This window comes from Phlebotomus argentipes, unplaced genomic scaffold (genome assembly GCF_947086385.1).
Source record: "Phlebotomus argentipes unplaced genomic scaffold, Phlebotomus argentipes genome assembly contig_17, whole genome shotgun sequence".
Taxonomy (NCBI): domain Eukaryota; kingdom Metazoa; phylum Arthropoda; class Insecta; order Diptera; family Psychodidae; genus Phlebotomus; species Phlebotomus argentipes.
Window position 1 is genome coordinate 992,754 of NW_026776166.1, and position 276,621 is coordinate 1,269,374.

General features: G+C 42.4%; 34 protein-coding genes across 47 annotated transcripts; 17 read left to right on the forward strand and 17 right to left on the reverse strand.

The window, feature by feature from the left end:
* Nucleotides 1-5,054: 5,054 nt before the first annotated feature.
* LOC132256678 (angiogenic factor with G patch and FHA domains 1) lies at nt 5,055-6,932 on the forward strand. The gene is made up of 2 exons (XM_059753172.1): nt 5,055-5,288; nt 5,350-6,932. Exons 1-2 carry the CDS (start codon nt 5,055-5,057, stop codon nt 6,592-6,594), a joined length of 1,479 nt encoding a protein of 492 aa, XP_059609155.1. The 3' UTR covers nt 6,595-6,932.
* A 1,509-nt stretch (nt 6,933-8,441) lies between these two features.
* Nucleotides 8,442-20,090, reverse strand: LOC132256659 (regulator of G-protein signaling 17). The gene is made up of 9 exons (XM_059753147.1): nt 19,652-20,090; nt 17,930-18,065; nt 17,671-17,868; nt 17,274-17,282; nt 13,985-14,065; nt 13,820-13,881; nt 13,195-13,361; nt 12,251-12,372; nt 8,442-12,189 (listed from the first exon to the last, which is right to left on the reverse strand). The coding sequence occupies exons 3-9, from the start codon at nt 17,865-17,867 to the stop codon at nt 12,102-12,104; spliced, it is 726 nt and encodes a 241-aa protein (XP_059609130.1). The 5' UTR covers nt 17,868; nt 17,930-18,065; nt 19,652-20,090; the 3' UTR covers nt 8,442-12,101.
* Nucleotides 20,091-20,709: 619 nt separating this feature from the next.
* On the reverse strand, nt 20,710-23,087 carry LOC132256664 (ribosome biogenesis protein BOP1 homolog). Its single transcript, XM_059753157.1, has 2 exons — nt 22,959-23,087; nt 20,710-22,898 (listed from the first exon to the last, which is right to left on the reverse strand). Exons 1-2 carry the CDS (start codon nt 23,049-23,051, stop codon nt 20,763-20,765), a joined length of 2,229 nt encoding a protein of 742 aa, XP_059609140.1. The 5' UTR covers nt 23,052-23,087; the 3' UTR covers nt 20,710-20,762.
* Nucleotides 23,088-23,131: 44 nt separating this feature from the next.
* LOC132256691 (protein SGT1 homolog) lies at nt 23,132-23,960 on the forward strand. Its single transcript, XM_059753186.1, has 2 exons — nt 23,132-23,539; nt 23,595-23,960. Exons 1-2 carry the CDS (start codon nt 23,189-23,191, stop codon nt 23,781-23,783), a joined length of 540 nt encoding a protein of 179 aa, XP_059609169.1. The 5' UTR covers nt 23,132-23,188; the 3' UTR covers nt 23,784-23,960.
* Nucleotides 23,961-24,236: 276 nt separating this feature from the next.
* Nucleotides 24,237-43,165, reverse strand: LOC132256660 (DNA-binding protein D-ETS-3). 4 transcript variants are annotated; one of them, XM_059753148.1, is made up of 8 exons: nt 43,072-43,164; nt 41,151-41,213; nt 36,403-36,453; nt 33,029-33,106; nt 30,308-30,355; nt 28,634-28,823; nt 27,209-27,417; nt 24,237-25,811 (listed from the first exon to the last, which is right to left on the reverse strand). In XM_059753148.1, the coding sequence occupies exons 1-8, from the start codon at nt 43,118-43,120 to the stop codon at nt 25,675-25,677; spliced, it is 825 nt and encodes a 274-aa protein (XP_059609131.1). In that variant the 5' UTR covers nt 43,121-43,164; the 3' UTR covers nt 24,237-25,674. The 4 variants fall into 4 exon arrangements, with proteins under 4 accessions (XP_059609131.1, XP_059609133.1, XP_059609132.1 ...); XM_059753150.1 differs by lacking the exon at nt 41,151-41,213 and having other exon boundaries at nt 24,238-25,811; nt 43,072-43,165; XM_059753149.1 differs by lacking the exons at nt 41,151-41,213; nt 43,072-43,164 and adding an exon at nt 36,569-36,694 and having other exon boundaries at nt 24,238-25,811.
* Nucleotides 43,166-47,258: 4,093 nt separating this feature from the next.
* On the reverse strand, nt 47,259-48,046 carry LOC132256761 (uncharacterized). Its single transcript, XM_059753306.1, has 2 exons — nt 47,563-48,046; nt 47,259-47,506 (listed from the first exon to the last, which is right to left on the reverse strand). Exons 1-2 carry the CDS (start codon nt 47,990-47,992, stop codon nt 47,343-47,345), a joined length of 594 nt encoding a protein of 197 aa, XP_059609289.1. The 5' UTR covers nt 47,993-48,046; the 3' UTR covers nt 47,259-47,342.
* A 1,085-nt stretch (nt 48,047-49,131) lies between these two features.
* On the reverse strand, nt 49,132-50,637 carry LOC132256760 (gastrula zinc finger protein XlCGF57.1-like). Its single transcript, XM_059753305.1, has 2 exons — nt 50,501-50,637; nt 49,132-50,423 (listed from the first exon to the last, which is right to left on the reverse strand). Exons 1-2 carry the CDS (start codon nt 50,617-50,619, stop codon nt 49,178-49,180), a joined length of 1,365 nt encoding a protein of 454 aa, XP_059609288.1. The 5' UTR covers nt 50,620-50,637; the 3' UTR covers nt 49,132-49,177.
* Nucleotides 50,638-50,738: 101 nt separating this feature from the next.
* LOC132256764 (cytochrome b-c1 complex subunit 6, mitochondrial-like) lies at nt 50,739-51,407 on the forward strand. The gene is made up of 3 exons (XM_059753311.1): nt 50,739-50,841; nt 50,945-51,071; nt 51,161-51,407. The coding sequence occupies exons 2-3, from the start codon at nt 50,970-50,972 to the stop codon at nt 51,332-51,334; spliced, it is 276 nt and encodes a 91-aa protein (XP_059609294.1). The 5' UTR covers nt 50,739-50,841; nt 50,945-50,969; the 3' UTR covers nt 51,335-51,407.
* A 57-nt stretch (nt 51,408-51,464) lies between these two features.
* On the forward strand, nt 51,465-52,250 carry LOC132256763 (zinc finger protein PLAG1-like). 2 transcript variants are annotated; one of them, XM_059753309.1, is made up of 2 exons: nt 51,465-51,646; nt 51,690-52,250. In XM_059753309.1, the coding sequence occupies exons 1-2, from the start codon at nt 51,567-51,569 to the stop codon at nt 52,042-52,044; spliced, it is 435 nt and encodes a 144-aa protein (XP_059609292.1). In that variant the 5' UTR covers nt 51,465-51,566; the 3' UTR covers nt 52,045-52,250. The 2 variants fall into 2 exon arrangements, with proteins under 2 accessions (XP_059609292.1, XP_059609293.1); XM_059753310.1 differs by having other exon boundaries at nt 51,702-52,250.
* A 94-nt stretch (nt 52,251-52,344) lies between these two features.
* LOC132256762 (PR domain zinc finger protein 5-like) lies at nt 52,345-53,233 on the forward strand. The gene is made up of 3 exons (XM_059753307.1): nt 52,345-52,502; nt 52,562-52,843; nt 53,080-53,233. Exons 1-3 carry the CDS (start codon nt 52,396-52,398, stop codon nt 53,210-53,212), a joined length of 522 nt encoding a protein of 173 aa, XP_059609290.1. The 5' UTR covers nt 52,345-52,395; the 3' UTR covers nt 53,213-53,233.
* A 94-nt stretch (nt 53,234-53,327) lies between these two features.
* On the forward strand, nt 53,328-61,788 carry LOC132256782 (uncharacterized). The gene is made up of 8 exons (XM_059753330.1): nt 53,328-53,551; nt 53,612-54,278; nt 57,440-57,631; nt 57,834-58,037; nt 58,122-58,245; nt 58,315-58,901; nt 59,257-59,347; nt 60,089-61,788. The coding sequence occupies exons 1-8, from the start codon at nt 53,448-53,450 to the stop codon at nt 60,784-60,786; spliced, it is 2,667 nt and encodes an 888-aa protein (XP_059609313.1). The 5' UTR covers nt 53,328-53,447; the 3' UTR covers nt 60,787-61,788.
* Nucleotides 55,124-59,832, reverse strand: LOC132256758 (activin receptor type-1). Of its 2 annotated transcripts, XM_059753303.1 has the most exons (6): nt 59,741-59,832; nt 59,222-59,327; nt 59,062-59,097; nt 57,823-58,962; nt 57,413-57,638; nt 55,124-57,353 (listed from the first exon to the last, which is right to left on the reverse strand). In XM_059753303.1, exons 1-6 carry the CDS (start codon nt 59,799-59,801, stop codon nt 57,204-57,206), a joined length of 1,719 nt encoding a protein of 572 aa, XP_059609286.1. In that variant the 5' UTR covers nt 59,802-59,832; the 3' UTR covers nt 55,124-57,203. The 2 variants fall into 2 exon arrangements, with proteins under 2 accessions (XP_059609286.1, XP_059609287.1); XM_059753304.1 differs by lacking the exon at nt 59,062-59,097.
* Nucleotides 61,789-62,204: 416 nt separating the features above from the next.
* Nucleotides 62,205-75,449, reverse strand: LOC132256783 (arfGAP with SH3 domain, ANK repeat and PH domain-containing protein). The gene is made up of 10 exons (XM_059753331.1): nt 74,659-75,449; nt 67,324-67,396; nt 66,854-67,254; nt 66,695-66,780; nt 64,496-66,624; nt 64,198-64,308; nt 63,865-63,956; nt 63,474-63,665; nt 63,114-63,326; nt 62,205-63,039 (listed from the first exon to the last, which is right to left on the reverse strand). Exons 1-10 carry the CDS (start codon nt 74,782-74,784, stop codon nt 62,836-62,838), a joined length of 3,627 nt encoding a protein of 1,208 aa, XP_059609314.1. The 5' UTR covers nt 74,785-75,449; the 3' UTR covers nt 62,205-62,835.
* Nucleotides 75,450-76,126: 677 nt separating this feature from the next.
* On the forward strand, nt 76,127-80,273 carry LOC132256701 (iron-sulfur clusters transporter ABCB7, mitochondrial). 2 transcript variants are annotated; one of them, XM_059753200.1, is made up of 6 exons: nt 76,127-76,287; nt 77,877-77,988; nt 78,211-78,376; nt 78,432-78,586; nt 78,655-80,003; nt 80,061-80,273. In XM_059753200.1, exons 1-6 carry the CDS (start codon nt 76,156-76,158, stop codon nt 80,256-80,258), a joined length of 2,112 nt encoding a protein of 703 aa, XP_059609183.1. In that variant the 5' UTR covers nt 76,127-76,155; the 3' UTR covers nt 80,259-80,273. The 2 variants fall into 2 exon arrangements, with proteins under 2 accessions (XP_059609183.1, XP_059609184.1); XM_059753201.1 differs by having other exon boundaries at nt 78,268-78,376.
* Nucleotides 80,274-80,334: 61 nt separating this feature from the next.
* LOC132256702 (vitamin K-dependent gamma-carboxylase) lies at nt 80,335-84,653 on the forward strand. The gene is made up of 3 exons (XM_059753203.1): nt 80,335-81,132; nt 81,192-82,660; nt 82,751-84,653. The coding sequence occupies exons 1-2, from the start codon at nt 80,669-80,671 to the stop codon at nt 82,612-82,614; spliced, it is 1,887 nt and encodes a 628-aa protein (XP_059609186.1). The 5' UTR covers nt 80,335-80,668; the 3' UTR covers nt 82,615-82,660; nt 82,751-84,653.
* Nucleotides 84,654-88,221: 3,568 nt separating this feature from the next.
* On the forward strand, nt 88,222-89,199 carry LOC132256688 (NEDD8-conjugating enzyme UBE2F-like). Its single transcript, XM_059753184.1, has 4 exons — nt 88,222-88,456; nt 88,512-88,650; nt 88,724-88,882; nt 88,955-89,199. The coding sequence occupies exons 1-4, from the start codon at nt 88,359-88,361 to the stop codon at nt 89,066-89,068; spliced, it is 510 nt and encodes a 169-aa protein (XP_059609167.1). The 5' UTR covers nt 88,222-88,358; the 3' UTR covers nt 89,069-89,199.
* An 85-nt stretch (nt 89,200-89,284) lies between these two features.
* On the forward strand, nt 89,285-90,322 carry LOC132256753 (exosome complex exonuclease RRP42). The gene is made up of 2 exons (XM_059753293.1): nt 89,285-89,422; nt 89,480-90,322. Exons 1-2 carry the CDS (start codon nt 89,366-89,368, stop codon nt 90,320-90,322), a joined length of 900 nt encoding a protein of 299 aa, XP_059609276.1. The 5' UTR covers nt 89,285-89,365.
* Nucleotides 90,323-90,359: 37 nt separating this feature from the next.
* On the reverse strand, nt 90,360-93,076 carry LOC132256750 (monocarboxylate transporter 12). Of its 3 annotated transcripts, none has more exons than XM_059753289.1 (3): nt 92,997-93,076; nt 91,118-92,229; nt 90,360-90,836 (listed from the first exon to the last, which is right to left on the reverse strand). In XM_059753289.1, the coding sequence occupies exons 2-3, from the start codon at nt 91,943-91,945 to the stop codon at nt 90,360-90,362; spliced, it is 1,305 nt and encodes a 434-aa protein (XP_059609272.1). In that variant the 5' UTR covers nt 91,946-92,229; nt 92,997-93,076. The 3 variants fall into 3 exon arrangements, with proteins under 3 accessions (XP_059609272.1, XP_059609273.1, XP_059609274.1); XM_059753290.1 differs by lacking the exon at nt 92,997-93,076 and adding an exon at nt 92,691-92,973 and having other exon boundaries at nt 91,118-92,144; XM_059753291.1 differs by lacking the exon at nt 92,997-93,076 and having other exon boundaries at nt 91,118-91,849; nt 91,912-92,479.
* On the forward strand, nt 92,665-94,059 carry LOC132256752 (uncharacterized). The gene is made up of 3 exons (XM_059753292.1): nt 92,665-92,774; nt 92,868-93,752; nt 93,815-94,059. Exons 1-3 carry the CDS (start codon nt 92,739-92,741, stop codon nt 94,046-94,048), a joined length of 1,155 nt encoding a protein of 384 aa, XP_059609275.1. The 5' UTR covers nt 92,665-92,738; the 3' UTR covers nt 94,049-94,059.
* On the reverse strand, nt 94,058-112,881 carry LOC132256749 (obscurin). 5 transcript variants are annotated; one of them, XM_059753285.1, is made up of 22 exons: nt 112,791-112,860; nt 110,778-111,080; nt 109,227-110,709; nt 107,917-108,090; nt 107,347-107,589; nt 107,143-107,284; nt 106,897-107,081; nt 105,323-106,835; nt 105,073-105,254; nt 104,678-104,812; nt 104,275-104,406; nt 102,775-104,142; nt 102,157-102,326; nt 101,976-102,090; nt 100,861-101,920; nt 100,658-100,797; nt 99,411-100,593; nt 99,047-99,348; nt 96,790-98,989; nt 94,913-96,706; nt 94,738-94,843; nt 94,058-94,355 (listed from the first exon to the last, which is right to left on the reverse strand). In XM_059753285.1, the coding sequence occupies exons 2-22, from the start codon at nt 111,012-111,014 to the stop codon at nt 94,209-94,211; spliced, it is 13,011 nt and encodes a 4,336-aa protein (XP_059609268.1). In that variant the 5' UTR covers nt 111,015-111,080; nt 112,791-112,860; the 3' UTR covers nt 94,058-94,208. The 5 variants fall into 5 exon arrangements, with proteins under 5 accessions (XP_059609268.1, XP_059609269.1, XP_059609267.1 ...); XM_059753286.1 differs by lacking the exon at nt 107,917-108,090; XM_059753284.1 differs by lacking the exon at nt 107,917-108,090 and having other exon boundaries at nt 108,600-110,709.
* Nucleotides 112,579-116,738, reverse strand: LOC132256784 (obscurin-like). The gene is made up of 7 exons (XM_059753332.1): nt 116,655-116,738; nt 116,389-116,510; nt 116,145-116,312; nt 115,589-115,720; nt 114,790-115,126; nt 112,791-112,883; nt 112,579-112,686 (listed from the first exon to the last, which is right to left on the reverse strand). Exons 1-7 carry the CDS (start codon nt 116,736-116,738, stop codon nt 112,579-112,581), a joined length of 1,044 nt encoding a protein of 347 aa, XP_059609315.1.
* A 199-nt stretch (nt 116,739-116,937) lies between these two features.
* Nucleotides 116,938-122,301, reverse strand: LOC132256754 (uncharacterized). Its single transcript, XM_059753294.1, has 2 exons — nt 121,873-122,301; nt 116,938-121,795 (listed from the first exon to the last, which is right to left on the reverse strand). The coding sequence occupies exon 2, from the start codon at nt 121,774-121,776 to the stop codon at nt 117,460-117,462; it is 4,317 nt and encodes a 1,438-aa protein (XP_059609277.1). The 5' UTR covers nt 121,777-121,795; nt 121,873-122,301; the 3' UTR covers nt 116,938-117,459.
* A 2,954-nt stretch (nt 122,302-125,255) lies between these two features.
* Nucleotides 125,256-129,706, reverse strand: LOC132256785 (uncharacterized). The gene is made up of 3 exons (XM_059753333.1): nt 129,250-129,706; nt 125,355-125,494; nt 125,256-125,276 (listed from the first exon to the last, which is right to left on the reverse strand). The coding sequence occupies exons 1-3, from the start codon at nt 129,704-129,706 to the stop codon at nt 125,256-125,258; spliced, it is 618 nt and encodes a 205-aa protein (XP_059609316.1).
* A 1,564-nt stretch (nt 129,707-131,270) lies between these two features.
* LOC132256674 (tax1-binding protein 3 homolog) lies at nt 131,271-132,323 on the forward strand. The gene is made up of 2 exons (XM_059753169.1): nt 131,271-131,620; nt 131,684-132,323. The coding sequence occupies exons 1-2, from the start codon at nt 131,438-131,440 to the stop codon at nt 131,870-131,872; spliced, it is 372 nt and encodes a 123-aa protein (XP_059609152.1). The 5' UTR covers nt 131,271-131,437; the 3' UTR covers nt 131,873-132,323.
* Nucleotides 132,324-132,337: 14 nt separating this feature from the next.
* On the reverse strand, nt 132,338-133,831 carry LOC132256675 (origin recognition complex subunit 4). Its single transcript, XM_059753170.1, has 3 exons — nt 133,611-133,831; nt 132,906-133,556; nt 132,338-132,847 (listed from the first exon to the last, which is right to left on the reverse strand). Exons 1-3 carry the CDS (start codon nt 133,803-133,805, stop codon nt 132,338-132,340), a joined length of 1,356 nt encoding a protein of 451 aa, XP_059609153.1. The 5' UTR covers nt 133,806-133,831.
* A 130-nt stretch (nt 133,832-133,961) lies between these two features.
* On the forward strand, nt 133,962-137,184 carry LOC132256808 (uncharacterized). 2 transcript variants are annotated; one of them, XM_059753365.1, is made up of 2 exons: nt 133,962-134,434; nt 135,288-137,184. In XM_059753365.1, the coding sequence occupies exons 1-2, from the start codon at nt 134,197-134,199 to the stop codon at nt 135,434-135,436; spliced, it is 387 nt and encodes a 128-aa protein (XP_059609348.1). In that variant the 5' UTR covers nt 133,962-134,196; the 3' UTR covers nt 135,437-137,184. The 2 variants fall into 2 exon arrangements, with proteins under 2 accessions (XP_059609348.1, XP_059609347.1); XM_059753364.1 differs by lacking the exon at nt 133,962-134,434 and adding an exon at nt 134,818-135,208.
* On the reverse strand, nt 137,001-152,519 carry LOC132256804 (transcription factor CP2). Its single transcript, XM_059753360.1, has 13 exons — nt 151,930-152,519; nt 151,741-151,861; nt 148,897-149,079; nt 143,481-143,553; nt 141,545-141,810; nt 141,401-141,476; nt 141,179-141,323; nt 141,013-141,114; nt 139,411-139,856; nt 139,152-139,353; nt 138,890-139,080; nt 137,760-137,947; nt 137,001-137,684 (listed from the first exon to the last, which is right to left on the reverse strand). The coding sequence occupies exons 1-13, from the start codon at nt 152,044-152,046 to the stop codon at nt 137,488-137,490; spliced, it is 2,307 nt and encodes a 768-aa protein (XP_059609343.1). The 5' UTR covers nt 152,047-152,519; the 3' UTR covers nt 137,001-137,487.
* A 520-nt stretch (nt 152,520-153,039) lies between these two features.
* LOC132256806 (probable inactive tRNA-specific adenosine deaminase-like protein 3) lies at nt 153,040-157,148 on the reverse strand. The gene is made up of 2 exons (XM_059753362.1): nt 155,457-157,148; nt 153,040-153,454 (listed from the first exon to the last, which is right to left on the reverse strand). Exon 1 carries the CDS (start codon nt 156,598-156,600, stop codon nt 155,524-155,526), a length of 1,077 nt encoding a protein of 358 aa, XP_059609345.1. The 5' UTR covers nt 156,601-157,148; the 3' UTR covers nt 153,040-153,454; nt 155,457-155,523.
* On the forward strand, nt 156,638-175,592 carry LOC132256787 (E3 ubiquitin-protein ligase MARCHF2-like; the record flags this gene model as incomplete). The annotated part of the gene is made up of 4 exons (XM_059753334.1): nt 156,638-156,651; nt 174,434-174,568; nt 175,148-175,370; nt 175,488-175,592. Coding segments are annotated over 4 exons (477 nt in total), but the record flags the coding sequence as incomplete, so codon positions are not given.
* On the reverse strand, nt 161,120-162,260 carry LOC132256807 (E3 ubiquitin-protein ligase RNF113A). The gene is made up of 2 exons (XM_059753363.1): nt 162,074-162,260; nt 161,120-162,013 (listed from the first exon to the last, which is right to left on the reverse strand). The coding sequence occupies exons 1-2, from the start codon at nt 162,153-162,155 to the stop codon at nt 161,151-161,153; spliced, it is 945 nt and encodes a 314-aa protein (XP_059609346.1). The 5' UTR covers nt 162,156-162,260; the 3' UTR covers nt 161,120-161,150.
* LOC132256805 (decapping and exoribonuclease protein-like) lies at nt 162,333-163,604 on the forward strand. The gene is made up of 2 exons (XM_059753361.1): nt 162,333-162,936; nt 163,001-163,604. Exons 1-2 carry the CDS (start codon nt 162,384-162,386, stop codon nt 163,594-163,596), a joined length of 1,149 nt encoding a protein of 382 aa, XP_059609344.1. The 5' UTR covers nt 162,333-162,383; the 3' UTR covers nt 163,597-163,604.
* A 26,068-nt stretch (nt 175,593-201,660) lies between the features above and the next one.
* On the forward strand, nt 201,661-210,000 carry LOC132256684 (zwei Ig domain protein zig-8-like). The gene is made up of 7 exons (XM_059753179.1): nt 201,661-201,732; nt 206,288-206,502; nt 207,121-207,253; nt 207,511-207,630; nt 207,709-207,811; nt 207,872-207,969; nt 209,234-210,000. The coding sequence occupies exons 1-7, from the start codon at nt 201,666-201,668 to the stop codon at nt 209,341-209,343; spliced, it is 846 nt and encodes a 281-aa protein (XP_059609162.1). The 5' UTR covers nt 201,661-201,665; the 3' UTR covers nt 209,344-210,000.
* A 40,908-nt stretch (nt 210,001-250,908) lies between these two features.
* LOC132256788 (chymotrypsin-2-like) lies at nt 250,909-252,685 on the forward strand. The gene is made up of 4 exons (XM_059753335.1): nt 250,909-251,025; nt 251,533-251,883; nt 251,945-252,091; nt 252,518-252,685. Exons 1-4 carry the CDS (start codon nt 250,909-250,911, stop codon nt 252,683-252,685), a joined length of 783 nt encoding a protein of 260 aa, XP_059609318.1.
* A 15,220-nt stretch (nt 252,686-267,905) lies between these two features.
* Nucleotides 267,906-272,343, reverse strand: LOC132256679 (battenin). Its single transcript, XM_059753173.1, has 5 exons — nt 272,004-272,343; nt 270,714-270,847; nt 270,331-270,489; nt 269,054-269,468; nt 267,906-268,474 (listed from the first exon to the last, which is right to left on the reverse strand). The coding sequence occupies exons 1-5, from the start codon at nt 272,178-272,180 to the stop codon at nt 268,055-268,057; spliced, it is 1,305 nt and encodes a 434-aa protein (XP_059609156.1). The 5' UTR covers nt 272,181-272,343; the 3' UTR covers nt 267,906-268,054.
* Nucleotides 272,344-276,621: the final 4,278 nt, after the last annotated feature.

Sequence of the window (276,621 nt, forward strand, 5' to 3'; positions counted from 1 at the left end):
GAAATGGCGGATTGGCAGCAAATGATGCTAATTTCCCTTGTTGAAAACTATAGAACAGAATCACTCAAACTGGCTAGAACTGGCTCAAGCACAAGTTTCTTTCTGCGATCTTCATTCTGCAGAAGCATGAAACCAGAGATGCTAAATCGGAAAACACTCCTTAAATGGCAATTTGGGCGGCAATTAGTGCTTCGCAGCAGCTGAAGAGTGAGTCAAGAGCACAGAAATCCCGAAAACAATCGCCGGCAAAAAACGCCCCGTGGAAATTGTGTAACTCATTAGCGAGATCGATTCACTTCCGATCCTCGGAAAGCATGGCGACTCCGCAGTCCAACCGAAAGCCATGCGGATCAGTGGCAAAAACGCGCTAATCGTCTTATTATTGTCCGTTCTCGACTTTGCGAAGCTCTTCTTCTGCTCCAGCGTTCGCGTGCTCGATGGAGTCCAAACGAAGCGTCCTCTTCGCTCCTCGCGAGCTGCAGAGACAGTGGAAGCGGAATTAGCGGCCGCGCGTTAAGTGGCTCTAATTACTATTTTGTCTAACATGGCGGCCCTCGATCGCCGGCCGCAGTATAAAAGGCTTCCGGGGCTTCTGCCAAGCATTCACACCGCAACAAGCAAGCGCGCAAAGAACAAGTTCGCAAGACACTCTTGATCTTATCGCTGATCCACAAGACAAACGCACTCCAGCGCAACAAAATGAAGCTGATTGTACTCGCCATCATCTTGGGAGCTGCTCACCTGAGCCTCCAGAGCCCGATTCCTGACGCCGACCAGATCGCCATTCTCATCCCGGACGCCGAAGCCGACGGTGAGGACATGGAAGTGGCCGAGAACCACATCTTCAGGCCATTCTTCCGCTACAAGCAGCGCAGCGCCTTCAGGAAGCGCCTTCCTCGTGAAGCCTCGCCCGAAGACTTCGCCGAAGCTCTTCCCGCACTTCCCGAAGAGTCGGACGATCTGGAGCCAGCTGAGAACCACATCTTCCGCCCCTTCTTCAGATATCGCGAGCGCAAGGCCTTCAGGAGCCGCTCTCCTCGCCAGGCGACGCTCGAGGACTTCAACGAGGCGCTGCCAGAAGTCGGCGATGACGCCGATGACATGGAAGTGGCTGAGAACAACATCTTCCGCCCCTTCTTTCGCTACAAGCAGCGCAGCGCCTTCAGAAGGCGCGTCCGCCGCGAAGCCGCCGCCGAGGAAGCCGCTGAGGATCTCTCGGTGCCGCAAGAAGAGCTCCAGACGGCCGAGAATCGCTTCTACAAGCCGCTCTATCGTATCCAGAAGGTCTTCCTGAGGCGCGCAACTCGCGACGTGCAGCCGGCAAGGGTCAGGAGGACTCGATCAGTCAACAATGATGATGATGACCTCGAGACTGCTGAGATCCACGTCTTCCGGCCCATCTTCCGCTACAGGCAAACGGCCGCCTTCAGGCGCCACCTGAAGAAGTCCAAGCTTAACAGGAGGGGTTGATCTGGGAAACGTGATGGATTTCCCAATCTTGCTTATCAAATAAGCTCATCTGTGATGGATAGTTAGACGTTCTAATGTTTTACAAATTTATACAAATCATTTTTTTTATATTGAATTTATACAATTTATACACATATTTATTAAACTTTTACAATAAATTATTCAAACATATCACTTCTGATTTTCATTTAACCGAGCCGATTCGCTCGAGGTGGCGTGAATGTTGGATGTGAAGGCAAATTCACGAAATTCTTCGGCGATGTTAATTGGGTGTTAATTGTGGTGTTAAGTAATTTATTTGTGATCCTCAGCAACAGAGAAGCAACTACAAATGTCGGTGTGATTCACCTGATATACTCTCAAATAAATTACCGCGGCAATTAGCAAACGGTCGGACAATAAAACATTCGCGCGATATCTCGCGATATCTCGCGAAATTGAATGGGAAAAGACTGCAAGTGCTTCCGAGAAGTCACGCCGGGTGAAAGATCTGCACCTTTTGACTCACACCGATCGAGAATAGAAAGGCTTTCTAGAACAGTTTCACTTAAAACTTATTATTACACGCCGCGAGGCGAAAGCACACTCGAAAGTCTCTGCGCAGGTTCTGTTCAGTTTCAGCATTTTTCCACGTCCTTTTTCATCATTGCAGAAAATGCGAAGTGAAAAGAAGTGTGAGGAAAATTCATCGCAATAAACTTGCAAATTGAAGGGTGATTCGACATGGTGGGAAATTGTCTGTTAGGATTGGGGTAATCATGCCAAGACTCCTGACCTCACGAGACTCTCGCTCGCGCGAATTGTGTTTCTCTGCGGCATCATTGAGAATTCCATTGATTTCTAGCATCTCAAAATAATGCAGAAATTCAATGCAATTTGCGGCCTTGTTTTGTTCAACAATTCTCAGCTTGACGAGCCCCTCAGTTTGGCTCGCGATTGCGTCTCTATAAATAAAATCATCGCGTGATAATTTAAATTTCAATCATAACATCTCAATATAGGCATTGTATAATTTTCTCACCCACTGCAAAAATCCCATTTTCATCTCTTCTTCGTCGTATTGAATCTCCCTCAAATTTGAGAGTCATGCCAACCGATTAGAGCTCTTAAAAAGTGTGGCACGACTTCTTTCCCACTCAGTCTAAACCATACATCTCAAGAATTTCTTATTTCTTGTCACAGTGAAACGAAGATTTTGGAGTAGAAATTCACAAGCCGCCAAACTGGCGGTTTTTCCGCGGAAAAATGTGGATTTGCTCAGGCATTAAACAGCAATTTAGCATACAAATTGCTGGACTTGCAGCGAATGCGAGACGCTGAAGCAGTAATCTTGCAGACTTATTGGAACCAGAGGCATCGAGACAAGAAAATACCAGAAGAAGTAAATCGATTCACTGAATCCTATATCGTGCGATAAATGTTTCGTTTTTTCTCGGAAAAGCGCGTTTTGTAATGCAATCAGCGACAAATTATGATCTTGCAATGATCTCGCGCGATAACACGTTCAACTCGATACACTTTCAATCGAGCATTTGGTCGTTGGGCTGATTAAATAAAAAGTTGTCCGCGATTTGCTAACATTTCGCAGAATCTTGCAACTCTGGAGGATTCTCAGAAGGCACAAATATAGGCGAACATAATCGAAGACTTTCATTTTGGAAAGTCGCTTTTTTGCCTATTAAGATGTGTTAAATGGTCAAAATTGCTGCCATTTTGTCCGGCCATTGCTGAAAAGTCGCTTTGCCAATTAACATCTCATTAATTTCGCTAAAGAATTCCGTGAACTCCAAACCATTTTACACATCTCCAGAACTTTACTACGAGTCGTCCAGAATCTCTCAAGCGAATCTTTTCGGTCAAATGAAATTGAGAAGTTTTGAGAAGAAGAAACATCAAAAAGTTGGATTGAATTTGATAATTTATATTTTATATAGAATAAATATTTTTTTTTGTAAAGAAAATTTGCAATAACAATGTTGTAAATTTGATTAATTCCTATCTAATCATCACAGAGAAGCTCAATTGGATATTCCTAATCTTCCTTTCGCTCCAGTTTAGCCCCTGTTGGTCTTGCTGGGCTTCTTCACGCGGCGTCTGTAAGCCGCGCGCTGCTTGTAGCGGAACACAGGCTGGAAGATGTGATTCTCAGCCGTCTCCAGATCATCATCATCATTGTTGACTGATCGAGTCCTCCTGACCTTTGCCGGCTGCACGTCGCGAGTTGCGCGCCTCAGGAAGACCTTCTGGATGCGATAGAGTGGCTTGTAGAAGCGATTCTCGGCCGTCTGGAGCTCTTCCTGCGGCACCGAGAGATCCTCAGCGACTTCCTCGGCGGCGGCTTCGCGGCGGACGCGCCTTCTGAAGGCGCTGCGCTGCCTGTAGCGGAAGAAGGGGCGGAAGATGTTGTTCTCAGCCACTTCCATGTCATCGGCGTCATCGCCGACTTCTGGCAGCGCCTCGTTGAAGTCCTCGAGCGTCGCCTGGCGAGGAGAGCGGCTCCTGAAGGCCTTGCGCTCGCGGTATCTGAAGAAGGGGCGGAAGATGTGGTTCTCAGCTGGCTCCAGATCGTCCGACTCTTCGGGAAGTGCGGGAAGAGCTTCGGCGAAGTCTTCGGGCGAGGCTTCACGAGGAAGGCGCTTCCTGAAGGCGCTGCGCTGCTTGTAGCGGAAGAATGGCCTGAAGATGTGGTTCTCGGCCACTTCCATGTCCTCACCGTCGGCTTCGGCGTCCGGGATGAGAATGGCGATCTGGTCGGCGTCAGGAATCGGGCTCTGGAGGCTCAGGTGAGCAGCTCCCAAGATGATGGCGAGTACAATCAGCTTCATTTTGTTGCGCTGGAGTGCGTTTGTCTTGTGGATCAGCGATAAGATCAAGAGTGTCTTGCGAACTTGTTCTTTGCGCGCTTGCTTGTTGCGGTGTGAATGCTTGGCAGAAGCCCCGGAAGCCTTTTATACTGCGGCCGGCGATCGAGGGCCGCCATGTTAGACAAAATAGTAATTAGAGCCACTTAACGCGCGGCCGCTAATTCCGCTTCCACTGTCTCTGCAGCTCGCGAGGAGCGAAGAGGACGCTTCGTTTGGACTCCATCGAGCACGCGAACGCTGGAGCAGAAGAAGAGCTTCGCAAAGTCGAGAACGGACAATAATAAGACGATTAGCGCGTTTTTGCCACTGATCCGCATGGCTTTCGGTTGGACTGCGGAGTCGCCATGCTTTCCGAGGATCGGAAGTGAATCGATCTCGCTAATGAGTTACACAATTTCCACGGGGCGTTTTTTGCCGGCGATTGTTTTCGGGATTTCTGTGCTCTTGACTCACTCTTCAGCTGCTGCGAAGCACTAATTGCCGCCCAAATTGCCATTTAAGGAGTGTTTTCCGATTTGTGCTTAGAGATCTTACCTTGAGCCAGTTCTCACCAGTTCTGAATTTTATTCTTATGTTTTTTCCATCTCAATTTCTTGTGGTGTTAATTTTTTTGTTGGGCCAATTCATCAACGGCTTTCTTTCTGAGTTCAAATTTTGTGCTTTTGCAGTTATAAGGTTTTCTCTTATTTCTCATAACATTTGAATGGTGGAACTTGTGGAATGAGTGATTGTCAATGTGAATTTTGGAGCTCAATTGCTGCTTTTGTTTTCCCCAGTATTTTGTTCGTGCGTGAGATGAAGAAGCACAGTTTGGGGCTTCCTCGGCCTCTGTCCTACGCGAAGATCCAGAATTTCAGCAAAACCAGCCTTCTGTTCTACATAAAATGCCTTCACAAAATCATTTCTCGCGAGAGGGTTGTTTTGACCTCTTTCCGGAAGAAAAACAGGAAGCTGGTGAGACTTCCTTGAGTTTTTCCTTCATTCTGTGGTTGCTAAGACTTCAATGTGTTTTCAGGAAACGCAAATGAAGTCTCTGAAGTGCCAGGAAGAGACACCGGCGAAAGTAGAGACTGAGGATCCGCTGAAGTTTGTCCAAGAAATCAAATCCGTTGCCGAAGAGGCTCAGAGAGTGGCTGGATTTGTCTATGAGCCTGTGTCAGGATTGTATTATGACAACAAGACAGGATACTACTATAACGCGGATCTGCGGCTGTATTACGACGGGAATACAGGCGTTTACTACTCTTATGACGCTGCCACAAATCAGTTCCTGTACCACTCTCAGGTCTACACAGATGGGAAGGAGAATAACGTGGTTTCACTGATCTCTGAGATGACTGGTGAGAAGAAGGAGAGCCAGAGTGTGCGCCGACGGCACAAGAAGAGGAGGAAATCCCCGGAGAAGGTGGAGAAGCCCAAGGAGGACGTGGAAATGGAGGATGGCGAGGTATTGAGCTCTCCAGAAGAGTCCGAGGAGGAAGAGAAGCTGTCCGGAGACGCCGTGCGTTATGCGCCATCACTCAGGCTCATCGTCCAGGAGAGTGCAGTTGAGAGTGTCTCCGCAGGAACGCTATTCGTGATCACCTGCAGGGGTGGCACGCTGGGCAGAGAAGGACATCACGATATTCTCATACCAGATCTGAATGTCTCCAAACATCACCTCAAGTTCATCTACAACGACGCGAAGTCTACGTATCAAATCATCGATTTGGGCTCAACGAACGGCACAATTCTCAACAGCCAGCGAATGACGACGTCCAAGCGGGAGAGTGATCCTGTGGATCTGCTCCACGACAGCGTCATCGAGCTCTCGGGCACGCGTCTTCTCTGTCACGTCCACGGCGGCTCCGAAACCTGCGACGACTGCCATCCTGGCCTCCTGAAAGCCACTCAAAAGACAGCCAGCTCTGCTGCTGAGTCGCAGTCTCTGGAGCAGTCACGCTTGCAGATACAGAAGCGCCTGCAGAAGAAGTACGGACTGGCGACGGAGAAGTACGAGGAGCCGAAGAGCTTCGCCGGTGAGGCTTATGTTGATCGCGCGGCCAATCGGCGCGTGACTGTGGGCAGTTCGCACGACGGTGAGAAGACGGAAGTGGCCTCGACGGAGTGGGCGATCTCCCGGAAGAACAAGGGCTTCAAGCTGCTCTCCCAGATGGGCTGGTCGGAGGGACAGAGCCTGGGCAACACCGAGGAGGCGCTCAAGGAGCCCATCTCAGTCGTCGGCAACCAGGGAACCGCCGGCCTGGGATACGGCAGTTGAGATGATCTTCCCACAATCTCTGTATTCTTCGTGGCTTAGTTCGTGGCTTGATTTCAATAGACGCCCGGCAAAATCTGTTTCACAACTTTTTATCAGGATCGTTGATTGCGCCGAATGGGAGAAGCATATGCTGCATGCAGCTTCAGCTTTGATTGAGCGTAAAATTCATTCGAATTGGAACGAAGTCGTTGTGCTTTTAACAACTTCATCAATAACTGAGGAATTGGAGACAACAGACAACTTGCAGTCTGGATAAATCCCATCGTGAATAAATAATTGCAGAAATGATATTTGCAGTACAGCAGAAAATTGTTTAATTGAAAATGAGCACTATTAAAGCCTAAATTGATTACAATGAAAAGCTTTTGGAGTCTTCATTACGCTTTTATAATGAATTTATTTCAGAGAAAACCCTGAATAATTACTCCTTTGTTAAATATCAAGGGGGAGATAATATGTCTTAAATCTGTACACCATTTTCAAACACTTCTGAATTTTGCCTTACATTCCTAAAGTTCTAATTTTATTGAATTTCTTAAGTTTTCATTCAAAATTTCTGTAAAAATCAAATTAAAAACGCATTTTGGGCATATTTTTCTACCATAACCTCAAAATATATCTAAGAGATCTTCAAAAACTCCATTTGGAAGCTTTCTAGATCACAAAATCAACTCAAAACTACTGATTCTGAGACAAAGTTGTTTAAAAAGCTTTCAAAAATGAACATTTTTCAATTCCAAAATAATATTTTTGAGGTTATGTTTGAGTTCAATACAATCTGTAACGTTTCTTGGCTTCAAAGGTTGAGAAAAGCACTGTTTATTGCATGTAAATCTCTAATTTCGCCAATAGAACATGAATTTTTTACTAAATTTGTCCCTAAAACATGACATAACCTCAAAAAAAGATTTTTATTACTGATTTTACGTGAAAATCGAAGGAAATCCAAAGAATTCAGATGATTTGTCAGTAAAATAAGCACTCGCGAAGGGATTGTTGTAAACTTTTCAACACTTCCACTTCTTAAGTACTTCGTCTAATCTGTACACCATTTCTGATTGTATTATCTCCCCCTTGGGTAAATATAATCAAAGTATTTTCTTCAAAATTTCAATAAGTGCTTCCAGAGAGCATAGGAAGATGGGAAATCAACGAGAAGAAAATGATTTTTCAATTATTCGGGCTAAAGCGAAATGCATGCACTGCAGTTTGCGCAGTTCACGCGATGTTTGCTCAGGACAATCTTTGTGACTTCCGCGAGGCTCTGAATATCAAGTCAGCGAGTGAAAATCAATGAACGAAGGCAAACACTGAAAAATTCATCACTGTTGTTCGACTATTAGGAAAGTCGCTGAATCGATACGACTCTCGATATCGCAATTAATCAATCTGAAAGTGCTCAAAAAGGGGAAGAAAAGACAAAGACGAAAATATTTTTTTTTTGTATAATAAATGGCAATTTATTTGTTAATCATATTCGTAGAATTAATTAATTTGTATTTCATATTTTTTTTATTACTCTAAAATTTTTATCTTGTTTACCATTCGGTGCCTAAGTAATTTTTTTCTTTTCATCTTTATAAAGTTTAGTAGAAATTTTCTCTCTCACTCCCTCTTCATCATCCCAAAAGATGTTATAATTTTTATTGGTTTTACTTCCTAGGAAAAATCTGATTCACTTTTCTTTTGTTAAATATGTTTTACATTGCTAAGTAAATTATGCGTACTGACATTGTTTTTCCACTTTTCCGCATGAAAGTATAATTTCACTGAAATTGTTTTTAGTTCATCTGATATTAATGTTTTTATTACCACTGTAATCTCTTCTCACATTGTAATACTTCTTCTTTTTTTCTTAGAAAATTAATGAGACGGTTTATTGTGAAAATTTTCCATTCCTGTTTCGCTGAAACTTATTCTGGGTTTCAATTATTCTTCTATAGTGTTTTTTTTTTGGTACTGATTTCATGATTTTGGTTTCTACATTGGCTATTTTTTTTTCATTATTTTTATACACATTGCAAATACTTTTAATGCGCTTTTACAAGGTGGGATTTTTACTCTTACATTTTTCCTGCACTAAATTATAACTTTTTTTGTGCTTCTTGTGCACTTGAGAATTTCACAAAACTATCTTTGCATTTATACTTTGCGACTTTTACACTTAGACTGGACCATGTTGAACTTTGTGAATTTGTGTGTTTTGTGTGGCTCTTTTGGTGTGTGTTCGAAGCGAGGAGAGTTGTCGTGATGCCCGAAGGAAATGATAAAATCGACAGAAGGAAAGTGTAACCCAAAGAGTTATCTTTATCCGAATTTGTTTTTAATTATTTTACACATTTTAATTATATTCACACGTCACATTTAATTATACAACGGTTTTTTTTACCTTTATTTCTCTCATTATTTCATGTTTTTTCCATCATTTTTTTTTTTAATTCTTATACTCCTAAAGTGTGTTTCTATCCTTCTTCTGATCCCTTCTGATTCCTTGATGTTGCTCATCTTCCACGTCACTTAACGCCAGCGAGAATGAACGAAAGATGCGGAAGAAATTCATTTCGAATTGAATTTGCATCGCATCTTCGGCGATTCTTCTGGGGTTAATTTCTCGCCAAACAATCATCATTCAGCCAGTGACTTCTTTCCCACTCTAGAAAGACATTCACTGTGCCAGTGAATACCCAATTGTTTAATGATTCTTTCTTCTTTTTTTTTTAGTGTATTTTGGTTTAGTGCGTATTTTAAATACTTGTTTTCTTTCTATGTCATTATTTAAAACTGTGTTACTCCACCTTTTCCACCTTCACCACCTCTTAAAGACTTTTACAATATAAGTTTAAATTTAATTTTTGGTGCATTTTTTTCTTTATATTCCTTCACCTTTCTCTCAATTTAATAATACGTTTCATTTCATTTTTTTTGGATTATTTTTCATCATTTTTACTCTCACTCTAATTCTTCTTGCTTTTTTCTTCTTCTTTTTCTTTTATAGGTTTTATGCCTCAAGGAAAAAGGGGTTGGAAATTGTCTAAAATTTATCTATTCACCACTTTTCACTAAATCTTTCTCGCTATCTGGATGATCTTTGCTGTGGATTTTTTACTTTTAAAGAAGGTTAGTGACTAGATAAAAATGAGTTAATGGCGAATGTAAGATTAATTAAAATACCGAAAGAGGTTTTTTTTTAAGGTTGTAAATAAATGCATACTTTTCTTCTTCTCAATACAAAGTGCGCGTCACAATTGACTTGGCGATTGTGATCTTCCGAATCCCAGAATATTGCAGATCATAACTTAATTCTAGTCTAACTTCGTTCATGCTTGATACTTTGATAACACTGATAATAACGCTTTCAAACTGATTTCTTGCGAGGAATTCTCTCTTCTTCGTCCATCTTTTTGCACGTTCAGCTTCTTAAGGTCCTACGCGATCACTGGTTTCTGGCTCAGAAACCCTCCCAGTTGCTCCCAAAATCTGTCTAGTCCTTCTAGCCTCTGCTGTCCTTGCAAAACCCCTTTTTCGATACAATTGTGACGCGCACTGTATTTGCGACAAGCGGGCGAACAATGAGGAAAATTAGCAAATTTCGACTCTATTCAATGGAATTCTTTTCACCTTTTCTCCCATGGTTTTCATCCGCCCAAAAACCTACGGTCACAAATCTAGTAATACATTACACTGGTCACTGACTAAGTCCTTTTACGAGGTCGTCACATGATAATTTCTAATTAAACTCCCTCCCCTTTCACAACTTCACACTATATTAGTTATACAAAGTATTTCTGGGTGAAAAATGAACGGTAAAACAGAGGAAAGAATTTTTTTCTTTTATACCTTTGAAAGAGATTAACGCGATTGCCTTTCGTTCAATAAATATTTGGTTTTCTTTAAATTGTAGACCCAATTGGTTATTATCATTTTTATTCGATTTTTTTCTCTGAAGTGTTTTTTTTTTTTCTTCAATTTTATAGGCCCTTTTAAAAATATTTACTTCTTTTTAAATAACGTTGCATTTTTCCCTTACTTAACTCGAGTACGTTGTATTTTTCCTTTCATTTTCTTTATTTTATTTATACTATTTCTTCTTCTTCTTTATATTCTGTCCTCACCATTTATCGTTTCTTTTATAATTCTTCATATTTTCTGTGTAAAAACAAAGCTTAACAGTTTAAAGTGTTCTCTTCCTATCCACCTTCAATATTTTTCATCCTCTCTCTTCCCCTCTATATTTTTTTTTTACCACATGATTTCAGTATAAAAATTATTAAATTTATTATATATTGAACTTAGTGTATGGTAAGTTTTTAAACTTTTAAAGAGTCATAAGCTTTATAAAAACTCGGTCGACTAACTAAAATATTAAATAGTTTCTCTTTTTCTTCATTTCTCTCTTTTTTTTATTTGTTCATCTAACGTTTACTATAACAGTAGAATATTTTGTGCATTTCTCTTGTTGTGCACTGGAAAAAATACGGAGCATGAAAATGACAAATACGGATAAAGTCTGTAAAGGAAAATCCTCAAGTATTTGCCAAATGAAAGTCACTTTCTCAAAAAAATCTCTTCTCACGTCTAAAGTGTTCGAATAACAGATGAATCAAATTCATACTCTATTTTTTCCAGTGTCTTGATAAAACTTTTTAAACTATATATAAAGTTTTTAGTGTGTTTTTCGGGGCCATTTTCCCGCCCCCAATGCGGTGTAGACTGTTTAGATTTGTGTTCATTAAGCATCTCCGGTTAAAATTTGTATGTGTTTTCTGTATTTCGCCACCTTTTAATTACTCATTATTGCTCTTAACTGGTTTTTTTTTCTTCTTTATTTTCAAGTAACGAGAATGAAATTTGTGGCACAATTTTCCATGGTTTTGCCATGGAATTTCATCCACCAATTTCCCTGTTTTTATTCTGTTAATTCCACTTCCTGTCCCGCTGATCAATATAATTCTATTCTGTTGCATTCTTCGTCCACTCCGCATTCGTCAACCATCAAAACGTCGCCACGTCAACATTACTAAATGTATCACTAAAATAATGGTTTATACACATGTGTAATCGTTAAAATACTAATATAAAAAGTCATTGTTTCATTATTTGCTTTTAAATTTTATATACTCGATAAAAGTGTGTAAATGCATATTAGTTTTTTTTTTCTTTCTTTTTCCTTCCTTGCGACAGCTCAAGAGTGTCCTTTTTTGCGAGACACTCTTGCAAAAATGCAAATAGATTTCTGGTTTACAGCAAAAGATTCAACGCAAAATGCGGCAAAGTAAGTTTCGTCGTCATAAAATTAGATTGAATAAAAAAAAACAGAAAAGAAAGAAATTATGCGCAGAAATTCAATGTTTTTCTCTTTTTTGTCCTCTCTTGCATTTTTTTTCATCAAGTATTATTTTTTTTTTACTTTATTACTATAACCACTATCATTTATTTATTAACTCCCTACCATGTTTAAGGAAACTCTCTTACTTTGGTTTCTCATCTCTTAAGCCTCTCACGGCGTCTTAAGTGGGACTTTCGGTCTGTGAACCTGACGCTGAAACACCTTCGGGAAGTTGTGCTAATGTTTTAAACAAGGGTGAATTTATAAATCTGCAAAGATGGACGCCGATTAGGGTGAGTTTGAGGGTGGAAAAAGAGACTTCTCTCTTACCTGGGATACGAGTCTCGGTGCATTAAAGTGTAGATTTGCAGTTGAGCTTCATCGAAAGTGTGAGGCGTGGGTTCCACCATATTCCTATTAACTATTTCACGTACTCGAGAATCTAAAGACACCTGCAAAACACCCAAAAGCACAAGAGTGAGTTCAGGGAATTTTTGAATTTTTTAAAAGTATTTTATAATCTATCTGTTCTTTGATTTACGCAGTTTAGTTTGCTGAGTGAAATGTGTAACGTCTCCAATATTTGAAACATTTTCGAAACATATTTCAACCATGTTTACATTATCATTTTGGTTAGTATCGTTTTGGTGGTAAATACAAGGCTGTGATAATGCGGCTAAATTGTGTACACCACTTCCTGTCACGTCCGCACTATTTGTCAAGAATCTCAGACACTTCCAGGACTTTGGCAGTGCTTAAAACAGGCGTTTTCCCTATTTTCTTCACTCTTTTTCAGAGCCCAATAGATTTTTCTAACCGTTTAAAGTAAAATAACCTCTAATTTAAGAGTTTTTGTCCTACAAAAACGTAATTTTCAATTGTGTGACTCTAAAAAACATACGGAGAAACAACGTAATTTTAGAAATATCAAACTTCTAGAAAGGAAAGGTAAAAGTGATCTTAAATTTGTAGCATAACCATAATATCTTTGAAAATCAATGACTTTGGAGTAGTGAAACAATTTTCCACCCCCCAAAATGCATTGCACTGCTTTAGAGCTGCTGATTAAAACACAACTTTAGGGCCAATATAATATCTCAACCATCTCTAACGATAAAACCCTCACGTCAAACATTTCCATACACGAAAGCCAATATAACTAATGGTTGAATTTTGAGAGAATAAAGTCCACGAGGCGTCGAGAGGGTCAACGCGTCCGTCAATCAAGTTCGTCAGTGTTAAATAATTCATAGTAGAAAAAACTCGCTTCTCACCTCTTTTGGAGACAAAATTGAAATATAGTCTTCATATATGAATCTAGCCTTTTCTTCGATGGCTTCTGGATTTGTTTCCTTCTTCAACTCTTCGCATGCGAGCCAGAAGAGGATATTTTCTTCGCTATATTCACATCGGAGGAAATCACGAAACACCTTTCGCCCACCTGCAAAGGCAGAGAGGAAAGAATTTACATGAGTTTTATTGCGTTGGAAAGTCCGCACGGAAAATCAATGGTCGACGCCGTGACAGGCTGGGAAAATTCATCAAGCGGGAGTTAAATTATTTTAGCGAATTATCCGTGTGAAAGGGAATTTCCTGGAAAGCCGCGTCAAGAGCAGTCTTCTGGGAAATATCTCAAGAGAGGAAGGAAGGGGTTTGGCCGGAGAATTGGATTAGAGGCGAGCAAAGGATGCAATGCAGGACGCCCGATGAAGTAATAATAGGGGTGTTATGCACTCCTTGGGTTTCATGTCACCTCGGTGGAAAATGCTAATTGATAGGGAGCGAAAGTCGCTTTTGCCATTCGAACCAATATTGAGCGACTGCGAGTGTTTTTCCTATTAAAAATGCATGACAATGTGGGCGAGAATGATAAACCCTCCACATGATTTCCACACTTACCGGGACTCCTCATTAATTTATCAAAGCTTTTACCCCAACTTCTTATTTCCTCGAGGGTTGGCCTACAACAGAGAGAAAGAGAGAAGGGGAAAATGGGTGGCGTGAGAAATGCTCTCCATGTCTTTCTGCATTGATAGGATATTGATGAGGACAAGGGCGACTTACTGTTCACCATCACATAGAAGATCTGAACCGGCTGGATCTTTCTTCGTGGGTCCATTGTCTTCGGCATTTTTAATTGCCAAACTGTGGAGTAGAGAAAGAGAGAGAGAATGCACGTGAATTTGATATCTGTGTTGGGGAGCTTTTGCTTTTTCATTGATTTGCCAACAGAGTTGAGATCAAAATGATTATATAGATAAGAAATCAATAGATAAAATTTTCTAACTATTCTAACACATCAATTGATGTTTTGTGTTTTTTTTTATTTCAGGAATTTGAGAAGAATTCATGAACTTTCTACAGGCACAGATGATCTTATGCTAAGAACGTAAAATTTATTTGCAACAAATATAAGAAACAGAAATTATAAAATACGGTCCAACGAAGACCGAAGATGCTCCACATAATTCACAATTTTCTCTTATTTATAATTAGTTAAAGTCTTTATTCTATTCTTTATTAGGTAAAATAAATAACGTGAAATGCCAATCAAGTGAATTTATCCCTCAATATCATCAGCACACATCAGAGAGGAGGAATTTGGTCATTCAAGCCAGACCTAACCTCACTCTCTTTCTAGGTAAAAACACAGTCAACCATTCACGCTATCACGCACGCAACAATCTCTAACATCTTCATTTACACCCTTCAGATAACACACAATACCAAAAGCGACTGAAGAATCTTGAGTGAAGATATTGAATTCTATCTCTGATCGTAAATTTAGCAAACTTTAGTTTCAGTTTGGAGTGCTAATTGGGATTTTCAAGTTCATTTTCCTCATTTGTATTGATCTAACATCGTGACATAAATCCGAATGAGCGTAATTATTCATGCTCCTCGACATCTACTCGCAATTGCGCGTGCTGCACTGCTCTGAGATCTGTAATCTAGCTGCACGCAAACTCTAATGGCCGGTGTGGTATGAAAAATTAACCGAGTTGTCTGTTGACGCTGTGTGCCTTGGGAAAGTGAGGGTGCGGAACTGTGGAATGGGGACAGAGAATTGAATTTCTTGTGTTTTATTTTCCTCCACTTTTACCCCAGTCGCAGCTTCGCCACGACACTCCTCCATCTCTCGGCCATGCTCCCCTGCCTCTTCAATTGATGGCCGCCGCCGCGGTATTTGTACACCCATGTCCCATCCACACTCGAGCCGAATGATTGGATTACACACAGGATGGTCGCTCTGTCGATGGAGAAGAAGAAAAAAAAACCGCCGCCGCCCCTCCGCCTCGGCGCTGTTGATCGATATTTTCCAGATAAAAACTACGCGCGTCTTCTGACGTCAAGCCTACACAGAACTATGCACACGGGGCGAGCGATCTCGCATCTATGAGGATCGCGCGCGGATCAACTCTGCACTCGCCCACTCTCCAGCGTTTTGGGCCGAGTCCCAAGGAGTGAGTCACACCAGGAATGTTCGCGGCGAGATTTATCGCGGATATTCGCGACGAGAGGCAGGCGCGATCGAGGTCCAGAGGCGCCGCGAACTGGAGACGTTCTAACCACTTCCATACGCAATATTCGCGCGAGTGGCAAAAACACAAGACTTCGTGCCTCACGCGGAGCGGCCCGAAATGTGCGATTTTGTTTACACGGGGCCATCGTGTGCCCCACAATTGCACGGGAGCCTCTCTCGCTCTCGCGGAAAATCGCCAGAGATTTTCCCAGAGATGCGCGCGTGCGCCGAGAGAGCCTCCGCGCCAGTCTTGGGGCCACCAGTGAAGAAATGAATGGACTCGTCATGTTTCCGTTTTTCTTTTTTCCTCCCCCGCCCCTGGCCGGAATGTGGTGACAAAGTTCTCGCTCTCTCTCTCTCTCGTCCCGCGCGCACCTGCCTTTTCTCGCCAATTTTCCATGGGGCCACGGCGCGCGGCAAGGGGAGCTCTCCTGCATTCGCGCTCGCACATTTTCCGAAGGGTGTAAACACACACCAGCTCTTTTTTTTTCGGGGCAAAGAGGAGCGCGAATGAGGACAAGAGAGGAGGCACATAAGGAACATTTACGGGTAGCACGCAAAAGTGTGATTAGGAGAAAAAATAGAGAATACAAATGAGGGCACACACTCGCGGGAAGGTGAAATGTATGCAAAAGTTCACAGTAAATCCCAAAATTGCTGATAATAAAGGAAATTGGTGACGTTCTATGGCATTGGCCGTTGTAATTCAAATGTGAACTCTCTAGAGAGCCCGACTTTGAGCTCGTGTTAGGCAGGATTTCTATGCGATTTGTGACCTGTACACCACTTCCTGACACTTCCACAATTCCTCCGCAGAATCTTCAACACTTCCAGACACTTCTTCAACTATTTCCTACACGAATTTCTGACTTAACACAAATCTATTCCAGGTTTTTCCGCCTCAAGAAGTTTAAGCTCTTCAATTGCTTAGATTTTGAATTGTAAAAATTGATTTTATTGCTTTTTCAATCGTTCATGGCAAATTTGTGTCTTGATTTTCTAGTTTTATATTCTAAAAAATGTTTTGATCAAAATGTGAGGTTATGAATTCGGCTTGAAAATCTTTCTTCGTCTAATTTGAACCTTTTTACATTCAGAAAATTAGTGAATATGGCGAAGAATACAATGTTTCTACCAAGATAATGACATTTAATTTGCCAATTTTAAGCAAAAACAGAAAATTTTCTAGACTAAAATTACCATTTTTGAGGTTATGAATGACTTTTAAGCTTCTTCTTTGCCACTTTTGCGAAAAAAAAAAGAGAAATAATCTCAGATAAAACACAATTTCTATGATTTAGAGTGATTTTGTAGTGCAAACATTCGATATATTTTACCACTTCCAATTCCTAAACACTTCCGTGAAGTTGTACACCACTTCCAGTCATATTATCTGCCCCTTGGATCAACATATGTGATTAGTTCTTTGGCAAAAAGTTGTTTAAAATGTTCACAATACACGCCAATTTCTGCTAGCTTTCATGGGAAACTGTGAACTTATTGCAGCGCAAGGAGGTGAAAGAAGCACTGTTTTGTGGTGTTTTGTCCCACAAGAAAGTATTCTTGATCACGAGATAGTTGAAAGCTTAGTTAAATTCAAGGATAATCTTTACTTGGTTAAACTACAACCCATGACGAAGAAGAAAACTGTGAATTTTGTCTATAATTCCCTGCTCTTGCTTTGTCATGTTGCACTCTCAGTGGAGTAATTGAGGTAATGACTATTAATAAATAATTAAATTGGCAATTAGGGAATAGAAAGCGTTGATTACAACCACTAAATTTGCTATTACTAGGGAAATTGTTGTTTAAATTCAGTCAATAACTCACCATTTGGCCCTGGAAATTAGAAGAAAAGCCACAAATCCATGGGAAGTCACAAGTGCAGCACAGGAACGTCGAGTGTTGGCGGCGAATGGAGAATTCATGCGGAGAGAAGAGAGGTGAAATATAACAAAGAATCCGCACAAAAGAGGCTCGAGAGCTTGGAGAGTGCAATTTGATTGGAAATCTAGGCAGCTTGGCTAGAGTGAATCTAGCTTAGACTGCAATTACTCGATAAAATCAATGGGATGCAAATTAATTTCCAACGGTTGTTAAATTGGATTTCCTGCGTGTGATTTTAACACCCAATAATTCCGGCAATTATACAGCAGCTTCACAATGGGCGCAGCGAATTAATTATGCCAGTGTTTTGGGCGCGCAACATTGCGTGGCGTTGGCTTACCAGGAGCAGGAACAGCAGCAGCACCAGCAGAAGCAGCACGGTTTCTGTGACGGTTGTCGCCGCAATGGACCCACACTTGGCGCCTCCTGGGGCCCACTCAGAGTGGAATTAAGCGGAGCTCCTCCTCCTTGTGTTGCTGCAGAGCCCATGCCACGGAGTCGACACCCCACTGGCAGCTCCGAAACGCTGCAGGACATGCTGTGGATGGGGACACACGCATTAGTTGGTTGTCGCAGAGCGGGCGTCTCGCGGGACTCACAAAAGAAGTTAGTCACCGAGGTAGGAACTCCTTTTACAGATCCAGTCTTTCCCCAATTGGCGTCTCTGTCGCCTGCCAGTGACGGACCCCAAACGCCATGCCCTCACCGCCGCCGGCTGCCTCGCGATCGGCGCCCCTGCGAAGAGAGACACAACACGCTGAATGCAATTTCCCCAAACAGCCCCATATTTGCGCTAAAATCGCGCGGCGGAAGGAACTCTTGTGGCATTCATTTGATTGTTCCAGCACAAAGTCGGAAGAAGTGGCGAAGATAAGATGAAACATTTGCATGCATTTTCCACCCCCCCCCCCCAGTCAAAAGACAGTCGCCGCATCAAAGGCAACCCCGAGAATCTCGAGTGCCGAATGATAAAATGTGAATTGCTCTGAGAATTTTATCATTCACTCATTGCTGGATTTGTTTGACAATTTGTTTGCGCGCTCTTTGGCCAAAGGTTGAGGTGAATTGAGGGCGTTTCAAGATGTGAAAATAAACAAATAGAAAAATGTCTGCACATGAAATAATATTTATATCCATGAATTATTAGGTCAAAAGCTCAAACCCTTCGACGAATTTATGCAGACAGACCGCGAAATCCATTTCTGTGCCTTTCTCTACCTGCGCATGTTATAATTAAAACTGTTATCGAAGTTGCGGTCAGAATTATTATTGGACTGGAAAATCATCTTTGTGCATTCATCAGAGGTTAATTATGCAATTTAAAGTCATGGTGAAGTTTGGAACTTTGTGCAAACTTGTGATGTTTGAATAATAAAGTAACTATTCGACCAGTCACTCATGCTTTTCATTATGCTGCACAGTTTCTTACAAGACGGCAACACAGGATTTATATGTATGACGAAGAATCCTCTTGTTTCACGTAAAATTACATTTTTTCTTGATTTTCACTACAGAAAAATTGAATTATAATTCAAATTTAAGTACAAAATTGACCCAAAAATGCTTGATTTCAGCTTTTTTTCTTCAAATTCAACGAATTACTGATGCTTTAAGTCTTATTTTAATCACTTCTCGACAAGAATAAGGTTTAAAATGTAGGTTTAAATGAAAGAAAATACCGAAAATCAAATTTATGAAAATTCTGACCGATTTCGGGAATTTTCTTTGAAACTTCACAGCACTTCTTCGTGCACAATTGCAATTCTTCCTCTTGCGCCTGGCGCCAAATGCCTTCGAAGGGTTGACGGACTTCCGAGTGGCCTGAAAACGGTCAAATCACTCGCAATTCGCGATGAATGGCCCCTGGGCGAAATTGCGGAGACTGACTTGGCAATTAAGGCCCCGCGCGAGGCTCGTCCACGTGAATGCACCCACGGAATTGGGCAGCGGGTTCAATGGAAGCCTGATGGCATCCCTTCGCGCACCCCGAACACACGCGCGGCGGGTGGGATTTTCCGCGGGGGCGGGGAGGCGAGTGAGCATGCGAGAGGTGGAAGAAAAGATGGATGTGAAGGGCCAGTGAGTAATCACAGTTGAGAGCTTTTTCGGGTGAGACTGGAGGCGCCCCGTCGAAGCTGATCAAATATTTGGGGGAGCGCGGATATCAGCGGCTGAGTGGCGAAATGAGCTTCGATAAGACGCGCCCAGCGGCCACGAGAGTGGGCATGCAATCGACGGGAATGTATAAACATTTATCGCTGGCGAGAGAGTGGGTGGCCCCATTCCCCCAGGAGGCCCATCGATTTTCCCCCGCGCCTCACCTGTTCTCCCCGCCGAGCTGCGCTCACGGGCCCCCCTGCATGCTGTCCGGCCGAAGGGGGCGCGCTCACGGGTGGCAGGCACTCACGGACCGCCTCGCGCCAGCTGAGAGCGCGCGCGGGAACACAGGAAGCTGCTCACGCACACGCTCACGCGGACTTTTCACGCACTGGAGCTGGTGACCCAAATTCCCTCTCTCGGCCCCCGCCACGGAATCACACCAGAGCCGAGCAGCAGTGCCTCACCGTCCGTCCTGGCCCTGCACAGGCCCGCCTCGATGCACTTTCACTTGATCTCCACCACCTGGTGACCGCACACACGCCAAAGATCCGCGAGACCCAGAACCTTATGTGCTGGCACCGTTTCTCATCCACATAAGGGCGATACCAAACCAATATGGCGGGCCACCTTCTGTGGAAAAACACACAGGCGCCCCGCAGTACATAGAGAGCCGCACTACATAGGTGAAAATTCTGCCATGCTCTCCCGGAGAGAGAGACTCTTTTTCCACCAGACTCACTTCTTTGTCGCTCCGACACTGCGTGTTGGACATCTCTGGCTGCGTGCGTGTGAGTCCCCCTCTCGCGAGCGTGTGTGTGTGTGTGTGTGCGGAAAACTCGCAGATGGAAAGTGAGTTTTCCCGACGAGGCGCCCGAGCGAAAATCCCCCAACAAGGGAAATTCTTCGCGCGCCGCCAAAATCCGTCTGCAATTCTTCGCCGCACTTTCCTCGGGATTTAAAGGCTTTTCCAGCTTTCCGCTCAATGCAGGAGACTCTTAAAATCGATCCATAGTCCAACTGAAGCTCGAAACCTTTGCTGTACATTTTCACCGATAGGGGAAAACAGGTCAAACACAGTGAAAAGAAGGTCCTTTGCTTGGAAATCTTATTTCAGTGAATCAATGAAAATTATTTTTCCACAATTTTAGCATCTCAAGACATTTTTAACGATTTCCTTGAACTTCAGGAATAAATTCCTGATCAATTTAAGGGCAAAAACTGACCCAAATTGCGTCGAAAAGTACAAACATGAAGTTCATGTTCAAAAAAACAAAACTCATAAACTTAATTACATCCTTTATTATATTCAGTGTCGCTGAGTGTCCAGGAAGCTTAGGTGTACAGCCTGACCGTCTTGTCGCCGCCCGTGGAGAAGACCCAGGGCTGCGACGGGTGCCAAACGACGCTGAACGCTCCGAAGTCGTTGACCTTTTCGTGCGTCTCGAGCTTCTTCAGCGGCACAATCAGGGGATTCTGCAGCAAATCATTGTACACCATTCCGTGGGAGACGATGACGCTGGCGTCGTCGCTGGCGGACGCGAAGAGTGGGTACTTCCGGTGGAACGCCACGCCACGCACCGCCCCCTTGTGCAGGCGCATCGTCTGGTAGGGCTTCGTGGAGAGCTCCAGGTCGAACCAGAGGATCTTCTTGTCGTACGTCGACACGATGAGATTGTCACCCTTGGGATGGATGGCCATGTCGCTGATCCAGTTGCTGTTGCTCATCAGCTTCTTCATCAGCTCCTGCTTCACCAGATCATACATCCGGACGCTCTTCTGCGTGGCCACGAACAGCAGTGGCTTCACGGGATGGAACAGCACGCACTCCACGGTGCCTTTGCTCTTCGCGAAGGGGAATTGCGAGCGCCGCTTGGACAGCTGATGGATGATCACAGAGCGATGCGCTCCATCGGGCATCACAGAAGCCAAATAGTCACCGCGTCCGTGCCACGTGACATGCTTTATCTGCTTGAAGTGGTTAATCACGATCCTCAGGCCGGATTTGTGCTCGAGTTCCTCGGGTTCCATCCATTGCACGGCCGTCTTGAGGCGCTCCTGGTCCAGCAGGTCACTCTCTGGCGCATCCGTGAAGATCTCGTCCGTCTTGGACACCACCAACTTATCTCCCGTCTCGGGATTGATGAGCAGCAGGCGCTGACCGCTGGCCACAGCCAACAGGGAGAGTTTCCCGTTGGGACACCACGCCACGGAGCGCACAATGTCCTTCGTCTGGATGGTCTTGATGCACCTGGCCGTCGAGATCTCCCAGATCTTCACGGACGCGTCGTCCGAGCCTGTGACAATGAACTCTCCGCGCGGTTCCACGCTTATCGTGCGCACAATATCGCTGTGCCCGACGTAAACCAGCGTCTCGTGCGTGGGGAATGGCTGCAGATCCCTGGGCGAGGGCAGTTTGGGAATCAGATACTCTGGCTCGATGGTGAGCTTCATCCTGTGTGCGCGCGGACAGAGATAGAGATCGAGACAGCGCAGGAATCTCTCGTGAGTGTATCTCGCATAGGCCGGAACCTCCCTCAAGCTCTTGTACTGCTGCGGCACGAAGTGCAGCTTCCGCTTGTGCGGCTCCTTTTCCAGTCGCTTCCACTCGCGCATCTCCTTCTTGTCGAACAGATACTCCGGAGGCGGATTGTAGGACTCCGCGTGGCCCGGCAGCGGCCTCTTCGGCGCCGACACGTGATCGTGAATCCTCCTCATGCTCTCCTTCGTGTTGTCCGACTCCCAGAGCATGTAGAACTTCGGTCCGGACTTCTTTTCCGCCTCCGCCTTCTCGCGCTCTTTCTTCGTCTTCATCCAGCCCATCTTCAGCGCGTGCACGTAGCGTGAGACCTTCTTCTTCTCACTCTTGGACGGCAGGAAGGAGCGCTTGTGGTCAGGGATGTTCCGGATGGGCATCTTCTCCACCTCCGACGTGAACCAGTCAATCCAGGGCGCGAATTCCTCAAATTGCCCATCCGGAATCTTCTGCTGCGCTATTCTCTTGATCAGCTCAATGTCCTCATCACTCAGCACAACATTCTGACCAGTCTGGGGATCCTTCACCGTCTTCCAGAAGTTCGGATCCTCCATGCGCTTCAAGAAGTCATCCAACTGATCTGTTTTTGCCGGCTTCACAATCTGTTTGGCGTCCCAATCATAGCCAATGTGCTTGTACTCATCATACCAATGCATGGGAATGTTTCCCACTGTGTTCCGGATGTCCTCCTCATCCGATGTGTCGTCCTGATACTCATCCGCAGTTGGAGGCTTCGATGGCTCTCCTTCAGCTGATTTTACCTCATCTTCCGCCTCTTCTGCAGATTCCTCAGGCTCTGAAGCTGACTCCTCATCTCCGAGATCGTCAAAACTCAACACACTGCCAGCGTCTGACCCAGAATCATCATCCTCTCCCAAGTCTTCATCATCACTTTCGGAGTCGGAAGCCTCCGCCACGCGAAGTTCTTCAGGGAGCTGGAAAACACCCAAGAAATCCCTGAATTTCTCATCCAACTACTCAAACTACTTGCTTACCTCATCCTCCTCACTTTCCACTGCCTTTTCCTCCCCATTTCCCTCGGAAATCTCCTCAAAGTGCCTCTTGAATTTATTCTTCAGCGGCCCCATGTTTTCCACGCGTATGTTTGAGGTTATGACATCACTGACATTCCGGATGTCAACAAAGTCATTCGGAAAGTTCAAATGTCACAACAAAGGTGCTTCTCATTTTGCCTCTCTAGAAATTTCCACTCATTCAGCCAGAGATGTCTGTGAAGCACGATTGGTATCAGTCTGAGACGAGTGTGGTGGTCACGGTGCTCCTCAAGAATGCCGCCGAGAAGAACTACAGCGTCAACATTGCCGCGGAATCGCTGGACGTCACGGCGGATGGATACAGTTTGCACCTGGACCTGCTGAGGCCCATCAATCCCGATCAGTCGCATCACAAAGCCACCGCCAGCAAGATTGAGATCACGCTGAAGAAGACCACCGGCGAGAGATGGGACAACTTGCAGCGGAAGCTGCAAGAGGAAAAGCCCGTCGAGGCGAAAACAAAGCCAAACTGGGACAAGTTTTGCAAGGAAGTCGAGCTCAAGGACGCCGCCGAGGCGAAGGTGAGTCTTTCATGAGTGGCTTTTGATGAGTATTCAACACTTTTCATTGTTCCAGGGCGAGGAAGGCCTGCAGAACCTCTTCCAGAAGATCTACGGCGACAGCAGTGACGAGGTGCGGAAGGCCATGAATAAGTCCTTCTCGGAGTCCGGAGGCACCGTTTTGAGCACCAACTGGGCTGAAGTCGGCTCCAAGAAGGTGGACGTGAAGCCTCCGGATGGCACGGAGTTCAAGGAATGGGAGTAAAAGCAACTTTTCACCCTTCTGAGATGCACAACACCCGAATTAATGTTCTTTTCGCAATGGAAAAATTCTAGTTTAACCGTTTTAATACGTATCGTTCATCAATACTCGACATCTATCCTGATTTTGAATTCATTTTCGCATTTTGTGGCCTTGTTTCTGATTCAATAAAGAACAATGCAGAGAATTTAGTTGATTTTGTTGCCTCTTTTTGTTAGCGAATTGTGTCCGAAAAACATGGCGTCTCAACGGACTCGCGCGGCGAAGCGAAAATCGGACGTGTGAATGTTTGAAAAAGTAACTGACAGAGAAAAGGGAATTCTGGGAAAGAAGGTCAAATAAATATTAAGGAGTGATTTTCGGGTATTCTCGAGAATATTTCAGTAAAGTAGGAGGAAATTGCAAAGTAAAGCGCTTGAGAGGATCGAAAATTTCGCAAAGCATCGCATTGAAATGACATAAAATACATTGAACTGACATTTATTTGTATACATTGATATAATAATTATCATTACATTTCTACAGACATTTATTCAATAATTTCCAGCGAGTTTCTTCATGATAATTGAGCTGCATCTGTCAAAAGAAGAGAAAATCAAATGTGTTCTGGGGTGAAAAAGGTCAAAGAAAAAAAAGGGAAAAGAATTGAGAGATTTGAACGATGCAGAAATCTTTTGGCATTTCCATCAACATCCATTTGTAAGATTCTATCTCATCACAATTTCTTGTTTATCTTCTGCTACAAAATAGGAATTCGCTGGATTTTCTCTTAGCCGCAAAATGTCTTAAACACTATTATGTCTTTAACTACATACAATCCTCTCTCTCTCTCTCTCTGTACTTTTTAGTGGGGTCTTCTAGTTTATGTACATTTATTTTACACGGCAACTTTGTAATCTTTAGATAACCATTTTCACATTTTATAGTCATTTACAAAATGTCATTTTGCTCTCTCTCTTTCTCTTCATTAAATTATTATTCATCTTTTTTACAACTATCACAGATTCTCATATGTTTTTTCTTTATTTATTCTTTCTTTCTTAAATAATTTCTATACTTTTTTTTGCTTCACAAACATTGCATCTGCTTTCTTTCTTTCTTTTTTTTTGGGACTAGAATTTCTTTGTGATCTCTATTCATTCACTTCAACTGAAATTGTTTGGCACTCTCAATCTTTTTTTCTAAGGAAGTCAAAATAAATCGGTAAATTAAGTGTTGTTTCTTTTGGGATTAAAATCAACTCAATAAGAATCTTTGGTTATTTCTTCTTCTCTCTTTCTATGTGTCTTTTTTTTGGTGGTGCAATTTCGTCATGAATATTCATTTTGAGGAACATAAATTGACACAGAAAATGTCTCAATTCGCCATTTATCCCTCTTTCTTCGCACTCCTTTCTTTTTTTTTTACATGATACTGCTTGAAATTGTCATCTATTTTTATGCTCTTACGTGTTAACATGAATATTTTATTATGTATCTTCTCATTCACTTTACATCTAGATTTTTTTTTCATCTTCCGCTCTCTTTCTCTCCCTCTCTGTCTCTCTCTCTCTTTTGAGGATCCCAGAAAATATACGACTGTTTTGTGTGAGTAAATTGGACATTCATTACAAAAATTCATCATGGATATTATCTCTGGCGACGCGTCCAGAATGGTTTGCGCCCTCCTCGCTAAATTCATCGAAAATGCATCCCTATTCCGCGTGATTAGACAATCGTGACGGTGAAATGAGCGCTACGAAAGCAATCGCCTGACACTAAACCGAACGAAAACGTCACTGCCACTGTGGATAGTCGACGAAGGCCGCGGCCTCGCGTCCTCGCGGTCCTGCGCGCGTCCAGGATCCTCTGCCGGCAGGTGGCGCGCATTAGAAGCCGCCGGTGGTGGGGGACGGTCATGCGTAGTGAGGGTAGGTGCCCAGGTGCGGGGTGACGTGGGGTGGCGTCACATGGCTCATGGAGTGCGGAGGGTAGAGGTTCGTCGTGGGGCCGCCCCAATTGCTCCACGAAGCCGCCGATGGGAAGATTGATGCTAGAGCGAGACGGAGCGCATTACTTCTGGACAAGGGACATCATTTCGGGGATGCAACATTGATTATTGGCGGCGCTGGGAGAATTTCTAATTAATTTAGATATAAATCAATTCGATGGAAAATGATTTTTGTCCTGTGAGAAAATTGAGTTTGCTGCTCATTTCAGCAACTCTTCCAACTTTCAATCCAATTAATTTTCAATTTTGCACATTTTAAATGTGTTTGTGTCATTGAAATTATCTCTGGGTAATGAGATTAAGTGCGAAACTTCGAGTGCTGTACACAAAATCATTTCCAAAAATTAATTGATTTCGCTGCCGCAAAAAGGAAGGTGTAAAACATCACAAACCATCATTTGGTGAGACCAATCAAACTCAGGGTTTTCTCCAGAATTAGGGGAAATTGAGAGAAACTTCATCAAATATTCGTAAAATTCTTCAAAATTTGATTATCTTTGAATATTCAGGAGACTCAGAATCTCCTTAAGATAACTCTTCTGTTAATTAATATACATTTGGGAAAAGGAATCATGATTATTGTCTGCAAGTAGAACTAGAAAACAATAGTTTGACGACTCAAAAATAACGAATTCAAACAATTGGCTGTCTTAATATAATCTTCTGTTCTTGCTTGAATAATAGCTTGAATATACGTTTCATTTTCCTTTCTTCGAGCGTCATGATTTTAAAATGAAGCCAAAACCTTCTTCAAAAATAATTTAGCTCCTTTTTCCCCAGATAACTGATTTTATAATGACGATATCTGAGACGTGAGAAACCATTAAAGCCTGTATTTTTACCTGAAGAAGGACAAAAGTTCAAATATCTTCAACTTCATGGAAAAAATATCTCTCAGTATATCGATTAATTATTCGAAATTTACGTGTTAAGGAAGGTAATATCATCAGCGACTTACAGCTTAGAATTTGAGCTCAATCGAGTGAAAAACCTGTTTTAAAACAATATTTTAGCTCAACTCAGCTTCTCTTGAAATGTTTGTAATTAAACTTTTCTATTTGTATTTGAGCTGATTTTTAGATTTGTTTTAACACAATTTTGTGTTGAAAATGGTTCAAGTAATAAAATTACAGTTAATTTAGTGGTTAAAACCACGAATTTAACCATTGAATTGAAAGAAGTTGAGAGCCAAACGCTCCTTGTCTTCTAAAATCCTATTAGTTGATTGCAAAATTACAAAGATCAGCAATTTTTCAGGAAGATATCAGGATCATTTAAGTTAGCTTAAGCCGCTTGAGCAAGGATTTTAGCAAAAAAAATCAAGATTCTTGATGGGAAACGCGATGCTTGAGTGCTACTAATTGCACTGAAGTGGCGTTTCCCAATTAGGCCGCCGTGAGAGGGGCAAGAAAATCGGCCTGACCGCGAGAGACGCTCACCTGAGGTGGAAGTCATTCCGTGGTGGGGGCTCATGAAGGAACTGAGCTTCGCTCCGTGGTGATATGGCGCCATGAACAAATCGCTCTGGTACTTGTACGTGGGGTCACTCGTTGCGGGCTGCGTGGCGGCGGCGAGTCCTTGGAAGTCAAACTTGTACGCGTAGCGCTTGCCGTGAACCTTCGTCATTATGTTCTTATCGTAGTAATATCTGGAGAGAAATTGCAGGGAAGATGAGAGGGAATCGCTCAGCCAAAAATTCAATTTATCTCCCTCCCATTCCAAATCACAATCGTGTGCGGCATTGATTCGTCTGGCCAGTGCAAGGACAATTAGTTGGGAAAATGAGCCAACATAAGTCAATAAGTGGTGCTGGAGCCTCTCCTTTTTCCTCCTCGTTGAGCGCGCGCGATGGGCATTGTGGCAAATGTACATTTCAATTATACTCACTTATCATTGAATTTAACCAAAGAGAATGGCATTGTTAATCGCGAACCATTATTGTCGGCGGGATTTTATGCCATGCCCGGGGAATGAATGGGGGCTCCAGATACCCATTATGCCTGTACAAGTGTAATTCTCGATATGGTGAATATGCACAACGCATGCCAACAATAGTATCTTTTCCCATGACCGAAAAAAGCGAGAGAGAGACGTCGATTTCTATGCGAAATCAGCGACATTTTCACTCGTGCGTAAGATATAGTTGTCCCAAAAACCATTCGAGGGTTCGACTCTCCTCTTTTTTTTTCCACCCTGACGGCGCGAGGGTGTGGGTGATTCGGTGGGTTGGGCAGCTGAAGGAACCTTCCTGCGGCTCCCAGACAAACCGGAATTTGATGTGTATTTGCGATTGCATTTGCCCTTACATATGTAAGCATTTTCCCTTGGGGTGTCACTCCATATGAATTCTCATTGCTCCGAGGAGGGAATTTTTCCTCAGATTTGGCAGAAAAAAAAAATAAATACGCCAGTCAAGAAGGGATGATGACAGCGACGAAAGAGGGTGTTTTATGGGAATTTCTCAACATATTTTCCTTAAAGATTTTTCCTCTTCTTCCACCAAACTTCATAAGTGTGACCCTTTCTCCACAGGGTGGAAGGCGAGTTTTTAGAAATTTCCAGCAGTATATTTTTCATGGTGCACTGAACATTGATAATGAGCCGAAAGGAGGCCCTGAGAGAGGGTGGAAAAGTGTGACTAACGCACTGGGATAAAAGGTACATCGATAAATCATTCCCATAATGGCATAATGAATAGAAATTAAGTGTCTGAAGGCGTTGCAGCAGTTCAGCGCATCATTCTCGCCCCTTGATTGCCCTCCGGGGTGAGATTTGTGCCGCAGAGAGTGTCGGAAGAAAAAGGGGATGGAAAAACAATGCCCAATTTGCTGCCAGAAGCCAATTACCGCGTCTTTTCCACTCACCTTAAAGCTCGACTCAGCTTGTCGTAGTTCATGTTGGGCTTCGACTTCCTCTCGCCCCATCGCCGCGCCACCTCGTCGGGATCCGTGAGCTTGAACTCCCCATTTGTGCCCTCCCATGTGATGCAGCCCGCGTTCGCCGAGTCGCTGAGGAGCTCCAGCAGGAATTGCCACAGCTGAATCTGTCCCGATCCTTTTGTTGGCCAAATTGCGGGGGAGAGAATGTCATAAATTGAATGTCAATTATGGTAAAATTGCGGAACAATATAAGTAGCGTCATCATCGTTATTATTCATCACTCAGCGAAATGCTGATGCTGAATTATTGTGGATTCACACTGCTCTGTGTGGCCCCCGTCGAGGGGCGGATTGTCGAATAATGTGTGTCACGGGTTGGGGTGCGCTCTGGCCAGTGATTCTCAATGTTCGTGGCGAACAATTGGGAGATGAATTCTGCTAATCTGCAGAGCAAGAAGAACCTAGATCTCTTGTAGACTATCAAATTTGATTGAGACTTGGAGTCGGAATATTTCACTGCGCTATTCACCTTTTTCTTCGTCTTTTATTAGATAATAAGAAACAGTGAAATTGATCAAACATTTCATAAATTCTCAAAATGTTGGATTTAATTTGAAAAGTTTCACTTATTCAAAGGAGAATTTTCTGAAGAAACTTGCTGTTGAAGTATTTAACATCCAAAATACTGAATTCTTCAAAGTTATCTATTAAGAACGAGACGTTTGGAGGTTAGAATTCATATCTTACAATATTCACCACAGGATTTTGCTCATTGATCTCTGTTAATATCCGATCAGAAACAGAAGTCATCAATAGTATTTATGATTGTGATATTTCATTGCATGTTTCAGTAATCTTCTGCATTAATGGATTATAAAACGAGATTTGTAATGTTGAATAAAGTTTGCACGTTAAGACTATTAAAAATGGCAATTATTTTACTCAAGAAAGTAAATCTACGATATTTTCAAACAGATTTTAATCATTTTTCATGCATTTGTAAAATAATTTAATGTTCTTGTATTCATTTTGCCACACGCAAAACTCTGTTCGATCGACACAAGTGCTGGAATCACAGTGAACAAGAGATTTTGAGAAGCACTGGTGAACCATATTACTCGGCCGATTGGGAAAAATGCGTATGACGCGCATGGAAAGACCCTTCTGTAGTGATTTGCCTATTAAAATTACGATAATTTCATTATTGATGATGATTGATGTTTTTCGCTACGCATTGCATCATCGGCGGGTGGCTAAATGGATATTTTCTACCAGTTGATTGAACTTATGGCCATTATAGGGAGTGATTTGTAATCCAAATTCTCCTTCTCGGCTGTTTTTTATCAACACACACACAATTTTCATGTCGATTAGGATCTTTCTTCCCAGTTTTACAGTTCGTGCCCTGGTTCATTTTCACCCCTCAATCATGTGTGTATTTTTCTTTTTCCTCCACCACTTTTCGATGGGTGAAATCAAAGAGGTTTAATCGTGGCGCGCATATTTAATCCCATTTGACGCTGTGGTTGTGGAAACAAGCATTAATTAGCGCAGTGGAAACACCTGGATTAGAGACACCTGGCCGTGACACCCTCGCATCCAGAGTGTGGCTTACAATTAAGATAGAAATCCGTGCATTTGCTGGCGCTCCGAGACTCACCTGAACTCGCTAACCTACTGCTGGTTGGTCCAAACATTTGATATGGATCTGCAAGGAGAAAAAAGGGCAAAATGTGCACATTAATTTGCGCTCTCCCTTCTCGCCCAACCACACATTGCCATTTGATATACAATTCCAGGGCATTTGAGTGGCTTTTAGGGCGCGTGTGCGCCCACTAGAAATGTTTCAAATCCACCCACTTGAGAATTTTAAACTTGGGACAGCAATGAATACGAGCTGTTTGCCACCCGAGTGTCCTCAATCACTTGCAAAGGCACTGCCTGTTTGCCAGGGACAATAAACACTCTTGAGTGTGATTTAAATGTTGGTAATGAATGGCTGAGGACCTTCGCAGTCCCCATGGAAAAGTGCTAAACAATTCAATAAATTGTTCAAAACACCACTGAGACTCCATTCTCCGGCAATAATTTAATATTTAACAGCAAGATGAAAGGGTGACGCGGAGGGTGTATTATTGTATTTTGCTACAGATTCGACAAAAATGAAGAGGGTGGGTCATTAGAACACTGACGAGAGTTCCATATATATATAAAGGGGATTTTATGGCATTTAGTTTCTCCACACTCTTAAGAAATTGTTCTGCGAGCAGAGAGAGGCGCCAATAATTCTGATTCCGACATTTATCATCATTACCGGGAGGGATGGAGCTTTTTCTCCATTTCGCGTACAATTTGTTAAATTTAGGGTAAAACTTGTGAAAGCCCCACGAGCACTTAAAGTCTCCCCACAGTCGCTTTTTCGCTGTTTTCACCATATATACTTCTCCTCATCAAGATTGAGACTATTGCGGTCTTTCTCTCGCTTCACCCTCGCAGTCACGCTATTTTTTCCACCTTCTTCCACCCCCTCCCCCCGCTTCCATCCCCCTCGTGAGCCAAGGTGTGTTTAGTTTTCTGATTCACGTGCGGACGCTGTCTCGAATGACTCGCTGTGGGTGGACAGAGTGAAAGTTTTGCTTATAATTTCCCAAGATATTGATTTTACGTCCAAAATAGCGCGGTCGAGGAAGGAGGAGAAGAGGCCCAAGACGAGAAGTCATCGTGTAAATTTACAGTGGTGATCAAGCGAGGAATTGCTGATTGCCCATTGCATTACGAACGGTTGACCAAAGTGTGTAAATATTGAGGGTTGACCTGCACACCCAGATTCATTTTCACCACCCCAGAAATCTCACTTTTCCTTGCCCAAATTGCCACTGCCTTGCGCGACAGCGAGGCGTGTGCTATGTAAATATACACAAAGATTTTTCGCCACCTCCACCACCCGCCCACCCCCTCTTCTTCTCCCTGTCTATCTGGGCAGAAATCAGTGATTTACAACCTTTATCAGCATACGCAATCGCGCTCATTCCAATCCAATTTGCTGCACTTCTCGAATCTCCACGCCAAGTCTTTCATGCCAAATTGCTGAAATTTCTCACCGCGGGAAATTTCACGTGAGACTCGCCCAGAAAAATCGTCCTGATTGATGAAGATTAATGCGTTGTTTATCAGGAGGTCGCAGGAAGTATAGCGAGTTTGATATGCAAGAAGTAAGACAAACAGAGCAAAAAGGAAATAGTAATTACGAAATTGGGAAATTTGAGCCATCCTTGAAGGACTTTTCCGACTTTGCCGCTGAAAATGGCCTCAGAGTGTGTAGAAAGGCGTTTTGAAGTCTAGTTTATTTTGCACTTCTGAAGTGTTTCGAGCTCAAAGTCGTATTATATGGGATTTAATCCAGGTTTTCACTGAGTGTCATTCTTGAAATTATGTTTAAAAATACTACAAAAATTTGTCGGGATTGAATCGTTGTGTAACATGAGCTTGAGTTGAAATCAGAAGCGCTGAAGATAATTTGATTTCTGAATAATCCAACGAGTTCTTCAAAATTTCTACTAAAACCGATTCGAAATCTATTTGATTTGTGCAATACAAACACACTGATGTTAATTAAAAAAATATATATATTGGTTTTCCCACCAAATATTGCTCTCATTTTAATTACTATATTGCAATCGCTCCACTAAAATCGCAGCTCTTCGAGAGTAAACACGATTACACTTGTGAAATTAGTTTCACGCGCACAAAAGCTCATCAATTCACGGGTCAGCGATTGAGAGTCCGCGAACGAAAGGCTGCAAATCACTGATGTGCTGATTACACATTGTTGTAATATATTAAATATCCCTCGGGGTCCTTTTTGTCCATTTAACTCTCCCGTAAAACAATGTCATGGTATCGCGTTTTAATTTGTTTGCCGTGCACAAATATTTGGCGGCGGCCCTTTATTAAATACTGTGTCCACAGAGGAGGACTTTCTGGTTTTCACGATTAACTTGCACACCGTTTCCATCTTCTCGCCGGATGTTTAATTGCGGAAAGTGTGTGCAATTAGATTGGATTTTAATTTTGCAGTCATGCAAGTGAGATTTTTGGGTGGATTTTCCGGTGGATTTTGCCGATCCTCAATTCCATCTCTGCCTTGGCAAACAGGACATTTTAGCACTCTTCCCGGGGATTGATGGTTCGTGCATGTGCGGTCTTTCGGCAGGGCATTCAATATCCTTCGAGATTGCCCTGTCCACTCTTCATTTTGGCCGCAAACAATTCCCTCTTAATCACTCCCCGAATCGATCGGGAAAAGCGAGAGCGTTGCGGGTTTTCTTCCGCAAATGGCGGGCATGAAAAGATGTTTGCAAAACAATGGAAAATTCTTTACCTGGTTGTCGCAGGTGGGGATGTGGATCAATGGTGGTTTTTCCGACACCTACGCTACTTAGAGCGTTGGAACTGTAACCTGCCGTGGCGCCGGATTTAAGGTTTGCCGAGAACAAGAAGAGAATCTTATTAGAATTTCGACTTAAACAATAGGACATAAAGCATGTTTTCGTGTTACTTCATGCGTACAGAATAAATTCCCCTTCCTCCCCTCCGCCCGTAAAGCCAGAAAACCCATTCAATTCATCACACCCAAAAACTTCTTCGACTTTGATCTTTTATCATGACGCAGTGGCAAAGTGACAATTTATGTAAGGGAAGCCAAGTGGAAAATACACAAATGTTATCCTCAGAAACATTGGAAATTCTAATGGATCAAACAGGAGCTTCGAGTGGCCCAACACGCTCTCTTTTTTTCCCATCATTTCGCAAATTGGCACTGATTGAACTGTCTGTGCAAATAAAAATTGGCAAAGAATGGAACTTTGTCACTCCCAATTGTGCCAATATTCTCGGATTCGCAATATCAACAGTCGAGTTGGAAATTGATTGAAGTTTGTGCGATGGCAGAAAAAAGAGCCATAGACAAAATTACCCTACTAACTAGCGCGCTTCTCTTTCTCCCTCAATTCTCATTGTGACAATATCTCTTTGTGTTGCTCCTTTTTTGCTGCTTATGAATATTCCAGAGGGATAATAATTTCGTGCTCTCACTTGCCCGATTTCTCTATGAATATTTCATCTCAGAAATTAGCAAATTAATGCTCTCAACGGTCGATGGGACGTAATTTATCTCATGATTGTCACAGTTTCTGCACTTTATTGCTATTTATCATTGTTTGAGTCACTCGAAGAGGTTTCCTCATCAAATTATGTGGGTTAGTGAAACGAGATATGCAAAATGTCTTTGTTTGCGAATTGATTTCATGGATTTTACCCATTTTGACAAAAGAAAATATCAAAATTCGTAAGACAAAATTGTAAAATCCTCTATCAAGTTTTAGGCTAGTTAATGATCTTTCTTGATTAATTCTGCAATCTTAACTAATTTGTTTTTTGTGATTCAGATAGAATTGCTTTTAAACAATCTTCGCTTGTCCATAAAATTGATAAATCAATTCAAAATGTGATGCTCTCGGAAAACAGGTTAAATAAAATAATCTAAAATCTAATTTCAGTTAAAATAAATCTTTGAATTCTCTGAAAAGGAAATGCATTTCACAGTTTCCAAGTCAATGCTCAATTTCACATTAAAACACAAATAGCGAAGAAAGAATGAGAAGAGAAATGCGTTTAAGTTGTATTTGGTAAAAAGTGAACCCAAAAATGCTTTTATCTTTCGTCAGTGCTTCAATTGCACCAAGAATTGCACGAAAGACGGAGAATATTACTCAATAGTCCAGGAAAAAAAGCTACAAACGGAAGTGGTGTTCCATTTGTCGCTTGCCTTTGCCAGTGAGACAAATTGTCTCCCCCACTTTGAAATCTCATTAAGGATCTGTGTGATTTTTGCCTTTGGTTGTCTTTGCAAATGAACACTGAAAGTTTGCATTGAGGCCAACACCGCACTTTGTGATTTCGGTGTCACCATCATCTGCAGCGCCCTTTGATTCTCTCGCAGTTTGTTGCACAACAAAGGGGCGCCGCCACTGTGGAAAACTAATTAAATCTTGTGGGTGAAATAATGACAAAACCCCAGCGAGGCAATCTAACTAAAAAATCGCCTCCAGCATGTACTTTAAAATGTCAGAGTTGGTGCTACAAATTACACCCCCGAGCGCTTACAGGGTGAGACTCTGCTTCGTTGCTCACAACACTCTTCGCATTGTGTTGGGTGTCTCTATATAAGTTCAAAAAGCTGTGGTGTTTCAACACCGCCTCGGGCTGGTGGCAATTTTTGTTTGCTCTTTTCACCGAAGCCGTTTTCGAGGGTGGCAAAAAGCGAGCCCGGGACAAAGGGAGCGAATTCCCAAGTTTACCCCCTTGATGTGTTCCACCCACCGACATTTTCCCTCCGCCGTCTGCAATCGTCGCACACATGAATACGGTTGCTGATGAAAGTGCGCGATGACGGGAGATTTTCTCAATTTTCACTCCGCCAGAGTGGCGCAAAAATTCGAGTTGATTGTGAGATGCTTTTAGTCAGCCACTGAAAACATCCCCCGCCCACTCGGGGCTCCAGCAATTGCCCACAAATATGCACAACACTCTGCGAGCGATGCTGAGCGGTGGGAGAAGCGCTTTGCGTCTGGGTAAAAGTACCCAAGATTGTATTCAGCCAGATTCGCTCTATCGGATGATTTTCCATAATGTCCAATTCACACTCCACGAAGTGGGTGGAAAAAGTGGGCGACGATGGAAGTGGAATTGATTTGAAAATTGAGAGACACTCTTTGCCAGTTCTCGTCGCATTTTCGGGCGACACAATGGATTTCCAAAGTGAAAAGGACACAAGTGCCAGGCCGAAACTTTTCCATGATTTTGCATTGTTGAGATCCTCTTCGGTCATTCTTACCGGCAGTTTTGGGGATTCAAACAATTGCCCATGATATCCTCTCTCAGACAACACTTTATCAACTCGACACTCACAATGCTAGTCATGCTGAAGGAAGTGCGTTTGGATTGTCAGATAGAATGCGATAGTTAATGACTTCTTTTGCCATCAAAATTAACTTTAAAAGTAACCATTTTAGCAACAATTTGGAAAGTCAGATCATATCTCATTAGTAAGTTAATCTTCATGGAAAAAGGTAAAGAAATAAGTGATTTCTTAGATCAAAACCCATCAAATTATTGCGAAAAATCAAATGATTTTTATAACGAAGAGTTGAATTGAAAGATCATAGAATTGTCGCTGAATTTTCATACAATTCTGCCTGATTTTAGAAATATTAATGAGATGACATAAAAAGAAATTTTTAGAAAATTGAAAGTCCTCTTTTAATTTAGCCTTCAAGCATTTAACGCGTCGAAAAACTTAATAAAAATTCAAATTATAGAAGAATAGATTCAAATTCGGTTTATGGAAGAAATAACTTTTGATTTCTTTGAGGATTTCTAAGAATTTTGAGAAGTAATTGCAAATTATTTCTTTAAATAATAAAAATGTGATATGAAATCGTTTCAAATAATCCCATTACTCATTAAATATTCTGTAAAGTGTCTTTTTTTTAATTTGTAATACATTTTCATGTATTATCGCTTGTTTTAAGGTTTCTTTTTAAGATTTAAGGGGAATTTCAATTTGTTCATGATGGAAATGAATTGTAGTCATGAAGGGATTTAGTTCACATTCACTATCAACTTGACTGATTAATACTACATCATCATTTTCCTATGTAATTGCAAGCTTATAGAAATGTAAAATCTTCTTACCTTGTGATTGCGTCGTACTGTGAGAGCTCCATGAGGATTTGTAGGAAGAATCTGAGTAGAAAGGGAAAATATCTCAAATTAGAATCTATTCACAAAAACATGAGATCTTCAGTGGCACAACAGAGGATTGCAGAGATCGCAGGATTGTGGCTGGGAGGATATTTACCAGCAAATAGCATGGAGAAATTGCTGAAAGTCCCAGCCGATCGACTGAGGTAATCGGCTGAGCTTTTGATGTCCAACATTATTAAACTGGCAATTTTGCCTTCAACTCTGTTCGAAAGAATCCACTAAAATTTTCCTTTTCCCGCGCGACCAGCGACGGTATCGAAGGTGGCGAACAAGAGTGCGCAAGAAGTCACCGGAGAACAATTGAAAAATTACTAATAAATATCTTTCACTTGCAGAGACAACATCACTGGTTGAATGGTGGCCGGCGTTGGGGTTTTAAAGAGGGTCACACGTAGTCTGAATGAAACAGGAAGAGGAACGGGAAGGACTGATGACGATAGGAACCGGTTACCGTTACCGGACACTTCAACTTCCGGAGGAATAAATGTGGTACGATGTTTGTTCCGCGTGCTTTTCTTCAGACTGCTCAACTCCCACTTTTGGGAGAAATGCCACAGCACCTCTTCTACTATTCTTTCATCACTTTGTTGGCCCTTTTTTCCGTGGTTTTCTCGTGTGGTCTCGAGATTGTTCTCGCGAAGGAAGGTTGTTCGGGGCCAGAGAGACTGGACTGAATGTGAGCGCGAGGAACGGCGGTGTTCACAGGCAACGTGCACGGACTGTACAGCGGCTGGTGGCAAAAAACACTATCGACCTTCCTGGCAGGAGTCCTCGTGAGAGTGTCGAGAGGCGTCAGAGCGCTCAGAAGGGGGCGAGGTCTGCAAATCGAGGGCCTCGCCAGCCACCAATCGGATTCGGCATACAAGGTGGGAACATTATGCTCTCCGATGCTTATGTGTTATAAACAGAGCGGGGGTTGCTCGCTCCTAACATGCCACCAGGCGAGGAGATAGACAAAGCATGATATCTTTGACACGATTTCCTGATCCTTTCCCACCAACACTCCGCGCGCGCTGTACATAAGGGCGCCAGAGGGGTTGCGAGCACCGGAGCGTGTGTGCGAGAGGGAGACGGAGCGCGCCACCCCCTCGAGTGCTTTTCGGGGGTCGCCTCCTTGTGTGTCACGGCTATGTACACATTATTAAAATGTTGAATTTCTATGCATTACATGAGCTTCTATTTACAGGGACGACGAGTGAGACAAATGGCTCAGAAAGCTCTAAACTTGAGTGGATAATTCTTAGTTTGCTTAGAGATTGAGATGGCACACTCTTGATACACTTTTCCCTCCAACCCCCAGAAATATCTCATTGCAATATTTTTTACAGTCCATGTGAGGAGGGCGCAAAAAAGATGGGAACGGCTAGATAGTGGAAAGTCGCATACCATTACGTAACGCTTGATCCACACAAGGCGCTTTTGCAACATTATTGCAGTGCAAAAAAGAACCTCCCCCGTCAAGGAAATGGGCAACGCTGGGGAAAAATGCTGGAAATTAAATGTTGTGTAAAATTGCGAGGGTGACTTCGGCGACAGAGAAAGTCAATATAAATATTTTGGGTGTTCGCATATTCCCACACTTTGAGCTTTTGTCTGTCCAGAGGGTGACTCGTCGGGTCACACAGGGGTGAAAAGGCAGCGAGTCAGCGAGCCGTGTCGTCCGTGATTTATTTCGGGCCACTTTCACATGATGCACATTTGAGTATCTCGGGTGGGAAGCTGGAAATCTCGGCGATTCGGCACTTAATTATTCTCCCTGCGAAATGATCTGCGCGGATGGCACCCTTCGCAGATCGCAAGGGTGCTGATCGCGTGGCGATTTGATGAATTGAATCACGCAAAGGGGTTCATACAGTTGCAGCATTGCCTAGTGATGACAATTTATTACTTGTCTGTCTGCTCTTTGTTTTCTGTTGCCTCTTTTGCTAATGTGGATGTGAGACATTTCAGAAAAATTTCAATAGCTCTTAACATTAAGAGAAATTATAGAGTTTTTTTTTGGCGTATTCTAGTTGCAGAGATTTGCAGACGAGGCTTGAATCAAGAATCTCACAATCATGATTGATTTTCTATTTCAAAGCGAAAAAAATGAGTGAATTTCTTCGTTTTCTGACCGTCTGATGAAAGCAAAATATTCTTTTTATCGATGTCTTCTACAATCGATTTCTCTTTAGTCTTTTACTCTTTTGCATGTCCTTGAACATTTAGTTCTTTTTTTTTGTTAAATTCATGCAGCATTCACAGATCTTTTGCGTCAATTTATTTCCCATCAACACACGATGAACCCCTGCGCGAAACCTCTCTCGCTTTAGGGTGATCCTAATGATTTTCGCTCCAGACAGATAGAATATGTGCAGTGAGTGATTTGGGCTGAATTCTCTCCCCTGGGAGAGAATCCTCTTCTCATGCAAGGGCAGGAATTATTCACACTTAATCCCGCATTACATTCTGCATAGACACACTTGTTGATGAGCCAATTGACTGCGCTGTACGACCAACTGACGCAATCCGTCTGTGTACACACATTTGGGATATTAAGCAATTGCAAATAGGATTAACTCTGAGCACACTTCAAGTGGCATCCCTTTCACACGGCGTCGAAGGGCGCCTGAAGTTCGCATCGGCACTGATTGCTCGACAATTGAGGCCGTAAATCGATGACAATGGGTGGTCTCTCTGGTCCAGCGGTGCCATCGTGAGACAAAATCACTACTAGTTGCTCTGCGACTAGAATTTGCCGCGCCGTGATTTATCGAAGGGGCGGTGAGAAAAAACAGCGTGACAAATGTTGCACCTATGAATTTATGGATCCTCGCGCGCGAGAGGAAAAAAATCCGTGAACAACAATATCAATAAATGGGAAATCACAGAAAACTATCATGTCGTGGGGTAAGAATTGCGAGGGAGCATAAATTACGGAGAGACAGAGAAAAATTAATAAATTCATTGCGTTTCACTTCATAATTCACTCGAGGGTTGCACGCAATGTCAATTTCGGGAAAATTTTCCCTCCGATGCTCTTGTGCAGCTTGGAAATTTTCACAAAATTTCCTCCTTTTCGTGCTGCACTGAATGGCGGCACTGACAAAATGAGCAAGTTACACTCCTCAACTCGTATCAACACATCTGAATGGCTTTCAGGCGTACGCCAATTTACGCTCCATTCACTGGCCGAGAGAAGGTCCCTGACTCTCGGGGTCTGGAACATGCAAAACTACACACACACTCCATCGCGAGGGCTGCGAGACAATCAACCCCATGGCACAATATTGTTGCTGTCGCCGCACGTGACCCATAATGACGTATGAATGACTGCACGCGTGCTGCAGCCACGTGTGAAAAAATATTAAGTTTTTGTTTTTTAAGTATTTGATTGTTTAATCGCGAGTGAAGGCATAACAAGAGCAGAGTAAATTGCGTGCTCGTGCAATTTATGAAAACTTCATATATGCACCTCCATTCAGCCCACGCAGGGCGCGCGCTGATCCTTCGGGATTGTGAGGGATTTTCCAGGTGTATATTTTCATGGTGAACACAGACGGTGTTCGTGGGTGGGATTGTGTGAAGTTACAAAATGGGAATATTTTGAGCAATGACTCGCGCATTCTCCTTGCAACTGGGCTATGATGTATGTATCAGTACCGGAAGTACTTGCGAAGTTGCTGCCATGACTACGATATCGATTGCCGAAACCAGCGAGGCGGAAGTTGTTGGATAAGAGAGGAATATTTATCGATTTTTCAACTTTTTGGGCTTTCGGCGGGCTTTTCTCCATGATAAATCTATGCGGGGTGAAGTCACTCGTGAAATCCACTAATTTGCCGTTGTCTTTCAATGCGGAGGAAGGAAGGATTTCTTCAAATTGAGTTGTAAAAATGCAATAGAGGAAAATCAACATGATTTGGTTGCCATCTCGTGTGAGCTTTTGCAAGGGGTGGTTTTTCCCGAAAGGAATTTCCACCCTCAGACTTTTCCACTCGCATCGATAATGCAGAATGTGTCTCTACTTTCGAGTTTCACCATTGAAATCGATCTCTAAAATGGAACATTACTGATACACTGATGAATATATTTAATTTAAAAATAATTTAGAATGATGTGACACAATTTATGCGTCACAAAAATAGTGAAAACCTGGAAAAAACAATCAAAAAATCTATTTCCACACACGAAATCCCATTAAATTTGATTGACTGATTGGCTTAATGTTCACGACTTTATCATTGTTTTAAATTTAAAGTGTTTTCTAAAAAACCCTTTAAAAATCAACATTTAACAATCCTAAAATCCAAGACCGCTTCCTTTGACTGAAGTTTCCAAGGCATTTTCAATGATATTACAAGATGTTTTTCCCCATTAAACTTTCATGCCCTTGCATTGGCCTTTAATAAATGACTACTTTGAAAAGTGATTAGAATAATAACAGTTCGTCGAAAATTGTACACTTTTAACTCATTCATCTTAATGTTCATCAAACACTTTCTTTATGCCCAGAGGAAAATCATTTATAATAATTATTGCCACGCATGCGAATGATTTATGGCTGTTTGACTTTGAATTTTGGCTCTCCTCCGCACTGTCCAAGGGTGGATTTTCCAAAAAAGGGCCCACGTCGCGATAAGTCGGCGCGGGGGTGAAAGGGGAAAAGCAACATAGAGAAATCAATAGCAATTTACCTGTGTTACATTTAACATTTCTCACATCATCCTGGCTTGGGAGACTGAGACTTTTCTCATGGCCTGAAAGAGTGAGAAGAAAAGAGAGATGATAATGTCGATTGGCCACTGAGGATGGGCAGAAAATAGTTGATGACAGTGCGGGAAACAGATTGGAAAATGAAGAGAGACAGAGAGAGAGCCATCATTGTTGGCTTGACAGAGAGTCAATGCCGAAAAAAAAAACTATAGGCCAATATTTATGTACACAATTCACGCCAATTAAGCAATTTGAAAAGGTTGCCACCCTATCGATATCTGGCAACCTCTTCACCCTCTCGGTCGAGCAATACATCCGATTTTTCCTCGTGCTTTCTTCCTGCTTCCCTCCCATTCCCACCGCCCGTCAATTGATAGTTTGGTGTGCGATTACGTATGAATTATTGCTGACGAGGTGGCGCACGGTTGGGCATTCTTCTAGACAACAATCGAGCGACAGTGCGGCAAAAGAGTGGACCAACGCTCGCTGATGATGATACTTTGTATTTATTATTTATTGTTGTTTGCTTTGCCATGTTTGCACTTCTTTCCCACAACTTCATCCATTCACGATGGCACTCTGGATGCGCGCTCTCGAGTGGTGTGACCAATTTCGACAGCGTGCCACCGTAAAGTCCCTAATTAAGTGGATGATTCAATAACACTGGAGGAGCACACAATTCATGCTCGGCAGCCTTTTAGCTATGGATTTATGCACTCATGACATCCGACCAGCCGTCGATCGTCCAAATGACGAGCAGATTACACTCAATTCCGTGCTGATTCGCTGGCTGGGAAAAAGGGGATAATGATGGAGTTGCGGCTGGATATCATTCCACCTGTAACCATGGAAACTCCATCTTTGAATCCATCCCCCATCGCCAGATTCCCTCGCAAGGGTGGTTTGCGCAATGAGCGCTGCTCAGATCCCTTTTCACTCCCACTCGCGATGGAATTCGATATGTTTGCGAGGATGGAAGTTTTCCACTGCCAAAAGGACCAGAAAATGGGAAGATTTTGGCCATAAAGCAGGAGCAAACGAGGGACTTTTCAACAATATATTAAATAAAAAAGAAAGTCGCAGTTGGAACTTTAACGATTGTTGTATTGAAAAGTTCAAAAACTTTCTTACGAAATGTGACAACAAAAATTATCAGTCAATGGCAAAATAAAGATATTTTCCAAAATCTTCTAGACTATGATTATTGATATTAATTATATTAATTTCACAAATTTGATATATTCAAAGAAAATAAGAATAACTTCTCAAAATGCTAAAAAAAAATCTTTGAAATTGGTCAATATGTGAATTTGTTTGAATTTTCATGTTATATTCGCATTTTCGTTAATTTATGAAAGGAAAATATCTACATTTTTAAATAGAAATTCAGGAATAAAAAAAATATAAAAAATTGAATTTATTTACATTTTCCAAAGAGTAAATTCTGCTACAGTGAAAAATATTTGAATTTAATATTGCTTAAAGAAACTTTTCATAATGGAAAATTGATAATTTCACAAGTTTTATCTTCCGTTCAAATTAAATAAATTTCTTAGGAATCGAGAAGATTTTTTCCTATACAAAGTAAGATTTTTTTTCAGTTTGTCGGGAGTGGAAAATCATTCAATCTTCTTCTCTATAATCTTATACGAGTGGAAAGAATGAGAAAAATAAAAGGATTTCTTTGGAAAAGATTAAATGAGCGTGAGTTCATTAAAATTGGATAATCATATCGTCAAAAGGATAAGCTGGTAATTATCCTTCATCCCAAAAATATGGAGAGAGGCAGAAATTGCTGCAAAAATTTGATTGAACATCGCGGAATGATTACGAATTTCCATCCATGCAAAAACCCGTCGCTAGAGATAATCTGGGGGAAAAAATTGTCAAATTGCGTCTCACCTAATCTAATCTTGCTGATTTCCGACACGTCGTTCAGCGAGTCCACCATGGACGACGAAGAAGCCGTCGTTGTGGAGATTAAGTCGTTTCTGTGGCCGTTGATGACGCCCACGACGTTGCATCCGGCGGCATTTCCCAGCGACACGACGGTCTCCAGGGACTCGGCGAGTCTGGGCGACGCGTAAATGTCGCTGCAAGGGCGAGAGCTTGAGTCCGGGAACTGGGGATGCAGGCTGTGGTCTGGACAGTACCTGAAAGCGCCCGTGGAGCCGAGGAAGCTGCGGTCCTGGAGCGCCGCCTTGGCCTTCTCCACGCTCTGCTTCAGCTGCTCGAACGTGGACTGGTGGAAGCGATAGGACGCCCAGTCCGGGGAGCACTGCGGCACGCCCAGGCAGTCCTCGGACTTCACCTGGGGCCTCTTGAGGTCCAGCGCCGTCTGGTATGAGCACGAGCTCTCGTACATGTTCACCGTCGCGAAACTTTCACGGATAATTGCTTCAAATTGCCTCTGTTTTCTATCTCTCAAACTTCCACAGCAAATGCGTACAAATTTATGTGCATGTTAAGCAAAAATGGGATCCGGAGTCCGCGCTCTTTTTTCGGTGGGTCAATTGTGGAAAAAAGTGGCCAATAAATTATCTGTGCGGTTCACGGGGTGGCCGAGGGTGAAAGTGAGACACTGAGTCCTGAGCTTTGAGCTTCTTGGCAAGTGGCGCGAATCGAGGAGTGTAATTTATGGCTCATTTCACTTTGGATGTCTACATTTTTTCCGCGGGCGACTCTCACAAGCACACTTCACTCGGAGGGGGGTGAAAATTGGCAGGGACACTCAGGGAGCTTGACCCGGAAGAGAGGTGTTCCACCAACTATGAAATTAACCTTGGCGCGCACGAGTATCCGTTGGAATAAGCGACCGCCACTAGCAAAATACGATCATCCCTTTGTGGCGGCGTTGCGAGGAGGAAGATATGCTGGCTCTTGTCTCTGAGACGCCTTATTTACCACCGGGGCTCCCAGGACGCGCCGCAGCGAGCCATCACCCTCGGTGTCGCCCCGATGGGGTGGCTCACGGCCCATTCGCCCGCCGAGAGCGAGCGAGAGCGGGCATGCCTCGCGGGGCGGAGCCACGGCCGATGACACACAGAGGAGCGATGATGATGATGTCGAGGCTACGAAATGATTGGGAAATCTACATCGCTGTACATACGCCGGGGGTTGGAGAGGCCATTCGGTCTGAATTTGCAGGAGGGAATCTCTGTGGAACATAATTTTCATACCTTTCCCATTCATTATTCATGCAGAAGCTCCACATTTCGAGGCCCCCCACCCACCCGGAGATGCGTGGATTCTCGACGAATTTTCCTCCGCATAAATCATCCGAATGGGGAAAAAATTATTGTCTAAATGCAAGAGGAAAGTACACTAAATCAAATCGCAAGGGACGATTTTTGCATCCTATCTTTATTGCTGTGATTTGGGCTCAATTTAAAGCTGAATATTATTAAAAAAGTGGGATGGCAAAAGACCTTGCAAAAGACAGTGAAATTACCTTTGTTGTTGCATGAAATTATGAAGGATATTTGTGTCCTTAAATCCCATTAAGCTGTCTACAAAACTATCTGAAATCTCAAGAGATTGCTTGCTAAAATGCATTTAGAGAAGAACTCCAATAGAAAGGTAAATTTAAACTACATTGAACTGCCCCAAATTCATCACTTTTAAAGCAGTGCGTAAAGTTCTTAATATCGCTCTCGTCATTAAGAATTGCAAAGATTGCTGATGCTCTTGATTTTCATTACATTGTTTATTTGTGATGAATTACAACAACAAGTGAAATCTCTCAGTTGTTTTTCCACCATAGAAAGTGATTCACGATAAATTCCAGTCGTTAATTTTGTTCTTTTCTTCTTCCTTGATTTTCTAAACTTTCCTCAGTCCATTTCGCTAAACTCTTCGCTGTAATTCAGAGCCTAATTGAGACATGACGCCTAATCGGGTCGCAGGATCAGCTCGATGGCAATCTGCGGGGACATAAATTGACAATAAAATATTTAAATTCACAAATCAAGCGTGTCACACAAGTTCTACCTCGGCGAGCGAGTGGCTTTGCGTGCCTATTCAGACATCCGGCCGGTAGTTGTTCAATTAGCACCCACTAATGCCAACATGAAACACAAGTGTTCCTTCTGGCTCAGAAAATCCTCCTTCTGGCGGGGAAAAATGAGCAAAAGTGGCCCGTGTGTGTTTACATTATAATCATGATCGTGAATCTGGGACGTTGAACATAATTTCAACGGCACACAGTCGTAAAAATGTCGTCCCGAAAACTTTGGATTGTTCCACGATGTGCAGGGGATCATAAATAACGCGGAATATTGCCATGTATGGATGCCTTTAATGACGCGCGTGCATGCGAATTCGCCAGGAAGTGAGAGTGTCACGTGCCTTCCGGATGAGATTCGGCATGATTTGATACTCTGGTAAGATGGGATAAATCATCCCCGGGGAGACCAAACACAATTCCGGTCGCGAGGGCGCGTTCTGTCGCTGAGCGCGCAGATAAAAGCGCCAGTGGGAGAAAAACAATTACCACATGCAAATATTTTCTCTTGGGCAATTAGAGCGGGAAAGGGGTGAAAATTACACCATTCCCGCTCCGTCAACTCGCTGGCCGGAGATGCAGAATGACAGGGGATTTTAATGGTAGTTCTTCTCAAAGCGCAATTGTAGTCATATTTTTTTTCGATATGAGATATTATTAAAACTTTTCCAGAGCACGAACGATGAAAGATATGCGGAATATCACTCTGGGTGATTTTCTCTCTCTCTCTCTCTCTCTCATAATTGAAGTTAAGACGTCATTATAGCGATTCTCATCCCCATGAAAGTTGTCAGAGAGAGGGTTTATTGAATGGAACGCCTTTTGATGGCTTCTCTTGTATCTTTTTGTCCTCCACCGAGATTTTCCACACTTTGCAACTTGTTTAGGAAGACGAAGGGTGAGCTCTCTTCCCCATTGTGTCCACAAAGACACAGACCAACAATGGCGAATGTCACAGAGTCATGCAGAATCTTTTGATTGCTCTTGCATAAAACAATTAATGCGACGTCTCAAGGGCTCCGATATTAAGGGCAATTATGGCGATGTTTGACATGTTGTGATACAACAAAATATTTTCTCCGCACAATGTTAATTGCATAGGTAGGACTGCGAGTAATGCAGGAGGGCGGAAAGGAGTCAACTGTGTACTAGAGAGAGTCGTCCCCTTCAAAGGGCTCTCAATCTTATCTGCTATCGCAGAATTTCAATCTCCAGCCGTCGGTCAAGTGGTCGGATTTGTGTGTAATAAATTAGTTGGGTATTGTAATAGGCAAAGGAGGAAAAGGAGGCAAAGGAGGCAAAAAGGTGAAAAAAACGAGAGAACTGGAGGGATATTATTCATGCACTTGGTCAACTTGAGGGGTGAAATATGAATACATTTCTTCATGGCTCCTGAATTTCAGGCCAACTCACGAAAATGACGAAATGAATTGTTTAGGACTTGATTTCGATTTATCCTTTCGCCATTGAGGATTTTCACCCCCGAGCTTTCAAAGCATTAAGAGAGTCGATTAAGCAGATCTCGGTGGCGTAAAAAGTGGTTTGTGTTTTAACTTAAGAACCATAAAATAGGAGCTTTAACCAAACTTACGCAGATTTCACTCATTACACACAAAAGCTTTAATCTTTTTGAACATGATTTGTAAATAAATGCTAAAATAAATGCGTACGCAATAAGAATTTGCTCCATAAATTCAGAATGATAAAAAATCGTACAAAATGTTGAACTATTAAAAAAATCTTTCTCAGCGCATCACTATTTTCGCTCAAGATCTGTAAAGATGATGACTTCAGAAATGAGCTTTGCAGCGATCTCTGTTTTCTGTTTTTTCCCCCGTTTATTTCCTCCAAGATAAGAGATTGTCTCTTGAGAATTTCAACGTGATTCTCGTCCGCAATGTTTATGAATTCCAAGATAAAAATTTCATGGGCAAAACACTCTGCAGACTGGTGAGATCCTCACCTGATGTTCCTCTGACCTTGCTTGCAGAGAGTGTGTCAATGCATTTATCGATTTTCCGCACCATCCTCGCGACCAGATGCTTCGCTCCCAGGAACATGTGGAGTTTTTCACATCAGCCTTGGTCACAGTAAAACGATTGCATTTTATTGATTCTCGTGAGAAGACTACAACAGTGTTGAGATACTGATTCTACTCTGAATTCCGGGCCTACTTGAAGGTCACGACGTCCCCATAGGACGGAGGCTTTCCGGCAGGGGCCTCGCCGGTGGCGAAGGCGATGGGGGGCTCAATTGGGAATCCGGTCATCTGCTTGCCGCGCCTCATGTCGCGATAGAAGGTCCAGATGCAGTACCAAATGTACACGCGGACAACTGTTGGGGGAAAACAGCAATTAGCGAGGGAATTCGAGAGCACTTCACGGTCTTACAGATCACAATGATGAGGATTGGGCAGCGCACGAATATCGCACAGAGCATGATGAACATGCCCAGGACTTCGGATGAGAGCCACGGTACGAGGAGCAGATGATTGTCCTTCATAGCGCCGTAGATGAGAAACGCTGCCGCCACGAAGTTCACAATGCAAATGAACAGGTAAATCCCGAACACGATCTTCATCTCCAACTCCAGGATATTCCTCTGGCTCAGGTCCTGAAACACGACGAGCTCCGTTCCATTATCGACCACAGTGATGAAGTAATCCATGGCGTGCATGTAGAGCTCGTGGTTGAAGAGGATGATGAGGACGAGGATGCCGCCGAGGAGGGACAAGAGCAAGTGGAACCATCCTGTGATGATGGCGCCAATCTTGAGCTCGAAGCAGAACAGCTTCTTGGGGAACTTGAACTTCATCATCATCGCGAAAGTCTGCTCACTGCGGAAAATTCTCACTGACTGACGCTCGAGTGGAAATTACAGCGAAAGCGAAACACTTAATCAGGGAGAGTGAGAATGATTAATTCATGAGCCTGGCTTTCGTTTACACTCTGTGTGTCGTCATGGAAATCCACTGAGGATTGACGCTCCTGAGAATCCCTCACCGTGGCAATGAAATCTACTGAATGCATATGGAATAGGGACTCTATTCTCTATTCAATGTTACACTATTGAAAGGATAGAAGAAGCCTTCCTTCACATGTCCAGATATCCAGGCTGGAGAGTCTTCTCGGAGTAGGCGAAGTTGCCGCCGCCGGCAGCCGGCCACTCCTTCAGCGTGGCGTGCAGGGAATACACGCACAGCCAGAGATACAGGCGGAAGGTGAAGTACGCAATTCCGGCCAGGATGGAGGCGAAGTCTGGGCACAGGAAAATGCCGATGAAGTTCAGAAGCAGGAAGACGGCCTCATTGAACAGCCACGGCACGATGTACGACGGCTTCTTGTGCATCGAGCCCAGGATGAGGAGCGCGTCGGAGATCATCAGGAGTGACACGATGAAGATGATGATGCCACAGATGAGCTTCACGCTGGCGAAATTCTCCTCCTTCCTGTCCACGTCCGCGAGGACGACGCAGCACACGACGAAGAGGGCGATGGACATGATGATGTTGATCCAGCCCATTATGATCCCACCCGTGGTCAATTCGAAGATGCAGCAGCACTTGTTGAAGCGGAAGATGGACATTTTGGTGCTTTTGATGCGATTTCACTGAGATGAACTGATAAACTGATCAAAGTCTCGCTTTTACTTTTACCCTCGCAAGTCCTGAGATCGAATGGCTGGAAACAATAAAGATCTAACGGGGATTCATCAGACAAGTAGAAAACTTGTTTCACTTCTTTTTGTGGAATTGTATTGCGCCTGAATGTATGCAGAACTAATGTTTCGAAATTATCGAACTTTCAGTGGGGTTGAAAAGATGCAAAAAAGCTTAGATAAAAGCTTTTTAGAAATATGTAGTAAATCAAGTCTTGTATTTTAGAGTCTTTGAGTCCTGATTCCTACGCTGTTCTGTGAAATAATTTGTCGCAAGTCCTTTAAACAGAAGAAATTCTTCTTACAATCTTTATTGATCTTTATTGATGCCAATAAAACAGCATGGAATCACTTCCTAAGCCTGACCACTTTGATCCCCTTGGCAGTCTCGGCCTTCACGAGGTTCTTGCCGTGCTTCTTCAGCATGTGCTGCCTCACGCTGGCGCGCCAGTGGAACACCATCTGGCACTCCGGACAGCTGAACTCCGGCCGCTTCTCCTTGTGCATGCTGCTGTGCAGCTCCAGCGTGGTCTTGCGCGTGAACGACTTGCGGCACTGCGTGCACGGGAAGGGCTTCACGGTCGTGTCGCACTTGTGGCGCCTGAACACCGTCGGATTCGTGTACTTCTTCCCGCACTCCGAGCACGTCTTGGGCGGCGCCGGCTTGCGCTTCTTCTGGCGCTTGAGGAGATGCACAAAGTCAATGTGCTTGATCAAGTACTTCTTCGTGACGAACTTCTGGCCGCACAGATGGCACTCGAAGTTCTTCACCACCGGATGGATCTTCACGTGGAAGAGCAACACCTCCATGTTCTCGTAGATCTCATTGCACACTGTGCACCGCACGGGTCCGGCGATCAGCTCGTGCGGCAGCCCCGGATGGCGCTGGTCCACGTGTGTGCGCAGATTCTCCGCCAGGGCGAACTTGTATACGCAATACGGACACTTGAGCTTCTTCTCCAGATGGATGTTCATGTGGCGCAGCAGGCAGTGGTTGGCCGAGAAGCCCTTGCCGCAGTCCTTGCACACGAAGGGCTTCGTGTGGATGGCCTGGTGCTTCTCCAGGCCGTCCCTGTGCTTGAACGTGCCGGGACAGAGGGAGCACGCGAAGGGACGCTCGTTGGTGTGCACGGTCAGATGTTTCTCGAAGGAGTACTTGGACGTGATCACCTTCGTGCAGTGCGGGCACGAGTACGTCTTCCTCTCCCTGCCCAGCCGGCCGTTGGCGTGCACCGTGGCCATGTGCGTGTTGAGAATGCCCACGCTGGTGAACATCTTCTTGCACACCTCGCACTGGCTCAGATCCTCGCCAGTGTGCAGCCTCGCGTGGCGCCTGAGGCTGTGAATGGACTTGAATTTGCTCTTGCAGTGCTTGCACCTGTGATCCCCCTCGCGCACGTGCACGCGGTAGATGTGCTGGCTGTGGTCCAGCTTCGAGGTGAACTTGGAATCACAGTGAGGACACTTGTACTTGTACCTCCACGGATTGATTTTCTTCTTCTCCACCCGCACATCGACGTCCTCCTCGTCCGAATAGTCAGCGGCCGCGATTTGCGTCACCTCCAGCTTGATATCGGAGATAAGGGATTCCTCCCTGACGGAAGGCAACGAGAGTGTGAAAGGAAGATTAGCTTTCCGCTCATCATCTTCATGTCAGCAAGCGAAACTTACTCCTTTTCCGAGGCCAGGGGATCTTCTGGCTCTTCAATCTTGATGGCAATGTCCTGGAAAGGGTCTGTGCATCCTTCCAGAGGATCCTTCTTGATCTTTTTCGTCTTTTTCCTCTCCATTTTCAGGAGGAAGACAAATTACGTGAACCTTTCACTATGATTTTGACAGACATGCTCACCCGTCAGACGAGCGCCGCCCAAAAAGCACATACTGACCACTTATTTCTAATGAATCGCTCAAGCAGCCCAAGTGTCAATTGCGGCCAACTTCACCGCCAGAGCGAGTGTCAATCAGTCCAGAAGGCAAAGTGCAGTGAAAAGGCGAATTCTAGGCAAATCTAGGTAAATTATCACCCTTTTTCCCTCATTTACCATCTCATTTTCCATTTGCGCAGCTTAATTATCGCTCTTGTTACTTTCTTTCGCGGCAAACCATCATTTTTAGCCAGAAACCGAGGCAGCGAGGAAAGATGTTTGCATTCGTCGGAAAATTCTTGCAGAGCTTCCAGCTTCTGCCCAGAGTTCATGCCCAGGATGACGAGGAGCTTGTCGATCCCCAGCAAGTCCTGAGGGTTTGTACACCAGGAGAAATCTCACTGTTTTCCTCCGCCTTGAGGTTATGACTGATGGATTACATAATGTGTCTTTGCGGTCTTTGCAGGAGAAGTGTGCACTGGTTCCGAAGGTCGAGTCCCTGTTCAGCAAGTACCAGGAGTGCAATGATAGGGTAAACAGCCGCACCAAGACCACTGAGAACTGCCAGGAGGAGCTGTTCGACTATCTGCACGAGCTGGATCACTGCGTGAGCCACACGCTCTTCTCCAAATTGAAGTAGAGATTAATTGTTAGAGAAATGATAGCCGGATTATTGGCTCGAGGAGAGTAAAGGTACAATAAGAGAATGTAAAGCCGTATTTTCATTTTCTGTTGTTACTGGAACTGCAATCGCGGTGCAATCTTGAATGTTGGTCAAAGAAATGGAATTTGTCAGCCCTTTCTCTGGACAGATGAAATGTCATCTCAGTGTTGATCATTTGTAGATCAAAACATTGTTTTCGTGGCAAACAATGGAAGAGGATTTAGAAATTGAAGAAGTATTCCTGACCGAATACATACTGGAGGATGAGCCCAACGATTTCAACGAATTGTGAGTCTTTGATTTCCCAGCATCTCAATAATGTTTCACAAAGTGTATTTTCCAGTGAGGAATCCGGAACTCTCGTGGAGATCAGAGAAGACAATACGGAGAAAACGAAGACGAAGAGGCCAAAGAAGAAGCACAAGTGCAAGATTTGCAGCAAGATATTCGACAGACGTCTCTATCTTCGGATGCACAGCCTTGAGCACTGTCCTGCCCACGCTGACCGAAATAAGTTTCCGTGCCATTTGTGTCCAGCGGCTTTTGGCGAGATGGCAAAGCTCCAGAAGCACTTGCTAGTGCACTCCTGGACGAATGCCGTGAAGTGCAGCGTTTGCCAGAAGACGTACAAGAACTCCGTGTCGCTGCGGAATCACATGAAGAAGCACGCAGCCAAGACAGTTTAACAGTATTGCGAGAAGAAATTCTGGCCAGAGCTGAATACGCTTCACATCTTTCATCTCATCAATGATCACAAACGACAATCCTTCCGAGTGTCTTGGAGAGCGAGGAGATATATTGAGGGATACATGCTCACAGTCCAAAGTGCGGCAGGACATTCCAGAAGACGCAATCTTCATCCCATTCAGATGACGAGAGATCTATTTCCAGACCATCGAGAAACATAGAATATAAAAAAAACATAGAAAATTGCGTTTCCCGCCTGGAACTTCCAATAAAGACATGTTCATTCATTGATTCAATCGCAGTCGGATTTTAATTCATCTATTGAGGAAATCAGAAAAAACACCAGGAAAATGGAGTTTCTCAATGTGTCAGACCTCGTGGAGCAAACCATATATGTTGTTGATGACGATATTCATGTTATCACAGAAAAAGATAAGGAAAATATCAAGAGTATCGAGTAAGTTCCGTTAGCATTCTTCCATTTGCAATTTCTCCTAAAAATCCCCAATTCTCAAGGATCACTGGCGACGAGCCTAGGCAGATGATCGAGATTGTGGTGCTGGAAGCTGAATTGGCGGAACTCGGAAACCTGATCAGACAGATCTTGTGTCCTTATTGTGGAGTGTGGTTTGCGGACAGAAGCATCCTGAAACTGCATCTCAATGCGCACTTGGACGCCATGAAGCTCTTCTGCGTCTTCTGCGAGAGATTCTACTCAAAGTGCTACTTCCGGAAGCACATGGAGAAGCATCCTGTGGAGACGTTCTTCCAAGTCATGGACGAGGATGGTCAAGAGATGTAAGCCAGTGTTTTGAAGAGAAATGCTAGATTAATTCATATTGTCGACATTTGTCCATTTATTCATTGAAAAGGCTTTGATTGCACAAAATCTTGCTCTTTAATTTATGCACAGAACATCTTTACGCATCGTCTGTGTTACCACTTTTTAGCATATTTGGCTAAAGTTTTAGCAATTCTTAGATTTGATATTTTTTATCCTCTTTATTCTTTATGGCTTTTCTTCTGCATTCTAGAACTCTATCCGGAAGGCTGAAGACAGCCTCGAAGATATGCAAATGCTGTGAGAGAGCGAAGAAACTAAAGGCCAAAACCTCGACGACCGACTCATGGGACACTTTAATATTCATTGATCCTTCTGAGTCTTGAAGAAGCTTTTGAAATCCAGAGAAATAAGCAAATGTGAAAGATGAATTCTCCGAAATAAAACAACTGAATTGCTTTTGAAGTCATAAAGACTTTCGATATTCCAGTCGTTCCAGTGTGTGGAAAATTCTCGGCTCGCCAAAAGTGTCAATTCAACAGCTGGAGTAAACAAGGAACGTGTTGAGTAAACAATAACAAGCAAATATATCTTGGATTTCTCATCCTTCAGCACGAAGGAATGGAGCGCGAGAGCGATGACGATTTGTTCATATTGGACGACGTTGTGGTGAAGGAAGAGCCAACAATTGACGACGAAGAGACATATTATGAAGAGGAGGAAAAGTGAGAAGTTCAATTGGCAAGGAAAAAATGTTCCAAATTCATTGATTCTCTTTTTCCCAGATTCGTTTCCTCTTCGGACGTTCCTCTGGAGATCAAGCTTGAAACCTCCTCCCCGCTTCCCTTTCCTGATGGTGTGACTTCCAAAATGGACAGTCTTCTCAACTCTCTGGAGGACAACATGAGAGATCCGCACTGCGGAATCTGCTACAAAAAGATGCTGCATCTCTACGAGTTCATCGAGAGCCACACGGCGCCCAAGATTCCCTGTGACTTCTGCGAGAAGAGCTTCGCCAGCGTGACTTCGCTGCAGACGCACATGAGAGTCCACATCAAGAGCTCGAGCAAATACCAGCCCGAGTGCAGAGTCCAGCATCCGCAGCACTACACGAAGAGAAGACCCAGCGCGAACCTCTTCAAGTGTCCCTTCTGCCCGCGCAAGTGCATCAGCAACAGCCAGCTGCGGAACCACCTGGCGTCGCACAGCAACGAGCGCCCCTTCGTCTGTGCCATCTGCCGCAAGGGCTTCAAGCTGAAGGACGCGCTGACGCAGCACGTGCAGATCCACGACAAGAACAGGCCCAAGTTCGAGTGCCAGATCTGCTCCGGGGAGTACGGCTGCATCTACTACTTCCGGAAGCACCTCAAGAAGATCCACAAGATAACAAACACGCACCCCTACGAGCAGGAGGCCATCAAGTATCCTGACTACACAAGACTGCCCGAGTACTGAGCAATCCTCCAACACTCTGCCTGACTAATCAAATTATTCAGTGAATTTTTATAGTGAAATTGTAATAGAAAAAATAGTTATTATTTATCCTCTTATTCTTATAAATCTCATCAATAAAGTATGAAAAATGTTCCTATTGGAAATTGTTTTTTAATCGAGGGTTGCTCAAGTGGAAGAATGGACGAGAATGACAGGAATGGATAAAATTCTTGATTAAATTCAACATCAAAAACCCAAAAAATACGCGAAATATGTTGTAAATATTCCGTTTTTCAGTCGGAATTAAAGATTTTCTACTATTATTTGTTTGGAAATCGCATTTTCGCGCCATTTTCCTCCCTTTTTCACACATTTCTCTTTGACTTCCTAAAAACTTTCAAAGTTTTTACAGCATTTACAACATTTAGAATAGTTTCAATCCCGAGAAATGGACATTAAAGCGTTAAAAAGAATTTAGGAGTAAAAAGTTAGTGAAAGAAAAGAAATTCCGAGCATCAGATTGGGTAATTGGAAATAATTCTTGAAGAAATTGAGGGAAAATGCCAATTATATAGGAATTAAATGAAGTAAAATATACGAAAAAAGAAAGAGAAGTGAAAAAGAATTGTAAAAAAGCGCAACTGAATGAGAATCGAACCCGCGACACTTTACGATCTTGTGCTAAATTCTCACAATTCCTACAAATATTTCTAACCTTTCTATCCGATTTCGAAAACACAATTTCGAATTAGTTTTGGAGGGAAAAAATATTCCGAAGAATGGATCGAATGGCAAAATCGTGATAATCACGATTTTGCTTTTGATTTTGCCGCAAACAGATTTAAAATAAAAGACATTTCAGATTTATTTTTGTTAAAAACTATATATTGCTTATGTTAATATAAATGAGGATTTATCCTAAAAACATACATGATTTATGTACAAATGAGCTTACAAGTGAATATTTCGCACAATGAGCAATTTTTTTTCTCTCTTTCTTCCCAAACATGAATGCTGAGGATGGTAAAATATGGTTTGTTTTTCCTTCTCAATTCTCTCTCTCGTTCTCTTGCGTTCTCTTGCCTTCTCTCTCTCTCTCTAATGATTTCCCTTCGTCAATATGTATTTTATGGCTTGAGTATATAAATTAATATGTCTCATTTGGATATGTGACTCATTAAACAATTTCATAATTGCTTCACATTAAATATGTTTAAAAAGTTGCCAACGAGTGACAATTTCCATTAACGAAATTATGGCAGAGATTTTTTCTTTTTTCATAAGAAATAATATATGATTTGTGTGTAAAATCTTACTGGATTTCATCAGTGAAGAGACAAAATGATAAATCTACGTAATTGAAATATGTTTGAATTGATATGGGGAGGAGAAAATGATGAACATGTTTTCTTTTGCTGACTTCACAAAATCCTCTTTTCTCTCTCAACTACAAATTTTACACATATATTTGTTTATGGCGATGAATAAACTCCAGAGGATTCAAGAAAAGCTTCAATTGAGCTGCAATTCACCAGCTGAATTGAAGTGTTGGAGTTGAATTTTTCATAATGCTTCTTATTTAGAGAGTGAATGAAATGATTTTTTACTCAATGTTTTTCTTTCTCTTCTTTCTTTTTCTTGGAGTATAGAATTAAATACAATATAATATGTTTATAGGTACTGCAACATTCAATATTTTCTGATATATCTTGTCTGATTTTCACGTTTTTTTCTTCTTCCATCAATATAGTAATTCTTGATACTCAAATTTAAAGATAATTGCTAAGAAGTTTACGTAACTCAATGATTCAGTGTTAAATATGTATTTTTGTATTCTCTCTCTCTTTCTCACTCTAGAGACATCTTTTCTTACTATAATTCTACCCTTAGAGATTTAAAAAAAAAACACACACTCACACTTTTTAGTGGGTTAAATTATGTGGCGGGAAGAGTTGGTGAATTTCTATCTTAGGTACACTTTTCCCTCATTTTCTTTCATTCTCTCTCTCTTCGGCAAAAGTTCTGAGGGATTTGCGATAATTCACAAAAATGAATCAAGAATCAATTTCTACATTTCTACGAGCTTTTTTTTTTTTCTTTAATCCTAGAGAACCTCAAACACCCTTCTTCTTCTTCTCCTTCTCAGCTACTTATTGTAAGTCAGACAATCTTCCTAACCACATTTTTCTCTACTCTTAGAAGTTAATGTTTTGTATTGTTACACAATCAATCAAATCTATATCAAGTTTTGTTGTACAGAAGTTTTCCTCTTCTGCAATTAGTCACAAAACACAGATTTCACATGCATATATTTAGGAAAATGATTGATCGACACTCTTTTTTTTCTCCTTTTATTTACATACTGTGTGCAATTCATATTTAGCCGTCAATCACATTTCCAAAGCGTGAAATGGTTTGAAGTTAGAAAGAAAAGTGTGTCTTATCTGCTGATTTTTTTCTCACTTATTCTCACACACAACTTAATAATCTTTCTTCTCTTATGGATTTCATTCACTCTTCATACGCGCGCACTCGTCGCCTTTTTGCTATTAATATAACAAGAACCACCGCGCGAAATTTCAGTCACTTTCCTGGGGATCTTCAAGGTGATTTCTTTCCTCATTCATTCATTCTCAGAGTTGCGCGACAAATTCTCTCTAAATACTTCCACAACTATAATCAATTGTTTGGTCATTAACACAGAAATTCTACACAGAGAGAAACAGGTGAAAAAAAATTAAATATATATATTCGCGGTTGGTGGAAATTAAAGCGAGGTGAACAAAATACTCGATCCCCAAGTAAAATCACCATGAAATTCCGCTCTCTTTTTAACACTACAAAAAAAAACTCTTCTAACACTTCACGGTTTCGTTAATCATGTTAAAATAAATGTGTAAAGATAGAGGCTCTTCGTCTATCGGAGGAAAATCTCCTCCTTCTTCACACCTCCTCTTCGTTCTGATGCAGCTTCACTGTAGCGTCATTTGAGGCCAATTTCTGGATTGTCTTCTTCACACGCAGCGCCGGCAGACGCACATTGGCATTCTGATGCCAACACTCGCGCATCAGCTTGCACATTCCCGCCAGGAGCTGCAAAATCCACACAGTTAGTCAAGCTAGAGATTTGGAGGGCATTTTTGAGTGCTTACAGGATCTGATGTCCATCTGTTGGACAGCGACGGGCGGTAATTGTCGCCACAGACGACCTTCTTCATGTCCTCGAAGCTGGGATCAGCAGGAACAACATCGTAGAATGGCACTTTGTAGTCCTCGGCGATGCCACAGGACAGTGTTCGGCGGCAAACCTCCCAGAAGATCAGACCCAGGGCGTAAATGTCCACTCGACGGATGGCCTCGAAGCATCCCATGTTGATGCTGGAGAGAGAATGAACAGAAAACGATTAGAACTCTTGAGAACCAACCTATTTTTCGACGTGATTGAAACTCTGAGAAGTTTTCTTGGTGCATTTTGCAAGCCAAACATCTCACTTTTATGCCTCCACTGAGGACAAAAAGCGCTCAAAACAGAGCAAGAATAAGACTTTTAAGGAAAACTCACCTTTCGTCCAGCACTTCCGGCGCCATGTATCGTCTGGTGCCGACTTTGGGATTGTTGCCCAAGTCGATTTGCCCGGTGGCCTGCACGTGAGTCACTGCCAGTCCAAAGTCAGCAATCACGCACGATCCGTTCAAGCGAATCAGGATGTTCTTGGACTTGAGATCGCGATGGGCAATCGCGGGCTTGCCCTGCTTCCCGAAGATCTCCGTGTGCAGGTGAACGAGTCCGTTGGCGATGGATAGACAGATCACCACCATTTCGTGGTGCGTGAGCGCCGATCTGTTGAGATGATCGTACAGCGATCCCAGTGGATAGTAGTGCGTGAGCAGGAGGAGTTGCGTGCAGGAGTTGCGCGACGTCATGTCCGATCCAATGTAGCCGAGGATGTTCTCGTGCCGCAGCAGAACTGTGCTGTAGATCTCCGTCTCGCGCTTCCATGACTCCTCGTCGCGACTGTAGAAGAGCTTCACGGCCACATTCTCGCCATGCCAGATGCCACGCCACACCTCGCCGTACCGCCCGCGGCCGATGATCTCCACGAGGGAGACTTGCTTGGCCAGCGTGCGCTGGATGAGCAGCGGCAGGCCACTGCCCGAGCCCGAGGTCACGGAGTGCTCCAGATACTCCCTGAGCGTGCTGTCGCCGGCCGTGGTGATGCGCAGGATGTCGTCGCTGGCGTAGTACGTCTCGGGGTCCGCCTTGTTCCTGGACACCAGCAGTCTCTTGTGCCGGCTGCGGCGCATCCACAAGTACACCACCACGCCGACGACGCACAGCACGGCCACGAGCGCCATGGCGCCGAAGATCCACTTGAGGCCCGCCGGCGTGACCGGGTCCATGCGGATCACCTCATTGATGGGCGACAGCTCGGGGAAGCTGCCGTTGTTGCAGTAGTCGCCCGTGCAGCACTCGATGTTGTACTGCCCGGAGGAGTGGCGCTTCGCGTGGCCGCCCTTGATGTTGGGATTGCACAGCACCGGCAGCTGGTCGTGCGAAGTCGTGCAGCCCCTGCTCATCCGCTCCACGCCGTAGCTGTCGCGCACGCGGGACTTCCAGCACTGAATGGCATTCTGGCACAGGTGAGTGTGGATTGTCACGTTGTTGGCGCAATCGGGAGGCTCGCAGGAGTAGCATTTGTACCTGCAGAGAAATTTCGAGGCATTCGTGAGGAGAAGGCTTGATCTGGCAGCAAATTCTAGCTGAGAAAATCTCTTAAGGATGTCTTTTCAGTTACTCTACCTTCGCTTCATTCGTCTCTTGGACTTTCTGTGCCTCCTTTTAGGGGTTTTTTGTTAGCATTTTATTGGGCAGCAAGCGATAGAAGAAGTTATTGCGTTAGGAGTGATTTACGAGACTAATTATGGGCTTTGCCAGGGAGACACTTGAGTGAAACTCTTACCTGGGATGACTCTGAATGGAGTTTTGTATTGGAAGATCTCTCGTGTGGTGCGTCTCCAAGTCCAGGTTGTCCTCATTCTCATCCAGGAGGCGTCCATTGATTTCACCTGCAATTTTTGGGCAAAAGGTTAGCCACAAATTCTCCACTTGTCCTTTGACCTCTCAAGAATGCCCTCGAGCGAGAGCGAGAGAGAAGAAATTCGTCTGGGAGATTTCCTGTCGCCCCAGCCACACCATTATCTTGGTCTCCTCGAGATGTGGGGCGTTGTTTGTTTTCTTAATCGCGCCTATCTTGCAAATAAATCACAATATTTATCTTATCATTTGTGATTTTATAATATCAATTTCCCCTTTTGACAGATTTGTCTATGCGCGTAAAAGAGCCTCCACAGTCCCTGGTCGACCAAGCGATTTTTTGCATTCACTTTTCAGCCACTCTCCGCCACTATTTCGCTACGCACAATGCGTAAAACAGTCGGCGTGGGCCCAAATAGTGGATTGTGCACAAAATTCACTCTACCTCTGCACGAATTCAGCAGTAAAAATGATATTAAACACTTTATAAACACTTCTCCAGCCATTTTGTTCCTTGGCAATTGTCAAACTCGGTCAATCTTTTATGGTCTCTTCGGGCGCTTTCGCTGCTTTCGCGACAGATGGCGCGATGCGAGATGGGTGGGAAACTCGGGTGTTTGGGTGCATTTGGAGACTTTCTCATCAACACACCGCGTCTTGACTGTGAACGTGACAGTTTTTGTCTCCAGAGAAATTGTGTATTTGGGTGACAAAAGAAGTGCAATGTTTTTATTTTGACTAGCTTTCGCCAGCTAAATGGTAGTTTTGTGATCAAGTGCGAATATCTCCAGAGACGCAAGGACTATGGACGGCAGTGGCGTGAAGGGCAGCACTAGTGACTTCATCCTGCCGCCGTTCTGTGTGAAGCAAGAGGGCCAGTTCGCCCCGATCAGTCCGCCGGACTTCATGTTCGTCGACCACTTCCTGGGCCTGGATCCGGCCAACATGAGCATGAAGCTGATGTCGCTGAGTCCCCACGCGAAGGCGGAGCACCACCGGGCGCGCGAGCCGGCTGGCGGGAGCGGCGAGCCGGCTGGCGGAGCGCCAGTGAAGAAGGAGCCCGCGGAGGAGGGCGGCAAGGTGTACCAGTGCCCAGTGTGCATGCGGATGTTCACGAACAGCTACCACCTGAAGCGCCACCACCTGATCCACACGGGCGAGAAGCCCTACATGTGCACCATGTGCCAGATGAAGTTCAACAGGAACGAGCACCTCAAGAGGCACATCCTCACCCACACAAACTCCCGGCCATTCCTCTGTCCGGCGTGCCAGAAGACGTTCACGCGCAACGAATACCTCAAGCGCCACAAGATGATCCACACCGGCGAGCGGCCGTACAAGTGCATCTTCTGCAGCAATCGCTTTAGTCGCAACGACCACCTGAAGAAGCACCTGGCCAGGATCCACAAGGTCACGCAGCCGCCGTCGCCCTTTCTGCCGCACCACTTGCCACCGCCCCAGCCACTCTCTCTAGTCACCACGCCGCCATGAGGAGCGCCGCAATTCCACGCCATCCAGCGCCGCCGCAGGCGCCCGAACACCTGCACTGAAGCAGGAAGCGCAGGAGACGAAGCTGACACGAGTCGCTTCATTTCTTCTCTGGGTTCACTTTGGCGGGAGAATTTCTAAGCCTTCCCTCTGCGGAAACTCCGCCCCCAATCAAGCCACGCCCCCTTTTTGGGGTGAAATAAACTGGATATTCGCATGATTCATTTGGATATTTTCTGAGATCTCTATCTTGAGGTGGAATTATTAAAATCTGACATTCTGAGAAGAAAGAAATACAAAATTATCAAAAATCACGAAAACAATTGCAGAAATCGTGCCATTTTTTTTTTAATAATTCTCAGAATGTGGCGTAAAGATAGGATTAACCGAAACATCTAATATGTATCTTGAGTCGTTCATCATTAAGTTAAAGCTAGAAGCTAGAAATGTGTGAAAATGGAAGGAAAATGGCGCGAAAATGCGATTCCCAAACAAATAATAGTAGAAAATCTTTTATTCCGTCTGAAAAACGGAATATTACATCATATTTCGCGTTTTTTTTTTTGGGTTTCTGATGTTGAATTTTATCAAGAATTTTATTCATTCCTGTCATTCTCGTCCATTCTTCAACTTGAGCAACCTTCGGGAAATTCATTAAGACAAGATTGACCAAAATGTCCAAGAAAAGCTCTGGAAATAGGGCTTTTCAATTTGGGCATAAAAATTCTCTCGCTAAAGTGTGAACCGCGAAAGCCTCTTTCTTCAGTGAAGTGCATATAAAAAAAAAACATCCCCAGAGTGAATTTATGTGATTATTCTTTTATCATGTCTTTAATATTCTTGAGAGAAGCGAACTATAATAGTGATTTTTTCCTTCGAATACACAATGTCACTTGTCCTTACAGTGATATATCATTCTTTGGTTCATAAGATAAATTTTTTTTTTGTGTCAAAGTTCATTCTCTTGCTTTCTAAATATATAAATATCGAGTATTTTGAAAAGAAGTCTCTCATGTGTTTGTTTTTTTCTTCTTGTGTGTGTGACTCTTTTTTTGCTCCATTTGAAGGGAGGAAAAATACATGAAAAAGGATTAGAAAGTACATAATATAGTTTACAAAAAGGATACAAAAGTAAAATAAAAATGTTATACTTGTATAAAAAGGACGCGCAAAGTCTGCACATGGGAGAAATTGGAGGAAAAATGTATAGCAGTAAAAAGTGTACTAGTAACTTATAATTCTGTCTCATATAGTGAACTTTTTCTTTTTTTGTCTTAAGACCTATTAAAAAAAAAGAAGAATTAAACGTTACAACATTCACAATATATCATGTATACGTGTTTTTTTCTGCATATCTTCCTAAATAGTCATCTCTCTTTTAAATAACCTCCTCATCATTCTTAATCATATCTCATTATTTCTCTCTGTTTTTTTCTTCTTCTTCTTTAATATATATATATTTTAATAATACTCTTTCTCTGTGCCTCTTGATCAGCCAGGAAATCTTCCTGCTTTCCCCGCCCATTTGTTGTCTCTCTCTTTCTCTACAAACTCTCAAAAAGACAAAAAGAAAACATTTTACAACAAGCGTCTTTTTCTTGAACATCGTTCCTTATTTCATATTTCAACATTCATTATGATTTCTCTGTCTACCTTTCTTCTTCTTCTTCTTTCTCTCTAAAAACTTCTACACATTGTGGACTTGTTTCTCCCCTTTTTTTTTTTGATACTCTTGTATTTTTTTTGTGTTTTACTGGTTTCTCTCTCTCTCTCTCTACAATGACTACAGACAAATAATTTGATTTCTTCCATTGAATATATAGTTTTCTGGCTACAGTTTCGCTTCCATTCTAAATAAGTAATATTTACAATTATGGCAGCATGTATTGTTTTCAGTTACTTCATTGTTCTCCCATCCTGTGGTGTTGATTCCCAGGAATGAGATTGTGACTCTTGCGCGATTCTCTTTGTCTTCCTCTTTCGCTCTTTCTTTCTCTCACTGTGATGGAATAAAAGGTGTGTGACTTTGAGCAAAACGAGCACGGGAAAAGCTTAATCGGGCAACATGTGGACAAAGCTGACGGGAAACATGCCGCGTCTTGAGCTGTCGCCCTCAATTTCACCCTCCATCCAGTTCTCATCGTCCGTCTTCTCGTTGAGCACTATCAGGATCTCGCCCTCCTTGAACTCCAGCTCATCGTCATTGTCCGCATTGCAATCGTACAGCGCGCGACATCGCCGAAAACCACTCGTGGTCTGAAAACAAATCAGTCCAAAATCAGTGCATCTTTTCTCCCAGGAAATCCCAGGAATCTCAATTCCACACTCACATAGCTCTGCAAGTGATTGCTTCCCTTGCCACCCGACGATTTGTAGTGACTGTAGTTTGGCGACGAAGTGTCTATCGTGAGATTTCCACCGCTGCTCGAGTCCAGCGAATTGTCCAGGACACCTGATGACAAATCCAAGTCCAGAGATCGCGAGTAGTCCAGTAAATCGCCAAAGTCACTGCCGCGCAGTGGTGATTGCTGTTGATCCATCAACTGAAAGAGTTTTGCATCAATTCCAAATGACACTCAAAGCGCACAATTTGCATATTTCAGGAAAACACAACAAAAACAAAAACCTAAGCCAACAATCAACACATAAACGGACAGTTAGTAAGAACAATCTAAGCTTATGAGTGGTTAGAAGACACTCCGTCTTTTGCGTGATTTTTGCGAGATGACTGTTGAATGGAAATGGTGGCGCGACACCCTTCGGGACAATATCACAAAAGCCACTTTTACCACCCCCTCCGTTCTTGGCGTCTCACTCCGCTCAACAGGGATAAATACCATTAAATTTATGGGTTCTTTCACCGCCAATCTCGTACTTTTACGCTGTAGAATAATTATTTATTCAACATAATTGATAAATAATAAAATCACATTCCAGAGTTAAAAAAAAATGGATTCAGTTCTGTGACTATTAATTGTGAAGTGTGCGTTTTTGTGTGTGTGTGTGTGTGTATAAAAGAGTTATGGATTAGTTTTGTTTCATCTTTCTCCCATTCTTTCGCCACTTTAGCGAGAATATTACCTTCCTCGGTGGTGCAATCGGACCTCCGTCATCCAATGAACTGATACTCTCATTTGACTGGCCATTCGACATGCCGCGATCCAGCGATGTGGCTAATTGGGGAAGAGAGAGGCGCTCATTAGTAACACATTGGGAATTACCAACTTCTCCTCTAATCGCGCGCGCCCTGGGATAATCTTCACGGATGGGAAGAAGTCAATCATGCCGCAATAAGCGGATTATTGCGATTTCTCCAAGTCAAGGATGACTTTTGGTCAATTTTAACGACTCCTTCCCCGAGAAGGGTGTGAATGATTGAGAGCGGAGAAAGAGGCTAATGAGGACTTTGCCTACCATGTCCATTATTGGGCGGTCCTGGCGGTGGGAGACGCGGCCTCAAGACATTCTTGTCCACTGGCTTTAGCGTTGGAATCTCTCCAGTTGGCAGGACGAGTTTAGCTCCAGCTGAAACGGGGAGAAAGCAGAAAAAACTCTAAATTAACCCCTTCCATTGCGATAAATCACGAATTAAATGAGGGGATTTTAAAGTATTCAGCTTGGCAATTAGGGAGAAAATTGAAGACACTCAACTGGAGCGCCCAAGGATAAATGGGCGGAGCTTTTGACAGGGCGGAGCTTCGGAGTTACTCACCCAAGTGAATGTTCCGACTGCCGATGGACTCCCCGCTGGGCGATCTCTTGTGCGTGCCCCAGGATGGCAAGAGATTGCCGGACGGGTCGGTGGAGACGTCATACTTGTGCTTGTCGTAGCGCGCCTGTTGCTGCGCCGGCATCAGAGGCTCAAAGCGCTCGTAAGTCTTGTTGTCATAGTGGAATGTCATGCCCTTCCCACCGCCACTGTCCACGGACGAGGCGTTGCGCAAGTGTGGCAGCGTGCTGTACATCTCGGTGGTCTTCTGGGCGCCTGCACTGCCGCCCGAGCGCGCCTCGCTGGACTCCACGTGACGCTGGGCGTGCGGCAGCGTGCCGTAGATCTGCTGCTGCGCCGCCGAGGCGGGCGGCGGCGCGGGGGCTGTGCGCTTCTTCAGTGATCCCACGCCGCTGCTCACGTTTGTCTTGCGCGTCTGATTGCTGGCCACCTGCTTCATGGCACTCATGGAGTTGGGACTGGAGCCGCCGGCGCTGCTCTGCGGGAAGCAGATCTGATTCTTGGGACTCGTGCCGGCGGCGCGCGGATTGCAGCTGGAGCTGGGACTAGAGCCACTCTGGATGCTGTCGCAGGTGGAGGAGCGCGAGCGCAGGGCCACGGGCGAATCGCCGCCGGCATAGCTGGGCGGGCGGCTGCGGGACTTTCTCTCGTCGATCACCGTGTCGTCATCGCTGAAGTCCGTGCTGCCGTCGTCCGGCGGCAGATTCCAGTCCGTGTTGATGTGATCGAAGGCGCTCTTCTCGCGCCTGATGGCACACTCAATCAACTCCTTGCAGGCATCGTGGCCCATCTCCTTGGAGATGTCCAGCGCCGTCTTGTTCATGGAGTTCTTCAGCTCGTACTCCGCTCCCGAGCGCAGCAGCAGCTTCATGCACTCCTGCCGATCGTGCAGGGCGCACAGATGCAGCGGCGTGTTCTTCCCGGACATGTCCATGGGGCCAGGCGGATTTGTGGCCTTGTTGAGCCCATGAGCCGGCATGTTTTGGATGAGGAAGTCCACAATGTGCAGCGTGGAGCCCATTTCGCGCAGCACACCCAAGTGCAGGGCAGTTTCACCGAAGTCCGACGATGGCAGCACGCACGTGAAGTCCGCTCCCTCTGCCCACACTTGCAGCAGCAGACTGAGGTCGGCATTGATGATGGCCTGCTCGAGATCAGCACGCAAATCCCTGTCGTCGGCGCACGTTCGCATGACATAGCGCTTGGCCACGTACTTGGCGCGGATGAAGTCGTAGCGCTCCTCCATCGTGCTCTCGGGCGTGAGCTTCATCTTGCCCAGCGTCGCCTCCATCACCTCATTGAGCTGGCTGTTGCCCATGGCGCGTGCGATGAGCAGATGAGCAGTCGTGAGGTTGTCCAGCGTCAGACTCTGGATGCGAGAGTGATGCACGCCCAGATCCCGGTGCACTCCCGAGCACTGGATGCACACCAGGATGCCAAAGTTGAGACTGATCCACGTGACGTCATTGCGAGAGCCACAATCGCAGCACTGATCGTTTCCAGGGAGGTTCTGCACGTATCTAATCACCGTCTTCTGCAGCTCAATCAGGCTGGGCGACATTTGCGGATTGGCGTGCTGGAAGGCCTTGGCCAGCGCCTTCTCCTTGCAATTCACCAGCACCGCCATCCACGCCTTCTGGTCGGCCTCGTCCTCCGCCTGGAAGTGATACGGACGATTGTAGCTGATGAGGTCGAAGCCTCTCTTGTCGTCCGGCACCGGCTTGATTTGGCACGTGAGCAGATTCACGCGCGTCGGTGGCTTCGTCTCGTCCGCGTGACAAATGTCCAGGAAGCCGTCGGCTGTGACGCGGCAGCGACGCTTCTGCCACACCCTCCTGACCTTGCCTTCGCTCTTCTTCAGCAGATGTCCGGACCTGGTGATGCCGTGATTCTTGTCGCCCTGCAGCTGATGCAGCGAATAGCCGGCGCCCTTATCCGTGATCACATGCTCGACGCGGTCAAAGTCAGGCGTGCTCCTGAGCAGTGTCCTCAGCTCCAGCAGGCGCTTCCGCTCCTCATCCTGCTTCTGCTTTATGCTCTGCAACTTGGCACTCAGATCGTCAATGTACGTGCCGAAGTGGGCGATTGTCTTCAGGCCATCCTTGAAGTAGCTGAAAAAGCATGAAAAGATCTCTGACATCAAGTGTGTCTGCGCAGGCAGTGAAGAGAGGATGCACTCACTTGTTCTGGGCATGGTAATACTCCACAAGATGCTGCAGCAATTCAATGCCCTTCTTTGTCTTGATCTCATTGAACTTTATCAAATACTGCGAAAGAAAGGAAGAAAAGGACATTGAGTGATCAGAGGAAGGACGCGCTAAAACAGTGTCAAGGACTCACTTCACACATTTGTATCTGAAAGACGCGCCTCTCCTTCTCCATCTCATCCGCAATCTCGGCCGGTGTCACTTCTGTCCTGATCCATCCGGCCTCCTTGGCCTGGCTCTTCTTCTCCTTCTCAATCTTCAAGAACTTCGACTCATAATCCTTGGCCGCCTTGTCGAAGGGACGCTTCATCTCACCCTTGACACCCCTCAGTTCGGACTTGAGGAACGAATCCACCGGAAACATGACAATATTGCTGATGTTCTGCATCAGTGTCTTCATCAGCGCGCTCAATTCTTTGGTGACGACGGAAAACTTGAGGAAAGCCGCCCCAATGTCGGGCTCCTCCTTCGACAGGGCCACACTTCCCAGTCTCTCCAGCGCCCGCACGAGGCACATCTCATTGTCCACATGAGCTGAAAGCGAGAAGAGGACTTGTCAGAAATCCATCCCGCGCAACAACACAATGCGATATGGCAACTCACTATTTCCAGAATTGTGAATGGCTTTAATGGCCTTCTTCAGCTTTGTCAAGCCCTCCCTGTCGAATTCCAGCGTCTGCAAAGAGGCAACGAATTGAGTGGCATTAATGACTCTCCAGCCAGTGATGAGCAAAGAAGCGAAGAATTGCAATTTTCTCTCATTGGTAATCGACCATAAAACACCCATGAAGGAATTCTTGATTCCAAGAAGCACCAAGAGACAAAGGGTTCTTGATTATACTCTCGCGTAGTTGAAATTTCCTTTGCTATATGTTCGCGAGTGCGGAAAACTTTCAATTACTTTTTTTCTATCGCAATTTTTGGTTAAGAGAATTTTTGTCTTATTTTGACTCAACATCGAAAATGAGTCTTCAATTGCTTCTATAATCACAATTCACAAAAGAGATAATGGAATAAAAATGCTCTTTATATTCATATGCATTAATCCTGCTTTTCCATTTGGAATCGCATTGAAATTCTCGAATAACTTCTTTCTTGCTGTTGTTGATGAGAAGCTAAAAATTTAACTTTTCTCTCTCAAATTTTGATTTACAACAGTTCAGGTGAATTAAATTAAAATAGTTAAAATAGAAAACTATAGTAAAATAAGAAAATCACAGTTTCTTAAATAAGATCGAAAAGACCACGCGGAGCGTTGGTGAGTAGAAAATCGACATTTTCTTGGGCAGCAGATCAGTATTTTCCCATCTCATCTGCAAGTAATTCATTGCCCTGGAGATTCCTGAGAAAATTGAGGACTTGAAGTGCTTACAAAAGAAAGATTTCTTCCATTAATTGAAGTTTTGTGAATTGATAGCGGGTCTTGTGATCGAATCTCGTGCTATTCTGCTGCTGTATTAAGAAGTATTCCTTTCCATTTATAACTCGCTCTTTTCCAATCACATATATATTGTCACTGTTTCACAGCAATTGGCAATGAAATCAGAAGAAAATTGACATTAAGATAATTAATTGCAGCCAGTTTTGCTCCTATTCACCATTGAACTTGCATTTAGCTATGAATTTTAAACACAACGGTGATAATTATCTCTGAAATGGCTATCAAGCTTGAGAAATTGCATAAACAAGACATTTAAATGAGAAACCAAGTGGAGAAAGAAGACACGAATAGCAGGAGCGATAATGAGAAACCCCACAGTTTACATACACATTGGTTTATATTGGGAATTTTTAGGTGATGCGCGGCGAGGAAGTCTTATTTGAGCGCATAAAAAGATAAAACGATCATTGAGGAAGAGGTGGGTGGTTTTTCTTTTCTGTTGTTGTTGTTGTTTTTATACGGTCAGTGGATTCATTTCAATGCAAGCGGGTCGAGGGCGGTTTTGTAAAAAAAAAAATATTTAGCTGAAAGATTTGTTGGCGGAAATTGCCAAATGTTGGTCACTTTTGCTATAAAGTGAGCAAAGAAAATTTACACACACTCAAATTGGATTGGTGAAGAATTGCTAAATACAACATCACGATCATTGAGTCTCGTCGCACAATTAAAGTTTCTTGTTAGATTGTGTCACTGAGGGAATAATGATGACATTTCCGGGCAATTTTCAGGCTTTTTTCCATCCACTGTCTTTCCCCGGTTGTTGGATGAAGCGCGCGAGTGAGAATGAGAAGTGCAAAAGGCAAACGAGTTAGTTGGGATTCTTCTTGCCAGAGAAAAAGAAAAGAAGATCTTGTGGCCTCATTCTTCTCTCCATATCGCTTCCTCTCTTGTCTTCCCACCTCCACTCTGTGACCTTTTTTCGCCATCATTCTCTCCCTCTGTCTCTCACTCTCTGTCCAATTCCTGTGTCTTTGGGAGAGTTTATGTTCTATTTAATGCGCAAATCTCGGGGAAAAAGAAACCCATCTAATAGCTTGTGGGTGTGTAGATTTCCTCCTCGCCGTTTCTCCGTCGATTCTTCATTGAATTTTCCACGGTTGCCCATCGTGTGAAGCGGCAGAAGCTGCTGATGGCACGGGCACAGAGAGAATAGATGGAATGAGTGACAGACAGCATTTTTTCAGGCCTCTCACACTCTCTCAAATATACACACTGCGAAGCGGAAACAGATGCTCTTGACAGTGTGTGATGGGCATAAGCATAATTATGGAGACTTTTCACATCACCTTGGCTAAAAGACGCCACAATAATAAATTAATAGAGATTCTGACTTATTGACAGACACAACATCTTTCCCCAATATCGCGCCGTGATATCCATCTCTCAACTCCTCTAATCTCTCTCTCTCTCCCCCTTGTTTTTCCCTTGTTTATCTGGCCACGGAGGAAAATATCTCAATCAAAATCACGAGCAATATATGCGTATCATCGTGGGAAATTGATTGAGAATTTTCCAGGGAAGGGAAGGCAAAGATATCCAGACACGCAAATCATATTTCACCGTCTCGTGAGCCACTAATGCGGCCGAATAGATTTTTTTTTTCGGTGTTGCGGTTAAGGTCGCAATCTCGCGCCTCCTCGCAGATTATCCATGTGATTATCACACACCCACAAGTGCGATGTTATGTAGCAATTGGGCAAAATGCGTGCTTGGCAGGCACTTGAGATGGATCTAATTGACCTAATAAACCTTTAGCCCTAAACCAAAGGCAAATCTTGACACGGAAAATTACACTAGATTATTACTCAGCTTGAACTTTATGGCTTTAAGCTGGGGAAAAGTTTATCAATCTGTATCTGTGTGGTATGTTGAGAGAAATGACGAGAAAAGAGCATAAAAATCAATTCCAAAGTCATTTAAATATGCATAAAAGAGGGTAAAGTAGAAGGAAAATTCTCCGAAGCCCCGCCCACTCTATTGCCCCGCCCATTTCTCAGTAAATCGCCGCTTTTCTACACCGGAATATGTAAGTGACAAGTAAAGGCATCGATTACGAATTTTATGTGATTCCTTTATTGATTGCGGTGAGAAAAAATGTGTGTTAATTTCCCAAAGTCCACTGTTTGTAGGTATTAGAAATCATTTATTGCGTCACTGCGTGTCTGCTCTAATCCCAACCATGGCTCTCCCTAATTTGTCACTGCGATCGTGTTCTTGAATATCTTATTTGTCCAATTCAAGGAAAAAAAAGATTGCGTCGTTTGATTAGAAATTGAACAAGAAAACAGTGTGCTTGCGAGATATTGGCCTTCAAAGTATGAAAGCCAGAGTGAAAAGCCTTTCCTTCGAGCGCCTGATAAGACGTTTTTTTTTATCACTTCTGTATGAATTCTCACACTTTTTTTCACCCGTTTCGCGAGTGTTGAAAATTCCTCTCGCTGAATCACCATGGCGAATGTGTTTCAGCAATAAAGAGTTTCTGTTTTTTTCTTCTTTTTAGTAGATTTTTGCGGTGAATGGAAACAGATGATGATGGGAATGTCAGCCACAGGCATCATCAATATTGACTGACTCGCCCGGAATAAACACAGAATTTGAAGCGCGCGTGCTTGAGGAATTGTTTCAGGAAAATGTGTGATGCCTCCTGACAAATGGCATATTAAATTCATTTGAATGAATTAATCAGAACTAATTGATTTCGCCTCCACTTTCGCGCACTCCCTCCATTTTCCGCAATATTGCGAATGAGGCGAAAGAAAATGGGTGTGTGTATTGTCTTTAACATAATTTTGCTCTCCAATTGACTCATTGGATGATTTTCGCACTCATTTCAAATTCAATTAGTGCTTTATTGAATTAATTTTCCCAGTTTCCTCGCCATTTTTCTCTCCCCTCTTTCACGCGCGCATTTTGATGAATGGATCGCATTTTAAGTCGCTGCCTTTCCATCAATCTTTTTCCTCTGGGTTTGTATTTTCGGGAAAATGTTATCGTGATTTTTTCACAAGATTTTTCCCAAGAGATTTATCATCATATTCACGAGGTTAATGAAAGTTTATTCACGCTGTGAATGGAAAACTGGACAAACTGTGTAAAATTGATGAATTTTCCCTCTTTTTTCGCTTCTCATTCGTCAATTGAAAATCAACTTCAGCACCGGAAATCCACTTTTGCCTTCCAATTGTGTGTACTCATCGTCTATTGCCCTCTAACTTTTTCCACCACCACCAGTGCAACCTTTAATTTCAGTCCAGAATTCCGACCCAGAGAGCGAGACACTTTAAGAAACCTTAAAGATTTCAATTCGCTTTATTTTTTTTTGCTTTTTCGAAAACTCAGTTTCGTGCCAATGTTTGAGTCTTGTTAAATAATTTTTCCACAACATTTCATCCACTTTTTTCCACATTGAAATGAAGAGTGATGTGTGTGCATGAGTAGAAGAAATAAGATCGGAAAACTACACAACACACCATAACTCTCTCATCTGCGAAAATTGTAATTCGTGTAAAAAATGGTGTAAGACACACATCGCGATGGAATAAATTACAAAATATGTACCGGAGTCACTGTCTTAATGGCCCGAGGTGAGAGAAACTTCGCACGGAGTGAGAAAAATTTACTGGGTTTCTGAGAGAGTGGAAGAAAAATTGGCCGCTCTGTGGCGATGAATTTATAATTAATGCTTCATATCTCAAACCGCACCCTCAAATTCTCTCAGAGTGTCACCATTTTTTTCTTCTTGCTGCGGAAAATCACCCAATTTTTCCAAGTTAAGTGACACAATTCCTTTGTCACTCTTTCATTGCGATTTAGCAAGAATATTGTCTTATATCACCGTCTTTTTTCCAACGTCTCTCACTCTTTGACACAATAAATTAGCTGGCGAAGTGAATGATGAAAAAAGCATGAGAAGAAATATCAAGAAATGCGTGAAGATAAGATAAATTCACTTTTCTCCGCAACACAAACGTGTGCTGGTCTTAAAAAGAAACACATCTCACACACTCAGGTGATGGGAAAGGCCAATAAACAGAAGAACTCCTCAAAAGGTATTTAATATGAAATTGTGTAATACAAATATTGCAATGAGAGAAACGAGAAAAGAGCCTCAAGAAGTATGGTAGAAAAAAAAACATACAAAGTTACAATAGCATTAATAGCTTGAGTGAATAAAAATTGCTATAATTCTTCTAATTGAATTAACCACACCTGCGTGATCTTCGACGCTTGCGAAGGGGCGACGACTCGAGGGGAGCGCGATGCAGGTTAGCAAATCAAAACAATAGTGAATTTGCATCAGCAAAACAGCCACACAAACTCACATATTTCACTCTCTTTCATACAACATTACACAGTGTTGGCAATTTTCATTCAGGAGAAAAAAAAATTAAATTCTAGATCGAATTCCTGTACAAAATAACCACAGAGCGAATTCAGCTTTAAACTGGCCTCATTTGGCCTTTTGTCCTTAAACCCCAGAGACGAGGTGATTGAGTGTGTGTGTGAGCAGCGCGAGAAGAAAGATTAAAAGTCCCCCAAGAAACTCTCCTCAATGACAAGTGATTTACCATTGATCGCATACCTGAGATACAATTTTTCCTCCCTCTCAATCCACAAAGCGCACAAGTGTGCATTTGGTATGAAATATCAAGTGAATGACACTCCCACTCGCAATTGCATGTATGAAAGTGATTTGCAAGAAAATGCTCGTGAAGAAAAAAAACAGACACTGCGAGCGAAAACGCGCGAGACGAGAAGTGAGAAGGTGTTGAAGAGAGAGAGAGAGAGAGCCTCCACTAATTTAAAATGCAAAGTGCAAGTTGTTGCTGCATTTTTACTCAATCTCACTCATTCACCATTAATTTGTCACTGCACTTTGTGGCTCTATAATTCGCATCTTGAGACTTTGCGGTCTCGTGTGTCATTGCATCGAGTTTAGCACATTTAGCAATTCACAGGGTGACTTTTTTTTTGGCAAGAGCCAGAAAATCCAATCGTCGTCATTCATTTAGCTGGCAAAACATGTTTTCTCTAAATTACTCTCTTTCACCACTTGCCATCTCAAATTTCTTCTCTCCCTCTCCTGAGAAAGATATATCAACGGAAAAAAGGGGGGAAAAAGATACTCTGTTCGTGTTTATTTGTTATAACCAAAAATAACAACTAATTTCTCAGTATGTTTAACTACAAATTGAGACGCTTTTAATGTTTGCTCTCTCTTAGCCATCCTCCATCTGTCAACATCTGTGAATATATGAAAAGGAGGCAAAAAAAGAGGCACAAACATGCCATCAAATGCGCTCTAGGTCAAGTGAAAGGGAGCATTTTTTATGTGACCGCCCTTTTGCACTCGCAATGCTCGCAATTTATCCAGCTGCGCCCCTCTTAATGATTTGCATGATAGATTATGACAATTAATGTCGTGTAATAAATTATTTTAACTCTAAAGTAACTGAATATCCCAAAATAATCAATAGAAATTATCCTATTTCATTTTTTTCCGGTGTTCAATTTATCATAAGTAATAAGTCTCTTCAAGTGTTGCATAAATGCACTTACGACTTCAAAAAAAAAACTGAGATTTCTGATGCTGAATTCCTCACAATAAATTCATTGTTTGGCTTTCTTTGGCGCTTTCAATCATATTTATTCGTATGCTTTTCTGTAACGAGTGTTGGCACAACTGGCCTAGGAAGCAACCTTGACGATTTAGCGCCAAATTTGGGGTCGTAAAAGCCACACTAAATTGTGCACATTGGAATCTATCGACTCTCCTCTTCGGCCGAACGTGAAATTAGCATACAATGATCATTAAATTCTTGACCACAACAGCGCAAGGCATAAAAAAAAGCGCTGTAATGCGATTGAATGATTAATTATTTCGAGTGGTGCACAGACAGAAATTGATTCAATCTTGACCTTTCTTGTGTGTGAAGCATCGCATGAAATGTTTGATTAAATAAATTAGAGACTCTTCTCTCTCTCTCTTCCAGGTTTTTGGCCATTGGAAATTCATAGAGCGGAGACGCGTCGCGGTGAAGGGCTTTCGAGAGCCACTTGCTGTCCATCTCGCGAGGTTGAGGTGGAAAAAGTGACCATTCAGGTTCAATTGGAGCAATAAGACATTATCTGGTGAGTCACTTTCTTTCGCCTGCATCGGCGACAGGCTCATCAGCTTCGAAGGTGGGCAATTGGGCGCGAGAGAGAGAGAGAGAAGGCTTTCCTTCCGAATGATTGCCAGTTTGGAGCACGTCCAAAGGCCATGTCAATTAATTATTTATTAATCTTACATTCTATTTCGGTCAAATCTGGCCGGTTTTCCGCGACATGCCAGCGAAGAGAAATGCAAAAGAAGCCCGATGGAATTTCTCTCGATGGGTGAAATTGAGATGCGGAGGCAAGAATTTGATAACAAGAAATCGACGAAGCGATTGAATCCAATTTCCGGTGACAATTTGCAATGGAAATCGCGCACGCGAGAGAGATCTTCTGCTCACCTCCTCGAGGGAAGAGATGGTCTGGCGACACTGTGGCATGCGGGAGACGAATGTGGATGTGGTTGGTGAGCTGTAGTCCTCGCGGGTCTCGTCCACGAACTCCCCAACGCCAATCAATCCGGGCATTTTGGGCTGGTGGAATTTCACTTTTGCACACACAAACACAAAAACACACTTTATCTGGATGGCAGAACTTCAAACGCTGTCGGCAGGACGGCTAATATCTTCACTTGCTTGAATCAATTGGCTATTAATAGCATTTTAACAGCAAAAAGGGACAACAGAGACACTGAATTTTCACAGAACTTGGCGAGATGCTGGACTCTCTCTCTCGCCTGGGCAGGAGCACTGCGCGATGATGATGGATTCTGGGTCACGCAGAGTTTCACTTTCCGAAATTCCCAGATTTTTTGGGCAATTCCACGATCCAACACGACAATCTCTCCTCTTTCACCACATCTCGTGAGGCCAGGTAGAGCAGAGGCCACCTAAAAATCACTCACTCTCCAAATATCTCCTCTTTTTTGCTCCGCACACACTTTTGTGCTCTCGCCAAGCGACAAAGAGGCGAGGGACACCACACTTCTTTTTCTTCGCCCAACCAGAGAGACACTTTTTCGCGGACACGGGGCGCTTTCGCACGCGACTTCTGACTGGGGCCCTGCCGATGAGGGGCTCAGGATGCGTGAGACACGGAGATTGGGGGCTTCTTCGCACGGGTTTTCACATAAGAAATCTTTTTCCACCTTCCTTTTTGCGGACAAACACACTCGCGCAGCCAATCTCAATGGGCCTCTGACAATCTTCGCATGACATACCCAGAATCCGCACGGCTGCCAACTGGCGCCGTAGAGCAGCGCGCGTATAACAGTCGGCTTTGAATGGCGCGACCGTTGAGTAGAGAAAGACCGCGTGGGTCAATTGAAATTGCAATGTTCAGAGAAGGAATGGAATTTTGCGAGATCACAAAATGACAATGAAAATTATGTTGTGTTTGATAATTGAATGTTTGTCCTAATTCACGCCTTCAATTGATTTCAGACCTAAAACGCCACTGCAATGGATGCCTGGAGCCTGGAGCAAAGGCTGTACGTCGTAGATCTTACAAGTACAGTGGAAATTTTCGCAAAATGATCAAAGCCTACGACGAAAGGCTCTGGCACAGTTCTCCGCCGTCTTTTGATTCCGTAGTTCCGAAGTTCCGTATTCGACACTTCTGGGCAGCACTTGTTGCCAGTTTGCTGCCGTTATTGTCCTTGTCACAAGATATCAAACGCAAAATAGAGAATAAAGAGACTTGGGCAGATTTATTAAAATCTCTGAAATCTTGATCAGCCAGTTGCTTGTTGCGTTGTGTGATTTTTCGCCTTTTTCGCTATGCCAATAAGAGTCACACTCGTTCAGCTGAGTTGAAGCGCGACTGGAAGGTCGGGAAGTGCGTGGAATAAAAACACTTTCCAGTTGTCACTTGGATGGAAAATAGAGTACGAGCGAAAAATGGCAGCATTGCGATTTGTAGTGCGAAATAGTTGCAATTTGAGCCATTTTACGAGAAATACAGCTGTCTTTTCGTCCTTCAGAGGCTACAATCCGCCAGTCAAGTATCCCAGCTACTTCACAGCGACAAGGGTGAGTGGAGAATGCAATGATTTACAAGGTGAAATTCACCGGAAATGTTTGGTGTCAATTTTGCAATCAGAGGAAATTTTGGTAGAAACAAAAAGTTTTTCTGTTACTCCCTCAGTTGATGCTGCTTAAGATGACTTACCAATAATCTCTCGTGTGTCTGATTTCAGAATTGACAGCAATCAGTCTGTGTGGCGTGTAGAAAAAAGTATTCATTGACCATTACATAATAGTGAGAGATTTAGTTTGACCAATGATTCCCGGGAGTGAATCTCACGAGCGACATGGCGAAAAGCCCAGTCAGGAGATCATAAATCTCTGTCGCTTCATGAAGCACCAGAAACACTGGGCAAATGACACGAAACTCGTGGTGAGGAACTTTCCAGGCACTGGCAGAGGTCTCACTTCCAGGCAGAATATCTCCAAAGACTCTGAACTCATTGATTTGCCCTTTGACGCACTGATAAGCCTGAAAAGCATCTCGGAAGATGAGCAATTCATGAGGCTTTTGCGGGAAATCTCTAAGGATGAGTTCAAGTGGAAGACACAGACGCTGCTGACCATTTTCCTGCTGTGGAATTGGCATCTGGATGAGAAATCCCCGTGGAAAGACTACCTGAGAAGCCTGCCAGCATCGCTGACACATCCGCACTTCTGCTCAGTGGACGAACTGGTCGCCGCTCCGGTGGTTTCTGAACGAGTGATTGATTCTGTGAATCAGAGTGAGGTCAAGGAGGTGCAGAAGGCCTTCCAGGACGCCTCTTGTCCCTGCTGCTCGCAGAAGTTCTTCCCTGACATCTTCCCCAAGAGGAAATTCATCGAATTCTACCTAGTCTGCAACTCCAGGACGGTTTATCTGCCACCAGACACGGTCAGGATGATGCTCAGGGGCAACAAAGTGATGGGATTGATCTCAAATGAGCCCAATATGGCTCTGGCGCCCTTCCTGGACCTCATCAATCACAGCGACAGCACGAAGACCATGTGCTCCCTGGCCAGAAGGGGCTCAGATTACTTCTACACCCTGAAAACCTCCTCCAGTTTCGCGAGAGGAGAGCAAGTCTTCATAAACTACGGGCCTCACTGCAATATGAAGCTCCTGATTGAGTATGGATTCTTCATTCCGGACAATTCAAATGAATTCATCGACGTTTGCTTAAGAGATGTTGAAGAATTGGTGAAGAGATTGAAGAAAGTGCAGAAAAATCTACAAATTCCCAGCAACAAGTTTCGCTACATCAGAGATCACAATCTCAGTGAGAAGATGTTTATTGATCGCGAAGGATTCAGCCATAATCTCGAGATGGTTCTTCATTTCCTGCTCGTGGACGATAATATTTATGAGAATCACTATCATCAAGTGGTTTTTGGCACGGTTCCTGAGGAGAATTCACTGAAGGAGTATAAAATACTCATGATAAATCTACTTCTTGATCACTATCGCGACTCCCTGAGGAATCTTCAGGCTCTTGAGAGCTTGACAGAGAGTGGAAAGATTGTTGGGGATTTCCTGAATTGTAGAATAGCTTTTATAAGTGAATGCTTGAATAAATACTGACTCACAGAGTCACTGACAATCGGCTTCTTTGCAGATTCTCTCGACTAGCAAAGCTCATGAGAGCAGCGGCAATGAGAAGAAGTCTCAAAGTGTCCTGGGCACGAGTGTCCTGGGCAATATTTTCAGCAAGAAGAGGGTGAAAAGAGGTAAAGAATCCATCCAAAGGCCATTAAAATAGCCAAATTATAGTGAGAAGAAATCTGTAAGTTAAGAATTCCCCAAAGTTGACTTTCTTTAGTCAGTTTCTTAGTGTTTTTTTTTCCTCATTTACTTTGTCACTAAGTTTTTACTTCCCTAGTTTGCACTTAACTGTTGTTGCTTGGCTTTGCACCTCTCGGGATGTTACTAGAGAGTAGCAATCTCCTTAGGAGGCCAGCATCATCAGCAAGTGCGGACGTGTTTTCACGGTCATGGTGTCTCGTCAGGTGAGAGAGAAGCCTTCGGAGTGGACGGACCGGAAGTCACGCCCACAGACATGCTGAAGGCGATGATGTCCTACATTTGGCCCAAAGATGATGCCTTCATCAGGAAGAGGTGCGTGAAAGTCATCTCGCTCTCTGCATTTCGCTGTTAATCTCTCTTTTTGCAGAGTCGTAATCTCATTGGGACTCTTGGCGGGCGCGAAGGTGCTCAATGTCGGTGTTCCTTTCCTCTTCAAGGGCGCCGTTGATGCTCTGAATGTTCTCAACACGGCCACACCAGCGGACACAGCACTCACCCTCACAACATCCCTGCTAATCGGATGTGAGTTCATCAATGAATGCTCTATTGATGAGGAATTGATTAAACTCTCATTAATGCCTGTCTTCCAGATGGTTTGGCTCGCGCTGGCGCTGCTGCCTTTAATGAGATGCGAAATGCTGTCTTCGCGCGCGTGGCTCAGCACTCAATTCGTCGAATTGCCACGAATGTGTTCCTGCACCTGCACAATCTTGACCTGTCCTTTCACCTGAATCGCCAGACTGGCGCCTTGTCCAAGACAATCGACCGCGGATCGCGAGGCATCAATTTTGTCCTCTCCGCGATGGTGTTTAACATCGTTCCGACCATCTTCGAGCTGGCGCTCGTGTCCAGCATTCTGGGCGTGAAGTGTGGCGCCGCCTTTGCCGGCATCTCGATGGGATGCGTCGGTGTTTATGCCTTCTACACACTCGCGGTGACGCAGTGGCGAACAAAGTTCCGCGTGTTCATGAATCAGGCGGAGAATGAGGCGGGCAACAAGGCGATTGACTCGCTCATCAACTACGAAACCGTCAAGTACTTCAACAATGAGAAGTTCGAGGCTCTTCGGTACGACGCATCGCTGAAGAAGTATGAGGATGCGAGCCTGAAGACCAGCTCCAGTCTGGCGGTGCTTAATTTCGGGCAGAATGCCATCTTCAGCGTGGCTCTGAGTGCAATAATGGTGCTGGCGGCCAAGGAGATCGCGGCGGGAAACATGACCGTGGGCGATCTCGTGATGGTGAATGGGCTGCTCTTCCAACTCTCCATTCCACTGGGATTCCTGGGCAGTGTGTATCGCGAAGTGCGCCAGGCGCTGCTCGACATGCGCTCCATGTTCACCCTCATGAGCATCGACACGAAGATTGCCAACAAGCCCAGCGCTCCGTATCTCTATCTGGACCACAGCAACGCCTCCATTGTCTTCCGGGACGTGAACTTTCAGTACGAGACGGGAAAGATGGTGTTTGATAAGTTGAACTTTGAAATTCCCGCGGGGAAGAAGATCGCCTTTGTGGGCGGCTCGGGATCTGGGAAGTCCTCGATGGTGCGCCTGTTGTTCCGCTTCTTCGAGCCCACGTCGGGGGAAATCCTCATTGGCGGACGGAACATTCAGGATGTGGACCTGAAGAGTCTCAGGAAGTCCATTGCAATCGTTCCGCAGGACTCTGTGCTGTTCCACGACACCATCCGCCACAATATTCACTACGGGAACCTGAAGAAGGACCAAGAGGCTGTGGAACATGCCGCGAAGATGGCGGATCTGCACGATTCCATCGTCCAGTGGCCCAAAGGCTATGACACGCAAGTGGGCGAGCGAGGCCTTAAACTCTCCGGCGGCGAGAAGCAGCGCGTGGCGATAGCGAGAGCCATTCTGAAGAACGCTCCTATTCTAGTCTTTGACGAGGCCACGAGCAGTCTGGATTCCATCACAGAACACGTGAGAAAAGTCAGCATTTGCACGAGCTTCCGACGCTCATCCTTTGTCTCTTTGCAGAACATCCTGCAAGCCCTCTCCAGAGCCACCGACGGTCGCACTAGCATCTGCATAGCGCATCGCTTGTCCACCGTCATGGACGCAGATGAGATCTTCGTGCTGGAGAACGGCCGAGTGGGAGATCGCGGATCGCACCAGGAACTGCTGAAGAAGGATGGACTTTATGCCAAATTGTGGGAGACGCAGAACATGAAATAAACGTTTGTCCGTTAACACCTCGATTTCAGCTGATGGTTGTGATATTATAATCAAATCCACCCACAATGCAGTGTTTGTTGCGAGACAAATACGTGATTTGGGCGGCATTTTCCTGTGGGTGGACAGATTCAAGGTGATGTGATCCCTTAAAGTACACTCAACCTCTTCACTCCTCATGCGCCTTGACGCCAATAACATGCGGTAAATTGTTTGTGTGGAAAACAATACGAGACAGCGTGATAAAATTAGAGTGAATCTATCGAGCTTCATTATCTGTTTGTCGTCTGTTTGAAATCTCGAAGGATGAGGATTTGCGCAGACGCTGCAGCATCCTTCATCACTTGTGAGATGTCTATAAAACCCACCTGCATCCGCAGCTGCTGTGACAGTGAGTGGAGTGGCGGTGAGAGATGCTGAAGGAGAGGATATCGAGGATTTTCAGGCACTTCTGTGGTCACTCACTTGATGACTTCACGTCCTTCGTGAGCCTCACGAGGCTTCTGCACACACCAGTCGATGGAGCGAGTCTGGGAGTGGGCAGAATGCTCTTCGGACTGATGATGATGATTGACATCCCGGAGGAGCGGTCAGGAGGAGATCTGGACTATCGATGGGGAAATCCAAGAGACTGTCGCTTTCCACTCTTCAACTTCCTGGCGCCTTGTTCGCTGCCGCGAATGGGGATTATTTACGGTGTGATGTGGTTGGGAGCACTGGGAATATTCCTGGGATTCAAATACCGCCTCTCCTGCCTCATGTTCAGCCTGCCGTACTGGTACGTCTTCCTCCTGGACAAGAGCAGCTGGAACAATCACAGTTATCTCTATGGACTGCTCGGGATTCTCTTCTTCTTCACATCAGCCAACAGATTCTGGTAAGACTGCCAATCAAAGCTTCTGAACCCTCAATATTCACTCCTTGTCGTGCTTTTAGCGCTCTGGACACTACTCGACGCAAGGAAGTGCCTTTCTGGAACTACTTTCTGCTGAAATTTCAGTTCTTCATCCTCTACTTCCTGGCTGGACTGAAGAAGCTCTCAACTGAGTGGCTTTCAGGCTATTCAATGACCAATTTGGGATACCATTGGGTGTTTGCGCCATTCCGTGTGTTCCTTGGCGCGGATCTGACGGATTTGCTCATCATCCACTGGTTCGGATTCATCTTTGATCTCACCATTGCCTTCTTCCTCATCTGGCAACGATCTAGACCACTGGCCAGCTTAGTTGCAGCGGCTTTTCATCTCATGAATTCTCGACTCTTCACAATTGGGATGTTTCCGTGGGTTTGTCTCGTGGAAATGCCCCTGTTTTACTCTTTTGACTGGCCGAGGAAGATCTTACGGAAGGGGAGTTCTGAGAAAAAGCCTCAAAATGTCCAGAAGACTGTGAAAGAAGTCACCAGGAAGGAGAGATCAACTGCCAGATGGATTCTTTGCTACATGGCTCTTCAGTTCTTCCTGCCCTATTCGCACTTCATCACGAAAGGCTACAACAACTGGACGGAGGGACTTTATGGCTACTCCTGGGACATGATGGTGCACTCCTGGGACACTATCCTCATCTCCATCAAAGTGACGGACAAGACAAATGGCCACACACTCTATCTGGAGCCTTATGCCTTCTCAGAGACGGACAGATGGACCAAACATGCCGACATGGCTGTCCAGTACGCTCATTGTGTCCACAAGAACCTAATCCAGGGCGTGGCGGAGAGCCAGAGGACGGACATTGACCCAGAGAACGTGGCGATTTTCTTCGATATCTGGTGCTCGATGAACAAGCGCTTTCAGCAGCGCGTCTTCGATCCAAGAGTGGATCTTCTCAAGGCGGATTGGTCGCCTTTCCGGGAGACAAAGTGGGTTCTTCCGCTCCTCAGCGAATTGACCTACTTGAGACCACGGATGAAGGAGATCACAGAGGATGTGCTGTCGTGGAGCAACTTCACAGACATCATGTTCATCGCTGACTATCCTGGACTCCAAATGGAGAATTACATTTCCAAGGATCTGGACAATGTCACCATCACCTGTCTCGATGGCAGTATCAAAGTGACTTCCGAGGATTCCCAGGAATCCGTAGCACTCTTGCCACAGCAATCTTTGCCACTGTCTTCGGGCATCTTTCATTCAGTTAGAGTTATGAGCGAAACTCCCGCTTGCTACATGTTCATCTACCAAAATCGCACCATGAAACATCTGACGGAAGAAGGAAGTCTTCCGGCGGAAGAGGAGCGCCCTCTGCTGCCCATCGTGGCAGAAATCAGCCACAGATTGGAGAACTTCGTGAAGTTCTGCATGCACGTGGGAAATTCACTTCTGTATGAAATCTACGGTGTGCCAATGCCGATGAGAATTTAACCCTCATCAGACCCGAAGAAAGCACAGTGAAATTTAGGGAATTTAGGTAAATTTACTGTAAATCTAATTTAGTTTAAGGACACTCACAATGTACACAAACTTATTTGGTGCTGTTCCTCTTTTTCGCTTAACAAAGGTCGTATTTGCAACGTTGGATCCAAATATAAGTATTGTAAGTCCCAAATAAAAGGATATAGAAAGCGACGTTTGCGATGGAAGATATTTTAAAATGTTTATTCAAGTTTATTAGTATAAAAATTCTTAGCATAAGAGCACAAGCTCAGAAACCATGATCACTTCAGCCTTAGTTCAGAAACCTTACCATATCGATATCAGCACTCTCACGCCTTGGTTTGACAATTCAATAAAGAAGGTTAACAACCAATTAAGACATGCTGAAAGAAAATTACCTTCGCATTGTTGCACCTTTGTCAATTCTTTATCTAGCCTGAAAAAGACTGCATTTATTGCTCACTCAAGTGCAGTTAAGTCACCCAAAACGACATTGTTGACGACAAGTGCGGATCTGTGTGACAAAAAGGTCTTATCTAATAAATTTCTTGTGTTTGTCTAATTTACTCAAAATGTCACTTTATAGCATCATTAATTACGACCTGGTGTTGCCACCATAAAAGGTGACGACAGTGAAATGTGGCGAGGAATTTGAGGATGATTGGCGTGGCAGAAAGTTGCGCAACAGTCAATTTGCTGCTGCACCGAGAAGGCTCTAGAAAAGGTAAAAAAAAATCATACACATTTTGCTCCTTTTTTATTGCAAATTCAATCAACTGATCCTCACGCTGAACAGAGAGAGAGATCACATGACTGTCTCGACGGATAAGCTCGTGTGGACTGTCGAATAGTACATAAAGAGAGCAATTCCATGACAGTGAATCATGTCCCTACTGTCGACGGATAGCTCTCTTTATTTTCATATTCGAGACAAGGTGAGGCTGAGTAATCCTTTCTTAATCCTGCGCAGGCACAGCAAAAAATCACTCTCTCACTCGCCATCGCGACCAAGATCTCACAGTTGGTGCGTAGTTTGGGGCACAACTAGAGTGCTGAATTGTACTTGAGGGAGTGAATTGGCGATACTCGCGCATTCACGACTCCACCGTGTGACTGGCAGTACATTGGAATATTGGGAAGAAGTGTGTTGGCCTCCGCTGTTATCATTTTCCACAAAAGCACCACCAAACATCTACTGCCGCCTCTCCCCACCCCACTTGCCACCTTTTCTGTGTCACCTGAGCCCGCGGCCGAGGCGGGGCGCCGCGGGGCCACTGATACACATGTCCGTGCCGGAGAACATTTTATTATCGTCTTCGCTGCTCCACTTGTAGATGTGCCTCAATTAGGAGAGAGTGGGGCGCTTTGGCCTCTTTCTTACCCCACAAATTGCCTTCGTCATCAGGCTTTTTTTTACACAAATACAAGCAAAAGAAGATGGAAATGAAATGCCAAAAGTCGTAGAAATTTAATTAATTCATGCCTGAATATCAATTTACTGATTTCGCTAAAATAAAACCTGTTAACTGCGTCTTTTATCACATTTAATCTTAATTTAAGGAGAATTGGTCAAAAGTGGAATAGAATTTTATGGAAGCACATTAATTAGAGCTTCTGTATTATCATTTTCTTCTAATAGACAAAATATATTGAAAATACTATCCCAAAGTAGCCCCGCACTTCCCTTTGCACTGTACATAAAGTAATACAATTGACTGTGGAAAAGAGACACAGTTTAACGCTCAAGATAAGTGCTTACACGACATTTTCCTGCTCATCTTCAATAAAAATTGATCTAATGGAGTGTCTTGTGGCCTCAAGACACCTTCAATTCCTAATATTCTCTGTCCGCAATTATCACTTGTCTGACCCTTTGCGTCGCTTTATCAGCAAGCAAGAAAGTCACACGATTTTGATACGATTCCTCGATTACACCTTTGCGTCTCTTCACACATATAGACACCTGAAAGGGTGTGACAAATTGAAGAGATATGGCAAATATTTAATTTGATTGCTCGACTTGATTAATTTCAAGACTGGAGTCTCAGAGAACGCACGAATTTCCGCCATTCCACAAAGTCTTACTCACTGATCGTCACATGAAGAACTGCGGCGATCATCTTTTCTGGACAAGCCGAATTGTTCTTTTTTTCTCCTCTTCTTCTCTTCTCTTTGACAGCGCAGCTCTAATGAAATAATTCAATAACACCCAAGTTACGCTGTAAATGTGTTTAAACACAATAATTAATATTTTTTGTCGCCACGAATGTTTCACCTTTTGATTCATGATGCCTCAAAAGTGTACGAAATGAGAGGAAAATTTTTCCAATTGACTCTTCTCTTCCCTTCCTAGACAAAAATACCAAACAGATAATGTAATAAATGAGGAAAGAGAGTGAATTTCAATGCGCGTCTCTCATTAGCTGCGTGCAAATCAACACTGGAATGAGAATCCTTTTGGGGAAGGGGAAAAAGCCATGGGCAAATTTCGAGATGATGATTATTGTGACAAGAGAAACCGATATGTTTCTCCAAGAGTTTAGACATATATCGCTGAGTCTGGGCAAAATGTGATAATTTGTGAGAAACGACTGACTTTTTTTTTCTTCTTCTTCTCCACTCCAAAACTTAATACAAACCATTTATGAATATTACACACAATACATCTTCTCCTCCCAATGGAATATGCCTGTGATGCAACTTTTCTACACACAAGAAAAACACTTTTTCTCAGAAGGAGTGAATAAATATATACAGAGCAAATCGTGATCTACATATACTGATCAACCACGCACTGAATACAGCCTTCGGCGTGTGATGGAAACTATTGCAGAATAACACAAGGCACAAAATATTGAGAAATATACCAATTTTTCCCCCCTCATAAACTCCTTTTCCATATTCAACTGGATGTTTGCACAAGTGGTTCAACTTTGCCTGTTAATGTTACCTTTCCGAAACTCCACCGTCATGATATCGTGTAGGAAATAGACGAAACTGTGAAGTACAAGTGTTGAGAGTCTCTCTAAACTACTAAATCCGCCACACTTCACTTTGATCGCCCTTTCCGCAGAAACAAAGTTTTAGCAGCACAAAACACCAGAGAAGAAAAAAAGTCCATCCCAAACTTATGCAATGCCTCGAGCTTTGCGGAGACTTTTGAAAGATGCTAATCTGATGATGAAATGCCGAGATGGTGGTGAGATAAAGGCCTTTTTATACCATCCAACATCGCATCCTCCCTGTGAACTTGCCACGAATCTCCATTGGCTTTAGATAAAATAATATCTGGAGCTTTTCCCTCCCATCCACTCACCCTCCCGTGCCCAATTCAGTCTGAATAATGCGAGATGTTATTTGCCTCCTCCTCTTCTTGCTCTGTTTATTCCACCAGCCGGGAAAGTGAGGACAGAACGTGGAAGAGACCAAGATAAGCAGAACTCCATTCGCTTTATGGGTGAAATGGGCTTTCTTGCAGCAATCTCATAAAGTGAGTCGAATAAAATCATTCCAACACTTCATGTTCTAGATTTTTCTTCCCTTATGATTAGGCAAGGTTTTTGGGTTGAATTAAATAATTGATTTTGGCAAGAAATGTTGGCAAACGATCGCCTTATATTCTTGAGTTATCTCGATTGTTAGCTTAGATTTAACCAAGGATTTAACTCTGCAATTTTATTCTAAGCAGTTCATAGAGACATTTAACTATTGCCTTTGCTGAATTTTCTAATAAATCATAAGCAAATCCCACTAGAAGACTAAAGTATTCAACAGTGTTCTGGATAATATCAGAAATTTGAGCAATTTCTGCTATTCCCCACCCAATTTCCCAATTTCTTCACCTCAACTTCCTCAAGCAGAAGTCGGACAAGAGTTTAGATAAGAAGTCTGGCTCGCGATGTGACGAAAAAAAGCCAGCAGTGCGCGAGATCCAGTGGAAAATATCTTCATTACGATGATGAGCGAGAAATGAATAAAGTCTTGTGCTTGAGAGAATGTCGTCTTACCCAATTTGACAGCAATAATAATTCATTTCTGAGAGAATTTATTTCTTCATCAACTCCCCCGTGTAAACATTCCAATTGCGACAGTCTTTATCACTGTTATCAGTCTCTGTGTACGTTCACATATTTTACCATCAACCCTCGCCTGTGCCTTTCTCCATTCCGTCCAACATCGCTCGCGAATATGCGCGCGCGTTTAATCGGAAAGTGTGGACAATAAGAGACGAGATATCCACCCAATTTCAATTTTCAATTGAGAAACCAACACAAAAAGCGTGTTTAATTGGTAACAATGAGAATACATTTCTCAAATATCTCAAAGATAATAAAGAGTAATTGTTTGCAGCCGCATTTAGCTTGCGGTAAGACAAATTTACAAGGTTTTACAGGTGCCTCATTGACTATTTAAATATTAGGACAATACAGCAAAGAGTTCAGGCCTTTATCTCTCTTCTCACACACATGAGATAACGAGGACAGCTCACCAGGGCGAGAGAGATTTTTTAACAGCCTCTCGCTCTGTGGAAATTTACCCCAAATCGCGCATCCAATGGGGTCAAATGCAACCAGCATTTGCCCATCAGGAATATTGAGAAATGATCAAATCGACATGCATTTCCCGCTATAAAAGACACAATCGTCAAGAGATGGGAATCAATCAATTTGAGCATTTCAAAGAAGATAGAATCATTTCAAAATGCAAGTTGTCTTCATCGCTGTTCTCCTCATCTGGATCGCAATGATCGCCGTGACGCTGGTCTATGCAGGTGAGTTGGAAAGTCCGTGAATTCGCTCTAGAAATTACTCTTCAGTGAATTTCCAGACGAAAATCGTCAATCCAATCGCCAAGACAATCAGGAAAATCGGGATATCGTTAGTCAGCTCGTGGGGCTCGTCTTGGGACTCGCCCAGGGAGTTCTAGGCGGAGCAGGAGGACTCCTGAGCGGAGTCACAGGATAACAATAGCATTATCTCCATTATCTCTTATAATTCTGAAGGAATAAATGCTTAACAACCGTGTTTTGTCTCCATAATTCGATGATCCTTATCTTTGAGCAAATTGCACAGGTATTTAATACGATGTTGTTTAATTTTCCAGATGAGAATTCTGCCCAAAACCCAAGCCAAAACCAGGGAAATCCCTCAAATCCGGACATTTTCAACCAAATCCTTCAAGTCATTGCTGGGATAACTGGAAATGTTTTGGGAACAGTTGGTGGAGCTGGTCAAGGTATTGGAGGAATAGTTAATCCTGAATAATGCCTGACTTAATGTTAATTGTTAAATTACATTGAAAATTACTATAAATAAATTAGCTTGGCTTCCTTTTCTTAGGAATGGTTAGAATTCTTTTCTTTGAAAGAGACTTTCATACCCAAAAATTCCACTTGACATTTCGAAAGAAACACATTCTTTGCACTTTTACACTCAATTATTCACATTGTAAAGCATTTTCATCACATTTCACAATGATATTAGCAATTTTCTCCAAATTTCTTTCCTCACAACTCCAAAACAACAACAATGGCGACTCCACGGTTAACTACAAAGTTTCCGCCAGAGGCGCAGCGAGCGCCAAGTGGTTGAAAATAATGGCTGAGCTGTCAAAGTCTCCTTGAAAAAGTGTGCATTTTTGTAAATATTCAGAATTGTAGTGTTTCTTGGGCTGTTCAACCATGTTCTGTGTCTAATAATTGGGCAAAACGGGCAAGGCAGTGGGGCAGCACGATGATCTCGCTGACCAGGAAGACAGAGCGTGTCTCCAAGCGAATTTCCGTCCGGGATCGACTGCTGGTGAAGGAGGTGCAGGAAATGGAGCAAACTCTGTAAGTATTCGGCGATTCGCGCTGACCAGCTTGTCTGAAGTGAGTGTCCTTGCAGGCCCAGCACGTGCAGAATACACTTTGGTGATCCACACGTTCTCAGCGAGTTTTCCCTGACGATTCTCCCGGATGAAGGTTACTGGCAAGGAGGGAAGTTCCAGTTCACGGTTTCCGTGCCGGAAGAGTACAACATGACGGTAATGTGGAGAAGTGGCATCCCTGCTGAGTGAGGATTAACACAGTGTTCGGTTTTCTTGCTTTCCTCCGCAGCCTCCAAAGGTAAAGTGTCTGACAAAGCTGTGGCATCCCAACATCTTCGAAGGAGACATCTGTCTCTCGCTCCTGCGACAGAACTCCATCGATGGCATGGGTTGGGCCCCAACCAGACGGTTAAAGGACGTGATCTGGGGACTGAACTCTCTCTTCACGGTGAGTAATCCACAGAATAACCAAGTTCTGAGAGTCCTGATGAGATCGAGCGCTTTTTTTTCTGCTTCTCAGGACCTGCTCAACTTCGATGATCCCCTGAATATCGAAGCGGCGGAACAGTATCTGCAGAACAAGTCGGATTTCCAAATGAAAGTCAAGGAATTTGTCCAATTGTACGCCAGATGATGACTTCCAGCCTCATAAAGATACTCAAATGTGAGAGAAATCGTGTAATGTGAATCTCTTCCTATTGTCAGAAATTTCTTAACTAGGATTATATTCAAATTAAATGATAATTAGGAATTGTTAGGGTATTTGTGCGCAGTTGGAAAGGATTGCCGGCTTTTTTCCGGGCAAGTTCCTGACCGTGTTTCCTCAAATTCCCAACAGATGGCCGCATTCAGTGGAGAGGTTGTGTTTGAGATCAGGCGTTTTATTTTGATGCGGTGTTTTCCCGAGAAATCAATGAAAACAAGGTGAAAAATGGCAAATATCTTATTGAGTGATGCAGAGAAGACGTTCATTGTGCATGGCGTGCAGGTATGCTGTGAAATTATGCCAGGAACGCGGTTTCTTCACGCAGTTTTGGTCTTGCAGGAAGACTTCCGGACAGACGGCAGAACTCGCCGGGATTACCGGCCACTGGAGATTGAGACAGACGTGGTGCCACACACAAGTGGCTCTGCGAGACTCAGGCTGGCGAATTCTGACATCCTCGTGGGAGTGAAGACTGAGATTGACACTCCAAGCGCTGATCATGCGGACGAGGGAAAGATTGAGTTCTTTGTGGACTGTTCAGCCAATGCCACGCCAGAGTTTGAGGGCAAGGGTGGTGGAGATCTCGCGCTGGAGATTGCCAACGCCCTGCAGAAGGCCTACGCCTCGCCACATGCCTTCAACTTGAGGAGTTTGTGCATCCTGAGGGAGCAGCAATGCTGGAAGCTCTATGTTGACATTCTGATTCTGGAGTGCGGCGGGAATCTCTTCGACGCCGTCTCGCTGGCGGTGAAGGCAGCGCTGTTCAATACGAAGATCCCGAAAGTCAACGCTGTCCAAGTGGACGGAGGAAACGTGGAACTGGAGCTCTCAGATGACATCCACGACTGCTACAGGCTGTCGATCGAGCGCGTGCCTCTGCTGGTGACGCTCTGCAAGATTGGGGACCACGCAGTGGTGGATCCGTCGGCTGAGGAGGAGGAGTGCGCCTCGGCGAAGCTCGTGGTCGGAGTTTCCTACGCAGAGGCCACGGATGAAGGCTTCGTGACGATGCTGAGGACTTCAGGCGCGGGATCTTTCCTCCATTCCACGATCAAGGAGACAATCAAGCTGGGAATGATGGCTGGAGAATGTCTGAACGTGGAACTGCTGAAAGCGCTGAAGCAAGAGGAGCAACTGGCGAGGAAATCCGCGTCCAAGGAAGTGTTTGGCTTCCTCAAATAAAACAATCCGGTGAGTCTCTACATTTTGTCTATTATTTTCACCTCCTGAGACGCTTCCATATCACTTCTGGAAGCCAGAAGATCACCACAATCACAAGCAGAACGTTCTGCATGTGGAGGGAGAAGCGATAGCTGCCTGTCACGTCGCGAACCCAGCCCAGAAGCTGGCCTAGACTTATCACAGAGATCCCCTTGGCGATCATCACGAGGCCCAGGGCGCCGGCCAGCTTCTCTTGCGTGCAGTGCTCGGACACGCACAGGTTCTGGTTCACCACTGTGGCCGCCCGGATGTAGCCGTAGAGGCCAGAGATGATCAGAAGGCTCGTGCGATGGGAAGTCTCGGCCAGCGTGGCGCGAACGCCGATGAGCAGCACGGCGCCCACGAGGAAAATCATGCGGCAGGAGATCCGGAAGCGATCCGTGAGGGTGGGAAGAGTGAGTCTGGAGGCCAGATCCATGGCGGCGAGGAGAGACATGCACATGGCCACGTCCTTCCGGTCCAGGCCGGCTGAAAACTGACAATGGAAACGAGAAAACATTCAAATTTCAATTGACTTGAATTCTAGCATTGAGGAGAAGATTCTGGCCTTTTGTCTAGTATTCTAACAATTAAGAGGCATAACTAGATTTACTGATAATCCCGAATCTGTGGAAGAATTTAGAGGTTTTCCCCAGAAGACTGCATTTGATTTACTCAATTTGAATACCCATTTTAACCAACTTTAACCAAGCAATCGCCAATTCTTTTCGTCACCGTGTGAGGCGGCAAAGTCGATTGAGATAAGGCGAAGCTCACCTGGAGGAAGTAGGGAAAGAGCATGGAGAAGTTGATGGAGGAAGTGTAAGCCATGGCTACTCCCAGGCTGATGTTGAGGAAGGAGAGATCCTTGAGGAGGCTCAAGTCCATGGATTTCTTCAGCTTCTCGCTCGTGCTCTGCGCCGGGCGGTTCTTCTGCAGGGGCGGATCCGTGGCCAGGAGTTTCTCGTGCTCCTGACAAGCGGTCGGCGGGTGCGAGTGCCACTCGACGGGCTGGAAGAGACTGGCGCCCACGATGCCGTGGAACGCCAGCGCGCCCACGATGAGGATGGCTCCGCGGTAGCCGAACTCGTCCAGGAGGAAGTGCACGATCTGAGGCATCAGCATCTGGCCGATTCCCGTGCCGGCGAGCGCCAATCCCACTGCCTGGCCGCGCTTGCGTGAGAAGTACGAGTTGACGGCCATGAAGGTGGAGGGATTGAGCAGTCCCAGGCCGAAGCCCACGATCCCGCCGTAGGAGATCAGGATCTGCCAGAGCGTGCGCGACTGGCTGCTGAGAATCAGCCCGACGCCCGTGAGGAGACTGCCGAAAATGGCCACGCGGCGCGGAGAGAAGGTCTTAATGGCTGGGCCGATGATGAATCCCGACGAGTTGAGGATGATGCTGTTGACGTTCATCACCAGCGCCACTCCCGTGGTGCTCTGGCCCAGCTCGTGCAGCTGCTGACTGAAGAGGAGCCCGAAGACGGAGATCAGAGACTGGTTGAAGATCTGAAAAGGCGCCAGAGATGATCCCAAAAGTCTGATCTTGAGTGGGATTTCTGGGGACTCACGTTTGTCAGCGCCACTCCCAGGACCACCATCCATCCCCAGCCGCCGTCAGGCGCCAGGAGGCCGTCCACTGAGTCCTGCATTGCGATTCCTCACTCCAAAGTGCGCTCAATTCACTGCGATCTCTGGTGATGTTGCGCTGAGAGATCGCGATGTTGTGCAAAAGGCGCGCACATTTTGCAGTATGCACGGAAATTTGATAAGATTGAGAGGAGAATGCACCGAAATCCCCGATCTTAAGCGAAGAGAGAGAGATTCAATGTCGCGACGGAATTATGGCTCCAATAAATCACACAAACACCGTGTCTCTTCCGCCAGGTCTGAAATAGTGGCGAGAGAGGGATTAAAAATTGCAGTTATGCAATAAAATATTGTTTTCGTGGTCAGTGAATTTGCTCTCTGTGCGAATTTCGGGCACTTTCTATTGCTGATTCGTTGTGAAAAATGGGGAAAATGCTCGATTTTGGTAAGCTGGGGATTTCTTCATCGTCACTCTTCTTCACTGCGTTCACACGAAGATTGTGTGATCGTTAAGAGAGTGAGAAATCAATTGGCGACGCTGAGGGAGCATCAAATTATGGGAAAGTTGAATTGATAATGAAGCTTTTTTCAATGGGAAAAAGTCAATCTAGAGCTTCAGAATGATGTGAAATTCTATAATTCAAGGAATAGCTTCAATTTTAAATTGAATCTATAATTTTTTGTTAAAATAGTCCAGAAAATCCACGTGTTTCTCTGGAAAATCTCACCTCCCTCGTAAGCTAGTTAGGTGAATACTTACGCTTCTCTGTCTCACTCTCTTTATGCTTTGCGATCAAGTGACTCTGTGATGATTGTGGAGTGTTCGTCAGAGACTGAAAGATGGGTAAGAAATGTGCACAAGATCACTTGTGAGTCAGCTTATGAAGATCTTACGTGGTGTCAGTGCGCTAATTGGAATATTTTCAATTGACTTCAGGTGATAATTGGCGCGACAAGTATTTGGCACGATCAGCATGAGTGGCGAGGAGTGTTTTTCGGCCGTCTTCCACCGGATACAGGAAGCCGGCGAGAGTGTCCAGTAGGCAGAAAGAACTTCCGCACGCACCTGAAGAGTGGCCAGAAGTTTCGGCGATGCCTTCAGTCGTCGTCAAGCTTGAGAATGAGTCGCAAGGATTTCCAGTGTGTCTTCTGCCTGTTCCTCCTCATGGGGGATCAGTGTTCCTGGCCAGAGGCCGCCAAACTGCCCGCCGAAGTGACTGAGAGTGATACTGAAGTGGCTGCCGGATCGGAGAGTCTCCCCAATACGCACTATCACCGGTTGCCAAACCATCTGCCGCCGCCTCCACCACCCACAGACTTCTATCCTTATCCGCAGAGGCCTTACTATCGTCCGGCGGAGGATGACACGCTGCATGAGATGAAGGAGACCGTGGCGACGTTCTCGAGCATGCAGAAGCAATTCATGAACACGCTGAGAGATCTGCAGGATGCCCAGAATTCCCCGCCGGTGATGGAAGCGTCGGGAAATCCAGAGGACGAGAAACACTTGAGGATAGCCAAGGACACGCAAGTGGGCGGCATTCGGGATGTGATTGGGAAGATGGGCAAGAGGAAGAAGACTCGGCCACAAAGCACAACCACCACCGTTGTCCAGACAGTTCCGCAGCCCGTGCAGACGCCAGTTCAGAGCATCAATCTCTCGCCGGGAACACGATTGAGGACATTCTTCGACAGAACTCTCCCAGTTTCTCATGCCGAGAGGACTTTCGCCACGATCAGATCCGACATGATTGACGCTCTCTGGACGGGATTGACTGTGGCTGTGGTGAAGCTCGCTCCGCTGATTCTCGCGTGCATAAGGGTGAGGAAAAGATGTGAAGATTTGATGCGGAATCTCTGCTAAATTTAGTTTTCTCTCCTCAGCTGGTGTTCAAGGCGATTCTTCCGCTCGTGGGCATGACGCTGCTCAACAGATCGGCCGACGTGCCTGTGCAGGCAGTTCCCGTACAGGCAATGCCATCAACAGTGCAGTTCATGCCAATGATGCCAGTTGTTCAGGACACGACGACCACCACTGTGCAGCAGGATGTGGAGCTGGATGAAGACGCACTGCTGGACGATGAATTTGAGATGATTAAGCGCAACTTCTACAGATAAGACTGGCGATTATTCGACAACAATTTATTGAAATCTTTATCACTGTGTTGGTTTTCGCTTGTCGCCTCCAATAAAACACCCCCACCGATTAATAACATGTTAAAAGAAAGCTCATTTGATATAGCAGTAAGATTTCATTAGGATATTCTGACGCCGATGTCTACAGAGCGGCCGAGAGTTCCTCTTGGATGGAGTTGGAGCGCAGCAATTGCCTCGGCGAAGGACCGCCGCTCATGAAGGACGAGCTGATGGTGTCCGACTGCATCGCCTCGTTCATCTTCATCGTGTGATATTCCTCCGAAAAGTCCTGCAACACAGAGAAATTAGAGAGATCATTCACTTGTTTTCAGTGCAGCAATTCCAGTGGCATTCTAGTCTCATTTCTTATTGACGTTCGTCATAAAAGGCCGCGTTTGCTTTGAGATTTTTCTTCATCGTGTGATAAAGAGATTGCTGGAAATCTTCCACAGCAAATGCTTTGTGAACTCATTTCAGCGTTTTGGTGAGACATTCGTCAATAAATCATGATGGCTTTAGTGTGTTCTTTTGGTGTTGTTCCACTTCCTTAAAGATATGAAAATGAGTCTAAAGCTGCTTGGACAAAATAAGTGCAAGGATGTCACTTCCATCAGCCGTTGTTTTATCACAATTCTCTGTGGGATTCCTAAAAATGAGAAAAGAAAACACACCTTCAGTCGGTTTCCTAGGAAGACAGCTCTCTCGCGCTTCTTGTTCATGTAATCTGTGGCCATGAGCCATCGGTGTTCCAGACTCTCTTCGCAAGTGGGACGTTTGCTGCAAAGACACACACAAACAATTCCATGAGAATCCCTGCGGGAATCCCTGCAAATATACGCGGTTTACCTGGGTCCTCGCTTGAAGAGGAACATGATGAAGCGCGTGGCCTCTTGGCTGACCTCTTTGAAGAGATTCTCGAAGCGATAGCGCACGAATGTGATGTTCTGTTTGGTCTCCGACTCGTTGCCGCCGCGGAACGGACTTACGCCGGACAGGAGGACGTACGTGAGGATACCCACGGACCAGATGTCCGTCTGCGGATAGATCAGCTCCTCGTTGATCATCTCGGGCGCCGAGAAGTCTAGCCAGCCCGTGACTGGGCAGCTGGTGCCCAGCTTCGACACCCTCTGCGCCGCCCCGAAGTCCACCAGCTTGATCTGGACAGAGCGCACGGACGCCATCACGACGTTGTCCGGCTGCAGGTTGAGGTGGCAGTAGCCGCGCCAGTGCAGGTACTGCAGGGCGTCGATGATCTGCGTGACCACGGTCGCCACGACCTGCTCGCTGTACTCGTGGCGGCTGGCCATGTAGGTGAGGATGTCGGCGCCCTGGAGCTTCTCCTGCACCAGCACAGCGATGGGGGAGTTCTGCGGCCGGAAGGCGGCCAGCAGGGCGGGGATTCTCTCGTGGCGCAGCGTGCGGAAGAGATTGAACTCGTGCTGCACTTCAGCCTCCGAGTCTGCGTTCAGCTCGAAGATCTTCGCCACCACCACGTGGTCAGTGGCCTTGTCCACGCCCTTCACCACTATCGAGAACTTGCCGCGGTGGATTTCCGAGATGAAGCTGTAGTACTGGCTCAGGTTGTTCTCCTTCGTCCACTCCACGGGCTCGCGCTCGAAGCGATAGTCGGGATGGTGCTTCTGCTCCTCCCACGCGATCTCCTGGCCGCCCTCGGTCAGGTTCTGCAGGTGGCGCATGGCGCGCGACAGGGTGACTTTGGGACAGCCCGCCTCGCGCGTCGTGATGATCTGCGTGGGGATTCCCATGTCGCTCCAGCCGATCTTGTTGCGCGACGCCAGGCGGAATTGGTAGTTGTGCCGCTCCTCCAGTTCGTGCGCCAGATAGAACTCATGATCAATGTTGTCCGCCACCGTGAGCCACGTGTCGTCGCTGGCCAGCTTGTACTGCAGCATGTAGCAGAGCACTGAGGAGTGGCCGTCGTCGCGCGGCTGCTTCCAGCGCAGCAGCACTTCCGTGTCACTGATGCTGCTCGCCTCCGGAGAGTCCGGAGCGTCTGGCAGAGTGGCGACCACCACTCTCGTCCTGGCCACCGTCTGTCCAACCTTGTTCCTCGCGACAGCCTTGTAGATGCCCTCGTCGAAGTGCACGGCCGGCTGGAATTTGAGTATCGATCTGCCCGCCTCGTCCGTCACGATCTTCACGCGGCGACTCTCAGTCAACACCATGTCGTTCTTGAACCACTGCACGACGGGAATTGGATCGCCCACGGCGAAGCACTGCAGCTGGGCGGGTTCGTTGTCTGTGATGGCGAGCATTTGGGGCTTCTCGCGGAAGAAGGGCGGATGGCCCATCTTCTTCGACTCAATCAGCGCGTCTGCCTCCACGTATGTGTCCAGGCGCGATCCCAGCTCCGTCCTCAGCCGGCGGATGCTGTAGCCGTCGTTGGAGCCGTAGGAACTGATTCTGGAGCGGCGCTCGTCGTCAATCTCCTCGTCCATGACGTCAGTGAAGCGACGGCGCTCCCGGATGATCGGCAGGGACCAATCGTACTGTGTCTCGCTGAGATTGTAGGAGAAGCCAGGCGAGCGGTGGACAGCGACTTTCATGTACTCACGCAGACGAACTGGGAAGTCAGTGTCGCGAAGCTGAAGCAAATATGTGTCCGGTCCGTATTGGTAGCTGAAATGAGAGGAAATTGATGAAAGAGATTGGTCAATTGAGGCCCCGCCCATTGAGAGGCTCCGCCCATTTCATTTACTTACTGGCTTTCAGACTGGAAGACTCCGCATTCATACTCTGCAGGCTCCCGGCCGACGTAGTCCTCCATCGGGCCGCGCTTCGACTTGACCTTGGATTCTCTGTCCGGAGTCGGTCCGGGCGTGTAGACTTCTCCTGGCGGATAGACCATCTTCGATGGGTGACTGAAGGCGCCGGCGAGCGGCCGACGTCTGTACCAGGTCCTGCAGGAGGCGTTGTTGTACCAGTCCTGGAACTGGAACTGATAAGTTCTCAGCTTATCAGTGCTGATGCGATACTCATCATCAACACGACGGTGGATGAGATTGAACCAGGGATGCTTCAGCGCTGTCTTCACGTCCATTCGCTTCTCAGACATGTAGATCAAGAGCTTGGAGATGAAGTCTCTGCCCTCCTCTGAGATGTACTTCCACACACTCTCGCGGAACTCCCACTTGCCCTGCTGCACATTCGTCAGGGTTTCGCGGTCGTTGTCGCCACGGAACGGCGATGATCCGCTCAGGAGGACGTAAGTCAGGATGCCAGTGGCCCACATGTCGTAGCTGTACGACACAGGCTCGAGATTGACGGCTTCTGGGGCGCAATACTCGGGCATTCCGTACTCCAGCGGGCCTTGTCTGCCGCTCTGGATGCGCCTGGCCAGACCGAAGTCGCACACTTTCAGCTCATCACTGCCCGGATGCGCAATCAGCAGATCCTTGATGTTCAGGCCCAGATGAGCAATGCCGCATGAGTGCATGTGATCCAGGCCGAGCAGGAGTTGTCTGATGTAGATGGCGATGTCGCGCTCAGTATACCAGTTCCTCTTCAGCAGATTGTCTCGCACCAGCTCTCCTCCGCCCGCCAATTCCATCACCAGAGTCATCGAGCGATTCGTGTCGAAAGCATCGTGCAGCCGGATGAGTTTCTTGTGATTCAGCGAGTTCATGATCTCCAGTTCGTTGAACATGAAGGCGCGTAGATCATCCTTGCCGTGCATGATCTTGGCGGCGAAGTTCCTGCCAGTCGCCCTCTCGACAGCGTGATAAGTGATGCCCTGAGTGCCTCTGCCCAGCTCGTCGCCGATGTCGTAGGCGTCCTCGTATGGGCGCTGCTTGGATCGCACGTAGGGTCGGCGTGAGTGCGCGTGGTAGATGTACTCGTCCTCGTCGTCGTCGATGTGGATCATCGCCGAAGAGCTGACGGAGCCGGCCACATTGCGAGCAGAGAGGGAATACAAGCCCTCGTCCTTGTAAATGGCGTCACTGATGAGGAGGACGCAAGTGTCTGGCTCGTAGAACTGCATCTTTATCCTCGAGCTCTCGGCCAGCGGCTGCCAATCCTTGTACCACTTGAGCTCAGGGAAGGGAACTCCCGTGACCTTGGCCTCCAAGCGACCGTGCTTCCTGGCCATGATGTATGTCTCCTCGGGGCGCTGAATGAAGCGTGGGAACTCAGCGATCTCCAGCTTCACTCTCTGCCGCGCCTCGCCGTGCTCATTCTTCGCCACAGCCTCGAAGTACCCAACATCCCTGTCCAGCATGCGATTGATGAAGAGTGTCGCCTGGCCGTTGCGCGTGTAGCTCCAGTCGAATCTGCCGCCGGGCTCGATCAGCTCGTCGTTGAAGTAGTACGTCATCTTGGGCTTCGGATAGCCGTAGACGTACCAGAAGAGATTCACGTTGTGCCCCTTCACGCCGTACTGGCAATCGTGCTCCTGGCGCAGGAAGACGGGCGCCTGGGCGTATCCGTCGTGCGGCGGACGCTCGATGTCGAAGTCCTTGGGGAAGTACGGCGAGGTCTTGGGACGGAAGTCGATGCCTGGCAGGAGGTAGGGATAGAACTTGGGCGGATCCGGCTCCAGCTTCTGGCGGTAGGTCTGAGCGTAGGGACTGGGATCGCTCACGCCGAACTTATTCTCCACACGGATGCGGAACTTGTAGTCGCGATAGGGCTCGAGATTGCGGATTTCGCAGGCACAATTTCGCACGCCTGAGCGCACATTGAACCAATCTCCGTCCGGCAGCTCCAGCATTTCCACCTGATAGGTGACTGGGAAGCGTCCGGTCGAGGGGAACGAAGGTCTCCAGGTGAGCGTGAGGCGACGGTCTGTCATCTTGGAGATGATAGGACGATCTGGCAGAGGAACAGGAGCTCCTGAGCGCTTGTGCTTGTCGAACTCGCTGTACTGATCGCCAAGTCCCTTTCCGCCGTGTTCATCGAGAGCTGGAACCAGGAAAAGAGGCTTAGAAAGTGTTTGAGATACTCTGACTTCAGACTTACTCTCTGTGAAGAGATCAGCTGTGCAGTAATCCTCTCCGTGGGGATTGAAGATCAGGCACTTGTACTTGCCGACATCCTTCTCGTTGATGTTGTCAATGGAGAGTCGGAGAAGTCCGTGAGCCTCAGCTTCGATCTTGATGCGTTCCGAGGGGAAGAGCCTGATGCCATCGTGATACCACTCGACTTGGGGCTCAGGGAAGCCATTGGCGCAGGCTGTGAACTTGGCTTTCGTGCCCAGGAAGACTTCAGTGTCTCCGATCTTCTTGAGGAAGGACGGCGGTTCTGCTCTCTCACGTCGTTCGCTGGAAAATTGGAGAATTTTACGTGAAAATTCCTGAAGATCTGCGAGTTTTGCATTACTTACATCTTGTCCACAACATCCAGACGAGCCTGGGTACTGTCCTGACCCTCGCGATTGCGTGCCACGCATTTGTACACCCCAGAGTCAGATGGTGTGCAATTCTTCACGTACAAACACCCGAGATCGCCTTCGCTCTTGATCTTGTACTTGTGCCCATCGGAGATGGGATTGTCGTTGAAGTACCAAGTGACGTCAGGAGCAGGGATTCCGGTGAGTTTGTACGGGAACTTGGCATCGTTCTTCGGCAGCTCCTGCAGATCGATCAACTTGTGAGTGAACTGAGGACGCTGATACACTTTCCTCACGCTGGCCTGACACTCGGACTGATCCTCACCCAGAGGATTGGCCAAGAGACACTTGTACTTGCCAGAGTCTGTGATCTCCACGGGATTGACCACCAAGCCCACGTGATTGCCGTCACAAGTGACGAGAACACGATCGCTCGGCACGAGCGGCACGTCGTCCTTTGTCCAGTAGATCTCTGGGATGGGATTCGAGGAGAAGGGCGCCTGGAGTCGCATGGGCTTGCCCTCGTCCACATTCACGTCGCGCAGACTGTTGAGGAACTTCGGCGCCTCCTCAGGCTCAGCCTCGTCCATCTTGGGCTTGACTGAGAGATGAGCCTTGCTCGTGGCCGCGCCTTCGTCATTCGTCGCAATGACTTTGTACTCTCCGGCGTCTTTGGGCTCCACGCGATCAATCACAAGCGTGGAGGCGCCTTTGGGAGTTGTGTCAACCTTGAAGTGCTCACTAGGACGAATCTCCTCGCCGTTGTGCATCCACTTGATCTCTGGCGGCGGATGACCAGTTGTCTTCACATTCATGGTCACCGGGAAGCCTTCAATGCCCTTGGCGTCCTTGAGTTCAGCCACAAAGCCGGGCTTCTGGGGCTTCGGCTCCACCTCAGCATGAGCCTTGCCCTCAACATCGCCCAGTTTGTTCATGATCTTCACCGTGTAAGTGCCTTGATCTTCAGCACGTGCTGAATCGATGACCAGACCAATGATTCCATTGGGCTGGCAGATGAAGTTGACTTCTGGCGAGAGGCGAACAGGAACGCCATCCTTGAACCACTGCACTTCCGGCACGGGGAATCCAATGACTTCCGCCTCCAGCTTGAGAACATCTCCAACCACAACTTTGGCGTCACTGAGCGGCTTGACAAAGGATGGACGTCTTGGCTCGGCTGCAAGGAAGTGGCATTAGATGGGATTTGGCACTCACTTTGGGGATTTTAGCACTCTACTCACGATTTACTGCCACAGCGCAGAGAGCGTCGCTCGTGCCATTTGCATTGGAAATGACCAATTTGTAGGCGCCGCAGTCTGATGGCTGCGCATGTTCTATTTCTAGCTTTACTGTTCCATCTGGCAGATTCGTCATCTTAACGCTGCAATTGAAAGTGGCCGGAATTAATGAGTGCACTAAAACAACGTGCAGTTTAGCAACTCACTGCTCGCTCGGCTCCAATTTGTCGCCATCCTTGAACCACTGCACTTGTGGAATGGGACTTCCGGCGAGAATGGCGCTCAGCAGGAGCTTCTCGCCCTCGTCCACTTCCACGAAGCGCTCCAGGTTCTTGAAGAGCGACGGCGGCGTGTTGAGCATCGAGAGTTTGAAGCGCGCCTCGGTTTCACCCGTCACGTTGTACGCAATGGCAGTGTATTCTCCGGCGTGATCCGTGTTGAAGTGCTCAATGCTCATGTCGCTGGCAATTTGGGTCTCGCTGGTTGTCTCCACGTGAATTCTGGGCCTCTTGGAGTCCCTGTTGTTCATGTTCAGCTCCTCGCCGTCCTTCAGCCACTTGATTTCGGGCTTCGGCACGCCCTGAGCGCGCACCTTCGTGATCACCTCGGCGTAATCGTGAACGCTCTGATCCTCGGGCAGCTTGATGAAGGTGGGCTTCTCCACGTGCAGATGCAGCTGCACGTAGCCTTGCGTCTCTCCCTCGCTGTTGCTCGCCGTGACAGTGTAAGATCCACCCTCTTCGGGCACAGCAGATTTGACGATCAGCTTGTAAGTTTCGCGCTCAACGTCCGCGATCACCTCGAAGTTGTCGTTCGTGCAGAGATTCTGACCGTTCTTCGTCCAGACAACCTTCGGCCTGGGATTGGCATGAATGACGCACTCGAAGATGATCTCATCGTAAGGCTCCGCCGACTGATCCTTCAGGCCCTTGATCTCTGGCTTCAGATACACCTCGAGATGCGCACTGGCCTCAGCGTAGCCGTACTTGTTCTTCACCTTGATCGAGTAATCTCCAGTGTCCTGGTGACGCGCCGTGGGGATGTTGAGCGAGTAGGTGATCTCCTTGAGTCCATGCTCGAGCTCCTTGACACTCTGCTTGATGTCTATGAAGCCATCGGAGGTGATTTCCTTTCCGTTCTTGCACCAGACAACGTCAGGCAGAGGATCGGCGGTCAAAGTGGTGGTGAAAGAGACGAATTCGTCCTTCTTGGCGTCGATATCCTTCAAAGGAGACAAGCAAATTGGCTTGCGAAGCTCAGCAACAGCTGCAATTTGAAGTTTTCAGGATTTTTCATATTTGATCATTAATTTTACACTCACGGATGACTGTGAGGACAGCTTGTTGCGCCTTTTCTCCCAGTTTGTTGTGGATCACAACCTTGTATTCGCCCTGATCCTCCATCTTCACCTCGGTAATGTCCAATTTGAACTTCTCCTGTAAATGAAATTGCCGATTAAGAAGAATTTAGAGACATTCTTGATGGGAAAAGTGATTTTTTACCCCAGTTTTAGTGATCTTCACACGGTTTCCATCCTCCTTAACGTACTTTCCTTCGTGCATCCAATTAGCTTCTGGCTCAGGAATGCCACGAGCTGAGATCTCATAGGAGATCGGAAGGGATTCATAAACAGTGTGATCCTTAATGTCACTGCTGAGAATTTCAGGAACGGCTAAAGTGATTGAAAATGCGATTAAATTTCACTGCCTTTTAGAAAGGAATTTTGAGTTGAAAATTTAGGATGAAATTCACTCTACATCGATCATTAAGTTGATTTTTACAGCATAAGCCCTTGAAGTTTGAGGAATATTTACAGTATAGATATTAGATGTTCTGCTTCCAATATTTACAAGATATCAATTGTATTTGATAATAGCTCAACACTTACCAGAGAAAAAGATGATATCCAATAGAGAGTGTCAAAGACGGAGACAGAGAGAGAGAGAAAAAGGTGAAAATTCAATAAGTAACATCACAAGAAAATACCACTTCCATGCAGTGTTTTTTTTTCTAGTATTGTTGTTTTAAATTAATTAAATTAATTGGCCACATTTCTATATTATCTCAAACTACGGCGATTAGACAACTTCTTCTACATTCTACTTGTACTCCGTGAATACCTTCTTTCTTGATCTCCTGCTGCTTATCGAGAATGTCACCAAGAACACTTCTCTGTCGCTCCCCACGCTTTAGCAATTCCTCAATGGAATCGTCCTCTTCCGCCTCCTGCACTTCCGATCGCCTTCCCTTCTGTCGCTTGTCCTCATCTTCATCGCCAAGATTGCGGATTTTGGGCTTGAGACTGTCCGATTCACTGTCTTCTTGCTCAGCTTTCTCCTTCTTGAGCAATCTAGCAGTCTTCTTTTCAACGGCCTTTTCCTCCTCATCAGCTTTTTGGGATTTCTGCGAGGCAAAGATATCTTCTATCTCATCTTCAGTTTCCTGTACTTCAAATCTCCTTCCTTTCTGTCGTTTATCGTCATCTTCATCAGCGAGATCGTGGATTTTAAGCTTCAAACTATCAGATTCACTATCTTCCTGCTCAGCTTTCTCTTTCTTGAGAAGTTTCACGGTTTTGCTTTCAACTGCTTTGTCTTCTTCATCGGCTTTTTGGGATTTGTGTGAGGCAAAGATATCTTCTATCTCATCTTCAGTTTCCTGTACTTCAAATCTTCTGCCCTTCTGTCGTTTATCGTCATCTTCATCGCCAAGATCGCGGATCTTGAGCTTGAGACTGTCGGATTCGCTGTCTTCCTGCTTTGCTTTCTCCTTCTTAAGCAATCTCACAGTCTTACTTTCAACAGCTTTCTCCTCCTCGTCAGCTTTGTGCGTGGCAAAAGCATCTTCTGCACCGTCTTCAGTCTCAACAGTTGCTATCAGAGTTCCTCTCCTGGCTTTCGGTTTGTCCTTTCCGTCACTCTCAGCAGCGGATTTCCTTCGGCTGCCCTCGTCTTGGGCGTGTTGCTCCGCTTCGGCAGTCTCCATGAGTCTTCCTCGCTTCTTCCTGGACTCATTCTCCTCTCCGGCATCCATTTCGGCCACAAAAGTCTCAAAACTCTCCGCCTTCCGCTCAGTCACTTGGATCTTAATGGAGCCTTCGTCCAACACCATGTCCTTCTGCACCTCATCGATGGACACTTCGCGCGACAGCATTCCGCTGCGGAAGCTGCTCTCATCCTCAGAGGCGGACATTATGGACACGCCGCGCGAGGAGATCTTCTTGTGAGCCACGCTGACCTCACAATCCGACTCGCCCTCGTCAATGACGCCATGGAGAGGCCTCTCTGCGGCGTCCAGTGTCTGATAAGTGACGGACTCGTCGTGACTGGTGAAGGTGAAGCTGCCCACTTCCTCCACCTGGAAGGACGTGGCGTGCGGTCGATTGGGCGGAATGATATTCGTCACTGTTGGCTCCTGCATTGAGCTGTCCTCCTCCATAATCACCGTCGTGGCGCGCATTTTGTGCACCGTGTGAGCTTCTTCGGCACCTGTTTCGAAGTTTTTTTTTCCATTGTTGTGGATTTATACAAAGTCAACAATTAGTGAAGCGCACATTGAGGTGTGTTTCTGTGACCATTTACAGATTTCTATACAAGCAATCTTGTCTGGCCAGACATTACCTGACACCGTGGCCTCACGACTCTCCTCCGTAAGCACAGATATGCGTACACTTTCCCCAGATTCGCCAACCTTGACACATTCAGTGAGGGTTTGCTTGGACAATTCGGGACTTGTCTTTAAGGTCCTTTCTTCTATTTGTGAGAACAGAGAATAATGATCGTTGTTTTACCATGACAGAGTGATGGGAGAAGTGGTGGGACTTTTACAGGAAAAAAGGTCAGTCACAAAAATATCATGATGGATGATTTGAGCAAAAAACAAAATGATCTGCTTTTCTACAAGAGGTGAGAGATTGTGCGCGATAACACAATGTCCACAAAAAGAGGATGATTGTGTGGGAATTATTGAGATGAGGATGTTTTTTTTTTGCTATTGATGAGGAAGTATCTGAGATTATGTTACCCTCTTCCTGCTTAACGTGCAACTTTGTTGCCGGTTCGCGCTCTTCCTGAACTTCTTGCAGTTCAACCGTTTCCTCCTCCAGAATTATCTTTTTCTGCTTCAATTGCATGTTATTGCCTAAATCCTCCTCTTTGTCTATATTGGAAATACAGCACAGAAAACAGTCATGATATCAACAGTGTTTGGGACGTTCAAGTAAAATTAATACATAATAAGTAAATGCAAATTCCCGATTCTTGAGGGTGTTTTGCCAAAAAGAAAGAAAAAAAACGAGTCAAAGGACAAAATCATCTCGATAACTGAAGCTGGAACTTACTTTCTCAACTGTGAAATCGCTATAATGTGTTCTTAAAGTGGGTTTCAGAGTGATTATCTTCCTCTCGGGAAATACTTACTGATAACAGTGACTTGACTTCTTGTCTCAACAACGCCCAGAGGATTGCTGACTTTCACCTCATATTCGCCAGCGTCGGCTTCCTTCACCAGATTCAGCGTCAACCAGTAGCTCTCGAGCCTCTGGGAGTCCCTTGAGATCTTGATTCTGGCATCAGCACGAACCTCCTGCCCATCCTTATACCTGCACACCAGGAAATCCTCAGTCGCAATGCAGTTTAGAGACACACTCAAGGACACACTAATTCTTACCAAGTGACGTGAGGTTCTGGCACGGCGTAAACCTCCACTTCCAGCTTAAGATCATCCCCAGCATTGACTTCTGTGTCCCTCAGCTTCTTCTTCAGCTTCGGCTTGCACTGAACTGTGACATTGGCCACGGTTTCGTCGCTGCCAAACTCGTTCTTCACCACGCAAGAGTACTTGCCGCGCATCTCCGTCGTGATCTCATTGATGATGAGCTTGTAATTCTCGCCCTCCTCCGTGCGGCGATATTCGTTGCGCGTGCTCGAGATCTCAGTGCTGTCGATGTACCACTGAATGGTGGGCTTGGGGAAGCCCTCGACGCTCACCGAGAGCTCAATGTTCGTGTCACCCTCATTGACGGTGATGTCTTTGAGCTTCTGCTTGAACTGCGGGCCACAGCGCACGTCCACTGTCGTCTCGTCGCGAATTGTGCCGTGCTGATTGATCAGCTCCACACCGTAGCGAGCGGCGTCTGTGCGACAAGCGCCGCTGATGATGAGTGTGTGGACATCTCCCTCAGTGAGGACGCGAATCCTAGAGTCCTTCATGTTCAGCTCCTTGCCGTCCTTCAGCCACTTCACAGTGGGCGGCGGATAGGAATCCGTCCTCACTGTGAGGACAATGTCCTCCTTCTCACCCACGATGATCTGCTCGCCGAGCTTCTTGGTGACTTTCGGGGCGGAATTCACTGTGAGCGACCAGAACTCTGACGTCTGACTCACCTCATTTGTAGCGATGACTGAATAAGCGCCACTATCCTTCAGGCTGGCGTTGTAGAACTCAATGTTATGCGTGCCTTTGGAGCTGGTGAACTTCACGCGCTCAGTTTCGTAGATTTCCTTGCCTTCCTTGAAGAACTTGCAAGTGGGCGCCGGCACGCCTTCCACTTCCACGCCCATCTTGAACACCTCATCAGCCATACAGGTGAAATCCTTGGGCTTTTTGATCCTGGGCGGTGTCTTCACCACCAAATTCATCTCTGCCATGTCCACACCCAGCTCATTAGACGCCGTGATCGTGTACACTCCAGCGTCCTCCGTGGTGACGTTCTTCACCACCAGCGACATGCTCTCGGAGTCCTCGTACAGGAACTTGTACTTGCCGCTGGGCTCCACGACCTTCCCGTCGTGCTTCCACAGGATCTCGGGCTTCGGGTAGCCCTTGCACTGCAGCTCCAGCATGGCCGATCCGCCAATCGAGGCCACGGGCTCCCGATGCTCAATGATCAGCTGCGGCTTCTCGGGCTCACGCATCAGCTGCTGCACAGCGCCCTGGACAGTGAGCTCGGCGCTGCATGAGATATTTCCGGTGCTTGTTTGTGCCACACAAGTGTAAATCCCCGCGTCCTCGGGCTTCACGTGCTGGAAGACGAGGGCCAGAGAGTCTTCGTCATCGCCCAGGAGCACCTTGAAGCGCTCCTCCGGATCGAACGCCTGGCCGTTTCGCTTCCACGAGAATGAGGGCTTTTCACCCTGTGGCAAAATTCCTCCGGACAACTCACCGAAGATGTCTTTGTCCTCTGGAACATTAATCACTCATTGCAAAAAGGTCTTGAGATGAATGGAAAGGATTCAACTCACCACAAACAGTTACGTGAGCCTCACAAGAAGCCTCTCCGTGTTTATTTGTGGCTGTGCACGAGTAGTTTCCGGCGTCTCTCTTGTTCACTTCCGCAATGATCAACTCGTAGAAACCAGCTTCTTCGCGTTCGCTGTTGATCTCGATGTGAGAATCACCCGCTTGAATGGCCTTGCCATCCTTGAAACTGCAGATAAAAGGGATGAAATGCGAATTGAAATGCATCAAGATTGCTGATCATCACTCACAATTGCACTTTCGGCGAAGGATCACCCTTGACCTTCACCATGAAGCGAAGGAAGGTGTTCTCCATGATTTCCGTGTCCTTCAGGCGAATGGTAAAGACTGGCGCATTGGCCTCGGCCAGTTCCCTCTTCTTCTCCGCCGACACTGTGCAAAAGAACACAGTTTCAATCAAAATGTCTCAAGGCTGATCAGCAGCAGCTTCTTACTCTTCTGCACGATCAATTGGGCACTGCAAGTTGCTGAATCCGCACCGTTGTTGGCTCTGGCCGTGTACAATCCACTGTCGTCCTCGCTGCAGTGCTGAAGCTCCAATTTGTATGTGTTGTTGGCCAATTCGCCCTTCTTAATGCGATCCGCGAGACGATCGTCCAAGGGCTTGTTGTCCTTCAACCATGTCACAGAAGTCGGCTCGGCCTCCAACTGGATCTCAAATGACGCCTTATCGCCGGCTGTAGAGAGATTGATTAAGTCAGTGGTGTGATATTGGGCGAAACATTAAAATCTCGGGATGATCTTGTGGTGTATTATTAGTTTTTCTACACTTTTCTACGATTGCACGACGATCACCGAAGCGTACTTAAGCTTCAAAAGCGACGGCACGTTTTTTTTGTATGTGTTCTAATCCTCCATATGATGAAATGATTGTGGATTCGTGGTTCTACTTGTTAGCAATACTACAGGAAAGGACAGGGTTAACCAAGTCTGTCCAGAGCCTTGGTGTCGGGGCTTGAAGATAGAGTAGAGAAAAGATTGAGATGAATGTGGGAAAGACTTACGTTGGATGTTACACCCTTTCATGGTTTTCTTAAAGATTGGCTTAATGCCAGTTCCATTGGATATTTGTCGCTCATTTCCGACGCCCGTGGCATAGCGCTGGTCTGACGATGCATAAGCCGACGAGGAGCCCGACATTGAACTAGATTCATAAGATGACTGATACGAGCTGCTAACTATATTAAAATTACCAAGGAGGGAAAGTAGTGTGAAAAATAAAAGCATAGAACAGAGATATACATATAAACATAGGGGAGAGCGAGGCAGTTTCGGGCGCAATTTCACTTTTAATCAATGTTTTTCAATCAAATCTTCCGGAAAAGCATTTTAATGTTGAAGATATTTCTGAGATTGAGGTAAATATTTACGTTTCTTTGCATTTCGTGGTGATTTCAGTGCCCAAAACTCTCCAACTTCCCCTAACAAAATGTTACACATATATAAAAAAGAAAGACATAAACATTCAAAATGATCTATGAAAATCAACTAAATGGGCACACTTTGCATTCCTGGACAACGCAAGAAGCGCTCTTGAAGCTGGAAGAAAAGTTGGGAATGAGAAACATGCATTGATTTCACAGTGTTTGAGATCGCGCGTCGATGAGGACACATCCACCGGAGCTGTACAACACGGGAGAGAGAGAGAAACAGACGACACAGATGGCTCACGAGCCTCCCATCTCACCTTGACTCTTGCGCGAGAAGCGCGAACTTGAATATCTGCTTGCCATTTTCTGTTCACCCTTTGCTATCAATAATTCCTTGGTGATGTCGTACTGCTTCTGGAGATCCTCAGGCAACTTAGCACATTCTCCAGGTGGCTCGACAATCTCCACAATGTCATATACTTTGGGACGCTGCGGCTCTGGTGGCGGCGGCGCTGGAATCTTATCGAACACCCCACACTTTGCCTTCCACACCGTGTCCTCAACGCGATCTGATGTGTCTTTGGACTTGTGTACAGTGGACTTGATGTCGCGCAATTTACTCTGTGCCGCCTCCAAGGAGTAGTTCACGGGGTCCAATTGGCATTTCCCACTGAGGAAGTCCGCCGTGCGCTGCTCAAGGCTCTCAGTGTGCACGATAATCTTGTGGGAGATTGTGGGTGGCACTGGAGGTGGCGGGAGGGGTTCTTTGTGGAGGGAGACCTCGAAGGTCGTGTGGTAGACTAGCGGTGGCGGGGGATTGAAGTCGGGAATAACAGTGGTGGAGGGTGGGCGATCGCCACCGCCGCGGGGAGGTTCCTTGCGGTCTGGCGGGTCGGGATCTTCGATGGGTTTCGAGAGGATTTTCTTCAAGGGTACGCCCTTACTTGACTCTGATCCGGAGACCTTCTCCGACGCCTTGTCCTGACCGTCTGCTGCGCGATCGAATGTCACTGATGGCTTGTCCTTGGCACCCTTATCACTTCCAGCGCTGACAGGAGAAATGGGATTATCTACCTTCTTCGGCGGATCTGCTTTCGGTTTCTCTGTTTCCGATTTAGCAGCTTTCTCCGGTTCCGACTTTACTGCTTCCTCTTGAACTGTTTTCGGCTTTTCCGGTTCTTTCTGAGCTTCTATCGGTACTTCTTGCTTTTCTTTTTCCGACTTTACAGGTTCTTGAACTGTTTTCGGTTCTTCAAGTTTCTTCTGTGCTTCTAATTTTACAGAATCTTGAACAGTTTTCGGTTTTTCAGGTTCTTTCTGAACTTCTTTTGGTTGCTCTTGAACTGTTTTCGGTTTTTCAGGTTCTTTCTGAACTTCTTTTGGTTGCTCTTGAACCGCTTTTGGTTTCTCAGGTTCCTTCTTTGTCTCTTTCTTTGCTTCTGGTTTCGCAGATTCCTGAACTACCTTCGGCTTTTCAGGTTCCTTCTGTGCTTCTGCTTTTACTGGTTCCTGAACTGTCTTTGGTTTTTCAGGCTCCTTTTGCTGTTTTGGCACTTCTTGCTTAGGCTTCTCAACTTCCGATTTCACAGATTCCTTTGGTTGTTCTTTTGGTTTCTCCGCCTCTTGAACTTTCACTTCTGTCTTCACAGATTCCTGAACTGTCTCTTTCTTGGCTTCTTTTGGCACTTCAGTCACTACCTTCGCTTTTTCCGGCTCAACAGTCTTTGCTTCACTTGTCTTCACTTCCTGCTCAGGCGAAGCCTTCTTCACTGGAATTTTAGACACTCTCTCAGGCGAGCTTTTCTTCTTTTCCGGCGACTTTTCGGTCTTCAATTGCTTACTTGGCGGCTCGTCAACACACTTTTCACTGCCACTATTTAATTTGCTCTTCTCCGGTGGGAGATTCTCCTTATTGCTATCACTGACCACTTCAGTCTTGATCACCGCACTTTGGGACACTTGAGTCTCTTCTGTGGACACTTCAAGCGCAGTTGTGCGCTGTAACTTTCTCTCACTGGATCTTGAACGTTGATCCTTTGACACAGTTTCACTCACTTCCTTGAGAACTTCAGCCGATTCGGCGTTGGCTTTGGCCTTCTTGGGCAGGAAGAAGTCCTTCGCGACGTCAGACGGGCGAATTCCTGCGTCCGGATTGTCCGGTTCGATGCGATGCGGGAGTCTGAGGACCGGTCCTGTGTCCTGCTGCACTTGATTGGGATCTATGCGCAGATCGTCAGTGGCGTGCTCTTGCAGAGCAACCTGATCAGTGGCGTACAGGCGGATCTCCTTCAACCACCTTGTCTTGCCCTCCGCGCTGTGGGCGTGAAAGATCAGCGGAAGCGATGCCGATCCCGCTGCTCCAGGTGTCTTTGGGTGGAGCTCGAACTTGGCTGCGTCTGAGTGATCCTTGATCTCAACGTCTGGAAGCTGGAAGAGAGAGAGGAGAGAACGGCGTCAGAGTAGCAGTGATTAGGACGGGGAATTGCTTCACTCACCCTAACGATGTCCCTGAGAACGAAGACTGATCGATCGTCTGAGATGCGTCGGACTTTGCAGATGAGGATGCGGGCTTTAAACAGGAAAAGATAGCGCTCTTTGGGCTTCCCTTCGCGATCAACGACTGTCCACCATTCGTGGGTGAGAAGACGTCCTAGTTTGTGGATATTGCCGCGATATCCCTCGATGCTAGCGATAAACTTGTTGTCAATCGCCTGATGGGGGATATTTAGCATCAACTCGAGGGCCTTCTGTAGATCGGAGACGTTATCTCCCAACTTCTGTGAATACTTTACCAACTCCTGTGAATGAAGAGACGAGAGGAAAGTGAATTTATTGGCAAGATTCTCATGCTCATTAGTTATGCCTTTTAGTCAAGTGAATTATTATGAATTTGTATTTGTCTAATAAAGAAATCATTAAGTGCCACAATTATTCACTAAAAGTTGAATTCAGGTCAGACAAATCTGATGCATTTTTATTCAATATCCTTTTTCACATCGCAGAGTTTGTTTATTTGAAAATTCAGGGAAGATTCACAACTTTGGACATTGTCCAATGCAAATTGAGGGATAAATTGTTTCATCTAATTCTCTTATCTACTCTCTCTCTTATGCTTTCATCAACAAAATAACATCTAAGAGAAACCAAAAGTCTATATTTACACCGCAAAATGATCTGATGAATGAGATGATCGTGAGGCGCAAAAATAGATTTTGGGATAATAAACTTCATATGATCTCCATTGAAAGGAAAAAAAGCAGCATAAAATGGTTGCATAATGACTGCAAATAGGTTCATATGGATGCATTTTATAAATAAAACACGACTCCCAATTGATGGCAAATGTTTGCCACTGTGCCAATTGAAAGTCGCACATTTATGTCGGTTTATAGCCATTTAGAAAATGTCTGTATACATCATTTCGCAATTACAAATGGGCTTTTGATAGATTTTCCCATTTCTCTGTTGTGATTTAAGCGAACGATCGCGAAAATTCCACACATTGGCGTGCCTTGTTTAAAATTGTTGTTATAAATTGACGGCAAAATGTGACGCCCTAGAGTTGAATTTCTGAAATTCAGAACTCGAGGTTGTCGGCAAAATTATTTACATTTATACCCAGGATTAAAATATTAGCCACTTTGTACATCTGTGAACTCAGGAGTGTGAAAAGAGGATATTCTTGTCTGTGGGGAGAATTGTCAGCAAAGTGACGAGAATTTATTGAAATACTCTCATTATTCACGCGTTTCTCCGCGTCACCCTCAGTGCTGCCTCTACCGTCAAATAATGCTAACAGCGAGAATCTTAGAACAGGAAGAGAAGGCCGCCAAGACAGTGGCATTCCCGCCACAAACACTCCAGGGATACCAATTCGACTTACAATAGATAAGAAATCTACCCAATATTGTGATTTTTTCTGTGCGATTCAAATCAAGAAAGGATTTAAGATTCCATGTTAAAAAATAAGAAACTTCTTTCGACTGAGGTAGAAAAAATTATATGAATATTATATGTATAAATCACAAGTTTAACAATCGATCTCAGTCATAAATTTAACCCAAATTCAAAAAATGCAAGAAGATTTAGTGGCCATAAATGTGTTGCTGACTTATTTTAAGGTCATCTGGCTATCATGAATGAAATGCCAGAGTGGGTAAAAGGATATTATGGCAATTAAAATTCTTTTCTCACACACTTTGCCGAAAATAGATCAGTTGTAAGATCATAATTGGAGCTTTTCCGGCATTTTTCCGATGCCTCGCTTGTTTGTAATGCTCCTCTTCTTTCTTATTTTTAGATCTTTTTCTCATCATCAGCGTATTGCAGAATTTTTCCCCCCTTATTTTCCGTTGTGTGTCTGCCTTCATTTTCTTTCTTTTTTCTCACGCCGCGAGGCGTGCGCTATTTTTGGGGCACATTCGCGAAGAGTGAAAGAGAAAAAGAGAGAGTGAATGTGTAATGAGGAAAAAATTTATGGGGTTCTGCGGGAAAAGTTCTCCACTGACCTTCAGGAGTAGTTGGTAGTCGTTGATTCGTTGAATTGGCAACTGCAGATGCTCCGCGAGGGTCTTGTCGTCACCCAATTTCTGTGATAATTCCTGTTGACAGAGTGATCACATGGAATTACATCATGATTCAGCGTGCAGAATGATTAATTGAGGTGCGTTTCGCAATTTTCCCGCCCTCCGTGTCGAGGTTATTCGAGCCATCTTTTGTGTGTGCGTGTGGTTTTTGGCTGTTGGACTGCGCGAAACTGTGCTGATGGACACAGCAGAGTGAGGAAAAGAGACACACAAACAGAACTCCACTTCAAGGGCGTCAAATTTAAATCTGGAGATAAGATGCTATTAATAAGTTTGTCTACCAAAACTCATGAGAAAAAGTCATTCTCTATAAATCATTTCCGAGCTTTCTGGACGCCTCTCGATGATGTCTTGATGCATATTGGAAAGCAAATAAGCTGAGCGCTCCTCTTGACATCATTTCAGTGATGAGGAAATTATAAATAAAGAGCGAATTGCTTCTTGAAAATTTTAGAGATGTTATTAAAATGAATAAATCGGACAAGGAGTCTTGAAAATGGTGGTGTAATTATATTGAAAATAACTCTCTAGAATGTCATTTGGATGAATTGTTTATTTTAATTGAGGGAAAATGTTTCGTTTTTTCCCTTTCCAACGCATAGAAATTCACGTTAAAATAGTTTAAATTGTTTTCCACTTCTCGTGGGATTTTTGATGGTCTCGCGGCAAGAGATGAAAAAAAAATCCGTGGAAAATACAAATACTGTGTTCAACACTTTACATAATAATCCTCCACTATCGGTTGGCATGTCAAAGAAACTGTGCTGTGAATTATTTTCAGCAATTCTGTTTGAATTGACAGAGTGCAAAATTTCAACATTGTCACTAGAGTTAAATATCCAAAATTTAAGATTCTACTTTTACTTATTTTTATATAGATTTTTTTCTGCCTTCAATTCGACGATCAGGCGAGAGTCATAGGCAAATTGCGAATTTGTGTGGGAGCGCGTTGGGGCTAAATTTTATGCTGAACTCTGTTTTTTTTTCTATCTATTTTCTTCTGAGTTGTTTTAAAAATAGCACCCAGAGATTTTCAAGAGAAAATGTTAATTTGCTTATTGCTCTTCAATGCGTGCTGAAGAGAGACGAGTTCGTGATTTACTCAAATGCTCATATATAAATCCAACTTGAGCCAGAGATTGTAATTTGAGGAGTTGATCAATGTCCAAATAATTTCCACTTTAATGTCCTTGCAAGGCCACTTTCCTCCCCGAACAGTCTCTTCGATCACACTCACCAAATAACAACGATATTTTTCTAACTATGTTCGAACACAACACACAGTAAAAATTGTGACAAAAAAAACTATAATTTGCGGCTGTTTTTTGGGGTGTGGGGGGAAAAAATAATAAAATAATTGCGGATCGATTTTTTTTTAATGGATGAATCTTCGATATCTAATATTTTTCGCGCGATCTTCTCACTGTGAAAAGTCAGCAGCGACTAAAATTCTTCACCGAGCAAAATCCACAATCTATATATAAATTTTTGTTTCGCGAACATCAACATCATCATCGTCATTAACACCGTCGGTCGTGAGGATTGGGTTTTGTGAAAAAGACGGGGCAAAATGGCTTAAGAGCATCTCCTCGCGAATTGGGAGGATCGCGAGTGAGTCTTCAGCGCTTGTCGCGACATTGATGCGTGAAATTGGATCGTCTTTATCACTGCGGTCACGCTGCTGAGGGTGTGAGTGACTTTCCCCCAAGCCATGTCCATTAATCCCACCCGAGATCTGGCCACTGTCCAACTTGAGTGTGTGTTTGAGCGACCACTTTGCGGATCGTTTTCGATGTTTTTCCCCCCCAAAACTGTCGCGGCTTTTTCACGCCGCACTTGCGAAAAGCTTGAATAGATGGCAGTGCCTGTTTGGGAGGCTGTCTCAGAGGGATTTTCCGATTTTCCCCATCGCGTCACTCACCTCGAAGAAGTCCCGCGCCGTGTTGTTGCTGGCGAGAAACTCCTGCGCCGCCGGCTCGTCGCGACAATACGCGGCGTGCTTGTCGAAGTCTCGCTCGAGTCGCAGGAACGTCTTGCCAATCATCTTCGGCTGGTTGGCATAGTACTTCACACCCTCGATGAGGACGGTGTTGTGGAAGTCGGCGATTTGCTTGAAATTTCCAAAGATGACGTCTTTATTGTCGCGTATGATGCGCGGCGTTGACGGATTGTCGATGATCTTCATGTAGCGATTGACGACAGCTTGCAGATCCTTGCCAAACTCCTCTTCAGTCTCCACAAGCTCGCGCACAACGGCTCTGTGCAAAGTATCATTAACAGATTATCATGTAGAATATTGATTGGAAGGCAGTCAATTGATCTTAAGCTACTGGAAAAGTCAGTAAATGGCGGATAAATAGAAACATTCAAAAATCAAGACATCAAGCAAATTTACACTGAGAACATTTTAAAGTAATCTATTTTCAGAGCAAAATGAACTAGAATAAGTTCTCGAATTAAGCGTTGCTATTAAAATAAATCATAAAAAGTATAAAATGTTTCTCCACCAAAACCACATATTTTCAGGATAAAAAGACCCATATTTATCCTTTAGTTTCCTCTCACTGTAATATTTACACGTTTTAAATGATCGCAAGCAGTAAAACTATCTTTCCAAAATGATGCAAACACTTTGAGAGCGATTTGGTGAGAGCACAAGACCGGCTTAAGCCTATAGTTTGTCATGGCGGAAGATTTATGAGCGTCTGTGTTCTACTCACTCTCTTCTGTAGGTCGCGTCGTCGGATTTGTCCCCGTAGATTGCCACATCCGTGTTCTGTAGGTCGAGGATTGAGGCAGGTATCCAACCTTCGCGCGGATGTTCACTGCCATCGAAGATTCTCACGAACCATCTGGCGTGCGAAATTGACTCCAATTAGTGGATTTCCAATACATAATTTCCCAAATCTCCCTCTTCGCACACACTTCAAGTGTATTGAATTAATTTGAGTAGCAATTAATGTGGGTCTCACTTGAGGCAGGAACTTGGCTCTAGCAAAAATTGGGGTAAATGAGAATAATGAACTCGCAAAAAAGCGAGAGTGATTTATCTCAACTTATGAGCAGTGTGTGAAAAATCATCAAATTAACCCACATGAATTTCTTTCTCCGCTGGTGTCTTCAAAGAGACCGTTTTGCCACTTTTTCCCCCCAAACGTCTCAACTGTGTGTGTGCCTTTTTCTACATTCTCCCTATTTTATGATGAGAGAAATGGCAGAGAGAAAGAGTGGAGGAAATGTTGATTTTTATGACAAATGGAAGTGTCTATCACTCACTTTTCATCGGGTTTGGGTTCAGGACGCTGCGGCTGAGGACTAGCACTCCTCTGATGGCTGCTCGTGTGATTCTTCTTTGGCTTCACCGACAATTTGTGCTTGGCCGCCGAGCTATCGAGCAGCTCCCCGCTCTGACCCACATCCAATTCTGGATCCAATCTCTGTCGCCTGTGAAAGAAATGTGTGTGAGCTGAAGAAGGATCAAAAGCGCGCGACTCTGCAAATTAATGGGCATTAATCTTACTTGCTGGATGTCTCATCATTCTCACTTGTGCGAATTATCTCAACAAGATCACCTCGTTTCAGTGAGATGAATCCTTCACCTTCGGCCGAATAGTTCTTATTCACAACCAAAATGTCATTGATCTGCGAGAGAGACAAAAGAAAGAGCGAGAGATCAGAGAAAAGTCTGCGTCTTCAGGTGAAATTCACCATGATTAAGCATGTGGGAAAAGTCAAATAAAACACACACGATGATTATGTATTATACTGAGAAAATGAATGAATGACTTGTGGCGTTGAGGAAGGAAAAATTGCGAGAAAATGCTGTGAGTGGACTTTTTTTTGCCTCTTCTTCTTCTTCTCCACACCCATATATTTATAGCTAATTATTGTGTTCAAAGTGAACATTTGTCACACATCAAAAATAACATAAACAAACCGTAAATAAACTTGCAGAATTTTTTTTGTCACGATGAAGAAAATCCTCTCGAGACGGTGATAAAAGAGTGGTTATGCGACAGGAGGAGAATTGTGGTACAAATGGAACATTTATTTAGAAAAATCTTTCTTTATTCAACATTACACTTTTATCATTATACATGACACACGATATGTATACACATTAATTGGGTGTGGTTTCCTTCTTCTTTCGTATAAAAGAGAGCATATTTGATAGATTGACATGGGGTTAAAATGGGAGTAATAATTAGGATTAGTCCCAATTAATCATGACTGAGCTTGTTTTGATATTTTAATTGATGCCAAAATCAGGCACAATCACGCTCTTCTGGCAGATGTTTACCTCGAAAATGTTTTTTCTCACTAACTGAGTCACTCAAATGATGTATTTTCAACGTTCTGGGTCATTGCATAGAGCCAGAGAGTGTGTGGGATTCAGTGGTTTTAGATTTAGAAAAACCCTTTGCAATGCGGAATATTGTGTGCTTATTTGCTGTAAGAATAGCGCATTTCACTCCAAAATCATATTAAATGGGCGTGGCATTCGAGAGGGCGGAGCTACGAGAAATGCAAGGAATGCATATCGCTCTGATTATCAAATTCTGATCCATTCTTACAGCAAAATATTGATTTCTTAGTATCTCACAGATGCGATCAGACGGGAAACGGGAGGGAAATAGGGCGAGGGTAGCAGGTGATAAGGATAGTGTGTGTAGTTTCTCAGCAGAGGAATACAGTTGATCTGATCACGGTAGGTCATCATCTTGGAGGCAACCGATCCCAGAGCTGTGCACTTTGACGCTGAGGACATGATATCGTCCACTTCAGGGCCAGAATCCTGAAACGCCACATCGCTCTGGTACATCGAGAATCTGTGTTGAGGGCGAGTGTTGACGAGATTGAGGGCTGTGAAGACGTGCAGGGGTTCAAAGTGACAAATGCCATCCTCGTCCAAGAGCGTGTAGGAACATTTGCCGGTGAGAACGTCGCGACTGAGTTCTCGCGGCACGACGCCTTGGAAGGTGTTCTTGACAATGAGGAAGGCTCCGCGATTCTTCCCTCGCCGACGCACCAGGAAGTCCTCAAGGGCCAATTGGTTGTCCGTGAAGAGGATGGCGTTGGGGAGTTGCGAGGAGTTCTCCAGGAGTTGCCGTTTCTCATAGGGAATCGTGAGACATCCGCTTTGGCGCACAAGTTCGCAGAATTGAGGATTCCTGCGAACGCTGAAAGGACTCTTCCGGAGATCTTCAATGGCATCGGCGATCGCAGGATTGTTCTCAGAGAGTTTGTGCATCAGGATCACACGGCGCAGGAGTTCGGCGCCGCATTCCGTGGCCAGGAGGGATGGAATTGAGTCCGCGGAGAGTTCTTGGGCGGGAATCTCGAGCGCTTTCGCCAGCAAAACGACGTCATCGACGATCTGGCGAGAATATTGATCACTGGTCATGTAAGCGCGATGAAGTTCAGCATTGGTGACGTCCTCGACGGCAGAAATGATGGAACGATGTAACGCCTCCACTGCTGCCTCGTTGGACGTGATTGAGTGACTCGAATCTTTCAAGTGACTGATTATCTTGTACATGATCTTGGGATTTGTGCTGACCACGGCTCTCAAGGCGTCACTCATGCTCGCATCTCGCAGTATCTGCCCAATCTGATTCATCACCTTTCCCTCCTCAACTGAGCCGCTCTCGGTGATCGCCTGCAAGATCTCACACTCATTGATGTCACTCTCGAGTGAGTCGCGAATCATGGAGATGATCTTGAGCTGACACGCGGGATCAGATGCAATTTTCTCGATTTTCTGCATACGCATCGTCTCAGTCTCGAGCGCCTGAGCGATCATCTCAAACAACAAGACGGATTTATCATCATCCTTGACAAGCTTCTTGATGAGCCCCACAATGCACTCAGCGGCTTTCACTGTCTCATCATCTGCGAATTTCGCCTGTCTGCACGTGACATTCGCCAAACTCTTCTGCCCAGTCACGATCTGAGCGATTTCCCGCAAGCTATTGAACGTCTTGGTGAGGATTTCTTCACTGTGGCCAATGCTCTCGGCAAATTGACGCACAATCTGCTTCTCCCTGGTGCTCTGGAGCACCAAATCCACCGCAGAAGCTTCAATCTGCCGCCCAATGCTCATCCCAGCCTCCGACAACTGCCTCATGATCTTGCTATCAATGCTGAGCTCACCTCTCTCGCTTGGCGCCGTTGGGAAGATGCTGGACGACGTGACGAGCTTCAATTCCTCGGGAGTTATCAAGAAGCTCTGCACTGAGAACTCCTGCTCGCCCTCTTCATTGTCCGTGAGATCTGGGGCAATGAATTTCGGGCCGTCTGCCGTCTGAACAATTTGTCCAGGAATGAAAGTCACTCCATCGTCAGTTTCCAGCACTCTTCCGGGCACAAAGCGCGGTCCATCAGGAGTGTCAACCACTTGGCCAGGCACGAAGCGCTCTCCCTCCTGATCTGTGGTGATCACTTGACCTGGGATGAAGGTGGGACCGGCTTTGGTCTGCACAATCTGGCCAGGCACGAATCTCGCCCCTTCGCTGGTGTCCATAACTTGACCGGGAACAAATTTGCTGCCACTCTTGGTCTCAATCACCTGGCCAGGCACAAATTTCAATCCCTCAGCGGTCTCTATCACCTGACCAGGCACGAATTGCTCTCCCTTCTCCGTCCAGATCAACTGTCCTGGGATGAAGCCGTTGTCTGACTTGATGCCAGGGATGAATTTGGTGCCGGAATCCTGACGAAGGAGCCGCCCGGGAATGATCTTCCCGGCCGGAAGGTGTTGCTCCTTGACTTTCTCAGGGTAGAACTCAATCCCGGCGGCGGTTTGAATCATGTGGCCAAAAACTGAGGCGCTCGGACTGGCGGCTTCGAAGTTCTGCGGATCTATGACAAATCCACGGCGTGTCGGTTCTCGGAAGATGACATCGTGAACAGATTGAGCGACGGCAAAGTCAAAGAGTCCTTCGGCGCTTGTCACTACTTTGCCAGGCATGAAGATCTCACCGTTGTCTGTGCCAATGATCGTGCCCTCGATGAATTGTGGGCCTTGCTTTGTCTCCACATTCATCCCGGGAATAAATGCCAATTCATCATCGTCCGACGTGATGCCAGGGACGAACTTCCCGTCAACCGAGAGACCGGGGATGAACTTACTGCCCTCCTCGGTGCTGATCACCTTCCCAGGGATGAATTGGTCATTGACAGTCTGGCCGTGGACAAATTTCCACCCACTCTCTTCACTGGCGTCCTGAACAGTCTGGCCAGGGATGAATTTCTCACCGTCTTCAGTGGTGATCGTCTGTCCGGGGATGAATTTAACACCATCGGGAGTTTGGATGCTCTGGCCGCAGACAAATTGGTCGGTTTTGGGATCATGCACGCCGGCGATGAACTTGAAACCATCCGGAGTGAGAATTGTCTGCCCCTCAATGAAGCACGGACCGTTTGGCGTGTGAATTGTCTGCCCTGGGATGAATTCCTCCCCGACAATTTGCCCGGCCATGAAATTGCTGCCCAGCAGCGCGCTTCCGGGGATGAAAGAAGCGCCCACGGGAGTATTGATGGTCAATCCGGGAACGTAGATTGGACCTCTCGGGGTCGTCACGGTCTGACCGGGCACGAAGAGCTCTCCAGCGGGCGTGGAGACGTTCTGGCCGGCGAGAAACACTTGCCTCGCTGCATTGATGTCCAACTTGAGCCCCTTGACATTGGCCAATTGGCCAGATTTGCCAGACTTGATATTTTCAAGCACAAGTGGGAGTTCAGCTTCAGTTGGCAACATTTCAATACCGCCACTCTCTGCCTCCAGCCTCTCACCAACGCTCGCCGTCATCTCGAGCTCCTCCTGAGTCAGCTCCTTGAGCGACGCAACGATCACCCTGTCCATTGGGTTGGGAATAGCAATTGGCGGGGGTGTGACACACGCCACCGCCTCAAATCCCACGGTGTTCTCCATCAAGACTGCATCCACGGCCACTTCTCTGCCATCGATCGCCACAGGAGTGACTCTCACTGGCGTGGGCAGCTTAATTGGGGACTTCTTGTTCACCACCGATGCGGCGACGCGCTCGTAAGTGTCCCAATTCCAGGACTCTAGCAGAGGATTCACGAGATCTTCGCACTCCGGCGAGGAGATGAGCGATGCCGTGGTGGCTTTACTCTCTAGCGTAAAAATACATCCGTTATGATTATTTTTCTCTTCACTCTTTATCTTCTTCAGCTTGCGCGTAGACTTGCCGTCGCCACTCAATCTGTCTTTCTCCTCGAAGATCTTCGTCATCTGCGACAAGTTCTTCTGGCGCTTCCTCTTGCGCTTCTCCTCGCGCTCACGCTCCAGGAGAACATCTTGACGCGGACCTTCGCCATTGAGTAGATGCGGCCAGTTTTCCTCTGGGAAATCCTGCAAATCCACAGACACATTCTTTCCCTGGCGCATCTTCAGGAGCATCGTGTCGGAATCCTTGGCCAGCATCACATCGCGAACATCTCCATCGCGCACAGCTGCTTCCAGTCGCGCCGGGAAGACGAGACTGAACCTTCTCTCGTCCACTTGATAGACGAAATTGCCCTCGTCGATGACTTTCGTGTTCAGGAGCTCCAGGAGGTTCTTCTGCGTCTCGTTGGTCTCATCAAAGATGGGATAAACATATCTGTAGTCCGTCAGGAGAGTGTGCTTCCTCTTGCCATAGTTCACATCTGGGGAATAATGGTGAGGCCCGAGCTTGTCGGCGACATTGGTGATCTTGCAGTTGATCTTCTGCGTGGCTGCACTCAAGAGCACAGGGATGAAGTGGTGAGATGGCAAGCCATACGCCTTGCCAGTGATTCTGCAGTATCTCTTCGCGTCCACGGGCGAAATGGGCGGAAGCAGAGGAAAATAATTGGGCTTCGGCAGCCCTTTGGATCGCCCTGTGATTCTGCAGAAAGACATTTTGTGCGTGCGCTCAAATCTGCAAGGAAGCAGACAGAGTTTACAATTTAATATTTGTGTCAATTTGCCAAATGTTGCGCATTGAATAATATTTACCCGAATTATGGGTGTCTTCCTCTGGTATTTTCCAGTTGATCTACTTGATGGCTTTACAAGCTGTCGGTTTATTTTTGGTATCGGCGCACCACTCTTTATATAGGAGATCGGGGGATTACAACATCCAAACGGGAGAATGAAGATTTATTAGCACAATTTTCAATACACTCAATATGCTGCCAGTCAAATTATAGCGAGTCAAAGAACTTTTCACTGCGTGTTTTTTTTCATAAATCCTAATCAATTTGTAGTGATGTCACATTTGCGGCTTCTCTCTCGCTCTCAAATACTGTGATTTATCACACAAAATCGTATTTTATATAATATGTTTATGCTTGTGGTTTTATTTATATATTTTCCCAAACAACTTTGTAGAAAATACTGCCTATGAATCACACTCTCGATCAGCTTTTTGCTTCACATCACTTTGCAAAGTCAGATTTTTCTCCCTTCCAATGCGATCCTCCGCGTTTGGTGTTCCACATTGAACTGAGCTGATGATCGGCCGAGTTTTGTGAGATTCTCAAGTCATCAGGAAAGAGAGTATCGAATATTTAAAGTCTTCCACGCACACTCACGATTCGCGCACAGTGATGATGAAGAGGATGGCTCACACTTTGTTGACTCCGCAAAAATAGATCTTCTCACAGACTTTCCTTGCCTCCTTTTTTCACCGTGCATTCACCATGTGAATACCTTTTTCTATCACCACCACAGCTGCACGGCGTATTAGTTTAAATATAGTGTAATTCTTTTAATAGACAAAACAACCGTCCTTCTCAATATTCTTTCATCTTCAGCAGAGAGACTATGTTTATAAATCTCCGCCGTGTGTGCGTAATTCTAAGGTGAGAAAATTCCTTAGCGGATTTTTCCTCCTTACATTTTGCCTAATTCGACTGCTTAGAAACAGCGAATTTGCGCATGAAGACAAACGAGTGTGGGAAGTTTCTAAATTAGTTCGCAATTACCTGGAAGTGTGTACGGGAAAGCAGGGCTGTTTGAGCATAATTTACAGCAATTAAGAGCATATTTTGTGGGATAAGAGGAAGAAATTATTATTTTTTCAATTAAAAGAGCCCTAAATTTAGTCAAGAAGCAAAGTTTTGACTTTAAAATCGATCAAAATAGAATGATTTTTGAATGCTAAAATCTTCTAGTGTTTCTCAGCTGATTTTCATCATCTTTAGAGACAAATGGATGATAATTTCATACACTTTTCATCATATTAAGTGCCCACAATTAACTCCAAATTCACCTAGAAAGTGAATTGAGTGGAAAGAAGCGACATTTAAAATAATATTCAATGCATTTCCTCATAATTAATTAATCTGAGACATTTTTGTGCTCTTCTATCATCGGACAAAAGGCGTTTTCTGCCAACAATTTTGCACGAGTGGGAGAAAATGTAGCATTAATCACATCCTTTGCGTGATGAGTGGCAAAAATTAATCTGCAAAATGCATTTTGGGAAAAGTCAGTGAAATGTCTTGCGATACAAAAGACACACTTCTCATCGAAGAAGGATAATATCTTATAAATAGCATTAGTGGGAAAATGGCTTTTGTCTCTGCGTGTGTGCGGAAAAATGCCGATGAGTGAGGAAAGTTTATGGGCTTTCTTGTACAAAATGCATATTATTTTAGTCGATTGTACAATGAGAGAGATATGCACACAGGGTGTAGCAATTAAGTGGATTCACCTGATCCTAATTCTTCTGGCTGATTGCCAATATGAATTGTTTGGTGGTCTCGCACGACACATTTTCCTCCATTCACTTCCCTTTTTCCACTTCACGCTATATTTTTCCCAAGGGGACAATCAGGCGCAAGTTTTGAGACCCTTAACTTTGTGATTATTCAATCAATTTTCTGATTATTTGTGATTATTATTCAAATTTTGCTTATTCCATACAAAATTCTGATTATTTTTTGATTATTTTCTGAATATTTGATTAAAAATTGTTTATTTAATTTGATTGAAAAATTGTGAATATTCGAAATATTCTGATTCATTGATTGAAAATAATCATTTTTTTATATTATTTAATTCAGAATTTGATTATTTTCATTTTTTTGTAATCTTACTTGGAAAAAAAATCTTTTTCGATTTTTTATTCAGAATTTGATTATTTTTCAATTTTACTTGGGAAAATAATCTTTTTATTATTATTCTATTCAGAATTTCATTATTTTGATTTTTTTGTAATCTTTCTTGGGAAACTAATTTTTTTATTATTTAATTCAAAATTTGATTATATTTTGATTTTTTTGTAATCTTACTGGAAAAAAAAATCTTTTTTGATATTTTTTTTAAATTCAGAATTTGATTATTTTTCAATTTTACTTGGGAAAAAATCATTTTTTTTTATTATTCTATTCGGATTTTTATTATTTCGATTTTTTTTATATATTTAACTTCGGAAAAATCTTTTTTTTTATTTCCTTTTTCAAAATTTGACTATTTTTCAATTTTGCGTGGGAAAAAAAGTCATTTTTTGATTATTTGCCTCAAATAATTGATTATTTGATTTGAGAACACGAAGTTTCTTCGAAAATCGCTTTGTGATTTGCCCCTTGGATTTTTCCCATCATCATCATCATTATCAGAGTGTGAGAGCATTAGTGTGATGCTTGTCTCACTAAATGTTACACTTAACTTATTAGTCATAATTTCATGCGGTCGAGAGGTGAGACTTGAAGCATAGGGAAAGAGCACAGTGGGAAATTTTGTAATTGTGTGTCATATTTTGTGTTATTTTATGTCACACTAAAATCACACTATAATTTCACTTTAATATCCTCGCTCTGCATTTCATCAAGATGCACTGTTTTGGCGCAATGTGACATGTTTCTCTCACACATCATTCTGGCGATCGCGCGCGCCCGTGGGGATTTTCCTCCGGCGGAAAATCCCAACGGTTTCTGCCCAGTTTGAATGTGGCGAGCGTTCGGGAGATGCTGAAGCTCATGGCAGATGGCAGTGTGCGTGTATTGATCGGGTTTCAGGCGCCTAGCGTCGACAGAGGCTACAGGAGGTCGCGTCGAGATGCCACACGCGCTCTCGCCAAATTGGAGAATATTTATAGACGGATGGTCAAAAACGTGGGAAAAATCTCATCATTCCAATCTCTCACTCTCAGCCAGTCATTAACAAATATGTTTCCACTTTGATCACACTCGATTGGTCTTGCGGAGCTGAATTAATTGATGTGTGTTTATCACTTCTGGCAATGTTTCATACACAATTATTATGAGATGTATTTTCCAACCCGAAAGTTCTTTCCTCACCAACCAAATAACATGTTGGGAAAATTAGAATGCAACCGCGTCGAGTTATTAATTCTCATGGTGTGAATAAATCAACGTGGAAAATGGGGAAATTTATGACGACATTGCCAGTGTCTGCATAAATATTTACACAGAGTGAAAGTGATTCTAAATCCACTTCATTGCGTGGTTATTTTTGGCAGTGAAACTCACCTGTGAAACTTCGCTGGAACTGAAGCTCTCGTGATGATTGTTGTTCTGCTGCACTGAGTGAAAATTCTTGGATATTTGCACAGAAGTCACAGATTGTTGCTGTCGCTGAGTTATCACTTGCGAGAACTCTTGATCGATTGCTGAAAATAAGAAAAATCAAAGAAGAGTTAAGAATTGATGTTAGAAAGGATTTTTTAAATACTAGAAGTGCTATTTTCCGCTTGTGAATTGAATAAATCAACTGTCCGAAGAGAAGATTTTTCATATTTTTCCCTATTTAAATTTTAAACACATTGCTTTTGACAATAACGAATAATTCAAGTATTGTTGATTGAATTGAATGAATTTTTAATTGAGTTTTACGACAGTTTTATATGCCGCCATAAAATAAGATGACTTGATAGAGAATTAAAATCAAAGCGTATGAATGAAAAATGACACAAAATTGTGTCAATATCGAAGACTCAACCATTGAATCGTTCATTTAATCTCACACTTCATGCGAAAAGCTCATGAAAATTCGCCAATAAATGCCCACAAAGTCTGATATTGATTAATGAATTGTCATGTTTTCTCTAAACAAGGTCAAGGACTGTGAAAAAAATCGCCCAAGTCGACTTTTTTTTCTGCCCCGTGAAGGAATTGCATATCCGGTCAGATGGTCTTTATATAAATTTAAAGTGAGAATATGTGTGTGAGTAAAATTGCGAGCGACATGAAGAATTTTCCCGCCTCGCTTCGGAGGCGCCTAATTAAACATTATTTACGATTGCAATTTTCTAAATTATTTATCCTTCAAGTAACCCTAAAGCGTGCAGTGGTAAAAATAGCCAAATTTCAAGGTTCACCTGTTGTCTTCCGCTTTGTTGACTTTATAAGCTCGTCCATTTTGGAGTCCATTTTGGCTGCTCTCTAGCTTCGCATCCACTTTAATCCATAACAGTCGCGCAGAGCTTCGCTCCTCAACTTGTCACGAGTCTCTTGGGCGTTTTTCACTGGCACTCTCTCTCTGCAATCAATTGGCCTGCATTTTGGCTGGTGTTGCGTGCGTGCGTGTGTGCGTGTGGTGAAGAAATAGTGAGGTGGAAAATTGCTCAAATTGATTGAGGACTCGCGAGAATCAAGTGCAATTGAGAGTTGAAGGCGCGCGATCGTCCCAATTAAATAAATCAAGACATTGGGAGAGTGCGTGTGTCGTGTGGAATGAGGAAAGAAGGGCGCCTCGCGAGGGGAGGATTTTGGCGAAAAGACAGACACAGGGCGTCCTATGTTGGCTATTTCCGCGTTCACGCCGCAGAAGCTATGTTGTAGTCGAAATTGCACAAGTGCGTCGTGGATGTCGAGTGGTTGTTTTCTCTTGTTGTCTTGAGTGTTACTTTTATAAATCGTTTTTGCGAGCACGAGCGAGACAAGGAGGATGCTGATAGACAATTGAGTTGTGTATACATCATGGCTATTCAGCCGATTGTGCTCAACACAAAATGCCATGCTCTATATTCTAAAAATTGATTTGCAAGAATATATCGACTGAGGAGCCAATTGTGATTGCTTTTATTGAGAGCTGAGACAATGAAGAACTTTTATATAATCTTTTTTCCCCCACTGAAATGGGTTGGAAAATGCCACTTTTCACCACTTTATCCAGTCAAATGGCACAATATTTCAATGGATTGCCACTTCAAATGATCATCTTCACTCAGAATTTGCTCAGGATTTTCCACACATAATCCAACAACAAAAGGCCACTCACACAATTCAGAATCCGAGAAATCAACAAATATTAAAACGCGAAAAAAAAGTACCGAAAAATCAGGGAAAAGCACACCAGAAGAAATTCCTCGCAAACTAAAAAAGAGGAGGAAGAACTTGGCCACTGAGTTATGAGGGGAAAAAAGTGCGCCTCGGAACCTTTCAAGACTGGGCGATCTGATCAAGAGCTCGAAAGAAACTGAATCCCAATGTGAAATAATTGGTTCCCTCTCGGCCAAGAGAATGTGATGACAGTGAGAGTGAGCAGAGAGACAAATGTGCAGATGCGAGAGAGAGAATGATGCGCCTAATGGCCACCTATTATACATTTGAAAGTGATTTAAAGCAAATAAATGTAAATCACACATGCACATGGGGACAGAAAAGTGCCCCAATGCATGGCGTCTAAGAGAAATTTCGAGGGTTCAGCAGAAGGAAAGTTTCGTGAAAATTTCTTCTATTTTGTGGGCGGAGCGTGCAAATGGGCGGGGCCTTGTTGAAGTGCTAACAACAGCACTGAATTGCATTTCCAGAGACATTGAATTATCACAGAATTACTTCTAAGCTAGATTATCACTTTTTCCAGCAGTTTATGATTTTTTTCTGTAAGTTTAACTACGATCATTAATAAATAATAATTAGTAGAGACATTTTAGCAATTTTCGATGATGTGGAAAGCTGAAACAATTTAACATTCAATAAACAAATTCCTCTTCTTTCTCATTTTCAGCAAGATGATGAAAAAGCAGTGAAATGTTGTGAGATTTCTGTCCGTTGCTTTCTGTCTAGTCATTTTCTATTCAAGAAAAAAGAAACACGCGAAAATCTTTTTTTCTCATTTAGCAATTCACGACGAAAGACAATTTTTACGACGAAAATGAAAATAGTTTTAGTTGACAATTGAGGGTCAAGAATGCCTCTAGGGCGATTTGTAAATTCCACGAATTGCGAATTCACTGAAATTTTGCCGGAATCTTTCAGCACGGCGAAGCATCGGCAGTTCGTAAATGCATTAGGTGGGCAATTGAGCCGGGAGATTGATTGAACAGAAGAGGCAGAGAAGTGCACAAGTCAGGGTGGGAATGAAGCTGTGTCTGTTGTGCGCCTGGGAAAGCCTATTTATTCCCTCCAGAGGAGCGCTTCCGACAAGCCTCATCTGATCGCCGCGTCCACCTGTTTCACGATAAAATTATCAGGCGCGAGGGCAAGGGAAGGGGAGAGGAGCTCGTCAATTTTCTAAGCCGATCCTGACTTGGGAAAAGTTAGTTGTTGTTGCCAAAATCTAATAATAGGCAAAATGCTGAGCATCCAACTAAGCGATATCCTCTCCTTGATATTAAAAACACTCACACACACTCTCTCTCTCTCTCGCTCTCTCGCGTGAGAGAGACACAATTGCGTGCGCAAGTTGAGATTTGTCCCTTTTGTTCCTCTTGTTTGTCCATCACACAATTGTGCGGTGCGCGGCTTTTCCTCAAGACACGCCACACACGCGAAAAAGGACGAAAACGAGAAAGCAGCGCATCATTCTATCTTCCTTGGCAAATTTTCCCAGTGCCCTCTTCCTCGATCATGTGCACTGTGGCATAAGACATGATTTAATTTGTGATGAGCTCTTGAGGCAATTTGCGAAAATTTATCATTGTTTCACCATTGGAGATTGCTTTATTTGCACTTTCTCTCGTCACATGCAATAAAATCGTGTTGGATGCACAAGTGAGGAATTTTTCATCATCGTAAAACGAGAGCTGAAATTGCCTGTGTTTTCTTTTTTTCTTTTTCTGGCTCTGCCTGTGTTGCAGGAAGCAATTTGCTTAAGACTTCAAAATTGCTGACGGATTAATAAAAATGCGAGAAAAGTGTATTTTTAGCCATTTTCACGGTGCGATGTGGAAAAAAATACCGTGCTGGACGTTTCCCGTGGGCGAAGCATTTCTGTGGATTAGTCAGAATCGCATCACCTTGACAACATTCTTGATCGTCTGTTTATCGGCATTTCGAAGAAGATATATTGGGATAGCACAGCTCTCGCGATTGACGCAATTCCCGCAATTCACTTGCTAGTCATCGTGAGGATTATTGCTGAATAGGAAACGGACAATTTGAGGATCTGCAATTGAAAAGTGATCATAATTGCGCTATTTACTTTGCGATATTTGACTCACTTGAACAACAGACACGAGCGAAACGTCGTACATTCCAGCGGCTTTCAATCCGATCGCTTTGCAGGAATTCGTCATCATCATGAGGACAATTTTACGATCACTTAAGCTCATTTCGTACCAATTTGTAAGGTAGAGATTCTGGAAAATCTGCTCCGTTTGGTGTCGAATCAATTCGCCAAAAAGGCACAAAAGCGCCAGTTGAATGCCGAGCGCAAACAGAAGAACGTGCATTATGAAGATATCTTTGTAGAATTGAATTGAGAAAATGAGCACAAGAAATATTACTGTGCTTGTCATCAATTGAGTGAAAGACGTAAATTTCACGAGAGTGTTGAATGTTCGCAGAGTTTCAATCATTGCAATGTGTTTCTTCTGAATGCGTATCAAAAGATCCGGACATTTTTCCATTGATTCCTTATCGTCAAGACATTTGATCATTCTGTTGATGATGTTGATAGACTTTATGATATAGATTCCGATGATTATAATTCCCGAGTCTGCGATTGATGTCCAAAAAATGCCCAAAATGACTGAAATCGTCTCAATCGCCATAGTAATAAAGAGAAGGTAATCGGGAAGGAAATTAGGAATTTGCATGACGATTATTCCCTTCGTCAGGAATGTTACTAGAAATCCACTTCCACCAATTACAAATAATGATATGTAAAATCTGGAATCGCATAAAGCATGTAAGATTTTCGTCAATCTATCAAATAAATTAACTCACTTGGAGAAAAGAATTGAAATTTTCCTTGATTGTGTAACTTCTTCATCGACAATTTGTTGAATAATTTCACACTCTTCCTTGTCTTCGTGCAATTTCCTAATCCAATCCACAAGAGTTTGGCACTCTTCACGAAAGGGAACTCCTCCAATATTCTTCAACATGATTTGCAAGAATCCGAGAAGAGCGATTCCGCTAAAAATCATTCCTAAGATATCCAAATCTCTGTTTTGAGAAAATATCTCAATGATATTCAGAGACGTTGAAGTGCAGAAGAACACGGAATAAAACATGAGGAGAATGAAGATCAAATAATATTTTGGCTCATCTCGAAGTGGCTGAAGAATCCATGAAGTCAAGCAGATTTTGAGAAACTTGTGAAAATCAAGCGCAATGGCAAACATTTTGAATTACTGTTTTATAGTTTTTCTACGCACTGTGAGTAGAATCAAGAGTGTTCTTAACTATAACAGAACTTTAAAAGTCAATTTCCTGTGGAAAATCAATAGACCTTTTTCAAACTTTTGTACTTACTAATGTTTGTTCCGCCTCAGAAAAACGCTTAATTATTTACGTCCCTCTGTTTTCATATTACAAAACGCCTTCTTGTACTATTAAGTGGTCATGAATAATGGAATTTATCATGATAGCTTAATAAGTGATTGTTAAAGGTAATTTTCTTCAGTTGTGAACTAAATTTTAGTTTACAAATTCTTTGAGTTTCAGGAAAAATTTATTTATTGATCAAAGTCCTTATTGTGAAAACACAACTTTTGTCATTGGACAATTGTTTTAATTCATCTCTTTCTTCCCCACGCGAATCGTCTATTTTCCTTCCTGCTCACGACATTTTTATGTCGAGTGTGTGCCTGCAGATTTTACGTTGGGCAACCCGCGCTGAATTTGAGTTTGACGTGTCTGACAATGCGCTTGCTGTCAAAATGGTCAAAATAGACAAATTTCATATGGAAAATCGAGAAAATCGTCAAGGAAATGAATTTTAGTGTGGAAAAAACTCAAAAATTAATAGATTTCGTCCATAATGAGCCATAATTGTGGAGAAAATCGGATTGTGTGAAGGCGCCAAAAGTTGATCTGCAGACCAAAATTCTGAAGGGAATCTGACGGGATCGAGCCGAGATGGTATGAGCAAAATGCTGTGTTTTCACCATTAGGAAGTGTTGTAATTTCAATATTTCATGCAAACTGTTCACGAGATTTCACACTGGCTGAAATTTCATACTTTTCACGCAATGTTTCAGCCTAGCACGAATCCTAATGCGAAAGGTGTGAGTTGGCTGCCGTGTTTTTGCTGACAATCCGCCCGTGTTTTTCTCCGCGAGTGTTTTGGCTTGTTTGCCTTTGTAAATTCGGCGCAGTGGATGATTAATCGCGCGTCCGGTGATTGAATTAGCGCACGGGCACGAGACCAGAGACGCTCAACCATGGCGAAGATGGCATTTCAGCACCAGGCGGGCACGGCGATGGAGTGCCTCAGCATCCCGATCACGCTGCACAAGGAGCAGGACATCGACGAGGAGGGACGCGAGATCCTCAAGTGCGGCTTCAAGATCGGCGGCGGCATCGATCAGGACTACAAGAAGAGCCCGCAAGGCTACACAGACAACGTGAGTGAAGCGCGCACTAAAGCTGAAGCGGCTTTAATCACTCCCGGAGACTCTCTCTTGCAGGGCATCTACGTGACGGAGGTGCACGAGGGCAGTCCGGCGGCCAAGGCGGGCCTCCGGATCCACGACAAGATCCTGCAGTGCAACGGCTACGACTTCACGATGGTGACGCACAAGAAGGCCGTGAGCTACATCCGGAAGAATCCCGTGCTGAATCTTCTGGTGGCTCGCAAGGGCGTCACTTCCACGTAATCTTGTGCCACAATTCTGCTCTTCTCTCGCAAAACACTTCTTGTACATCAAATCTGCCAAAAGCCCGATCGTTTCTGCAGCGCGAGCAGCACACTTTTTACACACACACACACTCACACTCACTGGCCAAAAATAGTGGCGCACAGACGATTTTCGTGCCATAAATTGACATTCGTGTTTTGGATTTTGGAAATTCTCTCTTCAAAATTGACGAATACTCAAGAATTTTGGCTGTTTTTTTTTAGTGTGTAAAATCAATTTGGAATCCATCAGCAAAATCTCTTCCGGCAACACGAGAGCGCCACTATTTTTGGGCAGGCAGCGTTACACTCATCATTCCAAATATTACTACCTATATTGCATTTTATGTGATAAGAGATTTTTTATGAAAAATTGTACGATTATTATTGATTTTACATACAATTTTAAATACATGTTTTCACATGCCATACTCACTGCGTGTTGTCACACGAGGGAACTCTGCGCCCACTGCGCCACGTCCGTGGGCAGTCCCGGCAGCGTCCTGGCGGCCTCGGCGATCTGACTCAGCGTCAGCACGAGGCGGTACATCTGGAAGTCCTTCTGGATCTTCGCGCTGGCGCCGATCGGCGCGATCAGCTCTTGCTGTTCGAGATACTCGAAGGCCTTGAACAGAGCGCTGCGACTCCACGACTGCCCGGATTGGCTGGCGAACTTGCCGAAACGCTCGTGGATCATCTGGAAGTTGAAGGGATCGCGATCGTAGATCTCGCTGTGGTGCTTCATGGCGATGATCAGGCAGAATTCCAGCACGGATAAGTCGCGGAGCGTGAGAAGACGCTCATCCACCAGATACTTCCTCGTCGTGGCGAGGATGTCACTCTCCAGCAGCTGAGGCTTCCGCGAGGAAACCCGCGAAAGGATCTCCACGAGGAAACACTTGAAGGACTGCTCAGAGATGTCGATTTCATACATCATCTGCAGATTGCGGCGAATCTGGAAGCGGGAAAACCTCAAATCCTCACCCATCTTGAAAAACACGCCGATTCCTCACCTCTTCGCTGGCTGAGAGATCATCTATGTGCTTGTTCCACGTCTGAATCCACTTCCTGGACACTTTGCAGGCAGCTTCATTGATTTTCAGTCTTAAGAAGTTGAATTCGCAGGGATTCTCCTCGTCCAGATGTTTCTTTATATCTACAGGAACATCCTTCTTCACTGGCAGCTTCAGATAATCCCTGAAAGCCGAGATCCTCTGCTGAGGTTCGTTGGAAGTTGGGAAGATGAAGAGTTGCCGATGGGAGAATCGCGATTTGACTCTCTTCTCCAGCAATTCCATCACATCCAGGCGACAAGTGACGCCCAGGATGCATACGGGCACGTGGGGAGACTGGCTCACGTCGAAGAGATTGTACAGGAGCGTCTGGTTGTGGTGAGCACAGAAGAGATCAAACTCCTCAAGCAGGAAAATTACGCTCTTCGACTTCTTGTCGCCTTTCCGGAGTGACGACAGCAAGAACTCCAGGTTCTCAGCGAATGAGCCAAAGACCTTTCCGTCCACTGTGTTCTCCAGCTTCAGCTGAACTGCGATCGAGGCCAGGGCAAGCTTGTCATCCGTGTGAATCAGTCCATTGAGGTAGACAATTAGGCAATTGTCCACGAAGCAATTTTCCACGAGAAGATCCATCAAAATTGTTGCTATTAGCTGAAAAAGAGCATAATTAGACCTTGAGACAGTCTCAGCAGCCTTCTGACTCACCGATGTCTTCCCAGATCCTCTGGGGCCGATGAGAAGGGCAGAGTTTGACTCCCCATCCGTTGCAACCTTCCGGAAGAGTTCCTCAATGTGCTGTCTTTGACTTTCGTACCCTCGAAGGGGCGTTTTTCCTCCCATGATCACATTCTTCAGGTATTTCCGCGTGAGAAGAGCGTCTTCATCCTCAATTTCACTCATCTTCCTCACCCAATAACCAATAAAATGCCACCGGCTGTCACTCTTTTCCCTCGCATTTCCTCTTCGCTCGATTCGCGGCGAAGTGAGCGAAAGGCGGTTTTTGGCGGGAGAACTGAGCGAAATCTCAGCGACTTCTCTAACTGATAACAATTTTTAATAGCCTCTTGATTGATAATATTGATCGTCAGCAGTTCCATCTTCATACTTCACTCATCCCTTGGCATTCGGCGAAATCCTTATCAGATTCCCAAGTGAAACGCCGCGCGTGAATCTAGTGAAAACCGCGTGAAGTTTTTTCCTAGGCAAGCCAGGAAGCTTCCGAGGATTCGAAGCTCTGCTGCCAATCAGCCAAAAGTGCCCACGTACGCAGTGATAAGACGTGGAACGCGCGATGAGTGGCGAAGCCGAGGACGGAGCGCAACCCGGATTGGGCAAATTGAAGGACTTTTTGGGCAAGAAGGACTTCAAGATGCCCAAACTGGACGATCTGCTGAAGGCACTCGACAAGATGGACCTGCCGGAGGAGGAGAAGGAGAAGCTGAGGCAGAGCCTGAAGAGCAACAAGCACGTTCCGCAACCCAATTACCTTATCTTTTTCATCACGCTGGCGATCGTTCTGCTAATCTTCGGTGAGTTTATGCGGACTATTAATTACCTGCCGGTCGATTGGGGTGGCAAATAAAATATATTACGCATTTTATTCAGTGATATTGGCTTTCCGAGACTGTTCAGCTTTCATTTTGCCATTTTCGCAAATAGTGAGTTGTGGGGCAATTTTGGGTATTAAGATTTATTTCAATTTTCCCAAATTTCCTATGAAAATGAAGTGTTTTTTGTATGCAAAATAGTGAAATTTTAAGAATTGCATGAGTGCATAATACTGGGATTTCAAGCACTGCTCTTCCCTCGCAACTGCAGCCAGACTTTCGCAGAAATTGCCTGTTATCGTAATCTTTGGGCGGCTCGATAAGACTCTCCGGACATCGGCTCGCGTCTCGCCGATCAGTCTCTCAGTTGGGCAGCGTGTCGCGAGGTGTTAATTGCCGGAGTAAATCGCGAAAAATACCTTCGAGAGGTGCGAAAAGGTGTGATCATGGCGCAATTGGAAATACCCTTAGAGATAGACTCGCTGGACTCCGTGAGGAGCTTCATCGAGAAGCAGGCGGGCGCGGAGAAGGCCGAGGAAGTGGTGAACAAGCTGAAAGGACTCATCGATCAGGTCAAGGATCTGCCGGACGACGAGAAGAAAGCGTATCTCGAGGAGTTCGGTGGCAAATTGAAACAAGTTAAAGAAGCTGTGCAAGAGAAGATCGCGGAACAAGTGCAATTCGCAATCACTGTTAACATAATAGTTCAATTAGTCGTGTTTGCTCTGCTCCTGATTCTGGTTTTGTGGTTCTGTGGTTGGTTTTTCCCGTGCATCGTCATTTTCCCGGGACTTTGTGACTTTAATCTCTCGCCTTTCCTGTGGCTTCTTTGCAGTGTTCATCGGGCGCAAGTTGTACAGAATGATGACGGAGAAGGAGAGAAAACAGGCTGAGAAGAAGAAGCTGAAGGACGAGCGCAAGAGCAAGCCGAGCAAGCAAAAGGACGGCAAAGACAGCGATAAGAGCAAGAAGAAAAAGAATTAATGTGCAATAAAAATCCTTATCAAAACCTGCGAATTGTGGAAAAATTGGACTTTTTGAACTCTCGCTGAGCATATCAATCATGGACTGGGATTAAACTGGGGAGTTTCTCACCATTGCAGAGATAAAAGTCGCATTCTTACGCAATATTTAAACTTTTTATTGATGTTTCTATGGCAAATTGGAGGTAATAATTACGTGTAACACAAATTTGCCTAGAAGAACTAAAAACTTACGCCTAGTTAGCATAAAACGCATTCTAAATTGAATAAAAGAGAACAGAACAACATTAACGATATTTCTTTCACATTCTTGACACTGAATATTTTAAACATTAAGCGACAAAATAATCATGTTGCAAAAGTGAATGTGAAACTTACAATCAGAAATTAATAACGAGCTTTTTTTGTATGCCTTTCCTTGTCACAGTATTGTATAATTTTTCTGCTATCAAAAGACTTTTGCCTCAATGTTTTAAACCAAGGGGGAGATAATTGCATTAATCACTTCCAAATTTGCCTAACACTTCTAGAACCTGAAGTTTTTACATGATTTCTTAAGTTTCCATTCGATATTTCTGCAAGAATCCATTTAAAAAGACTTTTTGGATATCTTTTCCCAATCATAACCTCAAAATTTAACCAAGAAATCTTCAAAAATTCACTTTAGAAAGTTTATAGATAACAAAATCATCTGCTTTTTGCTGATTCAGAGACAAAATCATGCAGAAATATTTGCTAAATGAATATTTTTTAAGTGAAAATGACAATTTTTGAGGTTATGTTCAATCTTAGCACAATTTGCATTGTTTCTTGACATCAAAGGATCAAAAAGCACTGTTATTTGCTTGCAAATGCTTAATTATGCAAAGGACTAGAAGAATTTACATCGAAATCTGTCCTTAATTCGTTACATAACCTAGAAAAACGAATAATACGCTTGTTTCTGCGTGAAAATCGAAGGGAATCCAAAGAAAAAGAAGCACTGAAGAAAGAAATATTGTTGGTTTTTCAACACTTTCGCTTCTTAAGTACTTCTGCTGAGCTGTACACCACTTCTGACTGTATTATCTCCCCCTTGATTTAAACTGTGACAAATATTGTTGAAAACTTTGCATCAAAAATTGAGTAAAAATTTCTTCACGACTCACAATTTTTCCTAGCTTATTATGCTGCTAATTACAAAAATACACGATAAAAAGGGATTTTTTCTTCTGTATATTATATAAAATACTTTCTAAAGATAAAATGTTTCTAATTTTATATATCATCATCTCTTAAATCGTAATATCGTTTTTCTCTCGCTCTTCCTCAAAAAATTTGTATAAATTGCATTTTTCTCACTTTTTCTGCCCTTCCAACTTGGCGTAAAATTAATCACTTTTTTTCTCTCTCTTTTCTTTTCTCCCTAAAACAAATGCACATCAAACTATAATCAAGTATATTAATATAGAATAAACTTTTAGTAGAGATATATTTATTCATCTTCTCAATTAAATTGTACTTTCTGCCTGCAGATTTTTTTTCTTTTTGCACCATCATATTCATTTTAGCTCTTGTTTCTTGTGTTTTTATATGAAAATATAACTATGCTTTTTAACAAAATCAATTTATCAAATCTACAACTTAACCTAAGCGCGCGCAACTAGACAACAAAAACACTCTCTTTACTGTCTCGCGAATGAATTACCATTAATTGAATGAAGAATAGAAAGCACACCTCAAATACTGTGTCTACACATTATATATATAGGTATATAAAAGTATAAGAACCTCGCTCTTAAATCTCATCTGAAATATTGTACCAAACATTTTCAATTACGCTCTAGAGATTAAAAGTGCCGCAATTGCAGCGCCTAAATTAAACATTGCAAAAGGTAAAAACGCGTCCAACACCCAGAAAAATTCCACTCTTGCGCGAAAAACGATGCTAACTTTACTCTGATATGTTTTTACTGTTTCGTGGTTTTCCGACTGCGAATTTATGCCAAGAGAAGCAACAACAAAAAAAAAACATCAAAAGAAAGAAGAAGAATTGTAGATAAGAAAAGAAAGCTACTCCGTCTTGTAGACGGCCTTCATGAGGATCTTCCCATTCTGCATGTCGAGCGTGAAGAGACTCTCGTCCTTCATGTTGCCAATCACGTCGTCCGTCACGAGCACGTGAATGCCGTTCGGCCCGTGAATGAACACGGTGAACTTGCTGGCGTCATACAGATTGGAGCCGCTGCCCGCGAACTTGGACTGCAAGCCTGTGGACACAGAGCACAGAAGTCTGAGGTAAGTACACTTCACGCAATGCTCGCCAGGAGCACATCCTCACATACCCCACGAGTTGTACATGCCGCCGCCGCCCTCGGCGCCGCTCAGATTGCCGCCGCTCTGTTGCTCGTAGAAGCCGGGCAGACGCGCCAGCTTCTGCAGCAACTCCTTCGTCTGGCTGCTGTGCATGTAGATCGCGTGATAGCACGTGCCGTCGAAGCTCACGAAGATCGTCAGGCGAGGAGTGATTGCCCTGCAAAGGCGGAAGTGGCCTTAAATGATTGTTGCAAGTTGAGACGCTTAACTTTGTGATTATTCCTTAAATATTGATTATTCTGAATATTTAATCAAAATTTGAATACAATTGAATAATTGTGAATATTCTGATTCATCGATTGAAAAAAATCTGTCTTTTTATTATTTAATTTAGAATTTGATTATTTTTCAATTTTACTTGGGAAAATAATAATATTTTTTGATTATTTAATTCAAAATTTGATTATTTTTCAATTTTTTGGGAAAATAATAATATTTTTTGATTATTTAATTCAGAATTTGATTTTTTTTATAATCATACTCGGGAAAACATTTTTTTTTAATATCATTTAATTCAAAATTTGATTATTTTTCAATTTTACTTGAGAAAATAATCATTTTTTGATTATTTTAAGAACTTTTATTAGACTTTAAGAATGCTGTTTAGAGATTTCTGTGGCTCAAAACTCTCTCAATCATTCCAATTTAAGAAATTCAAGCGATCTGAACGCTCAAATGCTGTGTAAATTCTGTCAAGTGTTTTGTGAATAAAACTTTATGGCAAAGTAACAAAATGCTTTAAAGATTAATCGTGGGTGAACTATAAAAACTCAATTAAATTTTCTCAGAATGTAAAATATCAATTGAAACTGTCTAAAGGACTAATTTACAATCATAAATTGGCGACAGAATGAAATTTCTACACTTAACAAAATTGCCACGCATTAAAATCTATGAACAAGTGTTCAATATTTTGCCATTTATGTAGAAATTTACCCTTGAAAAGTGGGTCACGCAGGGTAATAACACCATTTTCACACACAAGATCGCGCAAATAAATTAGCAATTTCTCTCTTGAGAACGTCTTCGATACAATTTGACCTTTGCGCGTGTGTTTTTGTGTGCTTTTTCGCAAGGACGGGGAAATGAAGAGACTTACTTGGCATGCAAAATGTTGTACATTCTGATGCCGTCGGCCAGGCCGCAGATTTGGATGAGATCCTCCTTGGACATGCGTAACAAATCTCCGCCGCTGAAGTGTGCGAATGTATTAACATACTGTGTCAATCGATGGTAATTCATCCACTGTGTTAAGTGGGCTGGCGTCGAATCTTTGGAAATTGTCGGAATCTACAAGAGTTAATTGCGGTGTGAGACATTTGTTCTCATGAATCTGTCGCGCGGCAAACACAACAACAAACCATTTCATCAGAGTCCATTTGACCCGGCGACATGATGCTCTGGTCAATGATCTTGCACATGGCCGAATTGGTGGACGAGACGTTGTTGATGGCGATCGGATTGCTGCTGTTGTTGGTGCTCGCGAATTGCTGCATAACACCGTCATACTTGGGCACATGAACTGGCGAATTGGGCACAATTGGCGAGATGGCCGTCTTTCCGCTGCAACAATTCAATCAATCAATATTACAATGAATCGCGCTGCACAAACACACTCACTTGTCCGGACTGTAGCAGACTTGCGACACGAGCATGTCGCTCGCGATGTCATTGAGAATTGTGCACTCATAGCTCGGCTGGTACTTCTCCTGCTCCGACGGCGGGCGCTTCTGGATCTTCTCGCGGTCTTGCTTGTGCTTGCGATCCGCTCCCTTCAGCTTGAACACCTTAATCTGACACGCCGCCGCGTGGATCGGCTTCACCGGCGTCACCTCGCCGCCGCCGCCGCTGTGCTTCGTGTCCAAGTACGTCTCCACCTGAATCCTGAACGGCACGCCCTTCTCGCCGCCGTGCTTCTTCGGCGTGAACTCGGTGGAGATGCAGTTCACCTTGATGTACACACCGACCTCCTTCATTGGATCCCACAGAATCTCCACCGTGTTGAACAGGGCGGGATTCGCTGGCTGTGAGACATGGCACAGACCGTAGGAAAGTGGCACGTCGACCTGCAATGCAGAACCGGGAGATGATCACGCGATTAGCATCGATTTGAATGTTAATTCTTGCGCATTTGCTTCAAAACATCCCACATCAGTGGCGTAGTGCAGGATGTCGCCAAAGAATCTTGAAGATAAACGAGTAAATGGAGAATTTTGCCAATTCGACGGGTGAATGGAAAACTATGAAAAGTCGATTTATCATAGTTTTCGTTTTATGTTATTTTTGAAAAGCCTTTTATTTGTTCTTTCTGTACAAGAATTTTAAGATTTGTATCTTATGAGACAATAGAAAAAAATCTTATTTATCTAAAAAGCACAAATGGAAAAAAAATTGTCATGTTTTGCGAATGAAAAGTCGAATTTTCATTGTTTACGCTGAAGAATTTTCCCCCAAGAAAAATGTCTCAAAAATTGCAGTCAAATGCATAAAACGCCTTTTTTGGAAAATATTTGTAGATTTTCAGAATTATCCTAAAATGTTTTTTTTTTTGAACTTTAAATGAATATTTCTCATATCTTTTAAATTTTTTTCACTTGAAAACATTAAGAAAAAGTTCAATTGAAGTATGAAAAGTTGATTTTTTGTATAAAATCGACTCAAAAACCATTAAAATCGACTTTGAAAAGTAATATTTTCAGATTTTCTATTAATTTTGCCACATTTTAGTGAAAAATTTCAATAAATACCAATAAAACATTTACAAAATAAAAAATACAGAGCAATATTTTCACTTTAACGAACGATTTGAAGGCATTTTGAGTATTTTGAAGTAAATTTGGCAAATTTCGCAGCTGTTTTAATGCAAAATTTTGAACTCGCTTTGCTGAAAAATGGCGATTTTGACTTTTTATAGTTTTCGAGGCACCCGTCGAATTATTTTCAAGTTTAAACGTTTAACTTAAAAGAAAAACCCTTCAATCTGCCGTAAATTTCCCGCCATATGAAGAATATGAATTAAGAAAATCAACGCAATTATTTCCATCATTGTCCAAATCTTCAGTTTGATGTCAAAATAATCCATTTTAGCGAGACAATTTAAGTTTAATAAGTGCAAAAATGCTTTGACTGATAAAGAGAAAGACTAAAAAATCATCCAATTTGCTACGCCACTGAAAAACAAATTAAATTTGCTGAATATTTATGCAAATCTCTTTCTCTCACCTCAACTATGCGCTCTCCAGGCCGCGATGTTTGCCACTGCTGCATCTGCTCTTTCTCCATGTACTGAAGACGCCGCTCGTGGAAGCAAATCTTGATGACGCTCTGGAAAAACACCATCCAATTAGTTTGGCCAGCAAGCGATGGGCGCGAAATGATTGCGACTCACCCTCAATATTTTATTGCGATAGGGCGACAAATCGCCCAGTTTCTTCAGCTTTATCTCATAGCTCTGGCCCTGATTGAGATACGTGAGCGTGTCCTCGTTGCTCTTCGTCGCGATGGACGTGGCGGCGGCCAAGACGTACTGAAATCTGCGCCAGTGAGGAACCGCAGAGGGTCCAAATGAGTCAATATAGAGCCAAACATTCACACCATGCCAAATATTTACCTGCAATCATCGGAAACTGGTGTCTCTTTGCGCGCCACACCAGACATCCCATCTTGTGACTGTCCACTGCCATTTGCTGCGAGTGGACAAACAAACATACGCGATTAGTGGATTCGCAGTGTGATAAGAAGGCCATCAACTTACTGGCTTCAAAGTCATTGTCTTGGAGAAGATGATGCAATCCCAGATGCTGATTCGACTCAATCACCCCGTTCTGCTGCGGCTGCTGCACCTTTTGATGCTGTTGATCAGCCGGCGCGATGCCATCATTGGCCGAGTGCTGCCTCTTCACGCCGTCACTCACAGCGGCCGCCGTGCCATTGAGCTGAGGAAGATTCTTGTGAACGTCTTGAGTCGGCGACGGCACTTCCTGCTTCAACACCGTCAAGCTCGAGTACAGCAGACTTTCACTGGAAATGGAAATTGTCGCATATCAACGAAAGGCATGCATTGGACGTTGGACTCTACGCACTCTGCATAAATTACGACCATTTCCACTGATCTGCTTTAATTTTGTGTTCATTTTAACCATTTCTAGAGCGCCAAGATTTTACTGGGAATTTTCCACAACACGAACATCTCTCAGAGCCTCTGAGACCACAGCTAAAGTCAATTGAGATTAATAATTGAACACATGCCAAAGCAAGTGTGCAACATTTGATGAATGAAAACAGCGAGGGTCAATTTGTCAGCTTACTTCTGGGTCACGACTAATTATTTTGCACATTTATCGATCATATTTGAAGAAGAACTGCGCGCGAGAGTGTAAAGAAGTCACGCCCACTCGAAAGCTCCGCCCATTTGCACGTGCGTAAAATCACAAAACATTCATCAAAAATTCATGCTGAAAATGCACTTATCAATTTCACCACAATATTTCGAAAGACTCTGCTTTTTCAGTGTTGTGCATTTCAATATTCCATGAAAACAAGAGTGGAAAGGTGGCTTTTTTTTAATGTAACCACTTAGAATACAAGCAGTTAATCTGACCCAGGATATAAATTATTCACGCAATAAATGCCTAAAAATCCTCTCTTTCATTCTTTTATGAACTCCATAGAGGAAACACAGCAATTAAATGACAATTAAGTGGGTCAAGAAATACCAGCATATCACTTATGCATTTTCATTTCAATGATCATGTTTAATGTGTACTTTGAAGGCGAGAAAAATACGCTTTATTTTTCGTGAAATTCACCTCATTATTGTCCAATGTTTGGAGGTGCTATTTTCCCCCGTCAAAATGATACCAAGAGTTGAAGATAAAGGCATAAAAATTCAATTAATTCTCCATTAATCCACAGAAAGAAGTGCTAAAAGGACTCTCGCGACCACAAGACGAGAGCAACGCCGGGTTCCACTTGAATGGCTTGTGCGTTCAATTCTCACCAGAGTGATAACTCAATGAAAAAGTGACGCCAAAAGTTCTCAATCAGAGAAGAGAAGCGCGATCTTGCGTTTCCACGCATAGCATAAGATTAAAATTAATACAAAAATGATTTTTCACAGATCATCATTCGGTTCTTAAGGCATCGCACAATTATATTTTCCGCAAAGATAATAAAATTAGCAAAGAGTCAAAGGAAAAATTCCGCGTTGCGAACTAATTTCATCATGAGTAACACTTTATGTGCACGCATTTTTGGACCGAAAGGGTGTAAATTAATGTTCACACAAACAGTGGTGATCGCGAAAATAAATACATATTGAAGTGTCGACGATTAAAAGCTCTAAAAAGTGGTACGATTTTGGGTAAAACCAAAAAATCAACACGCTTTCTGTATTAGACACTGAAAATTTGTTATGAAAATTCATATTTTGGCATTGTCAAACAAGGTTAAATAGCAGAATTTATTAATCAAACACATCAATGTCATTTTTCACATATTTTCTTCAGTTTTTGGCACTTTGTGCCTTTAGAAAGGATATATATTTCGTCCAATGTCTCTATTTCTGCGACAACCACTGTTCATCTTCTCTTAGCGAGAATCACGTAATCGGACACATACTCTTGGCGCGGGCTTTTTTTTTTATCAAAATCGCGAGAATATGATAAGTGAAAAATTCGCTATTTACTCACTTTATGCCATATCCATTGCTGCTCAGCTCATTGTTCAAATCAAAGTCAATTTCATCCGACCATCCTTGACGACCTGCAAGAGAGAGAGAGACACAAGCAAATAATTACTCAATTCACCGGCACGTTTTCAAATTGATCTCTCTTCGTCCTTGAACTAGGCTTCGCGCACACAGTGACAGCGAAATTGTGGTTACTGAGAAAATACACACACACACACACAGAAACAGACAGAATGCAATTGAGAAAAGAATTGAGCTTTACCGGTAGAACTAATGCCATTAGCAACATTCTGATAGCGACACTGTCTCTTGGGAAGATCTTTCTCCATTTGACTGAAGAAATTCATGAAATTCTGCATCCTCGCGCTGGATGTTTTTTTTGCTTTGGACGCACAGCGAAAAAAGGGAGAAAAGCTCACAACTTGCGCCTTATCGCACGTCTCCGTGACTCCAAATATCACTTGGGCATATCAATGGGAGCAGAATAGCGCAATTGATAAAAGAAATCCATTGCTATACAGATGACAACGAAAAACATTACACACTCGCGCGTAAATTTTCCGCACTGGCATCACACTGAGTGATTGAAATTACATTATTTCCTCCTACTTCACAAACTACACGCCAAAGTCTCCGTGAAATGCACATCCAATACATTCACAATCGATGAATTATTAACTTAACTGCGACATGCAGTCTTTTCCACGATATACACCAATTACGCTATTAAAATTGATAATTCTTTCATGCAATTTTGCCGCAATTTTGCAACAATGTTATACACTGTTTGCATCTTTCCCTATTCTCTTCACACGTGGAATATCTCTCTATTTATGAGGTTTCCCAGCCCAATCAATTTACTCTCTCTCTCTCTCTCTCTTTCTCACTCTCCGGAATTAAATGCTAAACTATTCACCCAACCACTTGTAAGCAGTTCAAACGAAGCACTTTATGTGAGATTGATGTGAAAAATCATACTAAATTTGGAGTAAATTCTTTCCTCTCCAGGTGAGAATTGCGTCGCGCAACACCACGGCAAATATTATTCCAATTGCCAGATAATGTATTTTGTTTGCAATTATAATAGGAGCTCATTCTATTAACTGATACATCTGTCATTTAACACGAGATCATTGCAGATAGGCGGTCGTTTTGAAAATTCGCAGCAATTTACTAACAACAAACTATGAGAAGAAACTATTTTATCCCAACTCCGCCCACAAGAAAGCCCCGCCTCTTCATCTGTCAAATTTCCTCAATTCTATGATTTATAAAGTGTTACTCAATGACTTGTATTACATTAAGAAATACAAAAAAAGGCATCAAACTTTCTCAACAACCCACAGAAAGCCTAGCGATATTTAAACAGATTGCTTTTGTATTTGCAAGGGATGACGCGCGAATGCTGCTCCTATTTATGCAACAAACTACGTGCCATGCTTGACATTGAAAGGTAGATCGAGACTCATTAGGAATTCACATCGGAAGAGTGAAAGATAAAAAAAAAACCACATCATCCAGAAGTTCATGAGACACACGGTGAAATATCAATAAAAATAATTCTCTACACGGATAAATTCACAGCATTTTGTCTGTTCCATAATAAGACGAAGAAAAAAGACACTTTTCGAGATGATGCTTTATTTCTTCTGCCTTTCCGGCAGAAAAACCGCAATTTTTGGGGGCTAATGAAGGCGATCGCGCCGCTTTTTTTTTTTCTCCTCCTCCTTCCGGAATATAATATTTTTGTTGGCACCCGAAAGATGAGTGAAAATCTGACACAAGAAACAATTTGATCTTGCCACTGTTTTGATCTACACGAAACTACAAATACACGAAATGTATTTTGTATACGAGAGAGAAATCATCATCTTCACTCATCACCAGTCGCTTTGCTACACTTTATCATCCGCTCTCAGTCTCCTGACCTTACAATGTTGACCTTTGTCAAATACATAAGGAGAGTGAGAGATAAGAGAACATATAATATGTTCAAATAATGTACATTTTTTTTTCTTTCTTTCTCATCCATACAACAAAGCACTCCATCGCGACGAGCACTTGAGAAGCGCTCACACATTCCTTCAACTGTTTGTAGACGATCTTCATTAGAATCCCACACCGTCATCGGTATTATTTATCGAACAGTCGCTCAAACACCATCAAAGAAGGTGTCAAGAATTTATTCACCAGACAACAGAAAATTCAGCTAAATTTTCCAAAGTTCCGCACAACAAGAAGCTGAAGAAAAAAATCCAACTCAACTTCCTTGACGGAAATTTATGGATGTGTGCTGAGAAGTTGTTCAAAAGAGCCCCAAGATAAAAAGCGATCTTAATTCCCAGAGCTTTTCCACCAGCCTCTTCTCTCCTCCGCGCGACTTCATTGTTACGCCTTCATTGTTATTTAACTCTGATCTTTACACATCATATCGCTGTGCAAATAAATATGGTGGACGCGCAAAAACCGTCATGACAAACTAGGCCGACCAATATAAATTAATCAAGAAAGAGAGAGAAAAAGCTGCGAAAGACATTTTCTATTGATTGCGATCACGTGAATTCCTCACCAAAGCCTGTTTTACCAAGAGTCAAGAGCCAAAAGAAACATCAAACATTTTCCCTCGTCCAAGCACAAGAAAAGGTTCTCAAGAACTCTCGAAGACTTTTGGGACAAGAAAAAAGAAATCCCCAAAAACCAAATCACGCATTCACACAGCAAAAAAAGTGAGGCAAATAATTTATTATGCGAAGCAACAAAAGATATTAACTGAGCCCAAGTTTTTATCTTCAGATAATCAACATATGAATTCATGCTGATTTTTTACCCTCCTTCGCTCGCCGTGAAGATCACCTGTCATTTGCGAGTAAGATCTACACAAACAAACAAAGCCGCGATTACGTCAGAAGAGTTTGTAAGATCGCCATGGAGGTTTTTCTCTCGCAGTTGATGGAGAAAAAAAAACCAAGAGATGGCGAGCGAGAGGAGGAAATACATAAACAAAAACACACTCAATCTGAGTGAATTGAGAATTTGGTGATACGAAAAACAATGCGGCATTGCCAGAAAGCTGCACATTGCAGACGAGTTTAAAGTTCACAAATTCTTGATCCCTGAACAAGGAAAGACAGAACTGGTTTCCGAAGAACAAGTTCTTATCTTCAAGGAATTCTCTCTCTTTCTGTCTCAGACTTCAAATGGCAAATGAATGAAAATATTTGAAAAAGTCGTCTGGAAATTACCACGAGTTTGCGGAACTCGTGAGAGTAGATTAATAAAGTGAAAGGGCCATTAGGTTTGGCATCCGGTTTACATTTTCAGCTGGGATTTCACATAATCTTTGAGCTCTGTGATTAAGTAAGTGTCTCAAGATGTCTTCTTTCAGCCATGGAAACATGTGCAAACTGCAAAACCACCCGTTTGTCGAGCTTTGAAAAAAAATTCAAGGCTTTCCGGAGAATAAGACTAACCTTGTAGAATTATTAAATATTGAAGAACGAAAGACTGACCAACAGAAGATCATAGTTTACTAGCTTTCAGACGATTTTGAGCTTGTCTTAATCTAATCTTGACAAATCGTAGTAAAAGACAGATTCAATATAATGTAGGATTTACAGATTTAGTTCAATATTGCAAATATGAACGTATGATATCGATTCTGCTTTCTTTCGTCTTGACTGTCTCAACCAACATTAAAACGTGAGATTTTTCTTAAGCAACCTTACAAAATTTGTAGCTTAATTATTACAGCAAAACCGTTCTTGAGCGGGATTTTCCGACTTTTATATCGACGGGTGAATCGAAAACTATGAAAAGTCAAAAATGCATTTTCTCAGCAGAACGATTTCAAGATTTCACTTCAATATCGCTGCAAAATTTGCCAAATTTATCTTAAAAAAAGCCTTCAAATCGTCCGTTAAAGTGTAAATATTTCAAAGTATTTTTTATTTTGTGAATATTTTAGTTGATTTTATCAGTATTTATTGGAATTTTTGGACTAAAATATGGTGAAATTAATGGAAAATCTGAAAATTTTTATTTTTCAAAGTCAATTTTTATTAGTCCTCGAGTTGATTTTATCGAAAATAGTTCTGAAAAATCAATTTTTCATACTTGACTTGAATTTTTCCTTAATGTTTTCAAGTGAAAAAAATTTAAAAGATATGAAAAATATTCATTTAAAGTCTTGAAAAACATTTTAGAATAATTCTGAGATACAAAAATTATTTTCTTAAAAGACGTTTTATGCGTTTGACTGCAAGTTTTGAGACATTTTTCTTCGTAAACAATGAAAATTCGACTTTTCATTCGAATAAAACTTGACAATTTTTTTTCCATTTGTGCTTTTTTAGATGAAAAGGATTTTTTGCTATTTTCTTATAAGACACAAAACTCAAAATTTTTGTACAGAAAGAACAAATAAAAAGCTTTTCAAAAATTCATAACACGTAAACTATGATAAATCGACTTTTCATAGTTTTCGAGGCACCCGTCGATATTCAAACTAAAGATTGCAAGAAGAAGATGATTAAGACGATATTTCTGGAAATTCCCCAAAAAGAAAGAGACTGCGCATCTCATGTTACTTAACCATGATAAAAGGTAGAAGGCGTAATAAAGCGATGTGAATTGCAAATGCCGCATTAATTGCAAACTAACCCACGAAGCGACATGATAGAGTGTCGACTTGAAAACAAGAATGGTCACTTTGGTGACGTAGGCCACATCATCTGGATTTTCCACATCCCCCCAATCACTCGATCTCTCTCTTCTCTCACTCCGCATCTCAATTCTGGGTGAGGCTTTCAGTGGAAAAATTCGCCGCTGTGCGCGCGATCGTCGCCCACCATCGATCGTGTGCCCTAAGCCAGCCATCGTCTTGCATTCGCGCGCATTAAGCAAAGAGGCGCGCAATTTTATGCACAACCTCAAATTGATGATCGTTAAAATGTGCGGTAAATAAACTGGACAGACATGCTTAAGAGACCTTCTCTCTCCTCTCCAAAACCACTCATCGCGCGAACGAGACGAATTTCATGAGACATTTTGTGCTCTCTTTGTCAATATGCCCATTTTTTCGCTTCGCAGAAATTCAATAATAATTATTTTTTAATGTTTCAGTTGCTAGCAAGTCACACTTGCTGATTAGACACTCACGAATATGGTGTTGATGGTAATGAAAATGCCTTTATGTATTCGGTAAATTGTCTTAATTACTTAAAGGTCTGAGAATTAAAGCGTGTATTATCTTCTTCATTCTTTCCTCACTGAATTTTATGAACAGAAAATATTTCATTATCACCAATTTTTTTTTATCTCTCTCTCGCTCTCAATGAACGAACGAAACATCTTGTCTCTCCCAAGAGACAGTGTGCACTCAGTGGAAAATTCAATTGAGTATGGAAAATAAAACTCACCGGACTTCTTGGCACGTTCGCACTCCTTCTGCTGAACACCATTTGGTCCATTGAAGGGTATTTTGGGGGTTGAAACTGAATTCTCAGTCACATCCAATGTATCTTCCCAATCCATTCGGCGTTTGCGATTTCCACCACTTGCAGTCTCCTGAATATCCACCATCGAATTGTTCTGCCCAGTCGCTGAAACATCAAGCTCACAGTCAATTGCATTTCAATAGCATTAATGTAGCTCTTGTGGTCACCACAAATCATCAACTTCCTCAATTATGCTCCACAACACAAACCGTCAAAAAAAAATTCATTTTTACACGCCTTTTTCCCTCTTCGCGTCTCACAACAATTTCACGTAAATAATTCGGAAATTTCCACATCACAGTAAATTGTCGCTTGCGAAGCGCCCCAAAAAAAAGTGTTCACAACGCACGCAAAATTCTCACACATGTGAAGAAGAAGCATTGAAAATTTGATGTGTTGAAAAAGTTTTTTTTTTCAATTCAAATGATAACGCATGAGTAGAGACATAAAATTTTTATTGCCCACATTTTATGTGTATCATAATTGAGGTGAATAAAACATCCACGCAAAAAAAATGTAGTTAAGTGTGAGGATTGATTATGGTCAAAAGACTGTTATAGCATGATTTTTGGGGATAAGAAAATGCATTAAGATGATCACGACGGTTTCTGGTGTTGACAGAGAGTCAAACAAGCTCGGAAACAACGTTAAAACATGCCGTTTTAATGGTTATTCAGCACAGATATTTCTTATAAATGTAAATGTCTTGAATTTTTCTTACTTCTGGACATAGAAATGGCCTAAATTTCTCAGTCATCGCCTTTAATTCTCTATTTTTGGTGTTATTGATGAATTTTGGAACTCTTTAGCTGTTCAATTGTCAATAAATTGAAGCTCCGCCCACGCGGAAGCCCCGCCCATTCAATTATCAACATTCAGATATCAATGATAAAGTGTTTATTTACAGCATTTCAAGCTCACAAATCTTGTTAGTGATCCAAATTCAATTCAATGTGAACCTCAAAATCCACAATAAACGTGAATATCTGAAAAACACTTCAAGGCTCTGAAATTTCTCCACTGTCAGCTTTCACTTCCATGCCCTCCAGACAGTCGATAAGTCCATTTGACAAGAATGTAGCAAAGTATTTGGCAAATGTGTGTGATTTTGCAATGCTGTTATCAGACAAAGTGACTTGACCTTAGCGGCGATTTCAACACATTGTCACACTTCTAATCTGTCATGTTCCTAATGATGTGCAAAAAAAACTTTACAGTCTCGACAAAATGTGATAAATGTATTTAATTCTCTGTGACATAGAAGAAAGAAGTGTTCAAAAAGCGAATTCAAAAAATTGTTTACGTCCAATTCGCCAAACATTTCCTGATATGAGTCAACGTCACCCCTTGATTTTTTTCACCGTTTTTTTTCGGCTTTTTCGCCCATTTTTTGTGGGCTAATCTTGACATTTTCTATCCCAGGCCAAATTATGCTCTCTTTATGAGGTTATTATGCATAAAATTGGTGACCATAGTGAAAGATATGCAAAATAAAACAGGTTATCTTGTTGTAATTAATTTTTTTTTGTTCCACCTGTGAAACTCTTTGGCAAAGGTATATTAAGAAGAAGAAGAAAAAAAAACTGCGCGCGCTTGGCAAAAAAAATGCGATGAGAAATCTCGGTGAGTGGAAAGATACTGGGACGAAATCATTATCGATTTGCACCGATTAAGAGGTCATCGGCGATTGTGGAGTTGTGTTTTTTTTTGGTGTCAAGAACATTCAAATGATGAGGACATGTGAATTCCCAAGGCGGGGATAATATGGTTGGAAGTGGTGTACAGTTTTTTCGGGAGTGTTTGGTATAATTCATTCCAGTTTTTCATGATTTTCAGTCTCTTACGTGACAATAAACACCAGAAAATATTTATTTATTACCTCTAAATGCCTTTAAACACAAGAATTTTTAATTTCTCTGCACAAAATGTGTTATGAAAAACACTCAAACAATCTATTTTCTTCAATTTTTCTCTGGAATAAGGCCTGATCCTTATTTCTAATAGGCCTAATGGCAATTGCTACATATTGATGAGTGGACTTAATGAATCAAGTAAAATTTTGATATCAATTTCAACTCTTTAAGGTCTTTTCTCGCATTTAATATGATAACCAATAGAAAGAATAAGAATTTTTATTACATTCGCCACTTTTTTCAATTCGCTACTGAGAAGTCTTCGAGTGGCGACTGCCGCCGTCTTTAACAACAGCCTCAGCAAGGAAAAAAACGGCAGAAAAATCCTGCATCGTTGGCTGAATATGTTCCACAATAACATAAAGGATCTCGAGGAATATGTTTGCTAATGAAGTTTGAGGTTGATTACAAAAATATCTGTGATAGACTGCCATTTGTCCAGGAAAACCAATGAAAATCACGCAATTTGTATCATATAAATCAAGAGCACTTCTTTCAGGGTCAAAAACGAGTAACTTATGTCCTTTACTTCGGGTGGAAATGCATTAAAAAGGGTTATATTCTCTAGTTGTTCTCATTTGACAAAATATTGCAAAGAAAATTGTATTTGAAAGGGTAAAATTTCCAAAATTTGATTGAAACGACCTTTCCGAACATAATTTCTACGATATCTCATCGATTCCCATGCAAAAGAAGCTTCTTGCAAGATTCTTAACACTTAAAAACAGATTTTCCTCCTCATAATCTACGAGAAAGTGTTTAAAAATAAGTGAAGGCAGTGTTGGAAGTGTTTGGAAGTGATGTACAGATTTCAGGCAAATTATCCCCCCTTGTGAATTCCTATTATACTCACATCTCAGGTAGTCTTGTGGCCAGGCCTCTTTGGAGTCCGGTGGTGAATCCACAAAGTCAATCAATTGCTCCAAATCGTGGTGTGAAGTATTGACAGTCTGGCTATTGCTCACTTTGTACTTCTGGAAACATCAAAAAAAAGGACTTTTTCGCATGTGATTCAGTGAAAATGGTGTGTTTGGAAACTCACGTCGACGGTGTTGTTTTCCATTTGGTCCACGGGCGGACAATCAAATCCCTGGAGGATTCGAATGGGGTCCAAGATATTGAAGAAGTCAAAGTATGTGGATGCCACCGAAACAGCCATTCGGGTTTCGAGAGCACGAAAGAGGGTTGAATTTCTGCGCCAGCCCCCGAGACTTTCAACTTCACCGTGTTCTTGAAATGATATTATCACTACACACTATCCTTTTAAGCCTTTCTATCACACACTTTATCGTCTATTTTAGTATAGGGATAAGATTGTATAAAGCTCGTGTGGTATCGATAAGAGTGGGCAATTCTTAGCGATAATGGTTATCTTCTTCTTCCACTTCACACATTCATCCACAAAAGCTTATAATATAGAGTACTTCAAGTGCACTTATTTTTTCTAAAGGATAAAGTTCGATAGGTGGTGTTCTCGTTGCTAAACTATTACAGAAGAAACATACAGTTTTATTTATGCTGTTTGCCAGAAAAAAAAAACACTCTGCTTTTAATGGATTTTCTTTCTTTTTTCACTTTCACGTTTCAGAATCGGTGCACACCGAAAAGAGTCCAAAAAGAACGCCAACGACGTGCGAGAATAGTTAGAATAGAACGAAGAAGGAATTGTACAATTTCTTAATTCCTGTGGTCTCTCGTTGTCTGTGACTCTGCAGTAGGACGTTTTCGATTTTCAACAGCATTTTGTTAAACATAAAAGCAATAAACTCAGCTCCACTTGTTAACACTTTATCCATTTACTGTCAAATCCTCGCTTTTTCCTTCGCCAACACTTTTCCCAAATCAGATATTTATTGTCTCTATATTGTCTCTTCGTTGTCCTGCTTTGCGGGACTAAGACCTGTTTCCAGGGACTGATTCAATTGAATCTGCGTAAATGAGAATGAAAATCATTCAAAGGCTTTTATCGTGCGTCGTCAACACGCTGGAAAAACTCCCCGTGAGTTTTCTCAGCACACACACTTTTCACTCCTTATTGTTCCTCTTCTTGCACTGCAAATCCACAATTACACACACACACAATGTCTCGTCACTTTTGCACAGGCAAATTTGCCAAGAGCTTTCCTTTTTCCCACTTTTGCCTTCGAGGCACTTTTCTCTCTCTCTCTCAGAGATTACAAAGTCCGTTGAGCGAGTTGAGAGCGCTTGAGCGCAAGCTGAAGTGAACTTCTTCGGGCGGATGTCCAATAACAACTGGCGAGAAATCACTTTCAGTCGTCACAAGTTATCCACACAGTAGAAATATTCATCGCGCAACAAGAGCCCAGAGCTTCAGAGCCGCGTCACATTCCATCAGGCTGGTTGGTTTCTTCATTTAATTGATTTGTTTATTGAAATGCTATTGTGGCAGCAATCAACCAACACTTGCCGCCACACAACCCAATCCAGCGCTCTTCAAATACTCATCCTCGTGCATCTCCGCAATCACCATCTCTCTCTCTGTCTTGGGAACACCGCACAAATTGCCACCCCTGGACCGAAGACTGTTGCCCCCGCGACACACCAAACTGGAATGATAGGGAGAAATGAGATGCAATTAAATTTTATATATTGGAATATTTCTCATCATCTCGCGTCGTCTCACTTCCTCAACGTTGTGCGCGCGATGTTTGCCAAAGAAAAATAATAATACAGAGGAGACCCTCTCAAGAAACCAACTGTATTCCACCCAATTCGCCCGACAATGCTTGAAAATGCCTTCTCGAAGCGCCGTGACGCAGAGCCCGATTCCCCAAGACACTCCTCCCCATCGTTAGTATCAATTAAAAAGACATTTTCATCTTCTCCCATCAATACACAGCATCGCCGCGCGCATAACAAGCACTTCGTCGATATGGTAAAAATGCGTGAAAAGTTTTATTTGAAAATTTATCACCATCAATTTACACAAGTGGCCAACCAATTGAATGCTGTACAGTTTCATTGTCAACGCTCATACATTATTTTCCATATAATATATTGGACTTCAAACTTAATCAGTGGAAAATAATGTTTTCTCGATCATGCCATTGCGCATGCCATTGAAAGATGCTACATTTCGGCCTTCGGGATTAGACGAGACACACTTTGTAAATATATATGGCGAAATTGACACGCGAATCAACGCGAAAATTGTCTTCGCAAAATTGCCCACTGAAAAACACCCACGCAATTCAATGGTAAATTGTTATTGAGACATTTACAACCGGATCAGTTAAAATGGAAACTTATGGTTAATTGTTGGCACAGCTTAGAAGAAACTCTCTCTCAGTTTGTCAAACTACGAAGATGATCTCGAGTAGGTTAATCTCACACCCTGACAGTCTTGTTTCTCATTCACATTTCTATGGTTTGTCAGATAAATGTGGAAACTCTCCAACATTCTTAATTTAACATTAATCCCCAAATTATAATGAATCTCTTAAGTTTTCCTTCGATAATTCTATAAGAATCGACTTTGAATCACTTTTTTGGGTATTTTTCCAACTATAACCTCAAAATGTCATGAAAAGATCTTTAAAAACTCAATTTGGAAGCTTTCTAGATCACAAAATCATTTGTGATAATTTCCAAATGAACTAAGAATTGCTGATTCAGAGTTAAAATTGTACAAAAAGATGATCATTTTTGAGGTTATGTACAATCTTAGCATAATTTGAGATATTTATTTGCTGCCAGGAATTCAAATCAAGGGGAAGATTATGTTGTATTAAGTTTCCATCCGATATTTGTGTGAGAATTCACTTAAAACCGGCTTTTTGTGTATTTTTTCCGACCATAACCTCAAAATATCACAAAGAAATCTTCAAAATTTACCAATCTCCGTCAAAATTGTCCATAAAGTTCTCTATCCGACTAGGGCATAAGAATTAATATACTAAAATGCAAATTATTCCCTAAATCTGTCCGTGCTTCCTTACATAACCTAGAAAAGTATTATTACGTTTGTTTCTGCATTAAAATCAACAAGAAATCCAAAGAATCGGGATGATTTGTCAGTAAAAGAAGCACGCAAAAAAGAAATATTGAAGGTTTTTCAACACTTCCACACTCCTTAAGTACTTCTGCTGAGCCTGTACACCACTTCTGACTGTATTATCTTCCCCTTGTTTAATACAATTAAATTCATTTTATTTATTTTATGATTTGAGAGAGCGAAAAATCAACTTTAAACAGAGTAGAAATGAGAATACATCAAATTTCTTGCTTTGCATGATGTCCAAAATCAATTTCTTGGAAAATTCCTCAAGTTCCTTGCTTGTGTCCTAAAGATTAATTGTGCCAATTAAAGGCATTTGACACAGAGTCTTTCGTGATGTTGAATTAACTGCTGCACGAAATAGTGATTAATAAAAATGTGGTGCTAAATTGACGCGCAAAACTACCGGATCGCAATTCGCGGTTTTTCATACAGCAAGTTTTCGTGGTTTAACTCAATCATAGCAGAGAAAATCGACACCCAGATGCAAGTGCTGAATTCCAATCGAGTCAATCAATGCAATGTGAAATATGATTAAAAGCCACACTAACTTGAAGATCGGGTTTCGCGGGTGAAATGCAGAATTCGCCCCACTTTTGCACGGCAGACGCGCGCTGATCAGTCAATTCTGAACACTTGATAGTGGTGATTTAGCTCCTTGATTGTGTGCAGCTGAGCGGTGCTCATCAGGGCGCCGGATGGCGACTGTCTGTGGAAGAAGACTCTGCGCACGCGGCTGTGGATCAGGGCCATGGCACACATGAGGCAGGGCTCCTGCAGGACGTACAGATCGAAACCGGTGCAGAGATACGGGCCGAACTTGCTGAGATTGCCGCAGTCTCCGCCGTCGCAGGCCAGACTCTTCAGCTGCTGGCGGACGCTGTGCAGGATCTCTGTGCTTTCTGCAGCATCTTCCGCTGGCCAGACGCCGCCGTTCTGACTCCTCGCCACACTGTCGATCGCCACCATTGGCGTATGGCCGAGGGGATGTTTCTCTACGCGCGACCACGCCACTGTGACAATCGCACCGTCCCTGGGATCCACCACAACGGCAGGATTGGTGCGCTTATCGCTGAGGCGCAGGCATATCTCCATGACGCTGATGTGGAAGTTTACTTGGTGATTAGAGAAGATTTGATTGCTGTGCAGCAACTCGAGTTGTTTGTCAGGATGAAATTTACATGGCCACCACTTGGATGCCATCTCAAACTGCCACCGCAGTGTTGGTGTGTCTCTTGGCACACTTTCCCGCCTTATCTGCCCGAGTCTCTCAACTACACTCCCACTTAATCCCATCTGCTCCAGATAGCGCTCTCCGAGCGCCTCTGCACTCCCCAGAATCACATCGCAACCGCGGATTCTCTTCAGGTGCGCAAATTCCGGCAGCGGAAGCATCTTCGCCAGTTCCTGCATCACGCCAGCCAAGCTCTTCTTGTCCTTCACTGTGGCAACAATTGCCGGCACAAAGTGAGGCTCTTCACTGAGGCGCCGATCGAGGACACTGGACACTCTCCAGTTGGGCTTCCGCCTCTTCATCTCCGGACTCACACTCACTCTCTCATCACACTTCATCCCATCTTCCGTGGCCATCTCTCTCTCTCGCGCGCGCGCGTGGTCTGCAAGAAAGAATTCCTCGTCACTGTCGTCGAATTGACCTCGCGCTGGAATGTCTCTGCTTCTTTCTGGCCTCATCATTATTGGGAGGAAATAGACAGCAAGCGAGCATCATAGAAATGATATGGAAGTGTCTTCAGCAGGCAGATAAATATCATTATATTTCATTCGATATGCAGTGAAGTGGCAAAAATAATGGAGCGAATCGATTCTCCAGTGTGACTTCTAAAGGATCTTCTCTAGCATCTCTTTGAGAAGACGAAACAAAACATCCAAACACATTCTTGGCTCTGAATGTCTAAAAGCTTGTTTGAAAGTTTCCTGAAGAGCGATACAATCTCATAAACATGTTTCTTAAATCCAAGAAAACAAAGAAATCCACAAAAAATCAATTATAATCGCTTTGCATTAACCTTATCAATGAACATTGACAACAGAAGTGCTTTTCTTTATCAAGTTCACTATCAATGATGCAATATTTGTGTGCTTTTTCACCAGAAAGGATCATAATTTTTGGATTCACTCTGTTAAAGTGTCTTTCACATCATCTTAACTCTGTGATTCGCAATAAATCAAGATCTTTTTCTCCCAAATTCATCATTCATCATCGTGTTTTTCTCCTTTTCCTCTCTCTCTCTCTCTCTCGTGATCGAATCGTTTTGTTTTGTAGCTTTGATATTTTTTAAGCTGGGACGAAGTTGAAGAGAGACATGAGAAAATCTCTCACTTTAGCGGTTTTTCTTTTTGAGTGATAAAACTGCAGCAAATCACGCCATTCTGGCCTGACTTTGATAATGCTGGATGGATTCAATGAACATTGATGATAATTTTTTTTTGCCTGCAACCTTCTCAATTCTTGTCCTTCTTCGTGAATATATTTTGGCCCGATTGCGTAATGAAATGTTGGGCAATTGTGTTCGGATTCAGAGCGAGAGAAAAAGTTTAATGACTGATTTGTCGACTGTTTTTATCAGGTTTTTCAAAAGTGTCGTCAAAAGAAATTGATAAAAAGCCAATGAAAAGTTCAGTAATGGTCAATTATTGCTCTCAAAAATTACGTCAATGTGTGAAGAATATGATTTTTTCTCTCTCTCTCTCATGTCAGAAGTCAGAACATAATTTTGTACATTGAGAGAATCAAGTTTCTCTGCCTCATTTGACTTCTTCACTAATGCTTATGAAATCAAATGGTGGATTTTTCAAAACTTGTGTCGAGAAGAATGAGCTTTTTTGTGTGTGATTATAAAACTTCCCAGTTTAGTTATTGAACAATGAATGATTTAAGATAAATTTTCCACCTTTTTTACACACTTGGTTCATTCGTAATTTATTCATCTTGCTGCTGATGTTCTTTGGAAGTCCCTTGAGAACCGTTTTGACTTTGGAATGTGCGTGGCTTCACGCATAAACAGACGCATGTAAATAGTGCTTAATCTCTTAATAGGGTCTTTCAACTTTTTCGAAAGTTCTCGCGCGTGACCTTCTTCAGCTCGGTCACCCTGTAAATGTAACATTCTTCAAGTCCATCGCGTTTGAGTCTGTCTCTCTCTCTCTCTCTTTGTCGCACACGAATGAAAATTATTACACTTTTGCAGCGTGCAGAGGGAAAAATAGTCAATTTACAGCAGAGAGAAACCCGTTGCATATTCATTAATATATTGGAAAAAAACAAGAAATAGCATAAAAACCAGTGTGACATGTTGGTATGAATAAATCAAACCTATTATGCTAAACAAGTTACAATTTTATGCAAGGGGAAGATATTATGATCGGAAGTGGTGTACAGCTTTTTGTGAAAGTGTTTGGGAATTGGAAGTGGTGAAATATTTACAAAATTTGCATAGAAAAAGCTTCAGTTTCATCAAATTGAGGCATTTTCTATATAATTTTACTTTGATTAAATGAATTTTATTGCTTTTCTAGGTTATGTGATTGACTTAAAACAGATTCTGTCGATTTAATAATCCTCAAAATCGTCAAATTTGCGGTTAAGCTGGGATTATTTCATTTTTTCTCCACAGAATTGAGCATTTTTGATCGAAAAAAAGCTTAAAAATCAATCATAACCTCAAAAAATCCAACTTCAGTCTAGAAGAATTGTTCTTTGTTTAGTTATTTTTGCAGTTTTTGCTTTAAAGTGATAAATTCAACCTCATTATCTAGTAGAAGCATTCAGAGATTCATTCTTTTTACACATTTCCAGGTATATAAATATCGAAATTAGTCCAAAAAAGATTTTTTAAGTCCAATTCATCATAACCTCACAATTTGGTCAGAATTTTTCAAAGCATTTACTAAAGGCAAAACTGTGAGAAGCGATGAAAAATACCTTTAAAGACGTTCAGAAGTGTGTGGAAGTATTAAGGATTCTTCCTACAATTTGTGGAAGTGTCAGGAAGTGGTGTACAGATCTGAGACAAATTATCCCCCCCTTGATTTTATGTATTTGAGCATTTTTCCCTATTATTTATCACCAGTATTAGTGAAGAAATTGTGCCTCTGTCTAATTGCACGCGAGACAAATGCGTGAGGGACAAATCGTCACCTGCATTGGACGCCAAAGTAACCACACAAGAAGCTTCAGCGGAGCGTCGTTGCGACTGTGGGCGATGCAGCCGACGAAATGGAGCATGAAATTGCTTTTCTGGGGATGATAGTGACTGAGAGAAACATGTTTGTGCCATCAAATATCTGTGTAATTTACAAATAATCAACATTCTGAGGGCAAAACCAACATTTTGTCCGTTTTTCTCTTTCTTTCTCTCTTCATTTTCATTATTATTACTTCATGTTCTACAGATTATGTTCATATTCTTCTTGACAGCGAGAGAAACAAGGCGCGAGCAAGAGAGAGAGAAAAAATACAATTGAGAATGACCCAAAAAAATATCTAATTAATTTGATTTCTTTGAGCTTTTTCTCTCTCTTCTCAATTCAACAACTTTGTCCTCTAATCTCAGAGTGACGTTGAGTACATTTCAGCATGTAATTTCTGTCCACTCGACAAAGCTTTTTCGAGGCAATTTGTCCAGAGCGAGTGTGGAAATGGTTTTTGTCCCGCTGAGCGGGAAATTGCTTACGTGGAATTTGCACGAGATAGAAAATGTCACAATTAACGTACGCGAAAATAGCAATCATTTCGCACTCGTGGTGTTGATGATGAGAGGGAAAAACAGAGTCCAACTGAATCTGCCACGCTGAAATGGTGCAAAGAAAAGGCCGAGAAAAGCAACTTGTTGATCATCAACAGTCTAGTGTTGATAATAATGGAGAATTTCTCTCGAGATTCGATTAGAATTGATTGATTGATTTATTTTGCCATCCCAATTGCTAAACTTTCGATTAGAACTTTGAGAATATTTTAGATTTGAACACTTAATAGATTTGTTAATTAGACACAAAATTCAAAAAATTAATCAATTCAATATTGAAAAAATACAAATTGGAACGAAAAAGAAGCTGAATTTCTGATTAGAAGTATTTAAATGACATCTAATAAGTTTAAGATTGATTTGTCGGATTCATCATTATTCTGTATAATAATAAGAACTTCAATAAGAAGAACATTGTTCATTCACTAGTAGATAATGGAAATAAGATGTTTTTCTTGTTTTTTTTTATTCTTGGATAAATCTAGTTAAATAATTATAGTTTTTTTTATATGTAAATCAATTTAAACGCTCTGCGAGTATGGAAAAAATTCGAAATTGCGTAATTTGCCAAAGGATAATTTATTATTGATTTAATCCCAGTTCACATAATTGCCCCGCATTGCGCTAAGAGTAATATTTTCAACCCTGAAAAACTGAGTGACTAAAATTTAATATCCTGCAAAGAAGGTATTTCCGGTTCGATGGCATTTCTGCTTTATCGGGGAAAAAGAAAGGAAATTGAATCTCGAAAGCGCGGACAAAGTGAGTGCTGATAAGCTTCACGACAACTAAAAAAAAATGCTTCAGACTTGAGCGAGTCGGCTTGGAAAATCCCTGAGCGCAGACCTCAGTTTCCCTCCAAATATGGCGAGGTGTTGAGCGCTGGTAAGGAACCAATTGGATGGGAGTTGAGGAGCGCGAGTGATAACGCCATCGTGAGTTTTATCAGCTGGCGAGCGAAATTCCAGCGCGAATTTGCACACGAGATAGCAAAACAAATGACGTCGGCGCTGCTCAAGGCCGTCGGCAAGGAGTCAATTGCGCCCCCAAGTCAGAGGAGCGTCTCCTGGAGAGAGAGAGAGTAGCATTGAGGGGCCCTGAGGCCGGGCTGCGCGGGGGAAATGGTCAGGTATTCGCGATAATTGCGGAAATTACGTCTCACTCATGATGCCATTACGTGACAATCGGCCGGACAGAAACAAGCCTGATTGGGCGTCTGTGCACGGCAAAGCGCCACGAGAGTGGCTGAAAGAGACTCTGGGGAGTTGCTTGGAGCTGCTGGCACTGCACTTACCTTGGAATCGTGGTGGGAAGAGGCGGTTTTGCCTCTTTTCTCATGCACTTTTGCTGCTACACTCGCGACACTGCGCCTTGTCAAGCTGACGGCGAGTGGCGGCGAAACTGACGCGCGCGCGCACTTTGAATGTCAGCAGATGTCAGCAGAGGGAAAAGCAGTGGATTTATTTTGAGAATTCTTCATTAATCTGAATCATCGTCAGTGGCGCATTTTTGAGCCTCGTCCAGCTTCAGCTTGTTGATCAACTGCGTGGCGGGATTGAAGACGCCATTCGTCTGGTTGCCGCAAACGAAGCATCTTGAGGACTTCTTGTACTGCGCCAGAGCGCACTTCTCGCAGAAGTAGTGCTTGCACTTCGTGATGATGGGATCCGTGAAGCTCTCCCGGCAGATGATGCACTTGAAGGGCAGCTCTTCCTCGTCCGAATGTATCTCGTACTTTCCGTCATCTTCGTCTCCTGACTCATTCTTGCGACTCGTGCCCTCCATCTCCAGCTGCCAGCCGTGTTTGTAGTCGCTGCGGTCGTGCAGGAACTTGCAGCTGTCGCCGAAGCCGCAGAAGCCCGTCTCCTTGTAGTCCTTGCAGATGTCCGGCTGGTAATCCCACCGCACAGTGGCTCTCAAGTGACTCGGGGCTCTGATGGGGCCTTTCCGCACCATTCCCGAGCTGGCATTCCCCATCGCGGTGTCCTTCTTCTTGTAGAACTGCGTGTAATTGTTGATTCCGCGGTAAATCTTGTCATCCGCCTTCCCGCGAAGCTCATCATTCACTGCCTGGCTCTTCTCGAAGATCGCCTGTGCGTCTCTGTCCTTCTCCGTGTCAATCTCCACCGTGGCCGTGGCGCCCTGGTCCGTGGGCCCCAAAGGCATGGCGCTCCGATTGGATCTGTAGCTCACAATCGCAGCATCTTCATCTTCAGAGCTCGAGGCTCTCTTTTCCTTCACTTTCAGCGACTTCACTCCCGAGGATTTGTGCACATTGGGGTTTATCTTGCCCGAACGAGATGATCCTCTCACCACGGCGCTCTCCTGGTCGCTGCTGGAGCCTGAAATCTCAGGAAAATTAAGTTGTTTACAATTTTCCAAGAAACTTGAGATGAACTCACTTGAACTTGATGACGATTGTTTTCTCTTCCGCGCTCCTTTGTTCCGGACATTCAGTTTCTTAAAAGACACCCCTGAGGACATGATTGACACGAAAATACACAGGAAAAGCAAGGAAAAACCCAAAAAACTCTTTAAAAACTAAACGCTCTGCCCAAACAACAAAACGTCAAAACAGCGGAATTGAGGGGTTTCACGCGCGGCGAAAACGCAATTGAGTGGATTTAACAGCTGATTTTTCAAACAGAGTGTTTTTCAAGTCGTGTTTTGTTGCGTTTCTCCTTGTGTTCTTGCGCTTTTCCCGTTAAAATAATGAGTGCCAGGGACACAAATCTCGTGGCAGACTACAGGAATTATAGTCACTTGAGTGAGAACTTCCCAAAAGTGACAAAACCTCGAGTGGTGAATAGTTTCAGCATTGACAGGAAAGGAGTTTATCACGAGAGTCTGGAGCAGCTGAAGTACTTGAATCTTCCAGTGGGCAGAGTTCAGTGGGATCTCAACAATGGCTATGAGATATATGAGAAGAAGGACAGCAATTGTAACAACATAACCTACATCTTGCAGTTCATCGAGAAGAACTGGAAGAGAATGCATATTCACAGCAATCATCCGGACAGAGACAAGAAGATAATCTTCCCGGACATTGTGTGCTTCCGTGGACTGCTGAGGCTCCTCATGTGCACTCCCTACGAGGCGAGTCCACGGTGCGATGGCTGGATTATTCTGGCCTCGAAGTATCGCGGCACAATTTATCTGTATGAGAAATATACACCAGAAAAGGAGGTAAAGGTGGCTAATATGCCAAAGGACCATCAGAAGTTCTGCTATTACGGATACAAATTTGAGCAGTACATCATGACCAGTGAGAGAAGAATCTGTCTGAGATATTGAGCAAGTTGCCTGATAATTTCTGTGTTCATTTCCAGAGGAACCAGGAAAACCCAACGATGTTTCCGAGCCTGTGATTGAGCGAGAGGAATTTGACGTGGGCTTTAAGACTGAAATTGGCCATCATCGAGTCTTCTACATTGCCGAAGTCGATGGAATAGACTCCAAAGTGCCTGTGGACAAGGACGCCGATCTGTCCAGAACTCCTGTGGAGTTTGTCGAGGTGAAGACAACGAAGAAGATCGAAAAGTTCTACGATGAGAAAAATTTTCATCGGTACAAGCTAAGGACTTGGTGGTGTCAGAGCTTCCTGGCCGGCATAGAAACGGTATATTACGGCGAGCGAACGGCCAAGGGCATCGTTGAGACTGTGAAGGAGATCCCAGTGAAGGACATGCCGAAACTGGGCAAGAATGACTGGTCAACAGTGATCTGCATGAAGTTCTGCATTCTCTTTCTCGACATGGTGAAGGATTTCATGAAGAACATCGACGATTCTGATACAGTCATCAAGTTCTCTTTCAATCCTCGTGTCAGCGATTATGTGCAGTTCGAGGAATTTCTGGGAAAATCCCCGCTGACTTTCTTGGAACCGTCTTTCGTCGAGTTCCTGTGCGCTCAAGACAAAAGATAATAATGAGTGAGTGGAGAAAATAAAATGTTTCGTGTATTTTCGTACAAACATATGAATTTTTGTGCATCGTGAAATTTATTTCCCACAATAATTTCCTATTATCTTTTTCTGGGGTAATTTTAAGTTCAATATCTCGCGTATTACTTACTTACTTACGTGAGTTTGACATCCGATTGAGGGACATAGCCTTCTCCATTAGAAGAGATATTCGAGACAAGTTTTTTTTTACGGCGTCAGTTTGTCAGCTTGCCGACCAACCATAAGTGGTTCTAATGTCCACCTTTATATATACAGAGACAGAGCACAAGACAATTCCAGTGAAGCGTATGTTCAAAGCAGTCAAAGCAGCCACAGTCGCTCAATAACTCGCGTATTGCCATGCAAAAAGCCATAGAGTGCCTAAAATTTGAATGCTTTTTATCATTTTCTTGAAGATAGAAACTGTGAGGAATTGTTGAATAGATTGAAGAGTTAAAGGCTTCAAAAGACGCTTAAAACCATCACAATTTTCCTGGAAAAGATCTCCAGAACATCTCCAATCTGGGATGTTTGCAGCTCTTGTCGCGCCTTTTGGACATTTCTGTCCATGGTTGTCTAATTGAATTAATCTCTCTTCATTACCGGCCTTTTTCCACTCCTCCGTGAGGCTTATAATCCACAATTTAGAGGCCCTCCGCACTTGTCCTCTCAGTGTAATTGCAGATGGGGGAGAGGAAATTCAATTAGGCGATGTGTGAAGATGCGAGCCCAAGATAGTCCGGGCCTTGGAGTCCTTAGGGAGACTCCTTTTGGGCGCGCAGAAGGAGAGCGTCGATGACACAGTTTTGATAAGACGTCGCACAGCATCTCAAAATCACAGATAATCCGCCTTGATGTTGTGTCACGGGCCGCACATTTCAAAATTGCTCCTCTCCATCGCCACCCAGGAAATTCGCTCTTGACGCCTCTCAAAGGCTTCTTTCATGCCTTCGAGTATCTCTGGGTGACATTTTATCGTCTCTCCTCGCCTGTGTTTGAGGATGAAGTGCTGCAGAATGTCACCACAGGGAATCGTGGGTTTGGAAAGGTAAGAAAGGAAGCTCTCTCGCAGCCATAAAAAGTGTGGAGCTTCACAAAATTCCATTCCGATAGAAACAGGAGTATAAAATTTATCACGGGAAATGCGGGGGGAAAATTCACATGAGAAAACGATGAAAGAGTGAGCAAAAGCGGAGTGACTTAAGAATGGTGAATTTATGACAGCTTCCAAATGCACTGACTTTTCTTATCATTCATCACGCGAATCACGAGTGAAAAGTGTGAGACTTTTTCCAAATATCCGCTCGATTAGAGTTCCTCTCGAAAGCGTCTGAATGCAAATTCCGTGGTCCAGGGAAAAGTTGTGTTATATTGCGTGGTGATTTCTTCTTTCTTCGCTCTGGCGATGTCAGGAGACGTGACAAGACTCTCCTGCGGAATCACCAAGATGTGTTTTATTGCTTCTCCTCCAGACACACTTGGTAATTTAATCAAAAAGTTTCCACCCTCCTCTGCAATTGAGTGTTTGTCCGGCACGGCTTTCCCTCCCGATTGGAGATTAGCAAATTTTCACGTTTGCTGATTATGCCTGAAGAATGGGCGACAGGGAGAGTGGAAGGAGGGGAGTGAACATAATGCGAAAAGTGCCTCACGAGGCGGCAAAGTAAATTAAATTCTTTCTTGCAAATATTTTTCTCAGCCATAGTGTCGAGACAAGGGGGAAATAATATAGTCAGAAGTGGTGTACAAGATCAGCAGAAGTACTTAAGAAGCGAAAGTGTTCAAAAGCTTCCTGAGTACTTCTTTTACTGACAAAATAATCCCATTCCTTTGGATTTCTCTTTTGATTTTCACACAAAAACAATCTTAAGATACTTTTCTAATACGTTTCTAGGTTATGTAAGGAATCACGAACAGATTTAGGGAATAATTCACACTCTAGAACATCAATTCTTATGCTCAAAAGTACGAAAGATCTTTAGTTATTAGCAAAATTAAAGATTTAACGCCACGAACCAGTGTAAATTGTATTGAATTTGAACATAACCTCAAAAAAAAGTCATTGGAACTTGGAAAATATTCATTTAGCAATAATTTCTGGATGATTTTGACTCTGAATCAGCACCAATCAGATGATTTAATTATCCCTAAACGTGCTAGAGTGAATTTTCAAAGATCTCTTGGTAATATTTTGAGGTTATGGTCGGAAAAGATGTCCAAAAGTGCGTTTTTAAATGGATTCTTGCAGAAATATCGGATGGAAACTTAAGAAATTCAATATAATTTGGGAATTTATGTGGAAATAGTCTAAGAACTTCATGTTCTGGAAGTGTGGTGTACAGATTAAGGGCATATTAACTCCCTCTTGGTGCCAGAGAAGCCCGGGGTTTTGCCCAGGGCCAGGAGAGCGGCGATTGTACTTATTTTATGCCCCACGTGGTCCAAAACAGAGACACAGTAAAATTTTAATTGGCAATTTTCCCGAAAAATGTTCCCTTGGCAAACAATTCCAGCACAGAAGCATTTATTAATCCCGATTTTATACCATTTGCAGATGCTTTACGGACTTTATGAACTATTGATTTATTGCCGGGCAATGTTATTGTGCTCTCTCTGGGCTCCTTGTGCCTCGAGAGTCGCTGGCTGAGTAATGTAATTAAATGAGAAGAAAGCACACAGAGTGTGTTTTGTATTAATAAAATTACGAAAATATGGAAGAGGAAATGATGAAGTGAATGAGAGAAAATATTTCAATGTTCAGCACTTTTCTGATTTGCCATTCAATCATGAATATTTCTCTCAATATATTTCTCCTCTTCCTTTGTGTGTCCTTCTTCACGCCACACTCTTCGTCCTCTTGTGCAGCCATCGATAAAATAATTCCTCTCACATCTGTCTCAGAGATGATTTTCTGTCTTTCAGTCTCGCAAATCCTATAAAAATTCACACACAAGCATAACGTAGAAGGGAAAATCCTCATGCTTTCTCATTTCCTTGAGAACAAGCTTGAGAACCTCTTGTCAATCTGACATTGTAGAGTTTGGCGAAAGAATACTGAGAAGACGAATAGTGGAGAAGAAAATGACTGCACATTTATCATCATTCTTCTGGGGAAATGAGTTTTCCAATATTACCACTAAAAATGAGTGATATTTGCAGAAATTACTCCGTCAATTCTGATTTTATCATCCTAGAAACCAACTAAAAACCTCAGCATTATTCAAGACCATCAATTTGTACAAATCTTATCTAGAACAAATCCTTCACAAATATTCTCAACTCTACTGCAATGCATATTTTTTTCTGCCACGGAAACTCTGCAAAACGATACAAATTGATGCAAAATATCCTTTGGTTATTTTGCAAATTAAATATTGCCACAATTGTACGGGTTTTGTGTGTGTAAAATGAATGGAAATCATTTTTCGGCGTCCCCCGTCAGTAAATTTGCATTGATAAAACACTTGTGATAATTTTTGTAAATGACTGGAAAAACCACATTTTGATCAGTGAACAGGATATGGAATTTTGGGCGGGTTGGCCGCAAATGCGACAATTCGTGGTGGGCTCTTTGACATCAGCATTTCCGAAATGCTGCAAACATGATCAAATGTGTGCTCTGGTAAATATTGTCACGCTCTCATTCAGCGCAATGAGAGTAATCAGGAGATCCACGAGAGGACTTCGTCTGCGAAGGATGGCAAAGTGGCGCAATTCTGGCGCACAAGAGGAGGAAAAAGATCGTGGCATTTTGAACGGCAGAGTCATCGAAAAGCAAAACCTGTGCGTGACTTTTGAGCATTTTGTGGTGGAATTCTCCCTCAGACAATCCTCATCATTTTCCCTGTGTGGAAAACTCCCTGTGAACACGCAAAATATGTACAGACGGACTTTAAAGCATCTCTCCAGACATGGAAAATCCTCTTCAGAGTCGGTAAATCGCACTTTGCGGGAGGGAAAAGAATAAATTCTGCCCTGTGGGACGCAAGACTCGAGCATTTAACACTCATCATCATCATCATTACTATCAAACGTCCAACTATTCATTCATATTATTTCGTCTGGAGCCAAGGGGGAGATAATATGATCAGGAGTGGTGTACAGCTTGGGAGGAAGTGTCTAGAAGTAGATGTAGCTAAATATATCAGAATATTTGCACTGAAAAACCTTCAATTTCAACCAAATTGACGCATTTTTCTCATTATTTTGCTCTAAAATCTATTTTATCGCTTTTTTGAGGTTATGTGAGCAATTAAAAACAGATTAAATTATCAAATTTCTCTCTTTCTTGGCAGATTTGAGCATTTTTATGCGAAAAAACTTTATATTGATTGAGAAAAAGTCAAAAAGTGTAACATAACCTCAAAAATATCATTTAAATTGCAGGAAAATGTCTCTTTGCTTTGGTTATTTTAAGAATATTTACACTGAAAAAGCTTCCTTTTCACACAAATTAAAGCATTTTTTAAAATTACTGTGCCCAGAAAAATGAATTTTATCACTTTGTTTTTAGGTTATGTGATAAAATAACCCTCAAAATCGTCTAATTTGTGTTTAAACTTAGAATTTTTCTCTTTTTTGTTAAAATTAAGCATTTACGTTCGAAAAAACTTAAGATTAGGTTATAAAACAGCTTAAAAGTCAACCATAACCTCAACAATGTCTCAGAGAATTTTCTTTGTTTGGTTATTTTTGCATTTTGTGCTTTAAATTGATAAATTTAATCTCATTTCAATTCAATTTTTACAATTTTTATTTATTCATTTAAGGGCGTTAAGAAGTGTCTGGAAGTGTTGAAGATTCTGCAGAGGAATTGCGGAAGTGTTTGGAAGTGGTGTACACTGTTTAGCCGTATTATCACCCCCTTGGTCTGGAGCGTCGCAAGAGTGGATAAATTCATTCATGTGATCCTCTCTGTGTCGTTCTTTTGCCACACTTGAGCCAATCTAGTGCCGGAATGAAGAGCTCCACTCTGAAGCCCGTTCAACTTTATCTGCGAACTGAGAACCTCTCATGAGAGGACTTTGTATAAATTAAATTGCAACCACTAATTTTGCAATTGACATTCAAAATCCATTCAACAGATTGCATGAAAAAGTGTGTGAAAAACATGGGGAAATCCAGTGGATTTTGGGAGAAAATCATCCCCATTCTCCGTGTTGTCGTGCGGAAAGTTGCTCAGGGAAAATCGATAGTGAGTGGAAAATGTGTGGACAACCACCAATTTCCTGGGTTTGGCTCTTGTTATGCTAACTGACGACAGAGAGGCCGGAAATGTTTTCCGAGGGAGCATCATAAATCTTGTTCAGTTAAGTGGTGAGAAGTAAATTACAAGGTTTTTCACGACGAGACCCACAATCAGTCCAGGCAGAGAGGAACATTCGAATTGTGTATGTGCGTAATTCTCGTGAAAAATGTGTTCAATTTCAGTGCGTATTGCATATATGTGTCCAGGAATTTTATTGACACTGGCGTGTTTGGCGATATTTCTGCATGCTTGACGTCGCAAAGAGGCAATTTTTCTTCATTGCCACGGTTCGTTAAGCACCCCCTCATTGGCAAAAATGATCACCACCCCTCGGCGCGCTAACGAGTGTCATTTCCATTCATTTGCCGCACATTTGTTGTTCTCCTTCTGCGGATAATTACATTGAGTGAGGGGTTAATTGATTATTAATTTTACTTTTTTCCTCAGCACGCCGTTTAATTATTATTGATCATGCTTGTTGCCGATTATGTACATGATAAATGATTAATTGGGATGAGTTTCGGCAGGCTCAATTGCTTATGTGTTAATTAATTGAGACATTTTTCGCCGCCCCCCCCCCAAAAACGAGAGACGCACATTTTCGCCCGTTCAAGGAAATTGATTGAGCTGCCAAATTGCAGGTGACACACACACGTATGGAGGGAGTCATTAATAATGGTTAGGATGATCATCCTCCGGAGAAAGATGCGAAGAATTCGCTGTGTGGCTGCAGCCGAGGAAAAATCTCGTGGTTAATCATGCATATGGCGAAGGAGAGAAGGATTCCAGGGTAGCTTGAGGAAATTTGTCAAGTCACTGCTCTCTCTCCTCAGCAACAAAGAGCCATTTCCTTCCAATTCTCCTTCGGGGGCGTCCTGGAAGGGAAAAAGCAATTTTCCCCGGTGGCACTGGGATGAGATTCTGGGCCTCCCAAATCCCAGTGTCGCCCACTCGACCAGGATAACTGAGGATGAGGGAAATTTCCAGGCCAAGAGAGAGAGAGAGAGAGATTTCGGCGGTGATAATTGTGTTGAAGTTTTCACTGCCGTTTCGCCAGCAAGACATGGTCAACTGGGATCGAGGGGCAAATCATAAGGCGATTAAATAATCAAAAAATTATTATTTTCCAAAGAAAAATTGCTGAAAGAAATTTAAAAAATCAATTTCTGAAAAAGGAATTCAAAAAAATGATTATTTTCCCTATTATTATACTTAAAAATGAATTGGTTTCAAAGTAAAATTGCAAAGAATTAAAAAAAATCAAATTCTGAATAAAAAATAATAAAAATTATTATTTTCCCAAGTAAAATTGAAAATCAATCAAATTTTAAATTAAATAATCAAAAAATGTTTTTTTTTTCCAAAAAAAATCAAATTCTGAATAAAGAATTTAAAAAAAAATTTCCCAGGTAAGATTACAAAAAAATTTAAATAATCAAATTCGGAATTAAATAATCAAAAAATGATTATTTTTCCAAGTTAAATTAAGAAAAAAATTCAAAAATTTAATAAGAAAATAAAAAAAATCCATATAATTAAAAAAGAATCAGAATATTCCGAATTATTCAATTATATTCAATTTTGGATTGAATATTCTGAAAAAAATTTAAAAATAATCAGAATTTTGTATGAAATAAACAATTTTTAATCAAAAATTTAGAAAAAATTAAAAAATTATCATAAATTTGTATGAAATAATCACAAAGCTAATGGTCTCAGCTTGCGAGTGATTTTCCCCTTGATTGGAATGGTGTGTGAAGTTCCTCTGGCACTTCTGCCCCAACCACTCCTTGAGGGTGTCGACAAAAGAAATGAATAAGAAGGCGCGCACTTGAATAAATTCTATTCTCAATCTAAACTCCGTAATAAATTTAAATTTTTCCATGTGCCATCGGGATGATTTATTCCTTTTTTTCCCTCAAGTCACGAAGACACAAGAAGACCAGGAAAAAAGTTTCCGCAGATTTTTCCCATCCACGCACACACAGTTTCAGTGATATAATCAGGAAATTCATTCACGTAGGATGTGAGAGACAATGGCAGTGCAAGAAGTGGCAGAAGAACATGAAATGAGATTTTGTCGTCAGTGCAAGTCATGTTAAGTGGTTAATTTGGGATTTCGACATCAAAGTGATGTGTTGTGCTTCTGCAGTGGACAAAACAGAGATTACCTGATTTTCCGGCACAGTTGGAAGGAATTCATTGATCTCTCTTCAAACCCAGCGATGAGTTTCTGACCAAATCCGCACTCTTTGAACTCCACTTTGTCTCGAGACATATCCATGAAGAATATATACACGATTCGACTGTGGCTTCTTCTAATCAACAGAAATTTCTATTCTCATCATTGAAAATGATTCAAATTGCTCTCAGGTAAAATTGACCGCAAACTCAATTGGAAAACACAGTTTTCTAAAGGAAGATTGATATTCACTTTGATTTGGAGACCGCATTCAATTTATTAACAGGAAATTGATTGAAGAGAAAGTAATATTATTTTCATTTATAATATGAAATTTCATGGAATTAAATTCACTGAAGTTCGAAGCGTGTTTCTGTGATTTCTGATCTACTGAAACTTTCCAAATTAAATTCTATTTCCCTTTGTTTCAAATCTGTGTGCATTGAAACTACAATTAGAACATGAGAATGTTGAAAAGTGTGTTCAAAGCTGATGAAAATTCAGTTTTAAATTACAATCTGAATCATAATCAGGAGGAAATAATTTCTTGTGTCACATTTTTACATTGCGCAAATCAACAATTCATTGTTGGAATAGAGAGTAATTTTGCCTTGAATTTGGCGATATTAAATTGATAACAATAAAAATCATTTAATAAAGTATACTGAAGAGAGAGGTTTAAGGGGCATTTCATATTCATTTGTATTTTATGTTCCGGCTAAAATATTCCTGTAATAATTCTCACCCATTTTATTCAAAGCCCATCAATTTCAGTCGAGGGACAATTGAACAGCAAATTTGTGGTCACAATGGAGACCCATTAAATATTTTGTGGCTGAGTAAATAAAAACCACCGAAAATCAATGGCAATTGAGGAGTGGAATCGAAGCTCAGCAAGGGCAGTTATTTAACTGGGTTGGACCGAAATGAGACCACGCGCATTAATGGTGGATCATCAATAATGCTGAGGCGAGAGAGACTGCTTAATGGAAAATGGCATAAAGACACTTTTCTTAACGGCTTATTTTGCTGGAAATTTCCTGCTGATGAGTGGATCATTTCACTCCCAAAAATCATGCACAGAATGTGTGTGTGGATTGGACCTTTACGACCCTTTGTGGAGATTTACTGGGACTTTTAACATTGTGGGCGGAGAGAAAGTGAAATTGCTCTCATCGTAAAGTGATGCCTTCGCCTGGAGAAGTCCGAATTCAATAAGACACCATCTTTTTGTCCCTTCCGTCCGTGCACACATTGACCTCGAATTCGATTCCACACAATTCGATTATTTGCTTATTCGAATAGTTTGGCGCCAGTCTGAAAAAGCTCACAAACGAAAGTGGACAAAAGCTCCTCTCCTGTTTTGGATTCGGAGTGCAATTGCTGCAGTCAAGGGGGAGATAATACGGTTAAACAGTTAATAAATAAAAAATTGTGAGGTTATGAATCTTGCCTTAAAATATACTTTCAACCTGGAAATTAGTAAAAAATCGCGAATATCACAATGTTTTCACAGAATTATTAGGTTGATTTTGCCACTTTAGAGCACAAATTGCAAAAATAACTAAACGAAGAGAATTCTCTAAGACATTTTTGAGGTTATGGTTGACTTTTAAGCTGTTTTCTAACCTAATCGAGAGTCTTTTTCGAACGCAAATGCTTAATTTTGCCAAGAAAAAAGAACAATTCTGAGTTTAAACAGAAATTTGATGATTTTGAAGGTTATTTTATCACATAACCTAAAAACAAAGCAATCAAATTCATTTTTGAAGGCAAAATTATTTTTAAAAATGCCTAAATTTGTTGAAACTATAGTTTTTGTAGTGCAAATATTCTTAACCTTAAATATAACCAATGCAAAGCGACATTTTTCTGCAATTTAAATAATATTTTTGAGGTTATGTTTGACTTTTAGGCTTTTTCTCAATCAATATGAAGTTTTTTCACACAAAAATGCTCAAATCTGCCAAGAAAGAGAGAAATTTGATAATTTAATCTATTTTTAATTGTTCACATAACCTCAAAATGCGATAAAAGTGATTTTAATGCGAAATTATTAGGAAAATTCATCAATTTGGTTGAAATGAAAGCTTTTTCAGTGCAAATATTCTATTTATTTTGCCACTTCCACTTCTTAACACTTCCTTTCAAGCTGTACACCACTTCTGACCATATTATCTCCCCCTTGGCTGCAGTCTAAGAGATGTACATTAACAAATACACACACACAGTCCACAGCTGAGTAATTAGACAGGGAAATTGAACATAGCACGAATTGTATTGTGTTCATTGTGCCAAAACAATTGGAATCACTTTGGATAGCATCTCTTTTGCCTCTCTTAGCCAGTGAATGTTCTTTGTGACATGTTCAAGAGTGTGAAGTGCAATTAAACTTCTTTCTGCCGTCGTGCTGAAGATGAAAAAAAAGTGCTGACTTTAATCCAAAGCTTCCCACAAAAGCATTTTATTGCCTTTTTTCTTGGCTATTTTTGAGGAATATTCGCAATTAATGAATTGATTTGAAGCTTGAATTCTGTGAAAATGTGCCCAAATTTTAATTAAAACCATCCAAAAGGCATTTCAAAAGCAATAATTTTGGTATTGAATGGAAATTGAGGCGCTCTTTTTTGAGAAATTCCCGAAATAGAACTTCCTTCCTGCGGTAAACACACGTTCCATATGTATCTGCACTATACATATGTACGAGAGCACACTTCTCGGTAGTGCCTGGAGCGGAATATATTGAGTAGCAGGAGGGTAGATAACAGGTCTTGTTGGACAAATAATTTAATATGTGGTGAGAGGAGTTTGCCTCGCCATACAAGAAAAATATTTGGGGAAACTTTTCCTTTATCTCTCAATTATTTATGTGTGTTTCTTCATGATTGATGATGGGCTCCATGTGAAATGTTTGTCAAGTACTTTCGAGCGGAGGTGCGCGCTCGGGCCACCCGTGAGAGTGTGTCTGAGACATTTGGGGGGTTGTGGGCGGCAAAAGGGGAGAGGCGATGTGTTCGCCGTAGATTGGAAAGTTGTGTATAACATGATTTTAATAGGCACTTGTAGCGAAAGCCCGCCCGTGTGGGGAGAAAGGCGGCCGGGGGAGAAAGCAAACTTTGGATTTTCGAGGGTGGCATTGTTACTTGTCAAATTCTCGTCGTGCTCTTCCTTGGGATTATGGATGAGGACGAGAGGAGGCTGCCAGCGAATGGATCGGATGCACTCACGAGTGCGGTGGACGTGATTGTGCGGGAGGTGATTTCTGATAGCTCACCTGCAGATCCTCTCGCAGCGGCCTTGCTGTGCAGGATTTGCCTGGCAGACGCTTCGAGTCAGAGGTGAGCTTTAACTCCTCCCGAAGACTCTTTCTAATTTGATGCACTTGTCAGGCTCATCTCACCCTGTCACTGCAAAGGAAGCCTGGAGTTCGTTCACATGCAGTGTCTGGAGAAGTGGTTGAATGCGTGTGGCAGCACGATTTGTGAGCTATGTCGTTATCAATACGAAACCACATCGGAACGCAGGTAAGACGTGAATTAATATATTGCGGAGAGAGATATTTGATCATGTTTACCAATTTCGTCAATAGGATTAACCTAGTTTACGTGAGTTTTGGAATACAAATTATGCACACTTTGTAAGTAGAAAAATAAGTGTATAGCATATGTATTTCATACATGAAAGTCATTGCTAAGTAATAAGAACAGAAACAAGTATAAGATTATATAGAATTTATAGTTATCATACTCAATAATTCAGCCCAAAATGTGTCTCTTAATAATCAGAGTGAATAAGTCTTTCCATATACACATCTGTATGCATTATGTAATGCATATATGCGCAAAGAACCGCTCGGAAATATAATTCAATGACGGCTTTACTGAAGTAATCTGAAATTTCCAATCAATATATTTCTATGCTCCAGAAAATCCTGTCCGATGGCATTTCTATGAAATATGACCTATATATTTATATTCATTAATTAATCAGCCTCTCAATATGTCCTGCTGGCCCCCAATTAAACGCCCCAGCATCATATTGTTGGATATGATGAGTGTGTGAAATTAATGGAAATTTGCGAATGTGTGTGTCCCATTCCACAGATTTGGCCTCATGGAATCCCTGAGGATTTGGTATCGACATCCATTGAACCGAAGACTCCTTGGCACAGATATCCTCCTCTGCTTCTTGCTGACAATCATAGGATTTGGCATGACCCTAATTTGTGCTCTTGGCATCCACTACTTCAAGTATAAGACACAAAATCAGGCGGATTTGCCCGAAACCTGGACTCTTGGCTTACTGTGGGTTTTCCTCATTATTGTGGTAATTATTCAGCCCAGGACACACAGTCTTGGCTCAATTTTATCATCTTCTATATGGGCACAAAAGTGTTGGCGAAACGTGAAGAGATTGCCATAAAGTCCCCCTCTTCCCGTCCAGGTCGCCTCGTACATCCTGAACATTTCCCTGGTGGTGAGAAGTCAAGTATATCCCTGGTATCGTTGGTGGCAGAACAATCGCCGAGTGAAATTGCAAATTGTCTGATGGGCTTTTCCACATCAGTGAGTGTCGTGTGAAAGTTCAGTGGGAGGAAAGCGCTCCGAGTTGGAGGAACTTTTTGTGGGTGTGACACATTAAAACAAGCACAATTATTGCCCCCCGCGCCCTTCTGTTATGTTGGCAAAATTGAAGAAGACTCACACAATTGGGCCCCATCAGGAGAAACTTTGAATTACGAGCTGACTGAGAAGAAGGGATGGTGGAATAAAATTTAAGACACTTCTGCGTATGAAGTCGCCCTCTCTCCTCTTCCCACTTCCGCACCATCTCATGAGAATCCCTCAAGAGAAACGACCTGGATGATGGTGAAGTTGAGGAGGGTTTTCCCAGCACAAGACGCCCACTGGTGAGTGTGAAGTTGCTTCTCAAGGTGTGAGATCCTCATGCTGTCTCCCTTCGGCATTTCATGCACAATGCCACAAGCGAGCGACCTTTCTCAATCACTCTCAACATCTGTGATTCTCTGCAGCACCGCACGGCGCGCGATGGTGGAAGGAACCAGTGTAGAAAATGCCGTGAAAAGTTGTAAAACATTTTTTTATCACTTGCTTTTCTCCGAGCCCGAGAGTCAAACGACCGGAAAATACGAAATACACTTTCCCTTCTTCATCCATGCCAAAATATGTTTATCGCGCGACACCGTGAAACAAACTCCGCACTAAATTCTGTCGCAATAATTTTCCATTCTCCACCCGAGAAGCAAATGACATTCGGGAGAAATCCCACCTTAAGAAATAAATTAGTTGCGACGCAAAGAAATAAAGATCCGTGGAATTTCTCTCGCTGATAAATATATACCGTTTTGATACAATTGCGAAAGAAAGGAAATTGCCTGCGAGATTCAATCGCCATTGAGGTGAAACGTCTTTCCTCAAATTAAATGCCATCTTTTCGTGCAATTTCACCCCAAATTTTACTGGCCTAGCAAAGCTATAAAAGTCAGTCATTTGATTTAAAAACTCAGATTGACACTTGAGAGCATTATTTTTAGTGATTTTGGCTTGAGCAGCAGATTAGATAATGGCGGTTTTCTCTGACATTTTCAAATTAACACTAATTTATGGCGTGGGTTTGTTTTTGTGTCAGCCAAAAAACATGAAAGATTCCATGCTCCAATTATCTTCTTGCCAAGCTCCGCTTCCCATTAGTTCCGTGGCAAAGTTGCCAAATGTATTATCACCATTTGAATGGTCAAAGTGCTGCCGAGGGTCAAATGAAGTCGTCGATAAGGGAATCTTGCGAACTTGACACAGTGTTTCATCAAACCACATCTCCGTCAGTCACATTGAAGTTGTTCGAGAAACAATATAGTGAAAAGTTGCAAATTGTGAAAATACCTCTGTTAAAGATGAATCTAATAACATTTGTGCTTCTCTGTGGAATTATTTTCCTCACAATGGGTGAGTTTGTTGCAAATTTTCCACTCGTAAGAATGATTTTGATTAATTGCGCTGCATTTGGAAGTTTTGTTAATGCCTTCAAAAGTTGCCTTTTTCTTTCATTTGCCTCCACTGCGAGGTATGATTAAATTGTTTTCCGTGTCCATTGCAGTTGCTACAGACTGTTAATTGTGATTTTAATTGCGGCACAATCTCGCAGGTCAGTGGCAAAGGTGCACAAGAAATGCGAAAATACAATTTCCTTTGTGAAAAGTTATTAACTGTTAAATATTCTGCACACCAAGACGATAATAGGGGGAAAACTTTCTTTTGTAACTCGCACACTTCCTCTCGGGAAAACTTCACAACTCGAACGTTCAAACCCATTCACGCCTTTTCTATTGATATTTCGCAATATTTTGTGACTGAAATTGCATACACGAGCGTCTTCTAAGCAGCTGGAACTGAAACTCTTGATGTTGAGTGTCATGGCAGAAATCACATTTAATAAATGCAAAATTGAGACACGTGCGGAGATGCTTTAAGACACCAGGTGCAAGTTTCTGCAATACAGCCCGAGGTGTCAATGGAGGGAAATTCATTTCATACCTCTTTTCACTTTGCCTTACTTTTATGTGTGCTTTTTCGCAGCTCTTCTGTTCCAGTGTGTTTCTTAAGCGAGAGAAGAGCTGTGATCTGCAAGAACGTCCGCTGAAATTCACTTGAGAATTCATTTGTAGGATATTAAAGTCATCCGGGTCGAAGAACCAGAAAATGTCTGATCAATCAGAAGTTCAATTAGCTACACGTTTTGCCTATTAAATTGTTTAAAAGGACAATCAAGTGGGCGCGAGGTCAAAAAAAAGGGTTAATATGGGTGGAAAAAAAGCCGGATGATTGAAAAGCTTTTTAAAATTTTAAGCAGTGATTGAAGTTTGGGGTGATATTTGATTTAGATTTGGGCAGCACATGCCACGTGTCAATCGGACGTAATGTGAGGCCATTAGGAGGGCCACTAATGCATGTGTGAATAATCCATTAGGACGTCCGCTCAAGATTACATTCAATTTAGCCATTAATCATTGTCTCAGCACGACTTTGCTGATCAAGTCCCTCACTTTTCATCTTTAAGCACTGACTTGACTAATCATTTCTGCACAGTGATTGCTGGCTTGTGCGTTGTGGCGAACAAACAAGTGCATAGGATGAGCTTTGGGTGGGAAAAGCAATACGTATTTTCTCAATTTTCCCCCCACATGGTAAGTCTATATCCTGTCTGCACGAATTACCACTCAATTCGTGATGCTTTCAGCTCTGTGTGTGCGCTGTGTATCCAATGCTCTCGGTGCGCGCTTCCCAAACATTACATTTCGATTCGTTTGACGGTGCTGGAAGGCAATATAGAGTAATGTTTCACGGGCAATTACCCTTCACTGCGTATTACGGCGCTCCTCCTTGTGATGCCAAACAATGGCTCAATAGTTCAGCCCCTCGCGTCTCTTGCACGGCGAGCAACAACTCACTCTCTCTCTCCCTCTATTATCATCCCCCGTGGCGACAGAGGAATGAATGATGTGTAAACACAGTTCAAATATTTGTTCGTGTAGTACAATATTGAGGGTGGGCGGAGGTGAATAAAAAGCCACGTTCGCGGGCGCATTTATGCGGGTGGATACGTGATGGCGTTTTCGCCATCATCCACGCCTGGCCAGTCCACTGCGAGAGTAATTTGAGACGGATGCTGACATGTTTCTGCTCCTGACGTGTCTGCATTTAATGTCAATCCCGTAATTAACCTTTCTGTCGAGGCCCATTAGCCCAGACACACAAATGAATGCATCTCTCCAGTGCTGAAAGCTCGCCTCTTGAGCTTGAAAGGCATCTCGACGCGCCGAACTTTCTGCGAGCCTCTCAAGATGAGATGCATTATCTCTCTGTGTGTATTTCTTCGAATCGCTCTTGACATGCATATGAATTGTGCTGAACGTCGGAGGAGGAGGGCAAAAATCAGTCAAAGCTCCAAAACATTTGCTCAGCGAGGGCTCTTGGCGTTGAACTGAGCAAACAAGCTGCCCCGGGAAAAGGGGGTGGAAGATGGAGTATTCCCCGTCTTGCGAGGTTGGAGGGCGAGAGTGGATGAGGTGCAGAAAAAGCTGGCAGTCTTCCAAGTGCTTACGAGGAGTGCATTTTTACACTTTTACTGCTGGGCCATCAAGTGGAATGGATAAGCGGTGCTTTCCGGTGGCTGAAATGCTGCGATGGGCGGCCGAGGTAAAACTAATTCTGTTAATTGGCTGGGTCAACAGTGGATGAAACTAACATTTCAAGGATGTTCATACCTCTGGGGATTTGTTGACCCCGGCCAAATGGGGTCTCGCAGCTCAATAGCAAATCTGGCGCATTAATACTTCTTGATGCTTGTTAATTAAGTGAAAGGGACTTGTCGCAGTGCTGAGATGCTCGTCTTGGAATTTCCCTAAATACCTCAGCGACCTCAGCTCTGTACCGTGTGTGAGGCGCCGCATGAGGGCGGGCGGGGGATCCAATCTTTGCATTTGGGGCGCCATTGAAAAGTCCTGGACGAGGAAATGGTCCAGGACAATGGAGGGAAAAAATGCTTAAGATTAAATGGAGTGTGACAGAGCGGTTATGTGTGTAATTTGGAGGCCCTGAATTTCACTGGATGAGTGATTTCATGTGCAGAAATCATGCGAAAGTGGTATTTCATTTAATCGGAAGAAATGTCACATATTGTCAGGATGAAAACCCACCAGCATTTTCCCGGATGATCCCATCTGTGCGCCTCCTCCATCATATTCAAACTCCCTTCCTCCATGTGCTCTCGCAATTGTGCGGGGGGGTGAAAAAAGGGGTTTATTATTTATGTATCGCCACAGTACTGACAACAATAAAAGTATGGCACAAAAAGCCTCGATTTTCTGAATAAAATATTCACTCGAATGGGTATAGTTTCTCTCATTTATCTTCTAGCTCCTCCTAAAATCCTGCCCGGAATGCGAGCTTCAGCACTGACTCTGGGTATCATGTGAAAAGGGGGTGGGTTAAATATAAAATATTCAGGAGATAATTCTCTTTTACTGACCAAAATACCCGCCATATGATTTACAGACTCTAAGGTTTCTCGTCTCGCTCTCTGTGTGTGTGTGTTTTTCCTCGAGAACGCAAGGACGAGAAAGGGGACAAAAAACACTACAATTTCCATGTCGTTCATCTCATGTGGTGATAAGGATAGTATTTTTGAGGTGTAGCTTGTGAAATGCTTGTCTGCTTAAGCAGTTTAAACATTCTCAACCGTGTGCTGCATAAGCGAGAATTGAGTTATAATTCTTACAACTTATGTCAATTGCATGGTTTTCTCCAATTTCACGCTTTGCCCTTTTCTTCTGTTTACCGAGCAAATTTGTGCTTCTTGATGGCAAAAATCCTTTTCGGAATCCCATCACGAAAGTTATAATGATGAAATGGATGATATCATCCACGGTGAAAAGAATAGTGCAGCTTTAAGAGTAGTGCGAGTGAATATACTTTTCAATTTGCATAAATTTCATATTTGTACTTGTCTTTCGTCTCAAGACATAAGAGCGCAAAGACCTAGATTCTATCGCCATGCTCCATATATTTTATTCCTTTCATCGATGATTTAGAGAAGGACAAAAAGGATTTTATGTTCCTTTGCACAAAACTTAATCGACTTTTCCGTCATTTGATTTGATTCCCCGAGAGAGCAAAAAAGGAGCAAACCAATAATTTAGCATTTAATGTCGTTGGCAACATGAGAAAAGTCCATCAAATTCATCTTTGCTGTTGAGCACACAAACATGATGAATATTTCAAGAGGAAAAGTCAGGAAAAAAAATGTTATGCTATATCTGTGAGGGGCTTTAGTGCGAACTTTTCACTGTTTATAGTTCCCATTTTCTCGGTTTTTATTCTTGCCTCGTGTGTGGACTCTCCTCGGCAATGGCCATTCTTGTTTTATATGTTGTTCGGGCTATCTTTGAGTTGGGAAATTTCGAATTCAATTGATTGAAATTGAATTGGGGGGCGGCAGTGGGCGTGAAAAAAGAATCAATTGTCATGCTGACGCTGTTCAAATGGGATCTCGATGGCACAACTACACTGTGCTCAAATGCCGGAACACAAGGATCCCAGCAGCTCGCCTCTTAGAGGCCCAAATTCACCACCCAGCCAGCAATTCCGCAGGTCTGGAGATGGAAAACAAATTTAATGAATCACTATAAAGCAATTTCTCTCCAGCACGAGCATCGCTCAATCCCCACAACTGGAATAATTTTATTATAAGTGACCCAATTTGTGTGAAATCTCATCCAAACAGTTTTTTTTTGGTGTGTTGTTCGCCAGGAGGCAAAGTAGGAAAAGTTTGCTAGATGTTAGTTTATATGGGGATTTTATGATCCGTAAAAATAATAAGTCATTTCTGCAATGCTTCCCCTGGGTCTTCAGCGTGTGTGTGTGTGTGTGTGTGCACAAGAAAATCATTAGAGTCCTAAGCAAATAGCAACCCCCTTCATGCTGTAATGTTGTAATTTATGTTCCCCACACATTCACCATAGCTTCCCAGCCATCGAGCTTCTGCCCACGCTCTCGGGCTCGCAGGCAAATCATACAAGAGAGAGATTGTTTTCTTGCTCCTCTTGCACATCCGATGGAATTTTAAGTGAGTCCCAAGGGTGAAGAAGTATTGCACAGTTTTTGCATGCAATTAATTTATAGCTCGAAGAGATGCTGAACAAATTAAGTCTCATGTTTGGATTGCATCGCTCTTCTCTTCATATATATTTTCTCAAGATTATTCTATATAAATAATGCACTTCTTCGACGAAAGCATCAAAGAGAGCATCTGGAAGTTCAAGGTTAGAAAGAAAAGGGGAAGTTTCTCTTTAGTCTCAGCATTAAAGGTGAATTACGTTTTGATCCCTTCTTGGATTCATTAGATTGCAGTGTAATTTATTTATCAAAATCTGGGCAAGAAATCTCGCCCACAAAGGCACATATCTTGAAGTAAAAGATAACAACAGATTGCTGCATAAGTCATGCGAATTGTCCCATCAAATATCCTCTCAGGAGAATTGTGTATTCAACATGTTGTGTCCTCAAAAGCTGTATCAAAGTGCAATTATCTAAATGGCTTCACTTCATGTCTCACAGAATTTGTTTAAAGCTTGATTAGGTGGTTAAATTCAAGAGCTTCAAGATTATCCCTCAAACCATCCCTCTTTGTACAAAAGGAGAAAAGGATCTTTATCAATTCCGCGCCAGTCAAATAAAGCGATACACAGAAGTTCTGTCGACGACTATAAAGGTATTCTGCGAGGAGGGACAAAAAAATCCACCTTTCATCTCACAAGTTCTTTCATGTGAACTTTCACAGAGAGCGAAAGAGCAAAAAAAAAACGCTAATGATAGCTTTCGATATGAAGTTGAGACTGTAATTAAAATCTTCTTTGTTCCTATGTGGTTTCTGATGCACAAAACTTGCACAAAAAGCCATGATTCTGAAGTTCAATTGAGAGTTACTTAATTTGCTTCGGCAAAGCTCGCATGGAAAGTGTTACAAAATGGGAGCTTTTGATCAGTAATTGCTCACACTCTGGTCGTGACAGCTTTTTTGTCTGGTTAGCTTTGCCAGCAAAAAAAATATCTTCATGAATCAGCGGAAAAGGGGGAAATTTTCATTGATTTCCACTGCTATTGTTGCAGTAACTCTACCCGTTCGATAGACAACATTTCAATTTATGTGCCACAAAGTGAAATTAACGCGGCAACTCTAGGGTATCGGTATGGTTTTTTTCGCGCGCGAAAAAGTGCCAATCAGACTAAAAATCACTGTTTAAAATCCAACACAAATTGAGCGCTGGTTTTTCCTCTGACGGTGATTACAATTTGTATCGATTTATGCCAGCGGATTATTTGTGTTTAATACATATTTTATTTGGAATTGACTTTAGCACATCGAACACATAAAATCAAGCATAAAATAGTATTTCTCTTTGGCCTTTTTATTCTGGTACACAATGTGGAATGATTATTTCAATGTGGAAATTTGTAATCTTCTCGCAAAAGTATGGAGAAAAAAGTGAAACCCTTTTCGCCCTTTGGCTTCGTCATCACAAACGACTATTGAGGAAGATGTGTGTGTGTCATGAATGCAAATTCCATCAATTCTTCCCGTTGAGAGGGTCTTTCGTGGAATACAATTTAATCCACGCTTTGGCTTTTATTGCACTCTCAAGTGTCTTTCGATATGGCAACTTTCTCTCGCAAGCGTCTTCTTCCTCTAAAGTGAGTGCAATATTGTCATCCGCTTTGCAAATTTGTTTGTCAGCAGCAGCACTTTTGGCGGAAAATGATGGCCAAGGCGGAGACAATGCCTCGACCTGCAGATACGTCTTCCCTCTCGTGTCACGAGGCAATTGTGGTGGGATTATGGGTGACAAATGCGGCAGATTGAGGCCTGAACAATTTTCATATGTGATGACAAATGATGATGTAAGACAAGCACAGCAGATTTTTTCTCATCACTCAAGCTCTTTGCCATCTTCCCCCTGTTTTTCCCACCTCGGTGAATCCTCTCGGAGGGATTGATTTAAAATTCACGAAGCCGTAAACGATAGTTTGCACCGTCGTGTGAATTATGGACAGTCTCTGGAGTGGAAGTTTTCCAGTGTTGCGGCTCGAGGGGTGGCTCATGAAAATTTATTAATCAGAAGCCAATTAGGTGAGCCTCGAAGGGGATGGCGAGTTTAGGCGCCTTCCGTGGAATAATCCTTCGTCAATTTATGCGGTCGGCTGGTAGTCATAATTCGATAAAAGTGGGGTGGAAATGTGGAGAGCATCTGCACGATGCAGGATAAGTGAAGACCGGGAGAAGCTTGAAAAATGGAAAATCAATAATTGGACCACTCGGGAAGGTGTGGTTGCTTCCTGCAATTTTCCCTCGGCTGCTCGCCGAGGCACATTTTCCATCCTAATCGACAGAGTGGAGATTCTCCCAAGCAGTGAATTTATTCACTGAAATTAATTATGTGCCCACATCGACCACAAGGTGAATACGAATTCCGCAGCCTGAATGTAATTTCGCAATTGCTCATGGGCTCCTGAAGTCGACCACAAACGGAATTGCGGAACATATTAGATATACGCCATATCGCCTCCGGAGATGTGCGAGATAAATTCCGCAACAACAAAGAATTAAATTCGCATTACAACTCCTTCGGCTGTGATTAACTTCCTGGTCGAGTGGGACAAATTTGTGGAGGACTGAGAAAGCCGGAGATATTCACAATCAAGTGCAAACTGTATGGGAAATTATTGCCTGAGCTATTTGGCTGTTCGCCCTCTTAAGTTCTAATCGTGTGGAGAATTCACACGATAAATTTTCTCCTTAAGTTATTTCCCACTCACACCCCCACAGATCTTCCCTTAATTGTCTCTCTCTCCCTTTCTGCGAGGGTGGGAGTTACATTTTAATTTCCTTGAATAGACAAACAATGCTGCCATTGAGAAATCCGTAATGAAGCATTTAATTTGACTCCCCGGAATGCTCCTGACTTTGACCAATAATTCATTGGGAAGAAGGTCACTAAATCACGTCACAGTGGCGTAGGCGAGAAGCTCCCTGTCTTGGGTTTATTAAGAAATCTCTGGGGAGTTGCGAATGCTTTCAAATTGATTTGCCACCGAGGACACAACACTTCCCTTTCCCCCCCCTGGCGAAGGGCACGGCAAATGAATAATTTAAGAAGTTTAAAAATCGATTTTCCGCCTCCCTCTTCAATTAACGCTTTAATCACTCTGCATGTGTCTCTAAAATTCATGCATTCTGACTAAGCTTAATTAGCATCGTCTTAAGACACACCACTAAATTGATCAATTAAATACTCTTCATTGCTGACATTAGCGCTCGATTTCTCACTAATACGTATTTTGGAGTATCGATTTATCCTTGTCTTGTATTTCTCATTGAAATTGAAGCCATCTTCCAGATGAATGTGTTTTCAAATTAGGTGCTTTTGGCGAAATTCACCAAGCAGAAAGCCAGAAAATCCTTGTGCGAAGATATACCTGATAAAATTCCACTTTTTAGCATTCGCTTCATCCATGGAAAGCCGCCAATTTAATTAGAAATTCAGAAGAGTATGGATTAACGAGAAAAACCTCTCTGTAATTTACTCAAAAGCTCCCGCACTGATTTGATTGTGGTTCAATTTTTAACGTAATTGAGGATTTTCTCTGTGATACAATTCAATTGATCCTCGGGTGGAATAGTCGGGATATGTTTTTTTTTTTTCTTTCACACGATGTGTGCCATTGCAAATGAGAGAACATGCACAAGAACTGCGGGGAAAAAGTCGACAAATTCGGCTTCGAAGGAGAATCGAAATTGACGGTAATTCGATTGGAATGGGGGTGGAATGATGGGGGTGGGAAGAGTTTCAGGTTGTGAAAGCAGTAAACACAAGCTTGAAGTCACTTAAATTGATTAGCGTGTGCTGGAAATTTAGTGGAAATTGTAAATAGACTTCTAACATGAGATTCTCTCCTTTTATGCTTCCTTCCATCGGCAACATAGTTAGACTTTTGCAATTGTGCACTGTTCCAGAGATGAATAAAACAAGGATGAATAGAGTGCATGAATGCTCAAATGCATTTCAGACGATATTTCACCCACTTTTGTGCATCTTCTCGTTTGCAATCAATGACACACTGTGAGAGATCGATTTTGCAACAAACATTTGCTACTGCTTTTCGTAAAGGATGATGGAAAAAGTGAGCTTTCATGTCCCTACCAGTCTGTTTATAAGGGGGGAAGTGAGTAAATACAGGCAAGTGCTTCTTCACTTTCTCAATTTCCACCCTTCGAGTCTTGGTATGAAGGTATGAATGTACACACAATGTTTCCCGGAAATGTTTCTCACCACCTGTCGTCAAACACAATTGCAGAGTATCCTATCTGCTTGATGTGCTGTGATGCAATTCTTCAAAGTTTCCTTGTAAATCACAGAGATAGAGGCGTCACACTTGTAATTGGGCGGGGCTTACAAGTGGGCGTGACTTATTGATCGTACATGAGTTTCAATCATAATCTTTCCTGCATAATACTCTTGATTTTTATTAAGCAAATCGCATGAAATCACATTTATTCGAATGGCCATTGAATGTTTTGTGTTTCCATCAGTGAAAAGTGTAAATTATCTGTGCGTGACAGCGTCGATTTATTTTGGTTTTACAGCAATCAAAGGCAAAAATCTAATTTCCCCTCTGGAAGTTGCTCGATGGCGTGACTTGACAGGCAAAAGCCACGGGATTTTCCACGAAGAAAAAAATCTCCGTCTCACGTCAAGACATTGGTGGAAGTTTAGTGGTTTGTGCTAAGATGGTTTGGCATAGTTTCCCAATGAATCTCCTTTGCTATTTCGTCTCTCCTCGAAGAAGTGTGTCAATTGTGTTGTTTGTCGTCTGTCACGAGCACATTGTGCGCTGGTTATATACTTTCTAACACACTTCACACACACATGAGAAACAATGCTTTCCGCCAATATTCACCCGAAATGGAGAGTTTGCCTAACGAGATCACTCTGGCAGAACTTCACACGGGATTCGAGGACCTTCGAAACCACATTTTAGTTTTGATATGTGAAAATTCAAAAAGTTGATACGATGCTGTACGACCTAGTTTTGCAAATCAAATGTTCCAACAACACAGTAATATGTACATACATAATCCTGTGGCGGATTCTATTTGGCCAGAACACAAAAAGGAGGGCGATTTTACCCCCCCAAAATAACTCAATGCTATCCATTGATTAATTCACAATGTAATTTCATCTGGAAAATATGTTGCAAAATGAAACATTTCAATTATGTTATTTGATTATACATATAGCATTCTATAGTTGACAGAGAAATTCCTCATTGCAAAATTAATTAAACATGAATGCAAAGCGGAGAACTCAAGAGACAAAGAAGAAAAAAGAAAACAGTGACTTGAGAGCGAGATTGACAGTGGAAAAATGGCAAGAATTTAAATATGAATTACTAAAGAAGACTATAAGAAAGTGATTTTTTCGTCACTTATTATGTATACGCGAGCAATTCGTCGCAATTTTAAGACGAGGGCAGAAAATTATTGCGTAACTTTCATAGCTACACTTCTGCCTAATTGAAATAATCACATGAAAGTGGAGTCAGCTTTAAAGCCATAATTAAGCACTACAATTTCATCCTTCCCCGTGCTTTATGACTCACACGAAACTAATTACATTCGACACTATATTTTCCCTGGCTTTTCCCACTAAATCTCGCTCTGCTTGAGTTGTTCGGTAAAAGTTAAATACAGAAAGTTTCTTTGGAAACTTCTAATACTCTTCTAAGACTGTGTGTGTGTGTTAGAAAACTATTAAGAAATGGAATTTATAACAAGTTCTTTGTCGAAAGAACATTGCAGGTAAAAACACTGGCAATTCAGCAATTCAATTGACTCAGCGCCAGTGGGAGAATAAATATTATTTTTTAATTTACTTCTCTTCTGAAACTGTGTATTTTTTCCCGCAAGAAAAATCATTCATCTTTTAGATTCACTTCATACATTGGACCCCATTTCGTAGTCAAAAGTCAAGTTATTCTTGAAATGAGTGTTTTAAAAAGAGTATTTTACTGAGAAATTTTATAGCAATCTGTCCTTATATTTGTCTGTCACATTAATTGACAGTCATAAGACCATTGATTTACTCAAGGGGGAGATAATATGGTCAGAAGTGGTGTACAGCTGAGTTGAAGTATTTGAGAAGTGGAAGTGCTTGAATATCATCAATATGATGCGTTCAAGAGTCATTTAAAAAAGGAATTAATGCAATATTTAAAGAATAGAACTGTTTTTCGTATTTTTCTAGGTTATGTTATGAATTTAAGACAAACTTTAACCATTAAATAACCTTCAAAATCATCCATTCTTGCGCCTAAGCTCTTTTTAATTTGCATTTACTGGCGGAATAATAATGAAATCTGTTGAAAATCACAAACTTTCAATTTAAAATTGGGTTAATTATGCTAAAATTCAATCATAACCTCTAAAATACCGTTTCAACATACGAAATTGTCTATTTTAAGAGCTGTTTCATTGATTTCCTACTCTAAATATCGATTTATAACAGATTAATATTCACTAGATTTGTCTTTTAAAGATGCCTTTTATGTTTCCTTCACCGAATCTTTTTAAATATCTCAAGATAATTTCTAGGTTATGGTTCAAAGTACACCAAAAAAGAAAGCGATTGAAAATTAAATCACATCAAATAATTCGTTGGAAACTTCAAATCTGATTGAACGACTGTTTTTCTACAAGTTTTAGGGTAAAAATTACATCCTTTCTGAGACAAAGAGTCCTTAAATTTGAGGTTATAATACTTTAGGCGATTGGTAAAATCTCTGAGGTTTCGAAAGAGTTGAAGAAAATAAGAAAAACGGCATGTTAAAAACACTGCTGATGTTCTGGAAATATCTGTGATTCTTCTTGGTGTACAGATTTTAGGCCATATTATCCTCCCCTTGGATTTCCTTGCTGTGCACTTCCAGTTGCCAAAAAGGATGGATTTAAGGCCTTCTGTTAAGCACAACAGCGTAATTATTCACTATCTCTGCTGGTATTCTGCGAAGCAGGAGAATTTAGCTGCAATAAGAACGCTGGAGGCGATTTGCTGGGGGTTGTTTTGTGTTGGCATAATTGGCCTTTGGTCTATTTATCGCGAAGGCAGCAGGAAGTCCACTTCTCATAGCCACGTTTATCTGTCATTTCCGCTTTTTGGGCTGCACGAAGCGGCAGCACTTCAAAGTGCTGCTCGAAGCAGCGAATTGCCATGAGCCCTGACCAAACACACAGGGAGATCCTGGGGCTGCTCCAATATGTGCCACCGATGAGAGGCAATGATCAACTCAGCAAATATTTGGAGATATCCGGCATGAAATTGGGAAACATTGCGGTCAGAGCGATAACTGATAATTTAATAATGGAATTTGCCCACCGCGAAATCCTCCGGCACAGGAATTGACCGCATCGCGAATATTACACCGCGACACAGTGGTAAATGAGATGTAAATAAAATGCATTGATGGTAAATATTAATACAAATTAATTTTAATTGTACAAATAGGCAGTGAAATATTCGCGTGACAAATTGTAAATACATTGCAAATGCGCTGTAAAATTTGTCTCTAAAATTCTGTGCGGGGAAATTGAATTATGCTCGTGTGTGTGTGATGGTGAAAACGCAAATAATTTAATCCACATATTGCGTGGCACCTTTTATCTTCCATATATAGTGCCTATCATTGTAAAGTTTGATGGTTTTTGTGTGGAATTATCCATACGCATTGCGACAAATTCAAAAAGATGACCAACTTGGACACGTGCGTGGAATTGCAAAGGGAAAAGATGGGATTTTCACCCCATTTATTTGAAAATCATGATGTGGCAAATGTGTCATCGTCTCATTTTCTGTGTATCTTCCCGTGAATTCACACCGATTTCCGAGGCAATTTTCACCCTGGGGTGTTGTTTACACAGGAGATGGGCCGGATTTGCCCGGTTTGCTCTGGTTTGGGGATACGAATTTATTCCGACCACATCGAAACTCATTAAAAATCCCATCACGGCGAGGGGATGATTTTCGTGCGAGGCGCTCTCAGTAAATCTCAAGGAAGGCTTTCTCGTCTCCGCACACTCAAAATTATTTTGAGTAATTACAACTATTACACGGAGGCCTTCTCATCAGCAGTCTTACATCATTGTGCACGTTTCGGGGGGAATTCCTCCAAGGAGTGTTGATCCTTGATGGTGGGCCTTTGTACGCATCTTGATGGGAAAGTGGGAGTGGCTGTGAGAGGATAAACAGGCGCCCCAGAAAAGGGGTTTCCTCCGAGGTGTGTCAGCGGGAGTAATTGCAATTGTTTCAGCTGCTCAACTTCCTCTCGCACCGGAGAATGTCCTCTTTTGTGTGGCGCTCGAGGTGAGATTCATGGCGCGTCTCATCCTTCGCCCCATGGCTTTCCGGGAAGCTGAGGAGACACAATGTCTGCGGGTGAGAAAGTGAGGGGCGACATGGAAAAATGCTGAGAGAATAATTGAAGATTATTTGCATAGCCAGAGAGCCAAAGAGGCGAGAAGATTTACCCGCTCTTCAGGGCGCGTTCGCGAAATAAATGACCGTGTAAAATGGCAAGGATTATGAAAATTGTCACCACTTAAAAATGTGTGTGTAATGAAAGAAATGTCGAGCACAATGGATGGGGAGGGAGAGAAAGAGAGGCATCTTGGAACTGAGTGGTTATGGCACATTTTCACCATTACCACCCCCATAAATTATGCGCCACTATTGTGAGCAAAAAAGGCCCTGAAAGCTCCTTCGCTCCTGCGAGAGAGCTCCCATTGAGTGGATGATGCAAATTAGGACTGCCATGCTCGCGGTGTGGCAGCAAAATGCGATTTATTGACTCAGAACTACGTTCGAGAGAGTATTTTTACACTTTTCACTGCGCTGGAAAAATATTTTTCCACATCCTCCAAAAGCTCGCGCGCTCAAGCCACAGTTTTCTGAGCATATTTTGCATATTCAGCAACCATATCGACTAATTAATGAGCCAGAGATTTTTGCTCAACCAACGCTAAGATGAGCTCTGAAAAAGGAGAGCAAGGCGAAAGTTTTATGCTCAATTGCGTGTTGTTGGCAACATGAAACTTTTGCCCGGGAGTTTTAAAACATTTTTGCACCATCGACTCAATGTGAATTTCATTAGTGATATTAATCCTTTCGAAGTTTTATACACACACACACACAGAAGCATTTTTAATTTTGCAACAATTTCTTTCTAAAAAAAATCCTGTAGCGTTTTTTTACACCTAAAAAATATTGTATAAATTTTGACATGTAAAAATGCTAGACTTTATTCCATGTTGAGCAAAGAAGAAAAAAAGACGTGTTTCGCATGACATTCTGCTGTGTGCTCATTTTAACAACTCTGTATTTCATTTTCCATACGTGAATCCTCTGATGAATTAATGTGGTTTGATTTTTTCCACTCTGTGGCAATCTATTTTCCATTTTTGTCGCCATCCTCATTTTTTTTTTTTTTTCAAAGCCTCTCGGCGAAAAGCTGGTATTTCAGAATAATATATATGTGAAAAAAGGGGAAGGAGAAAACCCTCGAGGCAAGCGAGAGAGAGAGAGAGGAAAATAAATTGAATATTTGTTAGATTTTCCCAGCTGATGAATAAAACTGTAGCGCCATTTCATGGGGGTAGAGTGAAAATTTTACAATCACGCTATCTATTGGGGATCAGCCATGCGATGATTCAGCGCCCGCGGCGATTTTGGGGCTCAACCCCAGTCTTCCAATCACTCCATCAGTCGCCAATTCACTGGCTATCCATCAATTTGGGCACTTCCTGCTCGCCGCGAACACTTCTGACCTTCCTGGAGCATGACAGAAATTATGGCTGGGCGAGGGAGAATAATTGCCTGTGATGATTTTTACATTTACATCTTTTTCACATGGATTCCTCGTTCGTTTCCGGTGTTTCTGCCGCCCCCTTTGTTCCGGCCACCCCCATTCACATTGATTGGCTTGTCCCATTGTTGTCTGTCCCCATAAAATGCCCTCATGTGAGTTTATCTGTCGCCGAAAATTGCCTGCACCGCAACGCTTTCCACAGATGTCCTTGGCAATCAATGGAAAATCACCCAGAGACGGTTTATTTTAAACTCTCATTCGACTTAATTTAACGTCATGTCTACACTGCTTTCTTTAAGTTGTGTGAGAGACATTGGCTAATTGCATGACAATTTCTTGGAAAAAAAAACGAAGCGAAAAAGTCTCTCTATAGCTGAGGACATCGCTTATGGTGCAATTAATACATGTCAAAGTTGATTTTTAATTGAGTGCGAGGTGAAAATAAAATAAATTCCACTTCCAATTAGTTTTCAAATTGATTGCACAACACATTAAGCTCACTTGAGTAGTTCTTGGGTGGCCTTCAAGGGGGCAATCACTCCGCAAGTTGAGACCCTTAACTGTGTGATTATTCAATCATTTTTTTTGTTGATTTCTTATGATTATTACTCAAATTTTGAATATTTCATACAAGATTCTGATTATTTTCTCAATATTTGATTGAAAATTATTTAATTCATACAAATTCTGATTATTATTCGATTTTTTTCTGAATATTTAATCAAAATTCTGATTAAATATGATTAAAATATTCTGATTTATTGATTGAAAATAATTATTTTTAAAATTATTTTATTCAGAATTTGATTTTTTTTTATTTTACTTCGGAAAATATTCATTTTTTTAAATTATTTTATTCAGAATTTGATTATTTTTCAATTTTACTTCGGAAAATATTCATTTTTTAAATCATTTTATTCAGAATTTGATTTTTTTTTATTTTACTTCGGAAAATATTCATTTTTTAAAATTATTTAATTCAGAATTTGATTATTTTTCAATTTTACTTGGGAAAATATTCTTTTTTTATATTATTTTATTCAGAATTTTTATTTTTATGATTGTTTTTGCAATTTTACATGGGAAAAAATCATTTTTTTTTATTATTCTTTATACAAAATTTGATTATTTTTTTAATTATACTTGGGAAAATATTCATTTTTTAGTATTATTTTATTCAGAATTTGATTTTTTTGATTATTTTTCAATTTTTCTTAGGAAAATAATAATTTTCTGATTATTTTTCTGAAATAATTGATTATTTAATTAAAGAACATTGAGTTTCCTCAAAAATCGCCTTGTGATTTGCCCCTTGGTGGCCTTTTTCCCTCGAGGCGCCGCGCAGATAAACTTGCCGCACACAGTTTGTTTTCCACCTCACAGTTTTGGGTGGTGGTGCTGTACCTGGAAAATCTCCCGATTCGCCCCCGCAATTCATCCGTCCATCGAAGATTAATGTGAAGAAGAGAAACTGCGTCGAAGTTCGCGCTGTTTTTTTCCACTGCTCGTGGCTCAAAAGTGGGTCTAAAGCATTCCCGACACAGATATATTGAATCCACTTGTCTCTCCACGTGTGAGTGCCACAAGGAGATGGTGAAAACATTTTTTTTGCGCCACCCTAAACCTCCCGGAGGATCGTTCATTTTTTGAATTGCTCGCCTTTTTTATCGCACGGAAGAGAAGTGATGCGTTGAGTGAATAATTTGTTGAATTTACCATTGGAAATGTGAATTTTATTGCTCCACATTGAGTTGCCCAGAATGATTTCAACACGAGTTTCTGTCTATCTAGATTGTGAATCGGCGAGAATGTTTTCTACCACGGGAAATCAATGCTCCTTTGATCCACAGAGAGGAGAGCTTTCAACGAGCTTTTCCCTGACACTTTGTCGATGGTCCGAAAGTGTCTCCATTTCATATGTGTGCACCCACTTTAATGGCGTAACAACTCTATGTACGTGATGTGAAATATTTATTTTGCACAATATGCAAGCTGTGAGAGGGTGTCTTGAGAAGGTGTGAGCATGCAACAGCTTCTTGGAGGACGCTTGAGGTGGGCTAAACACCCACTCTATCTTTCATATCCTCCGCCATCCTTCGCTCCGTCAATATTGACTGAAACTTTAATTTCTGTGCAAATGAAATAAGAATTCATGAGCTCACTGGAGGAAACTCATGAATTTTCTCAGTTTATCCACTGTATTTCTCACGTACTTTCCGGAGGAGGTTTTGGCGGCAGAAAATATTCCTTTCAGCCGAAAGCATGCGAACATCAGAGTTAAGAATAGTGTGAGAGTTTGGATTAAATAGATTAAATACTTCTTTTTTTCCAGATGATAATGCAGCAGCTTTGACAACTTTCGGCAAAGCACGTAAGAAATTTCTTTACATTCTATCTCAAGACATTTGTTCATTAAATTTCCTTTATAGTTCCAACAACGACAACAACGACAACAACTGTTGCGCCTCAGGATCAAATTTCAGGTACGTTTTATCACCTTTTGCTCCTGTTTTTGAGCTGATCTCTCATCTATTCGCTGATCAGTTCTGTCGTGGTTCCCAGCTAGAACGGTCCTTATTTTTATTGAATTGAAAGCCCATGAGACTTCCGGTCTCGGTGCTCGTGGAAACTCGAGACCGGGAGCTTTTTGTGCCAACACTGGGCTTCCCAATAAATAGGAATGGATTCTCTCTCCCAACTCTTAATTCCCTTCTCCACACACGAGCAGTCTGCATGAATGCAAAGGGATCGGACTGCTGTGCGTAGTGAGGTAATTTAATTTTATTCCAGCTGTCTTTCACTTCCTTATCCATTTGGGCTGAGCCAAGGGGCAGATATTATGGCTGGAAGTGGTGTACAGCTTCACAGAAGTGTTTAGGAAGTGGAAGTGGTAAAATATCTAGAATATTTGCACTGAAAAAACCCTCAATTCCAACAAATTGAGGCATTTTCTACATAATCCTGCCAAAAAATCAATTTTATTGCTTTTTCTAGGTTATGTGATTGATTTAAGACAGATTCGAGTGATTAAAAAGTCCTCTAAATCATGAAAATTTGTTTTCAATCTGGGATTATTACTCTTTTTCATGGCAAAATTGAGCTTTTTCTGTTAAAAATAACTTCATATTGGTTTAGAAAAAGCTTGAAAGTCAATCATAACCTCAAAAATTGTATTTCAGTCTAGAAAATTGTCTTTTTGCTAAGTTTTTTCCGCGGTTAATGTCATTATTTTGAAGAAACATTGTGTTCTTTGCCACATTCACTGATTTTCTTGTGTAAAATGGATAAAATTAGGTGAAAAAAGATTTTTAAGTCACATTCATAACCTCACAATTTTATCAAATTTTCTTTTATCTTTTCTCTAATACATAACACTAGAAAATCAAGACACAAATTTGCCATAAACGAATCAAAGAACAATAAAATCAATTTTTACAGTCCAAAATTTAAGCATTTGAAGAGCTTAAACGTCTTGAGACGGAAAAACCTGGGTTAGATTTGTAATAAGTCAGAAATTCGTGGAGGAAAGAGTTGAAGAAGTGTCTGGAAGTGGTGTACAGATCTGAGACATATTATCTCTCCCTTGGGCTGAGCCAACAAGTTCATTAGCACTGACAATTGCCGTCGTCCCATATTTCCGCGACTGATATCATCTTGAATTTCCCGGGGATTATTTTTTGCTAGCATAATCTGGAAGAATTGGAAGAGAGCCCAAGACCAATTGGATGAAATGGAGTTGTTCCTGTCATGTTCGCCTCTCTATTTTCCTGGGAAAACAGCGAAATTGGCCTCCACGTGTCGGCTAGACTCTTTTGTATTCCGCGCGGAATATAATGAGAATTTAATTTTTTCCAACCATTCCGTGGCATCTCGGGCCGGAGGGGAATTATTAATGAGTCGTGCCACACCCGGGGAATTTACTTCCCCGGAACTTGTGAGGAGGTCGAAAGACGCCTTTTCTGTTTGTGCCCAAAATCGAAGATAGGTAGTAATCTTGGGAAATTAATTATATTTAATTATCGATGGAAACATTACATGTGACGTTCTCACTTTGAGCCCACGAGTGTACGAACATGTAATTTGCTCTTCCTGGAGAGGAAGCAAAGTACAAATACATTATGCAAATGATTTGCGTGGGAAGTGAGGTAATTATTGACGTGGAAGAGTGAAGGAAAAATATAATAATGTGTGGTTTTCCACACAGTTCATTGATTTTTAAGAGGAAATTCTCAGAATTTCAAGCCATATCTTGTGTGGCAAAAGGTTCCTTGCCCTCGTGACAGATGAATTCAGTCGCGGGGAAGAGAGAGAGAACAGAAATATTTTAATAAAATGATTAATATACACGATTATTGTGTGTTTGCCGGGTGGGAGAATATGTCCCCTTTTCACATGTTCTCTCAGACTTTTCCCTCTTCCACGCGCACTTCCGCCCTTGCATGACAAAAAACGGCGAAATGATTTATTAAAATCAAGCTCTGATGCCGTCGCCCAAGATGAATTCGAGGGATGCAATATATCACATGAACTTCACGGACACAATCCTTTCAACGTTCCCGCAGTTGTAAGGAAAATAGTCTCCTTCCCATCGGCGCGTGATTGATGGGAATGTATTTACAATGTACAACAATGACGCCATTGAGGACTTCTACAAATGATCAGTGTTTGTGCTATAATTAAATTAATGATACTCACTCATGATGTCTGTTTGTGATTGGATTGCCGGAAAATTTCACTGCAATCAAAGCATATTGCAGTAATTGATGAGCAAAGCATGCCTTAATTTATTAGGCGTGGAAATATTGCGATAGAAAGAGGGTAATATTTTGATAATTGACTGAAATATGAATCAAATATGATTATCTGCCTGTTTTTGATTAATTGAGAGAAATTAGAACACAACAATTACTCCATTTTCGATATGATCCAAATTTATTTTCAATCAAGTATGGAAGTAAATAAGTTGTTGAACGATGTTTTTGGTTGGGAAATGTGTTAGAAACTCGTTGGAACAAGGGGAAAATCACAAGGCGATTTTTCAAGGAATGTAATGTTCTCTAATTAAATAATCAATTTTTTGAGAAAAAAATGTTTTTTTTTCCAAGTAAAATTGCAAAAAAAAATCAGAAAAATCAAATTCTGAATTAAATATTAAAAAGTTTATTTTCAATAAATTAATTAGAATATTCACAATTATTCAAATATATTCAAATTTTGATTAAATATTCAGAAAATAATCAAAAAGAAATCAGAATTTGTGTGAAATAATCAAATTTTGAATAAAATATTCAGAAAAATATCAAAAAATAATCAAATTTTAATGAAATATTCAGAAAATAATAAAAAAATTCAGAATTTTTAGAAGAAAAACTGTTTTTAATAAATTTTTAGAAAGTAAACAAAAAATAATTAGAATTTGTGTGAAATAATCAAATTTTGAATAAAATATTCAGAAGAATATCAAAAAATAATCAAAATTTGAGTTATAATTAAAATAAAAATGATTCAATAATCACAAAGTTAATGGTCTCAACTTGCGAGTGACTTTCCCCTTGCGTTGGAATATGTTTGGATTCAGTGTCCAGAAATTTGGCTAATAAAGAGCTTTCTTATTTGCCTTTCGTCGGCCATTAATTAGATTAACACAGCATTAGAGCGTTGTGGTGTGTGTAAACCTAGAGCGTGTTTTCTTTGTCAAAAAGCCACTTTTTTTTAACCTCATGGCGGCGAAGAAGCAAAAAAAAGTAGCAGAGAAGAAAGCATTTTGGATCAGTATTTGTAGGCCCTCAGCGTTTCACATTCTCCCGTTCTCATCTACATAAATAACAAGGGAAAATTTTTATTTTCCTTTTTCCACATTTGTACAAAGGGAGATTTTAATGGTCTCTCGAAACATACCACGTCAGGAGTAGTTTACCTTTTTGTCTTCTGGCCGACGAAAAACACACAAACAAGGAGGAAACAGGAAGGATTTTCTTTCTCCGTCCACCATGATTATTTAATAGTGTGTTGAAAATTTCCAAGGGATTTCACCTTTCAGCTCCGAGTGGGATTTTCACTTCTTTTTCACGCAATGTGAGCTCGCTGTGTGGAAGAATTCCCTTCTTCTCATGGCAGGCACTTAAGATATCGCATTTCTTCTCTCTATGCTCTAGTGTTGGCCTGTCTACAAGCCAAGGAAAACGTGATGCATTTTCATGTGCGGGAAATTTATCAATAGCGAAATGCTAATTTCAATTCCACCACAAACAGCAATCATGAGAAATCTGCTCTTGCAGCACAGATTCGACCACCGCAATTAAATTGAGCAATCATTGAATTACACGCCCTTTAGACGAGGGAAAATCAAGTTGATTGATTAATGAAGAAATTGTTCTGCAACAAACCAATCGTCTAATGAATCAATCATGTCACTGCAAATTAATTTATGAGCTTTGCGACCATCTAATGAATATGTAATTGTCGCATAATTACTGGTGAAATGGGCAATAATATTTGAATCACACACAGAATTTTAATTTTCCACCCTATTTCCACTTAATTCTGTGGAAAATTTCCAGCAAGTGTGCGCGCCAAAAAGTGATTCTGCACTGTATTGAACTCACACCAGAAGCTCTTTCGAGAATGTTGAGCAGCAGCTGCTCAAAAGGTCTTTGACACATTATGCTCAAAGTTTTTCCCTTCCGCATGTGGAGGGGGCAAAAAATGCAGCTTCACTTTTGGCGTCCGCGAGGCACGGAAAATGCAATTAAAGTCCGAGTGAAGTGCAAATGTTTGCCAACAGGAGCTTTTTGTTGCATCTCAAAGCTTTTGGGGGTGGAAAATTCAACTAATTTCACACCTAAGTGAATTTTGGGAGTTGGCGAATTGCCCAGGAAATCCAATTGACAACGATTGAGAAACATCCCGCAACAGCATATTATATTAATTCACTGATCCCACGCGGAAGAACTTTTGACCTTTTCGTGTAATAAAAATTAATTAATTATACCTGGAAGTTTCTGACTTTGCAATCCAATAACAATTAACAACGAGAGGCCTTTTTCTCTGGGATGCCCAGGAAAATGCCCGTCACACTTCCTCATCTGCCAAGTGTTGTATCACTCTCCGAAGTCTCTCGAGCCTCCTTGGCTGCGGATGTTCCGCCGGGGGCACAATGGCCCGCAGCGCATTGAGTGCTCGAAAGGATATTCTCTGCGCTGAGTGTCTCACCTCCGGGAGTCTAGGCGAGCGCACATAAAGCAAATATTATGATACCCCCTCGACAAGCAAATTATATGCCGAAAAAAAAATGTAAATAACAGAGGAGGAAAAAGTTGCGTGGCAAGAAAACAAACGTCAAAGAAGAAAGCACAATCTTGTAGGGCCCGCGGAGGCAAGAGGGGGCGCGCCACGGCAAACACCACCCCCTGAACCGTAGATAAAAAGCCGAGAAGGCGCACATTAAGCTGTTTAGGAAAATTGAAACGAAAAGTGAAAACATGGTCCCATTCAAGATAATAAGGTGCTTGAGCCAGGAGAAAAATGTAAATTATGCTGAAAAGACAGTGAATACACTACAAACACTGACTAGGCAAAGGGAGATTAAAAGGGAGGGTAATCCACCAGCTAGATTCCCAGCGGCACTGGGAGTCACTTTCACTCCGTCTGCAATCTCTCCGGCACGAAACAGGAAGCCCAGCGCCTTTATCGCCCGCCAACGCGCTGACTTTATTGATAAAGAGCTCGTGCTTCGCCTTGGCACATTCGGGAAATAATAAAATCCACTCTCGAGAAGTGAGAAACCATACAAATTTCGCAGCGCGAGGAAAGTTGAAATTTCTCAACTTGCCATGTTTTATATCCATCTTCACTCATATCAAACAACAGTAAAACTAAAGTCATTTTCATTACCTCTTGCAAGTATATTCCGAAGCAATGAAAATACTTTCAGACGCGCCACAGCTTTTTGCAAAGCTCAAACAAGCAAAGTGATTGAGCTGCTCGCAATTTTAGAGGCAGTAACTTTGCACTCTTTTCACATTTCATCTGAAAATGAAGAGTAGGGGAAAGCAGGGCACGACCTCAGATTTGGTATTAATCAAGGGAACAATCACAGACACTTTCAGAACTTTGGAAGTGCTTAAAACATTGTATTTTCCTTATTTTCTTCTCCGTTTTTCCAAAACTTCTAAATCTAAAAGTCTTTGACCTAAAAAGACAACATTTTTACTTGTATGATCTTCAAAATTTACTGAAAAACCAGTATTTGAGAAATATTTGAAGATTCATAACCTAAATACTATCTTCAGATATCTAGAAAAATCTTTGAAAGAAACTTATTTAGAAACTTTTAAATACAATTCTGGGGAATATTATTCTGTTATAAATCGACAATAAGCTAAAATTTGCTATTTTAGAGTGGAAAATCAATAAAATGGTGCTTAAAATAGGCAATTTTGTATCTTGAAACAATATTTTAGCGGTTATGATCAATCTTAGCATGAAAATTTGTGATCTCCATCAGATTTCATTATTATTTCCCTAGTAAATGCAAAATTTACCAACTTAGGCGCAAGAATAAATGATTTTTTAAGGTTATTTTGTGGCAAAATAACCTAAAAAATAATAGATATTGGAGATATAAAAGTACTTCCACTTCCAAGTACTTCAACTGAGCTGTACACCATTTCTGACCATATTATCTCCCCCTTGGTATTAATGAAAGAATGTAATCAAGGGAAAAATTTGTTTCAAATTGCGTTTCAAAGCTCTGAAGAATTCTTGCAAATGCTGGTGAAATTTTGCACAAATCTAAAATCCTTACTTTCCCACAAGAAAAAAAGAAAGAAAGTGAATAATATTGAGATTATAAGTATAAATACATTAATAATGAGTTGACAAGAAGTAAAAAAGTCAACTTTTCAACGTGGAAAATGTCCAAACATGCTCTGAAATTAATGTTGCTGTGTTGATGATTTTGAATCTTCCACCTGAAATGCTAAATTGATGACGAATCGATTTTGCCTCGCTCAATAATTAAACGCGATAAGTGTTTCCACGGCGAAAACACACGAATTTGCACCACAAGCTTTAATACTTGGGCCAAATGCTGTGCATTTTGCAAACCAATTGCTACTTAAGCAAGACTGGGAAGTTGCATGCAAGGCTTAATAACCTCCGCCACTCTCGCCTGAGATGCTGTTAAGGTTGAAATCTCAGGAAATGCACTACTCCGTTGGCAATAATTCAATGTCCCCCCCCGATATTCCCCAACTGCATTAGTCTTGCCGCACTTCCGATTGTCTGGCGATGGAAGCATTATTGATGAACGAGAGTGGCTGGCCGCAATTCTGCCGAAATGTTTCGCTTCACTCAATGCGGCGCCCCATTCTCGGGGATGACAACGTGAGGAATGCCAGGGACTTGGGCAGAGCGACGGGAGATTTATAGCAAACACTCCCCAAATCCAATTTTCAATCAATTCCAACATTTCAAAATTTGTCAGTTATTTATGGATGTCTCTCAATTCTTCAGCCAAACGATGTAGACACTGCGACAACACTGGTCTTCGACTTCCGGTCCGGGGGTGGGTTTTGGGGGTGGCGTCGGCTGTCTTGTCGCTCGGTGCAGTTCAATTGGCCCCGACAGAGCGCTGGAAGTCGCCGCGGAGGGTGGAAAGCTGGGGAAATCGCAGGGGAGTGGACTGGAAAAGCGGAGCTTTCCCCAACGACCTTTCCCCTCGATGGGGTTGGAAAGCTGAAGACCGCCGTGCCTTGGGGCCGCTCTTCAGTGCGATTTCGCCTCTCGTGGAGCTTTCACGCGCCCAGGAGCTCTTCTGATGCTTGAGTGACACCCTCTGAGACCACCCCAGAGTTCATCTGCAGACCGACACCGTAGGACTCCTGTCCGTGACAATGATCTGTTGCGGCCCACTTGACGTGTCCTCCGGAGGACAATGAGCGGGCCGGTGAAGTGGTAAATTGGTGCTAATCCCAGGATTACACAACACAGTACAATGGATATCAAAATTGGATTAAGTGCTGCAGTAAACTGGACAATAGCCACTCAGTGGAGATTTGTGTAAATTGGCAGATACACTGAACTTGCGTGGTTCCTTAATTCTCGGTGCGTGCGTGTGTTGTGCGAGAAAATGGAGAAATATCTTCATCACATCCAATTGGGGGTGTTCATCGCATTCGTAGGCCTCGCATTTCAAGGTTCGTCTTACCCCCACAGAGTGGAGATGACTTTACGCAAATGGCAAGGGACAAGAGTCGAGGGTTGGGGTGGAAAGTTTCAAATATCAATTCCAGCGGGGATGCCGTTGAAATCAATGGAAAGTCAATCAGTGGCAAAGTTCTTGCCTCTCTCGAGAGCCCCAAAATCACTTTGAGGGCGAGAGGGGGTGGCAAATTTGCATGGTGAGTGCGTGACTGTGTCGAGGAATTTCATTAGGCGCCCGCGCTTTTTTGCCACCCCACCAAAAAGTGAAACAACCGCTGCGGATGAAGATGATTCTCGTGCTCTTTGCCCTTTGACCCGAAATTCGTGCTTCCAACGCAGTCATCTTTTGATTTGTTCGCGGCAAATCTCTCCTCGTTATCTCACAGAAAAGGAAATAGCCTTTGAATGGAGGAAAAAAATGGTACAAATTGAAGGTAACATTTCTCACAGAGTGCAAAGAAGGACAATTATAATTTCTAATTTGTGCGACTTGAAAGGGGTTTGCGATGGAAGGCCATTGAAGGTGACTTTCTGGCACTAAAAAGGTCATTAAAATTTGAATATTGTTAAAGATACTTTGCAATTTTCCAGCAATTCATGTGGAATTTGTGAAAGAAAATACACTTGCCTTTGAGGGAAGTTCGAGATGCTGTGAAGAAATTGTCTTGTGCAACTTTATCTTGACGATGCTCTATCGCTGAATTGCCGCAAGGAACTGAACATTACAATGTAGTTTTTATACTCCGCAGCGCTTGTAAGATGATATTCTTGCATATAAAGTGATTTATTTGCAACTGACTTGCGAAGATACTTCACTCTCGCAATGCAAAGCGTTAGTTGACTGCGACATGGTGAAGATGACACTAGATAAATACAACTTAGTGGAGAAATACGTCCTGTTCCACGCGTTATAAATATGTGTGTCTTCAAATTTGTAAAAGAGAGCGTTAAGAAGAAAAGCGATTTCGTTGCTCAGCTGTTGAGAAAGAACACAGAGCAAGTTTATAAGCTGTGAGGATAGAAGGAAAGTTTACAGAAATTACTGAAAACATCCCTTAATCTCATGCTGTATAGTTAGCAAGTTAAGGAATCCAATGAGACTTTAGAGTAAATTGATTGAACAGGATATCAAATAACGTTTGCAGGTTAAAAGACGATTTAGCAAAGTGTCAATTATCTTACTTGATATTCGATAAATTCCATTAATTACATTGTAAATACAACCTTCATTGAGCATGTCAATTATGATAATTCCATATTCCGTATCCTCCATCAAAATGCTCAAATTATAGGACTGAAGATCAATTGTAATTACCTGAAATTAGCTAATAATTAACTATTTTATTAACCCTTTTTGATAAAAAAAAAACGAAAATGTGCATTATCGTCTTCACATATCGACGGGTTAATGGAAAACTATGAAAAGTCGATTTATCATAGTTTTCGTCTTATGTATTTTTGAAAAGCTTTTTATCTGTTCTTTCTGTACAAAAATTTTGAGTTTTTTCATCTTATGAAGCAATAGTAAAAAATCTTATTTATCAAAAAGCACAAAAGGGAAAAATTGTCAAGTTTTATTCGAATGAAAAGTCGAATTTTCATTGTTTACGCTGTACAATTTATCCAAGAAAAATGTCTCAAAAATTGAAGACAAACGCATAAAATGCCATTTCAGAAAATAATTATGAATTTTCAGAATTATTCTAAAATGGTTTTTAGACTTTTAATGAATATTTTACATATCTTTTAATTTTTTTTCACTTGAAAACCTTAACGAAAAGTCCAAAAAAAGTGTAAAAATTTGATTTTTTCGAACTCATTTGGATAAAATCGACTCTAAGATTATTAAAAATTGACTTTGGAAAGTAATATTTTCAGATTTTCAATTCATTTTGCCATATTTAAGTCAAAAATTTCAATAAAATCAACTAAAATATTTACAAAATAATAAATTCAGAGCAATATTTGCACTTTAACGGACGATTTGATGGTGTTTTAAAGTAAATTTGAAAAATTTCGCAGCGATATTGAAGCAAAATTTAATTTTTGCTCTGCTGAAAAATGGCGTTTTTGACTTTTCATAGTTTTCGAGGCACCCATCGATATTTATCATAATTAATAAGAAAAATCAATATTTTCGGATTTTTGCTCTGCTTTTAGGTTTTAATGACTGTCACACCTTTAAAGGTATCACATTTCGACTTGAATAAACAATGTCCATTCAATGTAAAACAATACGTTCTAAAACACGTCGATTTCCCACATTTTTGCCCGTATCAATTCAAACTTTGACCCAACAAGGGTTGACCCTAGAATCACCCTTATCACTGCGACAAAGAGAGCATGTTTGCGATACTTATACTTCCTTGAGATTCCTGGGGAATTTCTTTAAAGTCGCACTCAAAGCAATTCGCAGCGAGTGCACAGCTCATGAAGTTCATGAATTATTGCCGCAATGAAGCAACCTATCCCAATACAATGTTTTTCCGCAGAAACGAAACGGAGCTGAATATTTGATGATCCCCGCAGAAGAGCTGCGATACGGGTGGTCTTATCGATGAAGCGCACAGCGCGAAGATGCCTTTTATTTGTGGATAAGTCCTCTATGAGTGCCATGAATAAATTCACCTCTATTTGCGAGGGTTGGTCGCGCGAGACGCGAGATCAGTTGTGTTTATCTTGTGTGTGTGTGTGGAGGGAAGAGGGTGTGAGCGACGGCAACAGTCGCTATCATCATCTCTGACAGATTTTCACATACTCTCGTTGAGATTCCGCGGCATTTGCCATATTAGCTTAGTGTAAAAGCATGAATTTTCAAATTAAAATTGCCCTCTGCTGTGGCGACACTCTCGTCTCGTGTGATGTGCCGAGCATGAAACGGATAGAAGTGGCAGTTAATCCGGGCGAATCCTCGATTACGGCGTTTTATGGGTGTCGACCCACCCATCACTCAGCAGCCCCTTTAGCGCATAAGGAACCCTCGAGCGAGTGTCGATGCAGCGATGAAAAGTCGCATGGAAAATTACGGGCGCGCTATCACACTGAGGTATCTTCAATTTATGACAATGTTCAATAACAGGCGGCTCCCGAAGCTATACCCAGGAAAATGAGAAATTCCCCAACATTTCGCCCAGTCTTGCGCCAGTGAGCAGAGGGCGCTTTGATGATGGAAATTCAATTTTCATTTTATACATGAGCACCCGACACTCTTCTATATATTATCAAAACATTGTGTGCACCTTCTGTTTGTGAACAGAACACTTTGGCACTGATTGAAAGTTTTCTCGGTTATTACATGCTATTGAACTCATGTTTATATGCAATTTACTCACCCCATGCCTCAATATTGGGGGCTTCGGAACTTTCTTCGCCGCCACTTGCAAAATGAACTTTTGCCCTCACACTTCGTTCAGCAACTCCCTCTCTCTCTGTGGCTCTTCTCCTGTCACCGAGAATGCACACAACTCTCGGCATCTCATGGAAATGTAGCCATTTTTCCCGCCACAGAGACTCCAAGCTTTTCACACACGCCCCAAAAGGATTGAAACACTCTGAATTGAAGTGTAATCTCAGGCTCCGTTGGGGTTTTCACTCGCATTGCATACAGGAAAAGTAGCAATGTGAAAAATCCGTGAGAAACATTTTGTCGCACCAGAGCTGTGAATAGCATAGAAATTGATTTCAATATTTTATTAACACGTGTTGCATTCAATGATTAATCACCGAGAAGCATGAATGAAGTCGCGATCAAACAGAGTTGTTAGAGTTTGAATCCTGACGATTTGTCGATTGTCCATTTGTATCAGAAGGAAACGAACATTGCTGTACGAATGAGAATTGTGATTGCTTAACAATTAAACCACAAAAATCTCAAATTAATAATTATAGCAAATCCACTAATTGAATTTGTCTCATTTTCAAAGCGCTCAATAAGCAGAGAAAGCAGAACGAAAGTTCATCAGAATTCTTTTCCTGCAACACGATCTACTATCAATTCTTACACTTTCAAGAGGCGCGCACCTTCAGATGCGCTTTCGGAGAGGGTAAATGTTTGCTCAAGTGCTGTTCACACGGAATTCGCCATTTGATCAGGATGAATGTAGCAAAATTGAATGTTGGCGCTGAAATACATAAAATTTCCAATGCACTTCGTGACTTCCTTTCTGGCAAAAAGGAAAATGCTATTGAGATATGTTCAATGGAATTCAATTTCTTACAGAAATGCTCCTTTACGGTGAGTGTGTGAATATTTGAAAGACACACTCTCACATGGGAAAGTCGGTGAGAATCGCAGTTTATGTGGTGGCATTTATGCACATTTTCGGGGGTGATTTCGAGTCGAGAGCCCGTGAAAGTGTACATCAATTGATTTCCCAGGGATGCTTTTACGACCACGCACTGGGAATCCACGCGCGTGGGTGGGCGTCTCCTGGAATAATTTCCGGCTGCGTCGTAAATTCCACTTTATGGTATCCCACAATCATCCTTACAATTTACTACGTACAATGTTGCACGAGCTGAGAATGATGACTCCCCAATACTTTGTAGCTCAAACGGGCTTCGCCGAGAGTGAGTCGGTCAATCTTCAGCCCTACTTTGACTTCAACGTTCACCGCAATATCACCGTACCCCTGGGCCAGACGGCATTTCTGCATTGTCACGTGGAGAGGCTTGGCGACAAGGGCGTCTCCTGGATTCGGAAACGGGATCTGCACATCCTGACTGTGGGCCCGCTCACCTACACGTCCGATGAGCGCTTTCAGGTAGTTTTGTGCTTGACTTTTAGAGCGATTACAGACTTGCCACTTATCCTGGAATAGGCGCGAACTCGGATCAATCCTCCGTGAATGAGCCTGAAGTGTGTAAAGGTCAGATCAGCGATAATTCGTGGTTGGTCTGCACATTTACACACTCAATATATGGATCAGCCATAATTCGTAACTGATCTCACGCTAAACACACTCAGTTATTCTTTTTTATTGACACTAGCGCCACTGTGCTTGGTGTGTTCAGCTGTCAGTTGATTTGCATACTTCAAAAGCGTGAAATTTTACGTTAAAATTGCGAAAATTGATGATTTGCGAAAGAATTTAATGATTTTAATAATCCAGGAAATAATTCGCAAGAGATTCGCCAATTTGCCTTTCCTGAGTCGCACAATGTTTCGGCGCATTTTCGCACGAGCGCGCTGCCGTCGCGAACCCCAAAAAATCGGCTGAACCTTCGATGTATCGAGGGATCAGTCGCGTTTTATGGCTAAACGAACTGTCAGTCGTACACACTCGCGCTCTCGCTTAACCTCCCGTGGATCATCAGCAAGTCTGTAATCGCTCTTAGCTCCAGAAGTGAAGGGATTAGGCTCAGGCTTCGACTCTTTCCAGATTTACGATCTGAAGAACTCCACTCAATGGAATCTGATGATTAAATACGCCCAAAAGCGCGATTCCGGGGTGTACGAGTGCCAGATCAACACGGAGCCGAAGATGTCCTTGTCGTATACTTTAAACGTTATTGGTAAGTAAAGTCGCAGTCGGAGAGACGTGTGTTCGTGCACGTGTGGCGAAGCCATGAATTTTAATGATGGCTGCAGCAATTTCATCTCAAGAGATACTTTGTGGCAAGATTTTAGGATACTTTCTAAGCTCTTTGTATTCCCATCCACTTGAGGAGATTGCCTTGCCTCCCTCAAATTCTTTAACCACAACTAACTCTGCATGCGAAGACATGTTGTAATTGACCAGGATTCTCACCATTGTGTGTGATTTTTGCAGAACTGAAAGCTGATATATTGGGTCCATCAGATCTCTATGTGAAATCTGGCAGTGATATAGATTTAATTTGTAAACTTTCGCATCGCTTGGCGGATGGTGCCAATTTGTTCTGGTACAAAGGTATGCTTTCACTCACACATTTCCACCACTTGGCTTCGATTCATATTAATCTGGTACTAACTCACTGTGTCGCATTAGACGGTGATATTTTGGAGGCGGCAACGAATGCAAATGAAATTTCCAGTGACACCTCCAAGAGGATTTCGGCGGACACAGACTGGACTGACGGATTAACATCCAGGTCGGCGCGAGCTCGCATCCTTCAGTCCGCCATTCAACTGACAAATGCGCTTCATTTCAGAGTGACCATCCGACGCGCAGTTCCGAGCGACACGGGGAATTACACCTGTAATCCTTCCTTGGCGAGGCCCGCCAGCGTCTACGTTCACGTCATTATCGGTTAGTGCCATCAAAGTCACTCGGCCATAATTTTCTCTCCAGTAGTTCTTCTTTGATGTTTGCTTAGTGAAAAGGGGGAGATAATATGCTCTTAATCTGTACACCACTTCCGAACACTTCCAATTCGCAAAATATAATAAATATTTTAAGGTTTCATGCGATATTTCTGTAAAAATCCACTTTAAACTGCTTTTTTGAGCGACTTTTTCGACCATAACCTCAAAAATATCACTATGATATCTTAAAAGTCTCAAATTGGAAGCTTTCTAGATGACAAAATTATCTTTTATGCTTCGAAAGTGATCTAAATAATCATAATCCAAGTTCACAATATTCTTTTTGAGGTTATGTTCGACTTTAACACAATTTACAGTGTTTTTAGGCATGAAAGGTTCAGAATAACAATTTTATCGCATGAAAATACTTAAATCTGCTGATGATTAGCAATCTTGGCGACTTTAGCATAAGAATTGATGTGCTAGAATGCGAATTATTCACTAAATCCGTCCGTGATTCCTTACATAACCTAGAAAAGATTGTTTCTTTGTACAATTCAAAGGAAATCCAAAGAATTGTGGTGATTAGTCGTAGGAAGATTGTAAGTTTATGAAGACTTCCACTTCTTAAGTAATTCAGCTGAATTGTACACCACTTCTCACTATATTATCTCTCCCTTGTGAAAAGCAATAAGTAAAAAATGCAACTTATTGCAGATAATTGATTGTTCAAAGGTGGAAATATTCATTGAATTTGTCATAAAAACTATCCAAACAGAAATATTTCTTGCATTTTAGTATTGTGAATGTCTGTCAATGTTTGTTTGCTTGAAAAACCATTAAATCTAATGCATTTTGCACAGGTTTGTGTTATGAATAACTAGAAGTCAATTAAATTACTAAGCATGACAATCGAAAAGTTAAACAAACACTCAGCAGTCTCAACACTATTGACACTGAGCTTGTTTCATAATTGTAGTTTGCTTTGGAGTTAGATATATAAATTTCTGTGGTATTTGCCATGTCTTCTTGCATGTGCATAAATACATCACAAACAACTCCGTAGTTTTTGCAAACGCGGGCTGCACAGCCTGAATTAGCAAATGCCGTATCTCAACGCTGTTCCGCTGCATCCCTTCTTGCTCCTTGCCTTTGTTTTTAATTAACCCCATGATGCGGTGGCGGTGCTAAATAAATGTGTCGCGACTTCTCATTCATTTTCATGGCGATAATTAAAATGCGGCAAAAAATGCACACGGCTCATGAAGGCGAACACCCCGCGGCGATGCAGCACAACGCGGCGTCACCCTTGCGCCCCTGGCTGTGGTGCACGAGCTTCCTCGTCAGCGTGATCACGAGCCTCGCCAGCGCCAGATGAAACGGCCCAATGGCGGCAGCGTAAATTGCAGTCCCGCGGGTGTGCGAATTGCAAGATGGAACACTGATGGTGTGATCGTTTCGGTAGTTGTGAATTGCCACTGAAAGTGCGCAAATGTCTCGACATGGCGTGTGATTGTTGTGTTATCAAGACAATGGATAAAATATATGTATAACTTTCTCTAGCGTGAAGACTGATACGGACTAATTGAGTTTTTCAATTTGCACTATATATAGTTTATCATGATTTTACACCCCATCTTTTGACCACTTGAAAGTATATGCATAGCAATGTTTATTACCTCCCTGTTGGCTATATTCAGAAAGTTTAGGACGTGAACACACGAGCATGAATGCATAAATCCTCCCTGGCCTCCACAATCGCGGGAATGTGAGTTGAAGCAAACACACACACACACATGAGTTAATTCTGGAAAATTGTAGTGAAATGAGGAAGAGTGTCTAGTTTTATACTTTCGACTCACATTGTGGATAAAGAAGCCGTTGTAAAAATGATGATAATACATCTTAGGATAAATAGAATGTGAACAAATCTTCGTGTCTCTATATTAGAGATAGATTGATGAAGACATTGATGGAGTGTATGCAGAACAGTGTAAAAAAAAAAGAATTATAAGTATTATTAAAAATGATTAAGAAACAACTTCTATGGCTTTTCACAAGTAACACCGTGTCTCTCTCTCCCACCCACTTGACATCCCCCAAAATCCACCCTCGAAAGCTCTTCCGGTCGCACAATACGTCAACTGCAATCCCAGAAAGTCGCTCTCACGCAAAGTCATCAATCTTTCCAATCTCATCCCAATCACAATGGCTGAACTCCAAGTGTGCAAATTCACTCTAATGATCCGGACAATAAAAATGTTTTATCACACTATTTAGCCACGGCTTGACGCCCCCACGCGAGGATGCTTGAGAGATGAAATTGCGGCCAAAAATAGGATGCAGAACAAAAAAGTGCGTGTGATTCCAGAACTTTGCCTACAGTTCTTCGCGTGCGGTGTTGTTGATAATGTGCGGGGGTGTGTTCTGAGCACAATTTCTCAAGCATTGTTGTCATCAACTGGAAAATGCCTCTTTTGTGTGCGATATTTGGGGTCGTGACACATGAATTACACCGCCTAGAAGGGTGTCCTATTGATTTCTGTCACGTGCACCAGAGTTTCTTGGTCTCTCGCGCGCCATTGTTTGTTGGAATGGCGCGGATTAAGAAAATATGTGCGACGGCGCTGGAAGTGAAATTCTAAGCACTCTTCCGTAATCACTTCCGAAATGCTGCGGCATTTCTCACATCATATCTGCCACGATGTGGGCTTTTTTTTTCTTCTTGTTTGCCTCAGCGCACAACGACACCGTCTTGGGTGGAACTATTAAAGTGCCATAAGCGAGATGCTTGGCTTTCGAGTGGCTCTTGACTTGTGGGGGTGGAAAAATGGGTCAAAATAATATTCACAAGTTTTGTGCATAATTGCAGTTTAATTGCACGAATGGCGAAATGATTCGAGGGTAAGTATTTCCTTTGACAGTATAGTTATAGTTTAATTTGATTGAGTGTCTCCAATTTACTGAACCTCATGCATATTTGTTCAACTATGTCTGGGCTGACGAAGACAGAGTTTCAGTCAATTTACCTGTTTGGAAATTCAGAAGGTTCGACATAGAGTGTATGCCAGAAGATCAAAGGGAAAATGCTTGAGAATTTCGCACCAAATTCTATAATAGTTTTGGCAAAATATTTGAAGAGGAACTGCAATTTATTAAACTGTGTCTCCCTTTACAATGAATTAAATATTAATAAATAGAAGTGCCTGAAATAAGATAAAATTTATTATAGCTAGTTTGAGACAAGCTTGAAAATCATGAACTGAAGATCAAAAGCTTATAATGTTGTGCAGTTCAGATACAATTTGCTAAAATTGAAGTTTCTCAACAAGCTAAATTTCCGAAAGCACTTCACGTTTTTTTTCTTTGAAATCATTTCAAATCACAGTTTTGTCCAATTGAGCTCTTTTGAATGCATATAATCTGCGCTTAATTGCGAACTTTGAGGAATTTTCACCGCTCGCAGTGGAAAAATGCTCCTTTCTCTGCTTCGCAGCAAAGCCATCAATTCGAATCAATCCTTCTGATTGATACTTCAAGTGAGCACTCAAATTCATCGCCAACCTGGCCTTAATGCCACTCGCATTTCCCCAGAATTGAATGCAATTTGTAAATCGGTGAATAATTCTGAAGTGTTGGCGGAAATGGTGAGCGAAATTCTATGCATTCCGCCTGTGCGTGGGTGTTTTCGATGTACAAATTCAGCCGTTCACGTTGGGAAATTGATAGAATGACGCAGACGAGTCAATTTATCAGCAGACACACTAAACGACAGTCAATTCAGCAGATGAAATTGATTAATGGCCGCACTGTGAGGCAAATTATTCAAACCCGCCACTATATTTAATTACCATCTCCAGTCACAGAAACTTCCTCTCGAGCGAGATGAGAATTTTCACATCCGCCGTCTGTTGATACAAATTTATTTATCACACGGATATAATGATGCTGTGAATCCTTGAGGGTGTTTGTGTGTTTGCATTCGCGCGAGGTGCAATTTTTGCAACAAATTACAACTCGAAGCTACTTTTGTGCAAAAGTTACACAATCATCCTTAAATATTTATGGTCATGCGATGGTCCATTGCGTAGCGGAGTTATATTTTGCCAGCATAATATGGATTCGCCTGCAGTGAAAATGGGAAAAATATGGAAAGCGGATATTTTCTCCAAGCTGAAAATGGTATATTTATTCAGAAAAGTGACGAGTGTAATTCCTTTCTCGAGGAATTGCATTCACACCATTCGCATGGATAAATCGACACTTTGAGGTAAACGTGTTGGAAAAGTGATTGCACAGTTTTACTTTATTATCTAAAAGAAAGTAATCTTATTTTAAGAAGATTGCATCTCAAGACGCCCCTGAGACTAATCAAAAAGTGTTGCTTTGAGAGTTTCACACAAACAAACTTAAGGGGTTTTTCACTGAAATTTTCCCGCACTTCTTTCCTCTAAAGGCCTCGTCGAATTTGTCTTATGTGTGAATAGGGACGATTGTCTGTCGCATAAACTTTCTCGTCATGCTGCTGGCAAACACCTTTCCCTTCACTTTGCATGTAATCAATGCAGAGAAAGGGTGGAACGGCTGCCAAGGAGGGTGCTAAGGAACGCTGAATGAGCGAGAGAAAATCTCATTTGGGACGGTCGATGCGTATCCATTTCGAAGGCGGGAAACGTGTTGCATTGAAAGTGAGTGGATCGATGGTGTGTTTTCCACATCTCAATATGCTGAAGACGTTCTACATCAAATCCATACTCGCGTACAAGTCGGGATAATAGATATTCATACCGATGTCTTATGCGCCCTTATCTTTCTCCCAGAAGGCTAAAGTCTCACGGAAAATGTCGTGTGACATCTTTAAAATATCACTTATGGAAATTCTTCCCTCGGAAGCCAACATTTCGCCCGCGGGACGAGGTGGGATTTGCCCGAAGGTGACAGATATTCAACAATGGAGAGGAATTGTGTCAATATTCCAAGTGTATTTCCCTATCAAAATTGTTTACTGACGAGCAAATCTCGCACATTGTCGCGCGCGCGCGATCTTAATGAAAATGGCTAAAATAACAATATGGTTTTAAGATGTCATCATCGATTTTGTATAATGAAAATTGCACACCTGCGAGGAAAGGAAGAAAAAAGACTGAAACACTCTTCTTCACAGTATTACATTGTCATTCCATCTTTTCATTAGAGAGAACAGAACTCTTGGGGTGGCATTCGCCTGGCTGCAGCGACACAAGAAGCAATTTCAGTAGAAGCTCTGCTCTTTATGAAATGGAGAAGACACTGGGAGTGCCGAGGCTCTCTCGAGCAGACAAAAAACCATGGTCAGAACTCAATCTTACAGCCAGGGCAAAGTCAGCACTGTCGCGCTGCATTTTAATACCAATCTTCGTGTCGCGCAGGGAAAATATTTATCTCCGGAGTCATACCGGCACTTGATGAAATAATAAAAATTTAATAATAAATCTCAAAATATCCGCGCAACGGGGAATGAAATAAAATTTTATGTAGGGAATGATTTTATGTGGGCCACGCCATTTTTCGCCCCTTTTTTGTCATTCGTAATCAGTCGGGCTGAGTATAAAAAAAAATCCCCTGTGATTTTCCACCCACGATTCTTCGAGATACTCTCGCGATTTCACGCCATTTCACACTCTGATCTCTGGCAATTGCATTCTGTGCCTGAGGTCGTAAAAATTCAATTAAACACAATCACAAATCAATGCGCGTGTCAAATTGCTGTGTGTGTGTCGCTTTGCGAGGGAGCTTAAAGCTCTGGGGGATGTAATTGCAGATGCAATACGGATGGTTTTCACTATGGTGTCTTCTCCTATTTTCCTTTTATTCGCAAAACGTTTTCGCATCCATTTGCACTAATTTTGATGAGGACACTGGCCGACGGGTGCCTCGAAAACTATAAAAAGTCAAAATCGCCATTTTTCAGCAAAGCGAGTTCAAGATTTCGCTTCAATATCGCGGCAAAATTTGCCAAATTTATCTTAAAAAGCCTTCAAATCGTCCGTTAAAGTGTAAATATTGCAAAGTATTTTTTATTTTGTAAATATTTTAGTTGATTTTATCAGTATTTATTAGAATTTTTGACTAAAATATGGCAAAATTAATGGAAAACCTGAAAATTTTTACTTTCCAAAGTCGATTTTAAATAGTTTTCGAGTCGATTTTATCGAAATTAGTTCTGAAAAATCAATTTTTCATACTTGACTTGAAATTTTCCTTAATGTTTTCAAGTGAAAAAATTAAAAAAAAGAGAAATATTCATTTAAAGTCTAAAGAACATTTTAGAATAATTCTGAACATCTATAATTATTGTCTGAAAAGGTATTTTATGCGTTTCACTGCAATTTTTGAGATAATTTTCTTGGGGAAAATTCTTCAGCGTAAACAATGAAAATTCGGACTTTTCATTCGCAAAACATGACATTTTTTTCCATTTGTGCTTTTTAGATAAATAAGATTTTTTTCTATTGTCTCATAAGATACAAATCTTAAAATTGTTGTACAGAAAGAACAAATAAAAGGCTTTTCAAAAATACATAAGACGAAAACTATGATAAATCGACTTTTCATAGTTTTCCATTAACCCATCGCTGCCAATGTTTCGTATTGACTGCAGCAGCAGATGACACAAGTTTGTGCATCTGAAATGAAATCAATGAAGTACACATTCAATATCACGAGGAATTACTATGACAGAAGTCCTGACAATGCACGTGAATTGCAGAGCAGAGAATCAGAATATCTGGATGATTACAATAAAGTAATTAATAGAATCCATTTCCATTAGTTTTCCCGATGCCAACTCGTCCGTGCGGTTCGCCAGGTGGAATCTTTTATGACTTGAAGTCTGCGGTGGAGCTTTTCACCAAACCACGGAGCGGCAAAGTGGGTTGGAAGTGAGGTCGAGATTCACTCGGATTTCTCTTTAAAACCCATTCGCTTGAAATTGAATAAACGCTTGCCTTCGATGAGAACATTCACAATAATAATCCACTTTTCATTCTCTGAATTTTTTTCTCTCAATTTTCCAAATACTGAAGACTTTCTGCATATTAATTAATAATGAGAATTCACAGAGAGAGAGAGCGAGAAAAAAACGTTACAATAGTCATCTGGAAATGTACAAAATGTCGCATTACGCTGATAAGAGTGTCGCGTTTTCCCTCGGGACGCGAGAGCTTTTAATATCCCAGAATATCCCGGAATAGGAAATGTATAAAAGCAGCCCTGAGGACTTTCCAGAAGAACATCGGAAAGAATGTTACATTTTATTTTAATTATTTCATCCTTTCGCGACTTTTGTACTCCATCATGTGCTCTCTCCATGGGATTGAACATAATCTGCAATGGGAGATTCTGGGAATTTAGCTGGGAAAAAACATCAATTTCAATTTGTGCCAGGCGTGGCCGAATAATGGAAATATTAAGGGTTGGAAGTATTCAAGAAAATGCGGTCAGTGTGCGAGAGAATAGCATAAATCATTCAATTACGCCACGGAAAATGACCTCTCCACTGACCTTCTCAAGCGAAATGGATATTCATGCTATCCTTTCATCCCTTCGTCACTTGAATATCCCACGAGAAATCCTCTTGGGTCGCCCTTTTGGCCCTTTTTGCGCTGAGAAAAAAGAAAGACCACATTGTCACTTTATCACTGCCCACAAAGCCCTCACCGCATTGCAAGGAGGCAATTAAGATCACATGGAGTGCACAAGTGACAGCATCTTCTCTGCACTGTGTGCGGAAGATTCCGCCAAGGAAGATTTCTGCCCGTGCAAGAAGTGGCGGAAAACTTTTCTCTCCCCTTTTGCTCTATAATTCTTCTATGATACCTCTTCTCAAATCCACCCTGAAAACTTGCTGGGAAATCCCCGGAATTTTCTTTTTAACCATTTTTACAGCTGCTGAAAAAATCCCCCCGTGGATTTCGGGGTTCACGGCAGGAGATGTGAATTTTTGGAGGGAGAATTTTAAGAAAGTTTCACCAAGAAATTTCCGCCCAGCGCGTTATTATTTGGGTGGAAATCTCAATTGAGTTGAAGAAACTACTATAGTTGACATCAAGGGGCAGATAATATGGTCAGAAGTGGTGTACAGCTTGAGTGGAAGTGGCAAAATTAACGCATTTTCCTAATTAATTTGGCTTGAAAATCAATTTTATTGCTTTTTTGAGGTTATGTTTAATTAAAAATTATATGAAATTATCAAATTTCTATGTTTCTTGGCAGATTTGAACATTTTTGTACAAAAAAAACTTCATATTGATTGAGAAAAAGCCTAAAAGTCAAACATAACCTCAAAAATATCACTTAAATGCAGAAGAATGTCTCTTTGCCTTGGTTATTTTTACGGTTTTTACTAGAATATTTGCACCGGAAAAGCTTCCGTTTCAATAAATAGAAGCATTTTCTTTAATTACTTTGACAAAAAAATCAATTTGATCACTTTATTTTTAGGTTATGTGATAAAATAACCCTCAAAATCGTCTAATTTGCGATTAAATTAAGAATTGTTCTCTTTTCTTGACAAAATTAAGCAATTGCGTTCGAAAAATTTTAAGATCAGGTTAGAAAACAGCTTAAAAGTCAAACATAACCTCAAAAATGTCTCAGAAAATTCTACTTGTTTAGTTTTTTTTTGCAATTTATGCTTTAAAGTGGCAAAATCACACCTGATTTTTAGTGGAAACATTGTGATTTTCGCCATGTTTAGTCATTTCCAGGCTTAAAACATATTTTAAGGCAAAATTCATAACCTCACAATTTGATCAGAATTTTTTTTCAAGCATCTTCTGAAGATTAAACTAGAAAATCATGACAAAAATGCATTTTTAAGGGCGTTAAGAAGTGTTGAAGATCCTACAGAAGAATTGTGGAAGTGTTTGGAAGTGGCGTACACTGTTTAGTCATATTATCTCCCCCTTGGTTGACATAATCTTTCGTCTTTCACGGAAATTCTGCGAGAGGGATTATAGTTTTCCAATTTCTCAATTGCGGTGAACTTCGCAATTATAGCCGCAGTTTTGTATTGTGTCTCAATTCAATCCGCTTCAGAGGAATATTTCAATAGATTTTGAGTGAAAAATCTTGATGATTTGAAGGTAGAATTCAGGTAAGAAAAAGCCCATTGGCAAGGATTCCTCTCTGTCCTGTCGTCCTTGTGGGTTTCTTCTCCTCAGCGCTAGTCTTTTTGTCACCTCTCCAAGTGCTCCCCAGCGAAGTTTCCCCAAATACGCAATGAATATTCACACGCACTCCATCAATTATTAATTTTCCCTTGTTCTCCACCCCGCAAAGTACTCTCGAGCGAACATGAATCACGACAAATGTCGCAGCAAATGCTTTATCGCGCCGAGGGTGGTGCTTTCTCCTCGGGCAGAGCACTTAAATAAAAGTGATCTAAATTTATAAAACACCCATCTTGGCATCGCGACGGGCGCGTTTCTTTTTCAATGAGTTCATTGGCGCTGTCTGGGTATTTCGCGTGACAGGAGCACTCTTGATGTCTCCCGTGAGCCTTCGAGGCGAAGAGCATAAATATCCTTGCCAGCCACACACAATAATCACTCTGGGAGATGTGAGTTCTGGTATTTACATAAATTCACTGGGCTCCTTGAGCCAATATTTCTTCTCCCCAGCAATCCAGATGTATTTTATTGAGCAAACACCCCCAATTGACATGAGGAGATGGATAATAGAAACTGCTTAGCATCGACGGGATTTCCCTCAAAATTATGTTTACCATGTGGACATATTTTGTTGGAATTTTCCAGCGATTCATTAACATTTGAAATGTTGTGTGCATGAAAGTTGGGTGTGGTTCGTATTTGTCCTCCAGCTGAGCTTTCTTTGCATTGCGTTTATGAGATTTTCGTGGGTGATTTGCAGGTGTTTTTCAACCTATTATTCAATATAGCGGCGATACTGAAATTTAATTAGAATTCCCGTGTTGCCACAGCAAACAGCGATAAGTCAGATTTCCCGTCGCGACGCTCCTTCTCAGAACAATGATAATTAATTATGTATTTGGCTCGAGGACGCGATGTGCTTTTTTTTCTTGCTATATTCCTCATTATATTCCCTAAAATTATGGTGAGGTTTTTACAAGGCTTTGCCTCCAAAATTTCATGATGCCGAAAATGTTCCTAGAAACTCTTCCGGATTAATGAATATAACGCAAAACTTCCTCTATAGGATTACACGCAGAAATATTTGGTGCTTCGGGTGTGTTTTCAGATTTATTCCAATTTGTAAATTCTGTCATGAATGCAGGAAAGCTGGCTCTTCTTTCATGTCGAGAGAAGAGCTCACAAATGCTTTCGCTCTGTATTGAATTTCAAAGGTTGCGAAGGACTCAGTGGAACGTGTAGCGTCTTACGCAACCAGATTCTCCCCCTTTTCGCACAGATGAATGAATTCGTGCAATATTTAAGAATCCCATAATGATGCCTCATTTGAACCCACTTCGCGTGAGAGGCAATCATTTGAGAATTTGAGCTGTTGTTGGGGATGAGAATTCCATAGTATATATGTTTTCATGTTTAATTAAAAATACTTCACTTTCTTCCCTGCAAGGACTCCTCCTGCTACGCTCGTGTGCACACATCATTGCTCAATTATCCCTTTGGCGGCGGGAGTGAGTGGGGGAGTCGCCTTAATTCGTCAATGATGAAAATCGGTGGAAAATTTCCCTTCGGCCGCAGGCTAAAGTGAGTTATTCGCATTCACTCAATTATTCCTGAAAATATGCAGTCTCTATTAACATAAATTTACTTTATGGCCGCTCCTCCTGTGGCACATTTCGTTTTAATTACTGGCAAACACTTTCTCGCTCACTTTCACCTGCTGCGGCGCCCTTTAGGGCAAGATTTACGGGCAAGTTTATTAAACTATATTAGTGACTTTCTCCATCTAATCTATTTCATCATATTTCACACATTTTCCCACCCCCGCGGCGAGTGCGCCGTGGGGAAATGCAATTGTGTCCAATTGAAAATCATCTGCTGATGGCGATATGTTTTGCTTTTCCATGATCCAATTTGCCCAGCAACACGGAATGTCGAGAGTGCCGCCGTGGGATGAGCAATAGGCTGAATTAATTAGGCATTATATTGGAGGCAGAGGCGTAATGTGGTAATTTATGGATGCGTGAGAAGTTGAAGGGCACTCCACGGATGATTTGCATGAACATTTGGGCGATCATGCCCCGAGAGAGATACCCTCTTTGCCGAGGAGATGTTATGTGGCCTCTCTCGACTTCCCAGCTTGTGCACCGTTTGACAGAGACTCGTAATTGAATTATTACACCATCACAATCTGGCCGCCTTCGGGCCGGCATTATTTCACTCACCAGCACTGTCCACCCCTCGCCAGTGTAGCAACTGATTCTGCAAACTTTCAAGAGTCCTCTCCAAGGGCCACCCTTCCCCCCAGAAGCCCACCCCCAGACGTGGAGTGTCGCAAAACTTTCAATTGTGGCGGAATTTTCCCCGTGAAATTTATAGCTCTCGATCAATTGGTACACATTCTCTGGTCGAGGGTGGAAATTTATTATTTACATCCACCCACGCAATGCCTATTTATATACCTCATTGAGGAATTTTCCGTCGATTTCAATGAGTGTCACTGACACATTTTCCAGGCTTCTTTAAGACGGAGAATTTGTCAACAAATTATTCTCACAAATTCTAATTATAAGTCATCGATTGACGATTTTCTTCAAGTTTTAATGAAAAAGGGAGCATATTGTGGAAAATTTTGGGTAAAATCTCACCACTGGCGCTTTTTTCTCGCTCACAACCAGGGAAATTTGGGCAATCTTCATCAAAATCACATGAATTCCATTCACACTGATGAAAATTTCATGAATCTCTTTGTAATATTCCGTAGGAAAATCGTTGCATCTCAATGAAATCTTGCTCACGAAACTTTGTCGCCACACATTAACTTGGCAACTCTTCTGTTTTAATGTGTGTTACACACATTTCCCTCTTGCGTCTTTTGAGTATTTTGTGATCAAGAATTAATGACGTTGAATGCTCGACTGTGGCAAATGCAGAAGTTTCATAATTCAGAAGCATCGTAAATTGCTACACGAGCACATTGGGCTGTAAAATTATCCCGCGCGACGCGTGAAGAAATATGTTAATTTGTCCTTTTGGAGTAATTCCGCACATGGCGGAGAAAGAAACGATAAAGTGGAAATTTATTTTTCCTCGCGGTGCACTTCAGCTCCTGTATGCCTTTGCCAGTGTGATTCTTGGCCGCCCGATAAGGAATAATCCTTGAGAAAAAGTTTCACTATCAGCGAGACGGAAGGAAGGAAAAAAACTGTTGGGTTTTCAAACTTCTGCACACACACGAGGAAGGTGTGATGGCTTCTTCAGTGCGAAAGTTTTTCGCTGAACGAGAAACTCATTGGAAACTTTCACGGCAGATTGCGCGTGTGAAGGCTTCGCACACCGCGTCTGAGTCTCCTGTTCGCTATCTTCAGTGACACGCCAGCAAATTCAATTGGAAATCAATGGCGAAAGGGATGTATTTTTCACCGGAAAGCGAATTCACAAATTGCAGATTGTGTAACGTTCATTTAAAGTTTCACATAGCCCAGAAATATTCGGAAAAACTTTCAATCGCACCTCCTTATTGCGCCGTTTAAAAACTTTCTCCGCGCCAAATTGATCTCTCGCGCCCGAGCTTTGGATGCAGCGTGAAATATTGGAGGGAAGTTTTTGCACCCCGAATCCCCAGATTATGTGCGCCATTCCACGTGAATTATTAATGGTTCAGCCATTTATGCATTCCGCTCTGAAATTACAATTGTTCTCCATATATGAAATATTTACGCATCAATTATTCACCATATCGTTGTGACAACGCTTCCGCCAAATTTCCGCCGTCATCATTGACTATCACCACGCTTTTTATCGTGTTGGTGAAATCACCAATGATGCGATTAGGATACATTTTAATTAATGATATATATTGAATGAGTTTTAACTATACAATTTAGCAATTTATCTAAAAACCACACTGATAGTGAAATTTATGCTGTTAGTTTGTGGTTTTGAATGGAAATTTCGAGGTGATGAAGTCTAAAATTGCTCTCAATGCGCAATTTCAGGGGAACTCAATTCTGAATTTGCAGTAAATAAATATTTTAGGGAAAAGTCAAGCCGAGCAGCATCAAGGGGCAAATATTATGGTCGGAAAGTGTTTGGAATTGAAGATGGCAAAATATTTAGAATATTTGCATTGCAAAAGCTTCTGTTTAAACAAATTGAAGTATTTCTTAATAATCTTACATAAGAAAATTGATTTTATTCCTTTTTTAGGTTATGTTCTTGATTAAAAACACATTCTGGTGATTAAATAACCCTTAAAATAATCAAATTTGTGATTAAGCTGCAAATATTTCTCTTCTTCATGGCAGAAAAAAATTCATATTGATTGAGAAAAATCCTTTAAAGTCAATCATAACCTCAAAAAATCTAAATTCAGTCTTCTAGAGTGTTCTAGAGTGTTTCTTTGTTTAGTTATTTCCACGGTTTTTGTTTAAAATTGGTAAATTCAACCTCATTATTTAGTAGAAACATTCAGAGATTAACTATATTTACTCATTTTCAGGTTTCGAAGGACTAAAATTAATCCAAAAAGGATCTTTTAAGCCGGATTCATAACCTAACAATTTGATTAGAATTTTTCAAAGCATTTTCTGAAGGAAAAACCAAGATTAGATTGCGAAAAAGAAATGGAAAATGCCTTTAAAAACGTTCTAAAGTGTTGAAAATTCTGTCCAGAAATTGTGGAATTGTCAGGAAGTAATGTACAAATTTGAGGTATATTATCTCCCCCTTGAACACTACATCAAATGAATGAAATTGACATTAATGGAAACATTACACTTTTATCATGCAAAGCAGAAGAATGTAAGCGGGAAAGAAGAAGTGTTTTAAACTTCAGTTAAGTGTCAAATCGACACTTTTTCCAGTTCAAATTGGTCAATGAAATCCCAACAGGCTTTTAATAATTCACTGTTTATTCACAATTTGACAAAACAAAGTGTCAAGAGTCAGAATTGTCAGAGGCTAAAAGTGTGAAAATACACAATTTTCCCAGAATACAAAGAATCTCATTTTGATTTTGGCAATGACAATTTGTCAGTTTAATTTATTCAGTCATGTTTCACCGTTGAGTGTGTATTTGCAACCACTCAATAGGCTAAGCATTGGAATTGGTAGATTTACAATTACGCGGCTTCAATTGCGCGCCACTTGAAATGTGAAACACGAAACTGTGTATATTGTTTGCAAATAAATCGGCATTTGCTATAAATAATGCTCTGCACTGAGTGGTGACGATGCCAAAAGTGAGTCTTTGGGGTTTGGCTTTTCCGCTGTGTGTGCCCGGGAAAAGGGGTGAGAGCACAAGTGTGGGTTTGCTTGTGGCGGAGCTTTTTGGCGAGTTGGGAAAGTGGAACGCATATTTTGGGGGAAATAAAACAATCAGTGAGTGCTTTTTGCTGTATGGATATTATACGCGCGGGGTTGTACAATAAAATTCAAATTAAACAATAATTTTGGGGTATATTTAATTTACTACACACATTCCACTGCGATTCCTCTGGGCTTATTTGTGTGCAAATCCAAAGGTAGAAGAAGCACAGGAGCGCGCGCCTTGGCGGGCATGGAATGGAATTTATGAGAATTATTCTCCGTATTCACATGAGGATGCCTCATATGAAGGTATTCCGCTCCATTTACTGCACTTTCGCCCAAATTATGAAATATTTTCCCGGTGCTATTTTGTTTTTACTACTTTCTGATATGGCGCTGTGCTAAGAGACTTTTGGCGCAAGATTGTTTCCTCGGCGGAATTTTATTTTGAGAAATACCTGAGATTGCGTAATGATATGCTGAGAGAACATGCCGAGAATGCAGAGATGTTATAACTTTTCTCAAGCATTTTCACGACAGCAAATAAATGCATTCCATTATCCTTCCACTAACAGCGAAAAATAATAAAAAGGGTTATATTCAACTTCTTGTCCTCAATTCGCGCACAAGAGCGACTTCTGCACGCGCGCAAAGCTGGATTAAACATGGCACATTAAAGTGCGGAGTATAATGATCTTGAGACAATTTGAGCGTCTCGCGAGAGTGTATAAATTATGGTATTATCATGCTTAATAGCGTACTGATTATAGAATCTCGCGCCACAGAAAAGGTGAATTTTCGACTGTGTAAAATTTTAATGTTGTTCGAAAAGTAAAGGAATATGAAAATTGCTGTTTCTTGCATCGCTCGTCCCCATTTAGAGCATCTCCATAAACACTTCAATATATAGTTGAAGTCAATGAAAAGTTTTCATCCATTAATTGACGTGCAAAGTGCCACAATTGCCGCTGTGAGTGGAAGTTTGTCCCCAACTTTGGCAATCTCCATGCGATGAAGACATTCAAAAGGCAATAAATTGTTGAAAAATTTACGTGATTTCCATGATTAAAGCATCGTGACTCATCGTGAAATGGATGGAAAATGAAGTGTTGCGGGGGTGAAAAGGGGTTTGTCTTGCCGTCTTCACGTCTGTATGGATAGCGATATGGTAATGATGTTACTTTTGGGTATGCAATGGAATGATTATGATGCCATCTGAGAGGCTGAGGCAGAGCCCATAAGGTGGGAAATTAATCCCCTTCCGGCCTTAGTCAGCACTGAGAGGCTCTTGTGACGAAAATATATGGTGAAAGTTTGTCTATCGCTTCGTCACACTGCTGATGGTCATTCCATATCCCTTCTGCCATTCATTTCACTCCGCTCTGCCGCCCATTCCGAAGACGTGACAATGGGGCCCATGTAATCAGTGGTGGTGGAGCTTAAAGCTCTCAGCGGCCGCCCCATTGGAGCCATTCAATCACCGCCCGACGGCCGGAGGAAAAGACATTGGCCACTGCCAAAATCACCCCGGCCATGCAATTTAATTACACATGCAAATGGAATTGTCGATGGTCACGAATGAGGATTGAATGCCACGACACAACAGAGAACAATAGACTGTGGTTATGGATGCCCAAATCCCGGACAAGCTTTGATACTCGCCTCCAGGATAATGTTGCTTTCGAGAACATATAGTTCAAGAGATGCCGGTCGCAGTACAATGAAAGATTGTAGTGCTTCCCAACTTGAGCGATTAAACTCGCACAGAGATAATTAGAGCTGCACAATATTCAATTAATATGTCTTGAGATTTATGCATTTGTACCGCTTCGGTTTAAGTCAAGGATGCCACAACAGGGGGAAGATAGTACGGCTGAAAGCTGTACACCACTTCATAAGACTCTCGGAGAACTTAAGACTTCATGGATTGTTTACAAGGGGCAAATCACAAGGCGACTTTTGAGGAAACTTAATGTTCTCTAATCAAATAATCAATTATTTGAGTAAAATAATCAAAAAATGATTATTTTCCCAAGTAAAACTGAAAAATAAATCAAATTATGATTTTAATAATCAAAAAATGATTATTTTCCCAAGTTAAATCACAAAAAAATCAAAATATTATCAAATACTGAATTAAATAGTCAAAAAATGAATAGTTTCTCAATAAAAAATTAAAAAAAAATATTGAAAAAAATTATTTTCCCAACTAAAATTACAAAAAATCAAAATAACCAAATATTGAAGTAAATAATATAAAAAATGAATATTTTCTCATTATATTTTGAATAAACAAATCAAAAAGAAATTCTAAACTTAAATTACTTTAAAATCTCAATAATCAAATTCTGAATTAAATAATCAAAAAATGATTAGTTTCCAAAGTAAAGTTGAGAAAAAAAACACAAATTTTGAATGATATAATAAAAAAAATATTTTCCAAAGTAAAATTGAAAAATAATCAAATTCTAAATAAAATATCAAATTATTCAATTATATGCAAAATTTGATTACATATATTCAGAAAAAAATCAAAAAATAATCCGAATTTGTATGAAATAATCAATTTTAAATCAAATAATCAAAATTTGAGCAATAATCACAAATAATCGAAAAAAAAGATTGAATAATCACAAAGTTAATGGTCTCAACTTGCGGAGTGATTTTCCCCTTTATTGTTTACGACAAAACTAATAACTTAACTAATAACTGAAATCTAACTAAAATCTAACTGAAAATTTATCTTGATGATTTCCTGATTTTTATTGCACTTTTCGATAAAAATTTTCAATTAGAATCTTTCTGGATTCAAATTTATAGTGTTGTGCAGTGAAAATTTGAGGTTATGTTTAATATTCTTTATTACTCAGCTTTCAGAATTACGATTCGTAATGAGTGAAATGCTCAATTCTACCGTTAAATGAAAATAATTTCCTAATTTCTGCAAGAATTTCTTTTCCTAACTCTTTTTCCGTCTTAAAGAAGTCACATAACCTAGAAAAATATGGCAAAATAAAGATTTGGACAAAAATTAAGTTCTGAGAGTTAAATAATCAGCTGAAATTTCTACAAATCTGTACACCACTTTTGACGATATCTCTCCCTTGAGGCACAATATAATGCCTAGATTGCAAGTTAAGGATTTGTAATACTGAAGTTTTTCCTTACTTCCTGTATCATTTGTCCTTGGAAAATCCACATCTCTGACAATATTCTCCGTATCGATTGTTTAATCTTCTTAAAACACTGTAGACGAAAGGAATCTTCACATCAGAACTCACGATAAATCCTGTGTTAATGAATGACAAACATGCTGAAGCAGTGCTCTGGGTGAAGCATCACGATATGTACATATGGTGTGTGAAGCATGTAAGGAATATGAAGATCAATTGCCAGGTAATTCAGTTTCCGAACGAGGTAGCCGCAATTAAATTTAACCTCGTGTGCTTGCAATCCATCCAAGTGGAGCAACGTGCAATCTAATCACCGCCAAAGTGGTCTAAATGCTCGTATTGATTAAGGATTACTCCCAATCGACCTCGGACCCGCACAAGCTGAAGAATGTTTTAGCCCCAGAATGGATTGCGACACTATTTTGCGACCAAGCGAAGCAGCGATTGTCGTGGGAATGATAAGTACAATGAAATGAAGTTGTTCCATGTCATTGTGGGCTTGTTAATAAATCCAATTAAATCTCTATTAGGAGCATAGCTCAAGTCATTCACGGGTCGAATGATGGAAATGTAATTAAGCGAAAACATGCTGCTTTTGATTTTGCACCACCGAACATCGCACTATGCCAAAAACTTTGCACAACACCCAACATGCTGCTGCCCCTGTTTTTTCCACACCCTCAGCGATTTTCCCCGAGTGTCTGGCCGCATATCTTCGCAGCACGGAATTTTATAGTTTTTTTGTCTGGCCGAGAGCTCGCTGAGATTTCTGCTCATCACGCAATGGGGAGAATTAAGAGATTCTCAATTGCAGATAAGAAGCACGACAGGAACATGAGAATGAGTTCCGGAAAAGCGGGTGTCATTCTGAGACAACTTCTTTGTTTCAGAATGACAAAGACACACACTGAAACACACCCATTGCTGGGATTTTTAACTTTCTGCACTTTCAGCTCTGCTCAATTGCTTTCGAAGCCATGAAATGGATTCTGGTGGAAATTAGGAGAGAATCTAGAGAGTTTATTCTTCCTCTGTTGGAATTCCAGGAAAATTCTTGGCAAGCGACTGAAGAGGGAAATTTTTGTTATTTTCACGTGAAAGCTTGTGATTTATATATTCACCCCTCGATTTTCATTAGAATTATCACCGAGGCAATGAGTGATATTTGACAAAGGCGTCACATTGCGTGGGAAGATGGATGAAAATTCAGGAATCATACCTTGAGACATTACGACATAAAAGCAATGATCCCCATTTTTGCCATGAGTGAAATTCACGACGGGAGAATTTTTAATAAAAAGGGAAAGGCAAAAAATGCGAAGGAACAGGACTAAATTAAATTATCTTGTCTCCCTTTCTCCATGGGAAATATTCTCTTTCCCCCCCACACACGCGCCTAAAGACTTCCGGGCGAGCATCTTGCGTCCTGGTTACCAAATGATCCCTGACGTCACGGTGCCTTTGCCACAATCTCAGGCTCGGATAGTTGAGGCATATTTTCAATATAAGTTTTCCCATAGAATTCCAAGGATATCATCACTCGATGTCCTTTCCCGCTTCGGAGATATTGATGTATTTCCCATGCGAATCCCATCTCTCGCCATCACCTGTCGAAGCTGATCAAGTGGGTGGTGAATTTTTATCATCTCGCTTTCTATAACCAACTCCGCAGTTCGTCACAGAAGGAAAATCCACTTCCCTGATAACACGCCACAGAAAGGAGCGACTTTCATTAAATGATTTCTTAATAATGAATAATGTATGAAATTTAATTACATTTTTCCATTGGAATATTTTAATAAATTAATTGTGATACGACCGCCCAATCAAATTAGCGGCCAGAAGCGCTTATTCTTGTTCTTCTGTGCCTGGCGGGAAAAAAAAGAATCGCGCGAGGAGGTGCGAGAATAGGGGATGAGCTGATGGTTTTTCCGATGTGAACATGTCCAACTTGGGTGATGGATAAATATTTCAAGAGCTTAGGACTTTAGGCATATGGAAAGACAAGGGGAAAGAATGAATTTTATGCAAAGTTGCCTCCTTTATTCATAAGCACACCTCTGGTTGCCCTAATCTTGAAAATATTTCAAGCACCGCACGGAAAAGACACCCAAGAGATGGAACTCCAGGTGAAAATTCCTCGAAATTCCAGTGAGTGTTGGTTTTGCGAGAGCTTCTGCTGAATATCTAAATTCCTGCGGAATTTCTATAAAGACAAAAGGAGCACACTTGAAGAAAAATCAAAAGTATTCACAATTCCTTTTTGTTTTTTTCCCATCCAGAATTTGCGAGTCTTTAATTTACATATGCCTCAAGACGTTGCACGAGGCGAAGTTGAAGACACTGACGGTAAATGCCTTGAACAAAAAGATTCTGCGAAGACTCGCGGTGAAGTAAAGGCAGTGCGCGGCAGAGCAATTTCCTAGGAAAATCCTCTTGGAAAGCGCTCTTTTATTAAAAACAAGGAGAATAGGACTTGAAGCTGTTAAAAATAATTATCATAATTTATTTACCTGCGCTAAGAGCCCAGCGAGAGCATTTTGGCAGTGAATTTCATCAGGCATTAGGCGAGAAATGAAAGAAATCTCCATACATTTTCTATTTTCCAGCGGCACAAGGCAAGGGAAATCCTCTTGCGCCCATTACGCTCCTCAAATGGAAGTCTCAGCGGTGCTTCACAATTTTTCCTCGTCCTCCTGATGAAAAATGAAATTTCATATTTGCCCCCATCGAATGGATTCGCCCAAGGGGGAGATAATACAGTCAGAAGTGGTGTACAGCTCAGCAGAAGTACTCAAGAAGCGAAAGTGTTGAAAAACCAACAATATTTCTTTCTTCAGTGCTTCTTTTTCTTTGGATTTCCTTCGATTTTCACGCAGAAACAAGCGTATTAATCGTTTTTCTAGGTTATGTAACGAATTAAGGACAGATTTCGATGTAAATTCTGCTAGTCCATTGCATAATTAAGCATTTGCAAGCAAATAACAGTGCTTTTTGATCCTTTGATGCCAAGAAACAATGCAAATTGTGCTAAGATTGAACATAACCTCAAAAATTGTCATTTGGACTGGAAAAATGTACATTTAGACAACTTTATGGGCATTTTTGAGTAAGAATCAGCAATTTTAGGATCATTGGCAAATCATAAGATATGTTTTTATGATTTGGAAAGCTTTTGAACAGAGTTTTTGAGGTTATGGTCGGAAAAAGATGTTCAAAAACACGGTTTTAAGTCGATTTTTATGGAAATATCAAATGAAACCTCAAGAGATTCATTAAAATGTGGGAATTATTCTGGAAACAGTCTGAAAACTTCCAAGATCCTAGAAGTGGTGTACAGATTTAGGGCATATTATCTCCCCCTTGGATGCGCCTGACGTTGGTGGATGATGGAAGAATTTGCAGATAAACCATACATTTTCGCACCGTGTTGAATTTGATTATTTTATTTGGAGGCGCGCACACGGAATTCTGGAATTCTTTCAGCGCCGTGACATTCAGTCACAGGCAGATATTAAAATGTTTTTGTTGCGGCGGCCGCGGAGGCTGAGGCCAAAGTCACACCCACTCGCGCGACATTTCCTCGCCCTTTGACACGGTGGATTTAGGCGCTGCGCCACAGAGGAAATTGACTTTCCGGATGTGGCGTGTTGAGCTGCAATTTCCACAGTCGCTCTGAAGCTCGCAAATTACATTATTCATCCCTGTCGAATTGCCCATTCAGCGCTCACAGCATAAAAGATCGCTTCTTTCATCGCTGAAAGACACTTGATGAATGACTCGAAGAGCGCCAATTCGCCCTCAGCTCCTGCCGAATGGGGACAATATGCGGTTTCCCCAGTAAATATTTACAATCCCTGTTATTGTCTCTTCAAACTGCAGCGAGTTGTTGCAATTTTCCAGATGCAACGATGTCAATTTCAGCCAATCTAGAACTGTTGAAAAATATCCCCAGCAAACACAATTCAGCGCAAACCAATTTCTTCAAACTGAAATTAATTTACTGAGATGCATTCGCAAGAAGAACTGCCAAGACGATGTATGGGAAAAGATAAACAAAAGCTGTGTTGTTGAAAGCATAGATTTGAACTCTTCGTTCGATCGTGTACTGAAATCTTGACTGAAATGATACATTTTCTTAAACTCGTTTTATTTTCTTACCTCTTTGGCGATGATCCATAAATTTCTCTTCAATTTTTCACAAGATTTCCAATACTTTCTGCTGTTTCTGATTCAAAGAACTCTCAGAAATCTTGTACTTGTTCCCAAAATTACTGGAACTTTCTGGGGGGCAAATTCCGGGAAACACAACAAAAAGGGGGAAAATGTGTTGGCTTCCGGAAGATCCTGATGAATGCAGCATTTGGCGGAAGTGATTGTGAGTCTTTTTTTTTAACTCTACAACATCTGCCCTTATCGAGAGCACCTTATCAGCTTTTCAGTCACCCAATTTGGAGTCCATTCATTCTGCCATCGCTGCTTCACTACATAAATAAGTAAGTACCATTTGCTGGGCAAGTCTTCAACTTCCTCCGCCATGCCCCAAAAAAAGGGGGGGGGGGGGGGCGAATAAATAATTTGCTCCCCATTGAAAGTGTCCCTCGTTGGAGCGCCTTATCAGTGTGCTTATCGGGGCGCATGAAAACAAACTTCCATCGTGAGCGGCGGCGGCAAAAAATCAACCCCATTTGTATCGTCACGACAGGAGAGTGATTTCCACCCAGAGTCGTTTTGGGGTGATTTCGGACTCGATACACTGATGATGTGAGTACATATAATGTGATTATTTATGAGGGCCAACGGACTCTGGCGGCGGACTCGTGGCCTCTGACCCCAGACAAAAGGCAGCGTCTCCGAGAGCGGCGTCAGAATGTATCGCCGAAGGAGGAAATGATGATTTTTCTCAGACATTTTTTCGCCAAAAAGACCGTTAAGCTGCGAGGGCGGAAGAGTCGAAGGGGGTGGATGGCATTAAAAATAAATGGGGATGCTGATAAGCATTTCGGATTCTCGTGGAGGAGGGGGCGAAAAATGACAAATTTAGGAGAATCAATGGATCTCGCACTCGATTATCACTGCTTGGCTGGGTCATCGGATCCTCGCCCACTTCGGAACTGATGAATATTCAAAGACACAGAGCGATGATGATGCTCAGCCGATAAAGGGAAGCACTTGTGCAGCACAATGCTGCGCTGTATTGAAATTGAATTTCAAGATGCGAGTGTTGTATCTTTAAAATTGACTTAATCCCTGCTGGAATTGGCAATTGATGGGATTTTCATGGCTAACAGCGACACTGAATGGCACGTCTTCAGTCACACTTTGATGGGATTTGGCGGGGAATTTCGGTTAAGACTCACTCAAATTTAATCTTCAGGATTTTTTTTTCCCACGACAAAAAATAGCTTTTGTGCAAAAGACCAACCATATGGGATGAATTGTGATATTTTCACTGGCAAAAGTGACCTATTTTGACGATGATTGTTGATATTTGTTCAAAAACTTGATGTGGTTTTCTGGAAGAAAAAAATATCTCACATTTCATTTCTCATATTGCTTTTGGGGGACAAACAATTTGTGAGTCATTTTCCCCCTTTTCAAAACTCATCCAAAATTCTTTCTTCACATCTCTGGGGATAGTTGTGATGTTGATGGAATTGGTCAAGACCTCATGTAACTGATGTGTTATGCATTAATTTGCATTTCATTGGGCAGAAATTGATGTTCATTTCCTCCAATATCATCTCATCTCTCGTCCTCATATTGTTCTTCGCAGGACTGCACTCATGCATAATCAATGAAATCCCGCCGGAATTGAGATCCTTTCAGATGCACTGAGACCAATCAAGGGGATCAAGCAAAGTCTCTCTCTATACATATTTGGGCCAAGTGAGAGCCTGCAACTTTGAGAGGCTTTTGTGGAGCACAATTTGATAGTCAATCCCAATTTTCGGGGGATGCGGAATATTGAATTTTTGACATTGGCAAATGAGTTCATTTCGAGGTTGATTTAAATCCTCGTGCAAGTCATCAGCTTCGGGAGCTTTTGAGGAGCCAAGTGGAGCTCTGTTTTGGGTGTGCGAGCAGAGATTTGCGAGAGAGTGCACTGATTCATGTGGTACATTATCGGGGCATCCTCTCGGGCATTTCCCGGGCGTATTGGGGCAAATTTGCATCGGCAAAATACATCATAAGCCCCCATGAGATCTCACGAGGGACCCATTCTGTGCTGCAAATGCTGCGATGCGGTTCTGAGGGTGTGTGCGAAAAAAAAACACCTCTTCCGCCACACAAGAGCCAATATTGGGGGTTGTGGGAAGACAGCTCCTCGGGAGTCGTGTGGGGAGCGCAATATAAATTGCTGAGGATGGACGGAAAACTGTGGGAACATCATCAGGATGCTCCCAGACTCCATTGAATTATTATCATTTCTCTTCGGACAAATGAAACCAATTTTCTGTTAACACAGCTTCTATAAATAACTTGGCTTCATCGGTTTTCATCTTTTACCATCGTCCGGAGGAAAAATGTGTTTTCTCTCCGCACAGTTGTTGATGGACAAAAACATCCTTCTGAATGTGCGTTTCTGCCCTTTTTTTCCGTTTGACCTCCGCGCGCCGCGCCAAACCCCAAAAGAAGTGGAGTGTTTGCGTGGCACCGAAAGACCGTCCAGATTTCCTTTTGAGAAGAGAACCAAAATAATGGAGGAATATTTTTTTTTTTACTTCTTGCCTGTGGGGTGAACTCGCGCTGACCCACATACAAAAGTTTTTGACACAGAAAAGTTGCTCTGTTATTGATTAAATTCCAAAGATTCTGTCTCCTCGCTTGACTTTAATGTAGAGAGACGCGCATTTTGTCGGACATTATATTGCTTTTGGAGAACATATATAGAAATTGTTGGGAAATAAAGTGTGAAAGTTATTGAGGATTTATCCCGGAGAATCACAGAGTCACTTGATTGGATTGAAGATGAAATCCTTTTTGCTGTTTCACCCCATAATAAAATCTGGCGGGATTACTTGTGTTGGGCAAAAAATTAAAAACATCCTGTGTACCATCAGTTGAATGCCCACTTGGAGTTCGCCTTATGCGCAATATCCCCATAAAAGCTCCGCACCCATTGTCATGAAAAAAAGGGTTTCCTTAATGCATCCCGCCCCCCTCGAAGGGGTGGAAAAATTTTTCGGGAGATAATTTGCATTTCTTCCACTGCGGCCTTTTCCGCGTGTAATTTATGCCATTTAACACATTCATTTATTTTTAATCTCAAAACACTTTTCCACCCTTTTCGGCTATTATCATCCCCCGCGTGCGGCCCACAAGAAAATCCCAAAAGCACGCTGATTTTCCCTCCGCTGTGCGCCATGTGTCGTGCACGGGCGCAATTTCCCGAGGCCCGAGGAGAAGGACTAAAGAGGCGCTCGCTGTGAGCCCCTTCAGTGCCACTAACGATCACCGGAGAATCACATTTTCAGTAAATAAAACACATAAATTTCCCCAGCATACTGTGGCGGTGCTTTTGCACTGCTTCGCACGCATAAAAGCTCATCAAATTAGAGACGAAGAGCGCTCCGATATCCGAGTAATTAAGCTTTCGCGCGCTCAAGTGTGCTTCCCTGCGAGTCCTTTGCGTGTCTCCTCGCCGCGGTGCACACACATGGGAGTAAATAAATAATGATAAATATCACTGGTAACGGCAATCAATCACTCTCACCGCCCACTTCCGCAGCAACAGCCCATTGCGGAGGATGAGAGGCTGGGTGACAATTAATTAAGGATGTATTGAACATTCAGTCGTCTTTTCGTGGATTTCCGCCAATTACTTCCACGTGGATGCCAGTGAATTCGTGGTGAATCAACAATTACTGGATTAACACACTCAAACCGAATGAGCATGATCAATTATTACAATTGATTGCACACACACAAACACTCTCGATTTCACCCACGATGACTAAAGCCACCTTTATCGCATTGATTTTTTGATGCCGCCCCTCAAGATTTGATCAGCGCTTTTCTAAAAGTGTTGCTGTGAACATTTAAATGTAATTCGCAACTTTCTCATTTGCAATTATCGACTTGGGGTTTTTCAAGGGGGGAGATAATATGCCTCAAATCTGTACACCACTTCCAGACACTTCTTAACGTACTTGAAGTCATTCTTTACACTTTTTCAACTGTTTCCTACACGAAATTCTATACTTATCAGAAATCTAATCGTGTTTTTCTTCATCAAAAAAACATTTTGATCAAATTGTGAGGTTATGAATGAAGCTTTAAAATCTTTTTTCACCTTATTTGAACCTTTTTGCACTCAGAAAATGAGTGAATATGACGAATGACGTTAAATTTGCCACTTTAAGGCCACAAACCGCGGAAAAAACTAAGCAAAAAGACAATTTTATAAGCTGAAATACAATTTTTGAGGTTATGATTGACTTTCAAGCTTTTCTAAACCAATATAACGTTATTTTAAACAGGAAAAGCTCAATTTTGCCAAGAAAAAGAGAAACAATCCCAGATTGAACACAAATTTCATGATTTGGAGGCTTTTTGATCACCTGAATCTGTCTTAAATCAATCACATAACCTAGAAAAAGCAATAAAATTGATTTTTCTAAGCCAGAATTATGTAGAAAATGCATCAATTTGTTGGAATAGAAGGTTTTTTTCAGTGCAAATATTCTAGATATTTTACCAATTCCTAAACACTTCCCCAAAAGCTGTACACAACTTCTGATCATAATATCTGCCCCTTGGGGTTTTTGATTGTGAAACTTTGCACAAGTTTAGCGAAGATATCAATAACGAATTCTTCGTATAACGAAGTAAACAAATTTCTCTAACTTGAAGAATTATTCAGAAAATCTTTGGCAAATATATGCCTTTCGAATTCAGAATTCCGCTGCACACAATTGATAGCAATATTAGCAAGTGAAATTCTCTTTTATCACACAATTTATGTGACAAAGTGCATTTTCAGTTTGTGCAAAATTGAATGTGAAAAGTCGCATGCTAAGTAATTGCTATGAGACTTTTTTCTTTGTGCTCCAATCAAAGTCTTCCGGGAAGTTTGCATCTCTCGTCTGGAAGGAATATTCGCAAATTTCTCCGCCCTCAGAACAATTTGCTGGGCTGATGGGGAGATTATTGTAATTCTTTGTCCCACTCTTGCTGATTATCTGCTGAAAATTGAATTTCACATGCGTTAATGCTGGGTGGATGTCATTTGGTCCAATTAGCAACTTTCTCGTCTCATTGGGAATTGAGATGACGAAATATTGGTTAAAACTAATCAGGGAAGTTCTCGCACCCACAAGTGTTCCGTCCTAATTTCTTGATGAGTTTCTAATTAAAATTCTAATGAGTGCCAACGCACCCTCGCTCTGGGGATCCAATCAAGGGGATTTGCTGTTCGACGAGCGCAACCTCGAGTGTTTTCTCGTGTTGGCGGCGTCTGAAGACAATTTGGCGAATGATGGAAAATTTACAGTATGAAATAGTTGCGCGCCTCGCCAAGTTGAGGAGGGAATATAATGTGTGCTGGAGCACTCGAAATTGTCTGTTTTCCAGCAAGTGGATGTGAGGAGCTCTCTCTCTCTCTCGCTCAAGATGAGTGGGTGAGCGATGGAGTTGATGTAAAACAAAGTTGCGAAGGGAAACGCATTAGCTGAGAGTTCTTTTGCCTTTTCCTCCACTTCATCCTCATCTTCGTCCTAATGGCTTAATCTTCTTAAAGATATAAAGTGAAATAGAACATTCTCCCTGGGCTTCTTATCCTTCGGCGTTCACCCCGCAAAATAAGAATGTCGAGAGCTCGCACAAGTGAGGATGAATTTCCGCATGTGGAAAATGAGACACACGCACCATATATTTAATAATGCGCCCTCCCACGCCCCCGAGGGGGCAGGGAATTTGGGGCGATGAGGTGGGTTAGAGGCTGATAATTACAATTTACTAAATAAATTACCGGAGATAAGGGGTGAGCTCTTTATCATCAGAAATCCAATAATCGGAGATCTTCACATTCCACATTTCACACACACACACACACACACACACGGCATCCGGAAATTCCTCAGCATCTTGGAAGTCTCCATTGTGCCTCGTGTCATGTATTAATTTATGCGTCGCGTTCTGTGGAAATAACAACGATTTCATTTCGTCTATCGGATAATTGATGCGAATTCAAGTCAAGTCAATATGTGGCTCATTCATCTCTCAGCTTTTGTACACTCACACCCAATTGACTACGGATTCTCAAGTCAGCGGCCGACCGGAATTCATTAGCCAGAACAGAAGATGTCATCCAGTGTGGCTCACTATCCTTGGCACATTACAAGGGGGAGATAATATGCCTCAAATCTGTACACTTCCACAATTTCTCTGCAGAATCTTCAACACTTCCAGACACTTCTGAACATTTTTACATGCATTTTTCATCTCTTTTTAGAGTTTTGCCTTCAGAAAATGCTTTGAAAAATTCTGTCCAAATTGTGAGGTTATGAATTGGACTTAAAACATCATTTTTAGGCCGATTTAGATCTTTATAAACACTGGAAATGTGTAAAAAGAATGAATCTCTGAATGTTTCTACTAAATATTGAGGTTGAATTTATCACTTTAAAGCAAAAACCGCAGAAAAAGTTAACAAAGAAAAGTTCTTCTCGATTAAAATGGGATTTTTTGAGGTTATGATTGACTTTAAAGCTTTTCCCCAATCAATATCAACTTATTTAGATCAAAAATATTCAATTCTGTGGAGAAAAGGAGAAATAATCCCAGCTTAAGCACAAATTTGATGACTTTGAGGTTTATTAAATCGACAGAATCTGTTTAAAAAAAATCACATAACCTAGAAAAGCAATAAAATCTGTTTATCTAAGTGAAATTCTATAGAAAATGCCTCAATTTGTTGAAACTGAAGCTTCAGCTGTGCAAATATTCTAGATATTTCACCACTTCCAATTCCCAAACACTTCCACAAAAGCTGTACACCAATTCCGACCATAATATCTGCCCCTTGGCCATATTACATTCTGGGCTGAGAATCTCAATTATGACTCTCAATTGCACTCACCCACGCACATTTTGGGGCGTATTGTTGACATCTAACTCAATTAGGATGGACTCCTTGGAGCTGAGCTGAATTGAGAACCCTCGCAAAAGTCAATACAACTTCTCAAATTCAATTGCACAACTACATAAGGGCACTCTATACATATTCAAGATATTGAGAGGGTGGATTTGATATTGCACATTCATCCAATATTAACTCCAATCAGTTCCCAAGGCTGCGCTAATACAAATATTCCAAATAAATTGCCATCAGGCTTTTAAAGTTAATAATACAGAAAAGTTATTCACATCGATACGCAGCTGTGTTGTGTGGAAATTTAAGTAAATATGGGTTTTGAGCCAGATATGTACATGCCTTCAATATCCTTATTGAATACATCAATCACTCAAGTATACACAATCTCATCTAATTCCAGATGAATGTCGAAAGAGAATCGTTGCACTTTGAACTTGTGAGGAGATGAGAATCGTCAACTTAGAGCATAAGATGCTTCCTCTGCTCATGTTTTGAGTAATCACAAATCTTGGTCTAAATCAACGGCATGCAAAGGAGCTTTACTACTGTTAACTTGAGTGTTTTCTAGCCGAATTGATCTCTCTTATACTCAATTTTAGTCTGTTTTTCTCTCAGTGTGTCACGCACAAGGATATCAAATGCTGTCAGAGACAGTGACACGTTTGCGATCACATTTTGAGACACTTTGATTTCAATTGCAGTGTGTTGAGCATAAAATTGCTCATTTATGAGCCATTACTCAGCCGAGAACAGAGGCGAAAGATGAATCTTAGACGCGAATACTGAAATTTCAAGCTTATTCTGTGTCATTGCGACAGATGATAGGCAAATTTATACAGCGTCATCATATTCATCTGAAAGTTTTCCACCCATTCCTCACATGTCTCATCTCGCCTTATTTAAGTAATATTCTATGAAATTCAGCCTCAACATATCCCCAAAACACACTATATGCCGAGCAATAATAATATGTCTTGAGATAACAACACTCGGAGGTGCCTAAATGCAAATTTACCGCTTGTAAGGCATTTCCTTTCCTCATATTGGGAACAACTCATTGGAATGGATGGGGCTCAAAGTGTAGTATGTTAAATAATATCTTTCCCATCCCTCGGCGTCCTCCAGCCGCCCTTGGCGTGTAAGTTTTTGGGGGATGCTCTGTGCCGAGTGGTTTGAGGTGGAATAGATAAGTAAATATGAGTCGAAGAACAATTTCTACAGCCTGTACAGCACTTGTACAATTCAACACTCCATGTCGACTCGCATGGGAATTTATATGGCCATATATCGCCAGAGTGTAACTGCTTCACGACATCACCCACGAAATCTTGCTTAATATGTCATTTTAATGGGCACATTTTGGCGCCACCTCCGAGCAACACCATCACTATAGCACATTTTTCATATCAGCCAGCGAGAGAGAGGAAAGTTTCACGGGAAATTTGAGTTGAGAAAAATAGGAAAACTTCCCCAGAGCAAACAAAACTCCTTCCAAGAAGCCATATCAGATGTATATAGTCAATTTTCCGGAATTACTTAAGTGATAATTTATTGAGAGATGCTTTCCTATGCCATTGATCCATTGATCAATGACACCACTAATCAATGTGTCCACGTCACCAGCAATTAGCGCATTTTAGTAACTTTGTCGTAAGCAATTTGAATATGGAGTCATTAAAATTTTATTAACAAGCAAATAGATGAAAGTGCAAAGTTGAGTTTACAGAAATTCTTAAGCATGTAACTTAAAATTGCTTTCTCTGTGATGGAATTTAGTGAAAGGTAACACACATGAAAGTCAGAGGCAGAGAAGTTCAGCTTCTCATCACTGCATCTGCTCTGGATTCTGATCTTGAGCCTTTTTCCTCGTCATCAGCACGAAATTCTTCACTAATATTGAAGCTGAGCGCCTGGAAATTTAATCTTCATCAGACTGTCTAATGAGAAGTCCTCTTTGTTGACGTGCTTCGGGGTGTTTTGTGTGGGAAGCTTGAATTATTTGCTTTCTCGCCACGCATGAGCTTTTGTGATCGAAGACCAAACTTCAAGATGACGAACCATGTCCTGTGCACGCGTGTCCTGGGTGGGGTTGACGATGTTACTCAGCTTGTTTCTGTGGGTTGAGGAATGTTCCCGATGGCAATGTTCTGTCATGTATTGAATGCAGTGATTCTATGCATTAATCAACAATGTTACACAATTGCCATTACAAGTTCTTGGCAATTGACACGCTGCGCTAATTGCCAATAGAAATTCCCAGGTAATTGTCTCTCAGAGATCCAGTGAAACTATATTTATTTACTCAGTTGAAGTCTGGAGTAAAAAAAAAAACCGACGAACTTGCAGTGGAATTCACCCCTGATTGCCAGTTGGAGGTAAAAAGAGCGTCTATCAACTTCTCGTGTACACTTCACCTTCACCCCCCAGACCTTTTCACCCCTTTTGTGCACTCCAAACAATGATGAGCTTTCTGTGCTTTTTGTTATGCTAAACTACGGCAGAAGTTTTCGCAGTTCAGGGAAAATATTTTGCTTCGGATCGTCTCAAGGCGTGACAGTGGAGTGAGAATGCTTCTGCATAACTCTATTAAAAGAATATTTACGATATACCCCAGGAATTGTGGGTGGAAATGTGAATCTAATTAATAACAACCCTGCAAGACATCAACACACTGTTCACAGCGTGACATTTTCCCACTCAACCCACTGATGTTTAGCATTTGCGGCTGCTAAGCTCTCTGGGTGGCACTCGAGGGGTGCACAAGTCACCGTCCTTTTGCCCTTTCAGCCCCTCAAGAGGCGCTCTCAATCGGTCACGATGTGCAGAATGACAAGCCCCGGAGAGGAGTCAGTGCGCCACGGGCGGTACAAATATAATGGCAATAGATTTCTTTCAATAGATTCCCCTTCACATGAATTATAGTGGCTCTCCGGAGGCTGTTGAATTTCATAAATGGCTCCACCTCAAGACTGCCAAGTGGCGAAGTGAAGATTCTTTCCCCAAAGCTCCATTTCGTCTGAACTTTCGTCGGTAAATGCAATCACGGAAGAACTCCATTTGCACACTTCAGCACGTTTTCATGTCGATGAAGCTCTTCTCCCAGCCTCGTGATTAAGTTTCGCCTTTGCTATTCAAACAAAACTATTTTCACAGACTTAACGGCGCCCTTTATAGTTTGTTTTTGCCTCGGCAACGCTTCATATATCAGACTAAAAAAAAAAATGAGGGAGAAAGACGCGCAAGATGAAGAGGAAAATATACCGAAACATCCCACATTCAGTGACGAGAAGAGCCTTTTTCGCCCCAATAAATGGAAGAAGAATGTCACCATTTGGACTGAGCATCATGTTAATCATTTATTTCACCACAATTCAGTTTTTCCCATTGACAAAAGCCGAAAATCTCTGGGAAAACATCCCGAATTCGACGCTTTTGGGGATGAGCGACACTATATAATGTTTTCTCAGCATCGTTTTTGTTATTCACGCTCTGCTCATCGTGGGAATAGCGCACATGTAGACATATATATTCAAATATTTAGAATATTCACATGGGATCTTTAAGGGAGTGTAACAATCTATATCGTAAGGATTAGAACAAGGATTAGTAGATGCTGCAGTTTAGTCTGGACATCAATTTGGTAACTTGGCGCATTAGCATTGCTGGAAACATTCCATGTGAACGATTGAAGTTGAAGCAATTTGAGTTTATTTCCAGGTCTTGAAAAGCTGTTAATTTTGCTTCGGAACACTGTGGGGGAAATGCAGATTGATGGCCAACTAATGTGGAAATAATTGCAAAGTACGGCAAACAAGCGAACTTTCCATTATTCTTCCCAACACTTTGAACAGCAAAAAGAAATCTGGGTTGCGGATTTGACAAAAATCCCCCCCTGGAAAATTAATCAGCCAAGGAGAATCGTGAGATTTTGGGTGGTGAAAGGATGAATTGAAAAATTTTCTTTTGTGTTCCTCGCACCTCGTCTTTTGTGCTGGAAGTCTGGATCGCACGTAAGGGCCTCTTTTTGTGCGGGCCAGCACTCGAAACGACCCCCACGAGAATCAGGAAACAATTATATTGTGGTGAGAAGGCGCCGTGGGGGATGATTCGGGGCTTTCTGCTGCCGCCCACAATCTCTCCGACTAACGAACCCTAATAAATCATCCACGATTCCCCTTGGCTTTCAATAAACACACGAGGGATTCACGCTTGAAATTTGACATGCATCAAACTTATCGGACACGCCACTCCAGGAAATTTATGTACCTCTTTGCCGGCTGGCATTGTGTGCGGAAATTGGGGGTGATTTCGCCACGCGAGCCACGCTGGATGGATGGTGAGCAATTTCCATCTCAGGTGGGGAGTCGTGCCCAAGTTTTCACTCACCGTTAATTGGGAAGCTGTCATTGCCGGAGCATTGCGGTATCGGAGGCAGCTTTCCGCACTCAACCCACCTCGTTTTGTACATCCGAGCATAACTTAAATGATTGCCACGGGTTTTATTAGTTTACATAAAATCCATACACACGCTTTGTGAGCACTTCACAGATGAATATCGCATGCCAAGAGAGAGAGAGACCGAATGGGAGCTTTTGAGGAGCTTTCGATACCTAAGAATTATATAACACAATCAGAGGAGATGTTATTTCAAAAATCTCCATCCAAGACATCAGCAAATGAGGCAAAAAGAGCGAGCTCTCTATGATGTTCTCGTAAACATTATGAGATAAATGCTAGAAGACTTCTTGCAAACCATTCCATTCATGTTCTACACATTCAATTTAATTTTACAGATATTATATTACCCAATAAAATTGACGTTTGAGCGAAAAGTTCGCGTTTAAGCTCAATTGGGCACACGAGTAAATTTATTTTTAGTGCACAAAGCAAATGGCACATCAAGATCTTAATTAAGAAAAAACTATTATTTTCAAATGTTTCACATATATTTCCCCATCAGAATCTTTAAATTGCGATTAAAGTCTCCCACTGCAAAATGTCTCATGCCACTGAATTGGCACCTTCGGCACAAAAGAGCTCTGCGGAGGAACAGAAAAGGAATCTTGAAAGACTTCTCCGTAATGTATTGTACCATTCACAAGAGAGGAATTCTTTCTTCTCTCGCCCAGCCAACAATGGCAAGGATATGTCTTGTAGAGAATGCAGCAAAAAGTATAGGGAATTGATTGAGGAAATAAATGCAATACATATTATCACGATGAATGGCGGGAGGACGAGCTCTGCTGTCGCCAAGAATCTCCACACATCTCACTTGTCCCAGCGGGAATTGTCCTCATTCGCCATCGCCTGGAGGCCTCGAGGAAAAGAATGGCAGAGCCTGAAGGCATTTAACAAGTGTCACGAGAATTCACAAGTAGATATTCCTGTGATTTATGAATGATCCCCACACAAATACATGTGCTCCCCGAAGCCAAGCCAACAAGGCTCTCTTTCTCTGAAATCGACTTTTGGGATTGACGAAAAGGGATTTCACAGCAAAGGCAAAATGTATTCTGCTCTCTCAACACTTTTATATCCCATTTCGCTATTGTTATTTAACTTTAATGGATATCAAAATCCACTTTTCCCCCTCACAAAGGGTGTAATTTTGCACAAAACATAAATCTTATTGTTTTATAACGAATACCAAAAGAGAGACTCTGCAGAGATATTTCATGTAAACACTCCTCATATACGCTGTTTTCCGACATTATTCACATATCATGTTATTCTTTTGAGGGTTGCAAACACACCCCCTGAATGTGTCTTTGGGAAAATTCAAAGGATTCCCACACTATATATGACATTTTGGGGATTACACTCGGGAAGTTCTCTCCAAAAAGCTCCAGTCATTAGCATTACTAATTATCATTCCTCTATTTTACACAGTCTAAATTTCTCTCTCTCTCTCTCTCTTTCTTTGCTAATGATTATTATAAAGACAACATCATGTTTACTAATTAAGAGAGTATTTGAATGGTTGTGAATGTAAACATTTATGAACATTCTGGCTTTATCGCATTTATAGGGAAAATCTAGACAAAAATTGACACACAATTGACAAATAAGCAAGAAAATTGCACGTGACATTTTCCATAGAAAGCTGTGGATTGCGCGAAGAATGTTGTAAACATGTCTTATCCTTTCATAAGACTGTCGTTATGGTTAACACTTCCAAATTGAACTCTCCTCCGGAATAATACTGTGCGGGAAAATTCACCGAAAAGCTTCAAATGCTCTCAATTGGGCTCTTCGACGTCACCAGGCGCGCTCGTGTTCAGCGTTGGAAAAGTGGTTTCAAAGTGAGATGTATGGATAAACTTCTAGATAGCACAAACTTAGAAATGAAATTTTTCAATCAAATACTTCACCCCCACCTGAGCACCAACTTTTCCAGCATTTTCATGCATAGCCAAAGTGTGGCAAAAATGCCGGAGTTTGTCGGACGAGAGGAGAGTCTGTATGTATGCAAATATGTAATGCGCACATCGCTCATATTTCACGTATTGACGTGACGTGCTTCTAATGGAGTTCCTTCGGGCGGTGCGGATTCAACGTGAATCAAATTGTAAAATTGACTGAAGCAAAGTTTGGCCAACGCACAGCATTTCTTTTCGGCCAACCCTCAGTTGGTCGTGCAATTTTTCACCCAGTCTCGACCTTGAGCAATCTGCACGAGAAGCAGGCCAAGTCTCAGTGGGGGTTGGCAAAGTTTAAGGGCGAGAAGCACCTTCGGGCAGTATAAATTTCTCCGGTGTCAACCAATACCCTTCGAACGCACTTGCGTGAGTTCTCCCGGCTCTTCCAGAAGGGCGCACGTCAGGTATTCTAAGTGTTTGCCGCTCCTGACTTCCCCCCAGCCCTTACCGAAATTGTTGCCTGCCACGCGGTATTCATCAAACCACTTCTGAGAGATTGCACGGATCCTCGAGGGAAATTTCTTGTGTTCGGGAGATGAAGAGGAATTTCTATGTGAGACTTAATCATAATTCATAAGGCAATAATGCTGATGGGTGGATGGGAATGGAGAACTGCTGCGGAGTGTGTATATTCTCGTGTGCAAGTCTTTTATTTTTCGAAAAAGTATAACGACCAGTTGTAAACAAATCCTCATTAGGTTGCTTTTGAGGAAGTCTCCTTTTGCGCACCGTGTGAAGAAATGGGTTAATAGCAATGCTTTGGGCGATATCTGGAAATGTGCCATTTTCTATTTAGCTCCGCTCCACTTTTGTCAGCATCTCCATGTCCTCAATTTCTTGCTCTCATTGCCACATGGTGTGTTGAAAGTGTCTCCGCGACTTAATCATTGTTGACTGGGATGAGATGCCAAGGCACAGAAGTGGTTTTCATCGCCTCTGGCCACATTTTGTCGCCTTTGTAGCCGCGCTTATGGCACACTTTCCACATCTCACTGGGCTGAATGTGTCTCCCTTTCCCGCGCTAACTCACCATCTTCAAATCATCCGTTGAAAATGGGTGGATGGCATGTTTCTTGGCAGAATTCTTTTCATATGTCTTCCCCCCTTTGACAATGTCCTGCTCTTGCTTTCATCCTTGCATCCTCCAAGGCCCTCTGAACAATATCAAATTTGTCACAAACGTCTCTGATGTATATTCTCATGAATATGCACACAAACAAGGATTTATCACAATGAAATGAGATGTTTCTTCTGTGCTGTATTGGAATCCAGAAGATTTATGCACGGATTTGGCAAGTTTTTATGGTTGAATTTCTAGTCATTAATCTCCTTTTTCCTTATGTCCGGAAAAAATATATTGAAATTTAAATTATTATATGGATAATTTCTCTCAAAACTTACTTTCCACGACTTTCCTTTGCATATGCAAAAATTTTATCCGCTATGATATTTTTGGCAGTGTGTCAAGAAATTGTCGTGCAATGCAAAAGTCCTTAAGTGCGTGCTGAAGGTGAACGATGAAGTTATGAAAGTTTTACTGGATATTTCCACTCTGTCAACTCTCATTTCCTCTGTCGGCGCGAAAAGCTCTCGGCACAGTCACGCCGAGGAGTGTGGGCGGCGCTGTATTGACGGCTGCAGGCCATGATTTGCCCATAAATTAAGTGGTGTACATATTTGGCCGTGTTGAGGGCGAAACACCAGCTAAACGCGGACTTTTTATTGACATTCAGCAAACAAAGTATAATTTTACGCAGTGGCATACATTTATTAATGATGATCATTAAACCGAGTGACACTCTTTCTGGCAAAGATTAATGACAGAATATGACCGAAATTTAATTTGTGAATTTTAACCATATCACCCTAACAGTGTTTATATTGAAAATGCCAAAAACTCGCACCCAGACTGATGTACATTTGGGTGTAATTTAATATGGCAACAGTGGCGGAGATTCGGGCGCAAATATCCCAAATTTATGATTATGACTACAGATTTTCTGCTCAACGCTTCATCGCCTGTATTTCGATTTTAATTCATATCATTCAGTCACTCCATCAAATCATTCAGTCCCCTAGAATCCATCATTTAAATAACTCTCGCGCGCTGCGAAGTGTTTTCTGGGGTGCGGAAGAATTATTTAAAACCCCATTCGAAATCACCTTCTCAGGAATTCTTCTTGGGAAGCCCTGGCCATTTGGCACAACACTTGTTTTCTCATCATCCCTTCGTGCTTTGGGGCGAGTTGATTCGCATTGAGGCGTAGCGAAAAAGGATTTCAAATGTAACAGGCATCAAAGACAAATCTTGATGTGTGTCTATATTGTCACAATCTCCCCAAGGGGTTGCTAACTTTTCCAGAAACCACCCTCGAAATCACCCCCAACTGTTCCCCGCTCCCCCAGCATTCAAGCAGAATAAAGCGGCTGATTTACGAAGGCGCCAATAAACACTTTGGTCAGTTTGTGCTAACTTTTCGCTATTTTTGCACGCACGCCCCAAAAGAAAGTTTTTTTTAAAACTCCACACACGTGTGAACCCCTCGCAATGACATCACATCACCTCTCGTCCCATTGTTCTTTCCATATCCTTGTTTGTTATTTCACACGGGAGGCAAAAAGAGTGGCGCTTTAAGGCGGCTTCCCTGTGCATGGACTTTAAGTTACAGCCGTGGCAAAAAAAGGGGGATTTAAAGTGTGGAGATTGAAAGTTTTAGGAAGACACACGGTGGCAAGGATGTTTACTTGCCAACATGGAAATTGTATGGAGTGTGCTTGGGAATGAGCTTGAAACGGTATTAAACTTTTTGAGGCAACTTCCAGCACTTTGTAAGCAATGAGCTATGAAGAAGTGACTTACACAACGAATGTTGCTTCCTTCGCAGCATTTTCTATGACTTCTCTTAGTGCGACGCCTTTGAAGACAGGCGATAAATAGTCATTATGAGCAAATTAAAGTGGATAATTTGTACATTGTATAGCTTCAAATTCAATCACAAAAAGAGAGAATGAAGCAAAGTCTTTTATAAATAAATTGCATCTTTTGAAGGAGCATCAATAATGACTTTCTCCGAAGCAAGACTTTCATCTCCCAATCAATCTGGGTGCTTCAGTTTCTGGCGTGAAAATTACAACTATGTCATGATTATATCCCGTGGGAAATTTCAAAATCAATCTTCCATCAGCTCCACTTTAATTTCCTCCTCCGTCGTCACGCTGAAATGGCGAAATTGCACCCAAAAAGGCACATTTGGGGGGTGTGAGTGGGTGTGATTTTATGTGTTCTGTTGCTGCGCGAGGATATTTTTTCCCTTCTTTGCCTCTTTTGGGGGATGTTTAAAATTCGAATGGGGCTCATAAAAGGGTCTGACAAGGAGCACAAATTCCTCGCGAGATGATGTCGTGAGGACGTAGTAAATTTTATATTGTTTTGCAATCAATTCCAATTGTTTTATGGTGTATAATATCACAATGAGGAGTCACACTTTTTGCCCCCGCGCGCACGCGGGCGTTTGCATAGCATTCCGGAGACATTTGTATAATAAATTGCCATTGGACGATGTGAGCGATGAGGCCTGAAATGTCGAGTCATAGGAGATTCCCAGCAAGTGATATATAGGATTCTGAGGAATGCAATAAATTTCAATAATTAAATTCAAACACACAAAACACATGTTATCCAAAATAATTTTCTATTTAAATTGGCGTGAAGATTTATGTTAAACTATAAATGGAGGCGCCGGGTGGTTTGCAGTGGAGACGCCTGGTGTGGATTAACACACTGTCAAAGCTAAACCAGCCCAAGAAGGGGAGGAAAAAATTTGTCAAGAGATGATAAAATTAGTGGCGAAACAGGGCCGAAAGTGACACGCCCACACTTTTAGGGATGATGCGCTGGGAAAGGCCCTAAATATTTTATTCCACCGTCATAAAATGATATTTTAATGAAATCCATAATCATAAAGCTGAAGTTTCGTGGCGCTCCTGGGACTCTCAATTCCCGCCAACACTGGGAATAACGAGGCGCTCCGGCCTCAATGTGAGATTTAATGCAAATGGAACAGCTGAAACGGATCATGAGTTTTTCTCCTTATACCGACAACCCATCAATGATTCTAAAACCACCCAGTTTTCCCACTTTTTTCCCACCCCCCTCGAGGCCTCATTGAGTGTGTGTGTGCCGGACAGCATCTCTCGCCAGATGAATGTGTTCCAGAATTTCCTAATGGACCATTACATTGGGATTTAATCTTCCAGCACGTGAGTCGTTGTCCTCACTCCTCCGGATTACGCTATTCGCCCCTTTGGCTCTGCGCACGAGATTTCCATGTGTGACATCGGTGTGTTTTTGTTTTTTTCCTGCCCCCCCATCGGATTCACCTTTGCCCGTGTCACCCAGATTTCCAGCCCAGATGTTCGCCAGAGTCATTTCCAGGAAATTGAACAGGAGAAAGAGGAAAAAGGCAGAAAATATACAAATGATCATTCCCTTTAGATGACTGTAGTGAATAAAAATTCAATACAAATCGTTAAGGAGAATATAATCTCGAGTAAGATTAGATCGCCCAGGTTAAAAAATTCAATGCGGAATCACTAAATTGTGTATAAATAAATGTTTCACATCTGCTTCTGCTGAAGAAACTGTACAAAGAATGAGCGAGTTAGAGGAAGATTTGCAAATGATGAATTCAGTTTGTAATTGAAATGACATCAGCTTAGTTACAGTGGATTTATAAAGAGACAATAAAAAGCTGAGATGAAGAATTATTCACATTTTCGGTGTATTATTCAGAACATTTGTATTCAATTCCATATGTTTAGTTTAGAATATTGTCAAATTGCAGTAATTTCACCAGTGAAAATTTAATTAAATCAGTAAATTCAGTAAAACGAAAATGTGAGGAATAGTAGGAAAAGGAAATCACGCTGACGATTTAGATATAACAGGTATATTTACCTCTCCATTGCTCTAATTTGAGCGAATTCGGTTTATTTTGCCCCTATCTTCCTTATCCAATTCCAATAAAGCGGACAGATTCGGTGTATATCTTTCCAGTGTTTCTCCGTTTGCATTGGCTCAGCGTGGCAATCAATGGGAAATTGGCGGCAAAATACCTGGGTTTTTAATTAATGATCCTATCCCAGCGCCTCCAGGGCGGAGATCCGCTCTTGTCTCCAGTGCACAGGATGTGTGGTGCACAAACAGCATCTGTCCATTAAGTTTTATCACCCTCGGCGGAAGTGAACAAGAGAGAGAGAGAGAGGTGGCAAAAAAGGCTCGACACCTGTTTCATTCGTTTTGGCATCGAATGAAAAAATCATTGCGAGCACACATCCTGTGACTCTGGGGCTCCTCGTGTGGAGCCTGCGATTTTTCTCCACTCGCCTGTGCGTGGAATGCAAATTTGCGATTCTAATTTGGCTGCTCTAAATTCAAATGACACACAGGCATACGCTTTTCCCATCTTGAGCGCGCGCCGCGCGGCTCAGGACTCATCCTTGGCGGCAAATTGCAATTTCCATCCCCGCGGGGCTGCCTTTACTGCCGACATCGGAAATATGGAAAAATGGGTGGCGAGTCATGAAAAGGGGATACACCCCGTAGGATCGGCGTGTGCGGGACTATAAAAGGAATACACCGCGAGGCATATAAATTTGAGTGCTTCTGCAAATATTTATTGGACACTGAACACCTGCTGACTGAGGCGAAACTAAATCTTTCCGCCATAAATTGACATTGGAGACATAAAATATAATTATTCGCCCAGCGCTTTTGCTCACTTAATGGTCATCATCTCTGGCCGAAACTCCACCCACGCCCGTCGTCCGGCACAATTGCAAGTCGTTGATGAATAATGGAAAATCGATATGCCGAGGCAACTCAATTAAGAGGTAGAGCAGCGGCCCAGATGTATTTCGGGCTTCCTCCAACCGTGAAAATAGGTGTAGTTTTTCTCATGCTGAACGATATTAATTGGCGCGCCAGGCATGAATTCGCGCGAAATGGACAATTTTCTGGCTTTTCGAGTGCACGGGCAATATTGCAACATCACCCGAAGCAATAATTCTCAATTATCCACAAGGATCTCCTGACGTGAATTGATGACTTCACAGTCCAACCTTTGCCTCATATTTATATTTGATTAGGCCAAAATTGTTAATCGAAGAGCCGCCGAAAACAGCGAATTCTGTTTGTCTCTGTTCAAGAGCAACTTTGGCTGTCGTCCAATGTCGATGAACTTGAGTGCTGCCAAAGCCAGAATCTATTTTTCATACTCGCAAAGCACCTGAATGGCTGAAAACGCATTTCACGTCACTCTTTAGTTCTCCGAACCCAAAGAGACAAAGTTTGTCATGCAGCCTGTCGATGATGGCGCATTTCTCATGCTTAAACTTAGAATTATTATGATATAATATTGTGGCTGTGCGAGGAATAGTGGTAGAGCTATTGATTGCGACTCGCCTCTCGGGTATTTGGAGGAGTTGGCAAGGATTCGCCGGGCAGACAACATAATAGCCAAAGTTGCGTCGGTATTTCAATGTGGATTCACCTGTTCCCATGGCTTTTCTGCAAAATTGCTCAAACTTTCGCGCAAAATATGGCAACTGAAAGTTCTGGCTTTGTGTGTTCTCACATCAATTAAATTCAATTTCACCGCAACTCGCAAAGGCTTCCGGAAAGGTTGATTAGTAAACTATATCAGAAATTCATGCTCTGAAAACTCTGTGCGAATCGTGCGAATAAACTAACCATGTTGTTTGGAGATGTTGAGCGTTCGAGGATTTGAAAGGGCGACGAAACAGTCGAGTGTCTAGAATTATTGTACTAAACCCCGAGGAAAGGGTTCACTGAAAGGATATTTTCGAAAACCAGCACTGTTAAAAATCAGATAACTGATTAACCCTTTGACTGATTAGTTATTAAACCCTTGAGACTCGCATAAAGCTCTGTAATCATTCTGTTTAACACCAAATTGCTTGCAAATTAAATAGAAAACAGTGGAGAAATAAAGACAAAGGGAGAAGAAAGAGATATTTTATTTGATTCTCAAAATATTACTATGATTTCATGAGAAAATATTGCTAAAATAGAGAGATTTCAATGTTTCACTAAATAACTGAAGAATTTAAATTGTTCTTTTGCTGTTTTCAAAACTGTTTCAAGTCTGTTTCATTCTGTTGGTTTGGTGTGAAAATTAATAAGAGATTTCCTTCGTCTCTCTTATTATACAACACCTTTAAACACCTCTTATTTCCGACGATATATCGCTTCATTGTCTTACCGAATGCTCAAACCGGGGAAAAGAGTGGCGAATTTTCCGCAGACACACTGCAAGAAAGAAGAGGGTTGAAAAGGCCTCTTATTCTGTCGGTTCCAATGCGCAAAGCAGGACATCAACTTTATCCAAAAGGATTCTTGGCTCTATTTTCACTGTTTTCGGTGCAGATAACGCCATGCGCACGGTGGAAATCTCTGAAAGTGTTCCCAAAAAGCGAGGAAATTCACTTTTTAACGTGCTGGCGAAAGAGAGGTTGTTGAACAGCGTGAAAACACTGAGGTCAATCTGGATTGGATCTGCAAAGGCATGTTTTTCCGGCAAGATTGGCATCTCTGTTTCCGAGTCTTGCGTGAACGCATTCATTGAGCTGTGCCTTCGGCTCTAATTGAATTCGGTGGCCACATTGATAGCGCCTTATCAGTTCCTTCCTAGGCTCTCGGGGCGCCTATAAGAGGAGCCGCGGCGCTCGTGGCAGCCTCTAGTGTGTGCTTAGTGGTGCCGAAAGCTGTCCTCAATGCGTCCTCTACTTCTCGTTGTCATCTTCACTGGCCTCGGACTCGGAGCGCCGCCAGCCATTGACTTCTTCGTGGTGAATGGATCAGATGCGCTCACTGCGGAATTCCCTTACATGGTGAGTCGCACTTCATTCCCAATTCCTCAACTTTCGCCCCAGACGAACCGCCCCTGAGGACGTGGGAAAGTTTCTTGCAGTGATTTCTTTGTCGCTGAGAAATAATTCATACTTCATTTGTGGGGCAAATTAAAAGTTTTCCGTTGGCAAAATGTGAAAGTTTCCAGAGTCGCCAATGCGGCTATCATCGTTCTCGCGCTAATTGAACTAATTGCCTCTTCCCGACTCTTGTTGCGACTCACAGATAAAGGCATATCGTCGAAAGATATGGAGTGTATCGCACTGTCTGACGTTTCCGTGTTGCTTTCGAGGAAGTTTCCCAGCTATGAATAGAGGGAGTGTCTTGATTTGCACCCAGTTAAGATGTCACAAATAATATTATGCTTCACTGGAAGTTCAGCTTCCTCTTTATTCAAATCAGACACGCAAGCTTCTTCCTCAAGTTTTATGCATTTCCAATTCAGATGGAAGACTTCACCTTCTCTCCTTTTTCTCTCACTCTTTCAGGTATCCTTGAGAACACGCTCGGGAACGCACACTTGCGGCGCCACGATCATTGCCTCGAGATGGGTTCTGACCGCCGCGCACTGCTTCCTGACCCGCAATCCCGACGACTACAACGTGCAGTACGGCACGAACGTGATCTCCAAGGATGGCGACTCGGTGATGAAGATCCGCCGGATCATCTGCCACGAGGGATACGACGACAACAACCAGTTCATCCACGACATCGCGCTCATCGAGCTGGAGCAGTCGCTGGAGTTTGACGTGTTCGTGAACGCCGTGCGCCTGCCGCAGGCCTTCGAGTTCACGCAGGGCGGCCTCGAGGGTCAGCTGGTGGGATGGGGCATGAATGCGGTGAGTGGGTGTGAAATTTCAGCCCACGGTTCGGCTATTGAAGCCCCTCTTTCGCCCCCAGACCGTCGGCGGGGTCATTCAGACGCACCTGCAGAAGGTAGACCTGGAGACGATGACCGATGATGAGTGCAGAAAGCTCCACTTTGACAAGATCCACACCACAAACATCTGTGCTGGCGTGAAAGAGGGCGGCAAAGGGCAGTGTACTGTGAGTGTTCAAATTGATTTATAGTCCTTTGGCAAACTAGCCGACTCTGTGCGTCGTATTTGCCATCATCAACCCTCGCACTGCTCATTTCAGGGCGACTATTCAAGTGTATCAAATCCTAAAATAGCACACGGAAGATATTTTCATACCTTTTCCCATTGACATCTTGAACGCGACAGAAAATGTGGCATTTTCCCGTTGACATTTATAGAAATTATGTGACATTTTGTCTATTTAAGAAACTTTGCATAATCAGAAGACATTTATTTGCTTCCAAAACGCTCAAATTCAGCTCAAAAAGACTTGAGCCACTTGAGCTTTCGCTAAGCTTTTCAATTGAAAGTCGCTGGAATATTCTTCTGTGAGGGTTAACAAGTCCTGCCAGCAGAAATCGGCTCTATTTTCAACGTCCTGCTCTGCTTTCAGGGTGACTCTGGCGGCCCGCTGCTCGTGAACGGCGTTCAGGTGGGAATTGTGTCCTGGAGCGTGAAACCCTGCACAATCGCGCCCTATCCGGGAGTTTTCACGGAGGTTTCGCACTACATCGACTGGATACGCCTGCACATCGGCCTGGCGTTGGAAGGTGGCATATAATCTCAAGATGCTTCGTCATCGAATCTGAAAAAAGACTCAATTAGTGCACAGAATCGCCCTCAATTGCTGCACGCGACAAGATAGATTTTAAGTGAGAGAAGTGTTGTGATGAGTGTTGTATAAAATGAAGGAAAAACACAAGAAAATTCCAAGTGATTTTAGGGTTTATTTTGCTCTGTCGCAATATTGCTGGGCGTGGAATTCGATTCTCTAACTTCATCTGAGCATTAAATTGCATTTCTCTTTCACCCCCTTCGAAAATTCATGGGAGAATTTTGCTCTATGGCTCACACACGATGGAAATCGATGTCACGTCCACAGTTTCACACACTGCGAAGAGCTTATAGCTGAAAGGCATGTTTGCAATATAAATTGCAGCTTTCACTGCGTCCCTTCTTTTCTGCGAGAGACTCTATTTGGCATAAATAACTCAATGCTGTGAACACACATCGTGCTGTCCGGCTAAAATCAATCCCCTTTCACTCAGTGCGTGCGATAATTGAGGTGGAAGAAGAGGAGCTTTTTCACCCCTTTTTCTCAACCATACCCAGGATTGGCCGTAGAAGAAAGATTTATTTGGCAACATCTTCCTTAAAATAACACAAAGAAAGCTCCACAATTCACTATCGCAAGAGCATTTTGTGGAGCTCTTCACGAGCGATTAGCTTCAAGTCATGGTTTCCGATTTGAAGAGTTTATATTGCACAGATATGTGAAAACACACACACACAAGATCCAAATTTTTCATTCAACGGAAGGCATTTTTCCCTCCGATGTTAATATGTGAAACTTTCCTCTTACGTTTCACTTGCTTCGCCAAATACATTATAGAGAGTTCTCGTGAGGAAGTTCAACAGGGCGATGCTGTTAAGACAAATATTTGACTGAGTAGTTGCTCAAAGGTGAATTCAATTATAATAAATTGTTGAGTAAATGCCTAAAGGCACTGTAAATTTTTCCCCCTAATACACTCAAAGACGTGATTTTCTCACAATAGCGAAAACTTCCCAGAGTTCTGTCTTTAATTTTGTCACGGAATTTATCAATTTGCGCAGTAATAATTCAGCGGTAATCTTGAGTTCTTTGGCGCAAAAATTCTATTAAGACTTTCTCTGAGTGTAATTGCATTAAAACTGGCTCAATTCTCCCCTGTTTCTGAACGTGATGAGAGGCAATTTTATATAAATTTGCTTTGATTTAGCAATTCTGTTTGAAGGAATATAAATTCAGAGCATTGAACACAATCATTAAGTATTTAAATGGTGAAATTGCAATTTCCACATTCGTCCTATTGATTTTGTATTAAAATGGGCATGCAAGTGGCGTGAGACGCAGCCAAGCCCACGCCTCGTCACCTATTTCGTCACGCCCGGATGCACGCTGGCGATATTTGGACGGGTGGGCAAATTAAAAACTCTTTAATCTTATAATCCGCCCACCCCGCGCGCGGGGGGCGCTTTGGGGTGCGGCACGGTCGGCTGGGCATCGATTGTTCGGCAGTGTTGATGGACGGACACACTCCGATCGGTTGCGCATTATTATCGATTGGGGGCCACCTTGTGCCCAGCCTCCGGCCTATGCGAGTGTCTCTCTCGGGGCGTCGGATTGCATCGCCAGAATTTCGATCTGTGTGACCCAGATTTCCGACTGCATCCATTCCATCATCGAGTGCCTGGCTTTTGACGAGAGGATGAGAGAGAGAGTGAGGACGACCCGAAGAGGGATGCCCAATTCCACCTCAATGAACACTTTGCCGTCTGTCTCCACATCACTTCACGTCGTCCCTCCGACTCCTGGACATGCAATAAAATATTCCGAATGCCAAGGCGAAGCAGCTGTGCGCAGAAATGGTGTACTGTCCAGTTGAAGTCTTTTGGAGTGAAAAATTCAATTTGCACTCAATGCTAATCGATTTATCACAGTTTTCGTCTTATGTATTTAAGAAAAGATATTTATCTGTTTTATTACTTGTTAAAAAATTTCAAGCAATAGTAAGAAATTGTCTTAAAAATTCAAGGCACTCGATTAAAACGGCCGTTAGATTTTCAAAATTTACTTCAAATTATCTTAGTTTGGATAAAATGTAATAAAAGACTCTTAAAATCTACTTTGGAAACTAACATTTTCGGTTTTTCTATTAACTTTGTCATATTTCAGCCTAAAAATCCAATAAATACCAACAGAAGCAACTGAAAGAATTCAGAAAACAATTATTACAGAGCAATATTAACACTCAAATGATCGATTGTAAGATGTTTTACAGATTTTGAGGTAAATTTGCCAAATTTTGAACTCGTTTTGCTTACAAATTAATTAAAAATGTTTTGCTGTATTTATTCTCAATTCAAATCTTGGATCTGTCTTTGAGCGGTGTACACATTTCAGTCGCATTAACTCTCCATTGGCGAATTCTGGTCCTTTTATTCCTTCTTCCTTCTCCACTGGGTCACTCAAATTTCCCTGGATTTTTTCCTCATAGATCGTGGACGGTTGGCGAGTGGAAAAGGATGAAATGAGCGTTATAATTGAATACAGAGCCACAGTGAGACTTTTAGGGGATGTTGAAAGAAGAATAATTAATAGGAAGAATTTAGCAGGGGAAGGACAATGTCGGGGATTTTAACAAGTGCCCGTTAAAAATTCATTAAGAACAGTGTTCATTTGAATTTTAAAATACGTCCGCATGCATAAATAGAGCTCAACTAGGAGCCGAATCTAATCAAATTTCGGCAGAGATTCTGCTCGCTTTACTCATTCCCAGGGATAATAATTCGGAAAATGCAATATCGTGCACCAAAAGAGGTGAGCAGAGTCGTCCTTATGGCGTTCACTCTGTCGCAAGACATCAACTACAAGTTTCAATGAATTCCGAATATAAAATCAATGGCTCGGAAAACACTTCTTGATCACTTCCTTTTTGTCCCATTTCCACCCACAGCGCGCCTTTCAATAACTCTGCGCCATTTGGACGGGCGGCGAAGGAGATCCGCTCACACCCGCCGCCGTTCCAGCTCGTGCCTTTTAGTCGGGGAGACGGAAGTGTTGCAGAACTGATGGCCTGGACTCCAGTGTTTTCCGGGGTGGGGATTTCGCAGCGGGTGGTTTTTTAATATTGCACAGAATTTCACGGTACTTTGTGGAGAATTTCACCTCCTCGCTGAGCATTTTATTGCATTGAATTACTTTTAATAAATGTTAGAGTCGCAATTTTGTATTTTCTGCAACTCCACGAGCGCCGCCTCAATCTTCATCAGGATAATTGAAAGGTGGAAAGAATGGGGCGGAAAAGCAGCAAGCAAGAGGATGGAAGGGAGACGAATGGGGGAGTTTTATGCGATAATCATGAATAATTTTACGCTCTCTTTTTTCGCCTGGCTCACATTCGATGGCGAAAGTTGCCTCTATTCCGCGCTGAGCACTAAACTTTCCTCGCTCTGCAAGACGGAGAGAGATTTCTCCAGTGAATTTGTGCAGAATTTTTCCTCCGCATTCAATACGTGACCATTTTGCTGGGGTGGAACAGTTTTCTCATGATATTTTCATACACTGCCGCTCCGGTGTTCTGGCTTATCCTCGGCAGTCCTTTTTCCTTTCCTCCCCGAGGCCGTGTTTAGTCATTCCGGCGTGTAGCATATGTGGAATGGTGCAACAAGTTTCCTCAAGCTTGAGACGCTGTCCGAGGAATACTGATGGGCGAATGTGGCACGACAGGAGAGTTTTACAAACTTTCCAAAGTGAATTCCATCGGATTCTTCCTCACACTCAGCGTCAACATTGCAATTGGCAATCAGAATAACTTCGGAGAGTGAAAGAGATTTGCGAACATGGAATATTACCACTAAATGTCTTTTAATTGAGTCAATTTTCTCAATTTCGTTGCTTCCCACACGAAGGAAAGGTGGAAAAGATCACTTGCAAAATGCTAAAGAAACACTTGAATTCTTTCAATAAATGCACAATGAAAATCCAAGGGGGAGATAATATGCTCCTATTCTGTACACTACTTTGAAACATTTGCAGCAATTTACATTTTTTTTACTCCTTCCTTCATAATTCACAAAATATAATAAATATCTTAAGGTTTCATGCTATATTTCTATAAAAATCCACTTTCAACCGCTTTTCTGAGCGTCTTTTCCAACCATAACCTCAAAAATATCACAAAGAGGTCTCAAAAAGCTTCAATTAGAAGCTTTCTAGATGGCAAAATTATCTTTTTTTGAATTAAAAGTGATCTAAATAAACATTTTGCTAATCCTACAATACTCTTTTCGAGGTTATGTTCGATTTCGGCACAATTTGCAGTGTTTTTCGGCTTCAAATCGCATGAAAATGCTTAATTCTGCAGATAATTAGCAATCTTGGCGACTTTAGCATAATAATTGATGTGCTGGAATGCAAATTATGCACTAAATCCGTCCGTGATTCGTTACATAACCTAGAAAAAGATTGTTTCTTCGTACAATTCAAGAGAAATCCAAAGAATCGTTATCAAGAATTGTAAGTTTATGAACACTTCCACTTCTTAAGTACTTCTGCCGTGCTGTACACCATTTATGACTATATTATGTCCCCCTTTAGCTGATGTATGAAAAAATCTCTCTAAGTTTTTATAAATGCAGAAAGAAGAGCTTTTGCCATTCATTCCGATAGAGTCTCTGCCATTCACTTGTGAATGATCAAATTAAACAATTACGCTGTAAACAGAGTTCAATTCACGGATTCCCTTTTCAAGTATGCAGGAAAAACTGGACATGCTATTGCTATGCAAAACATATTTTTTCAGCATCCCACTCGACACCTCTCGTGCTTGTCGTGGAGAAAACACATATTTTTTTCCTGCCCAACACACTGTGTATGTACATAATTCCATGTGGAGCGGCAGAAAAGTGGAACACGGCGCTGCTTTTTTGCCCGCCACCCACAGAATTACTAGAAATTTTTGCCGGGCGCCCGCAGAATAGTCAAAAGGGATGACTACCCGGCTGCCAGGCGAGGAATAATGTAGTACACGGCCCAGATACACGTATGCATATTTTATGGGACGCCACAGCTATGTGGGCGAAAGCGGGGAGAATGACAGTGTCACTATAGAAACGATGAGATGTTTTCCAATTCATTGCGTTTGATGAATATTCAATAGGACTTCACAGCACTTCTACTCACGCTGCGCCCCATCTTCGAGCCACTCCATCGAGGAGATTCAACTACCCAGGGTTTCCCCATTCGAGTGGATGTGCAGGAATTGCCGCCAAAAAAAGCCCTCTTCGCACGCATTCGCACAAATTTGAATATCCAAATTGGTATGAATTTTTATCCAGCGACATTTTTCCAATATAATTTTCCCGGTCAGGGAGAGATTAAATTTAATTTCCGTGTCGCGGATTAATCGGAAATGTCCGTGCCAAAGGCAAATTACGGCGAATTAGGGCTCAAAAAGTTGCCATGGCGAAAAAGTTCACAAAATGCATTTCATCAAAAAAAAAAAAATCTATGGCAAAAGCACGCCTTTTCGGCCAAAATGCACATAAATTTCCCACTGGTGAAGTTGCACAATAAACAACAGGAAATTGCCTTTTCGAGAGCTTCATCCATTCAAATATATCGTTGTGAATATTTATAGTTGCAGATGGCAGTGGCGCTTGAAAGCTCTCCCCCAAGAACGTGAAAAGCTCCCACAAATCCCAGTCACTGAAGTCCTTTAGCCCAGACAGTCACGGGACCCCTTTTTCATTACCAATTCAGCAGTATGAATATTTTTCCAATAAATATTACACAATTTTATGAGTGTGATTGAGTACTTTTTGCCACATAATTCCCACACCCTCATAAAATATACTCTCACCCCTGAATTATTGATTTGCACTAAATTACGCAATGATTCAAATTCGATTCAGCAAAAGCGCATTGTACCATAGAGGCGCACATAATTCAATTTTATTCTTAAATCACAACCACGAATTTTTTTTCGGGGGTTGGAGGAGCAATTTTGCAGCCAGTGATTGTAAATAATTCGATTTACAGATAATTTTAATTGCGCTAAATTAATTTTTTTTAATTTTTAATTTGCAAACTTAAAAAAATGGCAGCGCAAATATCCTGGGTGAAAAAGGATGCTGAGCATTTACCAAGGGGAAAGTCACTCACAAGTTGAGACCATTAACTTTGTGATTATTCAATCTTTTTTTCGATTATTTGTGATTATTACTCAAATTTTGATTATTTCATACAAAATTCTGATTGTTTTTTGATTATTTTCTGAATATTTCATTAAAATTTGATTATTTCATACCAAAATTTGGATTATTTTTTGATTATTTTTTGATTATTTTCTCTGGATATTTAATCAAATGTTGAATATAATTGAAGAATAGTGAATATTCGGGAATATTCTGATTTATTGATTGAAAAAAAAAATCTTTTTTTTTAATATCTTATTTAGAATTTGATTCTTTTTTCAACTTTACTTTGGAAATTAATCATTTTTCGATAATTTTTTTTTTAATTTGATTATTTAGCAATTTTACTTGTGAAAATATTAATTTTTGTTTATTATTTAATTCAATACTTGTTTTCTTATTTTTTGTAATTTTTTTTGGGAAAATAATAATTTTTTTTTCAATTTTACTTGGGAAAATAATCATTTTTTGATTATTTTACTCAAATATTTGATTATTTGATTAGAGAACGTTAAGTTTTCTCAAAAGTCGCCTTGTGATTTGCTCCTTGGCATTTACTCAGCAAAGCCTTTTTCGCAATAATGCTTGTCTGGCTGTGTTTGTCTCTCGGAGTGGCAAACAAATTAATTGACAGCTGTAATCGCGTCTGCAGTAATGCAATTAGTCGCCCAGGTGGAAATCTTCGAGTCACAGCCTCGGGCTGCTTGTTGTTTTGGGGCGTCCAATAATTTGTGGACGTGAATAAAATATGGGAGAGTGCATAAGAGCTCCCTTATCAAATTAGCCGTCGCAATCACGTTTTACGCAAATTGAGCAATTGTCTCTCGTCCAATTTCGCCCCTGACGCCACAATCTTTCGAACTGGGGCGCATTTTGAAGCTATCGCGAAGCTCCATCGATCCAATTTGCCCTAGAAATTGACCATCACAGCGTCCAGAGACGCACAGTGACCCTCTTTCTACAGCGACTTGATGGGCGGAATCATCTGCGGCGACATAATCATTTCACAGCGGAAATCATCTCTCACTCGCCATGTTTATGTATGAGCGCCGCTGAGCTTTCACGAGGACGAAAGCTTGACTGTGGAGGAATAAATTGACGACCAGAGGAAAACACACAACACACCATAGAAGCTCCCTCTCAAAAACTAATGGCGAGTCATTTCCATTCACTGGCAAAGCTCGCTTCTCTGCCACCTACAATCTGTCTTCCGTTGAATTTAAATTTCAGCCAAAGAGATCGACATTTTTCATCTCAATTTGCAACTCTTCTCCTGTGTATACAAGTCCTCTTTCAGACACCCCTCGGCGCGTGCTTCGGCGAAAGCTCTCTCACTCTTCATCAACGGCAGTATGCAAATGCTATCAATTATACACGCTGTTTGCCGAGCTAAGTACTTAAGAGAGAACCTTCTTCTCGTGTCAGAGACATCGGACGGGATTGTCAGAGGGATTATTATGAAATCTCTGTGTAATGTCATCTCTGCCTTGCTCCGCACAGATATTCTCCGTTTTAGTGCCAAAAAAGACAAAACCTATCTGCGAGGAATGGAGATGTTTATCTCAGACAAAGAGCCACGTACAGCATTTAATGGTGAGTGAAACTCTCAATGTATGAGGGCTTGTGGCAATTGAGGTGGAAAATTCATGAGAAGATGATTCGCGCTCCCACGAGTACACCATGTACGTGGCATTCATTTCCGCCTTCTCACACCGCGCGCGCGTCTCATTGTCTGAGGAACGGCGCGAGGATACTCTCCCGATTGGTCCTGCAATCCGGGGGCGAATCTCTCGAGCATACGTGCTTCGATGAGCAACTGTGCAGCACGGAAGGCTGTATTTATGGCTTCTGTGTCGCATTACTTATGATAAGGTACTGGAAATCGCTCGTAAATAGTTTCTTGAAAGTCCACTGAAGTGAGCTTAAAGTGACATCTTCTTTTCTGCAAACAATCTGTAGGGAATTGTGAAAATGAAAAGCATTTCCGAACGAAAAAACAAATCGATTCTGACTTTACAGACACAAATTAACTCTAATTACACATCATATTTGCAATTGTAGCGCGCAATCTTCAAGTTCACTGGCAGTTGCTGCTCTGATGAACTTCCTTAGTTCAGAGGAAGTTCAATTCCTCCTGAATATTTCACGCTATCTGCCATCGAATGCGTGTAATCCCTAAGCGATTCACACTTGAGGCAATTAGGGGAAATTGCCTGGAAAATTCCTCACTGCGGAGGTGTGACAAGGAGAAAAAGTCGCGAGTTTCTCACCCCTCAGCCCAACCTGGGGGCCATTGACTCCCGGGCGATTGCCGGGGTGGGTGTAATGGGGCGCCTGATAAGACACTTACCATATGAATTGACAAAGTTGCGGGCATAGTTGGGAGTCACTTTGCCACTGCCGAGTCGATGGTGATGGTATTGATTGAATGCCACACGGCGTGAGAAGTCGTGGAGTGTCGATAAAGGCAGTTACGTTTGCCTCCACGAGGAGACAATGAGAGTCAGCGCCCCGCCCGGAAGGGAAAATTGATGGGGAGAGGCGGCGGAATGTGTGACACTGTCAACAGTGAAAATGAGCACGTAATGGGTCGCCTCGAGAGCTCCGCGCGAGGGTAATTTAATTGGAAATTATTTCAAATTGAATTTTTCCAGAGCGCAGCAAAATGGGGAAAACATTTTCCCCGAAAATGGGAAAAGTGCACTGAAAGTGGTCGCTTCGCACAAAATGACCCAAATTCACTATAGAAAACAGCACCACAATCGAGAGAGAGAGAGATTCACGCTGAATTCCTTTCCGTTCTGACTATTGTCATTTAAAATAGAGTGTCTTTTTTTTTGTTGGTGCTTCGACAAATGCAACGAAACACCAATTAAACTGCAGCTCGAGAGATATTGATTGGATATTTTGCGATCAATATTGCACAATATTTAATTTCCATTCGAAATTCATCAGCTTTCGAAGCTCATCAGGCAATAAATGAATCTCTCTCGAATAATATATTTTTATTGTATGTGATTTTTATGTAATTTTCTCCCTCTCAAATGTCCCATTTTTTTCACAATTTTATTGACAGCAGAAAAAAAGTAAATTGCACTTTGATCCCATTTTGTGCCCGAAGCGATAATATTATTTATGTCATGGAAAATTGAAAGATGATTGCATGCAGTGCCATCGCCATGAGGATTAAGCTGTCCCGAGGCAGGGAAAGTGGCGACCGAGAGGGAGGGAAAATCTTCTGCAGAATTCATCCAGTAAAATGCAATGCTTTCACCCACATTTTTGCCTCACTTACGAGTTCAATTAGCGCACAGGTTTCTATACGTTTCGCATACGAAACACCATTCGAAAGAATTATGGAGAGCAACTCCCTTCCTCACGAGATGACGTTGAGCAATTTGCAGTGAGGCATGAGCTTCCCTGCTCATTTTCTCCGGATATATATCGCAGGAAAAATTGTGGAGGTTTAATATGCTAAAAGAGATTCTCTCTTGCAAGATGGCAGGCGCAGAGTGTGTGCGCCTTTTATTTATTTTCAACATAAATAACACCAGCAGGTGAACTTTATTCACCGCCGGCGTGGGTGTAAGTGCACAGGCTCGAGGCGGCAACTCTCAATGGATTACTTCCTGTACACCCCCAGCCTCGCCACCCCCCCGGGAGGCGCTCCCAAGACGGGGGCGCGCAAAGTAATTTCACTGAGTGCGGTTGTGTAGATTCCACCCCCGTGATCGCCTGCACTCGCGAGGGTGTGAGAGAGCCGGCATTAAAAATGAACACAAAACATACTCTCCCTTTAAAATGCACTAAATTATTTGGCGGCCATTCGACAACACGCGAGTTGTGCTCGCTGATGATCAATTGGAGTGAAGAATAGATCGACTTTCGCATCCAATTCAGATAAATGGGCGGAGCATTCCAGTGGGCGGAGCTTCCAAAAACCTCATTTTCTCTCTTTAAAAGCAATACACAATTTCTGTGCTTACTCAATGTTTTGGATATGCTAAAATAAACACGTAATATTATATTGATGATGCAATTAATAAATATATGGCAGAAATTGCATGTGAGTGACCTAAATTCTGACGATTAATCGACACATTCATGCAAAATCAATCACAACAACTGTGATTCCAAATCCAAAACGATAAATTATTGCCTAAATTCGCCAAAGTGCACAATTCTTGGCAAAATTGACGACATGAGCGGTGAAATACAATCATGTTTGAGAGTAGATTGCCTTATTATCGTTTCGGGCAGCATGCTAATAAATTCCAGGGATTATTAAAGTTGGCCATCATGGTGCATTATGAAGTTTTAATATGACTTCCTCCAGAATTCTTGCAATTTGATGCATTTTCACACGTACAAAGGCACCACGAGCAGAGAAGAGAGATGGATCTGTAATTTCCCGAGAGGGAAGAGGAGATTATATTTCCGCCCCATCGTGCCTCCCCTCGTGTCAAAGGGATGCCACAGTGCATCGCCAGGGACTTTCCGGGTGTGAGAGTTTACCAGCAACAAATCGCATTAATTGTAATTACGACAATATGCAATGTTGAGCTCAATTTAGTTGCAAAAGAGCAAGCACACAACTCCCCAACAATGGACTCTTGCCGCATTCTCCGGAGAAATGAAATATCCAATTAGGAATATGTGCAACTTTTTGCTCAACTCAATTTCATGTGTAATAATGCTTTATGGGAAATCAATTCAGTGAATCCGTCTCAGCATATTTCTCTTCAGCATCATTAAACTCCTGCAGTTTCTGCTTCGCATTGAGAGAGAGCCATAAAAGACAGAGAGTGAGGAGTTTAGGGAAATGTTGCAGTAGAGCCAGTATTAAAATGGATTGATGATGGAAAATGTTGTCCGCGGGTAATTTTGAAATGCACACATTGAATTTTTGCTGGCGGAAACTGGGGTGCAATAATTACATTGAGTTTGTGGCTCGACTTCCGGGGCGTCTCTATGACCGCAATTTGTCACATTCACTGCCACATTCTCACCATCGAAATTGGATGCTCGACAGAAATGGCAGAAACTCCTTTTTTTGTGCAGCACCACGAGAGGTGAATAAGCATACAGAGAGAGAGAGTCCTTTCATGCGTCCTGGAACATACGGCGAAGTGGAAAATGTTGATGAATAGAGCACAGATTCCATTTGAGATATGAAATCAAGGCTTTTGTCAATGGTTTGTAAACGGAAAAAGTCGCATGAACACCTCTGAGGGTGTTTTTTTTTCTTGAATTGCACAGCATCATTTCCAGCACTGGTGCAAGTTTTCACCCTTGCAAGGGTGGAAATTTTCTCTGCGGGGCTCGTGAAAGAGGAAATGTCGCCGTAATATTGTGCACAACAAGAGAGACTTTTCCAGTTCGCAGCGCCCAAATGGAAATTTATTATAATTCCTCTGCGCGATGACAACATAAAACAGCGCCACGGGTTGACGCGATGACAGAAAAAAGACGCTTTCCGGGGGGAGGAAAGTTAAGATCTTACCGGTAAGTAAGGAACAAATTGCTACACTGTGCCAACCATAAATTCCCATCATCGCAGAGGACTTCCCTTTAACCGTGTACCGCACTTTTTCCTCATCTCCTCCTGCACTTCCTTGCGACTTTTGATGCTTTTCCATTTCACAGAATTACCCCAATTCCACTGCACACTGCAAGTTATGTCCTTTTTCTACACCACAATATTTTACAGTGGGTGCCAAGAAGTGTATGAAGAAGTAATTGAATTAAAATCCAGAAATCATGATTAAAAACAAAGACGTCTTTTACCCTTTTTCCTGGCCAATAACATCGATTTATTGCACATGCCCAGGTGAGATTCTGGTGAATTTATAATGATTTAATTTTACCTTTCTTTGATAAAAATTCAGACGAGAGAATTTCTTAATCGAAGGACCCTCAATTTCTTGAAGTGTTCATTTAGTCACAACTGTGTTGCTCTTGGTGAGACGATTAAACACCCTTCAGATTCTTCCCACCCTCTCTTGCGGGCTCCCTTTGCCAACAGCAGAGGGCAGGTCAGGAATGCCAAAAGAGCTGGAAAAGCGAGGGTAATATGAGAGAATCACCTTTCGCCCTACATTATTTATCCGATGGAATATTCTCAAATTTAATTTGTGTAAAGGACCTTTATTGATACTCTCAGAAGAGCTGAAGGAACTCTAGATGTGAGATTATGGAAGACATTCTGTCACGGATAATGTGTTTTATTCATATAGCTTAATCAAGACAAGTTACTTGACATTTTATAGTTATTTTCATGACAAAAAGTGTTTTGCTCATTTTTCTACGTATTTTACGTTGCGTTTAATCATTTACTTGTTATCCAGAAGGTTAAATGGGTCATGAAAAGCATTAAAAAATTGAAGAAGAGAAGAAGAATCTTTTACGTCTGTCTTATTTATGTGTTCATGACGAATCAAAAATATTCAGGAAGCAAATTATAGACACAAAATTATGGTCAATAAAGTGCAGAAGAAGAAAATTCAGTAAAACCACACCCACACACAATACAAAGTCATTTCAGCAAGCAAATCGCAGCTCAAAGTGCTCATTTCCTAGCTTTTCCAGTCATTTTAATCGTCACTGTACTTTTGTTTCTACTATTTCCGCTCCAGAATTTACAGAATTTAATCTCACTGGTGGAAAAATTGTGTACATTTTTGCATTTTCCAGGGGTTTCGAGGGCATTTTTTTCGACAAATTGCTGCCCTTGGGAGAGTACACACTTTGGATGGAAGTGAGATGTTTCAGACTGAAATTAATGGTGGGAAATTAAAATTTATGGCCAGAGCATGACCTATTTGCTATTTGGGTGGAAAAATGCTCAAAACTTCTCACTGAAAAATTGTATCAATTCCCAAAGTGTAGCACTTGGTGCGCACTGAATATTCACGAGAGCTTTGATGGCATCCAGAGAGAGAGAGCAGGAATTTCCACACCATGTCGAATGCCTTCAGACACACTCATGCTTATCTATTTATTGATTCACCATTCCATCGCATAATCCCCATCGCATTTCTGCCCCAAACTTCCCATGAGCCTGGAAAAAAAATAAATAAAATGTGTCTCTCAGAAGAGCGTGGAGCGATGGAAATGGCTTGAAAATTGGGAGCGGCTGAAGTTCGTGCAGAAGAAGGTGGAAGGATACATGTAAATACAGAGGCAAATAGGATGAGAAAGTGTGGTGAGAGGCAACAACGGCGGCCTCAACGAAAATGATTTCATAAAACTTTTAATGAGTTAAGCTCCGGCATCCATGTAAGCGGAGCAAGTCGCCTGTTGTATGGCTGAGAAATGTTCGGGAGAGAAGGAAAAATTCCAAGAATGGCCCCAAGGAAATCCTCCACTCCTTCCCATTCCTTCCATCGTCCCATTCTCCAACGTGAAAACACCTATTAGTTCCCTTTTTGTCCGAATTCCTCTCTCTCTCTGCACAGAAAACCCATCTCCGCTTGAAAGGTTAAAAATAAATATAACAATGGAGATGTTAAACACGTGCTGAGGATATTTTCTTAGGGATTTGCAATGCTAATGTGCAGATAAATCTGTCTCATGAGGGCTAAATAGATGATAACTTGCTCCTAAGTCGATAAATCAACCAGCAGATGATCTATTTTTCTCAGAAATATGTCAAATGCGGAACACTTGAAGTGTAGCAAGAATGGTGAGGATGTTGAGCAAAGTTGGGAGAGAGCATTTGACATGTCATATGCGACCTCCCAATTGAACAACTACATAAGTCCCTGATAGTGAATTCAATATTGGAACATTAAATAAACTTTGTCCTGTTCTCGCAGCGCCCCCAAAAAAAGGACGATTCTACACAAGTCGAAGGCGAAACTTTTCCTATGACTTCTGCAGAAATAACAATTTTGAAAGGAACTTTTCCCCAAGCAAGCTATCAAAGGCCACAGGAATGGGAATAAATCAAATTTTTTGGGGGTGTCGAACTCAGTGACTCTCACCCTTGGCATTGTTGGTTGAGCGCATGGGTAATATTTTCTCCATAATTCACATAAATTCCGAGGAAGTGTGTGTGATAGTTTTAGATGCGACGAACGTGATGGCTGAGATGGCGAAGGCTTTTACTGGATGAGGCGTAAATCTCCCCCAATAAAAGTGATTTCCCATCACTTTCGCCGTCACATAATACAACCAAATTGCAGACATCGTCCGGACACTTTCTCGCCAAAGTCCACAATTTATTCCGGACGGCGGAAGAAGGTGTCAGTAAATCTTTAATGGTATGATATTTTGTCACTCCGTCGCTCACGGGATATGAATTGATTGCTTTTTTTTTCACCCACCCTCGCACAAAGTCGACGTGCGAGCGCTCATCCCCCTTTGGCGCACGCAAAACTGGCAGTTTATTTCCCTGGTGAGCCCATATTATTGGGATCAAATGACTTAAGTTGACCCCTCGTAAAAATTTATCAAAGTTTAAAACACGATCCGGAAGCCGTTCAATGCTTTCACGTCTCCACGACTGGGAAGTGACTGTGCAATTTGAGACCCATCGAATGTCGCTTTCGGGGGTTGGAAAATGAGAGAAAAAGGGATTGGAATTGTCCCATTGAGTCATTGATTTGCAAATTCTACAACACACCAATATCACATTGATTTTCCTCCCCTTTTCTCTCTCTCTTTTTTTTGCGCCGATGCTTTTCAGGGGTGCGTCAATCCGCAAAACAGTCACAATTTGCATAACTGGCGCTGTTTTCGGAATGTAACTTCGCAGACCATAAAAATCTCCTGTCATGACTTTCTCTTCTCGTGACTTAGAGCATTTGCAGTTCTACGACCTCTTAACTCGTGCTTAAGCATTGATTTAGCACTGAATCACTGTAGAAATTGATCTGAAACCGTCACAGAAAGCAAGAAGTTTTGTTGAGTAACGCCAAGTGTAGAAGTCCCGCCCATTTGAATGCTCCGCCCTCAGTTTAAGAAGAACTCTTGAGTATCTTCAGATAAGAAGGCTTCTTGCCTTCTTATCAATATTTTTCCGTTATTACACATCCCTTGTTTGAATCGAACACTCAAAGTTTCAAGTGTCTTTCTAAATGTATTTATTCTGAGGTTTCTCCCTTGTTTCACAATCCAAGAGAGGTCTTTAAATTACCTAATAGTATTTCAAGATGATTTACAATGGGGCCTAATCTAGGATCTACATTCACCTTCCGCCTGGTATTCTGCAGATGGCATTGTGCGTCGGAATGGCCGCCAGACCGGCCAAGGCGATTCCCACGGAATCCGATACGGCGGTGACGCTTATCGCGAAGGCCTTCCTGTTGGGCGACAGCTCAGAGGACATGCGATAGAAGGTGTTGACGTAGGCTCCGCCACCTAGCAGGCCCTCCCACAGCACGATGGCGAAGATGAGCCAAATGCTGGGGCTGAAGAAGTAGAAGACCTCGAAGAGGAAGAACACCACGTTGACGAACTGCAGCACAGCCATTATCCACACTCTCTTGAACGAGATGATGTTGACGGAGGAGCGCGAGATGAACACGCCGATCTGGTAATCCACCTGCAGCCATCGGTACTGCTCGGCTTTGTCCAGCCAGATGTTTGGGAAGTAAACCAGCTCGAACTGGAAGCAAACGGAAAGCACAAGCGTCAACCGAAGATGGAGAGCTTTCGCGCGGAAAGGTGGTAATTTGTGGCGAACGAAGTGGGAAAATCCAAAAATTCTTCGGTTCTCATGACGATTTTCATGTGTAACTAAATATAATACAGAGCATAAAGCTCATGTATTAAATATCATTAGCAATTGATGAATGCAAATACTTTAAAAATTCATGGAAAGCCCAGTCAATGGATGTCAGGCCAAAATGGACCCTTTTGTTGTTTGCTTTGTTTCTGGACAAAGCGAATATTTCATATTGGCAATTCACATTAAATGTTTAATGAGTGACAAATTGACAACTCAAAATTAATACATGCAGAGTTAAATCATCTGAATGAACGTCAAATAATTGGGTTGCATAGCAATATCGCCAAATTGAATATCTCTATCTTATCTGGGAATGTGTCTTTGAGCGAATTGGGCAATAAAAGTACACACGAACAATTGCGACAATTCGATTGTCTCGTGCTATCTTATCAGGTGGCAAGAAGCCATAACAGGGGCTTATTTCAAATGGCTATTAAGAGGCTTAGTTTCACTCACCAGTCCTTGATTGATGAAGTACTCGAAGAGATAGACGAGTGTCAGTGGGATCATGTACTTGAACATTTTGGGAATGTAGCGAATTTTCTCCCTGAAACCAATCAGAGGCGCGTCCTCTTCGTCATAAGACGTCTGAGACGGCGTGGTCTTCTCCACGTCCTCTTGGCTGCGCTGCAGATCGTTGTTGGAGTCGCTGGTGGCGCCTGGGTTGTCAGATCCCGCCGTGGCGCTGATCTGCGGCTGGTGATTGTGCCGAAGAATGCCCCAGAAGGCCACGACCTCCGCCGCGGGCACGACGAGCATCACGAGCAGCGTCTGCGTGGTGTCCAGTCCAAGACTCCTGAGGCCAGCGTACGACACTGCCCCAATAATGCCAGCGCCTCCCGTGCCCGAAGACCACGTCGAGACGACATTTCTGTCCGCGAAATTGATGTTATTCATGAGATATTCAAATGAGAAGCTCTGCGTGTGCACCGAAATCCACTTTGCAGCGCCTGAGAATTTCCATCAAAGTCATTCTCACGTTTTAATTGCAGAAAAGCCACATTTTGCAGCTGTTTTCCACTTCATTCCCATCAACATCTGTCTTTGTTCTGTATCAGCATAATTTTTTTATTTTCCCCCTACTTTGTCGCCTCTCAGCATCCCAAGACATTCAAATGAATCCCACTTAATTTGCGATAAAATCTATAAACTCTGTCTGCAAAAACGTCTGGCGACTTGTTCACAAGTGGGCAGAAAGTCTCAAATTCAATTATGTCTGCTTCCTCTCAATCACTGATTGCAAATTTAATTGCAACACCGCAAATTTTCTCGCTTGAAACATTTTTACGAGCACAATAACAATAAATATTGCTGGCGTGAAAGATGACGACGAAGAGCTATCAAAGTTTTCCTATTTATAATATTCAACTCTTCGTCTTGCTTCACAGAAATTGCCAAGCAAATTTCACTCTTCCTGTCTCAACTTTGGTTACAACTGATAGAAGAGTGTATCCTTGATGTCAGGATATTAGGAGTTTGAGGATTTTTAATTAAATACTGCGGTTCGTCTTCATTCTCTTGATAAAATGACTTTTTGTCACCATTTCTTCATCTCTTTGAGACTTTAAGAGCACTTCAAATGAACTTGCAGAGAAATTTAAAGAACTACATGAAAATAGTGAAATCTTGACCCTTTTGGGCATTATAAAATGACTTTGCATCTTTAGAATTGCACAAGTTGAAATTTCGGTTACTTCTTGACTCTCCACAGCACACAAACTAAGGACACTCACTTATTGTACTTGGAGGAGTACGCAAGGAAAGTTAGTTCACCAAGTCCTGAGGCTAGAGATGTGCAAACGACACCCACAATCGCCACCCATTCTGTTTGGGCGAAGCCAACGAGCAGGAAGCCCGCCGCCGCCAAGCCGCAACACAGAGTCACGCGAACGCTGGAAAGGGAGAGAATCTTGCAATGTGTGTCAATCCTTCCTCGGCACATGATTAATTGCATGGCGAATCAATCACGATGACGAGCGCCGAAGTCCGCCCAGGAGCTCAATCGCCCCCCATGAATGATAATACTATTATTCGCCATCAATCATTTCCCCGCGGGGGCGTGAGTTGAGGGCGCAGTGATAAGGCGCCTGCATCGGATGACTTCCGCGACACTTACTGCACGAAGAAGGGCAGGAAAGGGCCGCTGAATTTGATGCACAGCGCCGGGATGATGTCAGCCAGCAGAATTGCGCCTGTGGAGATGTAATTGCACTCCCTCTGGAAGTCATGCGACGGCTCCTCGTGCGTGTCCTGCAACAGGAAGCATTGGAGACTGAGAAAAACGCCTCTGTCACACACTTCAAGTGCTGTCGCTCTATTTGTTCTATGAAACCTTTTTTTGCGTAGTGTAATTTGAGGTCAGTGACGTAATTACAGTGTGCGCTTGACGAATTCACGATTAGAGTGTATCGAAAAGAAGATGTCATTGAAGTAAATCATCACATTGAATGCCATTCATGAGCTGAATTTATCACATTTCTCTATAAATAAATCATTTTCGCGCTGTTCAAATGGTTCAATGCACTTGAGATTCTGATGCACGCCAAAGTCATTGCTTTCTCCGTCTGAAATTCTCTCTTCAGACACTCTTATCTCCTTTCATCTTCCTGATTTGTCATCGTAAAATAAAAAAAGAATTTCCGATAACTTCTGACATCGTCTTGTCTCGCTTTCTCTCCAGGAAATGCACTCAAGCGATCTCCTCAAGCGGCCAGGTGATCTTAAACAAGTGCAAACCGTCTGCGAACGTCTTTCGCCCCGAGGCGTGACTATCAATGAGACACTGGCACGTGTTTGATATGGAAATCACACCAATTACTCATGCGAACCAGTTTCTAGTCGCGTCTCATTTCGTGTTTTTGCCACTTTCGTAGTTTTAGCGCCGAGATTTGGAGACAAAAAGATTTTCCGGATGTTCATAGCGTGTTTTCCCACGTGATATCAGCGCAATTCACTGGGATGTGAGTATTGTTCGAGCTCATTTTCTGATTTTAATTGAATTAACATACATTTGTGTGTCTCTCCACTCGCTGCTGATTAACAATGAACTTGACAAGGTGATTAGCGCACGCAGTATATTGTTTTTTGGATAGATAAAACAACACATTTTGCACTGCCATGAAATTAATAGTGTTGCAACGCTCTTAAGCAGGTCAAGTAGCTGATACGCGCGTTGCACCTCAAGTGCTTCTTGCGCTGCATTTTTCAGCGCTTCTTTCTCTTCTTTCCTCCATTGTAACGTGGCGCCAAATACTTCTGTGTGAGCGATAAGGAGATTCAAATGCAAAATAGTGCGTCAGCAGAGTTGTAATTTCTACTATCACCAGAACTTATTTGCAGAATTACTGATGCGAAACGGCGCTGGTAATAATATTTTCCACATTAACCGTGGCGTGATCAAACTGACCTCTTCGAATTCGGCAAGAATATCATGCGCAGCACTGAGCATAACAACATATCCGTAGTTGTTGCACAATCCTAGAATCCAGTAAGCCACAAGATCGCGCCACAATTGCCGATCCTTGGTCTTAAGATGCGTTCCCTCGTCTGAATCCACCTTCGAGACGTCGTATGATGATCCCATTTTGTCACTTGTGCACACTTTCAATTGTCTGTCTAGAGATCTGAATGCATACTTTTCACCTGACACAGCAAAACACAAAACTCTAAACACACTCTGGAATTTCACTCTCTTCAACTAAATGTGCTCTTGAGCGATCGCCGGAGTACAACTGGAAGCGATCTTTCCGTGCACGATCGTCAGACCGCAGACGATTGCGAACACATCGATACATTTTCACGCTACACACTCCCCTCCCGTGGAGTTAGCACGAGATATGACACGAGTTTCTAATCGGGTGAATGAAATGCGAGAATTTTCACAAGGGGCTCAAATCTAAGGTGAAAAAACACTCGAAGAATCACTTAAGAAAAGTCGTTAAGGTGAGTAAATCACAGAAAGATCTGCAAAGGAATGTAAATGCAGAGGCCACGCCCACTTGCATGCTCCGCCCACAGAAGAAATAATCAATTCTGCGTGTGTGAAATGCATTTCTCATGCAAACCATTAAAATTCTCTTCAGTTCAGTGCTTTAAAATTTCACGCTAAGCCCTGTTAAACTCTTCTGCTTAATGCTGTTAAATTCTATCATCTGTTAATACAATATATCCCAGATACTTGCGCATAATCAGCGTGTTGATAACCCCTTGGGTGTTTTACACATTTCGCCTTCCACGAGGGAATTCATTCAACTTCTCAAAGGCACCCAGAGCTCGTGTAAATTTCACTGTCTATCGAGAAGCCACACAGTGTTTAATATTCCCCAGTGGCGCTGGCGGAGTCTTGGATGTTGCACACACAAACGGAGTGCAGCTTGCGCAAAATTTACAGAAATAGAGATGAAATTTATTTATGGAGCACGTGAAATTCATTCTGTGGGCACGTCTACACATGCCGATAAGGCCTATTTCCCTCTCTGGCGGCGCCTTATCAGCGACTGACCATTGGAATTTGAGAGGAAGAGAAGCACAGATGACAAAAACACGCCATGTCTCAGTACCATGTAATGAGACAGACGATGATTTATAAATAAACACAAGGCAAGATTAGAGGTTTTATTGGCCCAGCGATTGACAATTGAATAGATTGGGGAAATTCTCACCACTCGAGCACGATTTACAATCTATCGTGATAATTAAATTCCAATAACTCCAGAGATAAGCGAGAACTTCTTTCTGTCTTTCCATTTGAACAACTTCAAAGGTGCCCATTTCAAAGGCCAGAAGCTGAACTGAACGTGCCAATGAAGAAATTCCCATGGGAAACACGAGAGTCGGTCAGCTGAGACAGAACTATTAGGAGAAGCTCTGCAAGATAAGAGTATTATCGTCTCAACAGTTTATAAAATTTTTGCGATTCAACACTGGAAATTCCACTCGTGAGCGCTGCTGTTTGTGCAATTGTACAAGAGAATTAACATGATTTTCAGCACAAGCACGTTCTGAAATTGGTTTTCATTGGCAAAACTTCCCCATGAGAATCCACTTAATCTGAAAGTTTCAAATGTGATTGCATCCAATTCAATTCGCCTCCAATTATTAAACAATTTATTTGTGGTAAATAAATAGTTAAGAAAATGCTTCGCTTCCAAAATGGATTTATAGGAGGAGTTTCTCTCCGTCCGAGACATTTTATTGAATTGCAAGAGTCGTTTGATCTCCCACATGAAATGTTGTTTGTTGTCCACTCTGTCACTCCCAGTAAAATGCAATTCAATTAATTATATTTGATTACATCCGATGTTTTTCCACTTTTTCTGGGTGTGTATTTTTCGGCTTCGGAGAAAAATGATACTCTGCCAGGGAAGTGAATTAAGGGAGGAAAATTTGGGGGGTGGGAGTTTGAAAATTCATTGTGTCATTTTTCCGTGTCAAATTGCATCTCCCGCCACGACAGTGAGAGAAATCACTTTGGCAGTGTGGATTATGGATCAAATATGAGGGACTTTCTTGTGACGGTGGAGCTGAAGAAAAAGTGCACGACAAGAACTTGGAACGGAAAATTTCACTCTATTTCCGCTTGATGGGGAAAAACTACCCAAGAATGGCAACACAGCCAGTCTCATGACGATGTTATATCGACTGCACACCGGATATTGAGCTTCTTCACTCGCAGTGTCTTCGTGTATGACAAGAGCGCCAAACTATCCAACGACGCTGTGGAAATTCATGTCTGGAAAATTGTCATTATTGTTTGATCGAAATTTCACTTTCATTCGCAATCTTCAGCGTAATTAATAATTAATGATTCTTCTGTCTGGAATGGATCCGGATTTGTGTGGGAGCTTTAATCTCCCAGAGAAAATGACTGAGCGTGAAAGGTGTTGCTAAGTGTGGGATTTTGATGCTCAGCAGAAATTCGACCTCCTCAGAAGATGCTTTCTAACCTGTGAATTAATCTTACGCCTCATGAGAAGTCAAAGATAAGTGGAATGCTCGTTTTCTCTGTTTTCCCTGCACTTGTGGCTTGCCTATCAACCATCTGATGGCGCCTGTACAGAATGGGGACTCAGGTGTATCCTTGGGTGTATCCCTTTTGCAGATGCAGCGACGCAGTGTTTGGCAAACACTCGAGGACTTTCACTCATGTCCGCATCAATAATCTGCAGCACAAATTACACTTTGGCATTAAGGATTGCTGGCACTGGCACAAAGGGAAGCACGGAAAAGCTCCTGCAAATTATCTTGAAGAAACTTCACTTATCAAATGCGCTGCATTTACTCGGCGAAGTCGGCGAACCACTTCACCTTCTGGAGAAGGTGAAAATACTGAATTAGGCCTGAAAAGTTAAGGTTCGATCAAAGTATATTGAATGTTCAGCAGGCCATAAGGTGGAAAAAGTGGCCTCAGGTGGTGAATTTCGCACGCTCGTGCGAAAGAAGAGATCTTGAGATTCCCAAATGTCAAGCAAACAGTCATATTAAGCGCATAAATTTCGCCATAGTGGGCATATTTGTATTACCTACACAGTATGTGTGTGTGTGAAATTTATGGAAAATCACTTGACATTCTTCTGCAGTGTTTGCCGTCGAAGCATGTAATCCGGGAAAATCATTTCGCGATAATGGCAAAACGTGTTCCTATGCAAGACTTTTTCCATCATTATGCCCGCACGTCTTGTGACAAAATTGCGGAGTATAAGCTTTCTGTGCCACGCCGAGTTGCGGAGCATGATGATAAATAAACAGTGAGATAGAGCATAAAAGGTTTTCGATGGCATCTGACAAGGAACATGAGAAAATTGCTTCGGGATATTGAATAAACGCCTCTAATCTCGTACAAATGACACGTCAGTGAGGGCGATAGACGAAAAATATTCTCCCATTCGCACACCATAATAATATCTCAAGAAAAGAAATTGTGTGTGTGTCTGCAGCTGAAGGGTTTGTCCCATGCCCAGAGGGCGCCTTTCCTCCTTTCGCTCCTGGGGCTGGAATAACTTTTTATTCAATCACAATTCTATTGGATCATTTTTTCGCCCTCGCACCTCGTCGCCAAGCACAAATCGATGTGTGTATCCTTAAGTAGATTGCCTCCTCTGCAAATGGTTGGTAAATTTAATGAAACCCGAGACATTTTGCAGAGGGCGCAAAGTGAGGAAGCTCGCTTGGCGAGTATTCCGAACGGAAATTACAGCCATTGCTCGGTAATCTGATCTTATAGTGGGGTTTTGCGACGAACAACAGACATTTTTGCGGTCCTGCCGTCGTTCCCAAAGGCCGAGCTTCACCTTAAAACCTCCAAGAAATCCACTTTCATTAACCACCTGTTGCCCAAAAGGTATTTAGCCCCAGGAACTACAATCTGGGGATCTTCCGCAGACATATCAATTGATTGAGAGCTCATCAGGCGAAAAAAAGGTACATAATCTCGAGTATTTTGGGCTAATCACTGAGACAAGAAGTAGTAAAAATGATTAAATGTCGGCCATTTGCCTGGTCCATATTGATGAAGTGCCCAAATGAGAGCACAACAGTCATTTGCAGTGTCGGCCCACCGTCCGAGTTAATCAGAAGTTTGAGGGTGGATGAATTAACTCCCTCTTCTTCCCATCAGTTCATCTCCGTCATTGGTGATTTTTCCCACAGAATTCACCATGATGGACGTCTTGAGTTTCTCCGCGAAGAAGACAGCACAAAGAAAGGGCTTTAATTACCACGACAACCAATACAAAGACGTTGGTTTTTGTAATGGATTAGTATCGATGATAAAGGACACGATAGAGGGCAAGGGTGGAAAAAAAAGTTACTCCCAAGCTTAATGATGCTGAAAGTTATTAAAGGGGCATCGAATTAAAGATTCGTGACTCTCGTCGTGACCCTGTTTCGAATCCTTTCGAAAGAAAACAATTCATCCAAGTATTCGCAGAAAGCTAACACAAAGGCCACCAATCAATTTGGTATTTGTACAGAGCAAAACAAAACTCGCCATGGATTGGGAATTGTTGCGCAAAGTCCTAAAGAGC

Bases quoted from the DNA above. Each gene is read 5' to 3' on its own strand.
- LOC132256678 (XM_059753172.1), top strand. From the start codon at position 5,055: ATGAGTGATTGTCAATGTGAATTTTGGAGCTCAATTGCTGCTTTTGTT. The intron at 5,289-5,349 runs GTGAGACTTCCT...ATGTGTTTTCAG, and splicing joins GGAAGAAAAACAGGAAGCTG to GAAACGCAAATGAAGTCTCT.
- LOC132256659 (XM_059753147.1), bottom strand. From the start codon at position 17,867: ATGTCCTGCAGCGTTTCGGAGCTGCCAGTGGGGTGTCGACTCCGTGGC. The intron at 12,373-13,194 runs GTGAGAAGCGAG...GGTGTTTTGCAG, and splicing joins CAATTTTGTCTCCAAAAGAG to GTGTCTTTAGATTCTCGAGT. The intron at 12,190-12,250 runs GTAAGAGAGAAG...CCATCTTTGCAG, and splicing joins CACCGAGACTCGTATCCCAG to ATTTATAAATTCACCCTTGT.
- LOC132256664 (XM_059753157.1), bottom strand. From the start codon at position 23,051: ATGGGGCCGCTGAAGAATAAATTCAAGAGGCACTTTGAGGAGATTTCC. The intron at 22,899-22,958 runs GTAAGCAAGTAG...GGTGTTTTCCAG, and splicing joins TGGAAAGTGAGGAGGATGAG to CTCCCTGAAGAACTTCGCGT.
- LOC132256691 (XM_059753186.1), top strand. From the start codon at position 23,189: ATGTCTGTGAAGCACGATTGGTATCAGTCTGAGACGAGTGTGGTGGTC. The intron at 23,540-23,594 runs GTGAGTCTTTCA...TCATTGTTCCAG, and splicing joins AGGACGCCGCCGAGGCGAAG to GGCGAGGAAGGCCTGCAGAA.
- LOC132256660 (XM_059753148.1), bottom strand. From the start codon at position 43,120: ATGGTGGACTCGCTGAACGACGTGTCGGAAATCAGCAAGATTAGATTA. The intron at 30,356-33,028 runs GTAAAGAATTTT...TTCTCCTTGCAG, and splicing joins TCCCCACCTGCGACAACCAG to ATCCATATCAAATGTTTGGA. The intron at 28,824-30,307 runs GTGAGTCTCGGA...GGCCAACAAAAG, and splicing joins CAGTAGGTTAGCGAGTTCAG to GATCGGGACAGATTCAGCTG.
- LOC132256761 (XM_059753306.1), bottom strand. From the start codon at position 47,992: ATGATGATGAAGTTCAAGTTCCCCAAGAAGCTGTTCTGCTTCGAGCTC. The intron at 47,507-47,562 runs GTAAGACCGTGA...TTCCCCCAACAG, and splicing joins AATCCTCATCATTGTGATCT to TTGTCCGCGTGTACATTTGG.
- LOC132256760 (XM_059753305.1), bottom strand. From the start codon at position 50,619: ATGGAGAGGAAAAAGACGAAAAAGATCAAGAAGGATCCTCTGGAAGGA. The intron at 50,424-50,500 runs GTAAGTTTCGCT...GCCTTCCGTCAG, and splicing joins CCCCTGGCCTCGGAAAAGGA to GGAGGAATCCCTTATCTCCG.
- LOC132256764 (XM_059753311.1), top strand. From the start codon at position 50,970: ATGTTTGCATTCGTCGGAAAATTCTTGCAGAGCTTCCAGCTTCTGCCC. The intron at 51,072-51,160 runs GTTTGTACACCA...CGGTCTTTGCAG, and splicing joins ATCCCCAGCAAGTCCTGAGG to GAGAAGTGTGCACTGGTTCC.
- LOC132256763 (XM_059753309.1), top strand. From the start codon at position 51,567: ATGGAAGAGGATTTAGAAATTGAAGAAGTATTCCTGACCGAATACATA. The intron at 51,647-51,689 runs GTGAGTCTTTGA...TGTTTCACAAAG, and splicing joins CCCAACGATTTCAACGAATT to TGTATTTTCCAGTGAGGAAT.
- LOC132256762 (XM_059753307.1), top strand. From the start codon at position 52,396: ATGGAGTTTCTCAATGTGTCAGACCTCGTGGAGCAAACCATATATGTT. The intron at 52,503-52,561 runs GTAAGTTCCGTT...CCAATTCTCAAG, and splicing joins GAAAATATCAAGAGTATCGA to GATCACTGGCGACGAGCCTA. The intron at 52,844-53,079 runs GTAAGCCAGTGT...TCTGCATTCTAG, and splicing joins GACGAGGATGGTCAAGAGAT to AACTCTATCCGGAAGGCTGA.
- LOC132256782 (XM_059753330.1), top strand. From the start codon at position 53,448: ATGGAGCGCGAGAGCGATGACGATTTGTTCATATTGGACGACGTTGTG. The intron at 57,632-57,833 runs GTTGATGCTGGA...CCTTTCGTCCAG, and splicing joins ATGGCCTCGAAGCATCCCAT to CACTTCCGGCGCCATGTATC. The intron at 59,348-60,088 runs GTTAGCCACAAA...ATATCTCCAGAG, and splicing joins CTGCAATTTTTGGGCAAAAG to ACGCAAGGACTATGGACGGC.
- LOC132256758 (XM_059753303.1), bottom strand. From the start codon at position 59,801: ATGGCTGGAGAAGTGTTTATAAAGTGTTTAATATCATTTTTACTGCTG. The intron at 59,098-59,221 runs GTAAGAGTTTCA...AACCCCTAAAAG, and splicing joins TCCATTCAGAGTCATCCCAG to GAGGCACAGAAAGTCCAAGA. The intron at 57,354-57,412 runs GTAAGCACTCAA...TGGATTTTGCAG, and splicing joins ACAGATGGACATCAGATCCT to CTCCTGGCGGGAATGTGCAA.
- LOC132256783 (XM_059753331.1), bottom strand. From the start codon at position 74,784: ATGCCCGGATTGATTGGCGTTGGGGAGTTCGTGGACGAGACCCGCGAG. The intron at 66,781-66,853 runs GTGAGTCCTTGA...TTTCTTTCGCAG, and splicing joins TTCAGATACAAATGTGTGAA to TATTTGATAAAGTTCAATGA. The intron at 63,327-63,473 runs TAACCACTCATA...AAACTCTTTCAG, and splicing joins GCAAAAGACGGAGTGTCTTC to TTGATGGATCAACAGCAATC.
- LOC132256701 (XM_059753200.1), top strand. From the start codon at position 76,156: ATGGCAGCATTGCGATTTGTAGTGCGAAATAGTTGCAATTTGAGCCAT. The intron at 76,288-77,876 runs GTGAGTGGAGAA...GCTTCTTTGCAG, and splicing joins GCTACTTCACAGCGACAAGG to ATTCTCTCGACTAGCAAAGC. The intron at 80,004-80,060 runs GTGAGAAAAGTC...GTCTCTTTGCAG, and splicing joins TGGATTCCATCACAGAACAC to AACATCCTGCAAGCCCTCTC.
- LOC132256702 (XM_059753203.1), top strand. From the start codon at position 80,669: ATGCTGAAGGAGAGGATATCGAGGATTTTCAGGCACTTCTGTGGTCAC. The intron at 81,133-81,191 runs GTAAGACTGCCA...TCGTGCTTTTAG, and splicing joins ACATCAGCCAACAGATTCTG to CGCTCTGGACACTACTCGAC.
- LOC132256688 (XM_059753184.1), top strand. From the start codon at position 88,359: ATGATCTCGCTGACCAGGAAGACAGAGCGTGTCTCCAAGCGAATTTCC. The intron at 88,457-88,511 runs GTAAGTATTCGG...GTGTCCTTGCAG, and splicing joins CAGGAAATGGAGCAAACTCT to GCCCAGCACGTGCAGAATAC. The intron at 88,883-88,954 runs GTGAGTAATCCA...TCTGCTTCTCAG, and splicing joins GACTGAACTCTCTCTTCACG to GACCTGCTCAACTTCGATGA.
- LOC132256753 (XM_059753293.1), top strand. From the start codon at position 89,366: ATGGCAAATATCTTATTGAGTGATGCAGAGAAGACGTTCATTGTGCAT. The intron at 89,423-89,479 runs GTATGCTGTGAA...TTGGTCTTGCAG, and splicing joins TCATTGTGCATGGCGTGCAG to GAAGACTTCCGGACAGACGG.
- LOC132256750 (XM_059753289.1), bottom strand. From the start codon at position 91,945: ATGGATGGTGGTCCTGGGAGTGGCGCTGACAAACGTGAGTCCCCAGAA. The intron at 90,837-91,117 runs GTGAGCTTCGCC...TTCCATTGTCAG, and splicing joins TCTTTCCCTACTTCCTCCAG to TTTTCAGCCGGCCTGGACCG.
- LOC132256752 (XM_059753292.1), top strand. From the start codon at position 92,739: ATGATTGTGGAGTGTTCGTCAGAGACTGAAAGATGG. The intron at 92,775-92,867 runs GTAAGAAATGTG...AATTGACTTCAG, and splicing joins CGTCAGAGACTGAAAGATGG to GTGATAATTGGCGCGACAAG. The intron at 93,753-93,814 runs GTGAGGAAAAGA...TTCTCTCCTCAG, and splicing joins TGATTCTCGCGTGCATAAGG to CTGGTGTTCAAGGCGATTCT.
- LOC132256749 (XM_059753284.1), bottom strand. From the start codon at position 111,014: ATGCTAAATATCCCCCATCAGGCGATTGACAACAAGTTTATCGCTAGC. The intron at 104,407-104,677 runs GTAACATAATCT...TCTCACAAATAG, and splicing joins GCACGTTAAGCAGGAAGAGG to AAGAAAGGACCTTAAAGACA. The intron at 102,091-102,156 runs GTAAAAAATCAC...TTTCATTTACAG, and splicing joins TGAAGATCACTAAAACTGGG to GAGAAGTTCAAATTGGACAT.
- LOC132256784 (XM_059753332.1), bottom strand. From the start codon at position 116,738: ATGGGTGTGGAGAAGAAGAAGAAGAGGCAAAAAAAAGTCCACTCACAG. The intron at 115,721-116,144 runs GTGAGTGATAGA...TTCGCACGCCAG, and splicing joins GAACCCAAACCCGATGAAAA to ATGGTTCGTGAGAATCTTCG. The intron at 115,127-115,588 runs GTGAGTAGAACA...TACTTTGCACAG, and splicing joins GACGCGACCTACAGAAGAGA to AGCCGTTGTGCGCGAGCTTG.
- LOC132256754 (XM_059753294.1), bottom strand. From the start codon at position 121,776: ATGTCTTTCTGCAGAATCACAGGGCGATCCAAAGGGCTGCCGAAGCCC.
- LOC132256785 (XM_059753333.1), bottom strand. From the start codon at position 129,706: ATGATCAAATGTCTTGACGATAAGGAATCAATGGAAAAATGTCCGGAT. The intron at 125,495-129,249 runs GTAAATAGCGCA...TCTTATTTTCAG, and splicing joins AGTGAGTCAAATATCGCAAA to CAATCGATCAAGAGTTCTCG. The intron at 125,277-125,354 runs GTGAGTTTCACT...ATATTTATGCAG, and splicing joins GTTCCAGCGAAGTTTCACAG to ACACTGGCAATGTCGTCATA.
- LOC132256674 (XM_059753169.1), top strand. From the start codon at position 131,438: ATGGCGAAGATGGCATTTCAGCACCAGGCGGGCACGGCGATGGAGTGC. The intron at 131,621-131,683 runs GTGAGTGAAGCG...TCTCTCTTGCAG, and splicing joins CGCAAGGCTACACAGACAAC to GGCATCTACGTGACGGAGGT.
- LOC132256675 (XM_059753170.1), bottom strand. From the start codon at position 133,805: ATGAGTGAAATTGAGGATGAAGACGCTCTTCTCACGCGGAAATACCTG. The intron at 133,557-133,610 runs GTGAGTCAGAAG...GCTCTTTTTCAG, and splicing joins GAGGATCTGGGAAGACATCG to CTAATAGCAACAATTTTGAT. The intron at 132,848-132,905 runs GTGAGGAATCGG...TCCCGCTTCCAG, and splicing joins ATCTCTCAGCCAGCGAAGAG to ATTCGCCGCAATCTGCAGAT.
- LOC132256808 (XM_059753364.1), top strand. From the start codon at position 134,899: ATGGCGCAATTGGAAATACCCTTAGAGATAGACTCGCTGGACTCCGTG. The intron at 135,209-135,287 runs GTTGGTTTTTCC...GCTTCTTTGCAG, and splicing joins TCTGGTTTTGTGGTTCTGTG to TGTTCATCGGGCGCAAGTTG.
- LOC132256804 (XM_059753360.1), bottom strand. From the start codon at position 152,046: ATGGCTGTTTCGGTGGCATCCACATACTTTGACTTCTTCAATATCTTG. The intron at 139,857-141,012 runs GTGAGAGAAAGA...TCTGCATTGCAG, and splicing joins CTGGAGAGCGCATAGTTGAG to GTCGACGTGCCACTTTCCTA. The intron at 137,948-138,889 runs GTAAGTCTCTTC...CCGCCTTTGCAG, and splicing joins TACAACATTTTGCATGCCAA to GGCAATCACTCCTCGCCTGA.
- LOC132256806 (XM_059753362.1), bottom strand. From the start codon at position 156,600: ATGATGAGGCCAGAAAGAAGCAGAGACATTCCAGCGCGAGGTCAATTC.
- LOC132256807 (XM_059753363.1), bottom strand. From the start codon at position 162,155: ATGTCCTCAGGGGTGTCTTTTAAGAAACTGAATGTCCGGAACAAAGGA. The intron at 162,014-162,073 runs GTGAGTTCATCT...CTGAGATTTCAG, and splicing joins ACAATCGTCATCAAGTTCAA to GCTCCAGCAGCGACCAGGAG.
- LOC132256805 (XM_059753361.1), top strand. From the start codon at position 162,384: ATGAGTGCCAGGGACACAAATCTCGTGGCAGACTACAGGAATTATAGT. The intron at 162,937-163,000 runs GTGAGAGAAGAA...GTTCATTTCCAG, and splicing joins TGAGCAGTACATCATGACCA to AGGAACCAGGAAAACCCAAC.
- LOC132256684 (XM_059753179.1), top strand. From the start codon at position 201,666: ATGGAGAAATATCTTCATCACATCCAATTGGGGGTGTTCATCGCATTC. The intron at 207,254-207,510 runs GTAAGTAAAGTC...TGATTTTTGCAG, and splicing joins GTATACTTTAAACGTTATTG to AACTGAAAGCTGATATATTG. The intron at 207,812-207,871 runs GTCGGCGCGAGC...GCTTCATTTCAG, and splicing joins ACTGACGGATTAACATCCAG to AGTGACCATCCGACGCGCAG.
- LOC132256788 (XM_059753335.1), top strand. From the start codon at position 250,909: ATGCGTCCTCTACTTCTCGTTGTCATCTTCACTGGCCTCGGACTCGGA. The intron at 251,026-251,532 runs GTGAGTCGCACT...TCACTCTTTCAG, and splicing joins CTGCGGAATTCCCTTACATG to GTATCCTTGAGAACACGCTC. The intron at 252,092-252,517 runs GTGAGTGTTCAA...CTCTGCTTTCAG, and splicing joins GCGGCAAAGGGCAGTGTACT to GGTGACTCTGGCGGCCCGCT.
- LOC132256679 (XM_059753173.1), bottom strand. From the start codon at position 272,180: ATGGGATCATCATACGACGTCTCGAAGGTGGATTCAGACGAGGGAACG. The intron at 270,848-272,003 runs GTCAGTTTGATC...TTCCTGTTGCAG, and splicing joins TTCTTGCCGAATTCGAAGAG to GACACGCACGAGGAGCCGTC. The intron at 270,490-270,713 runs GTAAGTGTCGCG...CTCCCTTTCCAG, and splicing joins TTCCTGCCCTTCTTCGTGCA to CGTTCGCGTGACTCTGTGTT.